Source organism: Leptosomus discolor, chromosome 7 (genome assembly GCF_034619465.1).
Source record: "Leptosomus discolor isolate bLepDis1 chromosome 7, bLepDis1.hap2, whole genome shotgun sequence".
Classification (NCBI taxonomy): Eukaryota; Metazoa; Chordata; class Aves; order Leptosomiformes; family Leptosomidae; genus Leptosomus; species Leptosomus discolor.
In genome coordinates, this window is record NC_141397.1 from 46,375,654 (window position 1) to 46,581,742 (window position 206,089).

The 206,089-nt window shown below is 42.8% G+C and overlaps 3 protein-coding genes across 4 annotated transcripts; 1 reads left to right on the forward strand and 2 right to left on the reverse strand.

The window, feature by feature from the left end:
- Nucleotides 1–79,323: 79,323 nt before the first annotated feature.
- On the reverse strand, nucleotides 79,324–82,038 carry FAM124B (family with sequence similarity 124 member B). The gene is made up of 2 exons (XM_009957267.2): nucleotides 81,283–82,038; nucleotides 79,324–79,953 (listed from the first exon to the last, which is right to left on the reverse strand). Exons 1-2 carry the CDS (start codon nucleotides 82,021–82,023, stop codon nucleotides 79,324–79,326), a joined length of 1,371 nt encoding a protein of 456 aa, XP_009955569.2. The 5' UTR covers nucleotides 82,024–82,038.
- A 16,040-nt stretch (nucleotides 82,039–98,078) lies between these two features.
- CUL3 (cullin 3) lies at nucleotides 98,079–161,111 on the reverse strand. Of its 2 annotated transcripts, XM_086467771.1 has the most exons (16): nucleotides 161,046–161,111; nucleotides 139,766–139,963; nucleotides 131,261–131,374; nucleotides 121,549–121,709; nucleotides 120,126–120,240; nucleotides 118,567–118,795; nucleotides 116,818–116,963; nucleotides 113,741–113,917; nucleotides 112,494–112,664; nucleotides 110,943–111,050; nucleotides 107,480–107,604; nucleotides 107,047–107,143; nucleotides 105,892–106,026; nucleotides 100,744–100,930; nucleotides 98,869–99,014; nucleotides 98,079–98,549 (listed from the first exon to the last, which is right to left on the reverse strand). In XM_086467771.1, the coding sequence occupies exons 1-16, from the start codon at nucleotides 161,109–161,111 to the stop codon at nucleotides 98,418–98,420; spliced, it is 2,307 nt and encodes a 768-aa protein (XP_086323897.1). In that variant the 3' UTR covers nucleotides 98,079–98,417. The 2 variants fall into 2 exon arrangements, with proteins under 2 accessions (XP_086323897.1, XP_086323898.1); XM_086467772.1 differs by lacking the exon at nucleotides 139,766–139,963.
- Nucleotides 161,112–161,385: 274 nt separating this feature from the next.
- LOC104348866 (guanylate cyclase soluble subunit beta-2-like) lies at nucleotides 161,386–204,272 on the forward strand. The gene is made up of 17 exons (XM_086468587.1): nucleotides 161,386–161,406; nucleotides 161,612–162,022; nucleotides 185,264–185,337; nucleotides 186,194–186,288; nucleotides 186,492–186,652; nucleotides 187,056–187,155; nucleotides 188,296–188,516; nucleotides 188,604–188,709; nucleotides 190,316–190,419; nucleotides 191,985–192,201; nucleotides 197,358–197,678; nucleotides 198,417–198,565; nucleotides 200,834–200,980; nucleotides 201,269–201,423; nucleotides 202,928–203,142; nucleotides 203,231–203,353; nucleotides 204,121–204,272. Exons 1-17 carry the CDS (start codon nucleotides 161,386–161,388, stop codon nucleotides 204,270–204,272), a joined length of 2,772 nt encoding a protein of 923 aa, XP_086324713.1.
- The last annotated feature ends 1,817 nt before the right edge of the window (nucleotides 204,273–206,089 follow it).

Sequence of the window (206,089 nt, forward strand, 5' to 3'; positions counted from 1 at the left end):
GTACCCCATGGCGCCTGTGGCCCCACAGAGCCCGTCGTGCTGGGTGCGGCCGGCTGTGTCCCATCGCCCCAGTCCTGTCCACCAGCATGCCTGTGCCCTTGTCCCAGCCTCCCCTGGTCCCTCCTGAGCCCCGCTGGCACCTCTCACCCCTCTGCCTGGCTCGCAGGGACAGACACCAGCCATGTTGGGGAGAAGGGGAAGCGGAGGCAGTTGTAGAGTTGCCCACGGGGGCAGGCCCAGCCTGACAGGACCAGTGATGAAGCAGGGGGTAGTGAGGGGACCGAGATCACCGAGGCCAAAGGCTGCAACGTCCCCCGAAACCATGAGGCCTCTTCCTGGCAGCGGCTGCGGGAGATTCGAGGATCTGGGCCGAAGGGGCACCTCCTCTCACTACCCTGCCCTCCTTGCGTGCTGCCCCCCGCTGGGACTACTGCACCCGTGTCCTCTATCAGCGGGGACAAGGAAACAAGTGCCAGAGGCCTAGGACCTTGATCCCTCATATGGCACTGGCGTTTTACTCCTCACAAACAATGTAAGGGAGGTGAGCTGCTGCTCCAGCGTAATGGCACAGGCACAGGCATGGCAGCATGACAAGACAGCAGTGTAATCCTGGGAAAACACGTTGTGAATCTTAACACTCACTGGCAGGCCTGGACTCCTCAGCTGGCAAAGCACAAGAGGGAATTTCCACTATTCATACCAAAATGGTGCTGCTGTCAACCCCAGTGCGTTGGTCCAGCAGCGGACAACACTGCCTTGTTAAGCCATCCTTTCTGTGCCTGTTTTCCAAAAATTTTCTCATGCATGGCACAGTCCAGCTTTGAAGAAACAGGACAAGTATGCAATAAACCATATTTGTTCCCTCAGGTGTTTGTACTCTTCTGGATCAAAAAAAAAACCCCAACACAAAACAACCCATCTCCTGGCTCCTGGCACTAGCTGGAGAAGCGGTGGTGGCAGCCATTGTTGGTTTTTAAGGTGGAGAGCCTTCCGTCCATCGAGGTGGGCTCTCTCTGTGGAGACCCCCTGTGCTTGGACAAAACCAAAACACTGGCGGGCAGGATGAGGGAGGTGGCACAGCATGGCAGTGCAGGGAGGCAAGGAGCTCAGCCTCAACCAGGACAAGGAGAATTTGACTGAGACAAGGTGCTGGCACCAGCAGGCTGTGCTGTCGAGGAAGGGTTTCTTCATGGGCAGTGCCAGCTGAGGTGGATGTTTCTTGGGCTATTTACTAACTAGGTAAATTTTGCTGATTTAATTAAAAATTTTCTTCTCTTCCTCTTCCCAAAATGCTTCATAACATCATTTTTACAAATGCAATCCCATTTCTGAGTTGAAAATAGAGATGAATTAAAAACAACAACACCCCCCCTCCCCCCCCCCACGTTTTGCATAATTTTTCATATTAGCAGGGGCAACCTTTGAGTATCCATGTTCTCTCATGGATGAAGACAGAAAGCTCGGTAGACCATGTTAGATCTCCTGCACATCATGAAAACCACATGGAAAAATGTTATTGAGTGTTTTTAGGAGCCTTTTGGTACAATCTGGCTTATGGAGAGGAGGCAGAAAAGCCAGACCATGACTGCACCCAGATCTTGGGGCAAGAATCCTGGCTCTAGTCCAAAAAGCTGAAGACCTAAGCCAACAGCCAAGCTCCCAAATATCCTCAGCTTGGATCTGAACCCAGCCTTTGCAGCTGCAAACTCTAGTCTGTCTTCAGTAGAAATGGGACAGGGATAAGGGAATTTAGGTTCTGAACAAATGACCATGAAATAGGCTCAGTTTCGATTACCCCCAGTTTGGACAGCACAGTTCCAATTCAGTGAAACTGGAGTGAAAGAGTTGCAGCCAGAATGCTGTTCCTCCCTTCTCTTGTTGCCACGTAGTCCACAGCTAGAAACTGAAGTAGCTGTGGACAACCACCTGTCACCCAGGCAAGAAATCACTGTTTCTGCTTGTTAGCAAATGGCTTAAGTGATCAAATTTGTGCCTATTAAACAGTTAACTAATCACACTTTTTTGAAAGAGTGAGGCATCACATCTATGAAGTACTTGGCATCAGCAAAGGACTCATTTGTGGAAACTCAAGCATCAGGCAAAAATAGTTGAAGTCAAGAGGAGTTTGGGGTGAAGCTGCATGAGACTGGCCTACTTAACCTAATAGCTGCCAAAAGGGGAGCACTATCATCCCCCCCTTCTGCCCCTACCCCTCTAAGGGTCTCACAGCCTCACTAGCTCTGCTGCTTGCCAGGCTCTTGTGTGATGCATCTCAGCCTCGCAGGGAAAAAACACAACATGGAGCTTTTTTTTTTTCCTGAATTTATGCTCTGAAGGAGCCTTCTGAGGGGCTTGATGAATGCTGGAGGCACTGGAACAACAAAGTGGCCAGGACAATGACAGCCAGGAGCAAGACTGGCTTAAACTGCTGGAGAAACTCAGCCAGAGGAGGCATTGCAAGACCTGGTGTAGATTCTCTTTAGGTGGGTGCATATGGGATACACTTGGTTGCTGCTGGAGTTAATTTCATAGATAAGTACCTATGCACAGAGATTAAAGATGCGTACATGAAAGCAAAATCCACTGACAAGCTGCATGTGCTGTGAGGCTATACTTAAAACGACAGAGGTTCTTCAGATGGTATCTCACCTTAGAAAGGGCAGATTTCAAACCGTACACCAAGTTGCTAATGAGGATACAGGAAATCTCATCCATTTTTTCCACTTGAAGCAAAACATCTCTTCCCACAGAGGGAAATGTTGATGTTTCCCAGTATGATTTAGGCTTAAAGAGGAAGCTGACAGGCAGAAAGTCGCAGTGAAATAGAAAAACTGGCTCCAACACAAACAAGCCTAAGCTTGACAAAATACGCTGTAGTTTTAACAAGCAGCTTAGGAGAAGACTAAGGTGGAGGCCCTTAATGAAAACTACTGCCATTTGAAGCCAAAAATTTTAGAGCACCATTTCTCAAGCAGTTCGGATTAGAAATCCTATATAAAAGTGAAAGAAACTTCATGATTCCCATACACATTTTATAAAGCTAAAGTAAAAAATTATGGTAAAAGTGATAAGCCTATAGAATTTGTTGTTTCATGTATGGTTTTGACAGGTTGCCAAGAAAATGGTGCAGCTATATGGAGAGTGGAAGAAATTACATTTTCTTTGCTTTAGATTGTTATAAAATTTTCAGTGCTTTGCAAGCCCCCAGATGGTTTTTATAACCCCTTCAGGGGTTGCAACATATTAACTGAGAAAAGTTGATTTATACAGCAAACTCTACTCTATTCTCATTGCTGGCAAAAATTACTGCTTTGTATATGTGTATACACACAGTGGCTGAATATAAATAAAAACCCAACAAATAATGAGATCTGAGGCAAAATCCACCACCTGGCAGTACATTAACTCAGATGAAATTTCCCTAAATTTACAGTGGGATAAATAAGAGGAATATTTGGCCCTAAATCTTTTAGGTGAGCTCTGGATTGAGGATTAAAAGGTTTGTACTGTGTTTCACCCTGCAAACACAGCAGATTGCTGGCTGCTTTTACTGGTGGCAGGAGTAGGGAAACATTTCCAATCAACAATTCTCTTGTTTATTTATTGGCTTTCACTGTGTTCATCTGAAGTGATTTAACCAGATAGTATCAATGACTTGGGTCATAGCAAGCCTGCAATGGAAACACCACGGCAGGTGTATCTTAGCACCTCAGGAGGAGTGACTCTGAAGTGCTTTGCCTGTAATGAATAGACAACTGGAATAAACAGCATGTCCAGTTTTTATTTTATTTTTGGAAGACAACTAGATTCTTCTGTGTTTTATATAGTCAGTTGGATATAAGACAATTCTTACTGAACAGTGGCTTCCTAAAGCATATTGAAATCTAGCAGTAGGAGAGCTTGTATGCCTTGGGTGACTAAACCTGTGCTTTTGCTCTTGCCCACAGGTCCTGTACAATCAGGCCAGTGCATGGCTTACTGGGTGACCTGACTTTGGGAACTACTGAGACCGCCTGGATATGACATGCTATGGTACCTGGTGCTGTGCTCCAGCACTGAGAAGGAGACGACACTCCGTTCATCTCGTACCTCAGGAGTTAGGTAGTCACTCGGAACACGAGGAGTGTGATTTTAAATCCACAAAAGGTGAAAGAGTTGCTGGTGTTCCCAGGGGAGGTCTCTAGCCACCCTGTTGGAGGCTTTTCTGGAACAAGAGAAAGCTCTCCAACTCTTGTGTTGATGCCTTCCTACTTTGCATTAAAGAATTAAAAATGCATTTGATCAGGCAGAAGGAAAGGAAGAGCATGGCACTGTAGCTTCATATTTAAGTCATCCTTTGGGAGGGTGGAGCCTGCAGTTCCACTCACTGCTTGTAAGGCAGAATGCTTTTCTATTTTACCTTAATCAGCCAGTGGATAAAATACATGAGCAACCCTTAGGCCGGGCAGAAAATTTAACTGACAGCCTTGTCCTCAGCGTGTCCTCTGCACCTGCACATTGCGGTACCTTGGTCGCTTCTTGGAACTGGGCCTTAACCTGTGACCTGTAGCTCTGCACAGGTAAAAGCACTAAACTTTCTGACAGTTTTCTATGTGCAGATGATAAAACTTTTAGATCACAAACTTTCTCTAACAAGGCACGCACACAGCTTCCAGCTCCTTCAGCCCCCATTTCAGCTGACGACGTCTGACACTAATATTAAGAGGAGGCAGTGAACTGCTTCCAGATTACCTTGGATTTGTGTGGATTTGGGGCTAAGCCCCATCAGCGAACCTGGTGCTTAAGATTTTGCATACTGTGTTTAAGTTGTAGGACCCAAGTGACCAGAGCTGGCGAAGTTCTCTTGTTGGTTCAACTATTTCTGCTCACTTGGACAGCTGTAAAAAGAGCAGGCAGCAGAACAGCTCCAGACCTGAAAGAAGGCAGCAAAGCAGACTTGGCAGAGGGAAAAAAGCACAGGCAAGTCAGCTGGCTTGGGGGAGGCAAGTCAGGGGAATGAGCCCGAAGCACAAACAAAGCAAATGGCAGCCTTGACTGGCCCAGGCCCTGGTGGGGCAGAGCTGAGCCACTGGCCAAGGCATGGCCTGGTTCCCAAGGCAGAGAGAGGCGTAAGTCTGCAATGGAGTCAGCAGAGTGGGATGATGTGAATGAATGCCACTTTTTTTTTGGCTGAAATTTGCCTGTTACTCCAGGCTGGGAATACTACCATTTGCTATTTAAATACCCTATTTTAAAACATGGGCTCTCAGCACTCAGCTGAAGGACAAAAGATCTCATCTGGAGCTCCTCAGCACTAGGAAAAGCCAGTACTGCCATGTCAAGCCTAAATTACCTTCCCTTGGTTTGGGCAGGATGCAGTGCTTAAAATCCTTTGACATGCATTTCCTAGAGAGGAATGGCAGTTCCCTCTGTGGCCCATCATTTACTATCTACATAAAAGCAGAAGGAGATGATTAGAGTGGGGAACTGCCCGGCTCTTGCTATATATAGTGCCCTGTCTGCTCAGCCTATAACATTTTGCTATTCAGTCATAAATAATACTTCAAGGAGGGGAATAAAATGAAAATTGAACTTGGAGAAGCTGGTGTAGAAAAGCAGACAAAAAAAAAAAAAAGACCACAAGCCCAGAACACACAGGAATAAGCCTTCTACTTGGGCTTAAAAGCAAAAAGTGGCATTAGTGGAGTGCATCCTACCGCCCACCTCGCAGTTTGGAGTGTCACGGGTCTGCAGCCTTTGGGGTCTGCTGGCAGAAAGCCAAATAAATCAGTCCTTCTGGCTGGCTTCTTCTGCCTGGCACCTGCCAATACGGTCTGGCATGAAGTCTTTCAGCATTATACCTAAAGGAATTCTCACATTTATATTTCAAAGAGTGCTGGGAGGCCACACATGCTTCTTTTACATGTACATATTTAAATCTATTCAAATTTGTTCCTCTTATGAATCACCGTATCATCATGGATCATCGTCAGGACTTATTAGCTTAAACTCTACACAGTACACGCTTGTAAGGAAAAATACAAAATATATATGCCTTGAATATTCCCATGGTAGCTGGGTGTCTTGCAGCAATAGATTTTCTAGCAACACCCTTGTGAGGAAAAGTGGAATTATTCCCATTTTACAGAATAGTAGTGGAGACAAAATTGTCAATCCATAGCTATTCAGGAGGTCTGTGGAAATGACCCCAGATCTCTAGTATTTCAACATAACTGCTAACCCACAGGACCAGCTTCTTCTAAAACCAGATGGAAAAGCAATGCGTAAAGGAGAAAGAACAAAGAAAGGGGTTTGGTTTGGTTTGGTTTGGTTCATTGCCAATGAAGAGTAAAAGAAGAAAGCCATTAACAAAGCATTTTCCTGTGTGATTCAAATTAAGGCAGCCATAATGGCAGAAGACAATTATGCTTTTATTCTTTTTCAGTGATATTTTCAAATTTGTGAAAGTTTTTGCTGTTGTTTTGCCATTCAACATTTATGGTGTTCCACCACCAGAATGACTCATTGCCGTACAGAAATTCATAATAACCCTAGCAGAGGAAATACATTACTAAATTTTAAATCTGAGCCACATCAGTACAGATTTTTCTATGCTGGGAAACAATTTCTCTACAGTCTGGGGGAAGTGCTCTCTAATAAATGAAAAATGGATTTTGTATTGCAAACCCCATTAAGTTCACTGTTGGTTTTGTGGGTTTTTGTTTTGTTTTGTTTTGTTTTATGAGTAAGGAATGAGTAAAAACAAACAAAAAATTCTTTTGGATATGAACCAAAACATTAGTTGGGCTTTTAGCCATAACCTACTGGGAGATCTGTGGTCTCAATGAGTATTTGGTCATACTCTTCAGGAAAATACACGATACATAGTTTATTCAAGATAACTTAATGATAACAACTCGAAGCATTTTGTTTACTAGCTGTAGGTTTCTTTCTTACAGACACATTCTTCTAGAAACCTGGTCTTGGCGCTGCATTCTGCCTCAGACAGGTTTTTTTAGATTTTAGTTTCTTCGGTTCTTTCAAACTGAAAAAGAAGAAAAGAGGTTATAGGGAATATTAAAAAAAAATGAAATCAACACACAAGAATTTCAAACTTGAAGTTTCCATTCTCTATTTTAGGGCTTCTTTTATCTGAAAATTCACAAAATTAAATTTTAAAAATAAATATTTTTAAAACAAGTGTTTGCAACATGGGCTTTCCTGCCAGCTCCAACGAATGCATTCTGATTAGCCATTTTTCTGGGACTACCTGGATGTTTTCATACGTTCAGCTTGTAATACAATACAGTACATTACCTTCTCTGAGAGCAGTCAGCTTATGCTCTGAAGTAGCAGCACATGAAGGCACCTTGCATTTTGTTGAACAGAATTTGGATCTGTTCTGTTCCAGATGCTGAATTCTGGGATATGTTTGCGTAATCTATTTGTAGGAGTAAATCAAAGAGCCTAGAAGGGACATTTCTTGTGATAAATAATGGGAAGTTGTAGAGGTGGGGCAGTTAGGACTGTTTCCTGCATTTTATTGATAGGGAAACAATAAAAAGCTAATATTCTCCCTAGAGATTTACAGATTAAGACTTTAGATTTTTGTTGTTGGTTTTTTCCACCCACTTAAGTGACTTTTGGGGCTAACAAGTGCTTTGTATCCTCTGAGGATAAGGTCTAAAGAGAAATTCTGTGTTCAGCCTGAGAATATTAAATCAGTTTAGATTACTATGCTCTTTCAGAGGCATGTAGAGACAAACAAGGTTCAGGGTTTTGATTTCAATCTACTTGGATGAAACAGGCTGCTGCAAAGCCTGTCCAAGAGAGCATGCTATTGGCCTGCTCAGCCAGTAGTAAGTATCTAAAGTACAAAGTTAAGAGTCCAGAAGAGAAACGCTGTGGCTTTGCTTCCCCAAAGGTTCAGAGAAGTGTCTGAAAAAATTAGCAGCTGCAGACTGTAATCACTTGACATTCTGGCAGGAAGGAAACCCAGCAGCAGGCAGCCAAAGTACAATGCAAATGTACCTTGCTCCTGTCTGCCTGAGCTAACCTGGCTTCTGCTCTGTGCATCAGGGTAAGCACAACAGCTAGCCCCAAAAAGCAAGCCTTCCAGCTTTCTATTGGAACATAATTTCCTCATCACAAGTCAGCTAGACCTGACACCGCAGCTAAACCTCGGTGTCTCAAGTTAGCTTGCCTTTTCCCAAAACGAAGGCTAACTTCTGAGTTCACGAGATGGAGTAATACTCCCAGGAAATATTTCTTTGGTCATTTTGCCAAAATGATGTAGGGCAGATCATACAGGCTTTGGCTAAAAGTACAGATTTCTTGCCTTTCAACTGATTGACATACTTCAGGTTTTGCTTTGAAAACCCTGTTATTTCTTAGCAAGATACTTCATACTTTCCTTCCGGTCTCTTTATTTGCCTGCCTGCACTTAAACTCTGATCATGCTAATGATCTTCATCTTCTGTTGCTTCTGTCATGCTTTTCATGACCTCTCTAGGTCTCTAGGGCTTAGCGATTAAACACTTATGTCTGGTTAAGGCGAAGTTTTATATATATATATATATTTTTAATATATAAAGTGCCCATAACCGTATTGATAAGCATTCTTTTTCTATTTTCCCAATTTATTTCCCCACCCACCACCTCCATTTGGTGTGTTTGATGCCTCAGTGTCTTGGGTTTGCCCACCCCCTTCTGCATTCCAGCACAAGCTTCTTCCAGGACTGATGTCCTCTCTGCTTAATAGGAGAGGTTCGGTTTAACTTCTCTTGCCTATCATTTAGTCCAGACATCCTCTTGAGTCAGTTTGGGCTGCAACAACAATACAGACAGGACTAACTCGTTCAAAGCTTTAAGAATTAAGGTGTATCACCATAATTTGAGAGAGGACGGGAAAGGTCCTTTCCCCTGACCCTCCTCAGAGCTGGAGTTCAGGCTAACGATTTCTTAAGTCATAGTTTCTGAAGGCAGAAGTAGACTAAATGGTTCACAGTTCAAACCCATTCTTTTAGAAAGGGATGGGGTTTGGTTTTTAATAATCTCAGGGTAATTTGTGAATTAATGTCTCAGTTTTCTGAGGTACAAGAGCAGTCTGCTTTGGAGGACTGGCTGACAGGATGTAACAATCAACAAACAAAAGAGATGAGGACAAATCTAATTCTTTAGATTTGGTTGCTACTGTGCATTAGGACTGAAACATCAACTACTCTCCATCAGGCTATAGGAAATGTTTCGTTTATTTTCAATACATGGCAAATATATATAAAGACACTGAAGCCTCTGGTGCACATGGCGTGTATTTCCCCACGCAGTGCCTCTGCTCTCAAGTCTAGAGGGCCTTTTGCATTTGCACTGCTGCCAGTAAGTAAAAATATAAATTTGTATATTAAGAAGAGGGTGAAAATAATGGTCAAAACTGTTTCTGAGACAAGTGGTTTAGATAATACTGTAGTCAAACTTAAGCCAGCCCTGACTGAAGCTTAAATATGCTACATTTGCTCGGGTGATGTTTGCAGGGAAGGGTAGTACAAGGAAAAATATAGGGAAGCAGGGGACAGACAGCATGCCGAACTGCTTCCCAGCATCATCAGGGCCATTCCCATGGTACGTGGGTGTTGCGGACAGATGCAGCCCATGCTCATGCCCTGTGGTTAGCCTCCACCACAACTTCCCATCCGCCGGATGGCCGAGGCCAGCCCCTGCTGTGCATAGGCCTGCCTCTGCCAGTCCTCTTCCCTGATGCACTGGCACAAGCTCCATCTCTTTCTGAGCCTTCAGCAGATGGATCTGCCCGTTAATCCTTGCATCACTAGGAAAGCTAAGGAAGATGTTCAGACTGTCCCAGGCTGGGCCTTTCACCATGCCAGAAGTTGGGAGGCTAGGCATTTATACCAGCTAATGGCTCCCTTGAGAAGCAATTAAGCACACTGATGTCATCTTGTGGGTCTGAACAGGTCTGGTAGAGCACATTTCCCTCCCAGGTCTGGACCTCTGGCTGGTGCATGAGCACCATGTGTGCCCCTTCCTGAAGAGAGGATGTTGCAGCAGTGATCTGTCTTTCTGTGGCTCTGCAGACAGTGACTGCCATTTCCACAGCTATCGTAACAGTGCTTGGGGATGTTTCTGTCTCCAAGCTGTGTCCACTGTCTGCATTTTGAAACCACATGTAAGCTGGTGGGCTCATGATCTAGCCTAAGAAAATCTCAGCTCTGCACCAAAGTATCTATGTCAGGGTCTTCCTTGGGTCAGCACCTTTTCACCTCAAACACACATAGCCCATCAGACCAGAGATCAAAGTTGATCCTTAATGAAGACAGGACACAATGAACCTGAGGTCGTCTCATGTCGCCACCTATTAAAGGGAAAACAAACATGACTTTTTCTCTTTTTGTACTGGGTGGATAGCTCTGCCTTCCATACCATGTTTCAGTGTCGTAAGAGGGGACATAAATCAGTGTCCAAGACTGCTCTGTGCCTGTCGCTGCATAGACTTCCCATGGCCAGCGAGAGCCCCTCCTTTTTTTTTTTTTTTTTAACTGGGCTGAGATAATCTATATTTTATTGCAACTTTTGTTTTGTTCTAGTCCTGACTTGCCTCCATCCACTTTTGTCAGCTAGGGATTTTGCTGCTTTGTTTTCCGGTCGCGCCATTTGAGCCCAGTGGATAAGCTTTTGAGTCAGAATGCTAGCATGCTGGCAGCAGCGTCCCCAGCTCAGGCTTGCTCTGCCCCATTGGGCTTGACAGCGCTTCAGAAGTGATTGATGCTGTAGTCCCAGTGCCTTCCCTTGAGATGACAGCACTCAGAAAAGCTGTCAGTGCTCGAGGAGAAAGGATCACTGCAGAAATGCTGGCTTGTTTCTGTTTATCTCCAGAGTTAGTTACTCAAAGATCATAAATATATGGATTAGGGTTTCTAACTTCACAAGTTTCTGGACAGTTGACACAAAGAGCTGTATTTCTGTAATAAAATGTGGATGTACCTCCCTCTAGTCACGATGCCTTGCAACAGCCAATGTCTGTAATTCATTTGGTGTACTGTGTGGTTCAGAAGTCATGGAGGACCAGCTTAAAATGATTGCAGTTAAGTCCTCTTATTGAGGATTCTTCTAATTATGCTCCGGGAGGGAAGGGGCAAAAGGCACGTGAAGCAACAAGAGGCGTACACGTTAACACTGGCATTATGTTATCAGTTCTTGTGCACTGTGGTATCAGAGGAAGCTATTTTTGGCAATTCGCCTGTTATCAGGAAGGTCCAGGAATGTAATCCGGAGCACAATGAGCTGCATAAAGCAACTTCAACTTTTCTTAGGAACTTCCCACTTGGTTCATACACTAGTCCAAAGGTAGCGATCTCGCCTTGTGCCTTTATGCCTGCCATCTGTGATTGGTATTTGTTCAGGCTGAACAACCATTTGTGTTGAATAAATGGCATATATCACAGAATCACAGAACGGTAGGGGTTGGAAGGGACCTCTGGAGATCATCTAGTCCAACCCCCCTGCTAAAGCAGGTTTTGAGTATCTCCAGAGAAGGAGACTCCACAACCTCCCTGGGCAGCCTGTTCCAGTGCTCTGACACCCTCAGTGTAAAGAAGTTTTTCCTTATGTTCAGGTGGAACTTCCTGTGCTCCAGTTTGTGCCTGTTGCCTCTTGTCCTGCCACTGGGCACCACTGAAAAGAGCCCGGCCCCATCCTCTTGACTCCCACCCTTTAGATATTTGTAAGCATTTATAAGGTCCCCTCTCAGTCTTCTCTTCTGCAGGCTAAAGAGCCCCATGTCTCTCAGCGTTTCCTTGTAGGAGAGATGCTCCAGTCCCCTCATCGTCTTTGTGGCACTCCATTGGACTCTGTCCAGTAGTTCCTTGTCTCTCTTGAACTGAGGACCCCAGAACTGGACACAGCACTCCAGATGTGTGATCTCACCAGGGCAGAGTAGAGGGGGAGGATGACCTCCCTCGACCTGTTGGCCACACTCTTCTTAATGCACTCCAGGATACCATTTGCCTTCTTGGCTTAGATACCAAACTATTGGTTTTAGTAACTTGTAAGAGAAAGGCCAGGAATTAGGCTCAAAGCACCAGCTTTTCATATCCATCCATTTCTTCTAAGAGCACTTCAAATTCCCTTTGCTTCCGCAGTAACCATTTCTCACTTCTGGCCAGCCCAGTCCTCAGAGGTGCTCTGGGCTCTGCTTTCTTAGGGTGGTTATTTCTCTCACAGAAGGATTCCTGGTAGCTTGCCAAGGTTTATCTCAATAAATCTTCACATACCCAATTTTTATAAGCTTTTTTTCATGTCAAATATTGGGCAATCTAATATTACATCATATGTACTGAGTGTTCACTGGCATTAAGAGCAGAGAACTGCCTACTGGGTATGATTTCCTTCCAGAGGTGAAACGAAGATATTTTTACTAAGCCTGAGTATTTCAGCCAAATACAGCCAGTCGGATCCCAGCCTTTCACACACATGTAAAACCAGTGTCAGGCAGCCACCAAACACCACAGAGTTCCCTCACCTTTAGGAAGTGGTTTGTTCATGCTAGCAGAGCAATGCAGGACAACTGAATTCCAGTTCAGCAGCATTTAGAGTCCAGTTTGCATAGGAATAAATCGTTACCTGAGATCAAAGGCAGAGAATCAGAGCTTAGTATCCGTGTACTATTCAAAATGAACGGAACATGTGATGACAAACTATTGCAGGTCTCTTTATATAATCATTAGGATTGACACATTCTAAAATGCTATTATTAAACAGATTTAAGGTGAATTACATCTCTGGTAAAGACCACAACACTTTCAAGACTAGATTTTCGAGTTATCTGTTTACCTATGTGCCTGTACAAATTGTGCATGCCACATCTCTTGGCACTAGCATAGCAACTGTATGCATAAAAGTGGCATCTGTGCACATGCATGGCCAGCTAGACACCAGGATGGACTTGGACTGAACATCCAGGTTGGACACACAGATCCCTCAGAGCAGTTGGCTCCTACTTTTATTAAGTTACTGTCAAAACAGTGCAGATAATAGAGCAGCAGAAGCTAAAAGCCAATTCCAAGTAACATAGACAAAACTGAGCTCACATATCACTCAAGCAGTGCCAACAGCTCCTTTGATTTTGCATCCATCTTTCCTAAACACACTACATTCAACAATTCACACCTCACACCACAGGTGTGATTACACCTCAGTAAAAATGTTTCTTCTTTTGTACAGCCCTCTTGCCAGGTATCCTTTTATCTTTTATTACTGATGCCTGCTATTTGGATTAAGTTACTTCCTTTGTATGATGGGCTACCTCCCAGCTGCCTCTGAAACAAGCAGTGAAGAAGTGGGGAAACAAAAGCAGCAGATGCTCTTCAGTCCCCACCACCCACACTGCAATGCAGAACTCGTCTCTCCTTCCCCAGACCTCTGTCCTCTCTCCATCCATTGATTTCTGAAGGTAGGGAGGGGGAGAACTACCACTGATGGCAAGTGAGATGGTGATAAAATTGCATATTCCTCTTACCTCTTTATAATAATCTCTGTCAGAGTGTTTTGTTTTGTTTTGTTTTTTTTTTTTAAAAAAACCCACAACAACATAAAACCAAAACAAAAACAACCAACCACAAACCCAACCACCCAAATTTCATTGTCCTTAACAAATTCCGTTGTCCTCAGGCTCTTCACATTTTGCCTTTTGGTACTCATTTAATATAGACTCCCTCAACACTGGCAATGATCATAAATTTTCCCACGTCTAACTGGAATTCTCTAAGCAGTCGCTCCAATATTGGGCACTGTAAGATACATCATGACAGCACCATCTCTATTCACACTTCTCCAATATGCCCTTGATAAATCATCTACTATATTTTCAACTCCTTTTCTGGTTTGGCATTCAAACCTTCACTTGGTATTTCTGGAGTGTTAACAGCTGTCTCCCTATTCCTGGTGAATACTTAGCGAAGGTTCTTGAAAATAATCTCAAACACCTAGTGATCTGTTCCTGGAGCTGCTCAAGTTTTCCATAGATGCAGTAGTGGAGACCATTAGGAGCACAACTGCTGCAATGACCCCTTGTGACACTGGTGTCAAACACTGCTTGAGATTAGAGATACACTTATAAAAGACAATGCAGAGGTGAGATCGAGATAAGTTGCAACATAAAAAAGAGCAGATGAGGAACTGAGGCATGGTTGGCTTGCAACCAAATATGCAGTGCATGCTCCATATAAACACATGAGAGAACAAGGGGGTGGCACGTGAAAGCCCTTAAATCTATCGAAGGAGAAAAGAATAACAAATCTGGATTATTAGCAATGATCTGTTTCACAGTTCAGCAAAAAAAATTCTAGTGGCTAAAGATTTAGCTAGTTCTTTGGGTTCTTGGGTTCAGTCCCTGACCTGCCAACAAACTCTCAGTGGAACCTTTAGAAAATCACTTTGTTTTGATCTACCTCCCTGTCTGTAAAATGGGAATAGCAGCATTTCTTTACTATGGTGCCAGACAGCAAAAGCTTGGAGCATGGAGGTGCTTGGATGCCACAGAATCTACTGCTCCTCAAAAGTTGAGTATTTCCCATCTTATGGAGTGGTTTTTGATGTGCATGTAACAGAAGGTAGCTAGCAAAATGAAGCAATTAGCTGTGTGACATTTTCAGCTGCCTAACGAGTTTCTCTTCTGCTTGTCGCACAAGTATTACAGAATTGGAGCTTGTGTTACCAGTTCTCAATATTTTACGCTTTTCCAGGCTGCAATTCAACAGCTGGCTCAATATTGCAATTGGAGCCAACATATTCCGTATAGATTTTCCTCAGTATGTTGCCATTTTTTGAAACCTTTGCCATGTCTCTTTGCTATTCATGGCTTGATCGTGGCTACCTTTTCATTAGCAATCTGGCACTTGAGTCTTTCTCCTACAAGCATGTGAGCTGAGGTTGTTTTAATGTCAGTCAGATTAATTTCTCTGAAAGCTCAGGTTTCTGTCCCAGCACTTTCCCCCCACTCTTCCAAACCGTGCATCATGTGCTTGTTAGTCAGTTCTCCACAAAAATACCACAAATCTCATACAGAATACTACTCTTTCCAGTCTTTCTATTTTGCTTTCTAGGTTCAAGAAGGTATTATGTTTATCATCCATGTTATTGCAGGGCTTTTTTGGTCCAGCTTTTGTTCCTTGGGGTTGGTCCACAAAAATTCATCCTTGTAACAGCGCTATATGCTATGATTGTTAGTATTATTCTCCCCAAAATACTGTACTATATTAAGGATAAGCCTCATTTTTACTCATCCTAACCCAGTAAAAATTTTTCTGGTGGAGAACTACTCTGTGAAACTCTGGCCCTTCTCTCCTGTCCTTTGGCATGGTTAGAGCTGTACTAATTTCTTTTTAAGTTCTCTGTCCTGACTTCACCAGCCCTAATGCCAAAGGTTGTAAGAGACTTGCTTTGAATCATTACATTAGGAATCATTACAAGTGCCTGTATTGATTTTAAAATTAAACTGACAGTATCTTTGCCATCTATACATAGATCGATATTCCTGACGCTTTGTGTTCCTGCTGTTTTGCACATCCCACAAGGAGGAGCCCCTTTCTGTGTGGAAAGTACTCTCTATGGCAGATTCGTCACTGTCCAGGGGTGGAACAAGCCTGCAGATTATCTCTGAAAAGCTTTCAGTCATATACTTTGGACCGCTTGAGCCACAGCCTTTTTAAAAAATATGGTATTTAGGAAAAAGGAAAATATACCTTTGTATTTGATATTACTTTAAAGTACTCTTATAGTGTTGCATATATTTCTGGAATCAGACTTTATATAGGAACAAACATTTATTTTGTTTATTACTAGGACAAAAGGTATATTCTCTTTTTATCTGCTATGTTTTTCATGCAATCCACAAGTACATAGAGAACATTCAAAACCTCGAGACACTTGCATTCTTCCATTTCAGTTATACCATTATATTCTTTTGCCTTCTGAAAATAGCTTATGCAACTTCTCAAAATCTGCAAGTTCAGCACTATTTCTGAACTTCAGAACTATTTTTAGATCAGTCATATACTGCTCACTGAGTATCATCTTTTGTAGTTTAGGCAACCTTCTTTCTTAATTCACCATATATTACCAAATTCTGTGAGCAGTCCCTTGCTTTTTCTCCTAGGTATCACGCCCATAAATGCTTTAACTATTTTGCTTGTCTTAAAATTCTTTGTCCCATGAGGAATAATCTCATCAGGCTCTCCTCTGGGTATTTCCCTAGTTCCTAGTGCTGCTGAGCTAAAATAATTACCTCTGTTCCTCACCCTCTTTCAGGCTCAGTTTGCCCCATGGCACTTTTGAATAATCCTTCCTCAGTCCACCTCTGCAGCGTGGGTCCATCAGGGTGAAATCCTGAACTTGTCTTCGGGATGGAGTGATTCACTGTTGCTCCAGTTCGATGTTCCCCATAGGCAATATCCCTGAGTACTCAATCTGCTTCAGCTCAGGCTTAGGGGAGCAGTGCAGGAGGACTCCAGCAGTGCTGCAGTGGTGATGGTGCTGCCAGGAGACCTGTGCAAGGTGGAGGAGAGAGTCAGGGCCACATCCCCTGTGTCCTGGGTAAATAGTCCAGCCTTTAAACTAGTCGGTAAAGGGAGCAGCTGCAACAGCCACCATGTGGTTTGAATGCTTTCCCACCTCCTCCTTCTAAACACCTAAGTGAAAGGTTGTGTTTCAATTAACTTCTTTCCATTTTTGCTCTTGTGAGGAAAATGTAAAAAAGTACATCTTGCTTGCGCCAGGAATTCAGATCACTGCACATCCCCTACCTGCAAGAAGGGAAACATTGGTTAGTGGTGTCGCAGGGAACAATTCTGGGTGAGCTACAGAAGGATAAATTGTGTCCTGCCATGTCAGATGAGGCACAGGTCTCCTGAACAGCCCAAATCAGTGCAGTACCTCCAAATATCTAAATTCAGTGATCCCTTCCCAGCCCAGGCCACCCTGAAACATTCCTGTGCTGCATACAGCCCCCGGTCAGCTTGGTGATGGCACCAGCCATCCCTAGCAAGGTGATGTCCTGGCTGGAGCGCCTGGACACCTAACTGCATGTAGCTGGAGGTGTCACCACTCTTCACTAACCAGGTTTTAAAACAGTTGTCATTTGGCAAGCCAGATCCCATCTGGGCCCTGACAGGCCCTATGCAGGAATGCCTGAGCAAGTTATGGCCATGCTGTGAGCCAGCAGAAGCACCACTGCAAGCTCTCACAGCACTCATTAGCTCAGGCTGGGGAGCTGGGGCAGCACAAGCAGCCAGCAGTGAGCTGGGACCATGGGCCATGCGTGCTGCAGCTGCCTACAGAGGTCCATGGAGCACTGCCCGAGGACACTGAGCAATGAAACCAGAGGCTGGGAAGAGCTTTGCAATCCATACATTATTGTCAAGAAATGTGCCTCGGTGAGGACACCAGACATGGACACAAAAAGGTCACTCACATCTCATGAGGTACAGAGACAGCACTGATTACTCTTAGTCAACAGGATGTGCTCTCACCTAACTATTTTTCCTGCCCATGTCACTGCTATAAAATATTCTCTTCCAGTCTAAGCTCCATCCTTTTCCCCCTCCATTTTGGTTTTGTTCCAATTCTGTCTATTGTTCTCTTTATGCATGCTGTAATAATAATACTGCTATAACCTCCCATACGCTCTGCTAATGGAAATCACTGTATGAACTTTACCAAGGGTCAGCACCTTTATTTCTGTTTCACAATAGCTAAACTGAGTCATGAGGAGGTGAAGTGATTTGATGGAGGCCATCAAACAGATCCTTGACAGCTGTGGGACAAGAAGCCAGGTCCAATGAGACCTTGATTGTTGCCCTACCCACTTAGAAAATGTTCTTCCTTCCCAATGCACATGCGTGCAAACAATGCACCTATTGTGGGAACAGGAAATTAACCCTGTTCTTTCAGGATGAAGAAATCTTTCATAGCTGTTGTCAAAACCTGACAATTCTGTGGCCACAACCATGCCTGGGCTGGAGCATTAATTGAATATATTAACGTCAAACACAAATGCTTGCTCATTGAACGTCACACACACAGCAGGGGACTCTCCACCCCGGCTTTCATCAGACATAGGCAGATCACAGACAGGGCCAGCAAGCTGCACATGGGCTTGGGGCTGACAGAGACCACCATGCTTCCCTCCCAGCCACAGACTGCATCACCTGGACCTTAATGCTCCCTGCTGGAAGATATATGCTTCACCTGCTGGGTGCCTCTTTTTTCCCCTCAGTTCCTCCTTTTTGCCTATCAGGAGAGTGGACCTGCCTCTCCCACAAGCCCTGCCTGGTGAGCCTTCTCCTGCTGCACCGGGGTGTTGGGGGGGCACAAGGTTGGTCCAGCAGTGAGGTGCTGCTGACAAAGAAAACTCACAGGGACCCACACGTCTTCCCAGGGCTCAGCCAGGCAGAGCAAAGGGTTAAAAAACTGTGAGGGATTTCTCTTCGAGTCATGGAAAGCCCTAAGAAAACGGAAACTAGCCTGAATTTAAACTGAAGGACCCATTCTTCTGCCAAGCTGCTCTGTTCCTTAATCAACTGGGGCCTTGTTTCACAGTCAGTCATCAGAGGCTTTAGAAAGTCGTTCAGACAAATCTGTAATGGGAGAGCCACAAAGGATGTCTTTTCTGTGGCACTCTCTACCTAGAATATGCAATGCTTGGGGACAGGGCTGCCCTCAGTGGTGCTTCTGTACCGCTGGAGCACAATACACAATGATGCTATAGGATACTTTCATTACTGAGCTCCTGCTTATTCAAATATGCATTTAATTAAGGCAAGTCCTGTAGGAAATTGAGCAAAGAAATTTCCCAACGGTATTTTCTCCTCCTCCTCAAAATAAAATCTTTGTTGAGGTTGGGAGTAGGTTTCAGAAGTGCTGCAGTCTACTCCAAGTCAGACTTCTCTTTCTCTCGTTAGCCCTGTGGTCCTGTCACTTACTAGATTTCTAGCTTCTAAGGAAACACTTAATTCCTTTTTTTTTTGGCCCTCAGTCAAGTAATGCTTTCAATAATTTCTGATAACTACACTTTTATTACTCATTATTATAGAGTCAGGAGAAAAAAATACACCACATAATAGCAGAAATCTGATTATTCTGGAAAACTTTGAAGTTCCCTTCTCCAGTGGCGTTCTTTGATGTTCCTATTAAATAAATAAAGATTTTTACATCTAAGTTTATCTTACAGTGCCAAATACACCATTATCCTCAGTGTAAAAAATCTTTTCATTGTTAGCCACCATAAACATCAGCTGAAGCTGTGATTTGGGAGTGCTTGAAGCTGACCTGCCCAGATAGGGGGCAATGTAGTTTTTCCACATTAACTACTTGTGAAGTAGAAACTGGCACTGCAGATAGAGGTACTGCAACAGGGGGTGGAAAGGAAGAGGTTAGATCAAAATGGAAAAGACGTGCAGACAAAAAGAAACTAGCAGATGCTCTAAAGACAGAAATGCATCAGATTAGAAACAGAATATAAGTCTTTTCATAAGAGTTTTCAGTCATGGCCTTGGGCACTTTGACAATGGGAAATAAGATGACATTTCTGGAACTGTGCTGAATTAAAAATAATAGTAAAAAAGATCAGAATTTACTGTAGAAGAAACTCATTAAAGACTTCAGCGATGGTACATACAGTACATTACTGTGTAAAGCAAATAAGTTAATGTGGAAGGATATCTACGAAATAAGGGATATGTGAACAATCCAGCCTTTCCAGAGAACCTGAGCTGGGACGTACCGGAACTGCTGAAAGCATAAACAACTTCCGGTGCAGGGGGCATGAACATCTTGCAGGTGCAGGAGAAGAGACAGCCACCATTAATGACGCAGTTTTAATTTCTTGAAGAAGATGGGTGTGAACATTTGTGAACATGACTTGAACATGACTCGCAATGTGGCCAATCAAGTTGGACTATGGGCCGTTATTTACGATGAAGCCAATCAGTATTTATTGGGTGTGGTCGAGGGTTATAAATTGCACTGGAAACACGGAAATAAAGGTTCACTTGTTAGATTACATTGATCATGTCAGTGTCCTCACTCAGCTCCTGCAAGTTAATTTATTTTTCTGTATTTAATTGGTGTGTTAATGGCTTTGACTGTAAAGTTTGCAAGGTCTGGAGTCCAGAACTGCTCAGTACCTGTACAGCCCTCTCTTCAGGTCTGCCAGAGCTTGTGCTCTGTGCCATTTGCTTCTTCACCTCACTGTCGCTCCGCGAGGCTGGATACTGCCTCATTTGCAACTCCAGGATGGAGCTGTGCCACCACAGGCAGGGGCAGGGGCAGGGGCAGGGGCAGGGGCAGGGGCAGGGGCAGGGGCAGGGGCAGGCTGACCAGGCTGCACAGCCCTGAGCTGTGACAGTGAAACTGCTGTAGAGCCCACAGGATTGCATGGGAAGGTGTGTTGTCTGAGCAGCGGATGACCCCCCAAATCTCTCTTCGTCATCTGTCTTCCACCCACAACATCCTGCCACAGGGAAGCCCCGCTTCTACTGCACACAAACCTTGCAAAATTCCACATGCATGTTGGTTTGGGTGTCTGGTGCTGGGCTGGAAGGCATGACACTTCTGGAAATGCAAGGTGCTCCTGGTCCACCTGCCTGAGGTGGGCGACCACCCAGGCAAAGCCTTTACTTGTGCATATCAGAAAACACCCCTAGCAGCACCCACTCTGTGAGACACACAAGCAGGAGGACGAGTGGGATTCACAGCAATACTGCAGGCGAGGGTGTAGAGCAGCAACATGCCAACACTGAGTACAGATAGAACAGAAGGAGCAGGACAGAGAAGCAGAAGCTGGAAGGAGAGCTCCCATATTTTTTCCTGCCTTTATCCCCACTTTTATGTCCTGATTTCTTTGAGGTTGGTGAGGTTTTATTGGTTTTGTGTTACAGATAAAACCTAGAAGCCTTCTCCATCCTTCCCACAGCTGCCAAATATTCTTCACAGGAATGGTATACCTTCCCCTTCCCTCCTTATCCCTCACTTTCAGCTTCCACCTGGGCCTCCCAAAACATCCCTGAGCCACTGCTCATCTCAGCAGTCCTGTAACACCTTTTGTTATCATTCTGCAACTACACTTATCTGACAAGACTGGAAGAAGTAATCACGACAGGCTTCTCAACGCAGAGATGCAATCTCGTGCTCAGGAGGCAAGCCCCCATGTGACAGATTGCTGGAAGATGGGAACTTACTCCCGTAGTACACTGCTCTTCCACCCCTTTCCCAAAACAAAGATCCATTTGCCAAAACTGGAAGTGATAATCCTGGGAAGTGTTTACATCTAGAATAGAAAAGCTGTTTTTAAAATTAAAGCATAAGTGCAGCAGTGAAAGTGTTTATTTTGGTTGCCAGTGGAGTGGGAGGACGATGCCATGGTTGTGTTCCCTTGCAGCGCTGTGTGAGCGCTGTGCAACCACTAGCCCTATTCAAACCCTGCCACACCCCTGTCCCAAAACAGGAGCAAACAGTAGTAAAGTGAATAGGAGAGAACTGTGACCAGTAGTAACGTGAATGGGAGAGAGAGCATTTATCTAACAACCAGAGCTCCTTCTTGGCCTCCAGACTGTTGACCTGTATAAATGTATCAGCAAGCCCCATCAAACCACCTTTGGCTGGCTGATTTCTTCCAAGTGACGTTTCTGGAAGAAGGCTCCTCTGTCTGCAGTCCTGCTCACAAGGCTGCAGGTCTTGTGTGGTTTCTACATGAGGTAGCTAAGAAGAGTTTCCAATGGTTTTCTGTTTTTTAGTCTCCTGAGCTGCTGAAACCAGTTCAGCCCCAAGCTGAAATTGGTTTCCCTGTAGTCAGTTTCCTTTCACTCAATCCAGTTTAACTGAAGACTACCAAACAGAGTAGTATTTCTCCCTCAGTCCTACCACATGGGCCCTCCTAGGTCAGATTGTCATATGTGTAGTTATGGCCTGATACAAACTGAATCTACAACACACAGAATGTTGGCTGCTTTGCACTGGATGAACAACATGATCCAAGCCAGCCTACAGCTCAAGGACACCCAGAGGCAACAGAAGGAAGAGGGCAGGAACATGCATGTGGGATGTGGAGAGGCCACCACTTTGGAAGCAGCTTTCATTTAAATTGCATTAAGCATTTCGTGAACCTACACCCTTAGTTACACTGGATTTAGCTTCCAAGCCACTCTTAGTCATCACAGTTTGCAGCGTCCTTCCCAGAGGCCACGCCACGAACTGTGTGCCACAGCACACCGTCATCTCCAGCACTTCTGCTGTCTTTGTGTAGACCGTAAGCTGGATGGCGGGGTTTCTGCACATCAGCCCCACTAGCTCCTGACCGGCTGGGGCAGCGCAGAGCTGTACCCACTGTAAAAGACCCTTTCAATGCTCCTTTCATGTCTTCAGGGATGCAGTAGTCAAAGGAAGCCTTAGGCTTGGGGTCTGCCTATGTTACAGTATAGCAGCTGTGACCAGCCATGGGGAGGAGTAACCAGACTGGATGACACAGTGCTGCTGCCCATCAGTCAGCAACCGGCACAGTTTCAGGCAAATGTGTTTAGCATCTCGTGAGCAAACTGTGATTAAATCCTGGGCAGCACAACAAACCACAGGCAGGTAAATTAACAGAGAACAAAAATTATCTCCAGTCTATGTGGCTTGCCAAACTGCAGTTGGTTTCCTGTTCTCACTTGAGTTCAAATGTGATAGCAGGTCCTAATACAACATAAGACTGCAAAAAAGCCCTAAAACCAACATCATGGGGACAGCAACTTCTTCTGCCTAAGAGGATGAGCTAATCAAATTACACAAGAGGAAGAGGGTGGCAGTGTTTAACTTCCACATTTTCTGAACTTCTGCAATTTTTCCAGGGATGGTGTTGGTCCCTTTGACAAACGTCACCTCCTGTAGATTGACATAGTGAAAGTTCTCCTACAAGAACTTTTAGGAAGTAACCATGGACCGCATACATGGTTCTCGGCCCAAAGTCAGCTAAACAGCCTTGCTTCTCCTTTGTCTTTACACCTGTGGCAAGGCCATTGCACAGGGCATGGTAGCATTGTCCCAGTTCAGTAAAACTCATGAACATGCCTCTAGCTTTATCCAGGTGCAGTTCTGTCACTGGTTAAGTGAACCTAAAGTCGATATCGCTGTGGTCCTCTCCTTTCCCTTACATGGGCTGTGTGTTCCCATCTCTTTTCCGTGCATCGATGGTGGCATTTATCTGGCCCCTGGAGCTCCAGTCTGGCAGAAAACTAACTCCACAAGAAAAACGAATGGTTTTTTGCTAGTTTAAACTACCATAAAACCACACCCATAAAACCATAACTGATCGGAACCCTCCATAAGACAATTTCAAAAGTCAAGTTACTGTAAATTTAGTCTCTTGCATTTATCATTCTGCAAGAGGTCGGACATGTTTCAGAACCATACACAATTCTATTTTGGAAAACCTGAGTAACTAAAGACCTTCTTCTCCAGAAAGTCTGTCTTTTCTGACTCTTGGGGAAAAAAAATGCAACTCTCTTTCTGGCAATTTGTTCTTTAAAGCATTTCCAGAAAACAAAAATCTTGCAAGATTATGGGGGGAAAAAAAGAGAAAAAGACAATTTTATTTGGAGAAGCAAAAATCTTGAATAATTTCTCATAGTTTTGTACTGGAATCCAATAAACACATTACCAAATTACACTGTATATTTTGCTAGACTAAGTCATCTTTTTGTGTAATAGAGGAACAGTATGAAGAAAAACAATAAAAAATATTAACCTCCTTCATATAACTCAGTAGAGGTATAAAATATCTAACTGAATGAACTACATTTGACATGAACAAATGGTGACATTTCCGTGTAATGTTGTCTTTTTGGCTTGCTGACAAAGAAAATCTTAAGGAACCATGATTTTCATTTCCTAAGGGCAAGTTCTTCTATTTTTATAAACTCAGCAATCAATACTTAAGTATGAGTGTAAGCACTTTTAATTTATGAACTGTATACTTTGAGTGAGTTGAATAGTTTAATCTTATGCATGTTGTTGTAAGAGTGTTTATTTTTGTTGTATTGCATAGGACTGCTTAATGGAGAATACTATATTAAGGCATAAAAGCAGCTATATCTTTAGAAAAACAGAAGAGGAATAATTAAAACACAACAAAATTAATATTGTGCTGATTTCTTCTAAGCAGAAGAGCACCACTAACTTAAAGGAAAGCACAACCCCAAACGGGGAGCCTGCACTGATGTCACCCCTAGGCAGAAGACCACCAGAAGATCTGAAGATCCTCTTGGTGGCTAGTGCTCAGATGAACAGGCTTCTTCCTCCCTGGCAAGCACTTGGCACTCTTCTTTTTACCTTAAAGAGTAGAGCTCAGCACTCCTGAGTTTTGATAGTTGGCTTAGGTGCAGTTTTGTTCCCAACTCTGACTGTGTGGCTTGTCCAGCATGTCCTCTCCAAAGCACCGCTCCAGTGCCTGCATTTGAACTGACTAGTGGATCTGCCAGTTTTCATGGACCTGGGAGGCAGCCAGGAGGGGTTACATGTATTGGTTTAAACTGACTTAGAAAGGAATTACTACCAACACCACTTGTCTATAAAAACACACCATTGCTATTTATCTCAGAGAATAAGGAGTGGACTTTTATGAGACTAGCTGCAGAGCGAATCACTGCTGTCCATTATTCACAGCTGAAATATAATGTGATCTGCTGTCAGTGTTAGGGAGAGGATGGCTTTTCCCACCAAGCCCACATTCAGATCTGATAAGGATTTTTACAATGTGTATTTATCATGCAAAAAGCAGGCTCTTTCACTTTGTGATATTGATGTTAGTTGCAGATGGGCTGCTGGTTGCCATGCAGCTGATAAAGTTCAAGGAAGTTTCAGTTAATATTAAATGAAAAGTGTCTCGATTTGCATGTCTCTAGAAATGGCGCAAGAACCACCTTGAGAATCAATATTGATAATACTCTGAATGTGAAGCAAAACATAAACACACACAGCAACAAGAAGCACATGTCACATGGTGACTCCAATAGCTGTTAAAAGATTGCAATATCATGCACCAGGAAAAGCAGGAAATTTAAAAGAAAGCAAAAATCAAATTTGGCCTATCTGGCTTTGCCAAAACTAACATCAGAGACAATTCTTCATAACAGTATTCTAATTAAGACCACATGTTAATTAGTGGATAGCAGAACATCTATATACAGCCACAAAATTTACTTGCCAAATCCATGTACCTGTGTAGGTGAGCATCGCGTGCAAGAAGAGCACATGCGAAGAGCAGGCAGACCCAGGCCAGCTGAGCTGTAGGTCATGTCCTAGGAGTGTTCAGGGACCGGGAAGAGACCTCTCACCACCCTTTGGCAAAGGAACACAGGGACAAGGCGAGCCCACGCTTGCATTATTGGATGTGGGGCTTTTTGTTCTTTTTGGCCTATGGAAATGTAGTGAGACAAAGTAGCAGGTGAGGAGACTTGTTTCCTAATTCTAACTCTCAACCCACATCACACACAACAAAGAAAAATGATATTAGCTTGCCCAGCTGCTAATATCCATCCAGCTAGGATGAAGTCCTCGTGACCTCATGTGGGATCAAATGGCTCACATGGCTCTTGCCTTTCTCAGAGAAGTCTAGCTTCTCAACCTGGTTATGCAGTCAGTAATTAATGGAAAATCATATCATCTGAAGAACAATTTCTTCACCAGCCAAACAGACCTCTCTGATAGCCTGTTGTGTTCCCTCAGTGCCAGCTTTCTTACTTCTATTTTTGGAGGAAATACAAGATTTTCATGAAAGTATATGTACAGTATTTTTCTTAGCTAATTTTATATTACCAGTAGCCTGACTTTTCCTATGTATTCAGCTGAAGTAGATTTAATCAATTCATCAAAACAGAAGATCATTCAAATCAAGGCATGGCGTTGAAGACGAGACAAGTGCAGAGTCCTACTCACCCTCTGTAGGCAAGTCTCATCATACAAGCTGGATTCTCATGTATTTAATTAAAGACAAGAGTGTGTGTGTGTATGCACAAGGAAATAAAAATTTTTTAGTGTGTTCTAAAAAATTTAAAGCAAGCAAAGCCACAGCAGGCAGAACTTGGAAAGACACCTTGTGGCTGGTTTGGAATTTGAACCAAGGGAAAAGCATTTTTCCCTCAGTTCCTCAATGATTGCACACAGTGTTCATCCCAGCAGAGCCCATGTTATGTCCTAAACTTATCAGTGAAGAACAGCATTGAGATTTTGGGCATAGGTGAAAGATAGAGCGTGTTCAAAACCACTGAATAACTGGCACTGCTGGGGCAAATCCCAATTCAGGGCTAGTGGTAAGCCATAGTGATTCTACTGACCTAGATAGGGCTTCTCTCCTTTGGCTTAGGCTGGAGTCAGACAGCCTACTCATTTCCTGACGAGCAGGGGAACATCTTCGTTGCCCATACATAAACAGAAGAGAAGGACGTCAGAAACTAACCTGGAATGTAGAAACAATTTGTGCATCACTTAGTAGAATGAAGGAAAACAGTACATGATTAACTGGAGTCCTCAAGGAAGGGAAAACAGAGAACAGCATTGGCAAAGCTTAAGTAAAATACAAATGAGAGTGTTTGTATGTTCCTTCATCCGCAGTCTCAGCTCTCCAGCCTGCTTACGCAGGCTTGCCCCTTGGTACAGCAGGTGACTTTTCTGCAGTGAGAGAAAAATCATATGCTCAGTTCAATATCTTATGATTTAATACCCAAGAAATTAACCTTTTTTTTTTCTTTAATATTTTGCTATTTCAGCTGGACCCAGATCATTTCTTCAAAATCATCATCACAGGTTTACCTTTTCTAATAACAGTGAAGTGATTAGAGATGCAAATTATCACATTATAGTTGTTGCCACAGAAATAAACTGCAATGTTATAAGCATAAAAATAAAGAGTGTGGTGCAAAGGAAGATGCGGCAGCCACAGCTTTAAGAAAATGGTTTTTTTGGTAATAAATGATGAACCTATTCCTCCAAACCTGTATTACAGGAGGTAATACAGCATCTCCATTTTGTATCTTTATAGAACTGTGCATAGTGTCTCAAATCACTTCAGAAACAGACAGTGCCTCGTACTTGATGGCTTGAGGTAAATAGTAGCTTTGTCATACTCAAGTGAGACCTTCACAAGAGTCTTTGCATTACAGCCTGTTCTTCTGATGCTGAAATACAATCCCAGGAGCACATAGTTGCCAAAAAAAAAAAAAATCTCATTTGCAGCAATAATATGCATACATGAGCAAGACTAAGATGTCTTATGGCAGACTCATCTTTTCAGAAACTCCCCTTACGCAGGAGGGTTTCTCCACTGGCCATATCCTTTGAGCCTGTAGCCATGTGGTGCCACAGAAAGCTATAAGGGGGTCAAAGTCTAATGTGATCAAGGGACCCATTCTAAAGGGAAGAAAGAAAAAAAAAACAAACCAAACCGGTGTGCTTTAGTTATTCTTATATGGTCAAGGCAAAAAACACATGGCCAAAAAAACCTCACTTGCAATCAGTTAAATACAGATTTTGAGAAAAGCCATCTCTAATCTTGCTCAGAGGATCCAACAGACCATTAGTAACACCCCAACCCAACTGGCACGCCAGGCTGCCCCAGCAGAGATGCTGCGTGTGGAGGCAGCAGCCATTGGGGAGCACACGCCGGGGAGAGACCTCTCTGGTACTCAGGTTGAAGACATGGGTACTAGGTAAATAAAGGAAACAATATTGACTGAAGAGAAGCCCTGACACCCGTAAGTGCTGGTTTGCATCTTATGAAGTCCAGCTCCACGGCATGGAGGAGTAAGAAGCTGTGGGTGCAGCTGCTGTCCTGAGCTACATGTTCACAGAGAAAAATGGGTGCCTGGCCTTTCCAAAAAGTGTGTCTGTGCCAGGGAGGGGATGTGGGGACAGTGGAACAAGAGAAGACATAGGCCCACCACTCTCACTACAAACATTTTCCTTCGATTAACAGAGAAGAGACACAAATGAGGTTGCAATAAATGTCCTTAATTTTTTGTTTTCTAATCTGCTTTTCCAGCCCCTCCAGAAGACTCAGAGGATCAGGCTTGCCATGGCTCCTGTGCGTGCCACTGCCTTACTTGATCCTAACCCACCTTCGCCAGTTGGGATACTGCCTTGGTTGGGCAAGGCTGCAAGTCCTCAGCCCTGGCAGCTGTCCCTGCCCTACCTGTACAGGCACTGGGCTGCCGGCCAGCCCCGCTGACCAACCGCCTCCTGGGCAAAACAACCTCCCTGGAAGGCGCATGGGCAGGCACGGCGGAAGAGAGCCAGCAGGCTGGGCTGAACCCACCCACTGTGCATGATGGTGATCACTGGGCATCAGGAAAGGAACATCTAGAGGACGCAGTGGCAAGCTGTGGGCATTGCCAGAGCCCACCCTCTGTCTGCTCTGCAGGTACGTGCAAACAAATTTTGCTTTTGTAGTCTCAGGACGACTCATGTCACAAACACTCAATTAGCTTTTTGAAAGTTAAATAAACAAACGGAGCGGGAGATTATAACTGATTAACTGAAGGGCAGGAAACATGAGAAGCTGGTTTGCTAGAAAGAAAATCTCTTGTGCTGAGATCTCTGGTAATTAGCAGCAACAAGACCTACAGAAATTTATGAGGGAAAAAAACTATTGAACCCTTCCTGTTTAAATGTTCTCTTTTCATATGTTTTGCTTGGAAGACTAGCTAAAAATACAAACACAGACTGGATCTCAAATACAGAATAGATTCATGTTCTGCAAAAGTCTTATACTTGGATTGCAAATCGAATTAACATGGGTCAATATAAGACTTTTTTTTTTTCCTCTCCCCCAAAATTGTGTATTTTGTTAACAGCTATCAGATTGACAGCTCAATACTTTCCCCCAAGCACCTGGAAGGTGAGTTGGTTACTGCTGACAAATGCTTCATGTCCTGCTTGGAACACAAACATAGACTGAAGCTGCTAGACAATAAAATGAAGACTTCCTTCCCTGTTACTGAACTGTGTGATTCAGTAATAATTCAGCAATTGCAGCTCAGCAATGGCTTACGTGACCTGTTTATCAGTCTGTGGCAGCGCTGCTGTTGATTGTGCAGAAGCCTACCTGGTTTCATTGTACAGTTCAGAAGTATTCTCCGCCTGGCTTGCAGAGCAGCACAGATTCTCCCTGATTCATGTAATGAGATCCCCAGGCAGAGCTGAAACCCTGACCTAGACTTCAATGGCTCTCCAAGCTGTGTTTATGCATCTTTAGCATGGCTGTGTTTACTCTTTTACATGGCAGATAAATTGCAAATTAAAGAGAACCCTGGGTCTTTTTTTTTTTTTTTTTTTCCTTCAGTTCAAGTGGATTCATCTCTGCTTCACTATTCTGGCTTTGTCTTTCTTTGACTTTGTTGGGTATTTCAGAAGAAAACTTGAATCAAAATTAAGACGTGCTCAAATTGATAGCAAGCCTTAGCATACACTTGAAAAAAAGGCACTAGCAGACCAGCAGTAATTTAATTTGCAAAGAGGACTGCAGGTCTGATCCTGACTGAACACATAAAGCTCATTAGTGTAGGGTTATTATTCTGTATTATGGCCTGGGAAGGTCCCAGGTGCAATTCCAGCTCCGGGATGCAGGTCTCTTTCTGCGTATCGTTGAGGATGGTACTTAAATTGCAATACAAAGGTGAAGGAGACTAACGTTATTCCATTTCCCTGACAGCAAATTGCAAAAAACTCAAGGTAAATCTGCATATCAATACAAAGTAATGTAGAGAAACAGAGGTGGCTCTCAGGAGCTATTTCGCCTGGCCAAATTAAGTCCAAACACCCAAGTGATACCCCCTGCATGGAAGAGGGGCCAGATACCCAGTCAATGCTGCTGCTGGGACTTAACAGAAATCATCAGCAGTGGTCAGATTCTTCCCCAGCTGAGACCAGTGGCATCAGGATTAGGCCACTGCAGAGAACTTCTGAAGAACCCTCAAACACAGAGCAGCTCTCCTTCCCTTTCCAAAAATAGTCAGGGATGTGGGAAAAAACATCCAAAGCTTGACCACCTTCCATTACAGCACACACTTGCTGTTTCTCTGCGTGCACATCCTCGCCACAGAAGTTGGTGAGGTTATTTGCACCCATTAACATCTCCTGGGAAACAAGTAGAGCAGGGAGTCCCAAATTTCCTTTGCTAGCTTACCACTGTCATAAAGCACAGAACCCTTTTTCGAGGCTGCAGTCAGAGACATAGGAGGTGTCGTTTGGCTCCTTGAGCAGTAATCTCGCATTTGTTTAAAAGCCTGCCTGTGGACATGCTGGAGGTCCCTGCTGGGTCTGCTCCAGAGCAAGGTGGGTGGGGGGTAGCAGGCACATGCTCTTTGGAGCCTGCTGAAGCCTTGTTCACATTAAAAAGCAAATGAGTGGGTCACAAAGTATTGCATAATTTTGCCTAAAAATAGCTCTCCCACAATCACACCCCATTTATTTCAGCACAGTGCTGAACTGCCATTAATTTACACTTACCGGAAAAAAGAAAGAATTATAATGTTTTTACTTCTTTACACAACTATTTTCTATTTTAGAGCTAACATTGTGGACTTCCTTTGCAGTCCAGCCCAAGGCCCCAGTGAAGGTTGATGGTACTTGCAACAGTAAAAATACATTTTCAAAACCATTTTTAGAAATCCCTGTCAGCATTTGGATATCTACAGAGCTGTGGAAGTCCAGCTGCCCCCAGAAGAGCTGTCACCCAACGGGAGCTTCCCAGCAGCCAGCCCTGTAATTACATGGGTTGTAGGCACAGCTCTCCACTCTGTCCTTCTCAGCCCATCAGTTTGCACTCTGATTAAGCTTGCTGAGAGAAAAAAAAAAAAAAAAAAAAGACATCAGGGTTGAGAGGTGGAAAACAGTGGCAGAATCAGGGCTTTTCCTGTGCTTGGAGTTGAGCAGGGCTTGAAGAGCTTTTAAGACTGAGAAGGGAATGCAGCTCAGCTTTGAACGCATGGGAAGCTGAAGACAGAGTCTGAACAGCCTTCTTTAAATCAATAACTTCCTCCTTACATCTGCTTTTGCTTTGTGTCAGGTACCACAGCCCTTCCCCCTTGCCTGCTCTTTGTGCACACCAATGGAGACCCCGCAGAGCTGAATTCTGCCCTGTCCTGCTCCCAGTGACTTAAGAAGCAATGCCTGTGCCCAGGGACTAATACTGGAATAAAGCCCTGCTCTGCATGATGGGTAGTGAGAGGACTGACATTCAGGTGAGCAGGAGATCCTGCTCCCATCCCCACTGTGGGCTGTGCCCTCCCAAGCAGCCCTGTGCTGGGGATCTGGCAACCACACAGTTGCTGAACAGGTCAGACCCTTCTCTTGTCTGGCTGAAAGCTACTCCACCATAAAATGCTTTGGAGTGACACTGACAGCGGTGGGGAGAGATGGGAGACAGCCCATCCCCTCCCACCACAACATGCAGCTCTGCCAAACTAAGCAAATCCCTAAAGTGCTCCCAGCTGCATGAAATGCTGTAAAGCCACCTCCTCATAGGCATGGTACCCCATACACAAGACAATGTCCACCACTTAGGCTGATAGCCAGCCAAAAGAAGAGTAGCAAAGCTTTGTCTGGGAAGGGACATCAGCTTTTCTTTCAACTGTTCACTGAGAAAAGTTTGGAAACTAGTCCCTCGTAATGAGGAGGATATTGCATTTCTGTTGTTCTGCAGTGCCTTTGAAAGCCAGGCATTGCCTGGCACAGCACTGCCTGGAGCAGCAGGTCCAGTAGGCAACTAAGGCCATTTCTGCTCTGACCATTTTCCACACAGATACACTCATGAGACTACCTCTACTCAAAGCCCATTGCTAGCCCTGCTCGTGCAGCCTGAACACTGCCCTGCTGTTTTCAGTCAGGGCTTTCGATAACCTTTCACACAATGAAGTCCCCAACTCTCAAGCACTTGCATCAGTAGCCTCTTCTGTTCATTGTAAATCTCCAAAACATGACTGTAAAATGATATGGCTGGTTAAATGAGAAAATCTAGGTTTTTCCGGCCACACTGATGGCACTATCATGCTCTGTTGTGATGGCTATGACTGTGTATGTTACAGTGCCCACTAAATCTCCCTGTTTGGGCCTATCTCCACAGGTGTAACTTGCTTGTGAGGCCATTTGGTGTGCCACCCACCTTGTCTCACACTCTCACCTCCAGTCTGTTCCTCTGCTCCTGCATATGGCACAAACCAGGGCTGTGATGCTGATTAGAAGAGCTTTAAAATTTATCTTGTTTGATTTACATCTTCAGAGGTCTCTGAAAACCATAAATCTCTACTTTGAAAAAAAAAACCCACAACCCAGTACATTTTTGAAACAGCTCCTGTTTAAGCACATGCTGCAAAAGGCAAGGAACCAGAGGGCCAGACTGACGAGCGAGGTGAGGGAAACCATTTTCACTCTTCGGCAAGTAGCTGGTGGCTGGGGCTGTCACCAGTGGTGCAGTGAGCAGCACCCCAGACTTGGCCCTACCTGGTGACCACAGGCACCATCCAAGTGAAGAACCAGGCTGTCAGCATGGGGCCTGGGCAGCTCTGGCAGGAGTGGTGTTTCCATGGGTGATTAGAGAGAGGAGTGAAAGGATGATGTGATGAAATGCTGGGGGATGCCTGAGTCACGGGATAAGCCTACCTGGCTGTGCAGATGCAGCGAGGGGAGAGGCTGGAGGAGTCCCCTGCCTGTTTGAGACTGCTGTGGCTCCCTGGGTAACGAGAGGGCATTGTGGGTTTACTTGTTGCCTACATTTTGTCATGTGTCCCTGGGAAGATAAATGACCTGTATGAATACAGATTAATAGAGTCAAATCGGTAGCTTTTAGAAAAGATGGCTGCTGCAGGACCCCACTCAAAAAAGGGGAGGATGGGGATGCAGGAAAGAAAAGGCCATTCCCTGCCCTATTCCCGTCAAACACACAGAGTGCCTTTTATTTATCTATTTCGGAATGGCACTGGAGAACCACAAGACCAGTAATGGACCATAATGAGCTAAAACTGCTGACCAAGGCTTAGCTGTATTTAATTAAAACTCTGGTACACGCACAGCATTAGCGAGGCGTGCCCAGGGAGCGGTGCACAGCTCTGCTCTGACAGCCTCCCCACAAAGGGCCTTTTTGCACCACACTGCCTCTTCCAGGGAGAGACCTTCTTGCGGGGAGCCTTCCCTCAGCCAGGAGCTGCTGCCGGCAGTCAGCGGCTTGTCCACCATCCTGGCAGGGCTGTATGCCCTGTCCACCAGAGAGGAACTCAACCTTCAGATTAGAGGTGCCTAGGAAAAGTAATATGAATAAACAACAAACTACCAACCGGCAGCACTTGCAGATGCCCTACAGGTGATACAGGTTCTTTTATGTCCTTCTAAATTAGATTCACAGAAATTCATTTGGTGATGCCAATACTGCAGGCCCAAGAGCACTAAATCATCCTTTATGGGTGCGTAAGTACGTGTTTCATTCTCTGTCACATTTAGTATCAGCAATGATTTCACACACAGCTGTAGATCAGCTCCCTTTTGATAACAATCTGCCACCCTTTTCTAGCCATTCAAATTTATAGCAACATTAATAGTTTAAAAATAATAGTGCTTACTGTGTACCAGATTTCAATAAATAAGAAGGAAGCAACAGTTCCTAACAAAGACTCCAGAAAGCAACAAAGCTGGACTGAATGTAAGCATTTTCACCCCGATTAACACATCCTTGACTATTGGCAGAAAGTTTCCATTGCAGCTGTGAGAAAATAATTCCATGGATTATGTCACATTGATTTGAAGTGAAATTCAAAGCCAAAGAGAAAACAGAAAAGCATTCCCTATGTTCTTACAGAAAATATCACTGCTTCAATTAGGTGCTACAGATACTTGGAGTAAACATATTTTCCACCAGTTTTCTTAGAACCATACCCACTTAAATCTCCAGTATTCTACATGTTCATTTTTTATCTGAGTTTAATACCACGCCTCTGAGTGTTAGTGGTTAAGGGGATACTGCCAAGCAATGCGAGCCAAGAAAAGCTGGGATAAGAAGGGAAAATATGGCCTTTATATAGTAAATAAAATTTTCGGCCTTAATGTTATGGCTGTTGCCAGCATAACTTAGAGGGGAAAAAAGTAACCCGGTGGTAGTTGTACTTTTAGTTTCTTGGACCATGTGAATGTCCAGTTCTCCTGTTTTCAATCTGCTCCCAATTCAATGGAAATAATGTGCACAGTCAAGCATTCAAGTCTCTGATAAATCTCATCTTTTGGCAGGATTCAGAATGAAAACAAAACTAGATAAGACGTTTCAATATTTCAGTAAAAACTAACTTTTTTTTTTCCAGTAAAAACTTGAGTTCTAGGGATTCTAAATATCCTGTTCATATAACAAGCACATAGCAATAAGGTCAGAATTGAGACCTTGAGCATCTGTGACAGTACGTGTATCATAAATACATGTAACACCTGTATGGATCTTTTCAAAACAATAATAAAAGTTAGCAGCTTTGTTGCCAGGATAAACTGGGAGCATCCCAAATATGACGGCTCTGGAAGATAAAAACCTCATCACCTACAAACACCCCTGCCAGGAGCACTGATGGTTGGGGTAGCCCAGAGGCAGGAATGCGGATGGAGATGCACCTTCCTCCTGGGCTGCAGCTTCCCCTCCCCATGGCACCTGCCATGGGAAGCTGGAACCATGGCTCACCTGCTCACTGCTAGAGAGGATTCAACTTCCTTGTCCTTGCAGCACTCATCTTCGTCCTGCTCATGGAGCTACATCCCCCTGAACGTGCGACGCTTTTCTCCACATACACCAACAGAAAATTTTCATGCCAAATTACTATCATGTACATCCTTCCCTTGCAAAAGCATGGTCAGGGGAGAAAGAGGGGAAGAAATCGCTAGGTTTATAGGTATTATAAATGCAGCTTACTTTAAAGCTAAAAAATCCTGGCAGATGGTGCCCAACATCTGGGAGAATGTTAATTCCCAGATATAAAATTTGTTTTCTTTATTTCTCTTTGTTGGAACCGTATTTGGTTACAGTGTGTTGTGGTAAGATCTATTTCCTATGCTTGTCTCTTAAATTTAAATCTCAAAGCAATGTTTATAAACTTTACAGCCTATCAGTTATTACCGTAGTGCGGGGCTGAATCCAGATCAGTGACGGTATGCATAAATATGTCACATAGAAGCATATCTGTAACACTTTCCCAAACAAACCTCTAAGAATTTTTTTAAAAGAGATGGCTGAGAAAGAATAAAAAATAGCTTATATTAGCATGCTCCATGAAAACAAATGGTTTGACCTTGTAGGAATAAACGTAGGAACAGCTCCATTAATCATGTAAAAACCCCCAAAATTATAAAGGTTTGCTGTTTTGGGGGCAGGGACCATTTCACTCTATTCCTCTTTGACAGCAGCAGGCACAGCAGGGAGAAAAACCATGGCAAGCGCTCCTAAAGACCTGCCATATCTCTGCCGTACAGCCGTTCCGAGACACAGGCTCTGTCGGCAGTCCCAGGGGAGCAGCGTGGGACAACTGCCAAATCAGTGGGTCCTGAACCTCTCCCAGCTGGTCACACCAGGGAGCTGTGAGTGCTCCACTGGGGAGCAGCCCTGAGGGTGATGCTGGGCTCCTGCCTGAAGAGCCTTGCCCATCCCGGCACATCGGAGCTCGCTGGGGTGCAGCAGCACAGCACACTTCCCACCTGAACCTTGCCCTTTCCTGTATTTAGCTCTGTTTTCAGAGTAAGTGGGGAAATCTGGATTTCCTTCTTCTGACGACCACCACGGCTCCCCCCCAGCCCCCAGCTGTGGGATGCTGTGCAGATTTTGCTTTTCATCAACCATGCAGGAAAACCACAGGTCCTCTCTGTTTAGACTATCAAGTCAAGTCTGTTCCCAGCTGAAATACTGCAGGAGAAAACAATAATCAAAAGAAGGATATCTTCTTCCCAGCACTGCACAGAGAGCCCTCTGTGCCAGTTTTCCAGGGGCTGAGGGAAATGAGCAGCTCTATTTAGCTCGCTAAATTAACAGCTAGGATAGCAAGGGCTATCTAAAACAGCTGTACACCTGAAATCCTAGAAAATATTCCCATCAGAGGCATGGAAGTAAGAGACCTGGAGATGCATGTGTTTTAAAGGCTGGATCTGTCCTTAACATCTCTCTTTTCTTCTGCCATAAACACAGGCGAGAGTAGACAGGCGAGGGGAAGATGCTGGTAAACACAACCTGCTGCAGAGCCTGCAGATGGCCCAGCTGTTACCAGAAATGTAGATGGAATATTTTCTTCAAACTGAGTAAAATCTAATCATAACTGTTTGTTTCCATAGCCTAAGCCCCATTGCAGTGCATTAGCAGTTACTGCTCCAACCTCTCGCCTCCCTCACCAGTGCATCCTGCTCCCAAGGTCACTGTGGGGAGACGGCATCACTCCTGTGCACAGGCTGCCCAAGATGGTGCTCATCATGGAGAGGGCTTCAAGTTTTTTTCCTTCCCGCATCCATCATGGTGTACCCTGCAGGCCCTTCCTCCTCTTCCCCAGCCTGGCTGCTGACCTGGCTCAGCTGCCTCTGCCTGCCTCACCCCACCATCCTGGCTAGCCTCCAGCTACAGCTTTCAGATTTAGAGGGCAAGGGCTAGTCACACACACAAAGGCTAATGAAAAATGGCGTTGACATTCATTCCAAAGCATTTGGAAATCAAGTTGCTGCACTGTATATCTAATTTTGGACACCTCAGTTTGAAAGGGTTAATTTACCAAGTTATTTCCTTATTCTACTGCTAATCCACCGACATTCATCAGACTATTAAAGCTTGAACTATAGAAAAATCAATCCCCAAAAGCAAAGATAATGATTCATCTTGCATAAAATGCTAGCAAGTTAGCTGGGGTACGGAGTCTGACAGTAAAGCCCCAGCTCTATTATCAGCATCTCAGTGAAGGACAAGCACAGAATGACTCAAAGCCGGGCACTGACACCAGCATAGCACCTAACAACCTTCACCCACTTGTAAGACAGCTTCTGGGTGTCTTACAAAAACAAGTTTACAGAGAGGACATCCTTCAATTAACCAGTGGCACCTTGGATCAGGGGCATCTTTCCCTGTTACAAATTTCTCAAGTTAAGGAAAAACAAACTCTGCAGAAGAGCATATCTCTTACAAGTGCTCTATGAAGAAATACTGGGAAAAAAAAAGGATAGACTCATTCTCAGCCCCACCCTTACTTCAGTTCATCATGAAAAAGTACATTTCTGCCCTTGTGTTATTGGCAGTAGTTTGATATTTCCTTCCTGTCACCTGGTAACAGAGCAGTTCTCTCCCCACACTGGCATCTGTCTTGCTTATTGTCAGCTCAGAAACTTTCCTGGGGATTCCCAGCATCAGGTCCTGATGACCCCACCAACCAGGTCTGGCAGAGAAATCTGCAGCAACCTGGAGTCATACATCGGTGCTCTCTCAGGGGTGTTGCCGTTCCGGAGGATGACGCAAGTTGCAATAAGCTAAACGAGATTTTTTACCTTCCGTACCCAGAAGAATGGGACATTTCTCTCCAGTGAGGTCAGGTGTTCTCCAAAAAACTTTCCGTTACCTTTGGCCAACTAAATAGTTATATGTGAGGAGAACAGAGAAAAGAGAAATACACTTTTGCAAACATTAGCATGGTCTGCAAAGAAATGCATAGGCTGATGAGATAAAATGAGAGTGCTTTTAATAGGAAAAACATGTTTTCTTTGGCCCACGTGCAACCTAGAGCTTTCCAGGTGCTCAAGCTTAAACTAGTCCTATAGATCTAGAGATGCATTAATTATTTAAGAGGCATGGAAGGAGGCCTGAGGAAATTGTTCAACCTTCCTCCTATTCAGTGCGCAGTTACAGCTAACCGTGGCTCTTGGATCACAGGGGGATTTTTCATCTGCTCTGAAAGTCTAAGTTTTATTTTTCCTTTCATTTCCTTCCTGCTAAGGACGTCCTTGGTACACAAAGCCTTGATGTTTACCCATGCTTTCTTAGCACGAACGCAGCTTTGGGTGAGCCCAGTTTGAAGTCAGCTCCTCAGGCCCCAAAGATGGACACTCACCCTCAGATGTGCAGCTGGAGCCCACCAAAAAATGATGCTAGCAGCTCCATGTTTCAGTTCTTTAGCTGGTTGTCAGAATGGGTGCATGGGGTAGAACTGCTCATTTCTCAACACCAGGTAAATGTAGCCTGCCAGGAGGATGCCATGGGGACTAATGTACCAATGACCTTGCCAAGCTGCAGCATTTGTCCCCAAACAGCAAGATGATCTCCTTCACTGCTATGCTACTCATGCATCTATCCCCTTGGGGCCATGGGCTGGTCCTCCAAGTCATCCCTCTGGCCCTGCTGATTAGAAATCCAAGCTGTTCATCTCCTGCCTAAATTTACAGCAAATGCTTCCTGTCAGAGAAAACAAACTGCTCTGAGGGTTTGTCCTGGGAAATTAACACCTATAACTATTTCCAGAAGCTGATGACAGCGCACACTGTTCCCAGGGCAGATGACTCAGTGGATTCATCTTGTCATAGTGTTTTGTTCATGGCCTTGGTCACCAGAGGCCCCAAAAGTACCTTTTGCCTTAGCTTTTGCCGCACAGCATCCTGGTTTTACAGCTGGCATGAGGCAGATGCCACCAGGAAGGAGCGAGGGAGCTAATTCTTACTGCCTAGTAGTGTGAGCAGTGCTCCCTCTACAAATACCAATAGTAAGTTGGTGTTGGGTTCTGCCAGGCGTTTACCATCACCACCATCAACCTTGTAGTGGGTACTTCCTGACTATCACAGTTAATGCTGGCTGCATTTTTTCATATGAGTTCATGCAAGTTGGGCCTACTTTAACTCAGTTAATTAAAAAAAAAAAAAAAGAAAGAAAAAAAGAAAAATCCCATCAATCAAAAATAATCCAGATGAGTCTTTTCTTATGCTCATTTATTGAGGCTGTGTTGAGCAATATTTTCTCCACATTTAACTAGGGTGGAAACAATGTAGATTTGAGAAGGAGCCCTTACATCAAGCTAAGACATACTTCAAAAGACAGGCTTTGCGAAAGAAAGGAGCTAAGTAGGGCACAATAAAACAGGCAAAAGGGACACATGTTCCTCATCTATCACATACTTTTATAAGATGCTGTAAGTGTAGTTAATTTTAAGAGTTGGCTGCAAGTGGTCTTCCTAAGAAATTTTCAAGAGAAATCAGTAGGGCTTCAGCTTTATGCTAATCCTCCATACAAAAATTTAGTTTATTTGCCATGCAAAATGGTATTTGTACTCACCACTTCATTTCTAGTCAAACCTCCAAGTGGGGTGAGAGTGGATTGGTGTCAGGAGCCTTCTGTTTGCCTGGATCAAGTTTGGTTTATCTGTTATGACCCAGGCGTATCATTCCTACTGAGGCAAAATAATCCAACTATATGCTGTTGTACACCTCCTCTGAGCTGTAGGGAACACTGTCCGCAGTCGTTTCAGAATACCTCAGTGCTGCAAAGCCCCCAGTGAATGCTTGCAACACCCACAGCCAGCAGAAAGACAGCCAAGAACAACTACAGGAAATCAGTGGTCATTTCGTACTTTTAGCACTGGGCAGAAAAGCTCAGTCTTTACCTACTGCTCAGTGGCAGCCCTGTGACACAGAGAATGAGGTGAGATGCCAGTACTTGATCCACACACCTTTCCAAGAAAGCCAGTGATGTTCTGGTTCCTACAATCTTCCAACCCAAAGTTTAGTACTTGCTTCTCATTTCCCCATGTCCCTGTTGCCTAATGATGCAGCCCCATGATGCAGGGGAGAACCTTTCCCCTTCATCAGGGAGTGCAGCCAGCTGAGAGTCCCAGACAAGACCATTTTCAAGGGGGCATGCACACAGATGGTGATTAAATACAGCTTATTGCTGTTATGCTCTGCAAGGTGGAAACACTGTACATAAGGTGAAGTCAGAGCTATTGCTGTTGTCCTTAGCCAATGTATTGAACTGCTATATCTTTCAAATGCGTTATTCGCTCTTCATTTAAAATAACAATGCTTTCTTTAAGGTAGAGCTGATGACAGAAGAAGAACAAACTGCCCTGGCCATTTCTATTGCAGTCCTCGCAAAATATTTTGTCTCAGCCTTTGACTGTCTCTAGGGCCACTGTGTATCTGTACTATCAAGCCTGCCTTACCAGACCTTAAGGTGGGCCATGGGTCACAGTTCAAGAATTGCTGTTTTCTCCCATTGGAATATCCATTTGGCTAAACCAGAACACAAAAAGTCACATTTTTGCAACCTCCCTTGAAGTGTGGGAGATCAGAGCATTCTTGGCTCGAAAGTTTCTTGTGGGGAGTCAACCACATGAACCTGCTCAGATGAGTGGCTGTGAAACTGGGTTCAGAGGCCACGTGCTCCTTACCACACGTGTGTGACAAACTCCTGACTGAGCACCTACCCTACAGTGAGTTACAGTTACAGGGCAGCGTTAAGCTACTGTGGTTTAGCCAGAGCGCTGGCACAGAGCCACTGTTCAAAAAACAGTCAGGTATCAACATTTAATCAACACTCCCCAGAGGAAACGTCTCCTCCCAATTTCCTTGATGGAGAACTGAATTCCCCTGCTCCTCCAAATCAAGTGTTGGACTTTTTTTCTACCAAAACTGTGTATTTCTCTCAGGAAATTGTGAGGGCAACCTCCCAACCAGCTCAACTCAAGCAATCTTCTGAACAGCATCTGCCACCAAGAGACACAGGCTTTGTATTCAAGAGGTGTCTTCCCAGCCTAGTACACTAAACCATGTTGCCTTATTATCATTAGGGCTTCAACTGAGAAAAAGCATGGAAGCCTGTTATACAAGCACGTGGGTATTTTGCTATAGCCAAGGAAGGTTCATGACCACATTCAGAACATGAAAGGTATAGAAGTTTCTCAGAATTTGTGCGAAAACTTGTTAACAAATGATCCACCAAAGCTGAGTTTTGCTGTTTCATTTCAGTTACAAGAGACCAGATGTTTTCAGGCTGCTAGATAGAGAGTTCAACAGCAAGTTCAGTTCAGTGTCAGCTATGAATCTGAAATACAGCCATAAGGACATAAAGTGCTATGTACAAGATGATCTCTTTTTTTTAGATTAGGTGATGACTTGAACACAAATACCTGCCACAGTTATGAGCAGATCTTTTGGAAGGATGGAAGGCAAAGGGAAGGTGATAGTACAGATGGCCCTTTTAATAATGTAATGGACTTGTAAGAAAGATCTAATTATACAACAGCAGTTTAGGAAACTTGTAAGCTGGAAAAAACTTGAACGTTTGACAGGTATGATGATGACTTCCAAAAATCAGTGATGGATGCTGAGTCACGAACACTTTGGCCAAAAAAAAGTGTTCTTTTCCGTAACTCCTCTGGGAAACCAGGGCCCGTACACATTCTGCTACAGATCTTGTCATGCCAAGTGCATGGACAGGTAATTGCCAAACCTGTAACCACCCAGAACGCAACATGTATTTTCAAAGAAAGGTGATTTTAGAAGAAGTAACAACGGAGAACATAGTATCTCCTTTGGAGCAGGCTGCAGCAATGCCATAAAGCCTGGAGGTTGAGATTTGCACCAAGAGTGAGATCTTTGATATATAAAAGCGTAATGCAGCAGAAAGCAAAACACTCAGGTGGTATGTACTAAGCAAAACACTAAGGTATATACTCTTAATGGTGAAACCTATGCTAGCTTGAGTGTAGCATACAGAGCCTGCTCAGCCCGACTCTCTAGGACATTTCCTCAACCTACCCCTAAAAACTAAGTGTGCAGAACATTGATTTTGCAATATGTTAGTTGTACTTATTAAACAACTTTCCGCAACACATACAGATACCATCTTCTGTCATGGCCTAAAAAATGCTTTAAACAACTGTTTCCTCAAAAATCAAACAAAAATTTGTATTGAGCTTAAAGATGATGACAGACTTCAATGGGATGAAGCAATTTCTCTCAGCATTTTTGTGGGTTTAACTAAACCCAGAGATTACAAGCAGAAATGAAAGAACCACCCCCAGATTTTCCATTTTAAAAAAAAAAAAAAAAAAAAGTGAAGAAACATTTTGAAAGAACTATAGAAGGTAAACAGGCTAGTTAGACATGATGTACCATAGCCTTGACCTTCCATCAACAATTCTGTTATTCCCATTCAAATCAATTGCTGATATGGTTTTCTTCTCACCCAGCAGCTCCAGCCGTTTCTGGACGTTTCTGCTTTCCAAGCTTGCAAAAGGAGATCCCGCACAGGGAGGAAAGTAAAAGACAGTAAAATACCACAGTAAAACCTTTGGCTCTATGAGCACCAAGAGACCGACCAAAACTGCAGCACCTCGTCAACAAGTTGCTTCCAACAGCTCTTCAGTGCCGAGGCTGGCACAGGGCAATCCCGAGGGGGGGCACAGCAGCTCCGCACCTTCACCTGCCCTTAGAGCCACCCTAGGTGAAGCTGGACAGGTACTGGGCCATCAGTCACCCTGCAAGAGAAACAGAAGTGGGGCAAGTATCACAGATAAGCAGGCAGCTTCTCCAGAGCAATTCAGGGAAGCTGCAGTCAATGAGTTACTCCTAGTCACAGAGGGGAAGAAAACCCACATATAGGTCTTAAGATGTCAGATGGACTGATTGCACCAGCTTCATAATGGGAATCTCAGATTAAAGCATCTCACCTGCTGCTTCAGGAGCACTGTATAGCCCTCCAGACAACAGAATTGACTGTTTTGGATGCACAACACGTATGATTGCTAAGAGAATAAACCTGAATCATGCTGGATGCTTTTGTTAAAACACTTAGGAAAAAATACAGTCATCTGACACAGAAAACCACGTTGTAAAATTAGAGATGAAGCCTGCCAGGATGGATTTAGCTATATTTATGAAGTGCCTGTCAGTGATGTGGGTACTGTTCAAAAAAATTAAATAGTATACTTGATTGTTAGAGGAAGGACCAAAGATCAGCTGAAGTTCACATATGAGCTTGTGCATTTTCACATGGAAGACAAGGGCTAAGATGTTAATGGTATATACACCCTGTATGTACGTTGGAATTTATAATGTGTTTTTTATAATATACATTTTATACATGTGTTTGTGCATAAAAATTACGTACCAGAATTCCTATTGCTATCTGGGCCTTGAAATTCTCACAACTGTTTTAGTTCTGACGTAACCTCCGTGCTCCAGGTACCACCACTGTCATTGCCCAGTGATGCACATGGTGGGAATGCTGCCTCAAGCCTGGGCAGGCCACTCCCCCCGGCCACACCATGAGTGCCCCAGCCATCACCTAGCTTGTTGTCAGATGTTAGCAGTAGAGATGTTAGGGCCACTTCTCAGCTTCTCTATCACCCTTCCTTGGTAGCACAAGTCTGTGGACCACTTTCATATTGCAAACAGGAGATACTGCCACCTGAGATTAATCTCACCGCAAATGATGCTCACATACAACACGTGATCCAGCAAGTTAATGGAGCAGGTTTCACTGAAAGCATGTCTGTGAAAGTGTCTTGGTAGATTAATCCTTGCTATGACCTGAAAATTGGTAGCTTTTGAATGACTCAAACAGTAAATCAACGAATTCTAGGATATTAAATCTGAAATACAGTAAAAAGAGTGAAGTAAATAGCAGTATCTCTTATGCAGACAAGAAAAGAAGTCTACAAGGATTTTCTAAACAAGCCTGGGAAATTAGATTTAACTTATCTTTTAAGTAAGCAGTAAAAGAGGAAACAAATGTGCTTTTAATGAAGTTATTACAGTTATTAGCTGCTTGTTACATGATCACCAAAGAGTTAAGTACCAAAGGCCAGCAATTTTTCCAGAGTGTTTTGCATTTTTCAATACTTAGACTGAGAACCATTGAGCACATTACCACATGCAAACATCTCCACAAGCACTTTTTCCTCTCTGTAAATGGCTGGCTTCTGCTCCAGTTGAAAACCGACCAGACGCCAGAGCATGGGAGGCTTGGGTATGGCTGAGCACCACTCCAGTGAGCTGGGGTGGTGGCCAAGCCACACAGAAGAGGACAAGTCAGGTAACTTGTTACAGCAGCTGTTTTTCCACTTATACTTTTTCTGACTCCAAATAAGCACATAAACCAAAATGCAATAGTGAAGCGCATCAGAGTGTATGCGAGGTCAGGCACAGAGAGGGAGGGAGGCCGAAGGAGCTGCCCTGCAGAAGGGCTGAGTCACTGCGGTGCTGGGATTAGGGTCAGCAGTGACGCGGCGCGGGATGGGGTAGGGAAAGGTTCGGAGCACAAACACCTGGCCCTACTGCAAGGACAACATGCAGGGAGGGGAGGGAGGCACCAAGCAGCTCCAGGAGAGAAAAGTGACCCAAGCAACTCGTGGTCCCACTCCATCAGTCACAGGTCTGGCCCTGCAGCAGTAGGGATGCATTTTGAGTTTCCCAGTATATGCTGAACATCTGGTTCATTATTTCCAATTAAAAATAAGTGAGCTGTACGAGCTCCTTCAAGGGCACTGCCGTTCAGACTGCTTTTCTGCACGACATGCTGAACTGATTTAGAAGGCGAGAGAAACTGGGTTTGGCAACTCAAATGTTTGGGGTTTTGGCAATATGACAAAACTTTCTGATGAGGTGGACGCATATAATGCCATTTCCCTTGCTGTGCTCCTCAACTCAGGCATCTGTAAGCACTTCTGTTTGGATCATCTGGAAGTGACATTTGGAATAAATTAGATTTTAACTGGAGCACAATCTCTGCTGACAATAGACATAAGATGGTTTGTTACCTGAAGCACTGGTTCACTCTTAGTCTCCTGTGGAGGAATATTCAACAGGTAAATTTTAATAGGTAACAAAAACATGTGTGATTCACCAGCTTGGACAGTAATTTACCCACCATTAGCAATCATTACTTCATTTTCTGCTAATACACTTATACCGAGTGACCAAAGAGAATTCGTTGCTCTGTTGAAATACCTTGCTCAAAACGGCTAACTAAAAGAACACAGAGACAAATATTCTGTACATTTTGCTTGTGGTAATATATTTATCATCCTATTTTGCTTGGCTCTGATTTCTAATTATGTATAATCCAAGTGACAAAATGTGTACTAATAATAGGCAGCTTGCACAGAGAAAAAAAGAAGGGAGCTCCCATGGGTTTCATGCCTCTCTCTGCTCCTTCTTTGAAATGGTGAATGGGCTCTGAGTGGTGACTGTTAAGAAAAACCAGGCAAACAACCAGTCCTCATCCAAACTGTGATCAGCACTGCACCACCATGCCTTGATCCCTGCTTAGAGGGAAACTAATAAATCTTTCCAGGGAAGCTATTTCAGGCCAGCCCATGCTGCGTGGAGCGGAGCCAAGCAGCAAGGCAGAGGACAGGTCTGCTTTCCAGGGCTGCTGTCCTCGCTGAGCATCACCCCACTCCTGGTGCCTTCATGGCACTCGCCCTCACCTTCCTCAGCAAAACAACATGCAAACATTTTGAATCAGCAGAGGTCTGCAGCAATCAGTGGAGCTGTGCTAGTCTACAGCTGCTGAGGAGATGAAAAGTCACAGTTATAAAAGCTTAAACCAAAATTAAACTAGGAGACCGTAGTCCTGCACTTGACACATTACTGGTATGCAGGCCTGGCCCTGTTGATTGCAGCAGAATCACTTACCTTTCCAGATAGGTATTCTGCTGTTTTCAAGCAAACTGCTTTTTCATTTGGCATCATCTTAATCTTCCCCAGGACAGTCCTATTCAGTTAACACACGCAGGACCCACTCCAGGATGCAGGAGCATGGAAAAATATCAGTTTAAAGCCGCATCATAGCAGTAATTTTGAAAGATGCCTTGAACGCACAGGCACAGCCATCTGCCACATATATGTGTGTAGATTGAAGACTCTCCGTACCCTGTCAAAGAGCTCCAGACCCACGAGGAGTTCCTGTGGCAAAGCCTTTGCAAGTTGGAGAATGTTCCCATTCATTTACCTCTCTCCGTAAATTGGCCAAAGCCCCCTCCTGCAGCTCAGGCCTCAGCAAAGCTCCTGGTCAGGGGTTTAATTTCTTCCTAGGGTCCTACACATTCATAATGCTTGGTGCACTTTCTGTTAATGAGGTTGAAAAACCCAATGCAAGCAAGGATGAAAACCCACTGGTGGCACAGGAGTGATTTGGTATGCAGCCCTTGTCTTGTCCCCATCACCGTGCACCTCTGTTCCAGTCCCAGAAGAATTGTGCCGAGGTTCCTCAGAAATGGAGCCTTTATCAGGCCTCAGCTTCTACTTGTGTTGTTGAGAATGCAGAGCTACTTCTGTATCATGATGCAGCCTTACCTCTTCCTTCTTTGTCTCAATAGCATATAAAATAATGACCCAAAATACATGTTTTGGAATGAAAACAAGAACAGATATAGAAATATCTGCATACTATTTAATAAAATAAAGTGAGAGAAAATGTACTTAAAATACAAAGAAACTGTTATCTGTCTACAACTGTAGTTCCCTCCTTGCAGTTGAGACAGCATTTAACCTGGAGTAGAATTCCTATAGGTTTCTTTTAATGGTTTTGTAGAGAATTAAAGATATAGGCTTGAAAGTCAGTACAATGCAACTGTGCAGGATGGCTCCTCTCCCTCCTAAAACCATTTTTTTTTCTCTAAACGTATAAAATAAACAAATACAAACCCTGGGCTCAGGCATAAGAAAGTATTTTGGAAGTTCAGACCAACGTCTCAAGACAGGCAAAGCAGAAGCCACTCCCAAAAAATGCAGCTGGCATAAGAAAACAGGTGACAGCAGGGTGTTGGTAAGCAGTTGAACTTTATTACAAGGCCTCCATTGCCTTGTGTGGGTTACAAAGGACAGCAATCCCATGAGCTGACAGGACATTAATCTCTGCAACTGTAATTGGGTTTCCTCACTCCTGTGCTGCCTGCTGTACATTTAGCAGTCAGGACTCCAAAGCTTTAGAGCACACAAACCATTAGTCTGGCAAAACAAGCAGCTCCTGCTCTTCAGGGTCGTAGGTATGCTATGTCCAGGAGCCAAGCTGCATTTGTAAACACCTTTGCAGTTTTCATATTTGCTCCTCTTTTAGGATATTATCAGCAAAATCTCAGCTAAACAATTCCCCCTTGATCAGAAAGAAGAATTTAGTGGTGGTGTCACCCCACAGCCCTGCGTTAGAAATTGATGCAGTGAGAAGGAGGATGACAAGCTTACTGCATAACAGCTGCGGAAAGGGAGGAGGAGATGAAGACAGACAACATTTCAAAGTGTGGTTTTGCCTTACAAGAGGACTTAACACAGTGATGTGGGTTTTTCACATTGCCTTCTGTGGTACCAAGATGAATTTTCTCACCATGCAAGCAAAAAGAAGATCTGACAGCAATGAACACCTAAACGGAAGTTTTCTAGGCTTACATACCATTACCACTGATGAAAGTAATATAACATGAACTTACGTAGCAATTAAAAATCTTCCTTCCTAAATGCCCTTGGTCATACTGGAGACTTTCCAATGATGGTGCTTAGTGGTATATCTGCAATACAGACAAGTACTTACATGCTGTGATTTAAACTTGCTCGTCTAACTGATTTCAGCAGCACATGCTGAGGACCTTCCACTGCCTGGGTAGCTGAGAGTGCATACAGTCAGTAAAAGAAGCACCTGCAAAGGTGTTTAAAGGGAGGCACTTTTTAGAGCTATTTTCTTGACTACTAGTCAGTCTTCTGCTACCTTTTAAAGAAAATCAAGTTCTTCTTACCTTTCAAATGAATCTGAGAGCTGGATGAGCATGGGTGCCAGGGCATAACAAACATTTATTTTTAAATACATTGCGAGTTTTGTATGTGTTTGGAGGAGACAGCATGCCTGGCAGACAACAGAACAAGAACCACAGTGGGGGAAAAAGAGAACAACATTTAAATTAGGTGGGAGGAGAGGGAGAAGAGGAAAAATCTTGATTTTCTGCAATTTGAAGAGCAAGAGTTGGAAGTTTGAGTTTGGCTTTTCAGTGACCAAGGTTGAAAGGATTTCAAAGGCTTCCAACTTCCAAACCCTGGTGATGCCCAAAAGCTGTATCAACATAACCTGCGGGTTTTGATCTTCAGAAGAGTGCCTAGCACTCGTTATCCCTGAACAACGGTAGTGGTAGCAACATTAATCTTTTTTTATAAAGGGTGCACCAAGAAATAAGTTTGTATGGAATAATCTAACCTTTAAAGAAAAAAGACAGGAGATCTGACGCACGAAGCTGTGTCATGAGGTGCCCTGCACACTGCTCCCACAGCTTTCCAAGAGAGGTGGAAGAGCAACACCAGGGCAGGCAAACAGCCCAGAGGCAGAGGCTGCTTTGCTGATCACAGCCTGGAAAACTTTTCTATCTAAAACTTTAATTTCTAATTTCTTAGGACCTCTGCTAAATGGTAGTTAGATTTATGCACACTGCAGCTCCTAATGCATTTTTGCAAGTGTAATTTACTCATTTTTCAGTTGACCTACTTCCAGTCAGGCTTGGTATTAAATCTTTCGAAAGGCACTAAAATCTCCACACACTATATGTTAAATGCTTATTTGTGTGTGCCCCCCAAAAAGCAAGAATTAGAAAGGCAAACTTGATAGCATTTCACTTTAATCTAATTCCTGATGAAGTTGGAGCCAAGCTCAGCTGTCACCATCAGCCACCAGTGCCATGCAAGCTCCACCAGTGGCCCCGCACCCTGGCCAGCTGCTTCCTTGCTGCTCTGAGGTCTCCTGGGCACTGCAGGTAGCTGCAGCCACCGGCTACCTAGCGCTTTCTGCCTCCAAACCTTTCATTTTCAGGTGCTTGTAAAGCTGCAGAACTGAAATCAATCACATTGAGATTTTTTTTCCAAGCTCGATGTTTCCCTGATGCTGAGTTTTTTGAGAAGGTTTTAGTGGAAATGTTTACATCTGGAATGGGAAGGAAAAAGAAAATTCCTCATTTTGACTCAGTTAAAAACCTCACAGTGGTTTATCCAGATGTGGAGCAGCACTTTGACATCATGGAGGGGTGGTGTGAGCAGCCTTCAGTGTTTCTACGGGTACCTGCTTCCATCGCAGCATGTCCTACACAACTGCAGAAGACACTTGATCACACCACCGCAGCTGGCCCCCAGCTATTGGACAACAGGTGAAACGGGGAGAGACAGGGGGTTAGGAGGAGAAATTAGGGATACAGACATAAGAAGGAAAGCAGCACAGCTGGGATGAGTGGCATTGAAAAGAGCCATCATCACTGCAAACCTCCCCAAAGACAGAGCCAGTTTCTGAAACTGGCTGTCTCGCAGCTGCCCATGACAGGGAGAAGCACACATCCCATCCCTCCTGGCCCCTGCCTACAGAAGAAACACTGGGAGCCTTCTGCTACTGCTTATTCCAGGACCTCACTGAAGGACAGTGGGAAGAAGCAAAATATACAGAACATATAAACCGCATTTCAGACTGTGGAGTTGAGATAGTACACAAGCAACACCCCAGGAAGGGAACAGTGCTGGGGAGCCTCTGTGGTGCCAGGAGCTGGAGGAGAGCCTGCTGGACCCCTCCTGTGGAAACTCGGCTCAGCCTCTCCTGAGCTGCAGGCTCTCTCTGGCTTCTGCCTGGCACTGGCAGCTGCACTGCATCGGCTGGGAGCTGGAAAGTGAGGCAGAGAGCACGTGCTCACTCCCCGTTGGACTTTCCATCTGCACTGCCATGAGATCTGCTGGTGCTTGGCATCGTCAGCTGCCATTAGCAGCAGCGTGCTGCCAGCAGACACAAATTGGGAGCTTTTGAGCAAGGAGGGCAGCTTTGTTCAACTTTTACTTGAAGGATGTTCAAAATCTGAAGGCAAGCAGCCCAACAGAGAGCAAAGGGAGGAACCCAGCCCTTCATAAGGGCTGTACTATCCTGCAAGAACAGCAAGGCCCTGCTGCCTGTGTAAAGCTTCGCCACACAGGTGACAGCAGCTCATTTTGGTATCCTCCTGCACTTTGTCTGTGTCCCTCAACTTTTCTGGCATTTACTTGAAGCACAAGAAATGAGCTAAAAATGCCGGTCTCATCTGAGGTCACAGCCTGCGAGAGGTCCTAGGGCTGCCTCTAATGCCCGAGTGTGCTTACATCACTTCACTGCTTTTATGCTGAATGTGGAAATAATTTGAATAACAGACTTAAGGAGCTCTACACAGACAGACTTACTCTGAGCAGAGCCTGCTGCCTGCTTGCAAAAGCAGCTCCATGCACATGATTTATTTTTGGGCATACCCCCGTAAATCTGGAAATCGTTGGCCCTGAAGCATCAGGGCAAGGATGTTCATGGCAGTGTTAGCCCCACTGGATAGCTGCTTTCCAGCATCCCACTTTGCAGCCCTTCGCTGACTGTTGCTGCTCAGGGCTCATGAAGACTAGGGATCTCTCATGCATCTAAACACTGGCAGCAGTCCAATTGTTCCTTTTGAGCCTCGGTGTTACAGGACCAGCCCTGTGAGCCAGCAGGGTTGCTGCCACCATGCTCACAGCTAGAGGGGGGCTGCGGTGCTGGACTGTGCCCTACAGGGTGGGACGAGGGGACGGCATGGCACAGCAAGCCCACGTAAGCAACCACTGCAGCAAGGAGATGCACACAGGTCTCACCAGCTGGCCCCGGGGACCCTGAGACACACCAACGGACCAGTACTGTAATCCAGCAAAGGGGTGGCGGTCAGCTGGTGAGGGCACAGAGATGTCCAGTCCCTGCTGAGCTCTCACTGATCCCCAGCCTAAGCCACCAGCTGCAATTTTGACATAGGGAACACCGCACTTGCCAGTCATTTCCACCGCACACCATCAACCGCTGTGGAGGTGCGGGAGCACCTTTACCGAGACCTGCTCCTCCTCTTGCCAGGCACGGCACCCACCATACACCCAGAGTGGCGACCACCAGCAGAGCCAACACACCCCTCCCTGGTCACCATGGCCACCTCTGCTACTGTGCCCACCCTGCTGCAGCCACCAGGCTTGCCCCCTCCTAGGGGGCTGTTTGCTCCTGAGACACAATTCCCGGCTGTTCATGCTCTGACCATGGCGAATCAAAAAACATAGAAAATAAAGCTCATCTGCAGTAACCAAGGATATTGTGCAACACTCTGCATATGGTTCTGAACAAAGAATATGTTGTCACTCTTTTATTTATGGGGTATTAACATGGGAAAGCAGCTTAACACTGACATAACTACCCAAAAAACATTTTGTTTAGTTCTCCCATCGAACTTAATAAAATAATATTTGTATCAAAGTTAAGTTATTACAAAGCCCATAGCACGATCATAATTCTCAAAGGACATAACCTGGCAACTCTTTCCAGAGAACTTTCTATGTTTGCACCAAGCTACATCTCTAGCATAAGCCAGCAAACTGTGAACAACAAGCTGCCTGTAAAAAGCCAGCTGGTCCTGTGGTCGATTAACAGTGTGTGGGACAGAGATACCTGACGGAGTTTCAGGCACAGCATGCACAATAGCAAAGGATCCCAAAATTCCCCAGCACAAAGTAGTGAAGCTCTGCTTCAGTAACTCGAGGCACACAAGACATCCGTATATTGCTGAGTGGGCATTCATCTACAGGGTCTTCTCAGGCAGGGAAGAAACTCTCAAGATGGCATCCAAACAGAGCTGGAAGAAAAACAATTTATCTCCAGAATCAGAGAGTCTGAAGAAGGCAGAGCAGCTGTTTCTTGTTCAGGTGGCTGGACAGGCTCCACAGTACCATGTCCCAAGCTCTGGACTGCAGCACAGTGTTGGTAAACTACATGCCCAAAGGGGCAAAAGATATGCACAGTTCCTAAAACCGCACAGAGAAAGCAGTGGAGCAGTGGGACTTTAGCAAGCAGAGGTTTGCAGATGGACCCCCCTCTCTCCTGTCCAGCCGAGTGCTGGCAGAGAGGTTTTTAAACCTCTATAAAAAGCCTTTAAAAAGTCATTAAAAATCACAATATTCAGACTCATTTTTACCAAAAAGAGGTCTAAAGGAATTTTTTCACCCCACCATAAGAAAGGGCAATGGATGCACTGTAACTTCACAGGCATGTATCAACACTATATTTCCAATAAATACTGTCCCAAGTTCTTGAAATGATGGGAGGTTTACCACAATACTGTGACCCTGTTTATTCTGGGAGGGTTCCTCCCAGCTTTCCCTCAGAGATACGAGAGAGAAATAACCCTCACTGAAAGATCATTACTGTGAGTTCACATAATCCCACTTTTAATCAAATGATAATTTAAGTGTAAATTCAGCTTCATGCTTTTAGGAAAACCTTGGTATAATGTACACTGCTAGTAAAACTTCATCCTCAAGAAAGATCATTACCACAGTTGCCATTTAACAAAGCAGGAAAAAAACCAATACGATTCAGAATTTGGGCAGATATTTCATCTATATTTCTTTCTTCAAAAAGATGTATTTTATATACTATTAGAATCTCATATAGTAGTTACAGAGCCCCAAAAGGGAAAGTATGGCTGGCAGACAAAGCACACAGAGATATTTAAGCCTGAATTTTTTCCTTCTGGAAGATAAACCTATACCACCAATATTCTGCCAGTAGTCTTCCTTGAGTAACGTGTTTATAAGCAATTGCTTTGAAACCATCATTCCTGTGAAGTTTTAGGAACCTAATTGATTTGCTCCTCACTGGCACAGATGTGAAAGTTGGAATATTGACAGGAACATCAAGAGAATTGAAATGCATTAGCATAAAGTTCACATCAAATGCAAGAAGTTTCAGTGCCTCAGTAAAAGCCAAGACATTCAAACCACTGCTCGCACCAGGATGCGTTGTTAGCTGTGGAGATGATAGGCCACTTCATCAGCTGGTGTATCATAGCAGACATGATGATCTGGCTCATTATTCTCGCTAAATTATGCATGCGTGATGAGGGGGGTCAGGAGTGAAATCAGAAATCATTCCAGTTCATCATGTGCCAGATCACTGGAAAATCTTCAATAGATAGGGCAGGCAGGCAGCACGCAGGCTGTATAGTCAGGCATTATCTATACAGAGATACTTCCATTTCACTTGTGATTACCCTGCTGGTTAATAGTAGGAAAGGATCAGAATGATGCATCGGTGCCTTCTATAGTGAGCAGGAGAATTAAAAAGAACTCAGTATTTATTCCATGCTATCACAATGATCCAGAATTACATGGGTTAGAGTAATCAGAAATGAATAAAACACTTCAGGGCCCAGCAAAGCGTGATTCCTCCCTCTGAGCAGCAGGAATGCCACCTGCACCCACCCGGGTGCAAGCAGAAGGACTGAATTCCTCTGTCATTTAGCATCCTCACATCAACATGTGTGAAACAAAGGCACACAGTAACACTGTGCAGGCCCCTCCTCTGCGCAGCCCCAGTGGAGTGCAGGGAGAGCTTCAAAGATGGGTGCTGGGGGAAAAAGTCCCAAACAACCCGTATATGGTACAGAAATGGTTTTGCTCTGACATATAAAAATGCACAAGCATTCAAACCCTTGAAACATCCTGACAGACAGGCTCTTGCTTCCCAGCCATCCCTTGCGTCATACTGAGGGACACAGGGATTTTCATACTGAATTGGATATTCTGGTTCCTCTGAAGATCAGCCCAAAATAGATTTCAGGGCATTTACTTATTTTAATTCATATGCAAGCCCGTCCCACGACAGGATTTCCTCCTTTTGGAGATGGCTTATCTGGTGGCTAGGTATTTAGTGTTAAAATGACTGAACCCCAGAGGTGCTGTCCCCGAAGGTCTAGCGGTGGCTCCCAGAAAAGGCAGGCACCCCTGGGTGCCCCGAGCAGGCTGGGTGACAGGCCAGTCCCTGGCGCACTGGGAGCAGTGCTGTCTCTTCCAACTCCAATACATGCCAAGTAGCCACAGGCAGCAGAGCAGCCCACATAGCTTGTGGCCTTGCAGGAGAAGAGCCGGGCTACCACCCAGCCCCACGCACATGCAGTCCTGGCCACCCGGCAGCTGTACTAAAGAGGACCAAGGCCAGCCGGAGAGAGATAACATTGGGTTTTTTTCCTCCATTTTCCAGGACAGAGAAACCAAACTGCACAGCCAGACTATTCTAACACCACTGATGCTCGGGTAAAGCACAAAACAAAGCTGACGGACCGGCAGCTAGTGGAAAGTCATTTTGTTACTCACCAGCATTTGTCCCATCCCAAGAAGATGCTGGCAAAGTTGGTTTGCAAGCAGGCTTGCGTGGCAGAAGCACCGTAACCAAACAAACATGCTCACAGAGGTGGAGCCACCAACACTGCTAAAGAACCACTGCGCACTGGGCTGCTGCCACAGCTTGGGCTGACCGTAGTTTCATCCAGCAGCGCTGCTGATCTCACACACTGCCTGGGGGCCAGAGGATGGCCTCGCTCGGCCCTCGGGAAACCTGCCAGCAGCCCCGAGAGCTCTGCTCACCCCTTGGGGATGTGGGACAGCAGCTAAGTGCTCTTTATCAGTGCTGGGAAGATAGAACAGGATGAGAGCAGAATAACAAAAGCTCTGAGATGTGATTTATGGGAAAAAAACCCAAACACCCAACAAACTTAGTATTAGTTTCCAATGGCATTTAAGTTTCAGAGGCCAGCCAAGGCTTCTTTTTAAAAAAATACAGTTGACTGAAATACTCTTTTCTACAGGGACTTTTCTGTGTTGTGCTTAGATGGTGTTATAACAATAAACAGGCATCTTTGGCTTAAGATACTGCCAAAGCAGGCAACATTTTAAACCTACAATAACCTTTCAACTAATTGCAGAAGTCAAGCCAGACAGCCCAAACAGGCACAGAGCTGGGACTTGAGCAGGCTGGGAGTGCACTGCAAGGAAGAGTGACACAGCATGGGCTTTTACCTAAGCACTGCTGCCAACTGGCTTACGGAGAAACTTCACATCACTGTCAAGCCCAGAAACTGCCTTTGAAAAACTAACCAGCTCCTTGAATGCCCACGCAGTTAACGGTTTGTGAACTGAAGCCAACATGTGATTTCCCAGCTTCCCTGGCAAATGGCGGAGACCAAGAGGAAGGTGGAGATGCAGCCCCTGACATGAAGACACACATTTCTGCTCTGAACCACAGCGGATGCTTGGGGGGAACCTGCTGCAGATGAAGTGAAAGCTGACTGCAGCACAGCATGCTTGCTGAAAAGTGCTAAAAGCTATGCCGGAAAGCAAGAAGGCAAATGACTAATCAGTTCTCCCTCTCCTCAGACAGCTGAAGCTAGCAGAGAGGTGGGATGTGTTTGGGAAGCTGCTGACCTTTGCTCATTAGCTGCTCATTCCTTTTTGCTGATGAAGATCAATGACAGCTCGTTGAGCATCACCCCCATTATGGGGTTACTGGGCTAACGGCTCTGGTACAGCCACTGGAATATTTTAAGTGGGTCTGAAAGCATGTTCCTACTCCAGGGATGAAAAGCCTCTAAGTAGGGTAAACACAGGAATTAATGCAGATGCTTTTGGCAGAGCCCAGGAGCTGGCAGTGGTCACCATCCAAGGCCACGTGGCTGGGAGGAGACCTGGGCTCCCTTCAGGGGCCATGGAGCAGCACTCAGGTGAGACCACGGTACAAACTCTGAGCCTCTCCAAGCCCTCCCAAAGCCTTCAGGGGACTGTGAATCAAGACCCTTTCACCTGGCCCACATCCTAGAGTGGCTCAGGCAGTTTATTTTAAACTGAGTCAATATTTAGAGTTGCTGTTTGTGAGCCAAGAGGACTTAATTTGAAATTCTTCATTTTTTTTTTTTTTTTTAATTATTAAATTAAAAGCACCCTCCCCCAGCCCGGTCCGTAAAGCTTTCCCTGAAGATGCTCAATTGAAAGGATTTGGAACTCATCATGGTACCATCTGCCTCTCCCTGAAAGGAGATCCATCATCCTGAAAGTTTAAACACCCACAGTGCCTTAATCTGTTATAGTGTTCAAATCAACCTGTTTTAAACAGTGAAAGGGAGGACATGCTGTCCCCTCACGGCACGGTGGTCAAGCCCCAGCTTCCATGACTGCCAAGCTATAAAACACCAACATTTCCTAATTTTTCCAGTCAGCGCTAAGACAGGAATACTTTTTCTTATGGAAGACACAGACAGAAATGGAGAGCTAAGCGTGACACTAGCTCATACATTGCCCTATAACAGGGGTGGGGGAGCAGTGTGCATCCTGATTCATGGGCCTGAGGAGGGGTGAGCACCCCCCAAACCTGCTTTCCTTCTGCCCACACACAGGAACTTTGACTGGAAGTAGAGGAGAACAAAACTAATGCCTTATCCTACCATGATTAACATCAGGGGTGCACAAAGGGCTCCTTGTCAGTAGGATACAAGTAAATTCTTCTGAAAACCAAACAGATACTGATGGCTCCACTCTCCTGTGCTAGGAGCAGGCAAGAGGCCAGGCCAGACCTGCAAGCCAACTTTATCCATCCCAGAGGAACACTGATCAATCAACGGATCAAGTACCTGAACATTACTTTCACTCATGCTGTCTGCAAGCTGTGGGTGTTTTGGTTCACATCAAATCACTGCCTGAGAACAAGAGTGGCCCCTGCTGCTACCGAGGTGGGCTTTCTTCTGCCCCATGGTGGCTTGGTGCACAGGCTGGATGCTGCTGAGGAAGGTGGCAGAGGCCACAGATCTGGTCCCCTTGGGTCCTCACTGCCCGGTACAGCCCTATGTCTCCAAGAGGCACCACCCGGCCTTTTGAGGATGAGTTTGTACAGAGAGACCAAGGGACCCAAAAGAGCTTGCCAGGAGAGCAACAACCAGCCTTTTAAATCCTGCTAGCATCACTGTCAACAGCACCACATTCCTTCTACGGTTTGCATTTAGGACGCACCAGTGCAAGCCATCAGTGCTAGTACTGTTATGTGAAATACTGGGGGGAAAAAATGGTACAAAGCATTCACTATCATTTCTGTTCCTGGCAGAGGAGTAGGCAGTCTATTAAGAGAGCTGAATTGAATGTAGGATTTCTTATAACAACCTGGGATGAGACATGCTGTCATCATTGGCTTAGAACAAGTCCTGCTCAAAAAAATCACTCTTTGTCCAGATTGGCAACAAATTGTTTATTTTCTTAGACAAGAACACTGGTTAGTCCACAAGTTCATGATTCATTCTCCACCACAAAGCTCTCCACCCCAAGTTTCTCTAACAGATGCCTATTTATTGACCTGCTAAACCTTTTCTTAGCTTATCTGGAAACACCAGCCAGCTTCACTGTGCTGATCTTCATCTACAGGGAGAAACAGATGGGGCAGCTGAGGGTTCTGCTCATCACTTCACAGTTCAAGCTTGTGGATGTGGGTTCCTGCATTTGAAATGAGCTGTAGCCATGAAGGTTCCAATTCTGGAAAACAAATGATGGTTCAAAAAAGCACGTACATCCCAGCCCCAAAATTGTCTCTATCAGAGCTCAACAGAAAAGGAAGTAAGTTAAGGTGTTGTTCGGTATGCGTATGTGATAGCTAGGAGTTTAAGGACTCCCTAGATGGGTGAAGAGCAATTCAGGTACAGTTACAGACTCAGACCTTGCAGATGCTACAAGACAAGCCTTCCGCTGACTCTGCTGAGCCTTACTATGACAGGCGCAAAAAATGAGAATGTGGTGGGCAGGAGACAGGGTAGAATAAAGTGGAAATGTTTAAGAATTTTATAGGTGAATATGTGAATTAGAGGAGTTGCAGGATAAGTTTAAGTATTGAAGTTCTGCGCTAAAATATCACGGGTTTTCACTGTGCATGTTCAGGAAGTACCTACATGTGAGACAATTGTCAGAGGGAAACCAAGCCATACTATCACTTCAAAGAGGCCACAGTAGGCACCATGGGATAAGTGAAAACAGAATAAATCCGACAGATGCCCTGCATTTATGGATTAAAAGAGAAATTTCCCTGACAAGCGCGGAGCCCAAGCCAATTGCGCTGTGCTGCTGTATGCTGACTAGGAGGCAACTGAGGCACAAAATGCAACATCTGTCGCAGACCTTTTCAGTCTCGATCTAGCTGAGGATGTCTCAAGTTGTGGTGGGTTGACCCTGGCCAAAATGCCAGGTGCCCACCAAAGCCGCTCTATCACTCCCCCTCCTTAACTGGACAGGAGAGAGGAGAGAAAAAAAATAACAACAGGCTTGTGGGGTTGAGATAAGGACAGGGAGATCACTCAGCATTTACTGTCACAGGCAAAACAGACTCAACTGAAAGGAAATGTAATTTATTACCAGTTAACTCAGAGAGGAGTAGTGAGAAATAAAACCAAATCTTAAAATACCTTCCCCCTACCCCTCCCTCCTTTCCCGGGCGTAACTTTGATCACGATTTTTCCTCCCTCCTCCCCCCCAGTGGCACAGGGGGAAAACAGGGAATGGGGGTTGGGGTCAGTTCATCACTCTGTTGTTTTCTGCTGCTTCTTCCTCCTCAGGGGGAGGATTCCTCACACGTTTCCCCTGCTCCAATGTGGGGTCCCCCTCACGGGAGAAAGTCCTCCATGACTTCTCCAACGTGAGTCTTCCCACGGGTTCAGTCCTTCATGAACTGCTCCAGCGTGGGTCTCCTTCATGGGGTGCAGTCCTTCAGGAACCGACTGCTCCAGCGTGAGCCCCCCTCATGGGGTCACCAGCAGCAAACCTGCTCCAGCGTGGGCTTCTCTCTCTCCATGGGCCACAGGTCCTGCCAGGAGTCTGCTCCGGTGCAGGCTTCCCACGGATTCACAGCTTCCTTCAGGCATCCACCTACTCCGGCGTGGGGGCCCTCCACAGGGTGTAGGCAGTCATCTGCTCCACCACCCATGGGCTGCAGGGGGACAGCCTGCCTCACCATGGTCTTCACCACAGGTTGCAGGGGAATCACTGCTCTGGCGCCTGGAGCATCTCCTCCCCCTCCTTCTGCATTGACCTTGGTGTCTGCAGGATGTTTCTCTCACATATTCTCACTCCTCTCACTCACTGCAATTACTACCCCGCAACAACTTGTTCACTCTCGTAAATACGTTATCACAGAGGCGAAAAACGCTGTCGCTGATTGGCTCAGCCTTGGCCAGCAGCGGGTCCGTCTTAAAGCCGGCTGGCATTGGCTATATCTGACATAGGGGAGACTTCTAGTAGCTTTGTACAGAAGCCACCCCTGTAACCCCCCTGCTACCAAAACCTTGCCACACAGACCCGTTACACAAGTCCGGGCCATTGGGCAGATCAGACCGCAAATGAGATGAATCCAAGTCTGGGTATGGATCCTCCTTTAGAGCCACTTCCCAGCCAGATCATTGCTGGGTGAAAAAGGATTTTGGGAAAGACTTACCTGTGTGATAACTTCTTGCCACTGGGAGCCAAAGACAGTGATCGTCCCTATGCCACCAGGGCCAGCTCCACTCTTCTCAGTTAGAAACAAGAAGGAAAGACCACGAGACCTGCTGCCTCTCTGGACTTCATGCCCAGGCCTGTGGAGCTCATCTTTGGAGACAGCTATCATGACAAAAAGGGTCATCTTGAAGTAACAAAGTCACATCAGGATCAATCAAGACTGAGGATTAAAAGCCATGACAAATCATCCCTAAATCAAAAATATAGTCACAGCATGTGCTTCAGGAAAGAGCACAAAGGGCCAAAATTTAATTTTCCTTAAGTCAGCACATGAAATCTTTGGCTAGTGTCTGAAATACAGCTGCCTTCATGATGCCCACTGAGATTTCTCTGGAGAAGAGAGGAAGAGAAATGTATTCAAGACGTAACAAGCGTGACCTAAGCTTTTTTAATTCTCTTTTTCCCCATCCCCAGGTTTCACTCCTGTGTCACTCACAATGCTGGGTTTTTAACTGATGTCTACATCTGATGCATTTTCAAAGCCCAGAAGTGAACAGCACTCAAAACACAGTGAGAGCCGCTTGAGAACCACTTTCCAATATTTACATGAACAACCTTGGAGCTCTGAAAACATCTCAAAGCTCCCACGTCCCATGGAGGCCCTCCATCACACCCGCGAGCTCTGTGTTTGGCCCAGAGCACAGGAAAAGCCTGAGCTTGTGAAACAGAGGTTAGTCAGATTTGACTAAACATCTGGTCATCATCAGTGTGGAGAGCAGCTCTCCAAGATGGGCGTTTATGATATTGGCCCTGAACAATTGCTGTTTCTTACAAAATGGAGAATTTAAAAGTTTGCTGTGTACAAGGCTGTTTATTGGCTCCCATTATTGTTTCCATCAATTTCCTTTTCCAACACCCAGCTTGCAGAAGAAGCATCAATTGCATCCAGCGGACACCTCCCCAGACATCCACCGCGTACTTCACCCTCTCAGCAGCAGTCGCACTGCGTTCTGCCCCGTAGAGACAGCTCTGCCATGGGCTGGGAACTGTCCTGCCACACATCCTCGCTGCTCCTGGGTCCGTCCAGGTTGTTTGTGGCACACTCAGATCAGCTCCATGGGATTAAAAAAATACCCAGTTCCTATGGCAATGATAATGCTTCCAGAGTTTGCAACTATTAAAAAAAACCCCCAAATGTAGGCCAGCAATTGTGAATCTGACTCTGCTTGGCAGCAGGGACTCCCTAGCACCTTCTGAAACCCAGCCGCTGTCATCAGAAATACCTTCTTTAAGGCAGCCAAGTTGGAAAAAACGTTGGCCAGAAATGTGTGAATTAGTAACTCTGTGAGTAACAGGAAGGGAGGTATAACCACCCAGACAGCTGCTGCCTCGTCACACAGGCTGCAGAGCTCCGCAGAAAATGTTAAGAGCATTATTCATCCTGCCACTCACTGGGGAAATATACTTTCACTGCAAGGCTCTGGAGGACGGCATCTGCCTCCCTGTCCCATATCCGGACAGCACCCACGCTGGGGACCCCTCAAATACCACCATGGACCAAATGGGGAATGGGAGCTATACTGATGCTGTGCCACTGCACATTCCCAAAGCACATAGGAAGAGGCAATCTCTAGGTCTTCTTTGGAGAGATAGAGAGGATTATTTAATGAAACTGCATGGGGTGACTATGCATCCCTCAAAACCCGGCTGTTCTCGATAAGACAGCAAGCCCATCAATGGCCAGTGTGTACGCAGTGCCCTGTCATGTTCTCCAGGTGTGCTCAGCCCATGTCAACATTGCTCCAGATTAGAGCACCCCAGGCGATACTGGCCGGGCTAGGGTTCCTCAGCCATGGAGAGGTCTGTCGATACAACCAGAGCCCTCCATCAGACCTCGTTTGGGTAACTGCATGGTGCAGGTCCCACTAATCCATGCACACCACAAGAGCCAACCATACCCAAACCTTGCAGAGGGAGATGCATAGGCTTACCTGTGTCTCTGAAGAGCCTTGTTGTGCCCATCAGGGTCCTTCACACACTTTGCACTGAGCTTGGAGGGATTCAGAGCTGAAATACTTTCCTGAACGAAGGGCGCAGTTCCAGATTGTTTCTCTGTTTCTAAATAGCCAGGTTAATAAATCAAAATAAGATTTGTGTTCAAAAAGGATTAAAAACATCAAGGTTTTTGCCAGAAATAGTAAGCCCAGATACAGAGTTTGACCCCTCTTTTGCCAAATACACAGAAAACATCTGCTCAGTCAAGCAAAGATATGTAGCAAATTGGATCAAGATGATTCTGACCACGTTTGTGGGTTCCTGAAATCCTTTGTTCAGATGGAAAATTAGCAAATTAATATGCAAGCCTTATGAAGTTGGGATATGCATCAATTTATAGGGGGGCTTTTATGCCTCTACATAAACACTTTGCAGATTGCTTTGTTTAAAAGAGCACAAGACAAAAAATAGGAGCATTTCTACAGCACAGTGCGAAGTTCACCGTTGTCTGTAGTTAGATTTGATGCACAAATACAATAAAAATGAAGTCGTGCTGACAAGTTAGTATTTTATTCAACAATATTCTAAGAATAATTCAGCAAGGATGATAAAATAGCAAGTTTATGCCTGTTCAGCACTAGACAATAAAATTTCAATATTCACCCATCACATAGCAATATCACCAGCAAGCTCAAGCCCTGTTAAATGAAGAATTTTCGAAACATATAGCAGAAAACCCAGGCCTTGCCAAGAGGAGTCACACTGAAAAAAAAGCACGTTGGAGCCTGGCTGATCTAGGCAATAAAGTCACTTACCACAAATCCCAATTAAACTAGGCATCTCCACCAAAGGTTGTCTTGCCCTCGCCTTTACCAGCCTAGATCCCTGTTATTCCAGATGGATATTTCCAGCTCTTGGGTCAAACCAAGAGCTTTGGAGTAAGTTGCTGCATATCCTGTAACTCTGATTTAGAGGTTATGACCATCACACCCTCTGAACATGGGCTAAGAGAAACTGTATTTTTTTACCTTGTACAAACATTTGACCTTCTATACGACCCAGATGAGGGCTTAAAAAGTACAACCAGATCTCATTTAACATTTCTATCACTCACTGTCAGCTGTTTGCCTTCATGGATGGCCCATTCCAGCTTTGCTGCTTGAGCGTGATCCCCATGGAGCACATGGCTGCGGGCTGCTCTCCCAGGGAGCTCCTCCACCTGGCGAGGAGGAACTGCTGGCTGCTGCTGACAGCAGAGGCTTTTGAAAGATGGGCTAAATTCAATTGTTGTTGCTGAAGTTGTGCCACTGAGTTCTTATCACTCTGGGAAACACACATGGAAGAGATTTAAACAAATACGGACACAGAAAGCAAAGCATTAGATCTACAGCTACACTCATTAGAAAAATTCCAGCAATGCCTTGTTTCTTGATAAGTACTGAGCCTGCAGTGATGTCCTTTGCACATAAGTCCTATAGAGGAGGGACAGCCTGTCTGCCAGCTAGAGTAGCAAAGAACATAGGCAAGGCAGAAGGTGTGGTTTTAGGCTATCACTGAAAACTCCTAATTCAAGTGATTATTTCTACAACCAATGATCTCCTGGGAACAGCAGTACCCTGGACCCACCTTTCTTTTGGTACTGTGATGACACAGGTTAAGCCACTTCGAAATTGTATGAGGTACTCCTATGTTTTAGCTGGAACACTATCATAACTTTTTATTTCTTGGCTTTTATTACTCAGTCAGGAGCACTTCATACAGCACTGGGCCACCTTCCAGGCATAACATCTACCAAAGGCACTGAGTATGTCCTAGTTTTTCTCAGAATACAGCCCAGAGCAAAATGACTACAATACAGCAAGTGCAGAAGAAAACCAGCGGCAAGGAGGTCAAATAGTAATCAAAACTAAGCCAGAAAAAGAGCAAACCAAAACTGCCTATCTATGACCCCATGAGAAAACTGTCATGAACAACAAACAAATTCAGTTACAGTAATGCTTTGCAGAATCAGCAGTGCAACACAACTCCGCAGGGCATCGGGGGGGGGGGGGGGCAGCCCCTGTATTCCCAACACCCAGCGCTCCTGGGTCAGCATCTGTTTTCTGCCACCAGCGGGAAGGAGCCTGGGAATGAGCACTCCCCCGCTGCATGCCAAGGAGAGCACCTATGGGTGGACATGGGGCTTTCTCAGCACCAGAGCGCCTGAAGGAGGAGGCAAACCTACTACAGTTGTATAACTTCTAAAAGGCAACATCAACAATACATTAGCTGACTGGCCTAAACCTACAAGAGACAAACATAGCAAAGATATCTTAAGATCTACCTCCCTAGTATCCAAATCACTGTACAGTGCATGACTGTAACAAGTGCCTCTTGACTAGGGGGCTGGTGAAAAGCCTAAGTGCTGCTAGAGCTTAATTTCCAAGCACAATCAACACTTCTGCCAAAGTAGGACCATCCAGTCCCCAGGATCTTTCAGCAGTTTGTAGTAATAAGCATCTCCGAAGGCAGGAAAGACAGAAATAGTTCCATTAATACACATAAACACCTAAGGAGCATGGAGATGGAAACATTCACAAGTTATTTGAGATCATGCCTTTCACATCCCTCTGAGATAGCCTGTTACCTGGGAGTGCCCAGTTTCACCAAGAAGTGCCTTAACTGTAGTCTAGTTGGCCTCCCAACTCCTACTTTTGATGGAAGAAAGATGCACTAAATAGGTCATCATTCCTCCAGGCAAAGAGAAGGACTTCTTCACTGTCCTTCAAAAGCCCCTTCTCCTCCTACAGATGCCAAAGCTTCCTTCCCTTCTGCCCACCACTGACCAGCCTTCTTAGAGCCGTTCTCAGCCCCCAGCATCCCTGATGAAAGGCCACATCATCGACTCACCTCCCTCTGACAGAGGAATTATAAAGACTGAAAGGGGGATTGATGGTACAGCATAAGAAAACAGAGAAACTAGCCTGAGTACCTAAGATCACTGCCGTTTGCATTTATGCCATACATCTGATTGTTCTCATCCTTCTTTTCAAATATATCCCAAATGGGGATATTTTTTCAAATATCAGACAAGAGTTCAAACCTCTGGATGCCTATTCAGGTGTAAAGTCTTGGCATACTGTTGAATTTATGTAAAGCCAGCTCATTACCACTGAACAATAGCCAGTGAATTGGCTATTGTTCAAAGAAATCACTTATCAAGGCCATGCCCAGTAAAAACAAACTGTTAGTGCAAAGTTTTGAAGTGTGTGAAAGAAGGATTAAGGAAGAAGGGTGTTGTTGCAGTTAATGTGTAAGATTAAGAGATGAGAGATCTGGTTTTTATTAGAGGCACTCTCCTTGTGATGTTGGGCAAGCTGTATAAAATCCCTTTATTTTCATTTCCCTCTGAATAAAATGGGAATAATACTGTTTTCCTACTCGGCAGAGAGATTTAGATCACTTCGGCCCTAATGCTCACAATGCCCAGCACCATTGTCTATGAAAATGTCTATGAAGCATGAGGTGCTTGAGTTTAAAAACAACTCAACAAACCACATCTGACTGACTGAATTTTTAAACGCAAATGAAATGACTTTCATCCAACTTCCAAAACCCAAACTGACTACACACCATTAGGCTAAGAATAAGCATGAGAAATGGCACTGCAGGGTCATTTTCTGGAGAGGCTGGAAGCCCCAGGAGAAGGGCTGGGGACAAGAGCACCTCCTCAACCATGACCGCACAGCTGTGCCTATGACAATCTCATCAATTTTGCACTGTGGTGCAGCGTCCCAGGGGCAGCTGGAGCCTGGGGTGTGCTCTGCAGCCCAGCCAGCTCTCACGCTCCTGCCCTGCACACCCACACATGTGCTGGGTTTCAAGGCATTAAAGCATTTGTGCAGGCAAGACCTCCATGGTCCCTCAGAGGGACCAAGTTTTAACCTGCTGCCTCTTTGGAGCAAGCTGGTGTGTTGCATCTTTTCCAGCAAAATGAGTGGCTTTTCAGTCTTGATGCTGGATGAACTAGGGGTTTCTGAGGAAAAACTGAGCCCAAGTCTGAACTCTGAAAGTTGCACATGTGCAGAAGCTGGGCATAGCTGGGCTGGGAGGGGATGGGACTGCTCTGCTGATGCCTTGCTGGACCAAAGGGCAATTGCATCCAGGACTTCATTTCCCACATTTCTGGTGAAATTACTGTGCTGCCTCCTACACACTTTGCAAAAAGGATATAGCACAGAGCCTCACTGCCTCCAGAGCCTGATCCTGTGCTCAGCTCTGACATGTCACAGCTGGAACTGCTACCCACCGCTGTGAGAAATGGCTTTCAGTCATAAAAAAAAAAAAGAAAAAACCCCACACTTCAAGCTTGGCAAAGCCTTATAGGAAATTTTCAGGGAGGCCTATTTCTCCCACACATCCTCTGCATCAGCAAGGTTATTATTATTACAATTTAAGATTACAGACAAATAGCTTTTTGAACATACACATGGGTGACTGCTTTGGCTTTTAAAAATTGGCCAAGACGTTGTAAATATTAAAAGGAGCTGCTGCATGCCCATAACATCTCCTTTGCCATTGCCATCAGCAACACTGAGCAATCCTTTGTAAAGTAAAAACACATGCTGGAGCATTAATGATAATAGGTGGATAGGCTAAGGTTGCCAACATGCATTTCTGTGTGCAGGTCAAGCAAGACGGAACACAAAGTAGAAATACATAGAACAAATGCTTTCAAATAATCACCCTCCAAGCAGTAACTGTGTATTGAATCAAAACCATGATAGATTCTCTTGCAGGCAAATCCTACCCAGAATCACAACTGAGAAATGTGGACAAGTAACCAAAAGTCCACCCACTCCATGCACCATGGGCCAGCTGCTCGTGGGCAGCTGCCGCTGCCGTCTTCACCCACCTCTCGGAGGTCCAAGATGTCTGCGGTGGGTGTGGAGGGAGGAGATCACCATTCCACCTTGGCCCTGCAGTACTTCCCAAGTATTTTCATTGTCAATACTGTTTCCTTCACAAACAACTCAAACCCGGGTTTTGATAACCATCCAGAGCTTGTCATTTCTCCTGCCATAAAAGCACAGCAGAACATGGAAAACACAGGCATCCATCAAATCTCACAGTTACAACAGAATCAAGAAAAGCTCAGATCAAACCTGGAAAAGTCCCATCCTGCTCTGGTTTTGTTAAGTCGTATGCTGTCCAACTGCAGCAAACCACATGGGCACCTCACCAGGCAGCACAGCAGTGGCTCCGGGGTGCAGGAAGCCCCCATGCTCCTCACACCCCTCCTTCTCCGGGGGAGCAAGGCCGTGGAAGCACTACCTGACTGGCTCATGGCCAATGGCGTGAGTCATGGGGGGGACGGAAGTAGTCCGCACACTTCCAAACACTCCAAGACACACTCTCTCATGAATCAAACAGCTGAAAATAAAACCCAGCAACCAGACAAGCGGGGCGAAGGCTGTGAATCTGAGAGATGTTGGAGGAAAGTGTTTTATGGGTCCTCCTTCCTTCCTTCCTCTCCTCCCTCATTTTTTTTGGCCAAACACACAAGGTTTTCTTTGGGACATGGCTTTCCACATCACTCGAGAGCTTAAGTAAGCTGGCTTGTGCAAGCAGCCACGCGCCTGGCTGTGACAGGGCTGGCTGGTATTGCAGGGGGCCATAGGACTGACATCAGCTGTGACTTGGCAGCTCCCACCCTGAAACCTGAATCCCGGGAGTTCTCTGCTCCCAGCTACCATGTGTGCTGCCTCTTGGCTCACGCTAGCTGCTGCTGGGTTGCTTGTGCTGCGTGATGGGCTGTGCCAGCAGCACACGTGGCCAGCGAGGAGGAGAATGAGCTGTTCCTGGCACAGGCCGTGGCTGGCCAGCCTGCCCTGGTGCGTGGAGAGGGACCAAATTCAGCCCCCAGCATATCCTCCCACCATCGTCCCTGCTCCTGGTGACCCCCCACCTCCCCATAAGTCTGCCTGCCAAGACTACTGCACCTCTGACACCCGCACACCTCCTGCTCCTACTGACACTCTGGGAGCTCTTTTCCCAAACTAAACCCAGGAACCAAATACAACACAGGGCACAGAAGCAGCATGAAGGCCATTAAGGACTCCCACATCGAGTACCCACAAATTGCAGAGCGAATATAACCACTTTGAATGAGAGGTGCCTCGAGACATTGATCATTTGGAAAGGCACAGGGATCCTGTATCCCATGCCAATATGGTTCAAGACAGGGCTTGTCCACAGCTCGGTTACATGTCAGGTGGAGCAAGGGAGAGAAAGCCCTTAGTGCTGATGAAGGCATGCAAAGCCAGCACACTGACACAGGAAGAAATTAAATGCTGGGGAGGCATTTGGCCTGTCATCTCTTAAAACTTGCAAACACAACAGTGGTTATTACCAGAGTTGAACAATGAAACCGGAAAAAAAGAAGTCTCTGCTAAGTCAATTGCAGAATCAAAACAGCTACAAGAAGTAAAAGTTTTGCTCTTCCTTAATAAAAAATGCTTAGCTTCCCATGGCACATGTCTTATCCTTGTGCCATGTGCTACACAACAAGGTGGCTCAGTGGCTCAAGCAGGCTGTCAGAAAGCTGCAGCTAAGGCTAGCCAAAATTCCAAGTTTGTGAGAAGGTTAGACCTCTTGAAACCTGGTTTCACTCCAATTTGCAACAAAAATGAACACTTGCAAAATTTCTTGTGACAAAGAATGAGTTTCCCATCTAAAAGAGAATACCTGGTAAACATCAGCATGAGGCATTTCTGCAATCAGCTGTTCCCTCCACAATGCCCAGTAGCTCTGAATTAAATCAAGATGAAAAACCAGTGAAGTCGTCAGGCAACCTCTGCTCCCATCCCACCCTTTCCCCTGGTCTCTCAGCTTACGTGGACAGGTTGGAAACCCTCACAGTCTAGCTTAGGTCAGGGTTGTTGGTTTTGGGGAGCTGGGCAGGGCTGGAGCTGGGCTTCAGGGCTGGGAGCCCAGTGCCACCCTCAGTGTGAAGCCACTGAACCTACAGGTGAAACCAGCTGGCGGCAAACTGCCACCACCAAGGCCAGTGGGAACTCAGCAGGACCCTCAGCAGAGCCTAGGCGTCGGCATTCAGCACCCAATCCACTGAGACATTTCTGGTAGTGCCAGAACAAATTTGATTAGTCATCTTCCAACAACTCAACTAACTTCTGGGAAGTGCATCTACATTTTTAAGCACTGGCTAGACTGGCAGGAGGCCACATAAGCCAACACAACAACCACCATATCAAATGGGTAAGGAAGCCCCTGGGAAGCTAGATATCAATGCCATGAAATGCTGCATGTGATCTACAACACAAGGTTTCATAACACCCACTTACTTCATCCCAGTTACTTACACCCACCCCAGCGTTCATTACAGATTTCCCCACAGCTGCGTTCAAAGGAAGCTGCTTTTGGTGCTGTTCCTAACACATGTGGTTGCCCTGTGAGGATGCTTCCATCTAACATGACCAACAAATAAGGAAGGGAGAGGAACACTACCAAGATCCACTTGCTTAGATCCACTGCCAGGATGGGAACAAAACTTCCATCTGCTCGGATGGCCAAAACACGTTCGCTTTATACTCACTGCACATACAGAATGACATCTCTCATGTTTTGTGAGTTTCCTTGAATATAATCTCCTTTGTTTTAATTGAGAATCCCTGGGGCGTTTTAAGCCAATTCTGGTAAAGCAAAAACAGGAACACAAACCATGCTTCCACTCCAACAATACACCAGTGAAGCCTGAGATTCAAAAAAAAGCAACACAGGAACCCCACGGCTCAGGTATCTCTCTCCATTGCCAGCGAGCAAAGAGCTCACGTGTTGCACTGCTGCCTTGCCAGGCAGGAAAGGGCAGCTGCCCATGCCAGGAGGCAGGGCAGAGTGTGCCACCATGCTCCCCAGGGCCCACCGGGGTCTGTGCTCCCTGGCTCGGAGCACCACTGGAGAAAACAGCCCAGCACGCAGCATGCTGCTGGCAGTGGCTTTCCCTCAGCCGTGGTATCTAGCTGAAGAGGGAAGACCAATGAGCCAGGCAGGCTTATTGCCAAAATCTAGGAAAGGCAACAACCATTACTGCATCCTGGCCAATCTAACCCTGATACATGCTCTCCCAGCTCTGTTTTTTGGCAACAATGAATGCAGAGGAGGAAAGACTTTCCTCTGCAGGGAGGTGAAAGGCCAGTCCATGGGAAGAGGCAGGTGTTCAGTGACAGCAGCCCAGGCCCAGGCCTGTTGCACGCTGCTGGCAGGGTCCACGAGCTGGCAGGCACACATGCTGCACCCACGAGACCTGCTGTGCTTGCCCCAGCTCACCAGCAGCCACGTCCCCAGAGGAGCCCAGGTCCAGCGGCCCTGCTCCCAGCACCGTGCGGCTGTTCTCTGCGGCTCCCCCGCTCCCAGTGTGCAAAACTGCCCCTCCACCCAGAGCAGCCTTGACTCCCCCTGCAGCCGATGGAGTTGGGGGACAGATGACACGAGGAGCCTTCAGCTGTGGTAGGGCAGCTCAGAGCAGGGGACAGCCTGGGGCAGCCCTCGGGGAGGCCAGTGGTAGTGTGGGGTTCCCAGCCAGCCCAGACAAAGGATCACAGGCAAGCATTTATGGCCTGGGCACCCAATTCAGTCACTCCTGTGAAGGCCATAAGCATGGTGGACTCCAGCTGGAGGCTGATGACAGCCCTCCCATGTCTGCAGCCCTGGACCAAGCAGCACAACACTGGTGGATAGGAACAAATAAACTATAAGCTCCAAGGGGAGATTAGGCTGCTATATAATATTTTGTTTCACGTAAATACAGTATCTCTCTAAGCTGCAGTCACCCATCCCACCAGCCAGTATGTCTCAGGCCCTAGACAAATTCTTCCATATAAATCAGAGGCTGCTGCTTACCCCAAGGTTTTTCCTTACTGATGCTCCAACAAACGCTAGGATTTGAGCCTGAGCTCCCCCCACAGGAGGTCAACCCCGTTCCCTTCTCCTGGGAACACTGCAGCTGTGGCAATGCACTGCACTTTGCCCACGACAGAGGCATGGAGCTGCCCACACGCCCACCTGCCCATGCCACAGGTCCCAGTTGGACCCTTCTCCTGCACACCAGCTGCAAGACCCCGTGAGCATCATTTGCAGTACAGCAGGGAAGGGACTGGGGAAAGAGAACTGGTGATGCTGGAATATGTGATGCAAGAAGAGATGCTCTGATAGCACTGGCAGCAGTGAGGGCAGCCCAGCATTGCCAAGAGCCCTCTCCCCAAGGCAGGCACAGGAGCAGACAAAGGTGCTTGGCCAACAGGCACTGCCTGCAGTGGTGGCAGGGTGTTTCCCTGCCATGCAGGGATCGAAGGTGACTCAGGGCTGCACGGAGCTCTGCAGAGACCTTTGGCCGCCCCAGCCCCATGACAGCGCTTGCTGCCACCACGTGAAGAAAGAGACAAAGGTGGCCCAGGCACAGGGCAAGTCACCATCAAGAAGTCCAGTTCCAACTACTCCCCTTCCCACCAGAGATGCCTGAGCACAGAGAGATGATGCAGGACCTGCACGTGTCCCCATTGCCACACCCACCAGGGATGATCCCAGCTACCGGCATGTCACAGCCAGTGACACAAGGGCACAAGTGACATGGTGGCACAAGGGCTGGGGTGCCTCAGATGCCTCCTCTTCCTCCTCCCTCTGTCTCTCCTGCCACTCCTACTCCCTTGGGCAAGAGGAGGAGTAGGCACTTTCTCCTCTTCCTTCACGCCAAGGTGCTGAATCTCAGCTATGCCAACAGGAGTGAGGTTGCTTCAGAGCAAGGGACATCTTCAGTCAGTTGTCAGGGCATCTCTCAGCCTACCTTCCAGTTTTGGTAAGTGAGGATCAATCTTTTACCAGCAGTGACAGTGAAAAGTCCCAGTGGCCCCTGTCTGCTCTGGGCCTACCCAGGCCTGAGCCCTACAAGGTTCCTTCTGACGCTGAGATGCAACTTGAGACAATCCCAATTAAAGAAGTGAGATTGTCACAATTTCAGCTGCACAAGTGGGATGAGAAAACTAATGGTGTCACTGAGTGTCTGCAGGAACAAATTTACAAACCTAATCACCTCCCAGCATAGCTGGGCTGCCAGTGTGTGAAGGAGGGTGATAGGGGAGAAGAAAAGTTTGGGGACTCTTAAGGAATATTAATTCACACTAACAGGAATCGGATCTTGACTGTAATCAGCAGCAGAACTGAGATCCTGAACTGGAATATTAATGCAAGTGCTCCATGGGAGATGGAAACCTCTCAAAACCTCTCTCAAATTATGACAATTAAACATTAGAAGAGCAGCACAACAAACTGCAATGCAGTTGTGGTGTCAGGAGGAGCCTGCTAAAAGAGAAGGTTGAGAAATTCAGTGGAAGTATCACTGCCTCCTGGTAGTGCGCAGGACCACAGACCCATACTGACTGCTTCCTGACACACTGACTTCTCCTTCCAAATTTGGGTATGATCCCTGTTTCTCCTGTAAAATATAGCATAACTGAACTTTTAATCCACGTTGATCAGGTGTATCCTCTGTGCTTAGTGAAACCCACTACATGGGAACAGGAAAGAAACTGCTTATTGTAACTGTTGTATTTTGTTATTCTGTATAACTGCTGTTATGTTTTGGGGGCAGGGAAGTACCTCTGACTCTTGGTTTCGATTTGGGGGTTCAACTTAAGCTGTGGCACTGAAAATGAGGAGCTGATGGGCAACACCTGACACCAACAAGGGGGCAGATCCAGTCCACCACTTGCTGCTGAAGCCTGGGCTGCAGGCACACCTGCCCTTGGCAGAAAAAGGGCCTGACTAAGAGTTATCACCCTGAGGAATATAGTGCAAGCATCAGGCAGGTCTTTCAAAAGGCAATTTGTTCCTTCGTGTTAGTTTTTCCCTGGCTGCAGGGGTTGGCAAGCAGCAGAACACCTCCGCACGACAGAGCCACCGCAGGGATGAACCAGCCCTGTGCTGGGAGAAAATCCACAGCCAGATAGGCACTTTGCTGAATGGAAGTGCATCATACTCCAGGCTTCTTACCAAGGCCCAAGTGGGGCACTCAGGCCATTCCCACACATCCTACCCTGTACTTGAGTCCCTCTCCCAAGTTCCCTGATGTCCGCAAGCAAGCAGTGCCCTGAGGCAGGGATGCGCCTTCTGCACTTACCGTATCAGGGCCCAAAAGACTGAAGGAAAAATGAGTTTTCACATCCCTGAGGACAAAACAAAGGTCTTGGCAACCCTTGCATGAAAATACTGACTAGAGAAGAGGACAAAAGCGTAATGTCGTTAGGAACACACACAGGTTGGGCAGCTCTATACAAGCTGAGCCCCCAGCCCTGAGGTGTGCAGGCTCCCACTCCTCTCCCATACATCCCATGCCAGCCAGCCTGTCAGACCAACATGACTAATATTTGGAGGTTTGCTCAGGGTTCACTAGCAAAATGCAGCAGCAAGACATCCCACCTCTGCCACGCAGGTCCAGGCGGCTGCTGCAAAGCTGGGCTTGTCTGCAGGAGGTGCCAGGAGGGATGGGCAGGGAGATCCACTTAGAATCCTCCCAATCCTGGAACAACCTTTCATTGCTCCTGTGCCGAGAGTGGTGAACTACCAACCTGCACAGCGTGGCGGGAAGGAGAGAAAGACATGGGCCACATGCAGAGGGTGCCACGGGAACCCCCAAGCCTTCTGCCTCCCTCTCACAGCCCAGACCTCTCCTTGACTTCAGCAGAAGTTTCCTGTTCCTCATTATTAAAGAAAGGCAGAGCTTAAAGGCCTTTGAGCTTCATAACTGACTTTGCAAGCAAGAGACAGAGCAACCACAGCCACCACCCCAGAGCTCTCGGCATCTCCTCCCACTCTGCCCAGCAAAGCAAAGGTCCTGCTTCCCGCCCCACTCCATCACACAACGGCCTGTCACATCCATAAAAGGGAACAGGATTAATTCATGACAACCCAAGAGCGATCCTTTGGTGCTCAACTATTGATGAAAAGGGAGAACTCTATTTTTTTAACCTTTGAAATGAAGTTACCTCCAGCTAAAACTAAAGATTTCCTTTTTTTATTTTATTACAGCTACAAAGTTGATCTGCCGTAGCATTTTTTAGCAAAATGTCTTTGTAACAAGCATGTCAGTAGCATGTCTTCATTTTTCTGTACACTTAACATATACACAGTAACAACTGCATGTGAAATGGCAGAGCATCAATGTCTGAGGTTGCCATCAAAACAGTAAAATATGTTAAGGACTCTATTTTTCCCTGTCGCTTACATGACAGAGCTCCTCAATTAGTTTGCTGGCAGAGAAAATGAATAGATGAGAGATAAATTGCCTTTCTTTGTTATTAGTATCTCTAATGTTTTCTAGTATATGAGGTTAATTTAATGTTAATGAAAGTGAGGATTAAGCGCCTCAATCACTGGAAGGCAGGGGGGACTGAGGAGACTCACAAGAAGCTCCGTAAGGAGCTCAGATGCACTGGACCACAGCTGGGCCTGGAGACCTGATGCTGCAGAAAGGCAAAGCCTGGTGGGGGCCCCTGGCCGCGGTGGGCTGCAGGAAGCTGCCCACCTCCCCGCTGACGCAGCAGTGCCCGTATGGACATCATCGCTCGGTGGGATCCCAGGAACCGCTGCGGGAATGATGGCTTGGGGTGATTCCTCCAGGCAGCTTCATGAAAGCCAGTGCCATACAGGGGAGGAGGCTGCCGCGGTTTAACCCCTCCAGCAACGAAACACCACGCAACTGCTCGCTTACGCCTCCCCTCCCAGTGGGATGAGGAGGGGAATTGGGAAAAAAAAAAGTAAAACTCGTGGGTCGAGTTCAGAACAGTTCAATAACTAAAATGAAATAATAACAATCATAATAAAATATGAATATGATAATAGTTATAATAGTAATGAAAAGGAATTAGACAAAAAGAGACAGAAATAAAACCCAAGAAAAGACAAGTGATGCACAATGCAATTGCTCACCACCTGCTGACCGATGCCTGAGCAGCAATCTGCCCTCTCTCCCCCCGACCCATTCCCCCCAGTTTGTATACCGGACATGATGTACGGTACGGAATATCCCTTTGGCTACTTCGGGTCAGCTGTCCCGGCTGTGCCCCCTCCTAGCTTCTCGTGCACCTGCAGACTAGCAGAACACGGGAATCTGGAAAGTCCTTAATTTCCTTAGCAACAGCTAAAACACCAGCGTGTGTATTACCCGCCTTGGTCTCGCACCAGATCCCTCACGGACTCCGGAACCCGGCGCTGTTTTCTCGCTGCTCAGGAGGCAAGTGGGCTCCAGCCCAGCCGCGGGCGGGACGAGGCGAAGGGCGGACTGGTGCTGGAAGAAGCCCAAGGGCTACCGAAGGCCCTGAGCTCGTCTCGCCCGCAGTGCCCGTGCCCCGCTGCCGCTGCTCCCGGGGGCCGGCGGGAGGGGGGAGCCCAGGGCCGGCAGCTCCTGCAGACGCGGGAGGTGCCGTTTGCGGGCACCAGGCGGAGCTGGTGCAGCAGGGACGGGCGGCGCTGGGCCCCCGCACGCCCCGCAGCCCCGGGAGCTCACCCGACGCACGGCCCGGCCGGGCGGCTCAGACGCGACCGTCAGGCTACGCAACAACAAAAGACAAGAAATAAACAAAAGAAGAAAAGAGAAAAAAAGGGGACAAAAAAAACAAAGGGGACAAAAAAAAGGACAAAAGGAAACCGCAAAAAGAACAGAGGGAAAAAAAAAACACGTGGAAAAAACCGGGGGGGGGGTGGGGGTGTAAGGAAAAAAAAAACACGGTGAAAAAAAAAAAACACGGGAAAAAAAAAAACACGGGAAAAAAAAAAACACGGAAAAAAAAACCACGGAAAAAAAACCCACGGGAAAACAAAAAACACGGGGAAAAAAAACAAGGGGAAAAAAAACAAACACGGGAAAAAAAACACGGGAAAAAAAAACACGGGAAAAAAAACACGGGAAAAAAAACACGGGAAAAAAAACACGGGAAAAAAAACACGGGAAAAAAAAAACACGGGAAAAAAAAAACACGGGAAAAAAAAACACGGGGGAAAAAGACAAGGGGGGAAAAAAAACACGGGGAAAAAAACACGGGGAAAAAAACACGGGGAAAAAAACACGGGAAAAAAAAACACGGGGAAAAAAAACACGGGAAAAAAAACACGGGAAAAAAAAACACGGGAAAAAAAAACACGGGAAAAAAAAACACGGGGGAAAAAGACAAGGGGGGAAAAAAAACACGGGGAAAAAAAACGGGGGAAAAAAAAACGTGGGAAAAAACGGGGGGGGAAAAAAAACGGGGGGAAAAAAAACCGGGGGAAAAAAAAAAAACGGGGGAAAAAAAAAAAACCACGGGAAAAAAAGGAGGGAATCTGGCAAACTCTGAAAAGACCAGGAGGTGAGGGGGCAGGGCACCTGACTGGACTCAAGTAATACAGCAGAGAGGCAATAGAGGAAAATTTACATTACGGCTGCAGCTACGTGCAGATTAACGGCAGGACCCATCAGTCAGTGACTCTGCACCCTTCCCATGCAATTTACAGAATCCCAGGATCACAAAACGGTAGGGGTCGGAAGGGACCTCTGGAGATCATCTAGTCCAACCCCCTGCTAAGGCAGGTTCACCTAGAGCAGGTTGCAGAGAATCGAGTCCAGGCAGGTTTTGTATATCTCCAGGGAAGGAGATCCCACAACCTCCCTGGGCATCCTGTTCCAGTGCTCTGCCACCCTCAATGTAAAGAAGTTTTCCCAGCAACACCAACCCGATGCCCGGGCTGTGGATGCGCTGGGCACAGGAGCACACCACGGTGCAGCCCGCAGGGGAGCTGGAGCTGCCGCACTCCTTTTTGGCTAAAGAGAAAATTTCTGGTTTATGTCCTTGTTACAAACGCAGGATTTCTCACACATACATTTTTTTCTCCATCAAGTGGCCATGAAGCTTTGTCTGTCCTGGGCAGAGAGCACAGCACCAACACAGATGAAGAATATCCTGCCTGAGCTGAGAGAAGAAAACCTTCTACCCCAGATGCACCAGCGTAAATCTGGACAGCTCAGCTGTGCTCACTGGACTACTTCAGGATTTATCAAGACATTCACGGCAGCAGAATTTGGCCCAAAACTCAGGAAAGAAGACTGCATTCAGTGTTTGCTTCCCCAAAAGAAGCAAGCTTGCCAACTTCTCTTTAATACGAGAGGCCAAGCCTGCGGCATCACTGCTGTTTCCAGCGGTTATGTGCCAAGGCTGAGGTTGCCTGGGTGCCCACCTGTGCTGCGGCACTATGCCAGGCAGAGGGAGAGCACCCACTGCCTTTGTGCCCATATCCCAGCATCAGAGAGTGCTCCCGCTCCTCCCTAGCAACTCATCCCTCAGAAATACCACTCTGCTCACTTCAGAGGAGACAAAGACAGCATTTCTGCAGCCAGGGGCTAAAACAACAAAAGCAACAGAAGCCACCTCTGTGATTTGGGTTAAAGTGACTCCAGAGAGAGCTCTCCTTCACCCAACTCCTACTGCCAGCAGCTCCTGCTCCCAGCACGCACCTTGCTCCCGCAAGAGCAGATTTCCCTCCTCCATCACCCATTCTGTGCAACTGGCCTGGGAGAAAAGTCTTTCCCTTCGGGTCAGGACTGTTCACCATCATCCCTTGTGAGCACAGCCACAACAGCATCTCTGGAACAGGGTCACACAATAGCATGGCTCCCATGGGTCCTGGGGTCTTGCTCCTGCTGCTGGGAATGACACCCCCTGACAGACAGGCTGGCAAAAAACAGGATGCCCACCACCCTCCAGAAGTGCACATCTCAAAATTTCAATCTTGGTTAGTGGGTGCCAAACCCTTGCTGAACACCTTGGCTGTTGTCCATCAAAGCATCCAGGAGAGGAATCAGCACCTTGGTATCCACAGCACCATCACCTATAATGGTCACTGCTAGGTCAGAACCATTTCCACCAGACTAAATCATTTAAATCAAGCATGACACATACAAATGGTAAAATGAACCCCACCTCATTTCCCTTCATTCAGGGTTGCAATGCCATCATACCTCTAAGCACAACTTTTCAAAACTCCCTCTTCAGTTTTCCACCAAGACTGTTTTCCCCTGCATGCTTTGCTGGGACCAGCACGTGGGATGGGAGCTGGGAGACAGAGAAGCCCCTGGCTCAGCCCGCTGCCCGCCTTGCCAACCCCTCACACCTTGCTCATCAGCCCATTCCTGAGAGGCCACTGGTCTGGCTGCTCACCTGTGAGGCCCTCACAGGTTGTTTGGGGCACAGAGCTTCAGCAGACCCCTGTCAACCTGTGCCTGGTGAAGCCTTTTTTAAAAAGCTGGAAAGAAATGGCACAGTATGCAAGGAAGAAATGTAAAGTAAGAGTTGCAGACATATGAACAGCCTATGGAGAATGTGAATCCTTTGCTTTCCGTTACTGAATCCATCCAGTGAGAAACTGAACTCTCTGACCCAACAGCTGCCCATGTAATACAGCATTTACACACATTACGCAGGTGTATCCTGCACTTAAAATGCAGGGGTGTGGAGGCACAGAGCAGGGACTGCCCTCTTCCCACCTGCAGCTCTTCAGACCAACCCAGCTGTGCCTTCTAACTTGCCCAAAACACTGGGCCTTCCCAAAGCCCGAGCTAACACCCAGCTCTCTCATCCCACTGTGCTGCACAGCCCACCAGCAGCAGGGGGCGTTTGGACTTCTCCAGGTAACGGAGCTCATGCAGTGCAGCGTGGGCTGTGTTCAGCTGGCACACGTACAAGTAAATACCCATAAAATTGTGCAGAACCCCCCTGCAGGAGGGCTCTGCTGCTGCCCATCACCCTCTGCCTCTCCTTGGGCTGCAAGAAGCCATCACCTATCAAACCTGAGTTATGAACTAAAAAGAGACAATGAGAAAGCACTCTTCAAACAAATTCATGCTTCTGTGTAAAGCAGAATTCAGATACATTTAAGGAGAAAACACCTCTTCATTGTGCTGTTTGGAAGGTAAGTATGATTAATTTGGCTTTTTTAAAAAATTAATTTCACTCCTCTGTCACGCCCTTCCCACGTCTTCCCTTTGAGATTTACTTAATTCTACTTGAGAAAACTACTGATCAAGATAGGAGTTATTTCAGCATCTGTTGCTGAAACATTACTTAATTTCTCCTGTCCTTTTCACTCTCCCGCATTCAGCAGCTCCCTCCAAGACTCTTAATTTCTCTTGTCTTCTGTTAATTAAAACCCACTTAGGATTGCTTGCTGATAACTGCACACTGGTCTAACAAAGCCTGGTCTGTTGCTAGGTTTGTTTTGTTAAGTGTCATATGAACAGGCAACAGCAGGTCTTACTGGAACATAAGTGTAGTACAAACTATTCTCTGCAAGTGTTTGCTTTTTGAGTATAATATGCAAACTTGGGGAAAAGGTGTCCATAAATTTTTTTTCCTCAAAAATATTTTAGAACATTCTTATGTTTCACATCTTGCATAAAATCAACAACATTGATAGCTTTTAAATACCAACAACAGGGGAAGCAAGAAGGAACAGAAAATCAGAGTATCCACTGTGACCATGTCACTACCTGGTTCCAACACGACCCGGCAAGGGATGATGAGCCCCCGCAGCTGGGGGAGTCCAGCTGCTTGGGCAGCTTAGGCACACTGCACCTTCTAACCCCATCTGAAGACATCACTGGCTACTTTTTAGCACCTTAGAACAGCTCCAGGAGTCACGTAGCTTATTCCTATTAAGTGCACAATAATACTCCAATCTATTCTGCATCAAAAAAAAACCCCAAACTTTCTGTAAATACAGCGTTATTTTTCCTGCTTTGCCTAAAGCCTCCTTAGCATCGCTCCATGGAAAGTAAGCGTCTGCCTCTGTGAACCCACTACTGACATGCACAGCTACAGAGGTAAGCTGAGCATCAGCGGCCACAGCACAAGGAGGCACAATACACACAAAAGCTCTTCGCTGTCGTTTGGAAACAATGAGTCCATCTGGCAAATTTATTTTCAGTCATATGAAGAATTCCTCCTCCTCATCCTCCGCTCTGTTTGTAGGGCTGGCCCGCAGTGTTCGCGACTGGAAGCCCGAAGCTCTTTGCCCTGCTCCTTTACTCCTTCTGGCTGCAGCAAACAGCAGCTGGGCCCTGTCCTGGGAGGGCACAGCGCTGCCAGCCCCACCCGGGGAGGCTCGCAGCTGGAGGAGGCTGCTCCGCAGGTCCCTGGAGAAGCGGTTCAGCGGGCAGCGGCCACCCGCGGGATTTGCCACGGCGAGCCCAGTGTCGACGTTGGTCTCCGCTGCCTGCCAAGGAACACGGCTCTCCTGGAGAGAAGCCTGCAGCTTGCTGCTCGCCTGCCTGTGAAGGGAGGTGGCATCCCACCACCACCGGGCTGCTGGACCAATGTGGGAAGAGCAGAAGTGCCTGTGGAGGTCACCGCTGGCTTGCTCAGGGCTAAGGGCTCTGCTTTGGTCGGGTTTTGTTTTACCTTGTATGGCTCTGACCTGGCTTATCTGCCCAGGATTACCCCGCTCAACAGGGAGAGGGGCTGGGACAGAGTCCTGCAGGATTTTTTCATTGTGTGCATTATTATGCTGATGGGAAAGCCCAACATTTGTTTCAGGGGGCTTGGAGCTGCCTTGAACCTGTTGAAGAAAATTGGGAGAGAACCCCGTTAACATATTGTTCTAGCTTGACCAAGTGACGATGCTCTCACCCAGTCTCGCTGTGCTGAAACCACCTGAGCGTGAGTCAGTCAGAGCCCCACTAGAGAACAGCATAGGAGTCTTACAAACCTGAGTGATGGCTGATGAAACTCAATGTAAATAATGTGATGCACATGGAGAAAAACAATCCCAGCTTCACATACAAAATACTAGGCTGTGAGCAGACCATAACCCAGGGTCTCATTTCGGTGACAGACAGCACTGTGTTAAGCATCTGTTCAGTGCATGACAGCAGTCTAGAAAGCAAACAAAATCTTAAGAATTATTCCAAATAGAATGGAGGACATTGTTATGCATGGTGCAGGTCTGGTCCCAAAGCTGTCCCTCACCTGCAGCACACAACAGAGTATCATGGAGCTGGAAATGCTTCAGAAATGGACAACAAGGGTACTGTACTGCAAGTACAGTAAAGGAACTATCATGTGTGCTGGGAATTCTAAGCCTGGGGAAAAAAACCCACCAGTTTGGGAGGGAGAGGATAAAAGGCTAAAGCACCATGAACCACTTGGAGAAACAGAAAAAAACCAAACCCAAATCACACAGGATGGGCAAATTATTTAAATATCTAAATTACAAGAAAAAAATAATTAGAGGTGAGAGGGGTTGTTACAATGGAAAGAAAGCACACTCAACTGAACTGCCTTCCTGCTCACATGTATAATTCATACTACATATCATCTCTGCATAGTCTTTTTTGTCGTTTTTTATTTATTTGTATTTGCACAGCATCTGGACCTCACACTTGAACAGAAAAGCAGAGATTTCCTATGACACATTTCTTCAGTACCTTTGCCCAACCGTAGCTCACTCAAGTACTAACAAAATCTACTGCAGGTGGTGTTGTATCAACACTATATTTACAATACATCTGGGTTTGGATGCTGAAAATCTGCTTTCAAAAACATGTATAACGTAATGAACTATCAGAAAAAGAATAGGCTGCTACGATCATTCGATTCAGTCAGGGAAAGGAAGATGCTAAACTAGCATGCTCAAAAAAAAGCATTAATACTTTCAATTTCAGGCAAGCAGTAATGATGTTAATTTAGCAATATAAAAACATTCCAAGGATCTGTGCTTATATTTGTCAACAGCATCACAGCACTGGCAGATACCAATTACTGCATTCATAAATTAAAAAGAAAACATGAACAAGCAAAATCTTAATTTTCATTTTGAACCAGTCCTGCTTTCCTTGAAAAGAAAAATAAATAAAACCCCTCGTTTCAGAGCACCGCAGACACACACCTGAAGCAAAATTGTATTTCCTTCGTAGTCTTGTGTTTGCCACCTGGTGCTACTGATAGGAATACATGGGTTAGGCAGGAGAGGCACCAGCTGCCCAATTTCTTGCACCTTGAACTGCAAGGCTGATGACTCCTTCGGCTCTGCAGCCACCCCAATGGGCAGCTGCTTCAAGCAGAGCTGCACAGCAATATTTTGGGTTGCGTACAACACAAAGACACAGAAGTTACTTTTCTGCATAGTTGCTTCTTTCTGCAGGATCATCTCATAGAGTCTCACTGCATCCTCATAGTTATCGAAACTGCAGTAGAGGGTCACACGCAGGATCTCGGGGCCACAGTGCACTCGCCTGATGCCCCACACAGGCATCTGGTCGTCCAGGCCATAGAAGTCCTGGTGAGCTGATGCATAGAGGTGGCTTTGCCCATTAGCAATCTGGGCACACTGGTAGCGCCAGGGTGGACGCTGGAGTTGCTCATGGACCTGGAAAATCCGTTCTTCTCCCAAATCTTCATGTAGAAAAAGGAGAACAGATATTCCAGGAAAGCTGAAGCTTCTCTTATGATATCTGCCATAGTATTTCAATGAGTATTTCAATGGAGTAACTCGCTCAGATACCAGGAAAAGGCGAATATCCAGGCAGATCCACTCCAAAAGCCTATCCAGGGTTTGCTGCAGAAGCAACGAGTGTCCCAAATTGGCAAGAAGATGCACAGTCATCAGAGAGCCTGCTCCATCATCCATTGCAAAGGGTCCTGACAAAAAAATAAAAATAGACAAATCGGTGCCTTCCCTCTCCTTCTCCTGCTATTGGAGCCTCAGTAACACGAGGGGTGTACTCCCTTTGACGGAATGAATTCAATCTTCTACAGGCTTTGCAATAACCTGATGAAATACGCAGGTATGCACAGTTAACGTACACAAGCAGGCAGGTGAAAAGTGACAAGGCATTATGTGATAGGTCCCAGGTCACTCACATCACAGCAGAGCTCAGCTGAAGGCTCACTTTCCAACTCCAAGACTTGAGCTCTGGTCACTGTGTACATGCAACCATAGTGCCCATAAACACCTCTGTGTCCCACAGCTCTTGTCCTTCACAGCACAGGGCAGTAGAGATGAAGAGCACAAACACAAAAGCAGTAATTCTCCAAGATGAGATGATGTTGTTAAGCACACTTGCCTGTCAGCAGTGGAAATGGATGGTCTGGATCTGGCCAAGTCCCACCAGTGTGCATCTCTGCGCGATCGCTGCCTTTTGCAACGGCGATGTGGCACCCGCGTTTGAAAACCTCAGCATATTTTCTTGTAGTCAGCAGGCTGGCTCTAGCTCACTGTAAAAAGCTTGTGATCTTTTATCTGTATGACCCAGAAGGGTGTGACTCTCAGCTATGCTTTAAAAACAAGGAAGGAAAACAGACTAACAAAAGAAAAAACCTCATGTGAACACAATAGATAACAATAAGGGCAGATATGAATCAGCCTCAGGAAAGAGGGTCTTTGGGAAAAAAACCTCGACTCCTAGTTATGCACTTCACAACACAGGCAGCTTGCTGCCTAGCTGGAAACCAAATCCTGGGTTATTACACGTAGCCCAGAAAAGCTGGGTACCAGGCTTCACCCTTTCAGTGCCCTGTTTGCATCTTTTTCCTCCTCCTTTTTCTTTTTAATGCTGAGATAGCCATGTAATCAGTACCTTTAAGCAAACTCTAGCATTTTTTTTCCTTGCTCCTTGGGTTTACATATTGGTACTTAATTTAGCTTGTTACGTAGACTACAGTAGGAATGCTGAAACACACCTCTTTCCAGGCGTTTTCTAGTGTCTAGACAATAAATCACACTGTCCCTTCATCTCCTTATTTTGCCAACCCAGGAGCAATACATACAAGTCAAGCCAACCCCCATTTTCAACACAGAACTGCCCCCACTGCAGCCAGTATTTAAATCAAAACTGGGGCGTCTGACTATGTATCTAGCTCCATCTAATTAAGAGCAACATATCTCTCTGCTGACATACCAACTTCCCTCTCAAACAGCCAAGCACACAAAGCAGCGGTTCACCAAGCAGAAATCCCAGCATTAATAAGAGTCTGTTCTTCAAAACTCTGAACTATTTCTTTTTTTTAAAAAATACAATCCTAGCTTTATATTCAACTGAGCAAAATCTCCAAGGTCTAAAGGTACAAGTAGCGCCTTGGTTTCCTTTATGTAGAAGGTCACTCTCACTAGTAGAAATACACATTCATGCTTTAAAACTGCACAGACAGCAATGTACAACAAAAATTAAAAGGCTGACTAGAAAATGAGCAAACAAATTAATTTGCATTGATAGAGACAAACCCACCCACAACACTTCCAAGCAAGTAACAACTGTTGGGAGCGAGACAAAAAAATCCAGCCTTTGGACAATTGCAGGAAGAGAGCAAAGAGAAGAGCCCAAGTGCTCAAAACATTAAAACACTTTAGATGAGCTCTGAACAACACAATTTTACTAAAATACCGAAAAGGAAATGATTCATCAACTCTGCTACAGGGCAGGGGCAAGCAGTCATCTGCCTTCCTGCACGTGAGGAAAAGGGGAATTCTGCCTGTACAAGCAAACACAGAAACTAAGGAAGTTCACGGGGGCTTGGTTTGCAGCTGGAAGCATGAGCTGCATTTCGAGGTCCCTGTTCCGGCAGGAGGCAAAAGGGCTGGGTGTGGCAGAAATACCCTGCAGGGCCTCAGTGGCATCACGCGAAGGAAGGCAGGCACCCCCCTGCGGTGCCGTGTTAGGGTCAGGCAAATGAGCAGAGTTTGGGAAGAGTTAAAGTGCATAAATATGAGTGAACACAAACATGGGGAAAGGGGAAGCAATCCTCACCCTGCATGCCCAGCGAAGGGGCTGCGGGCTGGTGTATGGCCCAGCAACGCTGCCAGGGGCTGAGCAGGCAGTTGGGCGAAAGCGGCAGCTCCACAGCAGCCTGAAACAATGGTATTTCTAGGGAAGGAATAGGGATGGAAATGGAAAACATCGTGCGGCAACCTATAAATCCACAGCACATCTGTATCTTCAATAATACATGTTGTTCCAGCTGCTCTTTAATAAGACAGACGTGGAGGTTTAGGGAGAAATGAGAAGGAGGAAGAAAAAAGTAATGAAAGAAGCCACTTAGGTGAGAGGAGCAAGCAGATGAGGACCTTCAGCCTGGAGAAGGAACTGTGGCAGGAGACACTATAAACCTATGAGGTTACGCATGGCATCAGGAGGGTAAAAGGGCAGCCATAGGTTAAAGTATCCTCCCAAAAATCAGCAAGGGGATCAACTGCAGCTAGCAACACACATTTCCAAAAAAGTGAAGAAACTCTTCACATGTGTCATTAAGCTTGCCACAAGGCAATGTGATACCAGAAGTTTGTTTGGATTCAGAAAGTGACTGAGCACATGCACAGATGTAAGATTTACCAAATTGCTAGGGACTGGGCAATGAGTTCAGGGACACACTGCAATGCCTCTGAAAACACAGAGCACAAGCATTTGCTCAATCACAGAGCACTTGCTCCCACGAGCAGGCTCACCCCACCTGCACACTTGCTCCCTCCCTGGATGATCACCCCCTTGGGCTGCTACTACACTGCAGTCCCGGTACCTGCCCTCTATTTCCCCTTCTCCCACAGAGCAGAGGACCCCATCACTCCTCCACTGGCAAACTGCTCATTCTCACGGGCATGAAGCGGGAGCAAACATTGCTTTCCCTGCGCATGCACTACAGAGTCGCACAGCTCTCGCCACCTACCTCCACTCAAATCGCATCAGCCCAGCGCTTTACAGTCCCGTGGGGGCAGCAGCACTGTAGTGAAGAAGATAAAGTGCTGGTAACGCGAAGTCTTGCAAAGCAGTTGTAGAGAGTAAGGGCTGGTGAACCCAGAGGAGTGGGGGTTAGGAAATGATGTAGACACCACATCTCCCTCCAGCTCCCGCTGTAGCCAGTGAGGGCCAAACTAATTTCCAGATGGATGGGTGCCTCCCACAGAGACTCCTGAAGGTGACCAGCATCTCTCCTGTGCAGAGCTGGGATCTGATGGAGCTGCTATCCTTTTCAAGTGTCACCAGGTTTTATAAAAGCCAAGAAACTGAGCCTACACCCAAAAAGGGCCAAATCCTGAGCCCTGCCACCATGCTGTGTTTCCTCTGTGAGCAGCACACTTGCTGGGGTGGGGCAGGGAAGCAGTCTCACCTGCGAGCTCTATCTGATAGAGCTGCCAGGAGAACAGTTTTAGGCCTGGTTCTCAGACCCATAAGCTCCCCAGCAGATCCAGGTCAGCGGTACCCACCACTCCTACCATGAGATGAACTGGACATCAGCCTTTGCCTGAAGCCCTCCTTTGGAGGGCAGCCCTACCAACCTGACTGAGCGCAGTCCAAGTAGAGGAATGCTCTGCTCCTCTTCCACTATGCTTTGACATCTAAATGTCCATGAGGAAGAGCTCAAACCCAGGCTCCCCAACCCCAGACAAAGGTATCCTCATCCCCTCGCTTTGTCTCCAGTCTATTGCCTACCTAAACCTTGGAGTAAAGCCAGGATGCCACAACCCTCACCTCTGCAGCCTGATGAGTTTAGACCTCCTTATCCACTGCTTTTCTCAGAGGCACCAAGAAGGTATCAGGTGGGGGGAAAGGGATGACTGCCATCAGAACAAAGTGGTGGCTTTTGCTGGGTCTTGTAAGAAAAGGAAAAGTGCTGGTTTCACTATGATCCCCGAACGTAGTGAGTCCTTGCCTTCCTCTCTGCTTCCCCTTCCCCCAGCTTTCCAGCCTGGCTGCCAAACAGAAAAGTACATTATTCATAATGACCTACTGAACATGCCAAGAAAGATTTCTTTAAGAGATTAGAAAAACAGCAGTTCAATCTTATGTGAAAAGTCACTCTGCTGCGGGGGGGGGGCGGGGGGGCAGGGGCAGGAAATAATTCTGATGTGGTACTCAGAAGATATACTGGAGCCCCATTCCCACATGGTAGTTTCTGGCAACACAGCAGAATGTACAGCAGACTGCTGGGGTAGTGCAGCTTTGTGTAAGAGCAAGTCAAATATGAATATTTGTGTCTACCACCAATATATATACTAGTAAGCCCTGCTTAAAATAAAGTCCAAATGTAAACAACTAACACATTTTATTGCATAAAGACTCAGAGAATACTGTCTGCTATGTGTTTAAAAGCTTACAGTGGAAAGGCACAGCAAAATAATTAAAAATTCCTTTTCATAATGAATTCTTAAGATGTGCCTAGTCCTCTGTGGTGCTCAGAGCCCTTCACTCTAGCTGACGCCAACAAGACTAACGATGCATCACAGGATTTAATAAATTCATAGTAACATCTGTAAGGAAGTTACTTTATAAGGATTTAAGCTGTGTATACCAGCACATAATTAACTTCAGAGAGACTGGGTGTGAATTACCTTAGCATCTTGGGAGCAGGCCTCATTAAGTACATGCAATGTCTTGGGATTACTAACTTTTAAAAGACATTTCTTTTGTTTTATGCCAATCTCAAGCTCTGTCTATAGCAAGGACAAAAATACTAAGTTAACCTGCTAGGTGACAATCATCTATGGCATAGATATGGAGATTAAAAAAAAGAAAATAAAAATCAGGATTAAGGTCTTACTTGAGTACAATAAGCTTTTCAAAGAGTTGTCTCTTGCTCCAAACCTTGTGACTCCAATTCATTGCCACTTAGGAGGAAAGTAAAACCCCAATGACCAAAAGAGGAAAAAAAAAAAAATCTAACCTATTGCATTTCTTTAAGTAGTTTTCTCTCTTGGGAGAGAAATCTTCTTTTTAACCAGCTAACAAAAACTAGGAATCCAGCGAGGGTCTGTCAGCAGACACAGAGAATACAGAGAGCTTCAGTGCACGTTGCAAGTTAGGATCCAAGCACATACACACACGAAAAAGAAAAGGGAAAAAAATACAGTTATAAAGAGGGGAGGGACAGGGAAACTTGCTGCAGGCTGCCTTACCTTGCAGAGCGACCAGGAAGGCTGACCCTCGGCCGCTGCTGGGAGTCACAGCATGGACCTGGCAGCAGCATTGGTGCAGGAGGCTGCAACTCCTCCCATTGACAGGACCCAGCAGCTCGAGACTCCTGCCGTGATCAACACTATGCTAGGAGTCGATAGACATTATAGAGTTCCAAGACTCACGGGAGATAAAATGCAAACTAAAATGAGAGGTTCCTTCTGACACTGAGCCACAGCAGTTGGGGGAATGGGCATCCTCGTGGCATGACAGCACACGTAGTCAGAGGGATAACTGTGATCAAACCACATTTTGCCTATATGCTTAGTGACTATTTACAGAAGTAAATAAGTTACCCTCAAGCAACACAAACTTTGGTGCAAGGGCAAGGCTGGGAGAGCAGCACAGACACAGCGATGAGGGAGATCACTGCCAGCAGACCAAATCATGACTCTGCTGAAGCCCATGTTAAAACTGCCATAGTCTTTGAGGCAATCAAGCTTTTACCATTGGTACCTGAATGACTTCTCAGGAAAAGGAGAGCCTAGACTCAGGACTGAGTTTCTAAATACATACAGAATTCAACAGGATCTTGGAAAACCTCACATCAAACTGGAGTTACTGCAGTGATGTGAATTAGGCTGATACCACAGCTGCCAACCCCACAAAAAGTTCCCATTCTGCTTAAGCAAAGGGAAAGGCTATAGGGAGAGAGGATGCTGTTGCAGTCTGTAACGGTGTCAGGCGAGAGCCAGTTTGCCGACAGCACTCACTGTGCAGCAATGCCGCCCTCCCTCCTGCCCCTCTTCTGCTCTCCATGGGGTGTGCGAGGTTCAGTAGCAAGACAAGTGTCAGAGAGGAGCAAAGAACCTCTGTGTACCTGAAGCCTGGGTCAGCTTTCCCACTCCTGATGCGCTAAGATGCCCAGGACACATGTGGTTAAATAGATGTCTTTGACATACGCTGGCGTCCCTCCAGTTATACAGCTGATGGCCACCACAGCCACACACAAGGGAAATCTCAAAGCAAGCACGAACAGCAGAAGGCCGGCTTTGAGATGGTTCAACTTCAAGCAGTTTGAACACAGGGAAAAGTAGAAAGCCTTCTAAATAAGTGCACGTAGCAAAATATGCACTAGGCTTTTTGCAGAAACTCCTACACAGTTCAGGCCTTGGTACCGGCAGCCAGGCTCCCGTACTGACTGCTGCTGGCGGTGTGCCTCTGCTCGCAGCAACGGGCACGTGCTGCATGCCCCCAAAAGCTGTGAAATATGCTTTGCCCTTTATAGCTTCCTATTAGTAATAAATGTGTCAAAAAGGGACTGCATGGCTTTGCCTGGCTTACAGACATCCCACCGTGTCACATAAAAGGGTAATGAGGTTGATATATGGCTGAGGGAGGCCCTCTTGCTGATAACAGTTTATGTCTAAGGAAAAGGAAGGGGGGAAGGGGGGAAGGGAAAACCCTCCCATTGAACCGGTCCATGGTTTATGTCTAAGAATACAGAGAATAAGGAAAGCAGTGTTGTGTTAAGGATAGGAGCTGCTTATGTGATCAGGGAGACCCTCCCATCTGGTCATGACATCCAGAGTGGACCCCCTTGCTCTCTAAACTCCTTCTCAGAGAGGAGCCTAGATGCGGCTAGATCCACTCTTAGTCCCACACCTGGTTGACAGTTCATGTCTAAAGGTGTATGTAGTGTTGGTGTATAACTTCCAGACTCTTTTTACTCTTATTAATCTTACCCCAGAACCCTCAAAGGATTTTCACAGCGACGGTTTCACAAGTCCCATACTAGAGTCAACGTTTGCCTGTCAGCCCTCTCAGGGACTTTCACTGAAACAATTTCACAGAGTTGCAAATAAAGGTAATTTATTAAGGCGACAGATGTAACAAGTTCTGAATTGCCCTTGATAAATGCACTGTCTCACACAAACATACACGTTATCCCAAAATATTATTGTGTATCTCTATTAGCTACCATTAATGATATATACACTACAACAAGTAACCACTACAATAATCAAGCATAGATTAAGTAAGCCTACAATAAGCAAGATACTTAATTACCACGATTCTCACCAAGAAGGTGTCCCTGCTTGGGAAGGAGAGAGGTCCAGGCCCATCAACCTGTCCAGTAGTTGGAGCTCTCACCCTCAAACCAGAGGACTAAAAAGACTAATTTTATACCTAATGATGAGGTGGGACCGAGTCATATCTTGTGTTCTGATTGGCTCCTAGCAGGCCGATAGTGCCATAAATTGAGAGACACAAGGAAGGAAAGCCAGTGCACAGTACAGACGTGGACTCCCTTCTCTGGTACTGTTGGTACAACCTCTGAGAACTAGCCCTTGTTGACACAACCTCTGACTAGAAGACCTTTGCCTCATCCCACAGCCACAGTAACTGGGCCAGACTGTAAAACATCCAAATTGCCACGTCGTAAAACTTCCAACACCTGTGCAGTGCCTCGGCAGACAAGCAAGATGTTCATCCTTCCTCCCCTGCTCAAACGATAAGCTCACCAGTCAGCCTGCATTCTGTCCCAGGCTGGTACAAGATAAGCACATTTATACAACCTGATTAAGGCAGCTTTTGTATTCAGCTCAAACCAAACCTGGGCTATCTGTCCTCAGCAAGTTATGGGGTATTTGCAGATAGATAGATCCTCAGTTTTCAGTTTGGTTAAAATATTTCAACGCCCCCCCCCAACCCCCAAAGCATTTCATACACACAAACCAATATCCACTAAACATAATGAGCCAATAGGAGGTCATATCAGAAATTAGTATTAGAAAACAGAGCCAAAATCTAGTGCTGATCCAAGACAGTATCTTTGGGAGCCCTCTGCTCATACCTCCAGCATCAGTCAATCTCACTCCCACTCTGGGATGAGGGGGAGTCAGCTTGCCCACATGTGAGTAAGTGCCTAGCTTCAGCGACTCATTTCTGAAAGATTTAACCTCACAATTTTTATATAAATAAAACTTCAATTAAAAACCGTCCAGAAAAAGAAAACATGCACATCTAAACAAAACTGAGACTTGCAAGGGCCAGTGAAGTGTTTATTTAATCAGCTTACATTTAACATTGTTGAAGACAACTCAAGGCAAAATTCTTGGAAGGCCAGCAGCAGACACCAAGAAACTGCACCCTACCAAGTGTTAAGAGCAAGTCAGCAGGAGACGGTGGGCTTGCCAATGAGTCCAAGCTTCAGCTTAAGACAATTCAGACCTATGCAGTGTGAAGGCTTCTAATTACCCCTTTTCCTGAGGACAACCCTCCTGAGGTACAGAATAATACACCCCAAATTCTAATTTAAAAAAAAAAATCCAGTCTTTACCTGGATTGCACATTATGTTGGAACTGCAGATTTGCACAATTAAGTTGATAACAAATGCTGTGACAGACAAGCTGCAGGAGATTATTAGCCTCATCTTTAACAGAATTTCAAAAGAAGCAATATCCAAATGTCAAACAAGTAGTAGCAGAAGTGGCTCGCAAGGTCTAAGAAATTCAGATGTTACTGGGATTTGGGGCATGCTCTAGCAAACTTGGGAAAGAAAAAGTCGCACATTAACTCAAAGGCCATAATAAGGCACTAACATGCTCTAATGTGGCTTCACTTCGAGGACTTCAGGACTTAATTTCCCATTGTGATTTTTTTCCTCCCAAGAACAGGACTGCTAAAGGGTATTCACAAACAATGAATGGAAGTTGCACCGACTGGTGGATCCCCCTTCACTCCCAGCTTCTCCTCATGGTCTGGAATCTATGTGCTCATCTTCACCTCATCTCTCCAGAATTTTCCTTGTCTTGTCCTCAGCTAATCCGGGTCAGCAGTTCCAGGACTCGAGGAGGTGACACAGGCCCATCTCTCCTAAACAGCAATCTGCCTTCTTGTTTTAGGACAAACAGCTGCTGAGAGCAGGCAGACTATGTCAGGCTGTCTGGAGACCCAGGCAGATATTGCAGTGTTAGTTACAGTCACAGCACATTTGCAAGATTTTCTTTGCAGGCAAAAACTGTGAAAACAAAGGTCAGATTGTGTTTGGTATGAGAAGACTGAAGGACCAGAAGTACCTGCCTGAACCTCACAGCCGTAGTGTGGAATGAGGCAGAAATATTACACTGCAGAACCACTGTTTGTGAGTATAATTCCCTAAAAAAGCCAGGCTGTCCTTGAAAAACTTGGCTTGATTTCAAAGGCTGTGAAAAAGAAATTCATGTTAGACGTAGATACAATTATAAGCTCCTCTTTTGGTCTATTATTCAATTCCTAGCTACAATCTCATTTTTCTGTTGCTTTTAATTTTATGATGCCATTATTACCTGAGCAGACCAAGAGTAAAATATTATTCCATGCTGATGTTATTCTGTATCACAACACACAGACGAAAGCAACAGACAAGCGCAGAGCAGTGCAGTTTCGGACACTACTCCCTCACCTGAGTTCCAGATCAGAAAAGATGAATAGTGGGGCTTAATTTGATTTCCTACAACTAGAGTTTATGCTTGCTTCTTTATGAAATCTGCTTCCTCCAAGGAATGCAATTCCCACCTTCACCTGAGAGTGCAACGAGTAGCAATTCCTCCAAGTGAACAAGCAACCGAGATCTCTCTTTGCTCAGCAGCCAGCACTAAATCATGCAGCCTGGGACTTGTGACAAATTCCTGTAGATTTCAACAGGCATTCTTCCCAGTTAAGGCTATGGGACACAACTCAAACCACAGCAGTGGTGTTGGTCAACATGCTGTTATTACAGTACTGTTCATACAAACATTTAGTGTTGTGCAGCGTCAGCAGGAGACAAGCACCTGTAGTGAATATGCATATAACAGGGTTCTTACAAAAGCTCAGTTAAAGAAACCAGCAGGTACCTTTGTTCTCAGCACCTTTCTTTCATGTATTAGAGCTGCCCCTACCTTTCACGTACCACCGAGTGAACACCACTCCCAAGCCTTTGCTTACTGCTGCTTGATGAACTCATGGAACAAAACGCACCATCAGTGTGATTCTGCCCAATGCAATGCTCAAGCCTCTACAAACTGCAAAATCATAGTTCATTGTTAAAACACATCACTCAAAGAACACGAAACATGCACAGGAGATACCATGTTTCCAAGAGCTTGGGAAATACTCCTTTTGGGACAGCTAAATCCCTCCCTGTTGTCCATAATACACTGTCAAAGGCAGTAACTAGTGGGACCAAGTGCTGCCACAGTACACAACTGCAGACCAACTGTTGGAACAACAGAGCTCAAGACACCAGGATTCCAGCTGAGACAGGGTTTGTTAGTATTTTTCTATTCATTTCCTTAAAACCCGCTCCAAGTTCATGCACAAGACTCATAGTACATCTCATAGGCTACCCCAACTCCATAACACTTATCGAAAGAGGCAGTTACACTAGACAGAAGGGAAAATAATAATAAATAATAAATAACAAGCATAACAAGTGTATTTATCACTGCCAACTAATCCACATCTTTTCTGTGGCCTTTAAAAGTCTGGGTTTTCAGCTTGTAAGAAATATATTCAAGAAAAAAATCCGGCATTAAAACTTAAAAAGATGATGTTCCATGACTAGATTGAATCTGAAAATTGTGAGTTTTCAATTTACAGACCTAATGCTATTTTGTTTCATCACCTGATGTCGTGTATGTAAGCCTCAGTACTCATTTGCCTCATCCTTAGACTTGTCACAATAAATAGGAAGAGAAGTTGCTTTGCCTGCCCCCATCTATGCTACTCCAAAGCACATTCTTAAAAATTTTGAATCAGAAACTGTAGCAGCAGCTTGTTGGACGTTACTGGATGTTTAATGAAGCTTTGTTCAGGGCAAGGAAAAGAAAGGGGGGGGGGGGGGGGGAAGAAGAGAAAAAAGGAAAGCACATTGAAGAGTGCTTTGGATCAGCCCCTCCTGGGGGGACACACTTGGCCGCACTGGCAGCTGCTGCTCCCCAGTACTCAGCAGGGCTGTGTGGCTTCACAGCAGCGCCCTCGGGCCACCCTCCAGACCCTGCCTGTTTCACTATCTGTGAGAAGATGGAGAGCACAGGCAGAATCTTGGTTACATCGTTAGTGCTATCAGTGTCAACTTCTGATGTTCTAAGTGGTTTTGTACCGCAGACTCTGCCGTTTAGTTTAAAAGGAATCCCTAGTAATACTTACTTCTTGCTGGAAGTCATCCAGGATGCCAGAAAGCTACCAGCACAGCTTACCATCTTAGTACGTGACAGATGCAAGTTACTAAACCCATATTTTGCACAAGGTTTAACCACCATGCGCCCCACAATGCTCACCACAATCTCAGAATAAGTCTTGCTCCACACATCTCCCTTGCTCTCCCCACAGATGCACCTTCCTCCCTGCATGACAGCAGACACTGCATGAGACCAGAACAGACCCTCGCTGCAACCCACGTTGCTCCACTGCCCAAACCTTTCCTGAGTGTGCACAACACACTGCATCACCTTTGCTTTAGCTTCAGTTTCCAACAGGTCAAACGTCAATGCTTTGCCAGCATTTGAAGGATAATGCATATAAACTAAGTGAACCACAGCGATACGTTGTTCCAAGAGGAGAAACTGAATAGCAGTCACTGAGACTGGAGGGTTCCTCAGTGTCTGTTGTACCTGAAAAGAAAGCCAAATTTTGAACTGCAGGAGAAGGAATAATTAATAAAACACCACTGCTGTAAGTTCAGAAAAGAAATGTCATTTCTTTTCCTATCCATAAACTTCATGTTCATCTCAACGATATTAGTTCCCATGGACTCATTTACTATCAAAGTTCCAGTTTGAGAGGAGAAATGAAGAGCAAGACCCTGACAGAAGTGAAGCTGTGTTATAAACTCAACATTCAGTAATGCCAACACAGCAGCACCTTCCCGCAGTGAGAGGTCTGGTCACGTCTGCACCAAACATATGAACTGCAGTGCATCTGGGGAGACCTGCTGCTCTGAAGGATACCACAAAATGTCAGCCAGGCTGCACTGATGTGGGTGTTGTGGTGCACTGCCTGTTTATCACAGCTGTTTGTTAAAGGTGTACCACCATTTTCATTTAAAACAGCACCTTTACATTTCTACAGTAACACTGACTTTTGTCGTGCCAGATACAGAGTTAAAACACAGATACAGCTGGAAGATTCAGAACATTCAGTCTAGTTTGTGGGCACACTATGAAACACTTCCCTACATACTGAAGGAAAGTTAGGTGAATTGTTCTCCTGTTCTTTTATCCAGCTTTCAGCTGGATATCTATAAAGCTCTGCATGTTACAAATTTTTCACACGACATTCCAGAAGACAGAAAAGTCATTAAACTCATGCCTCAGACTGGAGCACATTGGTTATTTCATTTACTACCCAATATATCAAAACGAGTATTAACAGAAATTGGATTTCAGTACGGACACTAACAAGATGATGCCTCTTACCAGCTCTACACACCGCTGTAGCCTAGTTCTAGGCTGTCAAATCCTTGCTCTGAGCCACAGGGACTCTGAGGAACCGGGAGCTAACGATCAGAGCCCACCTTGCCTCTAACCACCGTGATCAACAAAGCAGAGTTAAGAATTTTCCACTGAGCTACAATGGTTCTGGACAGTTTTGGACATAAAACTAGAGGCCACAGGTAGTTCCAGGTTTTGCTACTTTTGACAAAATAGGGACCACATCTCTGTGCAAGCTTATCCCTTACACCATGCACCACGACAGGCTCTATTACCATATATACACACATATATATACCCACATGCATGCACCACCTATCAAGTACTGTACAGCTTGATCATAACACATGTGAATGAAAATACTTCAGCCATCCAGAATATTTAGTGCAATGCTTCTGTTTTTATAGGTCCAGAAAAGTAAATCTTACAGCAGCTGCCAATTCTTCATGAGCAAAGGTAACAAGTACTGACAGTACTACATTGAAGGCTTTAGGGCTGACAGGGCAAAGTTTGTCTTGAGGGAAGGGGGCGAGGAGAGACATTTAATTCAGGAGGAGTTTAGCATCCAAGACTCAGTCCACTTTACAGAGACATGCGTAACATTCATTCGTTCTCTAGCAAATAGGGAAATTGTACCGATTAATTCTAGGAGACAAAACCAGCAAATCAAAGCTGTAAAGGCAGCTAATACTGTAAAGAGCAAGAATTAAATGAGGGATACATAGGATAATCTTATTTGTTATGACGATAAATGAAGTGCACTCTTGACCCTTCAGAATAAACTCGTCTACAAGGAAAGTACATGCTGGTGTATCTTCAAATAGCTAAAAAACTCAAAACCCACCTTTAATTTTAAAAATTCTAAAGAATTAAACTCCATGTTTATTATATCGTTACTGCATTTAACTGCACCTTAATGTAAAGAAAGCAAACACTAACTACCCTCATACAAGTTAACTACAATCCTACTGATGAAATTTTAACAAAGTTACAAATAAGTTTTAAGTCAGAATTAAGAAAGGAAGCAAAAATGAAACCAGATAACCCATAGCAGGATTCTACCATGGACTGTAAAAGAAACTCACTAATGCACACAAACAGCATAAAGGCTCATGCCTAAACTCACCTTAAGCAGAGTCCTAGTGCTGTCTTGTTCTCTCTGACTAGTTTTCACATTCTCCATCTTTAAATCCTCAGCATCATGATCTCCCTGTCCAATGGTAAAGGGCGCATTTCCAAAAGGTGACTTCAGCAAAAGTCCCTTCCTCAATAATTAGTGACTTCAAAATTCTATTAAATTTTAAATAGAAGCTATACCCTTGGTATTTGTAACTGAAGGTAGCCATCACCACCTGTTAATTCTTTTAGCAAACACTCTTCCCCACACAGCTTGCAAAAAACCCCACCCTTAAACACATCATTATACAGTTGTTCATGTAATGTTCAGGCTCAGCACTTCCAAAAGCCACCAGAGGTAGAGAACTTTGGCTGATGCACAGCAAAAGTACCATCGCAATGCTAAGGACGAGGTCCTCCTGTCATGGACAGCAACATTAATCTCTCTATAAGCTTCACAGGGAAAAATGACATGAGCTCATTTCTTCCCAAAAAGCACATGGGAAAGCATTAACATGCAATTATCACAATATTCACGCTACTAAAGAATAAGATATGCATAAAAGAAAGTCTTCATAGTGATACATGCAAGTTATATTTTGAGGAAGATACTTCTGATGACTTAAGACACAAAACAAAACCCAGATCTCATCCAACCTGTATTTAGTATCGCTCCATAGCTAAGCAAGGATTACATTTCTGTTGAAGTTTTGCATATGCTGTGCAGAGACACACAGGTGTTTTAATAACCATCAGCAAATACACTTTCAGAATGGCTGATGGCCTAGCTGTTTTATTTTGGGGCTAAATTCTTGACGAACAACGACAGGAAAGCCCCCTGGTCACCTCCCCTCTGATGACTTAAAAGCAATAGGTGTGCGTGGCTGAGTTGGGAGTGTGCAGTAAACTTACGTAAAGCTTCTTAAAGAAAAGCTTCAGAATAGTCAAGCTAAAGTATCACCCCCATTCCAGTCCCCCTCTTTAGAAGAAATATCCTACTATTGAACAAGAGCCAGGATTTGTATCTTAACAGGCTGGAGAGGGGTGAAACTGGGGACGCATTATGAAAAATACTCTCCAGTTGCATTGCTACACTACGCCACCACCATGTATTTGTTTAACACAGCTAATCAAGAAAGGCTCTGGCAGTATCTCAGTGCTCCTCAACCAAGTTTTTACTCTTGTTTCAACTCCAGCTCTACATATTGGGAAGTCCACTGCAACTATATTTTTTAATATCTATGGATGAAAGTAATGTGAACCAAGAAAAAAAAATATTGTTTTGAATTAAAACAGACAAATAGCTTTGGCAGAGAAACTGCATAATATGTGCATTGCAATGCCAGCAATACTGTTTAATAAAAAGTCTGCCATACAATGCACACTTCAAAAAACTTCTATGAGAATAATGATGCCACTAAACTGCAATTTTTAATCTATTTTTGCAGCACACTGACAAGAAACAAGTTCCAGGGTAAGAACTAAAAATTTCATTACCGTAACAATTTTTTATTGCGTGTTTAAAAATCAAATAGCGCACGCAGGCTTCACTTTAATCTCCTGAAATATGCACTTACGATGGGAAGCCCTGGGGCTACAGATCCATCTATGATGTTTATTAACAAAATATAATCCCAGTACGTTTCCCCAGGGGACAGTATTTAGTTCCAAAAGATTGTCAACCCTGTACTCTAACACACTTGAATTAGTTGCTTGTGTACACTAAATCCATTTATTTTAAATTTATTTTGTCTACATTTAGTCAAATAAAAACATCGCCCTGTACAATCCACCATCAGCAGTGAGTACAACAGCAAAAATTATTATACAGTTTATACACACTAAAATCTTTCCTTCTTCCTATAAAGAAACCAGCACAAACCTAATCAATATAGAGTTTAATTTAGAAGAACTCAAATTACAGAAGGGAAAGACAAAATTATTACGGTCTTTTCTGAGCCCCCAGAAGCTCCTGATTCATGTTGTTGGAACAGTGAGTGTGGCTGGAAGAGTGAAACATGCTCAAGTTGTCTTCTTGGGTCTTCGAAAAATTACCAAATATTTAAATTAAACAAGGCTAGTTAAAGAAACATTTGAAGCAGAGCAATATAACTGGGAATTTTGCCTTATCAGTTGTGGTTTCTTTTAAACCCAACTTATACAACGTGTGAAGTGCTAAGCAACACTACAAAAACACATTTACATCAACACTGAAGATCTGGGGAAATGAAATTCCAACAATTTTATTTTTTTAAATGAGCTGTATTTTCTAAATTTGTTTTTATTTTTCTGTTTTCATACAGTATTGAAAACAAACGCGGCACATTCACATTTTCCCAAAGAATTGTAAGGATGATCTCTACAGGGATAACGTTGAAAAGCCTGAAGCTCAATCAATTGATGTCGAAAACTCTCAAAAGGAGTAAAAGGCTTGATCTGAATGGTCTAGAACATGTATTGTAATTTAATAGAAGAGATGGTCGTCTTAATATTAATGATTTAAAAGAACTTCCCAGTTCATGCGAAGAGTATAGTCCAAGAACAAATCAAATTTTCCGAACGCATTTTATGCTACGTAAGTATATACTTTGCGATCCTCAGGTGTTCGTGCCAAATATTCTCTCTCAATAAGTCCTTCAATACGTTTTTTAATAACAACTGGACTTGGTAAGAATCGGGCCTTCAGCTGCTGAGTTACCTAAAACATAAGATCAAAAATAGTAATATAAATCACATGGCAAGTAAGATCATTATTTTGGTCAGTTGGGATTCTTAATCAGAAAAATATATTTAGACAGGGCTGGCTACAACCATGAAGCCAGCAGTCTGCAAACTTCTGACAGTTCCCCCCCCGCCTCGCCCCCCATCAGATGCTTGCTCATTTTTGGGTATGATTCAAAGTACTCTACAGTGGCATGGTCACAACCTGAGAATCAGAGAGCTCTGTATCCTTCATGAATTAACATGAAAAGCAAAAAGAATTCCCAAGCCCATATCACAACTGTGTACAAGTATACCTCTGCTACTAGCACATTGTGTTGCATCTTCTTTCTAGATTTCATTATCCGAACTATAGCAGCTTCTATCTCATGTTTTCTGTCATCATCTACTTTCTGCCTTGTTTCTTTCCTTTCTGGATCAGATTCTCCTTGTTTGGCAGCAACTTAAAGGAAAGAAAGAGAATGTAAAGTATGTTAGCAAAATTAATTCCATTGTGTGTTACCTTCATTATTTATTTCATCTAGACATAAACTTCTATTTTCCTGAGTTTTAACATTCTTAAACTTAATTTTTTTTTTTTTTGTAAAAAGCAGCCACAAGAACATATTAACACCTTCTGGCATATTTTGATAGCAACAGACAAGGTAACAATCTGTTATTTAATTACTGCTACGTTAAAGTTTGAACAGTACTCAAATCTGCTTACAGGCATCACCAAACCCCACAGTCCCATTAAATAGTTTTCTCTTCAACATAGCAAATAATCTATTAAAATAGAAAAAAGATTGAAAAATTACTTCACAAACCAATTCAATACTTTAGAAGTTCATCCATCAGAAGAAAGAGTCCAACTTAATGCCCTCCATCTCTATATTCTTTGCCTTCTGTTCTCCTCTTTATTTATGCTTTATTTCTGCCCTTAATTCTAGCCTTTCTCACCCTTTCACCCAAGTATCATTATAACCAAGCCCTCCTCCCATAGCGCTATACCACTTTCCCCCTGCCCTTCTTTGCTCAAAAGCCCCAAGTATTTATCAGTTTTGATGAGATACACCTAACAAGTCTTCTGTGTAAGACAGAAGCATAAAACCACAAGCATCAAGCTTGGTTTAAAATCACCGTAAACCTCAAATCGTATTCCCTGTTCAGACATTTGTGAAGTGGAAATGAAAAAGCAGAACACCACTAAAGCTCGAACAGTTGTCACAGAATTTACTTGAGTTACGGCAGGGAAGTGCCTTGGGCCCTGATCAGAGGGTTCTCAACATCCTCATTTGGCTGCTGTGCTTCTGCTCACCTGGACATCACCACAAAAATTCTCCAGACATGGCAAGTGTATTGACACCCCAGCACTCTGCATGCACATGAAGACAGTCTTGCTGTCACTTATGCAGAGGGACAAGTGCAACGTCATGTAGGCAGGTACTACTGGGTTTTACAGGCTTACGTCCCTGGACACAGTGTGCTGCACAGAAGCCCAACAAGTTACATTACGTGCAACAAAGCATGTGAATCACCAATGTTGCACTTAAAACCTTGCCAGTGATGCTGTATATTTTATGTACTGAGATCTGCAAAGTCAGAAAATATTTTTAGATGTACTAAAACTAAGAACTCATCTTCCAAACCACTCTATGAAGTGTATCCACAGCAATGCTACAACCCAGAATTTATTTCCAGAGAGCTTTCTGGACAAAAGGTATCAACATTACTTAGGCATAACACAAACTAGCACTTTGATGAACTAATGAAGCAGTATTGTTGAACACAAATTGCCTAAAAGCACTGTAGTTACCTGGCACTTGGAAATGGCTGTTGTACCACAGGATAAAAACATCACTCAATTTCACAGCAGTACAGCAACTTATGAGGCAGTTTTCCTACTTCTGAATCAATCAGTAGCATATTTTTAATTTTACTCTTTAATTTGAATTTTATTTCTCCGTCAACATTTACTTTTAAGAGATAATTACAAATTTTCTAAAGTGAAAGGCCTAACTATGACTTCCACACTTTTGTCAGTATTTAAATTTTTGTTTTGATGCAATCAATCATCAAAAAAATAGATTACTCTTCCTTTAACTTGTATGGCTATCAATCCTGTAAAAGATAATTTGAAATTTTAAGGCAGTTTTGGGACTGCAAGACAGTAGAATATAAAGCTCACTTACCCGTCTGAATCTTGACTCTGTGTAGTTTAGATGTGAACTGATCATTCACTGTAAATATATGACCATTTTCTATTTCTTTTGATTTAGGCTCTTTTGTAAGAACACGTTGTGTCGGTTTACCACATGCAAGGGACTGTAGGGCTCTAACCAGTTCTCTTTCAGGGATATCAGTTTCTTGTTGAATTTCCTAAAGAAAAATGTCTTCATTAGTTTATGGCTATGGCAGAAGTATCGTGTTTCACAAACAGCAGCACTGATTGCTTATAATGTCCACCTTCAAGCGTGCAAAATACTGCTACTATGACAGCTGTGAGGCTTGAAAGGTTAGAATTAATTCAGTAGCAAAGTCTTAATATGTACTACACAAAGTGATCCACCTGGGTCAATGCACAGTGAATTCTGTCCAAGTAAACAGTCACCATGAACTGAAAACAGACGAATGAATAACCAGCTGTTTCATTTCACTATACCTTTTGAGAAGGCTGAAAAGATTTGTTCATGGTCTTTAACATTTGCTAGACCAAGTGAAACCAAACCTTCTAAGTAACTCAGCGATAGAAAACACCCATGATGTTCCCGAGCACTCTTGACTAAGAACTGCGTAAACGCTTTTGCATTCAGCAGCACTGTTGAAAGTAAGATCTTCACACATGGAAGGAAACAAGTCTAGTTTCACCATAACAGTGAGATACTCTAGATTAACTACACCTCCTTTCTGAATAACCTGAAATAATTAATTTACAGATGGCCTTGGCTAGGACTTTTCCAGGTGAAATACAAAAAACCACCCCATCATTGCGAAGCTATTGTATGAACTTTGAAGAAGAATGTTTGTAAAAATGTTTACATAACTTCTTGCACCTCTGCCAGTATTCGTAAGAGTTCAGCTGAGAGCCACATGTTAGCTAAGTCACCAGCAATCACGAGTTAGTAAGCAAATTATACTGGATGCAGAATGGTGTCTTAACATTCTCTAGGAGTAGGCCAGCTGCTACTGCTTCCTCAAAATATAACTTGTTTGCTGAGCTCCCTTTCATTACAAGTTCATTTTAGCCTTATCTCTACTTACTTCCTTTTTCTAGTTTGAGGAAACTTCAGACATTCCTGATTTCACATTCCCATTCAGACTCTTGAGGGACCTCTAGCAGTTAAAGATTAAACTACCAAACAGAAAAAATAAACCTCACAGACATGTAACTCTTCACAAGAGCCATCACCTTCCCAGCTTCCCCATCTCAGGTTCCACGAGCAATAACAAGCTCTTTCACTGTCCGCATAAATGCCTAATGCTCACAAGTCAAACTGATGACCCTCAGGCTAAAAGCAGCAGTTACACCTCCCAGTGACCAAAATGCTAAGATCTGTAAAGAACTTGTTAGAAGTTCTTCAAACAGCAACCAGAAAAATCAAACCTCAGAGTACATCTAAGTCTACTAAATGATGTTACTTCTTGACCGTACTCAAATTTTTTACAAACCAATCCAGAAAAAAAATGCAGTGGTCATCCACCACTGACAACATGCCATAAAAAAGTCTCTACTTGGACTCTGTCACTAATTACAGCACATCTCACCACCAGGTCTCTGTGATGTCAAGGCTCAGACAAAATATACAGAGTATACGTTACTTTTCAACTATAGACCAAACATTACATGTACAATGAAAACTTCACGTGAAATTGTGTTTTTGACAAGAGTTCAAATTCATTTGAATGAGGTAAGTCTAAAATCAAAAAGATTCAGAATTTTTGATAACTACTGCTTCTGGATGATTGAGAAATAATAATGCGTTCTTAAACGTAAAAGTATTCTTAGCATGATGCATTCAGACATATTCAGAGTACTTTAAGTGACATGTATCCATGTAGTTTAACTGTTTGCTAGTATCAAAATGCCTCTTTCCAAGCAGCTCACAGAAAGTTACTATTTCTTTCTCTGTTGCTTTATTTAAAACACAATTGTCACCTTAATGCATTTCTTCCGGATCCAGCACAAACTAGTATTAAAAAAAAAAAAATCCCCAAACCACTATAATGCTTTACACGGTCACAAACAAGAAGTCTTACTGAAATGGATTGATCAGCATGAATTTAACAAACCAAAGGAGGGTGACACCTAGATTTTAGGACTTATGTAAATGTAAAGCCTCGAGCCTAAAAACCAATCCAGCTTATTAATGATGTAAGGCCTGTGACATGCAGGCTCCCAAACTTTGATTTTTAATCAACATCTAAAATTAATTCTTTCAAAACAAAATCACTTCTACAAGGAAACACACACACTCTGCTTTTCACGGAAGTGAAACGAAGAGCTAAAACGGAATTGGGTTTTTTGATGCTAAGCATCCTTATATTAACCACTGTGTATTTCTGTGTTGACTTTACTTCACTGTGTAGCATTCCAATTCAGCCACTAACGCATGCAAACCATTCAGGTTTCAAAATTTGTAAGCTATCATGAAAAGAAGAACCACAGAAAGAACTGCACTGCAATATGCTGCCTCAGAAAGCGGCAAAAGCTGGATTAAAAAAGTGTAGCTATGAATGTAAATGGATGGGGATAACAGATGTTCCTGTGCTCTTTTTCCTTCAGTCTGTAGCATATAATTTTTCTAAACATTTTTGTATAGACCTTTGATGGAACAGTGGAAAACACAGTGGAAAACATATGTTTTTTCCTTATCTCCAAAAATGCCTTATTTTAAAGACCATACTAGAGTTGTGCACAAGAGCAGTAGCAATCACACTATCTTAGTTCTAAAAAATATTACCAGGTGACCTCTGTCTGGAGACTACAAAAGAGGTGATTCTAGGTATGGAACTGCCTCTGTCCAATTTTATACAAGGAAAAAACTTTATTAGAAGGAAAATGTGCAGAAGGAAATTAGAAGGAAAAACATCATGTCATTTTGTTGAAGTGACAAAAAAAATATTCTTATTTACAGACTTCAACTTGTATACATTCCAAAGCAGAGGTCAGCAAAAGAGAAAACAGGTAAACCAGTTTTAAGTTCTAATTTCTCATTTCTGTGGAATTATTCAACAACTTTACTTCTCATACAGTCGCATTTGTATTTCTTGTTTGTTAAACCCAAAGAATCATAAATTTTCCCCTTATTTTTGATGTCATCATTAAAAAATTGCGCATTTCACCTTTTAAAATACAGAGGTGTACTGTAAACTACCAACAAAATAGGTCATCAGATGAAACTTGATTAGAAGAAACTGAATTCTCTGAAGGCTTGCATGAACATCCTTCCTCATAGACTCAAGTAGCATTAACCCAGACCCATGTGGCCACCAGTTCTTTTGCATATATAAATGAAACATTGCTGAAGAGGAATACAATAACTTAATACATTTTTTGTGAAGGAATTTTGCTATGCAGTTATCCTTTAAGTTTCCAGAGCATCTTATGTGTAATTTTTGCATCATCATTACCCCATTTTTCTCTCAATCGCACGGCTTAATGGCTATTAGGATTATTGTGAGGATCTTGTCAAGTTTGCAACTGATAATCTCACTGAATGCAAAACAAAACAGCAAAGTCTGTTCAACTGTGAAGGCAACTTCAAATTAATCTGTTCAGCTGGGAATCTGCAGAAACACTTGTATATCAGACAGTTTTATGCTTACGCAAGCACACACCACAAGTTATCTCTCATGCTATGTTGCAGTTAAAGCACTAATTTGATATGACAGAGAAATAACAGTTGCCCAGCACTCAGCAATTAATCATGGTATTCAATAATCAATGAACAAAGATAAAATTCATTCTACTAAAGTTTTCATAAGCTTTCCTGGCTGGAGTTAAAGACAACTCCCACATACTTCACCAAAGAAACCAAACAAAACAAATATGCCTTCTTCATGTTTTAGTTACAGTGGGACAAAGTAAGAGTTTAAGAACTCCCAAACCAGAAACAAACAAAACATACACAACCTAAAAGCACATGGACCTATTTCTCTATCATCTGGTCTCAGCAAAATAAAGTATAATTTAGGGCATGTATTAAAAATTGTACTTTTCACTGCTCTACCAAGTATTATTTATTCATATATGCGTGAGGCTCTACTACTCAAAGTCTACAATTTTGTAGAATAAGGTAGCCACCAGACCAATTTCAACACCAACTTCAAGAAAAAGTGAGCCATTAAGGCCCCCCTTCCCCCAGACTAAATTATTCTGCAGAGGAAGTACTCAAAGCTGTAATGCTCCTGCAATAGATTTCACAACACACAGGACTTTTGGTGCTCTAAAATAACCTTTTTTTGAACTATGAGTAGTTTATTAAGAGTCTCTTATCAAACCCTGCCTTCCTTAATCTCAACTTAGACCACCTAAAAAATTTCTTTATTAACAGGCTAGAAGTACGCCAAATAAGCTGAAAACAAAATCCAAAGGCAAATGATTACTATGCATAGCACAGCCACAAGTACGTGAGAAAACCTGGAAGTCCACACTGTTTCAAACTGCACCCATACTGCTTTTCGAGGCTGCCAATGCTCTCTCAAACAGAAGATAACATCTAAACTTAAACTATTAATTGACATTAACAATTCAAGGCTCAAATCTCATAGCACAGGAACCTCCTCCACTCCCAAAGGCTTCTTCATCATCGTCTATCAGCTGACCACTTCAACCTTTCCCAGCAATGCCCCTCTAAGTCTCCTTGTTAAGAATCTATCTGGACCTTCTTCATTGTCCTTTCTGGCTCACCAGCTCAGAGGAGGGATGAAGTTCTTTGATTCATCCTACAGCTCCCTCCAGCCTGCCAATTTAAGCACTTCAGTGTTTAAGAAGCCAGGATACAAACTATTCTCCACTCTGGCCTCTAAATCCAGTTTCTCAAAGACAAAATGAGCAAATGGAGCCACCAGCTGCATTCCAACTTCATCTTTTCTCTAGCTTTATGGACTAGGAATAACCACTCCCAACTCTTCATTTCTGAAAACTTTTGTTCCCAAATAATTTCCTCCCCTGGGATTGCTTCCCAAGTGCATTGCTAATGATCTGCTTCCTGTATTTACTGGCCTGATCCACACTCAAATAGAATGAGAGGCACCTGATCTTCAAAGCTCTGTTGGAGAGGACAAGAAAGTGCCTAAAACAGTTATTTAAAATCAGGGGAGAAAACCACAATGCTTACCTCAAATGTGTATTTTTCTCTGTTGTTAAAGAGCATTAATATCGTCATCTGGAAAGTGGAGACTTGCAATATGTGCTTCCGTGTATTTGAGCCAGTTACCTGGGCACCTCCTACGCCAACCTCTGAGCCATCTTCCTGTTTTAGAATTATAAAACTACTATTAGATTATTCTCCACAGCAAAATATTTTACCTGGGTAAGATGAAAATTGTATGATGAAATAATTACCTAGGAGATCAGCCTACACAAGCAGTAGAATAGCATACGCCTGGTGGCATAAACACAGTATCTCTCCAACAGATGTCCTAGAATCACAGGGGGACTGAGGCTGGAGGCACCTCTGTGGGTCCCACAGTCCTGCCACCACTCAAAGCCAGGTCACCTACAGCAGGATGCTCAGGGATGGGTCCACTCAATTACTGAGCATCTCCAAGGATGGAGACTCCACCACCTCTCTGGCCCCTGTTCCATTACTTGCCCATCCTCTAGTTTTCTTACTCTTATCTTTAAAATATTCATCCTATAGTAATACAACTTTAGTATCCTCACAAATGCACGTTAGTCTTTTAATTTTGCATTGTCATCTATGTTCCCAAGCATCATGCCATTACTACCTCTAGCTTAGCATTTTAGAACAGGACTAAATCACTAGCAAATTGTTTTCCTGTATACACAAACATTAAGCATTGTACTTCTATAAACTCTACTAAAGATTCTCATGTTTGAAAAAAAAAAAAAAAGTTGTCTACATTGCTAGCACTCTGCATGAGAAGCAGGCTAAACTTGACTGAACACTTTCACATTAAAAAAATTACTCTAAAGAGAAACGAGTTTCATTTCACATTTGACTGATTCAGAGTCAAAAAAAACCCCACTCGAACCATTGAGGTCCCTCCAATACCAAAATTACTACTTTTCTACAAGGTAACAAAGAGATGACACTGAGTAATGCATTCACATAGATTTAGGGGTGGGGGAAAATCAAAACAAAACGCTACAAAGGAAGAATCAGACTATAAAGCCAATGGAACGCATTCTATTCTCATACTACCAATGGGCAAGCTTTTATTTTGCCAAATTGTGAAGTTATTACAAATGTGTGTTTGCTTACTTAAAAAAAAAAGATACAGTATTTTCATAATCTTGATACTTTTACCTTTTTAACAGGCCCATAGAAAGTGGCATTGAGATCTGCAGAACCCATATGGTGCTGGAGTGTCAGCTGCCGCCCACTATGTTTGGCTAAATAAAATCTGTAATACAATTGAATAAAACACTTAATACATAGTTCACATTTTGTATCTAAGAGGAAATTGCTTTAAATGATTACACAGACTTTTCATAGCCATTAAGGACACTCTTCAGAAATTTCTAACACTTGCTTTTTCAAAACATTAACTCTTGTTAGAATTCTATTTAAAAGCTCCCAAAATCTCAGGCCTCATAATGTGACTATTGCTTCTCTAATCTTGGCATGAACTGAGGAGTAGTATGCTAACATGTCTTAACTATAATGGTAAAACATATCTGGAAGTTAAGTTGAGAAAGTTTCTTAAAACTTCTACCTAAAAATCTGTTTTAATACATACCTTCTAAATATTTCAAAAGCATGTCTGGGAGCTGGAGGGATGTTGCACTTTGGTGTGGCTGACTGAGTAGGCCAGTAACCTGTTGTGAGGACCCGCACTGTAAGATCAACACCACCTAATGAGACCTAAGGAAGAAGACATCCGCTAGTTTAGAACAGGATCACATTTCACCATTTTTCTCATCAGTGTAGAATATATAGTATTTTTACAGACTAAGAAAAAAAAAAGACAGATCTATAAATGTTATTTTTACAAAGCCAGATAAATCTATTCATCACTACTGGAGTAGTGATGTACCACCTAGGCACAGCAAAAACCCTTTACGTTTTTCCCCTCTGGCATTCAAAAGCCCACAGAATTTAACAAAATAAATTCTTAACCAAGAATGAAATCTCTGTGACCATAAATGGGACTCATAACACACATAACAATTTTTTCTTGACAGGTTTTTGATGACATACAGTAAAGTCAGGTTGCTAAACATATCCGTTTCAAAACAACTGTTTATAAATTTATTCTCTGGAAGCAGAGAGTAAACACTGAATATCTAATGTTAAGACATCCGGAGCTTTTCCTGCAATTTACCTCTGGACTGTAATGTAAACAGTGACTCACTTTAGGGAAAGTGGCTAGGTTGTGTGTGTAAAGACAGCCACTGCCATCAAAATTCAGCACCATTTAGGAAACATTCTAACCTGAAGTGCTGATCTATAAAGTAGTTCTGGTAGGAGGTGATAAAGATCTGACTACCAGTGAGGCATAATCCTTACTAGGTATCTCAACTAAGTTGAGTATTATTAAACTTAAAACTGGCTACTTTCAGCTCTAGGAGGTGTAACTAATACCTTCAAAGAGCACACATTATAGACACGAAAAACCAAAGCATACTATATCCAGCTAAGTATAAACCTACTACATAGAAATAGAGGACACTGACCTTCTAAAATACAAAAACTGTTACATGAACTCAGAAACTTCCACTACTAAATATCACAGTAGCATTTCCAAGCACTATGGAAGACTTTTTGTATTGTGCGTGTTGAATGCCTGTTTGCATCAACAAACTTGTGCCTAGAAAAGCTCTGAAAAATCTAGACAGACCAGTGACAGGCTACAGTGACAGAAATCCCTTTGACTGAATTTCGTTAAGGTTTAAGAGCAAAAACTTGCAAAAGCATGTGAAGACCCCTAGAAATGCTGTTCTGTAGCCAACATTACTGACATGCCTCTAATTTCGTATCACCAATGTCATGAGGCTCATAATACAAATTCAAACAGCCATTTAGACAAAGAAAACTAGTTGATCCTTAAAAAAAAAAAAAGCAAGCTTCAACAGTTTTCTCCCTCCAGCCAAAACAGATGGAAAGGTCATCAATGCAAACAGAAAGATATATAAAATACCTTTATCTGGAACTGAAACACCTCAGTCGAGATGGCAACTGTTTCCTGATTTTCTTTGGTCTTAGCCAGACCAGAACACAGCATTAATTTAGAATGCCTCACATCATACATTATACAGAACACGGAGCAGTCTGTGACTTGAAAGGTCTTTTTAGCATAAAAATTCTATAAACTAACAGAAAAAGGCCTTGAAGTGATCTAATCTTTATGTAACTCAAACAAACTGAAGTTTCAGGATCACAGTTGTCAAAAATCACTCGCAATCTATTAGCTTGGTAGTGCTGGGCTTTCCACTTACTGATAGCAAACCAATTGTCTATGCAGTCCTTGGCACTACCTGTATCTCAGGATACAGGACCCCACAGGAAACTTTGCAGATAGGATTATTTTAGAGAAGAGCAGATGCCAAACTCCTCTAGGAGGCACCGTACATATTCAAGGTACACAAATTGTTTAAAAAGGAGTAGAACGGACATACAAAACACAGTATCACGAGCAAGTTAACAGTAACATAAAACCCAAAAAATCTTCCTGTTTGTATTTCTCAGATATTATTGACACCAATAGAAATATACACACTTCCACCATAAGTAAGTACTTCAGAAATGTCATTAAAAGGCCGTGATTAGGCTGACAAGAGGCAACCATCAGGTGAACTGCTGGTTCCTTGCTAAGAAAAAGATGACATTTCAAATAAGGCCTAGAAAAATATCTGTTAACAATTAAAATTCATCTTATTAGCTGCACATGGCTAAAAAGAAGAGTGAGACATCATTTATTAACTCACTTAATGTAAAATTGTCACATGAAGTACATGAATCTAACACATACCCACCCCTCCACGTACAAGTCGCACATGCTACCTAAAAAATGTGAAAGTTCTAACAAATTGTTCTTGAAATTAGAATTTCAAGCATTCTAGAAGGAAAACATGATTATCCTCTAAAGAAAAAGAACAACAGTAAAGCTGCCTGTCCACAAACACCTTTATATCCATATCCTCTACAATATTTTCTGAAACCACTTTGAGAACACCCCGTTTTTTTACTCGTGATGATTCACAGTACACTGATGAGGAAGATTTCGGCCGACTACTTCAAGACAGCAAAGATTTCATATCACCTTGCACCATCGTGGACATCGGACAGAGTATCTCCATGAGCATAGTCCTGGCATTCAGATTTCTGAAACTGGTTGAAACGTGCTTGATTTACAGACTTAACTGCAGACAGGGAACTACTCGGCTGTTTATGATATATATTAAGCACTACTGAGTATCAGTACAGAAGAAAAAAGTGTTTAGAGCAGCAAAATGGTATCTCAAAATAGAAGTGATCTCTCCATTATGCAATATTCCAGAGATCCCCTTTTACAACAAGGTCTAGCAATTCTTGATTGAACAATTAAGTCCATATCTGGCAACGTGAATAAAACAGCAGTTCTGCTTTTAGTAAAAGCGTTAACTGCGTCAGGGAAGTTAAACATGAGATGGTCTGTTTTTCAAAGACCTGCAGCATGCAGTATTTTTCTGCTGTTCCCATAAGACATGGGTCGCAACGAAGGCGACCTTTAAAGAATGAGAAAGGACAGACTTTGCTGGTGACACGGCGTTTTGGAAACGCACATGAGCGCGTTGAGCCCCCCGGGTGCGTGGGCGGGGCGGGGCAGGCTGGGGGCGGGGCAGGCTGGGGGCGGGGCAGGCTGGGGGCGGGGCAGGCTGGGGGCGGGGCAGGGAAGGCGGCGGCCGCCCGCCCCCTGCCGGCCGGCAGCGGGAAGAGGCGCTCAGCGGGCACGCAGCGGGGTAGCTGCTGCAGGGCCCGTTCAGAAGGGTGCGGGTACAACAGAAGCTGAAATAGGACTTGATGGAATGAAACTGGCACTGCTCAGCTGGGGATCAAGCTTCGAACTGACATTTGTATTTCGGGAAATACTAACAAAGCTCATAAGGTAAGAAACACAATAAAAGAAATATAATGTATGCTAACAAAACCACAAGCCTTGATAAAGGTCTAAAGTTTGCACTGAAGTAAAAGGACAAGCACACAGACCCCCATGTTCTTACCCCAGTCGCCTGAAGATGTTGCCTGAACTCATCCATCGTTGTGTTTGAGATGCTCATGTCCCTGAACATTCCTTCCAGTTTAGACGTGAACTGACATCCACACTCAGTCTAAAAATACACAAAGTAACTTGTTATGCCAGCACCATGAAAACAGAGCTTACGATATGTGAACTGCAAGGCTAGGAGTTAGTTTATAAACCTCAAAAATGATATTTCTGTACATTTGGTTCTTGGATTCCCATTTGTATTACCTTCAGAACTTAGAAAAGTTTCGTATTTCACACAGGGATCTAACCCTACACCTATCAAAACTGGCTTTCCTTCTCTTTTCTCCATTACTGTATTTTTGATTCCTTTTTAGCTTCCCATCTCATCTTAAAAAAACAATCAGACCAAGGCATACACTTTCATCTGCTTTTTAGCATGATACTGTAAAGAGAAACAAACTTTATTTATACCAGAAAAGAACCACTGTTGTCCTAAGAGTGTGTCATTTTAAAGGCTTACTGCAGATTGCCAAGCGAGATTACTAAACCTTCTGAGAATCGGGGACGTACACATACATAGACATGTGTGCACAAACACATACGTTTCAGTTGCACATACAGGTCTTTATGCATATTTCCAACGCATACTTTGACATATATGGTAAAGGCAAGCATGTTAGCTTCAGCATCCTAATGACTGTGCAAATCTGTAAGAAAACAGCACAGTTCCGGTCCACTGAATCATCTTGCAAATGTATCCCTTGTGCTTTCTAAATCACCAGGCTAAAAGAGGTAGAGAGGTAATGCAAAGGAATTAATACCGGTAATTTGGAGAAATCTGATGCAAACAGGCTTTGCTCACACAAAGGTCAAAAATGAGGATCAGTAAAGTTTCATTTTAGGATTAAATCACTCTGTATCGGAAGTTCCCTAGCCATTTATCATGCCACTTAGGAAGGAGCTGCATTAGAACTTGCTTCATGACTGTTCATTCACCTTTAGACTTTATACTTTCTTCTCCATCTTTTGGACCATTGAATCAGTAAATTGAAGCAATTAAGGAAAATGTGTTTCCAGACACTGATAGGAAGATTACCCCCCCCCCCCCCGCCCCCCCATCTATCTCAAACCACTTAATCAAACATGAATTGAGCATTATCACCCATCTGCAGATAAAGGCAACAAAAAAAATAACAATGCATCCAATAAAAAAAAATTCTACTGGGAATAACAGAAAATCCAGGATAAAACAGCCTTGTCTTCAAATCTAGTCATTAGATAACAGAACTTGTTCTCTTACTTGGAAAGTCTGACATTTTGAAAAGAAAAATTGGTTCTGTTTTCTAGACTGCTCTCTCATGACAGATGCCTTCCAGTACTTACTTCCTTTTATTTTGACACAATTATTCAGAAAAGCCTTTCCTATTTTCTGTTGGGGGCTTTAAATTCAAATCTGTATTTAACAGCAATCAAGACGTATGTTATCTCTATATCCCTTATGTAAAAACAGAAGAAACCGTATTTATAAAAAAAATGAAGTAAAAATATGCAGATACAGTCTTACCTTTAATTTAGAGATCATATTTTTCTCAGAGTCATCTGAAACACTCTTGTTTGTGAGAAGTCTTCTTGCCAAGTGCTGCTTGTAATAGCGTTCAAAAACATCTTTCTCTTGCATAAACCTAAATAAAACCATTGCCTTATCCAATATAGTTTCTACTTCTTGCTCCGTTAGCTGTAGAAGAAATAATTTCCTGGTTTTAACCTTCTAGCACAAGTGTCTTATACAACCTAAAGACTTAAATTCACAGCAAGCATATGGTCTAGCAGTAGCCTATAAAGAAGCCAACAAAACTGGTCCAACATGTGAACAATAGAGCCAAAAGAATAACGTACAAACACAATCGAGTGGAGAAACAAACAGATCTAAAATTTAAGGAAAAGCAATTGTGAAGAAGGGAGATAATGGATGGATAGAATGCCTAGATAAATATAGCAAAAGTTCCTGGTAAGTTTTTAAGTATTTAAAAAAACCCCAACAACACAGATGGAAACCAGTATTAGGACTACGGAAAGTTAGCTTGGAACGAAAACTTTTACATGTTAAGACTAATTTTGCAAAGCCTGTTTAGCACCACATTAAATAGAATGATTACTTATTTTATAAATAAATAGAATTTACTACTTGACTCCCAAAGCATTAAGATGCATGCAATAATATTCAGCTTTATTCAGAGCCACTGAAGCCTCAGTTGAACCATCCTGCCCAGTTCTGGGTGCTGTACCTCAAAAAATTTCATGAAAGAAGCTATGAGGTGAGACTGAAGGAAACAGTTAAACTAGAAGAGACAGATACAGTAATAGTCCTCCGATACGTAAAAACAGGAAAAAGAAGCAAAGACAAACGGTTTCCCCTACCCAAGCGAGTTAATTTTCAAAAGAAATGACCAGATATTGAGAGTAACTGCCATACACTATAAATATATTTAAGCAAACGATATTTAAGGTTGCAAAGGGAGCTGCAGAACCTACTACAACCTAGGGTTTTTTGGAGGTGGTATCTGCCAGAAGTAATCCAGGTATACTGCTTCAGAGATGGGGGATAAGCCACGCAACATCTTGTGATCTCCTTGGGCCTTGTATTACTAGAAGTTTAGTGTGATGAGCTCCGATATGTTACATACACCTTTTTTTACGGCAGTATGGCCATTTATCTTAATACAAAAATAATTCTTAGAAAAGTAGCTTAGTTTAGTTTTATCCAAGTTTACATAGCAAAGAACATGATCTTTTAATTTAATTTATACTTACTCCCTTGACTCCCTTTTTCAGCTTATCATCAATAAATAATGAGAGGTACTCTGGAGACCTAGAGTTGAGGTTGAGGAAGTACTCAAAGTCACCCGCAATAGTCTGTTTGAAGAGTCGATCATTATTGAAAGATTCTTGAAGAAAGCGGTCAAACCTACTCTTTAAATCCAGTAAACCCTTCCAAAAAAAAAAAAAAAGGCAAAACCAGTTTCACTGATTTGAAGTTATAAGCTGTAAAACAGTAATAATAGATGAAGTCATAGATAAGACCACATCTACAGTCACAGATTCTGCAAAGCTATGGTCGGCGTTGTTAGAAAGTATCTGAAATTTCATCTGCATTTTTAGGTATCTATAGCTGCCATAAATCTCTTATAGAAGCAATTTTCAGATAAACTGGCTGAACTATTGGTATCAAATACTGGTGCAGTTTGCTGTAACAGGCTACTCAAAGATTAAGAAAGTTTTTTAATAACCCTTGTTAAACAGGCTGATTTACTGTATTTTTAAATCCACAACTTAAAGGAGGTTATTTGTTGTACTTGTTAAGCCTTTTCTGTTTCAAGTAACATTGACAAAGTCGCTACCATAAATACAGGACAGGGGAAAGATGAGGCTAAGCACCCAGTAACTGTATCACTCTACAGTGATCACAGCTACTGAACAAGTTTGAGCAGAGAACACACTGCAACAGGCCTAATCTTGTTAGTTTTTTCTCCCCTCTAATTTCAATCCAGGGACACGTTCTGCATTATTTAGTTGCACTTTTCTTAACAATCTTTAAGAGTCACTGTGAACATAAGAAAGTTAGATACAAGCAATAGCTCTCAAGTTATCACAGTGCAAAGTTGATTGGCCTCAACTGAACCGTGTCCTCTGAGCTAAATCATCACATTCTTAACATCATTTTTAAAGTTTGCACCATCTTCACCCAGAGTTAAAACAACTGAATGCAGAAGGGAGAACCATCTTAAAAATCACCTGAACACCTTGCTAAGTATGTATATGCTACGCACAGGGTTTAGACACAACTAAGACAGTGTTTGGGGGTGGGGAGAAAATTTCACTTGAGAGTTAAATTTATCATGGATAACAACTGCCCACAAAAACTGCTCAGCTTAAACGATCTTAAAAGTCCTCTGTTTCTTAAGAGATTATTTATATGTGGTTACTTAAAGAAGCCATTCAAGAATTACTCAAAGAAGTAATAATGTTTCTTAGGAACTCACCATCTCACTTAAAGGAATGGTCTTTAGACAGGCTAATTAATGCGTATTAGAAATTTTAAATTCAAAGTAAATCCCACTATCTCTCTGTTTACCAGAGTTAGTTCATGTCTCCTCTCCAGGAGTACACCATCTGAACAACCTGGTGTCAAACAGGAGAAACTGTTAGTACCTTAAATTACAAAAGCATTGCAACATCCCTTCAAATTATTACAAAAAGTTTTAAATCTAATCCCCTGGCAATGCTTTTGCAACCATCTCACCAATTACGCTCAGAGTTTGGTGATGTCATGTTGCAGAAGCAGTGCTGGACTATGATGAAGTTTTTTCTTGATTGTGTAATGCAGCTTCCTTGTCTGTCCTCTTACTGCTATTTAAATCCTTGAAAGATTCAAATGAACAAGGCCGAGATGAGAGGAACGAGGTGGTTTCTTAATTCACAAGTATTTTTCTCTTCTTCCATTGTCTCAATGGAAGTGGAAGACAAAATTTGTTTGGGGGTTTAATGGTAATCATGTATCAATCCCTTCCCTAGGACATCTTCATGAGATGGGTAGGTACATACTAATGGGCTGAGAGGATGAGGTCTGCCGAAGAACAGGCAGTATGGCTGTAGGTAGTCTTCAGCTTCATTACGCTATTTGCCTTTGTAGCAGGAGACATTGATAGCATCTTTATAATTAAGTTTTTAACTCTCAGTTAAATTTATGAGAGTCCTTTAGGTCCATCAGGATTTAAAAGGAATGAAATTACTTCAAAGTAAACCAGACTCTTATTTTTCACATTATTTTCTCTTTTTTTTTTTCCCACCACAAAAAACATTAACAGCCATTAATCATTAAACCTAATAAATTTCTTTTTAGCAGTCCTTGGAGAGGTGATTCTTGTCCAAGCTTAGTAAGAAGTTTGGATTAATTTTCTGGCAGTGCTGAAACAATCAAACATTTTTATACTCAAATGGCTTCTTCTAATAGTAACCAGTACTAGCAAAGTTACTGATTTCAAACAAAACAGCAGAGATAACAGACATACAGTATTAACTGTTTCTCACAAAGACCAGACACAAGGACTTTCAACTATACATTTAAAAAACCCCAAACTTAACATCTAATGAATACACATTTTCACATGAAGTATAAAACATCTTCTGACTATAAAAACATTTCCTTTAAGTTCTATGAACTCTAAAGATTTTATGTGCAAATTTAAAAAACATCTTCTTAGAGACAATGGGAGACAAAAGATGACAAACACTCCTGAAGTATATTTTGTGATCTTGATAAATTAATGGTACACATCACTTCTTACAGAGATGGAGAATAAGAAAGAACACTTAGGTCTTTTAACATGCATAAGTGTTCTGTTTCTCAGGGAGACCAAAATTGTTAGGATTTGTAACACATTCACCTCTCAGTCACAGTTAATCTTGACATGACATACTGTCATGTGATTTTTGTCTCAATAAACATTAACAGCTAACACGATATAAAATTAAACAAAACAGACACTATAAAGCTATTTGCCAGCATATGCACAACTCTGGAGGCAAGTATCATTTAGGATAATCAAAAAGTTCCCAACAGTTAAATAATTAGCCTGAATATGTTGTTTACTAAAAGCAGCTACCAAAAGCACAAAACCTGAGCATGTACTTTTCAAGCAACTTGGGTAAAAGGAGAGTTCTAAATATGACTGAAAATGCAGCAAATGCACATTTTAAAATTATAAACGTAGCTTATTAATAATACCTTTTGAACCGATATTAAGGTTTATCTTATCAATCATGTACTTAACTGCTTCTCTAGGGAATGTGGCAAAGCTGGAAGAAAAGAAAGTTAAATATTTAACTACCTGAATGTAGTCAACTGGATTCTTTCCTTCCCCCTCTTCAGAAACTAGTGCTTTGCCTTGCTCTCTCAGGTATGAGCTCATGCACTCGCACATTGTCTTCAGACCATTTGGCACACGGCTAAACAACTTGTACATGCAAGCAAGGTCTGGAAACAAGAATGAGATGTTAGGCAGGACATCCTCTGTCTGCGGTACTTCTGTAACTCATTCATCTCATAACAGAAGACGACAGCAAAAGTTCAGCCACGTGAGCCACAGCAAGCATGTCTTAACATCTCAGACACTAGAATCTTCTGATGTCCTTTAACCCTGACAACGTGCTGATCGCAGTGGGCAGAGTATTAAAACCAAAAATTGTATTCAATTATTCTGTCTATAGCATGGAATCTGCTGTTGCTGATCCCCCAGGCCAGAAGCTGATGCTTGCACTGAAGGATAGTACACTTTAAAGCTTCAGTAAGATTATATTTTCCAGTGGTATTTAAGAATGTAGCTTCCAAGACTATCATCCCAAAAATCAAATACTGTATTAAAAGTTATAAGAACAATCTAAGAAGCAAATATGACAGCACTAATGAGATGCCTGTTTCTGTATTAAAAGTAAAACCTGGAGTTTTAATTCATATTTGTCTTAAAGTCAGCCATAAAATCTGACACTACTTTATTTCATCCATCTAAAACCACGAGAAGTGGCTCTGATTAAACGTGGCTTTTCAGAATAGCAATCCAACCTTGTATATTTATGTGAAATCTTATGTTCACAATTCAGCAAGTATTTCCACTCTAGTAATTTAACTAAATCAAACCAAGGCCTATAAAAGTTAAACTAATTCCAGTATTTTATGAATACCCTTCAATATCCTTGCACCCCAAGCCTCAAGGCTATCTTAACTGGATATTAAAAAAAAAAAAAAGGTTAAGTATGGTATCATCACTATCCTTTTCAACACAATAATTCTCTCTTCTTACAGCTAAGAAATTTGCTCACTTTGCCACTCTGACTATCACCTAATAATTGTGAAGATGCTTTAATGAACAAAGGCCATTATTCTAAGCAGCAAGTCTGTTCCCCATTCTCATGGCTTTAGTGCGAGCACCAATTTCTAAATATAGGTATTACAATCACTGTCTTCATTATGCTGCTTTAGAAACTTATGTTCTATTTCTTTCCATAGTAACTTTCATTCAGTCATTCTGTCCTATATTAACCTCTACTAGGAAAAACCAAGTCAGGCCAAGCCCTCCTTTTTCAACGACTTCGATAAGCTGCTGCTTATCCTTTAACAACAGACACCTTTTTTTTCTGCAACAAAGCCCTCTCCCCAAGAACTGGTCCTGCAATACTTCTATTAAATAAGTCATTTACACCAGCACTTTTTAAATGCGGGCCAAAAAACTTCTGATGCATTTTGATAGCTACACACTAAAGGAATGAAAGTAATAAAATGGCTCACGGGAAACAGGTAACGAAGACCACTACAACAGATTTGTACTTTTCTTAAAGAGATACTTGGCTTACCAAAAAAGTACCTGTATCAGGTACTAAATAGAAACAAGTTATACATACAGGCTCTGTTTTAAGAGCCCTCTAAGTCTCTGAAGTAACGTTCTCAGATGTTTGCAAAACAGAACCATCAAAGTGTTTTAACAACGACACAGGAACACAAATGTTAAGCTTGACTTATCCTATGCTTAAAAACAGTAAGCAGTATCATAAGCATTTCTGTCTCCCATATGGTGCAGTCTTACCTTCCGTCTTCCCATTTTTCAGCATATGAACTAGCCCAGAGTTCTCCATTTCCACTATAGTTTTCATATGCTTGGAAATAAGCTCCCTCTCAACAACTTTCACAATTGGTTCTTCTGTTGATTTATCCAGACAATGCATCACCCGTTCTATTTCTTCATTAATTCTAGCTTCTACTTTCTTTATATATACAGAAGCACTGTTTTCAGCTAAAAATTTCTGACTTTCCATCTGTGATTAACACAAATTAATACTTTAGACTTTTTTTTTAAAAAAGGGGAAAAAGAAAATGTACTAGTTATGAGATCAGCATTTATAAGCAAGTTCAGAGCAAACCCAGCATGTCTAACAAATGAGATCACTATACCAAGATTTACATACATGCTTACACAAAATAAAGGTTCTATGACACTAATCGTGTTACATACATAAGGGAGTACATGCAATATGAACACGGTATTTTTCATACTAAAACAATCTAAGATAACCTAGTTTCCAGTTACCAACTAGAGTTTTAGCCACAGAAAACAGAAGGATGGGGAGAGGGAAGAAGCAATTATTTTCAAATACCAGTTTATGGCATATTCATGAGTTGTGAGGATCAACAGTTCTCGTTATTCTTGTTAGTGATAATGCTGAGCACATTATTTCACGTCAAACTGTTTTTATCCATACTTGTCAGCATAGTCTTTTGGAGGAAAAATTTTTTTTTAAGGCAGAGTTAAGAAATAAAACTTAAATGAAAGTAATTTTAATTGTATGTAGCACCAATGAAAAACAGAATACAATGACTTTTAAATGGCTGAGCAACATATGCTTCTGATTTTCAAAGAAGTTTGGCGATCAGAGGATATGACAAACAATTGATCCTGTGTAAGAATCAGGAGACTGACAAATTATCTTATCTGGATAGCTTTCAACATGCTTTTACAATTTCTATCAAATTTCAACAATAGATGAGCATGATTACACTCAACAACCATTCGACTGGCTTTTTTCCTGAAATTATCTCACAAAAAGTATTTAAAACTTATTATTCAGTGGCTGGTCAACAACTAGATAGCCACTTGGATACACTTAATTCCTTGACTTGGTTAATTTTATTAAAAAAAAAAAAGAAACCACCAAAAAACTTACAAATGTAGAAACTATGAAAGAAACAAAGCTTCCTCAAAGGCAGTTTGACAGGCAATCTCCCCTCTCCATTTCCAGCCTAAAACAGTCTGAATCTTTCATGCTACTGGTATTTCAAAGACACTGTGGCTGCAATGCAGGCATAGACTAAGTTGCACGAAATAGCTCAAAGCAGGCACAAGATTAGCATGATTATTACTTTACACATTATTGGCACCCATAGCTCAAAACTACATTCAAATTATGGTCATTCTGTAAAATTTCTGTTAATTTTTCCACCAAGTTAGTAATTTTTTTTTTTTCTTATTTTGCTTAACAGAGAGGGACATACTCATCAAATAAGCAGCAATTTCTTAAAGTACCACCAATTCTCACAGTTTCAGGCAGTTATAACAAAATTTCAAGTATATTATAAACATTGCTGTACCTGAAAAAATTCTGCAGACATCTCCAAAAATGGAGCCTCAAAGTCTTCTTCATAGACTGACCTTCCTTCAAGACCTAGAATCATTAACATCTGGCAAGCATTTCTTATTGCGCCTCTGCCAAAAAGTAAGTTAACAACTTGAGAAATCTACATGCTTGTAAGACAGAGTACACAGCAGAATAACAACTCAGAACACAACATCAACTTAAATAAAATAGAGTAACAGAAAGTCCATCCCAAATCTGTTTGATACATGACAGGTTTTCAAGATTACAGAAGCAAGATTGGTTTTGTTCTAAACTAAGGAAATGACAGTGTTTATTAAGTATTTTAAATACAATTATAGGGAAGCAGGTCTCACATTCTACTAACTCGGAAAACTGTTAGGAATCTATTTCGAGAAAATAATCAAAAATACTACTTCAAAGAAAACTGAAAATTGCACATGTAGGTTGGAATTAAGCAATTCAAAACAATTGCACAGATGGAAATGGCTGTACAAAATTGGGTTTTTTTTGTTGGCTGGTTGTTCCTTTTTTTTTAAAAAAAAAAACCAAACAAAAAAACCCACCCAAAAACCAAACCACAAAATTAAAATGAATCAGCAAGTTACGCATTTGGTTAGGCATAGTAACATATCAAAAAATGTGAAAACAAAAAAAACTGCATCCAGGAAAAATGCCACTTTCTGGCAGTAGGGGACAATACACAGCTGTTGCTAAGGCACGCTTTTCTCTTCATAAATTGTGCGTTGGGCAATTTCAGTCACAGAGCTGCAGCCAAAGTAGCATGGAGTTTTCGTATCTCCACACCCAACAGCTGTTCTGAAACTGGAGAAGCGCAAGAAAACTTGCAAATCTGAAGTGTCTTCAGCTGCATTATCTGTAGTGTGTGGCACAAAACTCCAAATCTACTAAACTGGCCGGAGAACACAAGGAACAGTTTTAAAAGCACAGAGATGCAACTGAACTACCAAGAAACAGATGGATCAAAACATGAGGAAGGGAAATAGAATTAAAAAAGAAAACTTCAAAAATATAAAACACACCAGGTACAAGAAAATTAAATCACCTCTCAGTACAGAGGAAATACAGGGTAACAAGAGGCAGAGAATTGTCAAAACTCTGTTATTTGCTTTATAACCAAATGCTGCGGCACAAGGCGGTAATGGAGGGATTTAACAAAAATTTTAATAAAAGACAAAAGATAAATATTAAAAAAATATATTAACAAGCTTCCCCATTTACCATTGTGCTAAACCTTAACGTACAAACAAACACGTTCCGCCAGATTATGGAGAAATTTTACTTGTGATCAGAAACGCAGCCTTAAGTAATGATTTATTTGTGTATGTTCTTGATTTATTTTTAAAAATTGACATATATTATTTACAACAAAAGACAATCACTTACAAACACCTTACCTGTCTACAACTTCTCCTTTCCTTTCTCTTGCAATCATATCCAGCAGAGTTTGCCGAAGGTGATCCCTAATACAACCATAGCGTACAACTTGGTCTCGAAAAATAATCAAGCCCAAATTGTAGACATTCTCCACATTATTTTGTTGCACATACACACGGTCCTACAACAAAGGCACACACAGCAATAAAATTTTAAGTTCAGTACAGCCATGCTATTCAAAATTGCAAGAGATTGGTCAAATTTCCACTGTACAAAAACAATCAAATTAATCTTCTCTCCTTCCTTCCCAAAAAGAAATTATGAATACCTTCAAAATTCAAAATCAGTCCCATTTTCCAAAACCTCATTTACATACAAAGTCTATTTTGCTTCAGAGCGTAAGCACAGCACTTATGACTAACGCATGCCAAAACAAATCTACATACAGCCTTGCCACTTTTTAGTTTGGAGGCAAGGGAATCTCCGAATACTGAGAAAATTCATGGCACAATCTGAAAGGTTTTACTTATTTACTCAAACCCCTTTCACCCACCCCTTTTTGTTCTTCAAGAAAAATTATTTAATTTTTCCGCATCTCCCACACATCTTCCTATCACTCCTTTTAGGCAGACAGCTCCCCCTCAATATTCAGCGAAATTTCCAAAAATAGCATCATTAGATGAAGAGAAGAAAAAGTAAAGTCAAAATGAGACTAGTTATAATCAAAATGTTGATGGATTGGTACTGCAAAACTGTACATAAGGAATTCTGGTGATCCCCCTCTCGCCAAATCACCTTCATTCAGCTTGAACAAATATCTTGAAACCTTGTTGTTATGTTTCACTAAAATCACACACATATGCACACCCCCTCAAAAAAAGGGGGAGAGAAGAAAATAATTTTTGCGTTTCAGTATGGATTTAAATTCTACCTCCCTACATAATCTCAGTCTATAGGAAAAATCAAGCTCCTCAACTCTCCACTAGCCCAATACTACCTACGGTCACAAACCAAGGCTGATCCTCAGAACAGTAGTCCAAGTCTGTATAGCCCAAACACCGTCATACAGAGTTGACTAAGACACTGCTGAGCAGACATCCATAATTTCTTACTGCTACCCACAGAAATCCTCCAAAAATTTGTCTCCCCTTTTCTGTTCCTCTCTCCCAACTTATCAACTCTCTAGAAAAGGAAGTGTATTCACTTAATATCCAGTAGTGCTGTACCAGTTAAGACCATTTAAACCAACTTTAAGAACAGAAAAATTGAGAGTTTTTACAAACTATTTCTAAGATGAGCAATGATTACTTTTTTCATTCCTGTCAGGGCATATCCTATTCCTCTAATGTAACAGTCTGGGTAATTACTTGAAATACTGCTTTACTATCATTTAAGCCTCAGGATGATGAAATTAGAAAAAGTTAAGAGTTTTATACCCACTCACAAATCCGATTGTGAAAGTCTTCTGAGAATTTATGCAGCTGTAACAAAATAATAAAAAAACCCAACAAAGTCTAGAAAGGATGATGGTCACCTTTGAAATGGAGTATAAAGATCAGCTTCTCCACTGGTTCCATCAATTATCTTTACCACACTCAGAATTGAAGTGTAAAGTTACTCCAACATCTAGAAAACTAAACTATTTAGAAAAAACATCATGCTCCAGACTATGGAAAAAAGGCTACAAAATTATAAGCTTATATAAATTCAGCAAGTATAAAAAAAAAAAGTCAGGAAGAACAGACACCACACCCTTTAGTATTTCAGCAGCTGAATTTATATGGCAAAATTATTCATACACTAATTATAGAATCACAGAAGCATTAAGCTGGAACAGACCTCTGAGATCTTCTAGTCCAACTGTTGACCTAATACCACCATGCCCACTAAACCATGTCACAAAACGCCACATCTACATGTTTTTTGAACGCCTTCAGGAATGGTGACTCCACTTCCCTGAGCAGCCTGTTCCAGTGCTTGACCTTGGTAGAGATTTTTCCCAATGTCCAATCTAAACCTCCCGTGGTGCAACTTGAGGCCATTTCCTCTCACCCTATCACTAGTTACTTGGGAGAAGAGACCAAGCCCCACCTCACTACAATCTCCTTTCAGATAGTTGCAGAGAGCAATCAGGTCTCCCCTCAACCTCCTCTTCTCCAGACTAAACAACCCCAGTTCCCTCAGCTGCTCCTCATAAGACCTGTTCTCCAGACCCTTCATCAGCTTTGTTGCCCTTCTCTGGACACGCTCCAGCACCTCAATGTCTTTCTTATAGTGAGGGGCCCAAAACTGCAACAGTATTCGAGGTGTGGCCTCATCAATGCAAAGTACAGGGACACGATCACCCCCCTACTCCTGCTGGCCATGCAATTTCTGATATAGGCCAGGATGCTGTTGGCCTTCCTGCCCACCTGGGCACATGGCCGGCTCATGTTCAGCCAGCTGTCGACCAGCATCCCCAGGTCCTTTTCTGCTGGGCAGCTCTCCAGCCACTCATCCCCAAGCCTGTAGCGCTGCCTGGGGTTGTTGTGACCCAGGAGCAGGACCCAGCACTTGGCCTTGTTGAACCTCATAGCATTGGCCTCAGCCCATCAATCCAGCCTGTCCAGGTCCCTCTGCAGAGCCCTCCTACCCTCCAGTAGATCAAAACTCCCACCCAATTTAGTGTCATCTGCAAACTTACTGAGGGAGCACTCGATCCCCTCATCCAGATCATCAATGTTAAACAAGATCCGTCCCAATACTGAGCCATGGGGGACACCGCTTGTGACCAGCCGCCAACTGGATTGAACTCCATTCACCACCACGGTCTGCGCGCGGCCGTCCAGCCAGTTTTTAACCCAGCTTAGCGTGCACCCGTCTAGGTCATGAGCCACCAGCTTTCTTAGGAGAATGCTGTGGGAGGTGGTGTCAAAGGCTTTACTAAAGTCCAGCCAGATGGCATCCACAGCCTTCCCCTCATCAACTAGGTGGGTCACCTGGCCACAGAAGATCAGGTTGGTTAAACAGGACCTGCCCTTCATGAACCCACGCTGGCTGGGCCTGAGTCCCTGCTTGTCCTGCACATGTCATGTAAGCGCCCTCAAGATGAACCGTTCCATAATCTTCCCCAGAACCAAGGTCAGGCTGATGGGCCTGTAGTTCCCCGGATCCTCCTTCCAGCCCTTCTTGTAGATGGGCATGACGCTGGCAAGCCTCCAGCTGTCTGGGACCTCCCCTGTTGACCAGGACTTCCGATAAATGATGGAGAGCAGTTTGGCCAGCTCCTCTGCCAGCTCCCTCAGTACTCTCAGGTGGATCCCATCCGGCCCCATAGGCTTGTGGATGTCCTAGTGGCAAAGCAGGTCTTTAACTGCTTCCTCCTGAATTACAGGGGGTTTATTCTGCTCTCGGTCCCCGTCTTCCAGCTCAGGGGGCTGATTACCTTGTGGATTGCTTATCTGCCTGTTAAAGACTGAGGCAAAGAAGGCATTAAGTACCTCAGCCTTATTCTCATCCTTGGTGAGAGTGTTCCCCTCCACATCCAATAGAGGATGGAGAGTCTCCTTGGTTCTCTTTTTGTTGTTGATGTATTTGTAGAAACATTTTTTGTTGTCTTTCACAACAGTGGCCAGTCTGAGTTCTAGTTGGGCTTTTGCTTCTCTAATTTTCCCTCTGTATGATCTAATAAGCTCCCTTTACTTTTGTTGAGTTACCTGCCCTTCTTCCAGGAGTGGTAAACCCTCCTTTTTTCCCTGAGTTCTGGCAAAAGCTCCCTGTTCAACCAGGTCAGTTGTCTTCTGGTTTGTCTTCTGGCACACGGCGACAGCCTGCTCCTGCACCCTTAAGACTTCCTCCTTGAAGAACGTCCAGCCATCGTGGACCCCCTTGCCCTTTAGGACTGCCTCCCAAGGGACTCTCTCGACCAGCGTCCTGAACAGCCCAAAGTCAGCCCTCCAGAAGTCCATGGTTGTGGTTCGGCTGACTCTCCTCTTAACTTGACTAAGAATAGAGAATTCTATCATTTCATGGTCGCTAAGTCCGAGTCAGCCACTGACCACCACATCTCCCACCAGTCCTCTGTTCGTAAACAGAAGGTCAAGCGAGGCACCTTCCCTGGTAGGCTCCCTTACCAGCTGCATTATGAAGTTAACTTCCACACACTCCAGGAACCTCCCGGACTGTTTCCTCTCTGCTGTGTTGTTTTTCCAGCTGACATCTGGTAAAGTTGAAGTGTCCCACAAGGACAAGGACTAACGATTGAGACCCCTCTGCCAGTCGTTTATAGAATGCCTCATCTGCCTCTTCCTCCTGGTTGGGTGGTCTATAAGAGACTCCCAGCAGGATATTTGCCTTGTTGGCCTTCCTCCTCATCCCTGCCCATAAGCACTCGGCCTTATCCTCACAATCATTAATCTCTACACAATCAAAACACTCCCTAACATACAAAGCCACCCCACCACCTCTCCTTCCCTGTCTACCCCTTCTGAAGAGCCTATAGCCATCCACTGCAGCACTCCAGTCATGAGAATCATTCCAGATTGCCACTTGACGACAAAAGTAAAACAGCGGGTTCCACAATTCACAACCCTTTAGATAGGCAGCAGTTAATTTAAATGATAAACCAAGATTGGAATAGGACAGATATGCCTACTCTGTGGCTCATGAAGCAAGCTCAGTTCTGCCTCAAAGCAAAAAGTTTACTAATTGGTCTCATGAAGTCAGTTTAGCGACACACGATGGTCTACATCTCTGGAACATGTTACTCTTTTTCCTGTTATTTAGAAACAGGATTATTATTTTTCTCCCTTATTTAAACACTTGCATCAAGAACAGAAGTAAACGCGATTCTAAAGTAAGACAAGCTCAAAATACACTTTCAAAGAGATGAAAGAAAATTAAAAAGTAGTGTCTAGAACTTGAGGAGAAAAGAATACATCTATATTATTTCAAAGAATATCCAGGCCTCTGAAGCACAGGCAGCTGGGTATCAAAATGGATGAAAGCCATGGTCATGACTCATCTGCATAGCTTCTGTTGTGGCAGTGCTAAACACTGTCATTATGAAATGAAATAGTAACCGCACTAGAAACTCTTCTCAATGTAACAGCAATGCCTCTTTAGTACATCAGACCATTCCACGATACCCAAATTAGAGTAGCAGCATTAATGTCTCCAATACTGCTGATTTCCTTACCCTTAGTAACATATCACTTTTACTGTTTCCTGGAAACTCTCCCAACCTAAAAAAAAAAATAATCTTAGAGACATGAAGCCTCATTTAGGAACAGGTTTGACTGACAAGGCTACATGCTACTGAACAGCAATCACTTACCATGGGGAGAAGGAGGTGCGTAAAGGTAAGAGTAACTCTCAGGAGACAAGGGTGGAGGTTCCAGACAGCAATTATTCATAAACTACAACGCTGCTTACACTGCAGAATAGTTCTGATCTCAACTAAAGCAAGTTACCTACTCTAAAATTTCACCAGCCACATTTTCCCCATCTTTACATGGATGCACCATCTGGATGATGTAGACTTCAGACACTGATGTGTTTATACAGAGAGCAAGTGTCTTTGATCCTAGTTCCGAAAATAAAAACACCTCTCCCTACTACCTTGTGCATAAGCCATGAACAATGGTAGTCATATGCCCAGAGGTCAAAACTCACATAGCTGATCTGTCAGCGCTGGTCTAAGTCAAGAGACTGGCTTTCTGCACCACAGAGATGAGAAGGGAATGCTCTGCCCTCCACAATTCTATTTGCAAAAGTAATTGTTCACTTCTGAGAGCATTTAACTGGTACTACCCATATGGCTATAATGCAGCCAGGGCTGTGACTGCTGCTGTGCTTGCATACCTGAAGTTGCTTTAAATTTAGCAAGTACAAGTAGTAAAGAAGGGACACCACAGAATCCAGTTTAGCCCGGTTTCTAGAAGACGTTCCAAGAATACTCACACTCATTTAGCTTGAAGAAAAGACCAAACAACTGTAGCTAAATCAGAACTATTGCAGGTATACTTACTTACGCTGCAGCCCTAAGTGAAACTGAATTTCAGACATGCCCAAATGCAGGACATTACTTCACTACTTCAACATGTCTTCGTACATCACTCGACTTAGTGAAGACACTACTTAGCACATGACTTCATTGCTTTGGTACCTCACTGCTTGCTGCAGACAGTGCCATGAATTTACAGTGAGTATTACATCTATGCTGGCACTGATTACTGTAGCCTAAACACGCAAAACAAAAGCAGGAAAGCTAGTGCACATATACTACAAAATATAGTGGAACTATGTAAACTTGAAATTCAATTGTGGAAACTGAAATCTCTCAAGAAAGTTAGATTTGCCTTTAGTGTGGAATTCCAGGTTGCAATACCTCACACTAGAACTACATTATACAACAGATCTGAAACCAAGCAGACATTTACCAGATAGCAACCATGACACATGAGAAGGTCATACACTTTTTCAAAAAAAATGCAACTATAAGGCAAGCTTTACAAGTGTCTTGTGGAAGAGGTTCTGCACATAAAATGAAATCCTGGCATAAACCTCAAACAGCAAGTATTCTAATCATTAAGTATCATAACAATACACAGACCCATTGTACAAAATACACACCTTTCTAAAAATGATCTACGGGAATCAATTTTTATTTTGGAAACAGTAAAATTACACAGAGGAAATATTACGGTGGGTTGGAGAGGTATTTATTTCTACTTAGATCATATGGGAGCTACAGGGTGAAACTAAGCTGGAAAACAAACACAGCATTGAAACAGATGCAGTTTAGTTTAAAATGTACGATCACTAGGATGAAGCAAGAGTTTAAAAATAATAAGATCAGAATTCAAGAGAATGTTAAATGTTTTACTTTCACTGACTTCAGACTGTGGCTTGTTGGGTACCAATAGATACCTTTCCTGAAACTGATGGGTAAGTAATTGGGATGGCCTACAAAATAAGAGAAGGACTGGGTTATCCTTTATTTACAAACATACTATCATTGCATATACTTCTCCTGGTGGAACACAAGCATATCAATTAACAATGCCCAGTGATTGAGTTTATACAGTGCTTGTTTTTTAAGATAAAATAATTTTAATGTAAATTACATTAGCTGTGCTTGAATAAAAAGGTATGAACAACTTCTGACCTAAGCATATCACTATAAAAGTAACATTTCATTCAGACTCAACGTCATAAAAGAACAAATAATTCCTTATTTTATGAAGTTCTTGAAAATTGTTTCTTTGAAGAGCAGTCAGGTCTCATTTTTGACAGATGTTCCTCTGCTTCATAATTTTGTGGTACTAGCAGCTTTTTCAAGCTTTTTGAATGAACAAATACTCAAGACTAGAAGTTTCCTCAACAGGACATCCCAGTGACAAGCGTGAAACTGCAAATCTTTTGAGACTAGTCCCATTGTAAACCATAGCTTATACTTTAATTTGTAATAAAAGCATGTATTTTCTAATGACAATCTGTCTGCCTCTCCAAGTCAAAAAAAAAAAGGAGGGAGTCTGCCCATTATATCAGCTCCTTGCATTAGATAGGTCTATCTAATAAAGATTAAATTTCTGATTGCAGAAAACAAGTTACATTATAGCTGTTTAACAAACGGACATCAGTGCTACTACAGTTTGAAAAGTTTATATAAGCATTTTGAAAGAAAAATTGTATTTTTACCATTATGCTATAAATACATTTTATTGTAGATGTGTCTTTTCCATTTCTTTGGGTCTCATTTTGGTACAAGAATAAAAGTCTATAGGAAGCAAATAATTAGTCAAGTGGAGGCTTCAACTGAACACCCACTTGAAATAATTAGGAACTGTCAAACATCACATGGAAGACCATATATACCAGAGGTATTCAAGTTTATTTGTTTATTATTCTGTTCTGAATCTAAAATATAACTCGATGAACTCCAATTTGCACTTGTAGAAATGCTACAGGTCTCTTATCTGGAGATTTGGTGAAAAAGAAAAGGCTGGCTGGCTGTTCTAACAGCATCCACAAGCTTGAAACAGAAGTCAAGGCACTGCTCTCCTGAGCACAAGAACTACTTAGGAAACAGCTCTCATCTACCCCCCCGAATTGCTAACTGAAGCATGTAACCCCTCCTCGAAGAGGGGACTTCCTGGTCTTCCATATACTGGTCAATACACAAAACCAGGAATAGCTGATAAGCGATCTTTCTCTGATACTGTTTGAGGGATCAGCAGGTAACATTGCATTATCCACTCTGACCACCTACATACTTGGAGCATCGAGCACCTCCTGTACAGAAATAATACATAGTATCTGGCTAAAACACAACAGCTACTCCCCCTAGAAAGCTCTGGATTCCATCTTCTAACATTTCTGAGTTGGCAGACTATTCTAATTGCTAACTATTCTTGAATTTGCCCAGATGCAGCTAGGAGCAATTGATTTGTATTTGTCCTTCACGAACAGACTAGGTTCCAGGATTTCTCATACTGAAGATAGTGTATCTTCAAAACAATCTCTCAATCTTCCTTTTGGCAAGATAAGAAATACAGATCATTAAGTGTCAGTGAAGGCATTTTATCCGGCTCTATCTTCAGGTATGTGTTCTTTTCCCAGCTTAAAAGACAAACAACCCCCCCCATCCCACAACACAAAAGCCAGTAAAGCCAAGGCCATTTAAAAAAATAATAATTAAGCTATGTGGCTACAATAATTACTCAAAATTCTTTAACTCTTAGTATTTCTTCACTGCTAATACAAATAGGTTCAATTTCATAGCTTGAGATCTTTAACAGCTACAAGATCTTAACACCAGTTGTTCAGCAGATAGACAAAGTGCAATCTCAGCTAATCCTCTTTCTTGAAAGAAAATAAATGTGGGGTACCATCATCATCTGTCCTTCACTGTCTAACAGTGCATAAAGTAGCATCTTCAGCACAGCTTTTTTTGAAAAAAAGGATCTTACATAAAAAAACCTCACAGTGTCTTAACACATATTTTCTTTTCCTTCTGAAGTTAAAGCCTTTGGCTGGAAGCTATGCAAAAATACACTCTCCTACATCCCCAGAGCAAGCCCACCATTCTGGGAATTTAAACATATACCAACTACCTAAAGCATAATATAATCCAGTCACAAAAATGTAAGGTTGTCTCTCTTCAAAAACGGCTTTTCTTTTTTCTTTTAATATTACAACCATGCAACCAAAGATCACATTCTCATCTATGTACAATGCTTATTATCATCTCCAAGTTCTGTATGAACAGCAAAGGCTTCAAACAGAACTTAACATTCAAGGATGCAAACTGTACCTAAGCGAAGTCATCCTCTTCAAACCCTTAAGCCTAAAGAACAACAGCTACATTGGAAGTCCAAGAAGGCTTTGCACCATCACGCTTTCCACAGTGAGAAGCCACCACTATGTGAACTAAAACACAAGTAACATCTACAACCTACCAGAATGGGTCTGAGTAGTTTATTTTAAGAATTACAAAATCCAACCTTTTTTCAGATGCATTTTTCAAGTGATGATGAGATAACCTGAAAGAAGAATCCAGCTATAATTTGTCACACATCTGTAAATAGTCTTACACGCACACAGAGAATTCAAAACAAGGGACAGACAGTAGTCTGACGAACAGGACTGGTAAGCACGCCTTGCTTTTTACCCCTCCAGCTCATTTGTTTACAGTTGTCAAAAGACAATTTCTTGCATCAAGTTAAGTGTGTGAAAAAGCTGAATACCCACCATATACATCAGAATGTCTCTAATCATCACCATTGCTGTCTGATGATCATTCCATGCTTGGTTTAGTGTTTGTAGAAAGTTGTTATTCAAGGAGTTTAACACATCTTCTCGGACCTGAGGTAAAAAAAATAAAATACATTGTCATAAACTCAAGTCAGTTTCTCCTGCACCATTTAAATCTTAACAAGCTTTGCGTCAAAAAAAAAAATTCTTGCTCCTCTATGAACTTGAATGCTACGAACAAGTTCTTGCTTTTCCTGGGTGCTGACCATCCCCACTTCGTATTTTACGTCTGTGGAAAAATAAAGACTTCACACAAGTAAGAAAAACCAGGCTAAAAATAAGAACAACAAAGTAAACATGAATATTAAATTTCAAAGGAATATCTAAAATATCAAACGTTAAAAATATTTTTTACAACTCCTCAAAAGTGTCATTTCCTATGCTAAAGTGTTTCAACTAATCTTAACTTTAATCTCAGAAGTGATTTCAGAATATTGGGTAGTACTAGTAAATGTTACAAACAGGAACAAGTACAGGTGGAAAACTGGCCATGATGACATTTAGAAAGACATGCTGAGACAGCATAAAGTTACAGCAAACAACAGTTCTGAAAGGAAACAATCACTTGGAAAAGACCAGACTGTCATACTAATAGCCCATAGTCACCAACAACAAGACTCCAGAGGAGAAAAGAAAGTCGTCATTGTTTTTAACCAACCTATTTGCTAGTTGATTAATTTGTCCCATCAACTTCAGGTTTTATTTCTTTTTGACAGTACTACTCCCTACTAATAAAAAAGAACATCCAATTTCATGTTTTGATTTTCATGCAGTAGGCATATACCACAGTGCTCAAGCTTTAAACTCATGTAAAAGAGAAACCTGAGGGGATGTAAAAAAATTATTCCAGAGTTAACAAAACATGTGAATTGACTTTGGACATAAGATACAGAATACATTCTGCCCTCTATTGTAACTGAAGGGAATGTACTTCTACATTTATAGATTTGCATTTATACTTGTGTAAATTTCAGCATAGAGAATTCAAACAGGAAAACAAAATACACATGACAACCAGCACCAACATCACATGCAACCACCTGACAGACTTCATTCTGTCATTTAAGTTTCATTATGTTATTAGGCAAAAGCAGCAAAACAAAACATTAAATGTCTGCCACACTGCTGTATGTACTCTATAAACTTAGATGAACAAACCAGGAAGTTAGCATGACACATCATACAAACACAGCAGTCTCTTCTCAAGAAGCTGTGGAAACTTATTCCCATAATATTCACCCTATTATTCAACCTAAGTAATATAGGTATGCTTGTAGGTTGTTCAAAGCTTTCTGAAATCTTCAAACACATACTTCCCAGACGTGAGGCCTCTCCTCCTTGCTTTTATAAAACACAATATGCAGTTATAAGCCACAACCAGCACTGCTTAGCTGCCTCATTGTTTCTGATAGTGATCATCATCATTTACTCACTGGTCTCCCAATTGTGTGCCCTGTTGTCATCCAATCTATACAGATTTTAGCTAAAATGTAAACATACATTAAAAACTTTACCAGCCATACTTGTAAAGAGTATGCAGAATCTCCCAGAACAAGAGAAACAAACATGATGTGGTTGGTTCACTACTTTAGTCAATATGGAAAAACACTGGAAACATTATTTGGTGGCTCAACCACACTAGTAAAATTTACCAAAGCAAAATCAACAGCAATAGTTTACAAGCACAGATAACCAGGGCGAGGATTGATCAATTTTACCCAAGCAGCCATCACAGAACTCTTCAAGGATCAAAGAGGTTTTTTATTTTTTTTAAACAACACAGAGGCAGTGTGCCTTTATAATAACACACAGCCGTCAATAATCCTACTAGACCAGACAGTGCCAAATCACACATCAACTAGTAGCAAAAGGGGGTGTTTGCCACCAGGTAGCAACAACTGCTTGCTTCCAAGCAGACATGGGAACGCTCAGATCTGTGCTACCTCTGCTCCATACAGCATCCCATATGGCTTTCCAGAAATGTGCTTTAAATCCAGGAATGGGTGCTGTACAACAAAACTACTCTTAAGAGTCTCTCTGTGAAGCTTCTTAATGACATTCTCCTACATTTATTTTAAGCTGCAGACAGGTTTGGGAAGCCATTGTTTTAGCTGCTACAAAAGCCAACCAAATTATTGCTTAAAACAGCTGTCTAATTACTAAGTGTTGAACACATTCCTTGTATGGGCCATGAATACAACATTACAAGAAAACTACTATAAATGCACAAAACATCTTAGCCATGCAAAGGCACAGAGTCAAACCATTTTGGTGGAATAAATGACTTGCAGTAAAAAACCTGGATATCCACATCCTTCTATAAAGAAGGAAGCCCATCAGAGACACAGGTGCTGCTCTTTCAAAACCACCAGAAAATTTCAACGATTTTTATCAGCAGAATGTTACTTTCAATTAGCTGAGCTTGTAGCAATTTCTATGACAATCTTTGCAGTTCTGCAGTAAATTGGCAGGCATATCCAGCTTAAACAGGACTGGCCATATACAGTCTCAAAAATAAATTAGCAGCTTCATAATCTACATAAAGTCTTCTTATATTTGCAAGGTTGAAAGCTTGTCTATAATTTCAGGCTCAACTTTTATACTGGATATAGCTTTTAAGGAAATGTAGCACCCTCCCCTGCCAATCTCTTATGAATGGTTTGTTGGCATAAGCTTTCGATACCTTTAAATAACTCTCTATTAAGTGTACACAAAGACTTATGGTGCAGTATTTTTTCTCTTAGAGCGCCTGGCCTGACACAGAAGCATGAGTAGTTCAATTATGTAATTTCCACTACTGTAAGGACAGCCAGAACCTTCTGTGGGGAGCAGAAGTATAGAACGGCACCTTCTGAACTAAGGCCTCAAGGTCTCAGGACTTTTATTAGAGTTTCTTTATCTTCTATAAAAGTCCAAGTAGTCCAAAACATAGTATTCTAGTATCTCAGAGTTGCAACTAAATTAACAATGACCAGATGTTTACCAGAAATGTCTGTTCACCCCTGCAGCTGCTATCCTTTTGCTGAAAGAAAAAAAACACTGAAGAATATTGATGATTCTGAATTGCATTTACTTTCCGGCAACTCCCTCACATCCTTTTGCCCCCCATGTAATTGTAGACTTGCACAAGATCATCTTAAAACATCATTAAGGAAAGGTAAAGGCAGATAACACTTCATACATTGTCAGTCAGGCTTACAGTACACACTAATGCTCACTAAGTAATTTGTCTCCTACACAACTCCTCACGTCATTTCTCCCTATTTCATAGATGTTATGGAAATAATTTCTAACTCCCTATCTCCTCTCTTCCCTTCTCTCTGCGGCACCACAATAGCAAATTTTAAAGCTTGCCAAGGATCCTAGACACACTTTATAAGCCCCAAGGCAGACATGCTTTCTTCACCCCACACCTTCCGCACCAGCACCCCATACAATTTCTTCTGCACTTAACAACACTGCCACAATGACTGGCTCCGTGCCTCGCTTACCGAAGGCTTTCTTGCATGCCCGCCTTTATTATTATTATTCTGAACCAGCATGTGCTGTCGCTACCAAACTCCATCGGTTTTATCAGCAAAGACCACCATGCTGTAAGGCATTCTGGCATGCCAGCAACAGACAGCAGCAGAAATGTTTGGTAAGATCAAGAAATCTTACAGGAGATGACAATAGCCCAAGCATCTCTTCCTTTCCAGTAATGCTCTAGTATCTCCCCAAACCAGTACACTTCAGCCCATTTAAGTTTAGGATAGTCCTTTATGTCTCCAAATCTCTGACATACACTGCACTGAAAAAACAATAAAACTGTATGGGGCTTGGTCAACAATTCAATAAACTCCTTTGTCACACAGACAGAATTTAGAGAATGTAAATGATATGTTGCATGTCATGGGTTTAGATTTTACTAGACTACAAAATGTTCATAAAAATGAAGGTAACTTTAAAAATATTATCCTGCAAACCTTCTAACTTCAAGATTTTTTTTATTCTAACACAAGTGATGTTGCTTATCATCAAATGGTTTAGAGAGTTGTAAACTAAGCTTTGTGTGCTTGTTTTTTAAAAAACACTTTTACAACATTTGTGTGAAGAAGTAACAGACTAGACTCGAGTGTGAAGGAAGAGCGTCCACATCAAGCTACAACATTGCCAAGGGTCAAGAAAGGGGGAAATGTACCAGATGCCCAAGAATGAAATGCTTGAATTAAGACGAAATGTTTCAGTACTTCTTATTCAATGGTATTTGTAAATTCAATTCTACATGTTCTATACTTTAATAATGATGTCTTTGGCTGTGTATTGACAAGTTTTAGCTTGTCCTTACCCTGTAGTAAAAACAAGGTAGTTCAAGACAGCTGACTCCTGTCAACGGTGTAGAGTAAGCTACCTGGCTTACTACTGCCTTCATCAAACAGCCAGAACCTGGTGACTGTAACGGTAAGCCATTAGAGTCTGCAAGTTCAGAACCAAGCACAATTTATAGTAACTTGCTTGCATGCTTGTGTCTTGTATCGATGATGTTTGCAGCTACTATTCTATTTACAATTAAACAGGCTGTAAAGACAGTACATGGTATTAAGTTTTCTTGTTGAGAAGTTAAATAGTTTTCTTCTTTAAAGCGTCTGGTTTCTTTCTAATAAAAATGCTGAGTAAGCATAACTGTGATCTAGCAATTAAGCATAAAGCATAAATACAGGTCTTTACTGTGCCACACCAAAAAAACCCAACCGACTTTCACCTTCCAAGCTTGAAAACTATTTGTAAAAACATCTGAACAAGTATGTTTCCTCTACCTAGTCTCTTCATCTATTCATAATTAACCAGCATGGCTGGAACACTACAGGAATGTAACTTTTGTAGAAAGATAACCATCAGATGTTAACAGCAAATGGTAATTCTGTTTAAGGATTCTAGCAATTCGAAATTTGGGTTTGGCTCCTCAGAAGCACTCACTGAGCTAAGTGTAGTCCTTCAGTAAAATCTATTAATTTCTGCACATTTTTATTTTGATAAAAGTTCCTGAACAACATTTGAATTGGCAAAATCCCCCTCTAGCATCCACCATTGATTCTCTGAAAAAAGTTTACAAAGACTTGTGATGAGAGCATTTATTGTTAATTAGCTACTTAACACTTAACAGAGAACTGCTCTTGGAAAGAGACACTAAGAACAGAAGATTCCCTGAAACTTCTGTTACATAAAGTGTGAAGTTAAACAAAAACTTCTTTTTATCTATTTCACAACAAGTACTAATGGCAGAATCATAAGATGCCACTATAGAACTGATCCTGTTCTTAATAAACAACGTACTATTTTTTCAATACTTCCATCTACAACTGCCTCAACATAACATCTTTAGGCAAACCACCGAAAAGAAGTACCTCTGAGCCTACAGAAGTTTTCTTTATTGTTCAGAACTTCTTCACAGAACTCACATTTTCTTTTTTGAACCGGTTCCTGGGATTATTTAATTTATAGGGTGGCATCATCACACATCTGAATAATTTAGCCCCTACAGCATTTAGCTACTGAAACCTGGCAGTCAGCCTTTTTATTCAAAAACTTTTGGTCACCCATTTTTGTGTTACCCATACACATAGGTATAATTTGATTAACCATGTTACAGATCAGAATGCTAGATCATTGGAGAAGTTTTGTTTGTTTTTTTAAAAGCATCAGATACAATAGCATTAAGCGTCAGAAAGGTATTTTTCTACACTGGTATCTGTGCAACCCTCTCAGCCAGTGCAGTGACAGCACAAACTCCCAGGATCTTCTGTTCTTTTGTCAGTTTCCCACAATCAACACTTCAGAATAACTACATTTTGCATATGGATAATTTTTAATATGCAGAATAGCTAGGAACAAAGGTATGAAGCTTCCCTCAAATTAAACCAGGATAAACTAAAGCCTAGGAAGAATAAAAGTTTAGTGTCATGACTATTAAGTATAGACTGTAAACACAGGCATATACAAGAACAAGGCACAAAAAGCCTAAGCCATTTGCCACATTTTGTATGAACAGTACAGATTATAAATGCACACATTACGAAAACAGAAGTGTTTTGAGAATCACAGATGTGCCACAATTATAGAATAGAGCCATAAATTATTTAGCCACTTCATACACGATGTTTCCTCCCATGCAAGCAGTAAGAGAGGCTCAATATTCAAAGCAGTTTTAGACTATACTTGTCTGGACAACATCTTTGAAAACCAAGGTTTTAGAGAAGAAATAACACGGTTCTCTGCCACAGCAGCAACTCCAGTTAGAACGCACAAAAAGCTCCCCAAGCATTATGCATTATTTAGACATAAACCTCCCATCTACTTTCTGTAATTTAGCCAGAAGTAATCATCCAAGACACATGACTGTCTATGTCTTTCCTTTTCAAATGTTGCAATAACAGCAGAAAAATCTGACACGCCATCCAAACGCACAGCCAGAATATGGGATCAAAGTGGACACACGTCTCTTTTCAAAGATAGGCAGCTATGTATGTTACAGCAAAGAGTAAGTAAGGCATCTTCCATAGACTTTGGATCCTATTACCAGTAAATATTATCTGGACTCAAAAAGTGAGTTTTAACTTTTTTTCCAATTTATTAATCAACCCTAAACTTCCCTCACAAAGACTGAAGAGGTGGTTCCATGGTTTAACATGAAATATGAAGAGCCTTCTTCTCAAATGATACATCTTCAGAAACAAGAAGTTCCTGCATGTCATTTTGACTGAATTACATGACTTTGAAAAGGCTGAAATGATAGAATGCAGACTACTCAGGACTTTTGTTGTTGCTGGGCTGATATTTTTGTACATTGCCTACCGCCTCTTTAAATAGCGTAATCCTAGTGCAACTCTCATTAACTGGTGAATTAGTTCATTAGCCCATAACAAACAGGTTTGCACATTGGTACAGATTTTGTTCCACAGATGAAAAAACCAACTGGAAAACAACCCAAAATTCATTCTGAGAAAGTCACAAAATGACACCAAAAGGCCAGAAAACTTTTTTAAAAAAGTTCCCAGCTCTCAACGGTTATGCTTCAGCTACAGTTGTTTCCTGCTATATGCTTCCAAATACTCCTGTAACGGGTTTGCGTGGCAGGGTTTGGTAGCAGGGGGGTTACATGGGTGGCATCTGTGAAAAGGTGCCAGATGTTTTCCCTATGTCTGATACAGCCAATGCCAGCCAGCTCCAATATGGATCCCGTTGCTGGTCAAGGATGAGCCCAGCAGCAACAGTGGTAGTGCCTCTGGGATAACAAGATTTAATAAAGGGAAAAAAGTTACTGTGCAGCAGCAATTGCAGTCAGAGAGGAGTGAGAATGTGAGAGAGAAACAACTCTGCAGACACCAAGGTCAGTGAAGGAGGATGGGGAGGAGGTGCTCCAGGAGCTAGAGCAGCGATTCCCCTGCAACCTGTGGTAAAGACCATGGCGAGGCAGGCTGTCCTCCTGCAGCCCATGGGTGGTGGAGCAGGTATCTGCCTACACCCCGTGGAGGAACCCCTGCTAGAGCAGGTGGATGCCTGAAGGACGCTGTTGACCCCATGGGAAGCCCGCGCTGGAGCAGGCTCCTGGCAGAACCTGTGGCCCCGTGGACAGAGGAGCCCACGCTGGAGCAGGTTTGCTGGCAGGACTTGTGACCCCACGGGGGACCCATGCTGGAGCAGTCTGTTCCTGAAGGACGGCACCCCATGGAAGGGACCCACACTGGAGCAGTTTGTGAAGAACTACAGCCTGTGGGAAGGGCTCACGTTGGAGAAGTTCATGGAGGACTGTCTCCTGTGGGAGGGACCTCACGCTGGAGCAGGGGAAGAGTGTGAGGAGTCCTCCCCACAAGGAGGAAGGAGCGGCAGAAACAATGGGTGATGAACCGACCACAGCCCCTATTCCCTGTCCCCCTGTACCACTTGGGAGGAAGGAGGTAGAGAAGCTGGGAGTAAAGTTAGGCCCAAGACAAAGGAAGGGGTGTTTTAAAGATTTAGTTTTATTTCTCATTCTTCTCTGATTTGATTTGCAATAAACTACATTCTTCCCCAAGTCGAGTCTGTTTTGCCTGTGACAGTAACTGGTGAGTGATCTCTCCCTGTTCTTACCTTGACACAGGAGCCTTTTGTTATATTTCCTCTCCCCCTGTCAAGCTGAGGAGGGAAGTGACAGAGCAGCTTTGGTGGGCACCTGGCATCCAGCCAGGGTCAGCCCACCACAACTTCCTATGGTTTGCACTCCATCAGTAACTTACAACAAACAGTATCTGGAATATGAAGTTAAGCTTGATGTTAGCCCTAACCTACCAGTTTTGACAGTAGCAACAAAATTTCAACACAAGGCAACATAAAAACATAATAAAGTTAGATTTTTTTGGTCATTCAAATAACTATTCAGAATTCTTTCATATAAGACACTTTAATTTTGATTCATAAATTACATACCTTGTTTATTAGATGCTCAGTGACCACTTCTCTTAGTCCAGTGTAGAGTTTTTCACCATGTTTATGCAACACCATTGTATATGCATTCCTATATAGCTCCTCAAAACTGAGACCACTATTGTTCTTACGCTGGATCTCTTGGATTGCATTTTTTAGAAGATCCCAAATGCTGTTCACATATTTCTCATCCATAGTCATCTGTAAAAATAAAACAATACATTATTGTTTAGAATCAAGAAAGACCACTACAGAAAGTTATCTTTAGAAGTTGTAACTCCAAGGACAGTAATCACTTCTGCCACATTTTGTTCATTCCATTACCAGAAAGTTTCTCAAACTTTATCAAAAGAAAACCAGTATTTATGAAACTAGTAAATATTTCAAGAAACAGTTACGAAAACTGTAATTTGTAAGAGTTTAATGCTTTTGTCCTTCAGAGCTGCAAATCCACAGAACACAACTCCAGAGCCTATGCAGGTGGCAAGGCAGGTAATTGTGGACATGAGTCTCTCCTCTTCCTCCACAGTGTTAATAATGAAAGTCAGTTAACTTTCCTCCCATACTAACAGGCTACTTAACACCTCATAAATTGTACTGTGACACTGATCTGCTTAACCAGACCCCAGATCAACTTGAACAACAACAGATAATAATGTCTGACACAGAGTTAGCAAACTTAGTCATCTACTTGAGCTTACTAGGTATTCCTTTATTTATAGCAATGTACTAATGGCCAAAGAATTGTGTGCCTACAATACTGTGCTTAAAATTTAAATACTTACAGGTGCTGTTAAAAACCCCCACAAGTGCCCAAAAAAAAAAAATCTGTATTGAACATATTTCCATTGCACAAATATGGTTACATAAGTTTCTACACGATATGCATCAAGCACTAAGGAGAACATGCATCTGCTTGGATCTGTTATTCAGATGCTATATACTTCAGTAAATACAGCAAATAAAACCCAGAGCAATAAAGAAAAATTCAGGGACAGAAACTCTTATAAGAAATGGCCTCAATACAACAGCAAATCAACTTCTGTCCTCTACTATCTAGTGCTTAGTGTGAATCAGTTTACAGTTGTGCTTTACAAAGGCAAAGGTGCTTCAAAATATGATGCTTTATAGATAAAGCAGTATCTAGGATGACAAATAAGTGGAGCATCAAATAGCAGATGTCAGTATTGCTTAAAGCTTGTGATTCAGCCAAATTTCACCACCCAACTGAAAAAAACACCAAAATTTTCTAATTAAGTCATATTTAAAATGCAATGTTTAAAGCTAAGTTTGGTTTAGCTTATACAAAAAGGAACTGATCTAGCATTTTACATCTAAAGAAAAAGGCTGAAGAGAGGAAAAAAGCCACTATTCCCAGATACTCCTCCATCGTCCTCCTCTTTTGGAGTTTTGGTTAAACACAAAGATTTTAATGATAAAAATGATGCTATTGCAACTTTTTCCACTCTCCTGATACCAGATCCACTAGCCTACTAATCTGTACATACCAAAAACTTGAGATAGGACATTGTCTAACTAAAAAAAAAAAAAAAAAAAAAAAAAAAAATAAATAAATCACACACACATTCAAAAATTCTTAGCTCCCTATCTCCCAAAACAAAAACCTCAAAGTAACAGAAAAATGTTGGAATGTCCTCCCCCTCACCATGCTTTTTGCTTATTCTGCTATGTATAATGTTGAAAGTCAGTTATTTTATTTTTAATTTGCATTTGCTACATTGGTGCCTCTTCAGGGAAATTATTTTCTAACGCCTTCCTGAACAAGCAATTTTACAACTACTGATAATGAAGGCAACCATTTAGAACTGCAGACAGCAAACCAAGTAAAAGCTTTTCAGTTTTCCTTAAAAAAAAAAAAAGTTTTTCAAACAAAGCACAGACTCAAACTCTCACTTCCCAATGAAATTTTCTTCCCCTGCTAATAATAAAATAAAAAATCTCCCAGCCAACAGGACAAGCCTTTTATCAACTGCAATTTAATTGCTCACTGTATTTAAAAAAAAAGTATCATCTGTATAAAACAGGCAAATCACCTGCTGCTAGTTTGAAGAGCTATTACAGCATTGCTGTTTCTGGGTTGGTCAGCCAGTAAACATTTCTATATGTTACAGGTAAGTGGTACACCTAGTAATTCAGATCTGTTCAAGAAAAAGCTAGTAGTGAACCATTTAATTCTTCTACTTTTAATCCAAATGCTATAAAAATATAAATGAATGATTGTAACATTATTTGCTGTAAACTCACTGAATACAAACACGAACACAGAGTTTTCTGCTACTTAACAACTGACTGACCACAAGCTGCTCTGCAAGCACAAGAAAGATCCATACAAGGCAATTTTAAGGAGCACACATCTCCATGGGATAAATATACAGAAATATTTGGAATACTATTGAAAAAACAAACTTATCTTATTACCTTCTAAGATTAAGCATGAAGGACTCTGCTTCTCAGTGCAGCTTCCTATTCTGCTACCGACTTACTTTAGATTAGTATCTGTGAGGTTTTATGGGAACAGGTTTGCTAAAGTTCCAGGATATCAAATTAGAAGAGCACTGTCTTCCAAAAAAGATCTAGCACAGCTAGCTTGTTTGCAGCAGTGTTTTCTAACAAAGCAAAGGCTCCTAATACTTTAAATAACTCCACTCTATCGGACAGTAAGTCACTGCAGTAAAACTAGTAAAAGTTTATTATTTCCTCTCCACTGCTGAAAAGCTTTTGAACAGAAGAGGTCTTCCTGTATCGTTATCCTCAAAGTTACATAAGAATTCCAATGACTAAATGTACTACCCTTGGATTACTTAACTCACAGGTTTATCTCTTTTCATCCCCCTTCCTTAAGTCAGGCTTGTACACGGATTAAAAAACCCAAACAAATAAAACCAAAACCCAAAACCAATAAAACCACCCCCAAAACCCCAACAACTAAGCAATAAACAACTTTGTGACGCTACTAGAACAATTTCGTATCTTTCAGAATTCTGTACAAAAGCATCTCCAAAGAACTACAGAACTGTGACCCTAATCCCCCAGTCTGATCCACCACAGAAGATTTATGCAACTCTCTATACCCCTATCAGCAGCAAAGCCTGCGAGTGATCCACTTCCACAAATATAGGATCAGAGCCCAAATATTTTTCTCTCATTCCCAGATTTCTTCTAATGGTTATATTTTAAAATTGAACTCCACAGGTGTAATACAGCTGCCTTGATTGCGCCTTCTACTCCTGCAGATTTAAGCAGAAGCTAGGTTACTGCTTCTGCTGGTGCTCTGGAAAAAAAAAAAAAAACACAAACAAAACACCACCAAAACCACCCAGGTTCAGAAAAGCTTTCAGAAGCAAAGTCCCAGTAATGTCAGTAGTGTTTACATCCAGATTCACCAAGATAGCAAGAAGCCAGTGTCCAAAGACAGGAAATGTGTTAACGTACTCCTGTTTATCTGAACATTACCTTTCTTGGGGAACGGGAGAAAGATCAAGTCTGTTATTGGCAGGAAAGATAGCTGTTTATACGAAGCCGCTAGTTGGAAAAGTTCCACGAAGCGCTGCCCAAATGCTAATGATTCAAAGATACAACTTGAACACAAACATCTGAACTCAAACTAGCAGAAGTACATCTTGAGGAAATTTAAATAAAGTATCAGTGTACATGAAAGTGCAATTTTCACCAAAAAAAAGCGTGCAAAGGACTCAAAAGGTCCTTTGTTCCACAGCACTGCCACAGTGCAGGATCAGCTACGTGCAAGCCCTTTCTTTAACAATGTTTGTCTATCCTATTAAAATCTCCAAGACTGAATAAACAATCATTGTCAGCAATCTATTGTCATTATCACCAGCAGGTAAAGGTCCTGAACATCTCTCTTACCTCTCCCTCCCAGAAGCTAACACTACAGACACCACCTCTTTTGAGTAACTTTACCAGCATTCCTTAAATTGAAAAGGGCAAACAGCTGAACTCCAGTAGTTTTGGTATTAACATATAACTTCATACAAAAATATTATCATCTCCCTTCCAGTCATGTAGTTCAGAGGACAGTGCAACATCATGTCCCTGGGGAGGAACAACGCCATGCACTAATACATGATGAGGCCAACTGACTGGAAAGCAGCTCGGCAGAAAAGAACCTGGGGCTCTTTTCTCAACAACATCAAGTTGACAACAAGCCTATGGGCCCTTGAGGCAAAGAAGGTTAATGGTATCCTGGGCAGCACTTGAAGTGTTGCCAGCAGGTCGAGGGCTCTACTCAGCAGTGGTGAGACATGTGGAGTGCTGTGTCCAGCTCTGGGCTCCTCAGTACAAGAGAGACATGGACATACTGGAGAGAGTCCAGTGAAGGGCTACTAAGGTAAGTGACTGGAACACCTCTCATATTGAGGCAAGGCTGAGAGAGTCAGGTCTGTTTAGCTTAGAGAAGCCTCAAGGAGATCAAACAAATGTATTATAAATACCTAAAGGGAGGGTGTACAGAAGAGAGAGACAGGCTCTTCAGTGGTGCCCAGTGACAGGACCAGAGGCAATGGGCACAAACTGAAACACAGGAGATTACCTCCGAACATCAGGAAAACTTTTTTTTTTGCTGCGATAGCAACCAAGTAGAGGCACAGGTTGCCCAGAGATGTTGTGGAGTCTCCATCCTCGGAGATATTCAGAAGCCATCTGGAAACGATCCTGTGCAACCAGCTCTAGATGACCCTGCTTGAGAGGGGGGTTGGACTAGATGATCTCCAGAGGCACCTTCCAACCACTACCATTCCATGATTTGGTGATAGACATTACATCTGCACACAGAGGAAGCCATTCTGAAAACCAGTGCTCTCTGAGTAAGTGTGACCTCTTAAAACTGCCAGTACGAGTCTTCCAACTGAAATGCATCGCACGATAACAAAGGTAAGCAACAAAATGCTTGTGGTCATCAGCAGAACCAGGCATTTGTTCCCTAGCTTACACAAACTACAGTCAAAGAACACTAAAACTCCCACATTCATGCAGAACGTAAAACATATCTACTGCTGGAAATCCAGATTACTTTGCATAGAAATAAATTCTTTGGGGTTTTAACTTCCATTCTATACAATTTGGCCTTTACAACACTGTTTCCTTTGAACGCAACTTCATTTCATATTCTTGTCAGTTGGTTGTTTTGCCCTTAACCCTACAGAACTTACATAACCATGTTTGAAGCAATGCAATTGTAAGTTACAGGAGTAACCTGTTAAGAAGCTGCTGAATTCTTGACAGTTCACATCAGCTTACTTTTACTGGAAGTAGCCACTCAGTTTTCTTAAACAAAGAGGTGGTTAAGAAAGAAGTGAGGAAGAGGCAATAAATGAAGTTTAACAAGGCCAAGTGCAAGGTCCTGCCCTTGGGTCGGGGCAATCCCAAGCACAGACACAGGCTGGGCAATGAGTGGATCGAGAGCAGCCCTACAGAGAAGGACTTCGGGGTGTGGGCGGATGAAAAACCGCGTACAAGCCAGCAATGTGTGCTCACAGCCCAGAAAGCAAATCACATACTGGGCTGCATCAAGAGCAGCGTGGCCAGCAGGTCGAGGGAGGTGATTCTGCTCCTCTGCTCTGATGAGACTCCACCTGCAGGGCTGTGTCCAGCTCTGGGGCCTCCAGCATAAGAAATACACAGACTTGCTCGAGCAGGTCCAGAGGAGGCCACGAAGATGCTCAGGGGGCTGGAGCACCTCCCTGTGAGGACAGGCTGAGAGAGCTGGGGTTGTTCAGCCGGGAGAAGAGAAGGCTCCGGGGAGACCTTATAGTGGCCTTCCAGTGCTTAAAGGGGGCCTATGGGAAAGGTGGGGAGGGACTCTTTATCAGGGAGTGTGGTGATAGGATGAGGGGTAACAGATTCAAACTGAAAGAGGGAAGATTTAGACTAGAGGCAAGGAAGAAGTTCTTTACTGCAAGGGTGGTAAGACACTGGAACAGGTTGCCCAGAGAAGCCGTGGATGCCCCCTTCCTGGTCTAGCGGAAGGTCTCCCTGCCCATGGCAGAGGGGTTGGAGTAGATTATCTTTAACATCCTTTCCAACCCAAACTATTCTATGATTCTGTGTTACTCGGTAACAGAGGTAATAACAGAGGTAACAGATGTTACTTGGTACTGATGAAGCCACACTTTGAATACTGTGTGCAGTTTTGGGCCCCTCACTACAAGAAAGACATTGAGGTGCTGGAGCGTGTCCAGAGAAGGGCAACGAAGCTGGTGAAGGGTCTAGAGAACAGGTCTTATGAGGAGCAGCTGAGGGAACTGGGGTTGTTTAGTCTGGAAAAGAGAAGGCTGAGGGGAGACCTGATTGCTCTCTGCAACTACCTGAAAGGAGGTTGTAGTGAGGTGGGGGTCGGTCTCTTCTCCCAAGTAACAGGGGATAGGATGAGAGAAAATGGCCTCAAGATGCATCAGGGGAGGTTTAAATTGGGCACTAGGAAAAATTTCTTCACCAAAAGGGTTGTAAAACACTGGACCAGGCTGCCCAGGGAAGTGGTGAGTTACCAACCCTGGAGGTATTTAAAAGACATGTAGATGTGGCACTTAGGGACATGGTGCAGTGGTGGGCAGCGCTAGGTCAACGGTTGGACTTGATGATCTTAAAGGTCTTTTCCAACCTAAATGATTTTATGATTCCCGGAGAACCTCAGTAGGAGTATCCACAGAGATTTACCAACCAGCAGAAACAGGAGGCACAGGAACTACTACTAACAAGACTAGTGGCTAGACACAGCTTCTCACCTTTCTTGCAGAAGAAGGTTCTAGACAAGTTCTAAAAAGTTCTCACAAAGATCTCAGACAAACAAGCCACTGTCAATTCTCAGAAGCTTTAACAGACTGTAAACACACTTGGCAGGACATTTTTACTTTTTACAAGTCACAAACCTTACTACTCAATTGTTCTACAGGCTAGCCGTGGAGTCTTTGTCATTCATGGTCACGGCAGGGAGCTTGGAACTAGATGATCTTTGAGGTCGCTTCCAACCCAAACCACTCTATGATTCTACACACTACCAGGTGAAACAGATCAATTTCAAAATGATTACTACAGAGCCATGTTTCTCAAAATTTTCAAAACCCACAATCATCATCTGTCTCACTCCTTTCCATGACATCCTTTAGGTCTAATACCCCAGAGCACTGGAGTGAGAACTGATAGACATTACAAAATGCAAGCATTTATGCTCTCTGCCTTGAAGGAAGTGAGGGGATACTGACAAAGTTAGCAGCTCTGGGAGTAAGCATTTGTATCTAGTAATTGCAGCTTGTTTTCACTCCCCCATTTCCTATCCTTCAGTAGAAAAAAAGAGCAGTGGCTGACTGCTGCCATCTAAAACTGCCACCACAGGGGTCCTGACCCATAGTCCAAGAGGCAAGGGAGGCTGTCAAAACTAACAGTCTTCACTTCCATTTCAAGAGAGGGCATTCATCAAGATGGTATTAAATAGTCTGTTACACAATTAACTCAGCATCCTTAGCCTGGATCCTTCATTCTGAATGAAGCTTGGCCAAGGTCATCCAGAAAAGGGCAAGAGCAGCACACTTCCTGCCTCAGCACCTAATCACTACTTGAATTTTTATAAACCCTTCCAATACTGTTAATTTATAAGGCAAGAATTTACAATGACAGAGATACATTGTCTAGTGTTTGCTCCAAGAATATCTCTGGAAAATGGCATATTAAGATATGGAACTACTTATACTTCAACTATGGAGCAGATAAAATGTACTCCTACTAATGACAAATGGAGAGCTCAATATTCACACTTTTCTGAACTTTAAAAGTTTTCATCACTGTGTAGCGATGAGCATATCTGGAAGAGGATACATTAGCTACATCTCATTGCCTAAGAGTATCAAGAGTATACATCAGTATATCAAGAAGTAAACAACTCCATAACACTCATACACAAATAAAATCTAAAATCTGAACAACCAAAACCATGAGGTACAAAATTACTCAACAGTGTTATCTCAATAGGTCAAATGTTACACACCAAAAAACATGACTGGGAACTAAGACGGAGCATGAAGAAAGTAAGGGGAACCCTGACCTACTGCTGTTCGGCTGCATCTGGGCTACTGCTCCACTTTGTCCATCTGCTGAGAGTCATGGGGAAGTCATAGCAATGTGCTGCCAAAACTGGTCCTAATAACTAGGCTTTTGCTCCTAGGTGACCTATAACAATAACTGAAGATGATGATCCAGTATTATCCACGTTTCCTAGGAGTGTCAGGAAATGCCTACTACACCATTATACTCCCTCAGAGGGTGTGTGTGGTGGTGGGGAATCTATGCCTATAGTTTGCTTATGGCATCTGCTAGTTATCATTTACAACATTAAATACTGACACAATTTTTAATATCTATGTTTTGTTCTTCACTCATCCCTTGACATTCAAGCCTCACCCTTGTTTGGGTGGGCAATCTCTACACTAAATTTCTCCAGATTCCTCCTGCAAGGAATATTCATGTCCTGCACCATGCTCTACTCCAGGCTCAGAAGATGAGCTGAGTAACTAGTGCTGAGAATAACCCCATAAAGGCCAAAAGAAAAATCAACTCTAGTCTGACCCCAAAAAAGGCTTGAGCCTCTGTAGAATAGCCAGGGCATCATGACAATACTCAGTCAGTAGTAGAAATGCAAGAATAGCAACATCCACCTCTCCTTCCCAGCTCTGTCAAACTTTACTCAGCAGAAAAAAGGAGAATGTGCAATTAAGTCAAAAAAGGGAATCCTCTTTGGCAACTGAAACACACAAGAGCTGCAAGATTTTAGGCAAAACCCTTCCCTTCTCCACTGCTTAAATGGGTTCTGCAGCAATGAAAAGCTATTCTGCCAGCACGGAGTGGAGGAGGTAAGTAGATTAAAAAGTGATCGTTCCTTAAAAGATGGAATCATACCTCCTGCATAGTGATTGACAGATTTGGTCTACCTCCAAGGCACTGTCCCAGAGCACTGCTGGTCTCATCACAAAACAGGTGCTGCTTTGGGGTGGGGCCTTGAAGGGGAAGGGGTTTGGTTGGTCAGTTTTGATAAGCTTTACAGCAAACTGTAATATCCTCCAAGAACTCCCTTTTCTAGCAAATCTAAAGCCCAGCAAAAAGGATTTGTTCCTCCTCCCAAAAGGTAACATTTGCCTGCATTACAGGTAGAGCTGACAGGAGCTTCACCACACATCAGCAATTTAACAGCCTATATGAAAAGTTTAAAACAAGTCTTTAATAGAAAATGGCATACTGCAGCAACAGTTTTGACATGTTTAAGAGACTGAACAAATCTAAAGAAAGATCAGAGACTCGTTTCTCTTTCCTATTTTAGCAACTGATTCAGAAGAATAAGACTAATCCTGAACTAATCCATACCTCACTTATTCTAGATTTCAACTTCTATTTAATACAATTTCTTCATTTTTCCCAAATGCCCCTCCTCAATTTCAGTCTTGCAAATCTGCCGGTACATAATATCCTGAAGGGGGAAAAAATGAGAAAAACAACTCCTCCCAAACACCTGTTTCATCTGAACTGTGACTGTGAACTATGTAAATTTGAGCATTCTTCAGTTACTGAATAAACACAAGGCAAAAGAGAATCTAAAGTGGTTTTTTGTATAAGTTCTTTAAAAGATTCAAAAACAATGGAGACAACCTGGAAAGACAGACAACTAAATGTAAATAGAAACACAAAATTACACAGTGTTGATTCTGTGAATATAAGACATCTTTCCATTTGCAGACCTTTGCACACTTTCCCAACTGAATCACACTAAGTGTTTGTAACTACTAATTAGCAACTATAAGAATGCACCATGTACACAAAGACTAAGGTCAACAGTCTTCCATAAAACAGTTTCACAGCATATCCCAACTGAAAAAGACGACATATTTAGTCAGCAGTAAATAGCAGAAGTGTGGTATGTAACAGCACCTATTTAATTCAAAACAAGGTCCACATGTATTCACTACTCCCTAACTAGCCTTGAGAGTCTCTGATTTGGCAACTCTTTTAATTTTGCTATTAGAGATGCAGGCTCTTGCACAACACACCTAAGTCCGTGGACAGGACTTACATATCTTTTTTGTCTCCTGCAGGTCCATTAATGGTATTCCACAAACTACATTACACTGTCTAAAAATCAGCTTAGTTGTTCAATTTGCAATTTATGATGCTCCACTTACAAAATGCACCTTCAAACTGTCACTCTCATTAACACAGATAAAAACAGGACTCTCATTAATACAGATAAAAGCAGAACATTACTTGTCTGAGCAGGACAATGAAAAATGAATGATAGCTCACCAGCCTCATTTTTCATTCACTTGTTGGTATATATGGAATCACAGAGACCAGTCTTTAAGGTTCTATATAAAAACTGTACCAGTAAGTTAAGTAACAATATAGAAATAATCAAAGTCAGTAAACACTGTATCTACAATCACTTATACAAAGCTTAACTCTGTCTCTTACACACTCATCTGTCTTACTATTTATTTTCCACAAGACCCAAACCCCTATGCTTCAGTCAGCACGGGCTGCGTCCAGCTCTGGGGCCGCCAGCACAAGAAAGACACGGACCTGTTGGAGCGAGTCCAGAGGAGGTCACAAAAATGATCAGGGGGCTGGAGCACCTCTCATATGAAGACAGGCTGAGAGTGTTGGGGTTGTTCAGCCTGGAGAAGAGAAGGCTCCAGGAGACCTTACAGTGGCCTTCCAGTGCTTAAAGGGGGCCTACAGGACAGGTGAGGAGGGACACTTTATCAGGGAGTGTGGTGATAGGACAAGGGGTAACTGTTTCAAACTGAAAGAGGGGAGATTTGGATTAGATGTAAAGTTCTTCACTATGAGGGTGGTCAGAGACTGGAACAGGTTGCCCAGAGCAGCTGTGGCTGCCCCCTCCCTGGCAGTGCTTAAGGCCAGGCTGGATGGGGCTTTGAGCAACCTGGTCTAGTTGAAGGTGTCCCTGCCCATGGCAGGACGGTTGGAACTAGATATCTTTAAGGTGCCTTCCAACCCAAACCATTCTATGATATATCTCTTCCTCCAGCAGAGTGGGATACTGAGGAAAACCAAAGGAAATGGACCAAAATTAACTCCTTTTCAATGTAAGCTTTCAAAGATGGTACTAATTACACTAGGGACTTTATTCTAGAATTTCATGCTTTGCTCAAAGAGGATAGCAGAATAGTATTTAACTAAAATACAGAAAACCAAGTTTTTAAGTTACCTTTCCCCCCACCTCCAGCATCTGCAGGCAAATATAAATGCCTTTCCAAATAATCAAAAAGCATTATCCGTAAATGAGTTCCCTTGCCATGGTACAAGCTTTTGCCCACCTGTCATCACATTACGAAATATGTTTTAAAAAAAGCTGTATTTAAACGATAACAACTAACTGGGTTTATTCATGCTTCTAGAACAGAACTGGTAAGGGGCTAAATATAGGAAGTTCTAGTTCACAAGATAGTTGTCACTGCTATAGAATGGAAGTGCTTATACAGCCAAAATAGCAACATTGCCTGTATTATTAAGCAAGGTTCTCAAAACCTTCAATGACATTTCTGCAGTGCTCGTTACTATAGTGCCTGAAGATGGAGGAGGATTATAAAACACCTATAATGAAACTACTTATTTCCTAAGAACACTTCAACCTAACAATAGTAAAGAAGAACTGTCTATACTTCGAAACTTCTCTTACTAATTTGAAAACTGTTAGAGCTGAAGTCTAGATCTAAAGTTAACACTTCAGAAAGTCTGATCTTTCATGTTTAATTTTGCAAAGTAACAAGCATTTTCAGACATGAAATAAGTTTTTGGCTTATTTCAATAGTTGTTTTGATTACTTAAGGTGCAAATTACATGCATGGGTAAAAAAAAAAAGATTATATCTCGTCAGGATTGCTTAACTCAAAAAATCCATTCTGAACAAAACAAAGGAATAAATATAAGATTTGATAACAAAAATCTGCCTACTTCCTCTCTCCTGCCCAAAAGAATAAAGATTAGTATCAATATTTTGAAGACTAATGAGTTCAGAGCCCTCTTGACTCACTTTAGAAGTACCAAGCCTAAGATAATTTTCCTCAAACTAAAGTTACAGGAAAAAAAGAATTCTGAAATCCTTGTGTAACAGCAGGAAACACGTTCCTGAAAGATATACAATAGCTTTAAGGTTTCTGTCCTAAACAAGGTTGGTGTTAAAAGTATTTGAACCTAATTAGAACAGCAGAAATGGAATGAGGAAGAGCCAAATTTCTGGGAGTGAATCACATCCCCCATCTGTCAGGCAGGAGCCTAGAGGTCCAGAAGGTGTAGGGAGAGACAAGTAGTTCTGCACTTCCAGAGCTCAGCTGTGTGTCCATAGCTGTCAAATGGGCTTTTGTCAAAAGTGAAATAACAGACCGTGAAAACAGTGGCACAGAATTGTACAAACTACTGGGCATGCCCTTCCTCATTTACAAACAAGGGTCAGATCCTAAAAATTTAATTCAAGTCATTTAGCACTCCACGGCAATAAAAATTTTAGAACAGCCAAAGACATGCTTTTCAAAATCTGAGGACTATGTGACTATGAGCAAACTACCACAAAGTAAGTTTGACTGCAAATTTCCTCAAAGCAGCTTACTTGGGATGACTGGCCATCTGCAGTATGAGGTCCTGCACTAGAAGGAAGGTGGCTCATTCCTCTTCCACTGGAATTACTTCCTATTTACTGAAGACTTAAGAGCAGAAAGGAAAGTTGTTTGTTTACCTGTAACTTAAAAAGATTTACTAGCAAAGATTAAAAATTGCTGGAACTCTCAAATTTCAATGGGATTTTGCTCCCTGAGTCTCTTCATCTCCTTTCAAAACCCAAGTATGGGACTACAACATTCCAGGCAACGTGCAGTAAGTTGTCTTGAAACAGCCATGACAGACGACAGGTCACTGTCCGCAGAAGCAGCACTATTACATCCCAGCCTGCTACTCATATCACTCCTAATTCTAAACCAACAGAAACATCTTTTTTTTTTTTTTTAACCTAAGTCAAAATGGTTTAAAACTTTGATTCAGTATATGATTGTACTTCTATTAGTTTTAAGACCATCATGCCAATACTACAAAGTAGAAAGAAATAGAATTAATTTAATAAGAGGCAAATTCATGGTTTTTTTGGGGAAATTTTTTTATTGATGACTTGTATAACATAATATTAACATTATAATGATTTTAAAGAATAACAGAGATGCTGCATGCCTCAATCCCAGTTAAGAACTGCCAGAGGAAAGATCAATGCTGTTCTGCACATCTGTACCTTCTCTGGAAGGCACCAAGTCTCCTCTGGGGTATCATCTCTCCAAGTGAAAAAATCCATTAGTTCATTAACTTCCCAGCCTTGATGACCTGGATTCAGAAAGCTTTGCTGAACCACAAATGGCCCATTCCTTGCTCAGTCAACTTCAACGCAAATCCCAGAAGAATTATTTCTGGGTTTTTTTAATTAACCTACAAGTAGTTCAGTATTTTACAACTGTTCAAAAATCAACATCATTTAAAGAGGAAATCTGTGAAATACACACCGATTTATACAGATTGTAGACACATTTCCTGAAGCCATTTCAAAACAAAGAACACAATGAACAATTTGAGGATGATAAAGGAAGAAAGGGGGAGCAGGGGGGTAGAAGGGCCTTTAGAGGCTTTGGAGGCTTGATGACAACTCCTCCTCCATAATGGTAACAGCATAACAATTTGAGAACTTGTATAGTAAATAAAAGAAAATTTTATGGTAGACAGAGGCCAACAGAGGATAATTTTTTTTCTCAGCTTACTTCAGGGAGGGGAAGGAAGATACCCTTAATAAATCACGTACATATTTACAGATAATCAATAGGGCTGCATGCCAACAGTAACCTTTCCCTGGGGGATTTTTGCACCATACAGTGCATACACCATGACTGGACGCACAAATCAGCAGAGCCTGGAAGAGCAAGAATAACAGCGAAACAAGTGCCATAGAAAAAAAAAAAATCCAGATCTATACATGGAAGTTATATCCACATATACAATATCAAAAAATAGGTCCACTGAGATGCTGCCAACACTTTGTTTTTAAAGTAGTGTGGAAGTAAAAAGAAAGTATTTCTTTCAATAAACATTCTTCACATACAAAAGCTAAGAAAAAGACATGCACAGCCTCCACTCTGACTACATGTAGTATAAGAAATTAGTGTTACGCATTTTTGGTAAGCTAGTCCAATTTTATATCATTTACATGTATAATTTAAATTATTGTCTTAATTTATGTTTATTCTCATTAGTATTAAACCAAAAATGGGCATTTCCACAAATGGACCTTATCCATAACCATAAACAAACACACCAAGTTATCTATCTACATTTCGCATACTATTATGCCTTACTGAAACTACAAGGGAGACACTTTCAGACCTCAAGCACTAATTCTATGCACAACTAATTAAAGAATCTAGGCAACTCCACAGCAAGCACCATCCAAATGTAAATATTTATTACAGTTTTATCCTCCTTGCTGTAGTCTGGTATTAAACACACCTTCTTCCTTGCCTACAATGCATATGTTAAAAATGTCGATATGAAAGTTCTTTTGTTAAGTCATCTAACGTTATTTACTTCTGCTGATGTATCTGTGCTTGCATCTTCACAAAAGAACCATTAGTGATTTAAAAATTCTACTGTCTTTAACTGAACTTCAGAAAAACAAAATAGTCATATGATAAAAGGTATGCTTGGCCATGCTATAGTTTTCTACTACAGTACTTTCCCACTCCTTGTTTCCACAAAAAATGACTCAGAATGAAAAATGCAAGCTCACTTCTCAAGAGTTTGTTTTTACACGTGTATAGCTACCAGAAACCAAAGATAACATCAGTGATCATACGCACAAGGTAAAGAACTTATTTTGGACTGTAACAGAACCACTGTGCATTTTATGAATGGACTGAATCAATCCATCTTCAGAAAATCTGTCCCAGTCTATCACAAAACATTTTCACCACATACAGAGAGATGATCAGACACTCCAGATCAGTCGTGGTGATGAAAATTTAAAAGCACCTGCACTAAGACCACCTGTCCTACGGATCAAAGCCAAAGACTTGAGAACACATATTTGAAATTCTGAGAAGTGTTGCCACTTCTGCTCTGTGCCTCCCCAAAAGAGATTAAAAAAGCAACATTTTGAAAAATTGCAGTAATTTTTCTAGGAACACTTTTCTGGTTTTATGTTACTTACTATTATTGTAACTCTTCACGAAGAATACCAAAAACTCTTGATCATAGCAACTCTCATAAAGCTCGTTTACCTACCACTACCAGGGAAAAATAGAAATTCCTGTTTAATAATGCACTGCTATACAACACATGAATAATGGTGTGGAGAAACCTATCAAGCCACTTGAAGAAACTCAGGTTGAATTAGCCAGTATAAAAATCTTAACAGAATGCTAGTGGTGTTACTTTATACATATAGTCTTTCATGAAAAACAAGCAAATTTCAAATACAGGCAAAATCCATAAACAGCACTACTCTTTCCAATGCCATAGAGAGGCACTTACCCAAAACTCAGATCAACGGGAATGATTGCTCAGTACTTAAAACCCAACTAACAAGGAAAAACAAGAAAATTTGCAACTGAAACCTGAACATCTACAGAACTCAGGAATTCTAATGAGATTAGGTTAGACCACACCTAAAAGATAATACGTACTGTGTGTTAAAAAAACCCCAAACAAACAAAACCACACCAACAACCACTCAAAGCCTACCCTGGAATTAGTGTCATCTCTTAAAAATGCTAAATGTAGTATTAGGGCATTCAGTCTGCTCACAGCATTTCATTAAAAAATATAATCTGTGAAAATTGGAAGGCCTTCATAAGATTAACTGTCCCGTAAACAGCAAGTATTTCTGTATTTTTCTGTAATTTACACTAAAACAAAACCTTTTTCCGCTACGACAAACAGTGTTATAGTTTTTTTGTCCGTTTTATTTCTAGGCTTTACACTAGTAAAGCCTAGACATTTTATTTGTGAACATTAACTTATTACTCCTGTATACACTATACGAGTTAATAGCTGAGATGCTCTTATAAATATGTTTGAGAATATAACTAGGTGGTCTTCCAGCACTCAGTGGGTTTACACTATTTTAATCAGAGCTGAAAAAGCCTGCAGTGAACTATCCTCCAATTCTATTCTTATTCCATCCTCCATGGCTCTCCATTCCCTCCCCAATACAGCAGGCAAACTCTAAGGGTTCTAAGTCAAAGCAGAAGCACACGTATTGCTTACATAACCCGAACACTCACAAGTTTAACCACAGTTCCATGTGTTTTCTATGGTCTATCTGCTCTAAGATGCTTAAGTAAGACACAAAATTTACATCAACTTCTTGAAGTGATAGATCTATGCATTATAGGTCGAAGCATAAATTTACCAAACCTCATCTCAACTTGTATCATCAATTCCCCAAGATTCAAAACAAGTCACAGAAGCAGTCAGCATCCCCTGAGGAGAGGAGAGAAAAAAAAAAAAAAAAAAAAGGCAAAAAAGAGCCTGCTGCCTACACAAAGCCTGAAACAAGTGGCTGTTAGAGCTGAGGAAAAAGGAGCAGGGGAAATGAAAATAAGAGTCTTAATAGTGTCTAATGGAAGAGTTGAAGCCATTTACTTCTAAGTTTACAGAACTTTCTTTGAGGAAGAAGTTAACATCAATTGATAAACAGTGTTCAAAGGAACAAAAGGCTGTCTGCCTTTTTGCAGAAGTCCAGATGAAATGAGAATTTTCTTGGGCACAAGTATTTCAAATAAAATGAACCAGTGCAGCTTATATATATATACACTTGAAAGACTCATTCTATCACAAGTGCATATGTAGGATCTCTTTAAATGCTTTCCAGAATTCATAATGTAACCATATAACACTGATCCACCGGAAGAGTTCTGAGAACTGGCAAAATACTATTTTGTAGCATTGCTCTAGAGAGGAAAGATAGCTCTGCAGGGAATGAAAATGATTAAAAGCACTCAAAAAAAAACCCCACACCCCACAACCCCAGCTATAAAGATCAAACCAAATAACCTACATCAGGTCACACTGGTTTCCAGAAAGATTTGTCCAACCAATTTTATGGTGACAACTGACATACTGCATTGAGAGAAGGAGTCGTCATTGCAAAAAAGTTCATTTAACACAGCTTAACACTACTCATACAAATTTTGAAAACGAATTCCCAGAATGCCTTCCGAATTCTCACATACCGTTTATTTTGTAAGAAAGGTACATTTTTAACCTTTCACAACTTTTCCATCAAAACACATTTAAAGCTACCATTTCTCACTAGCTAAACAGTCACACCAAAACAGCTCAAATACACTTGCAGGAAACATAATTTACACAAGCTAGATCCCTGTTATAGACAACACACGTTTCCAGAAGTTTTAAGTGCAAATCGAGCATTATTTGGCACCACTTTTCACAGATCAACCAAATAATCTTAAAATTAGATTTGCTGCAAGCTTGTTTGGGAGCTTTTAAACCATTCCTTTAGCCAGCAGTAACAGGCTCACTGAAAGTCAAGCAACAAGAGCCAATCTGAGACCCTGAGAGTACTTTAAACTAAACCAGGGAACCGAAGAAAACAACCCCCTACACTTCCCCAAAACAGGTGCAACCAATTCATGTGTTGCAGAAGTATCAAGCCTGCATTTTGACATAATGCATACACTGCGTATTCAGCAAAAATACTACTGCACTCCTCCAAATTAAAAAAAAAACAAAACAAATTACAAACTATATGCAACTTACATTACTGACAATTTCAGAAATTATTTTAATTAATTTTACTGTCCACCACAACATATCCCTATTTGTTGTAATGTGTATGACTTTGAAACAACAAAGTGTGAAGATTGCTTAAAAAACCCCAACAATCTACACTCACTCAAAAGCCCTGTTACACTACTGCAACTCTCGCATTAACTCTAACCCTACTCAGAGTGCCACCTGGATAGACCTTACACAAATACAGAACAGCTCTGCATTACGAAGGTGTTACAAGTACCATAAGCAGTTATTGAAAGCACAATGGAAGCCTTCCACACTGGTACATAAGGTTACTTAACGGCACAAGCTTAATCTCATCAGTTTGCTCTACCAAATATACAATAAACTTTTATAAACATTTATTTCTATTATTCTTTCTAGGTTTTAAAAAAATGCCCAAGTCTGAAAACTTAAAAAAGAATGCATCCTCACCTGGACTACCTCTGATGCAAAGATTATCACTGTCTTTAAGGCAGGCACACAAAAAAAAGCAATAAACTACTTTTTAGTAAGTTAGTTTTAAAATTAGGAAAAGAAATGCACTTTTCCTATTGTGAACAGAAAAATCAGTTAAACATATAGAAAACTATTTTTCTCAACTACTTTTGATTACCCTGCAACCCACTCAGCAAAACAGTACGGCACGTACTTGAAGTCATTGCCCTTGATGTAGAAAAAGCACACCAGAGCACATACAAGGAGCTAGCAAATATTAATGGACACTTGAGATGACAGATATTCTGCCACCAACTACAAGAAATAATAAAGAAGAAATCTAGACTAAAACTAATTCCAAAACATTAAGATCTCTACGTACAACACTGGTGGCTTTCAAATGTTCCAGTCAATTTCTACTCAATTTCTAGTAAGAAGGAAAAAGAAAACTTTGGAGTAGTAATATTTTGCAAATTACTATTTCTCCGTTCCTTTAGCTACTGTAAAATATAACACTAACAGAAGTATCAAAAATACTGTGAAAAAAATATTAAAAAGAGACAGAACCCAGATGGAGGGAGTTACCACAATATTGCTGTGTTCCAGAAACCTTACCTCTCCAATTCGGCTACTTCTAGTTTAATATAATAGTAAATACTGACCTCCATGCAAGAAGCAAACTAATTTAAAACAGGTGGACCTGCTGAGCAGAGATGATCAATAAGAACACAAATCAAAGCAGCCTACAAAGTCACCTCTGGAAGCACTCTTAATTCAGAGCTGAATAGCAGAACCACCAGATTTGAGATAAAACGAGTGAAGATCAGTAGCTGAAGAAAGAATAGTACACTTTCTAAATATAGACTCTATCCCACACACAAATGCAACCTCATTGACATGAATAATCCCACTGCAGTCACTGGCACTATTCGCAGGACCAAAGCTATACAACCACTCAGGCCTCCACAAAATTTGCGTTAAGATTTTTACGTGAACTACGGCTACTGCCTTCTGCAATTATGAGACAGAAACCCCTCCAAGTCTCTCAACCAAGCACACGCTTCTGTTCTATAAACACTTAATCAACAGCAGTGTCAACAAAATGTCTTAGAAAATAAAATCTGTTGAAGGGAATACCTAAAAAATTGTGGTCAATAGATGTCACCACACATTTAAGATCTGTAGGTCTTGATGCCTATTTACTTTCTGAATTATTTTAGGGCAAAGATAGTGTGTTTTGTTTATTTTTAAACTTTTAACCTAGACATTCTTTAAGCAATTGAAAAGACAGACAATGCTAGAGAAAACAGTTTCAGAAGAAAAAAACCCTGATGACAATGTTTAACTTTATGTAGGAGCAGGACTCTGTAGAAGCATTCTTTACCCTCCAAACTAATTTCATATGCTCATTTACAGAAGTGGTGAAAAAAGTAAAACACAAGCTAAAGTTCACCCCATTGTTAAGTCTGCCTTTGTTGGCTAACCCCTATCTACATATTCATGGTTGGAATACACGAATCTGTTTATGAAACTAAAAGACTGCTATATTTTTGGTGCAGTTTGTCATAAAATATACATATTGCTTTTGTCGTGGTTTATTTTTGTACAAGTTTTCCTACTACTTGTTAGTAAAGCCCTAGCCATATTGCAGTAAGTCTTTTTCTTTATTCCTATAATCCAACACATCCTAACAAAATTGACATTCAAAACGGCTGTTTAAAGAAATAAATGCAATTTGGAGATCAAAAACCTTTCACCAGCTAAAATTCATAATTTCATAGCCCATTTTTTTCTTGTAACTTTTACCACCGAATGCTCAAAAGTATAGGAAGCAGTAAGAGGAAAAGAGTATAAACCAGTTGCTATGATTAAGCCAGCTGCTGAGAATATAAAGAATTCTCTAATTTCATCAGCGAGAGCTTTGATGAAGCAAATATATTGATATGTTCCTTGCCAGTGACATAAGATAAAACAGGTACATCCAGTTTCTCCATAAAGGCATGGCATATTAGTTCTTCACTACTGCCTACTGGGATCAGACGTAGCACCAAGAAGTTAACGCTAAACCTTAAAAGCCAATGACTCAACTAAGTATCTTCTTTTTAACATATACACCAATGAACACATACACACTTCCTGGCCATCCTCAGTCAGACTGAAGCTTTTCTACTTCTCTCATTCCTCATAATATTGTAGTTGTTATTCTCTTGTAAGCTTTAATTGAACCAACTGTCAAAACACAGCAAGCTTTATGCCACTATAAATTAATAATCTGGTTCATTCTCCTCTGTAACTCAAAGGGATAGCATTGCTCATGGTTCTGCTGAACATGGATGAAAGTTACCTATGCCTAGATGTTTATAGTAACATCTTCTGAAGAGCTGGCATTGTGCCACCTAAATCTTATAATCATACGACTTGCAGCCTTTGTAACAGCACGGAGAATGAAATAAATTCACCAAGAAGAAACTCTCCAGAACACACAAATAAATACATACCACCCCTCCCCGCCTTCCGGGGTTAACTAATTTTGTTGATGTACGCATATAACCTTCGACTCCTACTTTGAGGCCTTTACCTTGAAAACAAAGAAACCAGACAAACCCACCACCCCCCCGCCAATGCCGTATGCGTATTTTCGTAATTGATTTGCTTGACTGATGAGAGAGACGATAATCGCGAGGACCTGTTCCTCCACCTCCCACTCGCCGTGCGGCAGGTACCACCGCTCCCCCGAGACGCGGCTCCCGCGCGTCCCGGCCCGGCCCCCGCAACTCGCACGGGGGGGTGCCCCAGGCCGCCGGCCGGCTGACAGCTCGGCCCGCGCCGCTCGCCCTGCCGCCCCCTCCGAGGCCCTAGGCCGGCCCGGCCCGCGGCCCCGCACACACGGCGCGGCTGACAGGGCGGCGAGGCCGCAGGGCCTGCGGGCAGGCGGCAGGCCGGGGCCTGGCGCGGCCGCTCGGCCCAGCCTAGGCCCGGTACTCACAGGGAAGGCTCGGATCCGCATCTTGGTGTCCTTCCGGCTGCCCGTCCCCTTGCTCAGGTTCGACATCTTCGGGCCCGGCGGCGGCGGCGCCTCCCGTCCGGAGGGGCGCCGGGGGACGCGCGCGGGGCGGCAGACCCCTAGAGCGGGGCCGGGGGCCGGGTGGGGGAGGCCGCTGGCGACCTTCACTCCGGGCTGCGGCCCCCGAGGCTGCGCGGAGGGCGGGAGGGCCGGGCCGAACCGAGTGGGGGAGCGGTGGGGGAAGCGGCGGCGAGGGGCGAGGCGGCGGCGCAGGCCCCTCGTTCCGGCGGCGGCGCTTCCTTCACCCTCCTCCTCCGCCGCGATGGCGGACAAACATCGCTCAGTGCGCAGGGCCGAGCGCCCCCCCCTTCCTCTCCCTTCCCTTCCCACCGCTCAGCCAGCGAGAGACAGATCCGGCCTCGGCGGCGGGCGGGGGCGGCGGCGGCGGGAGGGCCGCGGGGCGGAGCGCCACGTGCGGGGGGTGAGGGCGGGGGGGTGGGGGACGGACCTCGGAACTCTCGCGAGGCTTCCGCCGCTCTCCGAGACAGACGGCGGGCTCCTCTGCGGCGGGCGGGGCCGGGCGGCTCCGAGCTGTCACCGGCGCGGCGGGTGGAGAGGGCGCGCGGGAGGAGGGGGCGCCGCTGATTGGCGGAGAGCGACGGCGCGGGGAGGCGGGGCGGGGCGAGGCGAGGCGAGGCGAGGCGAAGCCGCGCGGGAGGCAAGGTCCCGTCGGGGGCGGCGGGGCGGGCCCCTTGTGCGGGGCATGGCTGGTTTTATTTGGGGTCTTCCCGGTGAAGTATCCCGCCCTGCCGGTGCCCCGCGTCCTGGGCTTGCGGCAGGCGTCTCCTCAGGGTTCAAGCGCAGGTTCTGGCACCCACACGGGGAAGCGGGAGCGGGCCTCGGAGCACCGAGCATGGCGCGGCCTGTGGAACGCGGGGCACCGCCCTGGCCCCAGACGGGTAGCAGCGACCCCGTGTTTTGGCTACCTGGTGTTAACCTTGCTATGCACAGCAAAAAAAAGGAAAGGCCGATTATTCCTTTTCCTATTCCTCACCCTTTGAAGTCTCCCAGACGTCAATGCTACCTCTCTGAATCATGGCACCGGTAGGCGTATCCCTCCGTGGAAGCTCGCAGAACAGCGTGATGCAAGGCAGTTTTATTTATTTATGTTTTGTGTTTCCGTCGCACTGCGTGCCTGAGAAATGAGGGTGCCACCTGAGGCAACGCTTATGTGAGCCCAGAGTTAAATAAAGGTCATTCAGGAAAGGGCAGTTGCTGTAAAAGGGAGGAGTGTTCTGAAAATGTCAGATTCTGTAAGTTAGTGGCAGCGTAGTACCTCTGAAAGTTAGGCTGGTCAGCCAGAAAAAATCTAGGTCCCGGTTGCCGAGGGACTAACTGAAAAGTTAGTGGATGAAATTGAAATCTGGGTCAAAACACGCCTTGCTCAAGATCTGCCGGAGGAAGTACATGGCATAGCGCGGAAGAGAATTTCTTTTAAGTGACTTTTAAACTAGACTCTCAATACCAGGGCATCTTGTGATGTACATTTTGCATCCAGCGCCACTCACTGCTATCATTACCCTTTTCCGACAGGTGCCTCTATGCCCTCAGAGCACAGAAGCACCATTACGTTCTCTGAGCTAATTTACCTTCTGTAAGAGTAATTTCACCATTTTTGTCTCTTTGAGTTTGTTACAACCACTTCCCATTGGGACTATGCATGTTCATATATGACGTATTTTTAAATCCCCTGGTCAGAATTAAGTATACATTCCTAGAGAAGATGTTATATAACAGCAACACAATAAACAATGATTGCAACATGACTATGCAATATGAACCAGTCCTTTTCAAAATTACAGGATAGTCAAAACGCAGATGAAACAAAGATGAAAAGGGAAGGACTGCCATTTGTTAATATGAAGAATATGGCTTCCACATTGCTTCAATATAATTTCAATTTTATTTCTCCTTCTGAGTACTTTCTTTGCCAAATGCGGATAACCTCTTATGTTAATAGCTTTTTTTTTTTCCATTCCGTGACAATTAAGTCATTTGAAAAGGTTCAGTTTTGACTCTTGCAAACACAGTTTGCAAAACTAAAGTGAAAAGTAAATTTTACTGAAACACACATTTTTCATTTTTAAAATGTTACAAGACTGTCTTTCAAGAAATGTAGTACTGTTTTCAAAAACCAAAACTTTCCCCACAAACTGTTTTTGAGGAACAAGCATTTCTTCTTTCAAGAAAAAAGGAAAAGAACAACTTTTACTGTATCTGTTACTGCAGATTGCTCTAGATTAACTTCTCTAATTCCCACTTCTGTGCTTCCTCTGATACTGGCCTTATGCTTATGGCAGCCCTGGACCACCAGCCTCTTGCCTTCTCTTCATCTAAATTGCTACTAATGTGCATTTTTATCTAAAAGTTGGAAAAGTGCTGACTCGCCCTTACACACTGTTCAGTTCAGCACAGTATGCTCAACAAAAAATAAAATTACTCTGCTACCAAGTGATATCAATTCTCATGTCAAGTAGCTTTATTTTACTCTGTGAGCTTATAGCTACAACACACTAGCGTTAAGTATATTGGTAGTTCCAACTTTATTTCTAAAAGCTGAATTTGTAGTCTGAGCCTTCTTTTAGTGCAGATTTATGACCCAGTGGGGATATCTGCTCTATAGAAATTCACCCGTAGCTCCTCCCTTCGTGCCTGAGGTCTGTTCTGTGACTGTCCAAGGTGAAGACAACTATTTTTTTTAGCGTAAATTTTCTGTTTCCATACATAATGTACAAAATGAAGTTTCACTAAAAATTAACCTTTGAGCTTACACAAAGAACTAATGCAGAGGTTTGTTAGGTGCTTATAATGTTAATTCTAGGTGAGTTGAAGACAGGCCAGTGGAGAAGGACAGATTAGCATAGGAAGAGTTAGCCGCCCCATCGCTTAACTGAGTCACCTCAGCTATCTCACGTACATATCTTACATATTTTCTGTTAGTCTGGCAGTTCAGTAACAGTTCTTGTGCAAAAGAATGGTCCCCCTTGTTGGGAAGTTCACATCTGTGTGTTGTAGCAACCTTAAACGCATCTTACTCCAACCACAACAACACGTGGAGGTTTGAAGGCCCCTGAAACAATTTACACTGCGCAGGGAATTGCTCAGCATTATCCAAAGCGGTAATTTACTGGTTTTTTTTTCTTTTTTCTGAGGTCATGTCAGTCCTCTGACTTTAGATATTGATCGTATCACTAAATAATAGGGGAAATTGTTCAGGTGCCTGCTAATCCATACAGAGTATTTCCACCTGAATGGCATGTCGCCATCTTTCTGTCAGCACAAGAAGGATGATGCTTTTTATTGATGTGTATCCTGAAGGTAGCAGCAAATCTTCGATTATTTAACCACTGGTTTTGTAATCTTATTTAGCACTTACCTTAGTCATGAAGGGCGGCAGAAATTTTAGAATAATGTGAAGAGGACATTACCTTAGAATCATTCTAAATTTTCATTTTTATGATCAGGCCTTTAAAAGCAGAACATGGTTCCTGTTTAACTTACAGAAAAATATTCTCTATATACCTACAAGAATACAATTTCTTTATTTCAAGTGGTGACTTTTTCCTTGGTAAGGCTTGATTGTGCTTCTCCAAAGCCAGGAACCAGGACTTTTTTTTTTTGGAAAGTAAACACTGCTTCCAAGGAGTTGTACATGCATACTTTCAGGTCTTCCTTACATATTCCCTCACCCCTGCAACCATCATTTTGATGAGATTTGACATTGAAATGCACAAGCATAAAGAAAAAAAAGTATTTCTATCACAGCAGGAAACAGAGTGACCGCAAACTGGTCCGTAGAGAGCCTAAATGCCTGACTGCAAACACAGGGGTTAGCATTTCAGGGCTTGACCTCACTGTAAGGTCCCACTGCAGAAAAAAAGAAACAAAACAGTATTTGCATGTTGTGGTGGGAAAACTGGTGAATTCTCTCCATTTAAAGCCCAGAATCAGAGGAGGGGCTTTTTTTTTTGCTTTTTTTTTTTTTTTTTTTTGGTAAATGCCTGCATCACTTTGCATGTGCTGGTTTCTTTCTGATTTGCATGAAGGATGTGTGTGACACAGGAACCGTATGTATAAGACAGTTCCTTCACCTTCCCATGTCACTATTTTGGGAGATGCAGTGAACAAATCATTCTTTTCATCACAATTTCTACAACATGAGGAAAAAGCGTGTATTTTTGGTAATAACTAACACAGAGATATGCGCCAGCAAAACAAGCATCCAATGAATGAACCACAGTGTGTTTTTGAATACATCATATTGAGGATTCTGCCAAAAGTGGAATTGTACTCCAAATCACTGGAAGAACAACAAAGCTCAGGACAACCAGATAAATGTATGCTTAATCCCTCCCCTGAAAATCAAAACAATAACTGACTGATTTGTGTACAAGGTGCATAGATTACAATAGGTACAGGGACAATAGGGTCCTGTAAAAACATGATAACTATTCAGAAACATGATTTACTAGGGCACTAGTACATTTACCTTCAAAGAAACAACAATTTCAAGGCATACTGTTTCACGTAACTTCTATCCACTTTGAGACTTTTTCTTTTCTTTCCTTCATGTCCTGGATGAAGAAAAAGCTTGTTTTTATCTTCCTCCATCACTGCTTCAGAGGACTTTAGGGAGAGGTGTAATTCAACAAAATAAAGCTACCAGCATATCAGGTAGATCTGTAATTTTGGAGGGTTTTTTCTCTCCTTTCTTCCTTCTACAGAAATAATGTAAATACTATTTTATTTTCTTTAAAAAGGAGCACAGTTGCAATTTATTTTTTGTTTGTTTTGGGGTTTTTTTTGACATGAAGGCAGTGGGGGTGGCTGAGAGGTCTGGGGGATATAGTGAAAGGCTGCAAAGTGGCAAGGCAAGAAGGAAAACAAGCAGCAAAAAGTTATTTGCTTGTTCCCTTATGGAAACTCGTTGCTTAGAACATTTGGCTGGGCTGTGTCTAAATTTAATTTCTGTTGCATTTAGATGCCACCACAAATAGAGTAAATGCTAAAATACGACAGTCCAAACAGCTCAACAGTTTCAAAATTGAAACAGACTAAAGTACTTTCAAATGTTCTCGCAAGCAGGAAGAAAAAGAGATGTTGAGGTACTACCTCAACCCTATTTTCTCTATTTCTGACCTGACTTAACAGACAAAACCCTTGCTGCTGGGCACAGCTTACGCCATGCTCTCCCTTGCACCTCTGTGTATCACTTTCTGTCCCATCAGCCAACCCAACAGCAGACTCCACCACCACTGTGTTGCACAAGATCTGACCCAGCGCCAGCGGACTCCGGGTGGACTGTTTACAGGCAGCATGCTGAGGACTGGCAGGAGAGATGGTGAGGTTGCTGTAATGAGCGCATCATGTAGTGGCACATTTTAAAAACAGGTCTAACCAGACAATGCACATAATAACCAAAATTAATGCTGTCCAACGAGCACTGGCTTCCCTTTCAGTACCTGACCCACTTCAAGATTGTTGGGCTAATATGTGAAATAATAATGAAGTCCTTAACAGACTAAGTCAAGTCTCAGTTCAAGTGCAAACTCACAGCTCTAATGCATGCCTTTGACAGTCATCTTGCACAATATGATTGCAAAATACACCAGCAAACTGATGGCCTGTAATTCACCAGCACTGCAGCTTCTCTTATGGCAGCAATTGCTGTTCCTACTGTGCCATCGACTTCTTTCACACCCTGCTTTGATGTCTATCAAACAAGGACTACAGCAGTACAGTGTAACTGGGTAAATGCCTGTGTCCGCGCTACATTGCTACTGCTAGAACAGGGAATGCTATCGCATTGAGAAAAGGCAGACTCTTATGTTACAGCCCTGTTTTCTAACTGTGAGACCGCTGCCTCACTGTCAAGTGGAGAGTTTTTACAGGCTTTCAGTAGTGTGACAGGAGATTTGGTCAGAGTAAATCTTTTGTGCAACACTCACATTACAAAAAAAATTCATGCTACAGCAGTTGCAACCAACAGTGAAAGCTGCAATGGTGTGGTTAAACAAATGGTTCAGGTTCAGAAATTTTTCCTACAGCATCACAACAATCTGCTCTTAAAGGCAAACAAGGGTGTACATAATGTGTCAGAAGACGGCCTGAAAGAGCCAGTTGCTTCAAAACACTAAAGGCAAATTTTCAGGAAAAAAAAAAAGTTAAAAGTTTCTGTTACAAACCATGGAAGAAAATATGGTGCACAAACACAAGTGAAAGTTAAAAGGTTGCGCCAGTACCATCACACTACACAAAAACCTACCAAAAGGTTAGGGATGACCTGATCTTGGTGTATAAAGCACCCAGCTGGGAAAGTGGTTTCTGAGAGTACTGCCATTTAAATCAAGTAGGAAAAGACAGCTCCACAAAATGATTGGAAAGTGAAGCAAGATCAAAACCAATGCAACACCATTATTCCATAAAACTAGTTACAGATACGACAGATCTTTCATTATTCAGCCTGTCAAATGAACCTCAGTAACTTGCTAAATACCAAGTCAGAGTCCAAATGGGGTGAGTTTTGTCAGAACTAGCTAATTGCACTTTCTCCCAAAAGCAGAAGCTCTGGATTTACTGAGGCACTCACTGCAATGGTGATACCATCAGCAGCTCTTGGCACCATATGCAGATGCAGGTGGGTAATGTAGCTATTTGGTAGCATTCACCCACCACTTTGCTGTGGCACACACGATGCTAGTGGAGAATGTGCTCTGAGATGGTTGGCAAATTTTTATTCTTATGAAATCTAGTTTCTTAGTACCAATTCAGTTTCTTTGGCACTGGAGGAAGTTGCTTTGAAAGTTGAGGGGGAAACACATTTCAAAGTTTTCACGGTTAAACTCACCAGAGATTAATTTATTTGTGGTTGTTACAGACTTTCGTGCCTCAGCTATTTTGAGGTTTCCTGTCAGTGATAGAGAATTGGTCACCTTGAATACTTAAAATGCCTGTACATTTGTGTCCTTTTCACATATAGATAAAAACTCTGGTTTTCCCATGTGGGAATTTCCTCTTACTAATATATATGCATTGTTTTAAAATTTACTTCTGCACAGGAGAATTCTCTAGCCCGCTGTAGTTCACATACTTTCCGGGTCCTTTACACTGCCATAGAAAGCCTTGGGCAGCAAAGTGACTAATCTTCAGTCTGAGGTATTTACTGTAGAAACAGCTGTGCCAGTTTAAGATGTGACTGACATCCAGATGTTTGTCATTGCTCCGCAGCAGCTGTACAGTCAGCCCTATTGCATAGTGGAGAAGACTGAGTAAAAAAATCGGTGTTTAAATTCCAGTGGAGAGTCAGATGGGTAAACTCACATCACTCCTACCAACACTTAATAACCTGCTGCCTTTGCACTGAAACACGAGGAGTGCCCAGATGATTTATTCTGACATCTGAGCTGTACCAGGAAGAGGGTAATTTCCAGTTTACGGGTGGGAATGGATGTCTTCAAGTGCCACAAAGCCATTTCTACAATGACAGCGTGACTGTAGCCTCAGAAAACAGTCATTATTTTAGAGGCTGTCAGTAAACATCCTCTTCCAGACCTGGCTCTGCAGGCAAAAGATGCCAGGCATCTGGAATGGGCATTCCCAGAAATCGGGGCTCTTCCCATAACTCCATAAATTGGAATTGTGCTGGTGTTTTCCTAATCTGCCCAAGACAAAACGTGCTGGTTAGTGCAAGCCTGCCTTTGTCAGCTCTTTGAACTAACCCAGTGGAACTTGCCTGAAGCAGAGTAGCGTGCATTTATCCCCGTGGATACACCTTTTTGGTGTTGTGCCGGTGGTGGCTCCTGGCTGTGGTGAAACTGCAGAACTGGAGGTAGAGGGAGCAAGACTATCAGCAAAGGTGTTTGCAAAGTGGTAATGGCACATGACCACCAAGCAGTTAAGCACGTTGCATAGTACAACTGTCTGTCTCTTTAGTTGTATGTAAAAATGTGAAACACCCATGAAAAACACAGCTGTCCTTCAGCTGCTAAACAGCTCTCAACTCACAAGACTGAGTTCAATGCAAAAAGTGACCTTTTAACAGATTTTATACCATGACAATAAATTCAAGATGCCTCTATAAACCATAACATTATTGCTATTATCTTTACTACACTGTTATCTAGAGCCAACAAACAGTACTCATATCCAGCACCAGACAAGCACAAAAAGACAGTCAGTCTTCTACAAAATGGCTCACAAACGATGTGGGTAAGGCAGGTTATGGGGAAGGCGTGTCGGGAAGGAAGGTGTGTTTTCAGGAATCGGATTATGGTTCTTGGACTTTCAGTCTGAAAGGAGGCCTAAAGCAAATGAGAAAAAAAATACAAAAATCACATACTAGATATCTTGAACCTGCTGTGGACATGCATGAGATGACCTACGTATGCATGTCTCTCATGCAGAGAGTCACAGAATCACAGAATGTCAGGTGTTGGAAGGGACCTTGAAAGATCATCTAGTCCAACCCCCTGCCAGAGCAGGGCCACCTAGAGTAGGTCACACAGGAACGTGTCCAGGCGGGTTTTGAATGTCTCCAGAGAAGGAGACTCCACACCCTCTCTGGGCAGCCTGTTCCAGTGCTCTGTCACCCTCACAGTGAAAAGATTTTTCCTTATGTTAATGTGGAACTTCCTGTGCTCCAGCTTGCACCCATTGCCCCTTGTCCTGTCATTGGCCATCACCGGGAAGAGCCCGGCTCCATCCTCCTGACACTCGCCCTTTACCTATTTATAAACATTGATGAGGTCACCCCTCAGTCTCCTCCAAGCTAAAGAGACTCAGCTCCCTCAGCCTTTCACCATAAGGGAGATGTTCCACCCCCTTCATCACCTTGGTGGCTCTGCGCTGGACTCCGACAAGCAGTTCCCTGTCCTTCTTGAACTGAGGAGCCCAGAACTGGACACACCATTCCAGATGAGGTCTCAGCAGGGCAGAGTAGATGGGGAGGAGAACCTCTCTGGACCTACTGACCACACCCCTTCTAATCCACCCCAGGATGCCGTTTGCCTTCTTGGCCACAAGTGCACATTGCTGGCTTGGTAAATCAGGCTCACATGCTGAGCCTGGCTTTCTGAACACTCATGACATGGATGCAAGGTAAGGATGAGATTTTGATGCCAATGAGTTATTTGTTTTACCTTCAGGAAACACATAAATAGATAATGTCCTGGTGCGAGAGCATGGTATGTTAATACTTGGTAGCACAGACCCACTCCCATAAAATGGCTACAGTTTCTCAAGACTTTAAAAGACAAAGTGCAGAAAAAACAAGACCATAGTGGATGAAGAGCTACATACACTAGAATAAAAGTCTATGTGCAAGACCATGTTCACAGGATTGGTGTATCAGATGTATGGCAAAATCTTCCTAATATAAATGCAGTATATATTAACAAAAGTTCATTGTTACTGATGTACTTTACACAAGCCTGCTGTGCTGATAAAAAAATAAAGATATTTGAACAAAGTGAGAGCTTTTCCAGGTGGTACTCAGGTTGGCAATCATATTTTAGTGTCTCTTTCTGACCCAAATTCTTTCTAGGGATTGAAATCGGTTGTGGCTAGATCTCAAGGATTATTTGGCTCCAGCTACCTGGCTAGGGGATGTTTTATTAATGTCATTACTCAAATCACTACTTCAATTTAAAATAATGTTAGAGAGTCTGCAGATTCTGCCCATATAGCATAAGTCAAGCAATATTCCTCAGATGAGCTATGTTGTGCATAGCACTCTTGAAAATAATTTTTTATTGCACATACACATGATATTCCTTAAAAGTTTGATACCATTGTGAAGAAAATCTGAATCTGTATAATACTTCTGTTTCAGTATGGAGGGAGAATACTAGTAGTAAACTTAAGACAGGCAATAAAATAATTTCTGGAATGTAATTTTTGTCTTCTGAGTTCAATGGGATCCTTCCATGTCTAGCTGGGAGTGAAGGAATTAAAAAAATCCTGCAAACTGCTTAACTATAATCTCCCTTGCCTACTTTTCTGGTTCTTCTGAGAAGATATGACAACTAGGGATAGGCACGTGCTATCATCAGAAACCAATACCGTTTTTCAACCAATAATATGGATTCGTTTACATGCTTCCTTACTTTCTGTTGGTTTCAGGACTGTAGCACAAAAATAAAAAGGAAGTGAAAATACAAAACAATCACAATCGTCTGGCATTTTCAAAATGATACAATTTCATTTTTTGATCAGTATTACTTAACATTTCCTTCAATTTTACTTTGAAGGTGATTGTCAGGGATATTTCTGATGTCTCCAATATGCAGGACAACTATATGTGTACACATGTATCAGAAACACTTCCCCATGAAAAAGAGTGTTTATCGTTAAAGCTCCAGCCCCTGTTCCCTCAGTCACAGCAAATATTTCCACCGAGTTCAAGAGGTACAGCAGCAGGGCCAGTTCCCTCCCAGGAGGGCTGTCAGAGAAGTCGCAGGATGGCAGCAGCCATGGTCACTGACTCACTGGGAAGCAGCAGGGCTTCCTCTCCTGATAGCCCTTTCCCTTCAGAGTCTTCAGTCCTCACGGCTGAGTGCAAGGGGGCCTGGCACACCCTGAGCAGAGGGGTTCAGCTCCCCTGTCTCTCAGCAGCGGGGTAGCAGAGGAAGGGCCCCTTCTGCCTTCCCACGGCCCCACCAGCAGCAGCCACCTGCAGGGAGAGGCCAGCGTATGCCCGTGCCCCAAGGTATGCCTGTGCCCTGCACTGTCTGCCACTGTCTGCTCTCTAGCAGGTCCGACCAAGACCAGGCTGACCTACAAGCCTGGTAGCCAGGTCTCTGACCTGAGCATTTTTGAGCATGCCAAGAGGCCGATCCAGGCACCAGGTATACACAGGTACTGAGCAGGGTTTCCCTTTTCTTTTTTCCTTTCATTTTCTAGAACATAATCTTTGATCTAGGCACCCAGAGTTCCCCTCAAAAAGGCCAGTGTCCTTTTGTGACCTTGCCATCAAGCCTTGCCATTAAGAAGGCTCTTAATTAACTTGCAAGGGTTTGGGTTCACCCTAGCTAAAGACCTTCAAGAATTCTCCTCAAAGATTTCCAATTTTATTTTAGTTTTTAAATCAAGTAGGCCTCTTAGCAGAACAAGAATTTAACAAATATATGCATTCATGAAAAACACGTGGGATGAATGTTAACTGCAAACCTTGTCTCTAGTATTGGATTGTTCAGGAAAATAAAAGCAATTCTAGGATGGTCCTGAGGTGTTTTAGAGATAACAGAAGCAACGCTTGTGCTATTTTAGCCATTTTATTGTCAAAGTGCTATAACAGTTTAGCAACTCTTAGGCACCAGGCAACAGTTCAGCAAACCTCGGTTAGTTTGCAGTTTTCTTAAAACCAGGAGTGCCAAAGATCTTTTTTCTGCCAAATTAGGTGAAGTCAGACAAATGCAAAGGTGTAAATCCTGTCCTCTTGTGTACTCAGTGCCTCTAGCTGTTCTCAGGACCTGGCAGAGACTGAAGTTGCCTGCTATTAGCAACTAGAAAAAGCATGAGGCAGAATGCCAACTTCTAAATTAAACAAGCAAAAATCCTTTTCTAGTTAAGTTTCAAAGACATATATATTTCTTTCATACCTAGCACTCAGTACATAGGCAAGTTTAAGTGAGCTGCTGGAAAAGTACCAAAGACTCCTGCATACTTACATTGCTAAAAGAAAGACTGCATTTTTGAATGCATCCCAAAGATCTATGAAGACGTCCCTTGCACCGTCTCTGGGCCAGCTGGACTTTTTATTAGGAGTTGGGAATTCAGTTTTGATCAGAGTGGAAGGTCCTAAAGATCATTTCACAAGCCCCATCAATCAGCCCAATGCTGGCCCCGTTGCCATAGGAGAATCACGTCTAAAGAATTTTGCAATTAGTTAAAAGGATGATTAATTTAATTCGGGTGATCTACATTTCATTGTAGATTTTCACTCAGGGAGGGTGGCATGACTTGGGTTTCTTTAATTATTAATTTTTTATTTAATGCTGCTTTCACATTTCAGAACCACCCTGACTTCAAGGACTTAGCCCAGTGAACAGTCAGACGTCTGAAAAAGCCCTTATTCAAATACATCCCTTACCCTTAGTGGCACATTCCAAACACTCCTTCACCATGGGTAAGAGAAGAACACATATATAAAAGAACTTCTGAAAGAGAGAGAAATTATTAAAAGTGACTTGTTTATTGAAGTTTTGTGTACTGTATAGCTGGTACACCATATACAGGAGCTGTGGTGTTACTTCTCACATACACTTGGGTCCCAGTAGATAGACTACTGGGCTGTTTAAAGAGTGACATATGGTGCTTACTGACCAGAAAACATGCCTAGATGCCTATGTGAAGAAATGCTATGATATTCCAGAGTTGCTTTTTAGTATTTGTAGGAAAGCATGCAGAAAGAAGAGAGTAGCATCAAAGTCCAGCTCTGCATACCTTCTGCCCAACTCCTAAAAAACTCACTAGGAAGCCACTATGTTCTGAAGAGGGCTAAACAGCTGAAAAAAACATGTGGTGAAATTGATGCAAATCTTTCCACAGGGAAAATTAATTTTCTAGTCATATGTCTCCAGAGCCCAAACCATTCACAGTCTCTCTTTCTCTTCATGTCCTCTTCACTTCTCCTCTCTTTCCTAGATATTTGCCACCAAAAAAAAATAATCCAAGACAGCCTTCACTGCATACAAATCTACCCTGTACCAACCAATCCTTTATGTAACTCTGCCAAGCTCTTTCCACATGTGTCTGCATCGGCCTATGACATTAGTTTTAGGATTTTACCTTCTGTTTGAAACTCCTCGCACCAACATGTGACTTCCTCCTCCTGTGCACAGCTGCCCCAGCCACCATGGTCTTTGAAACTGCCACAGCGCTGAACACAAACTGGAGCAAGGCAGGAGGCTCTCATTGCTGCAAAGGTGTTACTTGTGCCAGATGTCTTTCTTTACACACACACACATATATACATGTATATATATATTTTTATTCTCAGTAGAGAGTTTTAGTCTCCTTACCAACAATACATAGCTTAAGACCTACCTTCTCATTCATAGCAGCACACATATTACTGACATGTATCTTAAGGAGGCCTTCTAAACTTGAAACTTAAACATTTAATTAAAAATCAATATGCCTTTCAGGCCTACTTGCACATGAAATCCATTGGAGACCAACTGCTGCATGTGACGAGGCAGTGCCAAGCTGGCTGTCAAATGCACACAGTGCTTGATCAGACTCCCTGCTGACAGGAGCTTCATCCAAGGTCTCATTTCTGCAGCCATAAGGAAAAAAGACGTCTACTTTAGGTTGGCAGGAATTTAGCCATTACAGCAGGATTTTCACTCACAGTATTTCCTCCTTGGTATTACGTGATGGATGGAATGCAGAAGATTTTGCTCTGTGTTTTAATGAAGACCTGTGGCAATGGCAGAAATTGTCACCCAGGATTTCCCAGGCCTACAAGAATGACTTGGCTTCAAGGATTGTGCGTCCAAACACACAGATTACCCAATAAAATCTATTACTTTCTTGGTGCTCATCATTTCTAGTCCTATGAATCAAGAGCTTTGTTGGGTAATCCTGTGTCTTAATTATATTTTGGTGACATGCATGGATTTGAAAGATTCTTCAGGATTACGTTGACCACAAAGTGCTCTGGTGCTGGACGGCTGTTCAAACAGCTCTGCCTCATTTTCCCTTTGTTTAAGCATTGTGCAAGGAAATATTTGCAATGTACAAGGAGTTGTAGGGATCGTAGGAACAATCCTGAACATGGGACAGATTTCCAGACAGTTATACCTTAAGCAGTACGTGTTAGAAGAGCCCAAAGCCCAGGCAGCCTGCATGACAGCAGCAACCTTGCTGCTCAGGGCCAGGCACTATTTTGGCATCAGAATATTCCATTGCTATTCCCATCTCTTATCCCCAAAGCATGGGAACCAAGGCGTATAGCTGAGGATGCTAGCCTATGTTAGAAAAGCAGTCTCGCAGGTAGTCTTATTATTTCTTACTCAATTAACATTTCTCTCACTTTAGGTGTGGAAGCAGGCAGTGGTATCTTCTCTTTAATGCCATGCTTACAGGTGAGGCGAGAGAAGACATGTTGCCCTAGAAGCCCGAGCAAGTTCCACACATACAGCTGAATTACAATTTTTGGTAGCTGGGTGTTACCACAGGTCAAAATGAGGAATGAAGCTGTCAGGTTAAGGGCAGCAAACAGAAGTCTGGTAAGCAGTAGAAGCCAATGTAACTTAGAGTCTGTCACCTCAATGCCCAATCCCTTGAAAGACTTGTTGCTATAGTTTTGGATTGGCTTTACCTATGATACTTCTTCTTGCATCTCTGCTTTCAGGTGTAGTTAAGATTATAGTAACTAGCCTATACACGTTACTGGACAGCAGGATTACTGTTGTTTTTAATGTATTACACCATCAGGCAAGCTGTTGGGACACAACAGCTGGACAAGTTGGAGCTAGCCTCCTCCCAATTAGCTGCTTGGTGGTTCTGCTTCGCAGTTAGAAACTCACATCTCTCCAGTTTTACGTTTGTACTTGCTTATTTCAGCTAACAAAAGAAGGTCTAGTGTACAGATGTGATGGACAGCAGCTCTGGAGTTATATGCTGGATCATCTCCCCTATACCCCACTGCACATTGCACTGCTTTTCTGTTTTCCCTTAGGAAAATGTAGACACTGCCATTCACCTGCATCACAAGTATCACTTGTATGAGGCTTTGAAGAGGTGGTATGGCGTACTCTGGTAACTGATGTTTACTTTATACAGTGTACAGGCTTATCAAGCAAAAATACATTAACATTTTAAAACTAATTCCCAGATTAGTTTTACTCTATTTCTCACAAATGCTGCTACTGGCAAAGGACTGTGAGGATGCCTAGTCCTTTGGGCTCCTCACCAGCCTAGCAGTCTTTTCTAGCAGCTCCCACATACTGCATGCTGTGATGGCTATGCTGTGTGGCACAGATTTTCCCAGTCAAGGTTCATGTGGAGCTGGTTTGTTTGCATTGCAGTGCTTCAGAAATACTTAGCTTTCCCTTTCCCAGAAGGCTATTCTGTCAGACTAGGAAAAAGAAGGGAGAAGAGAAAGGGGAAAACTAGCCAAGCAGCAACAAAGGGGACAAGCAAAGCCACAGCGTGCTCTTTGAGGGGCTGCAGGCACTGCTGTGCATGCAGCAGAGAGGACAAATTACTGCAACAGAAGTGTGATCCTGCACACTTTGAAAAAGTTACATGCACACAAACAAATTACAGCACACTTGCTGGCCACACAAACAAAACACAGTGTGTTTGCTGTCTCCATATTTTTCTGTACAGCCAAAGTTAGCATTGCACCTCTAAGCCGTCATTCATATTACAGTACAGCTCCTGGTTTACATGTGCATATACACATCATCTCACTTCACTAATTCCACAGCCATGTCCCACCCCAGTTCCCGCCTCCATGGAAGACCAGGACCTGGATTTCCCTTCCTTTCAGCAGTGAATGCAGCAGTCTTAGGAAAAACAGAAGCAAAGCTGGCACACACACAGCAGTAAGGGATTAGCTGCAGCTGCAAACAATTTCTTAAAAGGCCACTGACATGTCCAGATTTGGGCAACATTCTGCTACATCCATCATGAGGACAATGCCAGTTTCCAAGTATATGACAAATCTACACTGAAGCATGGGACACACATACACTAACTGGCTAGTTATGGTCCTGCTAATGGCCTAGAGCTGAGCTCTAGCTATTTATCCTTCTTCTTGGACAACTTTTACAGTCTTTGTCAAGTTTTTTGTAGCTACAACTAAACTGCTTCATCCAGCTGGGGCAGAAATAGTTCAAGCAAACTAGAGAGGGGCGCGGATACATGTTCTTATTCTAAACAAAATAGCCTTTCAACAAAATAATTAATCTTAAAATAAGAGAGAGATATTTATTCCCTAGCCTCGCTAAAAGACACGTTATATAGAACCATTTTTGATGAAACCAAGATGGTCCAAGTCAAGAATAGAAACCACTGCGTTTGGCAAAACAAATTATCAGAGGAAAAATCAATCTCAAGGGGAATTTCTGGAGATCTCAAATATATGTAGCTCCACTTTTAATATTAAAAACATCACAATCTCAGTTGTCTTACATCTAGTATTCGTATCAGTGCAAAACCAAGAACAAATACAAAACCAGAACAAAGACTGCTGTTTTCCTCAAATTAACCCATAAGAGCTATTGTATAGCCACAGTACATTGTAAACAGACCAAAAAGGTGCAGTAGCTAGCCTGGGCTAGAAAGGCTTTTTTTGTTTGTTTGTTTTAACTATTGCTAGTGGCAGAAAGGTACTTTCTATTCCTGAGGATAAGTGTAAGCCACAGCAGAAATCAGATCAGCAATTTAAACTTTGGGGTGAAGTTTTGTAAACATCGAATGATAGCTGGTTTGGCTATATTGTTCTGATTTGTGGGGGAAGGACCTTCCTGCATTACATTATAAATTCATAGCATAGAAATACACAGGGAAAACAGAATATACAATAAACATCAGAAAGTGCATCAGAGGGATCATTCCTCAGGTTTTCTTGGTTAGCTCTTCTCCGCTCTGCATATCATCTCAACAGACTGTGCATTTCAAATTTTGTCCATTGATTGGATGGTGGGGATAGTTTAAGGCTGAAAGGAAAATTATGGAGATTTTTTGGTAATCCTCTGAAGGGATTTGACAGGGTGACAGCCACTCCTCCATCACATAATGAAGCTGCCCTTGTCCCTACCCAGCCCTCCAAGGACAAATGGCTGGCGAGTCAGGTGCTGGTTAGATCATCACCAACACCTACAGTTTCAAAAGGAGAGATCAAAAAGGAGATTACAGTTGTAGGTGAAGACGCAGAAAACACAAGACTACCTTCAACTACCTCTTACTACTTGCTACCAGCTAGTCTGTATCTGAGTTTCTTACCCCACCAACTCACCCTACCACAGACAGGCAGGTCACTTCAATTCTCAGGTTAAGCCCTTACTCCTTGTAGAGCCCGTTACAAAAAATAAAGCTACTCTAACAACCAACCAGCACTTACCGCCTTCCTCTCTCCTGATCATGGCACTTCTCTCTGTGCAGGAGGAACAGGAGCCTTTAGTCCACCGTGCCTTTACAGACCTAAGGGCACACACAGGGCAAGGAGGCAAGAAGTTCATTCTTTGTCTCCCTTTTGTCATTCCTAAATGTCTTCCTTAGAATTTACATTCTTTTACCTCCTTAGCCATCCTTGCTTGGACATTTAAAAACCAACCCCTGGTCAACAGCCCTTCTACTTGCCAAATCTACAGAGTTTCCTTAGAGCTCCTTAGCCGCCTCCCTCAGCCCTTTGGACCTCTCTCATATTACTGTCACAGATTTCTACCTGGATTTTCCAGAAGAGTTTACTACTCTCTATTTACCACTCCTTAGTTACTTACAAACTTTACTTCTCTTGCTTAAGCAAGGGAATTTTTTTTTATACCTCCTTTTCCCAAGGTGCATCACTGTCAAAGCTCAGGTCCAGTTCTTCATGGGGTTTATGGGAGCTGTAGGTCCTCTGAAAACTGAGACCATGCTGGGCTTGTGCCCCTCCTAAAGCTGTAGAACAGTTTGTCCCTATCAACAATAAATTATGTTAAACTTCACCTTTGCACAGAATGGATCCAAGTATTTTTCAAAGGTACCATACAGGATACAGCTCACAGATTCAGTTCAAATGAGGAAAGCTAGAGTAAACACATATTTGTTAATAATGGTATGAGAAAGCTAAGCATGCTGTATGATTAATACTATTGCAAAATAATACTCAGAGAAGTAAAAGCACCAAGGAAGTTGAATTTACATCTAAAGCATCTGTGGTAGGTGGTTTGATGGGAAAGGGTAGCCAAGAAGAAAGCTCACTAGAAGAAAGAGCTGTTTGATTTGAACGAGGCTAGATGAGATAGGGGCTGGGACAGAACTCAGACAAGAGGAAAGTAAAACCATCAGCATATTCAATAAGATTTTCAATTTAACAGTTACAGATCTAATTAAGACCCACAGCCACAGGAAACCTGAGTCCACCTCTTAAAAACAAAACTCCAGATATTTAATATGCCACAGTGGAGGACAGCTGGATCATCATTCCAAAATTAAAGCAGCAATTTTGCACAATATTAAAGCCAAGTAAAGCTAGTGCCAGCATTTACCAGTTATTGGTTTGACATTGTTGGGGATGTGCTGTTAAATTGCTTTGGGTTCTTGAACTGGGCCCTTGGAGTATTTTGAGTTATGTAGCAGATGACAGGTGACATGAATGGTACCTGAAAGGCCCTCTTTTCAAAGCATAGGGAAGGGATGCTGGTGGGATGGACAAGGAATGTACCACAGACCCCTCAGTTACAGCCTTGTTTGACAGCACAGCCTGTACAGGCTGGTATTACAGTGTTTCTTCATTTGACACAAGCACCTTAAAGTTTGTAGTTACTTTTCCAAAGGAACAAGATGCCAGAAAGTGACCAAACAGCTCCATATGCTAATATGGTCGAGCTGTGTGGCTTGGAGTACAATACAGATATAATAGCACAGCTCCAAAGATTGATGAACCTTGGCTTTTACCCATTTTTGCATTATTCTTGACTGCATTCTTCCAGTCTCCTGGATAACTGAGCTGCAGCAGAAGCGAGCCTGTCCCAGGCAGTTGAGACAAATGAGTCTTTGTAGCTCATTTCAGTGATGTTAAAGCTGGAACAAATTTCATTAACTAGCAATCAGAGGCAAAAATACAAGTAATCAGCTATTTTCTATTTAGAAAAGATATTGGATGCTAGGTTTTGAATGTAAGTAGTGATACAAGAGACAAGTTAAAGAAAATACCCAGAGGAACGTGCGTAAAGATTTTAACCAGAAAGTTCCATGCAGCAAACATACCCACAAACGCACCCTGTTTCTCCTTTGCATGACTCATATTTTCTGGGAGGCAGCCCTGACTTCGCCAGCTCAGAGAAGATGAGTGCCCGGGATGGAGAGCGCCAGGGCTGGTCATGCACGGGGAGAGGGGAGCTCCATGGCAGCACATGTGGAAAGCTGAGGGAGAGAGACCAATGCCAAAGGCCATCCAGCTCTCGGAGCAAATAATTAATTTCTTCAATTCCCTCCCCATCAGTGTCGTGAAGGGCATTTGTGAATAGGTTTTGGACCTGAGCTGGTAACTTTTCCTGGCAGTTTTGCAAAGCTGAATTAAATATTGACCCAGCCTCCCATCTCCAGCTCAGCTTAACAGATAGCCAGAGGAGTTGAGGGTTTGAAAGCTTTCTTGAGGGTAAAGCCTGCACTAGTACAATTTCACTGCTGTTGAGTTAGTTACATTAATGACATCTAAATTTTGATCAGGGTCTTTAGTAAGAATTCAAATATAACTGTTGAGGTTTTTAAATATATATTTCAAAAATTGGAGCCATCCAAACTATGCAGGGCAGCACATCTTCTGAGTTTATTTTTATTCATAATCTAGACTCTGCATCAGCTGTCCTCATGGTTTGGTAGCATGAAGTAATGGAAGCCTAACAATACATGTACATAAAACTTTCTTTTTCGTTCCCATTGGTAGAAGGACAGATTCTTTTTCTCTTTGATTCACTAAAAAGTCACTGTGCAGGTAAATTAAAGACAAATGTGAAGACATGATATCCAAACAATGGATGTGAAGCTGCATTTGAAGGAAGTGTGCTGAAAAGGACTGTGTCCTAGGGGTCTTCAGTAGGAGCAAGTGCTGGCAACCACTTGGAGAAAGGATTTTGTTACTGCTGTGGTATTTTGGGCTCCAGACTGCAATGTTTAGAATGCGCTCTGCTCAGACAGTTATGGGAGCAGCCCTCCACCATGGCAACTAACATATGGCTTTGCATTGTTGCTAATAATTACACAACAGAAAGAAAAAAAAAGTAAAAAGGAGGACATCCTTGCATATACTGACTATGAAAGCCTATGACTGCATTCTCCAAGGATGTAACCAGAAATTATAAATTGCTATATTGCTACAGTTTTTTCAGGTAGCCCATTTATTTTGCTGAACTACCTGGAGCTCAAGGATGCTGTTTAGTACTAGCTGGGTACAAGCACAAGAAAAGGCCAGGGGAAAATTTGCTCTTGATATAGTTATTTTTGTCAGGTGAGGATCTTTTTTTGCAAGGCCACAGCACCCCCCTTCTGAATTAATGGATCTTTTGCCACAAAGGCAGAAGAAATATAAGACACAATTGTTCACAAACTGCCTGGAGGGTTGCAATAGTTGACCCCCTCCTCAGCACTGGACACTGAGCTGGTTATGGGAGGAAGGATGGGCTATGCACAGGTGAAGCCCACGGAGGGCTTTTTCAGACATACTTCAACTGAAGTTACCCTGTGCCCTTGCCCTTGCTTAGCCTCACAGGATAGAGACCAGGGGAATACTAGTGCGCAGTTCTGCCTGAACTTATCCCCATCCACCCTGTATGTTCTGGGAAGCAAGAAACCCTCTGAAGCTAAAGACATCCTGCTCCAACCTCTCCTTTACATACCCAAATACACCTGCTCCGTTGCCCCTGCAGCAAGTGGCAGCTTGTGTCAATGCCAGACCACTGCAGCAGGCTCCAGTATTGCCTGAGAGACCTCAACGTGCTGCACCAAGAGAGACTGTCATCACCGACAGTGGAGCACAGCAACAGATTGGGAAGGGGAGTATTATTGTCTTCATTTTACACGGAGTGGGCTGAGATACAGAAACATGTAGGGTGTTCTGTCTTTGATAAAAGACGGGTGATTATACACGGAAATAGCTACTGATCTCAAGATTCCAGGAAGCACTGACTACATTGTGCCAAAAGAATAAAGGAATTTTAAAAGAGTCACACCAGAAGTGTATTATAACTTTTTCTCTCTTGCTTTCTGTTCTCTTACCTGGAAAGCTTCAATTATCCAGCTAGAGATGGCAGAGGTGGCCAAGGGCACATCATGGGCCATGGACTGTGAAGGGCGAGCAGCCCAATGACCTGCACACAAACAATTCTGACTTGAAGGTTCTTTACCCAATTTTCTCTCATAATGACAAACAGACCTGAAAAAATAGTAGGATCAATCCACTAGCCAAAGAAGGGCAATAATGATAAATGCAATTGCAGTATGAATTACCTCGTACCATACAGATTCAGTATACAGGTGTTAATTTGAATTTTGGATAGCTTATCTGAATTGCATCTCCAAACCTTTTTGATAGTTGCTAATGTTTGTTATAAAAATAATTGGATTGCCTATTTAGGTGTCATGCATACAAAAAAAAAAAAAAAAAAAAAAAAAGAGATACTAAAGTATAGAGAAGATACTGAAGTACTTTACTTGCAAATCCTTCCAGTTATTCAGGTTTTACAAACCTGAAAATTAGTTTTATTTATGTTTAATCGAAAACAATTTATAAATTGAAGGCAATAAGAAAACCTATACAATTCTTAGATGATAAGGTGTTTATTCCTCTTCCATTTCCTTTAGCTTTATCTTCCTGATTTGTCATTTCTAGTGCCAGATTATTTGCATTCATATCAACAGCAGATTTATGTGGGTAAAATTTGCACACAAAACAATCAATAACCTCCTAGTGAGTAACATTTATATTGATGGCACTGACAGTCATGGACTCCTAATCCAATTCATTTTAATGACTTTGCAGGCTGCGATAAAGCAGCGAGCCCGGCTCCGGCGGGGAGAGGCCCCCCCCTAGGGGCCGCCGGGCGGGCTGCGGGACAGGGGGCTGCGGGGCTGGGGGCTGCGGGTCCGGCACCACCTCTTGCTCGGCAGCGGGCACGGGTGCTCCTTACAACCGCAGTATGGGCAGCAAACGAAGCGCTGGCTAATGCTAGCTCTGACAGGTGTATGTTTAAATAAATATTTGATATTGTCCAGGAAATACAGAGGGGTTTGCCTATCTGCTTCTATGCCGAGGTAGCCCTCTATGCACGGCTGCAGGAATACAGCCTGTGCATGAACTTTCACTAGTCGTCTTCTCCAAGCCCGGCTCCGACGAGCATTTGGCTGAGAAAGCAGCTTTTGAGAAGAAACCCAGTTTATTGATCAGTGAGATCACGGGAGAGCCACCAATGTCTGCGGGATAGAAAGGGTGAGGGGAGTACAGAGGAGGCTGTGGGAGGACAGGAACAGCACAAGGCTGTCGGGAGGGCAGCGGTCATTAAAACAGCAGCACCGTGCCCAGTGAAGGGCTACCAGCCAGGTTTTGATGTGCCTGCTGAACACGTACAGCACCTGTGAAGAGCCTGAGCCATGGGAGGCCAAGCAATGAGGACAGCGTCTCGGAATGGCCACAGTGTGAGCAAAACCCTCCCTGCCAGACCGACACAGAGCACTGGCTCAGTCCGTGGGCCCCTGCAGCATCTCACAACCCTTGCACCAAACAGCAGCGACGAGGGGGGTGAAACGGGGCTTTTGCCACCTGCAGGGCTGCCTGTGCGCGTTTGGCTGACAAAGGACAGAAACTCATCTTTATCGGGGGAAGGGGGGGGGGGGGGGGGGGGGAGTGTTTTTCCCTAAACAGTTCTTCATCGTGTCCTCTCATGATTCACTTTCAAAAGTGACCTACAAATAATTATTCCTAGGAAATGAGAGAATGCTGCCAGGCACTAAACCCTGTGAATTCAGTGCACTTAGAACGGATCACTGTGTTCCTGCTGACATCCCGACTGCTGTCTTCTTCTCAGACAGCCTGGGCAGCTGCAGACGCCGCCTGGATGATGGACAGTCATGTGCAAGTGGCTTCATCTCCCGCTTCTTGCCAGGCCTACGGCAGCAACGCACAGATCAGCAGCATCCACCAGCCGCATGAAAGATGCTGCTTCTGCCTACATCCCCCCTGTCCTTGGGCAAGCGTGATTATTGACTCCACCATTATCGTTCCTGCTCTGCCAAGAGCAGTTTTAAGAAAGCCTTGGCCAGAAACGCCCTCCTCTCCTGTCGCCCCCGCAGCTGCTGGCCCCAGCGGGGCCTCGGGCGGCTGGGACCCGGCGAGCCTGGCAGCCCCGTGCCGTGTCCAGTCGGCTCTAACCCCGCCACGTCCCGCCTGACCGCGCCGCAGGCTCCAGCCCCGAGGAACCAGAATCGAGAAACTGCCGCGGCCTGCCATCGCGTCGGCGATGCCACTTCACCGAGATGCTCTTCGGCACCGCTTGGGACTCCTGCCACACCGGCAGCTTCAGAAATTCCGCGTTTTGTGCTGAAAACCGGCCAGGCCAGGCAGAGGAGAGCCACGGGGCCGGGCCTGGCCGTGCCACCGCCCCCCGGGCGGGCAGCGGGGCGGGCGCGGCGGGAGCCGGCGGCGGCGGCGGCGCCGGGGACGGCGGCCGGGTCCCGGCGGAGGGGCGGCGGCGGCAGGATGGTGAGCGGGTGGCGGGGCGGGCTCGGGGGCTCCCCGTCTCTAGGCGGCGGGACGCGTGGGGAGAGGCAAGCGATTCGGGCCCTCCTGCGGCCCCGGGCGGTGCCAGGCTGCCCGCGGGGAGGGCAGCGGGGCGTGAGTCGGGACAGACGGCTCCTGTCGGGGACAGACAGACACTCCAGGCCCGAGAGAGCAGCCGGCTGAGAGCCTCCCGCCCGCCCTGCCCGGGGCAGGATGCTGACCCGCGTTGCTTGGGGGCATTCGGCCACCCTATCCTTAGGCTGCGGCTGCTGTGACAGTACTACTTAGGGTTATTCTGGTGACATTTCCCGCCTCATCTCCAGTCTACGGTCAGTCAGCAGTAGCGCAAAAAATAGCGGTCAAGGTAAAGCCCAGCTGACCTCCTGGTGCCGCGGCCGTGCTCCGGCTGCTGCTCCGCCGTATTTCCCCGTGCTCGGGGCTGCGCCCGTGGCCGATCCCTGACCTGGCGCCTCTGCGTCCGCATCCGCAGAACGGGGTTGGGTGGGTTTGCGCTGTTCCGCTGAATGCTTGTGACACACGGAGAGAAAGGCTATGCTGTTTACTGAGAGACATAACGGCTGTCAAACATTATTACTTTCTCTTTTGCAATACAAAATCAGCAGCGGAATTTTAAATAGAAAAAGGTGGCATGTTTGGGCTGCGCTTTGAAAATCAGTATGTCTTTTCCCTGTTCATATATTTGCTTTTGCAGTATGGATTTATAAATACATGCCTGAAGTCTCTGGTGGTTGAAAAGTATGGTGAAGAAACATGGGAAAAACTAAGGTAATGTGTTCCCAATAAATGTAGTGTATTGAAAGAAAATGCTCAGGAATTTAGCAGCAGAGGATTCTGGTTTCTTACTGGTAAATGGCAGCTGATGCATATATCAAATAATTATTAGAAGTAACTAGCAGGGCAAAAGCAAGAGTTTCTTACCTTGTAACACTTCATACTCTGATACTAAATACTCCCAATTAATTTTTTTCTATCAGATAATTAAGGATGACATTTAGTCTTATAGACAATTGTGCAATAGACTCACTGGCTCACTGTGATGATATTGGAAAGTAATTACACTGCAAAGATGTCATCCTTGATATGAGGGCAGTTTAATTCCAGTACTTTCAGAAAAGCAGCTAAATACATCATCTCCTCTGGTTTTGTCTTTACTTTATGAGCTTTATAGTATTTTCCAAGGTATAAAGATATATAAGTGATAGTCAGATACGTACTTATAATAGCCATTGAAACTGAAATGAAAAATCGGCAAGATTTCAGTCAAGTTTGTGGAGACCCAAGAGCTTGATATCGTGGCCACATTGAAAGACAAGCCAGTAGACCAGAAGCCAAAGTAAGACTCCACTTGCTCTGCCCCCCCCCAGTATGATGCCCTAATCCTTGAACAAGTACACCATGATAATGTAATATGAAATAGCAGAAATGGAGAGGTGTACACAACCATTCAGCCATGTTACACACCCTTAAACCATTAGGGGAAGTAGAGTGTTCCAATATAATGCTTGAAGGAGGTTAAGGAATGGGTTAACAGCAAACAGTGCTTAATGAACGCCAGGTTGGTCACCCAAGCATGTTTATTTACAGCACTGTTGAGACAAGAATATTGTCTTCTCTGTTGCAGACTGCAGGCTGGCGTCCAGGATTCTTTCTTGACTTTTGAGGTTTACAAAGATGAGATCACAATGCAGCTTGTTGACAAAGCCTGCAAAATATTAGGTATGTGTCACTAATACATACCTCAACAATGAACCATCCTGGGTCAAGCCTGAGGCTGCAGCTCAGGTTTGAGTCTTCTATGTTCTTTGGAATGCCCTCCCTATGTTGCAAATTTTCTGCATTCATTCACTTTTAATCCACCTGACAGCATTTCAAGGACTTCCAAGCCTTTCTTATTCATTAAGGTACCTTTATTTTGCCAGGTGTTTCTGCTGACATGGTTCTGAGAGAGTTTGGAGAGTATTTCTTTGAATTCTGTAAACGCTCAGGCTATGACCATATGCTGAGGACCCTAGGTGGAAATCTCTACGAGTTCATAGAGAACCTGGATGCATTGCACAGCTACCTGTCCCTTTCTTACCAGGCAAGTTCCAGTAGTGATTACTGAGCAGGTATGGGTGGACTGCCAGACTTCACAACATGAGGAACAGCATCTCATAGGTGTGAACATATGATGGAAAAAGATGCTATAACAGGCTCTCCTATGTTCTGAAACTGATTACTCCAAGATGTTAGGACAATTTTTTTTAATTATTTTTCCTGAGTGGTCCTCAACAGTAGCTATTATTTAGGACGTTGGCTCTAGTGCATAGTAGACTTTCCTTCACAGGTAAGCATATTTATTAATTTTCTGGTTTTCAGCTTACTTAAATTACTGCTTATTTTATTAAGACTTGGGATGCTTTTGTACAAGTGGAATTCACCAGTATTCTTTTTATCAGAAAAAGATATTGAGGTTTTGTTTTTGTTTTTGTTTTTCCCCTCAGGAGATGAATGCACCATCTTTTAGAGTAGAAAAGAATGAAGATGGGTCAATGCATTTACATTACTATTCAGACAGAAGAGGTCTGTGCCATATTGTGCCAGGTAAATGGATAGAATGCAGAGTACAGCTCAGCTGGTAATGCAATATATATACAGGGTAACCATATATTTGCAGTTATACTTTGCTCAGATTTTCGAATATTTTTTCAGATGAGGACTGGCCATGGAATTGAAGCCTGGTAGAGTTTAGTCACCAGGCATCTGACCACAGTATTTCCCTGCTGCCTGATCACTCCTAGCTCCCAGTAACTTCCATCAAGATTTGTGGTATGACAACCCAGGCCATAAGTGTCCATTCCTGCTATGGAACTCCTATAGAATTCCCATTCTGGAAGAAAAATTAAAGTTCATGGTGTCTAACTGTTCATTAGTTTTCAGTGACTCATGCTCCTTAAGTTACATTGAAGTAGAAATTATAGTTGATTTGAAGACATCCATCCTGTAATAAATACTCCTGCAGTACATGCAATCTGTAAAACTACTATGGGATTGAACCTTGCTCAAAACTGAATCTTTTACTGGCTTTTTATAGGAATCTCCACAGTCGTACTCATGCAAGGGTTAAACAGCTGTAGGTCTGTAAGTGATGATCATATTCCTTTCTTTCATAGATGTTGCTGTATTTAGAAGTTTACCAAAACTTCCCCTTTCATCAAAACTCATTTCATATTCCTACTGAAGCACAGAACTATTTGCAATTTTAGACAGAGCTTTTCGTGTCATTGTCCAGTATTTCGCCAAATAGCTAAGCAGAAATGAGAGGTCTGATCTTCATGAAATATATTTCCTTCCTTTAGAAAGAAAATATTCTGCAATGACTAAAATAGATTGTTACAGCAGAATCTCTTTAGACCCCCTGCACTTCTTGGGTTAATGGGAATTTGTGTTGTTGCTATGTATGACTATTTGGACACATTCTTCAGATATCCTGCTGAGCTGCTTCTAGTGAAAATAAGCATTTGTCATCAGATAAGGCAAAAGAAACAGTAACTTTAAAGCTTATCCTCTATTCACATATTTTTAGCACGGCAATGGTAGTAGGAATGACATAGGTTGCTTTCTTCTTCCAGAGTCCCTTGGAAAAGTGACTTCTGAAACAGTGAAATTCCACTGTGGTCCCTCTAAGAGGAAAATGGAAAGGTTTTGTTCTTGGCAATACTTTGTCTTTTTTTTCTCCTTCAGGAATCATTGGTGCAGCAGCCCTGGATTTTTTTAACATTGAGATTTCAATGGAAATAGTCAATCAAACAGAAGAAGAACAACGAACTGGGAAAAAAGAACATACTGTTTTTCTTGTAACTCAAACCCCCGTATTTTCGTACAAGGAAAGAAAAAAATTTTCTTCCTCACCTCAGTATCTTGCTGACTCTGAAAAGCAAACTGAGAATCAACAGAATAAAGAGGTATTTTAATATTCATTATCACTATATTATTAAAATATGATTAAAATAAAAACACCCTTGAATTTCCCTTTGGATTTATTTCAACAGGACCTTGAAAAAGACAAGAATACAATTAGAGACAGAGGAAGCTCTGTTTGTCCTGTCAGGAAAAGTCACTGGAAAACAGTAAGAGGAATAATCACATTAGGAAAAGGTGAGAGCTCATTCAGAGGGAGCTTGTCATTATTTCTGAGTGTCTTCAGCAAGAAAGTCAGGAAGCCTCCCTCTATCCAACCACCCATCCATTTGGAAGTTACCATTCATATTTCCTCTCTGTCTTTTCAAAATGTTTCTGGTTCAGTTTCTTTTGGATAGGCGTTGGTAATCAAAGAAGAATTGCAGACAATAAGTGTGCTTCGTAGTGACAGATACTTGAATATGACCTGTCACTTTTGTCTCTTAAACAGGGTTTTTTTATGAAAAGTGTTCTTCTATAAAATGTCACTGTGATACATTTAATACTTCCTTCTCAAGGAAGACCTTTGGTCTAAGACCATGAATGTAAAAGATCGGTAGCTGCTACTCCTTTCCAAAGTTACCAACTGTAGTAAATTTTGAAAACCAAATTACACCCTCCACTATCAAAAATCTACTGCTAATGTAGTAATCTCTGTTTATACCTTTATAAATGTTTAGAAAATGGAAGGATTTTTTCAGTTAGGATGTTTTGATTTCCCAAGAGGAATGAGAATCCAGCTCAGTATTGCCAAGCTATCTAGATTCTGGGAGGAATGAAAAATTGAACCTGTTATCATCTGGTGCAATGCCACATGTGTTACAAAAGTAGATATATTGAGTAAGAAATTAATATATATTCAAAATAAAATTCTAGCGTAGCATTATTACTTAAGAAAATAAAATCCTTTAAAATATTTTTCAAGAGCCATACTTTGAAAAATGAAAACCCCACATTGACTTCCCCTGAAGCAGTAAGAGGTCTAAAAGTTGGGTCCTAAATTTGTAATATTTTTCACCAGTTTTCTAACTGATTTAAGCATTTGTTATTATGCAGAATTTACTAGAGTAACTGTGATAGCCACCTTTTGGGGGAAAGAGATCACTTGAAGTAGTCACTCTTTCGATTCTTGTGGGTTACTGGAAAATCCAAGTTTACACTGTGAAGATCAAAGGCTTTGGGTGCTTCAGTCAGATAAGCCCTTTTGACTATTTTACCCATTTAATTAATTTTACAAAAGTATCTGTTTGCTATCTGCTCTGTAGATTTGTGACCATTTTGAAAAAAACTAGGGGTAAGTGAAATAGAAACCAAACAGTAATTTGGTCTTTGTGCTACAGACTAGAGTTCTTTGTATAGGAGACCGAAACCCAGATCATGCTGGGTTTTTTCTCCACAAATGTTACTTAGTAGCTAGCAAAGTGTATTAAATCCACTTCTGTGTACATTTTTGTGGGATATAGCTGTGTTATATTGCTATGACAGCTGCAAATTCATAGGGCAGCAACATCTACAGTTCATCTATTCTTATTGTTTCCACATAATTTCAAGCATCTAATGGTCTGTGTTTTTTGTGTAGTTGAGTTTTAAACTCTTGGCCAACTCAGATTAGTTGCTAATCAGCTGTGTATTAAACTACAGAGTATTTAGCACACATGTATACACATTTCTGGACCCACACACTGTTTAGTTTGTATTCACTTATTATGATAGAGGGTCCTGGCTCACTGAGTGCTAAAAAGTAATGCTGACTGGTTTTAAGGGGTGCAATCTGATTAAAAACTACACATTTATCTTGCCACAGGTAAGCTCCTGCGAGGATTTGATCCTGTTTATCCCAAGAGCCTCTGGATTGACACAAAAACATTTTGCAATGGACTTCCTTTTCATATGGTTTTTGACAAAGAGGTAGGACAAGCATGTGGTAAGAGCCTTTAGTTTGCATAAACCATGTAGTAATTTTCTTCTGTTTTGACTGTCCGACAGTTCACTGCTGCATGTGCTCTGCACACAGTGCACACTCATTTGTAAGATCTGCAGAAGTGCTCTGTACAGAGACATGCAGTAAGAGTCTCTCATAACAACTGGATCTGGATCATTTCAGATAAGAATCTGCTTTGAATATATTGGGATTACCATGTCTGAAACATGATATGCGAACAAGATTTATTGCAGCAGTCTTTCCGTTACCGAACACTGAACAGAATCTTCTGAGGTTTCTGGTCACCTTCCTGTCCTTGGATGTGCCAGAGACACAACACATCCTTTTAACTGGCTTCATACTTACAGCTAGTCACTCTCTCCTCCCAGTCTGTCCAAAGGCTTTTAGTAAGGCTTTGCTGGCAAATAAGGCTCTGCATGCTTCCTGAGTCTACTCCTACACGCTTCTGCTGGGAAAACCTAGCTACGTACATGCATGCAACCCTATCTAGTAGGAATTTGAGCCAAAAATATCTCTATCTTCCATGGGAGGATTGAGTCTTCTCTCCTGTGCACACATACTCTGCAGCAATGCAATCGCCTTTCCCTTGGCAGGGACTACCATGTGTCTGGTTTCCAACTAGCCTGGGTTCCTACCAAGCTACAGTTCATCTTGCTCGCAATTCTGTGTGGACAATACTAGCTTAAGACTGGAGAAAAGAAAGGAGAAGCTAAGAATAAGAACAGCAGAAGAAAGCTGAATACCGTCACTCAGGGAACATGTTTTGGCATCACACTGGTAGAGATTCCAGAGCACATAGTCTGCTTTGTGTTACTCTCCTCGTTAGCCAAATTCAGAGTTTAAAACCTTTCAAGACATCTAGTCTGCATAATTCAATAAAATTACAGGTGCAAAAGAAGGGCAAGGCCCACACCCATTATTGGTAGCTAGATCAGAGCTTCAATAAGTCTGCAGTGAAGGCAGGGCAGACATTTATGCAGGAGTTAAGAGTTCATGTATGGTCAGCAGGCTAAAAGAGAATGACTAAATCTTTACACGGCAATTGTTAAGAGAAGATAACCCATGGCATCTATTAGGAAATTAGTATTTGCCAAGATGTTTTATGCCACCATTATTTTCTTTTTGGAATGCAGGACATGCTCTGGTATCTCTAATTTTCTCTTACAGATACCCATATGGCTATTTGTTAGGCCTACACAAATGCGAGCAAGGATAATAGCAGTTAGTTTTGTGTTGTTTTTAACAATTGATAGAGAAGAGCATTTGGATAATAACAGTCCTTTCTGTGGAAAGTAACATTATTCCTTCCTTGCTATGAAGGACACTCATTCAGAGCTTTTCAGTAATACACTAGAGAGAAAGAAATCAGACATGTAGTATAGCAAGGCTAAGTGTCTGTACATGTATAAACAGTCATCAACTATAACTTGTCCTGAATTATAACACATTGGATATGAATTATAACATATATTATATATGTTCAATTATAACAAGGATATGAATTATAAATTGTCCATATTTTCTTTTTAAGCTCAGAGTGAAGCAAGCTGGCGTGAGCATTCAAAAGATTGTACCTGGCCTTCAGACCATGGGCATCTGCTTGGATCACTATTTTAGTATTGTTCACCCAGAAGTACCCTTCACCATCTGTAGCATTCAGAAATTTATCAACAGCCAATTTGTTTTCCAGACTAGAAGAGAGATGATGCCAGAGTCATGGAAACAGCGGCCAATGCTAGAGCTGAGAGGTACTTCACTGTTTTCAATAGTATCAGTGTTCACACTAAATCAGGAATTATGCTGGAGTTGAACTAATGCCTTTCTGCGGACTCCTGGCTTCACACGAGTCCTATAAATGGCCTTGTCTTTGTGCAGTGATGAGACGATAAGACAGTTCTGTTTAGAGAAACAGTACTTTAAGATGCTTGTAGACAAATTCTGCTATTACCTCACCAGATTTTGAAAGCTTTCAGTCAGAAATAACAACTGCATTCCCATTTGAAAGGCTTAGAAAGACAGTGTTTTTCCAATGCTGCAAAACCCACATCTTTGCAGGTTTCCTGAGTACAGGGACAAGGCCAAGGGAGGATTAGATATTTTTTCTGAACCGGCTTTAGTCTCAGTTATTTGGAGTCGCAGAATTGACTCAACTCCAGTTGAGTTTGGAAGGGACCTCTGGAGATTATCTAGTCCATCCCTACTCAAAGCAGGGTCAACTACAGCAGGTTACTCAGGACCATGTCTAGTTGGGTTTTGAATATGTTCGAGGATGGAAACTCCACAACCTCCCTGGGTGACCCATTCCAGTGTTTAACTACTCTTACCGTAAAAAGGTTTTTTTTCTTGTTTTTAAATGGAATTCCTGCATTTCAGTTACTGTCCACTATCTCTTGTCCTTTCATTGGACAGCACTGAGAAACATATTTTTTATTCCCACCTATCAGCTGTTTATACATATTTATAAGCTCCCCCTAAGGTTTGTCTTCTTTAGGCTGAACAACCCCAGCTCTCTTAGCTTCTCCTTATATGACAGAGGCTCCAAGACTTCCCAGATCCTCCATCCTCTACTTCTTGAAAATAGAAGTGACATTTACTTTCTTCCAGTCCTCAGGAATGTCTCCCAGTCAGACTTTCAAAACTGATTGAGAGTGGCCTCACAATGATGCTGGCCAGCTCCCTCAGCACTCCTGGATGCATCACATCAGGTCTCACAGACTTCTGTGTATCTAATTTGTTTAAATATTTACTCACCTGAACCTTCTGTGCTGATGGTAGGTCTTCGTTGCTCCAGACTTTCCCACTTGATCTCAGGGCCCTGAGATTCCTGAAGCGCGATTCTTATCAGCAAAGACTGAAGCAAAGAAGGCACTGAGTACTTTGGACTTTTCCGTACACTTTCTCAGCAGATCCCTTGCCCATTCAGTAGCAGGCTCACATTATTGCTAGTCTTCCTTTTGCTGCTTTTTAATGTGTAGAAGCCCTTCTTGTTCCTCAACAGATGTAACTCCAGGTGGGTTTTGGCTTTTTCAACCCTGTCTTTTCCTCTGGGGTGACCTGATCCAGCTTTCACTTCTTGTATTCTTTCTTTTTTACATTTGAATTTAGTCAGGAGCCTCTTGTTTATCCATTCAGGCCCCTGCCATGTTTGCTTGACTTGCGGCACATTGGGATAGACATTTCTTGATCTTGGAAGAGGAGATCCTTGGAAATTAACCAGCTCTTCTGGACCCTTCTTCTTTCCAAGACTGTATCCCATGAGATTCTTCCAAGTAGATCCCTGAATGAGACTAAGTCCAGTCTCCTGAAGTCCACAGTTGCAATCTTGCTTTTTGGCCTTGTTCACTCCTCTGAGGTTCCTGCACTCCACCATTGCACAGTCATTGCAGCCAAGGCTGTGCCCAGCTTTTACATCTATAGTTCTTCACTCTTTGTAAGTATCAGGTCTAGCAGAACACCTCCCCTCATCAGCTTATCGGTCACTTGTGTCAGTAAGCTCACCTGTATCAGTGCCTCAGTGCACTTCAGAAACCTCCTGAGTTGCTTGTGCCCTGCTGTGGTGTCTGTCCAGCAGATCTCAAAGTAGTTAAAGTCCACCATGAGGCTTCCTCTCCTTGTCTTAAAAAGTTCTCATCTACTTTCTGTTCTTGAGCAGGGCATCTGTAGGAGACACCCATCACAAAGACACCCACATTGGTCTGCCTGCTAATCATTATCTAGAAGCTTTCAGCTGGCTCATCATCCAGCCCTAGGCAGAGGTCCATGCATTTTCCTTGCTCTCCCACATAAAAGGCAGCTCCCTCTCCTTGCCTGTCCTTTCTAAAGAGTCTGCATTTATCTTTTGCAGTACTCCAGGTGTGTGAACTACCCCACCAAGCCTCTATGATCCCAATTACATGGTAGCCCTGAAACTGCACACGGTTCCTCCTGTTTTTTCCCTATGCTGTGCACATTTCATAGAAACATAGAATGGTTTGGCTGGAAGTGACCTTGAAGGTCATCTAGTTCCAACCCCCTGCCATGGGCAGGGATACCTTCTATCAGACCAGGTTGCTCCAAGCCCCATCCAACCTGGCCTTGAACACTGCCAGGGAGGGGGCAGCCACAGCTCCTCTGGGCCACCTGTTCCACTGTCTCACCACCCTCACAGTGATGAACTTCTTCCTTGCATCTAATGTAAATCTCCCTTCTTTCAGTTTGAATCCGTTACCCCTTGTCCTGTCACCACACTCCCTGATCAAGAGTCCCTCCCCACCTTTCCTGTAGCCCCCTTTAAGTACTGGAAGGTTGCTATAAGGTCTCCCTGGAGCCTTCTCTTCTCCAGGCTGAACAACCCCAGCTCTCTCAGCCTGTCCTCACAGGGAGGTGCTCCAGCCCCCTGAGCATCTTCCTGGCCTCCTCTGGACCCGCTCGAGCAGGTCTGTGTATTTCTTATGCTGGAGGCCCCAGAGCTGGACACAGCACTGCAGGTGGGGTCTCACCAGAGCAGAGCAGAGGGGCAGAATCACCTCCCTTGACCTGCTGGTCACGCTTCTCTTGATGCAGCCCAGGGTGCAACTGGCTTTCTGGGCTGCAAGCACACATTGCTGGCTCATACTCAGTTTTTCATCCATCAACACGCCCAAGTCCTTCTCCGCAGGGCTGCTCTTGATCCACTCATCGCCCAGTCTGTGTCTCTGCTTGGGATTGCCCCGACTCAGGGGCAGGACCTTGCACTTGGCCTTGTTGAACTTCATGAGGTGTGCATGGGCCCACCTCTCAAGGTCCCTCTGGATGGCATCCCTTCCCTCCAGCATGTCAACCATGCCACACAGCTTGGTGTCAGCAAACCCGCTGACGATGCACTCAATCCTGCTGTCCGTGTCACCAACAAGATGTTAAACAGCACCGATTTGTGTACAGGCACCTCAGAGAGGTGCCCAGTCATGCCCATTTCCCAGAAAAGGTAGGAGAGTTTCCCCCATAATGCTGCCCTGTGTGTTTTTCCTTGAAGAGGTTAGAACCAAATAAATAATGTAAGGCATTACTCTGGGGTGATCCCTGCAACATGGTTGAGTTGTCACTCTTGGTTTTGGTTGGGATTCAATGCCAGTTGCCCTGCGAATCTCTCCAGCCCTCAGCTATGGCCTTCTCCTTCACTGGGGACCTGTGGAAGGGACACAGTCCCCCAGTGCCAGCTTCTGCTCATGGAGACACCAGGCTTAGAATGGAGATGCACTGAGCTGTGTAAAAGTAACCATCCAGGTCTCATCCTCTCACAGCTCTACACATCAGCCTATGCACTTGTCACAGAATCGCTTTGCACTGCTAAGAATTATCTTTGCCAAAGAAATTACTACTTTGTACATGGAATAACATTTTAAACCCAGCCACCCAGCACAGGCAATGCAAGTTCACAGATCTGGGATTGCATCTTTGGCACGTACAGATGATAATGAAACGCAGGGTGAGCATTCCCGCAGGAATACACCGCAAGCATTGCTCTGGCCAGTGCCTGGTTCCTGTCTGCTGGGCGAGGAGTGGGAAGGGGCAGGGGACGAGGGACGTGCTTAGAACAAAGCCCTGATAAACATTGCTACAGCTGGGGGAAAGAAAGGGCTTCCCCTGTACCTCCATGCATTTTGATTCCTAAAATGTAAATACATGATTCATTCTTAATTTACGCCTTTGAGGGGAGTTATTTGCTACTGTCTAGGTTTCAAATGTGGATAAAAATAGATTAGTTAACTGTGCTTTTATTTTTTGTAGTCGCATTTTCAGATTCTGATTTCTGTCTTCACTCCCCCACCCACATTACATGAGAGTTTACCAGTTAAAATTATTTTTGCAAAAAAAAGGTATTTTATTTGCTTTATTTTTACTGAGAGGAATGAGTATGCAATGATTCTTTGCTTCGTGTAAATACCTATAATGACATTTGATTTAAATGTTCTGTGACCTCAATTTTGCTTCTCTGAACTATATAATATGACATAATTTTCTGTTCTCTCCTTTCACCTTTATATAATGAATGTCAAATCTGGTATTCCTGAGATTCAGAAAAAACTAAGAGTTTAGGGAGACCTTGAAAAAAGTGATGTTACTAAACCAAGGAACTTTTAACTAGTCACAGATAGAATTTTACTTCCTTTTATGCAGTCAGGGTTAATTCACATGGTATCTCTGATGTTCCAATCCTGTTAGTTTTCAAGCTGTTCACCCAGTTGCCCTGGGGAAGGGGTGAGAGAAAGAAAGAAAGAAATAGGAATTCCTAGATTGCTGTTCAGAAACCAAGGATACTTACAAAGCAAATAAATAATAATAATAAACTACAAAAAAAATCATAACCAAATCTCAACAAAGAAAATAAAAACTCAATCCTTCACCAAAAATCCCTTCTACCCTTCAGGCATTTTTGTATCCGCTTGTTTAACTGATCATAGTGACTGAAAACTCCATCTTCCAGGAAGGAAGGCTCCATTGACTTTACTGGGGCCACATATTACCTGCTGTGAAATTAAACTTCAAATGTTTCATGTAACCATTGTGAGTCTCAGCTCCTTTGTGCATGATACTGACTGACTGGCCTCAGGAACAGCTCAAGAACTAGTAGCAGAGGAGAGGAGACATGTTGTGAGTGCTGGGGTTCCTCGTGAAGAGGAGGGACCTGAAGCATGGTTGGGCTCTGCCTAGCAGTTGCAATGAGTGAGTGACTACTTTCTGGGTCCTGAATTTTTTTATTTGCCTAGTGTACCTTCTCCAAACAAGTCCACGCCTAATTCGAAACAGAGTAATTCCTGTGATGACCCAGGCCCTATAAAAAGCTACTGTCCTTAGAACTCATCCCCTAAAATTAACATCAGTAATACTGAGCATCACATGAAAGTCCAAGATGCTGAAAACTCTTACTAATGCTTGTTTCAAACAGGCCAGATGATCTGGATGGAGTCCCTGCAGTGCATGCTCTATCTCTGCTCACCTTTGCTTCGCACTTTGCATGAACTGGAGGAGCGACAGATGCATATTGCAGACATTGCACCTCACGACGTGACCAGGGATTTGATTCTTCTCAATCAGCAGCGACTGGCAGAGATGGAGCTCTCTAACCAGCTGGAGAGGAAGAAGGAAGAACTGCGGATTCTGTCAAAGCACCTGGAGGAAGAGAAGAAAAAGACTGAAGCTCTGCTCTACTCCATGCTTCCTCAGCATGTGGCCAACCAGCTGAAAGAGGGGAAGCGAGTTGAGGCAGGTGAATGAACAGGATGCATCGTGATGCATGATTTGTGCACCAGGCGATGGTGACAGAGAGACTGGGGTGCTGGCACACCCCCATTGCCACTATTGTGGAGTACATTCTGTACTTGGCGACATTCATGGGTAGGAGGAGTACCACCGACCCTTAATCTTGCTGATAATAAAGATCAGACTATTCTTTCAAACAAAGCTTTGGAAGTTATTTGCCAAAATAGTTCCTTAGGAGGTGAAAGGTGCTGAAAGCCACCCATTCAGGGAACAAAATTCAGTGTTGCAACAGTAAACTAAGATTTTGGTTTTAATGTGGGTATACAGGGAAATGAGGGCTCAAAAATGAAAGGAATAAAGAAATTTGCCTTTCCTAGAAAATTCTCTTCGTTCCTCTATGCTATCTATAAACCTAGAATCATCATAATTCCCTTTGTTATTAAGGATAACAAGTAAGAATATGCTTAAATTCCCTTTAGTAAGCACATATACAAAGTTAGAGGTAAAGAGCTAAGTATATCCTGAATATGGATGGACATACTGAGATGTGCTATGATGCTTACATTTGATATATTCTTATATCAACATCTCTCTTTCATATCAGCACCCATATATGAGTATTACACCTGATAGGTTGTATGTCCTAAAAGAATGACAAGAAATTAATCTTTACAAACAGGTCTCAAACAGATGTTGTGATTGTCCAGCCATTACAAGTACTTACTACTGGTCTTTCTGCTCACAGGAGAGTTCAAGGAGTGCACTATATTATTCAGCGATGTTGTGACCTTTACCAACATTTGTGCCCAATGTGAACCTATTCAGATAGTTCTCATGTTAAATTCAATGTACCTGCGATTTGACAGACTGACCACAGTGCATGATGTGTATAAGGTATGTACTGATCGATAAAGACTGTAGAAGTAGTCTGGAAAAAGATTTTGTTGTTATCATTTTGGTGGGGGTTTTTGTTTTTTTTTTTTAAAAATGCACTTAAATCCTCTTGCCCTTAGCATGATTTTTAATAAACCATAAAATATTGCGTATTTATAGTGGCCACACAGAGAAACTGAAAAACAGACAGAGGTGTGATTAAATACATCCAAAATTTTTGGACAGGAATGTAATATCTATTATGGGCTAGAGTCTCTTTCCACAACACTAACACCAGCATGGCTGTTCTTTCATACATCTCTCTCTCTCCTCTCTCAAATGTCTATCCAACATGACAAGACAGCCTAGTTCAAGGAACAATTTGAATAATTTTCCTAGTGCTTTGATTCCAACCTGTTGTAAATAGGTCACTATATCATTAAATGTCTCCTTTGGTGGGAAATAACATTATAAACAATACCCAGATAATACCTAGACTTTGTTTTGCTTCATGGAGATCTTAGGCAATGGTATAGATCTGCTAACCCCAAAAAGCATTGATTAGATCTAGACTGTAATGTACGTGTTGTCTCCAAACTGTGCTGGAGGGATTAGAGTCCTGATTGACATATAGTAATAGTGTTATTAACAACTCCAGAGCTACCCGGATTTGATGAGGTGAAGAGCAAGTCCTATGTTTCTGTCTGTCCCCAGCACATTAAATATTTAGGAAGGCAGAAATAGTAAAGGGTGAAATCCAAATCTCATTCATTCCTTGCTCAGGTGAGGCATGCAGTTCATCCTGCAATAAATTGTACTGGGAAATCAGAAGCATTTCTGCCTTGGGAAGGAAACTGCCTTCAATAATTGAAGCATCCAGGATATGGCCCACAGATTTTAGGATAAATTAGCATCATATTCTATCTAAAGTATCCATCATGAGTAAATTATCTGTCACTATAATAATTTCCTTTTGATGCCTGTGTATAACTCCTATTAATATTGAAGGAGGTTACTAGGGTACAGAGAGGGAGTATGAGATTATTATTTCAGGGAATTAAGAAAGAAATGAAATATTGAAATTGATCAAAGAAACTTGTCTCAAGCTTATAAACATCTGAAGTTATGAATAAATCTTGTGAAATTAAATCTCCAGCCAAAAAATAATTAGGGTATCTATTTGCATTAGTAGCTTTTTACAGTTGTTTTTAATTTGTTACAGAAAATTACTGGCATTACTATGGTGTTGGCTATCTGATAAAAGACACATGCAGGAACACATTTTTCAAGACTAATGTGCTGAACAGTTTTAAGTCATTATGTTAATGAACAAATCCAAAGATGAAATTATGTTCCCGCTGTCCTATTGGTGTTCATTTTTAAGAAATCCAATTAATCTCATTTAAACTGATCTCTTATTTACTGATGGTAAATGTAACAATGAAGTCATAAAAAGAGCAGTTTAGAAAACTTCTTTGTCGTGTAACATTCTTTTACAATGAATTTTAAACATTTGAGAATTCTTTGTTTCAAACAGACCTATTCTATTCCCAGCAAAATCTCTGGTACAGAGACAAACCCCAAACTATTTCTCTGGTGCCTTGTACACTTCAAGGCGACTGGATGCCTAAAGGAGGATGAACCCTTGAGCATTTGTCTCACAGGCTGCAGCATGTTGTGGGAAAACAGTTGGTTGTAAGGAAGGATGCTCCTGAACTGCTTAGTTCACACTTTGCATTTGCTGACATCCTGGAGATTGGAGGTTTCTTAATTTCATGTGAATCACCAGTGAATAGGCTTCCTTGCTTTGTTGTGACTTTAAAAAAAAAAGACATCTCTTTTGCAAAAAGAAATCCGCTTTTAACACCAATTGTGAATTAGAGCTAATTAATAGCATTAAACTATTGGATAACTTCCTGGCTCAGGAGTCTGTGCCTGGGGAGAGCTCTTTGCATGTAGGTCTGCCCTGGGTAAGGGGAAGGCAAAAAGTCTGACACTTTCACAGCACCTATTACTCCTTAGGGTCTCTCACACTGATATCTAAAGTGGCTCAAGTAAGCAGGGACAGAATGCATTGATATTTTTAGCATGGAGTCAAGGAAAGGATCCCCATCTCAAGGAAACTCACGTGTACTACAGCTTTCTAGTGATTGGAAATATCTTTTAGAAGAAAGGGGTAGTTGATGCAGGTAAGAAGAGCCCCAAACAGCAAAGCACTAACCTGAGCAAGATATATGATATATATATATATATTTGGCATGCTCATATGCTTGTCCTTCTCAATTAAAGGTGGAGACAATTGGAGATGCCTATATGGTAGTAGGTGGGATCCCTGTGCCTGTGCCCACTCATGCTGAGCGAGTTGCTAACTTTGCCTTGGGGATGATAATAGCAGCTAAAGGAGTACAGAACCCAGTTTCTGGAAATCCTATCCAAGTAAGTTATTAATGCAAAGATGCATGTGTGTCTGTCTGCTTCTTGGGTTGGGCTTCTGGTTAATGTACTGCGGTAGGACATCAAAGAGCTGCTTCTGACTCCTCTGTGACTTTGGTCAAGGTCCACATGGGTACATTTTTCATGAAGAGCCTTTCCCTGTGGGTATTGCTATTTTACTGATGTCCAGTGTTGTGCTAGGATGAACTTTTAGGTGTGGCTGGATAGCATTAAGAAAGATATTAAATAACAAGTGACATTTTTGGGGGGGTGTTTTATGTCTTTGTAAAGATTAGAGTTGGGATCCACACAGGTCCTGTCTTGGCTGGGGTTGTTGGAGAAAAGATGCCTCGTTATTGCTTGTTTGGAGACACGGTGAATATAGCTTCCCGGATGGAGAGTCATGGTGTCCCCAGTAAAATTCATCTAAGCTCCAGTTCCTATCAGTGAGTAACTATGATGGAAACTTTGCCTGTTAAAAGCTGTGCTAAAAGCCACTGCCTTGTACAGCTGCAGCCTTCAAGGTAGATGGTGCTGTCTTTAGTCACTGATTTATGCAGCTTACTTATAAAGAAGAATCACTGCTTGCAAAGAGTTTTATTTGATCTGATTATTTCAAATACACTTGTATATGGAAGCAGAGGTTTGAGAGTCTCAATCTTAGAGAGCAAAATATGGGAAAAAGTAATTGTGACAGCTTATTTGGAAGTACTGATAGAGTGATGTAGATGCTGGAGAAACAGTCAGAACATTTAATTTGTCATGCTGAATAACAAAAGCTTTAAAATCTCTGAGCACAATTTGTGGTGAAACTGTTTTATTTGCACTTACTACAGATTAACTGCCAAAACCAATCCTATTTGTGCAGTGAGTAATTTACTTTCCTAGAACTCATGTCACTAAAAATTAAATACTACATTTTCAAGAATTTTATGTATGCATAAAATATGTATGCAAGAGGTGGAAGTCAAGACAAGCTACGAAAACATTGTCTGGACACATAGGAACGATATTAGGAAAGTCAGAGCTCAGCTAGCATTGAAATAGACAAGGAAGGTTCAGGGGCAGTAAGAGGAGCTTCTGCTATGTTAGCAGAAAGATATAAATGGAAACGTGGACCTGCTGTGGCAGGCGGCTTAGTGGTAGTGCCCTGAATAAAGGCTGAGTTACTCAAGGCCTCTCTTGCCTCAGTCTTCACTGACAAGGTCTTCAAGGTCCCTGTACCTAGAGTCAGGGTTCGAGGAGTAGGTGAAGTATCAGTACTGGAAGAGGATCAGAACAAGGATCTTTTGAGAAATCTCAATCTATAGAAGTGTATGGGAGCAGATGGGGGTGACTCCAAAGGTAATGAGAGAGCAGTGTGATGGCATTATGTGCTGCTGACTGTCATCTTTGGAAGGTTATGAGGATCAGTACCGTAGCAACTGAAGAAAGTCAGATGTTACACCTATATTGAAAAATGTCAAGGAGAACAGGCTGGGGAACTATAGGCTGGTCAGCCTCATGTCAGTCCCAGTGAAACTCAAGTGCTCTTGGAAGCCATTTTTTGACTCACAAGAAGGCAATTGGGAATAGCCAGTCTGGATCTACCAGGAGTAAATCATGCTTGATGAACCTGATTGCCTTCTCTAATGAAATGACTGGAGATAGTTCTGTCTAACTACCTCAGTTCTTAATTTCTATTTACTTGTCAATAAGAACCCTCCACCATACTGAAGTATTTGAGTATGTGATCCATTGATTTTTAACCAGGCTGTATGTGTAAAGCTATAAAAGCACAGCAGACTTGAATAAACAGTTGAAACAAACCCTCATTTGTTTATGGATCAATACTGTTTTTCCCAGACTGGTGTGATTTGATTACTTAGATTACAATAGCTCTTCTAAAACATCAGTGTTATTTTTACTAATCTTGAATTTTCGTGTGTCATTTTGCTTCTGATATTTTAGATGCCTAAAATACAAGAATTTTGAGATGACCGAGAGAGGAGAAATAGAAGTAAAAGGCAAAGGGAAAATGCACACATACTTCCTCATTAGAAATAAAACTGCAACTGAGAATGAGATTATGGGAAGGCCAATGAAAGACTTAGATTCTGGCCATGAATCTGTTCAGTCCTTTCAAGAAGGCAGGACTGAAACAATACCAAGTTGTAATCAGCCAGGTAGAGTCAATTTGACATATCTTTCCCTCCTTGAACAAATGAACATTAATACCACTCAATTAAGTATCCCTTTCTGTTCTTCTTTCAGTTACTTGGACTCAGCCAGAGAAAGACCAGACCCCAGCCATTGCAATGAAGTATATTGATGGCCCCAGAGATTCACAAAACAGCCTCAAAAGAAGAAATCATGCAAAAATTGCAGATTTAACAGGTAGTTATTTAGTTACCATCTAGCAAAGACAACAGAACTAGGAAGTAACTAAGGCTTAATCTTGCAGCTTCATTATATTCCTCTTCTGAATAACCATTGTTTTACTCAAGCCAGAAATTCATGCCAACATCTCCATGCTGGTGAAACTAACCACTCTGCTGCATACTGTTTAGGGCCAACAAATTCACCTTCAGAGCAATCCCAGCTGTTAATGGTGCACTAAGGAGAGAGAGGCTGACATAGCTGTCAAACCCCAGGGTCCTCGCAGCAGTGCAAACAGAATGGATAAATGTTAGACAGCTCTTCACATGGACAGACCCAATTGTTTATGTACACATCTTTTCTTAGGAAAGCTGTCATTATTTGTAGTTATGGGGAAGCCCTTATGGACCCAAGCCAGAGAAAGAGAGACCTCACTGGCTATGCAGCCTGGCAGTCCTCAAGCCAGTGTCCTGCAGGAGTCAGAAGGATTTACTGCCATGCCTGTGTTCTGTGACCAAAGTTCATTCTCCTTTGAAGTAGATGATACTGAAAGAGAGATAATGGATTTGATGCCATACAGTCTAATCTAATGCAGCAATTCTTGTAATTGTCTTATGTGTCTTGTGGATTTTATACAGACTAAATATGTTGTCACTGATTACTAGAAAATATTTTACTCCCTTCCCTCCCACCTGGTTAGACGTGTTTGTAACTCTATGGTGTGCTGACAAACAAAAACCTCTACGGCCATTAAAAACTCACACTGAAGGAGTGTTTCCTTTCAGGCAAAACATATGATTCCAAAAGCGACGGGAGTCTCCATGGCAACCAGCATGCTGATGATGGTGCTTGTCCTCTAAACCAGGGAAGAGTCAAACCTGCTACTCAAGAGCCACAGATTAGAAACATTCGCTCTAATTTTTGCACTTTACTCTAAGTTTCTTACTTTTTACGTTAAGAGCAATTTTGTTATGGTTTAGTGCATTTTTCTGTTGTGGGACTGATTTTCTATATCAAGTATCACATGATTTTGTAAAAAAAAAAAAGAAAAAAAGAAATTTTGTCACAGTTTTCAGCAAAAAGAAAACAATGGAGTATTTTTTTTTAATCCATCTATACATGCCATATAATACTGCCACTGGAGAAGGAAACCACCACAAGATGCTTTGAAGACATATTTTTCAGCCTTTGCCATGTCTTTGAATAACCTTATGGGGAAAAAAAAAATAAAAATCACTTTTTGGTATCTCATGCAGCAGTTGAGAAAGTGATGACTCATCCAGCTAGAAATACTCCTCAAATGAGCACTTGCCATAAAAGAAACATTCCTTGAAGTGACCATCTGTCTTGACTTCAGCACAGCCAACAACTTCCCCATGTAAGGTTAGCTAAGTTTGATCTAAATTTTACCATGATAACAGTTTAATCTCTTAACAGGACTTTTGTTGGGTGAAGGCACTATGCAGTAGAAGTGCAGAAGAGATCTAATACAACCTGTATGTTTCCATCCTGAAGATAAAATATTGTGTACTTTGTAGCACCCAACGGTAAAAAACCCCAAACTATCTGTGCTTAGATGGTCGTAGAAGGACATGCACACAGTGGAGTTATGTAGCATCAAATTCATCACACCACTGAATGACTGTTCAAGGCTTATGAACTGTTTGAGATCTTCAAAGAAGTTGCAAGTTTATTTCTCATTTTCTCAACCCAGCTAAACAAAAATAGTTTCAGGACTACAGAGGGAGCCTGTCAGTGCTGGAATTAATATTGTTAAGGTAAGTGAAAATAACAGTGTTAAAGATCAACATCACTTACCTGGTGTCAGACACTCCTCAGCTGAATTGCTTCCATGCTGATATATTCTTAGGTTATGTCTGATCAGAAATGGCAGAGAAAAATTGAAGTTCAGATGTTAGGGATTTAAGATGTAGGAGCAAAAATACAGTGGATGTAAAGGTTGTAGACAATTTGGCACATGATAAATTGTGGTCTCACTCCCATGAACGGAGCTTGGATTAGGTGGAATGTGCTTGTATTGGGTGACTTTGACAGGAGATGCACCCTGCATGCTGATTTGTTACCTTTGGGCTTGGCTTCATTGTCTAAGGATGCAAGCATGAGATGCATTTGAACTTTGAGCTAGTACTCACTGGAGAAGAGGATAATGTTACTCCTCCGTTACAGTCTGGAGCATCACATTTCCACCTCTGTGTCTGAGACAAGAGTGAGGTTCTTTAAACATCAGTCAGAGAGGTAAGACTGATGAAAGGCATCTCCTCCCCTCTATAGTATAACAAGATGAAATTTCACCTGGTTAGATTTTTCTTTTTAAATCTCTGAGACAGTAGCTCACTTGTCTGGGTGCTCTGCAGCTGTGTCTATGTTAGCAAGTATCGCAGAGCAGTAGAAGAGGACGTACAGTGTGAAACCACAGAGTGCTGCTGTTCAAGCTATAGGTATTTCAGAGGGCTTGCTAGTGTGGTTCCATGCACTGAATACCTGTTAGCTTTTGGAGCATCTTATAAGCACTCTGACTTGGTTTCATCCAGAAGAGATCCATTCATGTGCTTTGAGACCACTATAGGATGTGAAACAAAGTACGGTAAGTGGGTTTGACCAGGAAATTCACTCCTGACTGACTGAAATGCTGATGTAGGTGCACCCTTTAACATTAGCACCTTCCACGGTACAGCTAAGCAGCACCATTCTCAAAGAGTGCAGTTTTATGAATGGCAGGATTTAGTTATTTAT

Bases quoted from the DNA above. Each gene is read 5' to 3' on its own strand.
- CUL3 (XM_086467771.1), bottom strand. From the start codon at position 161,111: ATGTCGAACCTGAGCAAGGGGACGGGCAGCCGGAAGGACACCAAGATG. The intron at 107,605-110,942 runs GTAAGAACATGG...CTTCTTCCTTAG, and splicing joins AACATCTTCAGGCGACTGGG to GTCTCATTAGGTGGTGTTGA. The intron at 106,027-107,046 runs GTAAAAGTATCA...ATTCTAAAACAG, and splicing joins TCTATGGGCCTGTTAAAAAG to GAAGATGGCTCAGAGGTTGG.
- LOC104348866 (XM_086468587.1), top strand. From the start codon at position 161,386: ATGGCGGACAAACATCGCTCA. The intron at 186,289-186,491 runs GTATGTGTCACT...TTATTTTGCCAG, and splicing joins CAAAGCCTGCAAAATATTAG to GTGTTTCTGCTGACATGGTT. The intron at 203,354-204,120 runs GTAGTTATTTAG...GTTTCCTTTCAG, and splicing joins AAAAATTGCAGATTTAACAG to GCAAAACATATGATTCCAAA.
- FAM124B (XM_009957267.2), bottom strand. From the start codon at position 82,023: ATGGATGATGGAGCAGGCTCTCTGATGACTGTGCATCTTCTTGCCAAT. The intron at 79,954-81,282 runs GTGTGTGTCTGC...TTTCTTCAACAG, and splicing joins GAAATACAATTTTGCTTCAG to GTTCAAGGCAGCTCCAAGCC.